The sequence below is a fragment of the Hemiscyllium ocellatum genome, chromosome 48, assembly GCF_020745735.1.
Source record: "Hemiscyllium ocellatum isolate sHemOce1 chromosome 48, sHemOce1.pat.X.cur, whole genome shotgun sequence".
Classification (NCBI taxonomy): domain Eukaryota; kingdom Metazoa; phylum Chordata; class Chondrichthyes; order Orectolobiformes; family Hemiscylliidae; genus Hemiscyllium; species Hemiscyllium ocellatum.
Window position 1 is genome coordinate 16,475,884 of NC_083448.1, and position 233,684 is coordinate 16,709,567.

The following is a 233,684-nucleotide window of genomic DNA, read 5'->3' on the forward strand; positions in this document are numbered from 1 at the left end:
GACATTGGTTAGGCCACTTATGGAATATTGTGTGCAAGTATGGTATCGGAAGGATGTTGTGAAACTTGAAAGGGATCAGAAAAGATTTATAAGGATGTTGCCAGGGTTGGAGGGTTTGTATGATAGGGAGAAGCTAAATAGGCTGGGGCTGTTTTCCTTGCAGCATTGGAGGCTGAGGGGTGACCTGACAAAAGTTGATAAAATCATATGGAACAAGGACAGGGTAAGTAGACAAGGTCTTTTCCCTGGGGTGGGGAATCCAGAAGTAGAGGGCATAGGTTTAGAGTGAGAGGGGAAAGGGAAAGGGTGGTGCATGTATGGAATGAGCTGCCAGAGGAAGTAGTGGAGGCTGGAACAATGACAACATTTAAAAGGCATCTGGGTGGGTATATGAATAGGAAGGGTTTAGAGGGATATGGGCTAAGTCCATTGAATCTGTTCCTAGGAGGAATCTGTCTCCCAATGACAGTGCCCGAGGCAGAGAGAGTGAATACTGATGTATGGAATAAAACTTTGTATTATTTGGGAATGAATATTTGGATACAATTTCTATTCTCCTAAATCGTCAGTATCTGCTGGTGACAGATTTTGCAATGAAACAAAGTACTAGAAAGATGTCAAAAAGTGAAATCAACCAAATAAATTTCACATTGCACTTCAACTAGCTATTGCTAAGTGCAGTTCAATTAATCAGTGCAATGATTTGGATTAAAACTTTATCCTTTTACCATAAAACTTTAACATCATCCAAATTTGAAAGCACTGGCCTTCCAACTAAAATGAACCAGATGATATTTACCTTTTAATTAAAATTGTCACCTATGTATGAAATGAGTGAGTTTCTCACTGGATTTGAATTGGTTGTCATCCTCCAGAAATATTGTGGACTGAATTCATAAAATTCTCCCTCTTCAATATATTTGCAGCAGACGAAAAGCATCTCAAAAACTGTCCTCTCATGTATGAAGTTAAAAATCACACAACTTCAGATTATCGTCCAACCAATAAATAGATTTATTTGGAAGCACTGACTTTCAGAGCACTGCTCCTTGTGAAGTATAAGGTCATAAGACACAGAATTTCAAGCAAAAATGTTACAGTGTCATGGAGATGTAATTATATATTAAAGAAATTTAGATTAAGTCTTCCAACTTTTAGAATGGGATGTGCTCGGTCCATTCTTTAATATGTAAATCCCAGAACTCCTTTTCAGTTTCGTTCTCAAAATAGCTTTAATTTTTCCAACAATAGATGTCATCTTAGCTCAGGCAATGCCTTAAAGGTGTGAGGTTAACGTCTGTCTGTGTCTCAGTGTTGAGTCAGACTGGTTCTATTTGTTAAGTGGGATTTACAGAATCTTACATGAATTTGTGCAGTTTTAGAACAAATTAATTTCTGCAAATACAAATTCACCCCATAAACTTAAATGTGTGTGGGTGTGAGTGTGTGTGAGAGGGTGCGTGCGAGGTTTATGAGAGAGGGTCTGCTCTCATACATGATCTTTCACTTCGGAATGGATATTTGCAATGAACGAAAAGTAGTATTTGCAAATAAAAAAAAAGTGGGAGTCATATCCAAGGTGGTGGAGGGGGGGGAAGGGAAGGATTTCTTTATGTTTTTGTTCACTGCCACCGAATGCAGGATTTTCTGGAGCAGTTTGATTTGGAAGGCTTGCAAGGCAAGGAGGAAGATGCACGCTGGATTGCTGCAGCCTTTCTCTGTGTCCTCACCCACATCCTGGTGCCACGTCCCCGGGCGGGGCTGTCAATCAGAGGCGGGTAGGCGGGGGGTCACCGGGCAGGCCCCGCCCCTCCGCTGACTGCCAACCACCCACACCAGCGGTGACGGGCGGCGGCCCCGGCCAATCGGGGGCCGCGGCCGGGCGAGGAGGCGGGGCCGGGGCGGGGGAGCGGGGCCAATGGGAGGGCGGCGGCGGTGGGGCGGGCGCGCGGCTGGGGGCGGGGCGTTGCCTCGCGCCGCCCCCCCTGTGGGAGGGGGTGTGTCCGCCCCGTAGCGAGGCCGCTCTCGGCGCCTGACGGAGGGAGTGTGTGAGAGAGAGAGGGGGAGAGAGGGAAGGAAGGAGAGACTCCAACAGAGAGAGAGAAGGGAGAGCGGACACCATGTGCGGTGAGTTGAAGGATCCCCCTCCCCGGTTACCCCGGTGTCTGTTCCCCGGTCTCCCCCCCCCCCCCCCCCCCGGGTCGGCACCAAGGCCGGTCCCAGGGCGCGCTGGGCCCTCGGCCCCCAACCCCCCACAGCCGCAGCGATCCCAGATCCCCATCCCCAGAGTGATCTCCATCCCCAGAGTGATCCCCATCCCCAGGGAGATCCCCATCCCCAGAGTGATCCCCATCCCCAGGGAGATCCCCATCCCCAGAGTGATCTCCATCCCCAGAGTGATCCCCATCCCCAGGGAGATCCCCATCCCCAGAGTGATCCCCATCCCCAGGGAGATCCCCATCCCCAGAGTGATCCCCATCCCCAGAGTGATCCCTATCCCCAGGGTGATCCCCATCCCCAGAGTGATCCCCATCCCCAGAGTGATCCCCATCCCCAGGGAGATCCCCATCCCCAGAGTGATCCCCATCCCCAGGGAGATCCCCATCCCCAGAGTGATCCCCATCCCCAGAGTGATCCCTATCCCCAGGGTGATCCCCATCCCCAGAGTGATCCCCATCCCCAGGGAGGTCCCCATCCCCAGAGTGATCCCCATCCCCAGGGAGATCCCCATCCCCAGAGTGATCCCCATCCCCAGGGAGATCCCCATCCCCAGAGTGATCCCCATCCCCAGAGTGATCCCCATCCCCAGAGTGATCCCTATCCCCAGGGAGATCCCCATCCCCAGGGTGATCCCTATCCCCAGGGAGATCCCCATCCCCAGAGTGACCCCTATCCCCAGAGCGATCCCCATCCCCAGAGCGATCCCTATCCCCAGAGTGATCCCTATCCCCAGAGTGATCCCTATCCCCAGAGTGATCCCTATCCCCAGAGTGATCCCCAAACCCAGAGTGATCCCCAAACCCAGAGTGATCCCCATCCCCAGCGAGATCCCCATCCCCAGAGTGATCCCTATCCCCAGAGTGATCCCTATCCCCAGAGTGATCCCTATCCCCAGAGTGATCCCCATCCCCAGAGTGATCCCCATCCCCAGAGTGATCCCCATCCCCAGAGTGACCCCCATCCCCAGAGTGATCCCCATCCCCAGAGTGATCCCCATCCCCAGGGAGATCCCCATCCCCAGAGTGATCCCTATCCCCAGGGAGATCCCCATCCCCAGGGAGATCCCCATCCCCAGGTGATCCCCATCCCCAGAGTGATCCCCATCCCCAGAGTGACCCCTATCCCCAGAGTGATCCCCATCCCCAGAGTGATCCCCATCCCCAGAGTGATCCCTATCCCCAGAGTGATCCCTATCCCCAGGGAGATCCCCATCCCCAGAGTGATCCCCATCCCCAGGGAGATCCCCATCCCCAGAGTGATCCCCATCCCCAGAGTGATCCCCATCCCCAGAGTGATCTCCATCCCCAGAGTGATCCCCATCCCCAGAGTGATCCCCATCCCCAGGGAGATCCCCATCCCCAGAGTGATCCCCATCCCCAGAGTGATCTCCATCCCCAGAGTGATCCCCATCCCCAGAGTGATCCCCATCCCCAGGGAGATCCCCATCCCCAGGGAGATCCCCATCCCCAGAGTGATCCCTATCCCCAGGGAGATCCCCATCCCCAGAGTGATCCCCATCCCCAGAGTGATCCCCATCCCCAGGTGATCCCCATCCCCAGTGTGATCCTTATCCCCAGAGTGATCCCTATCCCCAGAGTGATCCCCATCCCCAGAGTGATCCCCATCCCCAGAGTGATCCCCATCCCCAGGTGATCCCCATCCCCAGAGTGATCCTTATCCCCAGAGTGATCCCCATCCCCAGGGAGATCCCCATCCCCAGAGTGATCTCCATCCCCAGAGTGATCTCCATCCCCAGAGTGATCCCCATCCCCAGGTGATCCCCATCCCCAGAGTGATCCCCATCCCCAGGGAGATCCCCATCCCCAGGGAGATCCCCATCCCCAGAGTGATCCTTATCCCCAGGGAGATCCCCATCCCCAGAGTGATCCCCATCCCCAGAGTGATCCCCATCCCCAGAGTGTTCTCCATCCCCAGAGTGATCCCCATCCCCAGAGTGATCCCCATCCCCAGGGAGATCCCCATCCCCAGAGTGATCCCTATCCCCAGGGAGATCCCCATCCCCAGGTGATCCCTATCCCCAGAGTGATCCCTATCCCCAGAGTGATCCCTATCCCCAGAGTGATCCCCAAACCCAGAGTGATCCCCAAACCCAGAGTGATCCCCATCCCCAGCGAGATCCCCATCCCCAGAGTGATCCCCATCCCCAGAGTGACCCCCATCCCCAGAGTGATCCCCATCCCCAGGGAGATCCCCATCCCCAGGGAGATCCCCATCCCCAGAGTGATCCCCATCCCCAGGGAGATCCCCATCCCCAGGGAGATCCCCATCCCCAGAGTGATCCCTATCCCCAGGGAGATCCCCATCCCCAGGTGATCCCCATCCCCAGAGTGATCCCCATCCCCAGAGTGACCCCTATCCCCAGAGTGACCCCTATCCCCAGAGTGATCCCCATCCCCAGAGGGATCCCTATCCCCAGAGTGATCCCCATCCCCAGGGTGATCCCCATCCCTAGAGTGATCCCTATCCCCAGAGTGATCCCCATCCCCAGGGAGATCCCCATCCCCAGGGAGATCCCCATCCCCAGAGTGATCCCCATCCCCAGAGTGATCCCCATCCCCAGGGAGATCCCCATCCCCAGAGTGATCCCCATCCCCAGAGTGATCCCCATCCCCAGAGTGATCCCCATTCCCAGAGTGATCCCTATCCCCAGGGAGATCCCATCCCCAGGGTGATCCCTATCCCCAGAGTGATCCCTATCCCCAGAGTGAATCCTATCCCCAGAGAGATCCTCATCCCCAGAGTGATCCCTACCCCCAGAGTGATCCCCATCCCCAGAGTGATCCCTACCCCCAGAGTGATACCTGTCCCCAGAGTGATCTCCATCCCCAGAGTGATCCCCATCCCCAGTGTGATCCCCATCCCCAGAGTGATCTCCATCCCCAGAGTGATCCCTATCCCCAGGGAGATCCCCATCCCCAGAGTGATCCCCATCCTCAGGGTGATCCCCATCCCCAGAGTGATCCCTATCCGCAGGGAGATCCCCGTCCTCAGGGTGATCCCCGTCCCCAGTGTGATCCCCGTCCCCAGAGTGATCTCCATCCCCAGAGTGATCCCCATCCCCAGGGAGATCCCCATCCCCAGGGTGATCCCCATCCCCAGAGTGATCCCCATCCCCAGGGAGATCCCCATCCCCAGAGTGATCCCCATTCCCAGAGTGATCCCCATCCTCAGTGTGATCCCCATCCCCAGAGTGATCCCTATCCCCAGAGTGATCCCTATCCCCAGAGTGATCCTTATCCCCAGGGAGATCCCCATCCCCAGAGAGATCCCCATCCCCAGAGAGATCCTCATCAGCAGAGAGATCCTCATTCCCAGAGTGACCCCTATCCCCAGAGTGATCCCCATCCCCAGAGTGATCCCCATCCCCAGAGTGATCCCTATCCCCAGGGAGATCCCCATCCCCGGAGTGATCCCTATCCCCAGAGTGATCTCCATCCCAGAGTGATCCCTATCCCTAGGGAGATCCCCATCCCCAGAGTGATCCCCATTCCCAGAGTGATCCCCATCCTCAGTGTGATCCCCATCCCCAGAGTGATCCCTATCCCCAGAGTGATCCCTATCCCCAGAGTGATCCCTATCCCCAGAGTGATCCTTATCCCCAGGGAGATCCCCATCCCCAGAGAGATCCCCATCCCCAGAGAGATCCTCATCAGCAGAGAGATCCTCATCCCCAGAGTGATCCCTATTCCCAAAGTGATCTCCATCCCTGAGTGATCCCCATCCCCGGAGTGATCCCCATCCCCAGGGAGATCCCTATCCCCAGGGAGATCCCAATCCTCAGAGTGATCCCTATCCCCAGGGAGATCCCCATTACCAGGGAGATCCCCATCCCCAGAGTGATCCCCATCCCCAGAATGATCCCTGTCCCCAGAGTGATCTCCATCCCAGAGTGATCCCCGTCCCCAGAGTGATCCCCATCCCCAGAGTGATCTCCATCCCCAGAGTGATCCCCATCCCCAGGAAGATCCCCATCCCCAGAGTGATCCCCATCCCCAGAGTCATTCCTATCCCCAGAGTGATCCCCATCCCCAGGGAGATCCCTATTCCACCTGTGATCCCTATCCCAATGTGATCCCCATCCCCAGGGGTATCCCAATCATCATGGTGATCCCCATCGCAGGGTGATCCCCATCCCCAGGGTGATCCCCATCCTAGGGTGATCCCCATCGTAGGGTGACCCCCATCCCCAGGGAGTTCCCTATTCCAACTGTGATCCCTATCCCAGGGTGATCCCTATCCCAGTGTGATCCCTATCCTCATGGTGATCCCTATCCCAGGGTGATCCCTATCCCAGTGTGGTCCCTCTCCCCAGGGTGATCCTATCCCAGAGTGATCTCTGTCCCCAGGGAGATCCCTATCCCAATGTGATCCTTCTCCCAGTGTGATCCTTATCCCAGGGAGATCCCTATCCTAGTGTTATCCCTATCCCAGGGTGATCCTTATCCCAGTGTGGTCCCTTTCCCCAGGGTGATCCCTATCCCAGGGTGATCCCTATCCCAGTGTGATCCCCATCCCCAGGGAGTTCCCTATCCTAGTGTGATGCCTATCCCAGGGCGATCACCTGCCTCAACCCCCCTGATCCCAGTTTGATCCCCATTGCAGGTAATCTGAGATCTTGCAATCTGCTGGCAGGGTGATCTGTATCCCAGTGTGATTGCCATCCTCACAGCCAGATCCTAGGGCTGATTCCCATCCCAGCTTGATTCCCAGTCTCATAACCAGATCTCAGGGTGGTCCCTTTTCACAGGTGATTCCCACCCCACCGTGACTCACAACACCATCCCAGGGTAATCCCTTACCTAGGTGGTCCCTCACCTCACAACCCAATCCCATGGTGATCCCTATCCTGGGATGGTCCCAATCTCATAAACTGATCCCAGAGTAATCCACACCCCAGCCCATCTCAGGGTTATCCTGATCCCCAGGTGACCCCCAACCTCACAAATGGATCTCTGGGTGATCCTTATCCCGGGTGATCACCAGTCTCAACCAGATCTACAGTCACACAAACCAGTCCCAGAGGGATCTCTATCCTGAGCTAAACCTCAGTCTCACAACTTCATCCCAGGGTTATACTTGAGCATTTTGACCCCATTTTGATTCCCTCCCTACCCACCCAACCCACTTGGGGTGATTCCTACCAGCATGGTGTGATCCTCAGCCTCTCTTAAGTCCCATTGCTCCCTACTTCCTCCCCCTTCCTTTCCTGGTGTGATTCCCATTCTCACAGCCCCTTCCACCCTGTGGTGATCTATAATTGACACAGGGCTCACTGGAACAGTGGCCACAACTACACAGTGACAGTCTCTGTACCTCTCCCAGAGATGCATTTGGGGCTGGTTGTGGTCCCTGCCATCTGTACAGTGAATGAGATGCTGCGAGTGAGATTACAGCCGAGACCTCCTGTCTGACTGTGACGTTCACTGTGACTGCTTGCTTGTGATGCCTTGGGAGCTTGCTGGGTAATCCAGTGCTGGTGTGATGCAGTGGTCAGCTTAGTCTGTGATGATGGCTGCATTCCTACATGCTGATCCCTCTGACATGGTTGGTGCTTCACCTCATTCCATGGAGAGCCCAGACAGGGCCTTGTCATGATGCTGGCACATTTGAGTCCTTGGGATTTGATTAATTGATTTATTGTTGCATTTACTGAAGTACAGTGAAAAGCTCTGTTTACGACAGATCATAGTTAGCAAGGATGCACAGATCAAAAGGAGTCAAATAGGGGCGTGCAGGTTACATTGCATAGGGTGTGCATGAGGCAAGCTCAGCATTATGTGAGGCAAGAGAGTTCCTTCATCACTCTCATAACAGCCAGGAAGAAGCTGTTCTTGAACTTGCTGGTGCGTGTCTTAGGCTTCTGTACCTTCTGCCCAATGGAAGAGGTTGTTGGACATCCCACCGCTGCCATTTCTGCCGATTAAATCCGAACACTGCTGCCCCACTTTATTTAGTGGGCGGCACGGTGGCACAGTGGTTAGCACTGCTGCCTCACAGCGCCAGCGACCCGGGTTCAATTCCCGACTCAGGCGACTGACTGTGTAGAGTTTGCACATTCTCCCCGGGTCTGCGTGGGTTTCCTCCGGGTGCTCCGGTTTCCTCCCACAGTCCAAAGATGTGCGGGTCAGGCCATGAATTGGCCAAGCTAAATTGCCCGTAGTGTTAGGTAAAGAGTAAATGTAGGGGAATGGGTGCGTTGCAGGTCGGTGTGGACTTGTTGGGCTGAAGGGCCTGTTTCCACACTGTAAGTAATCTAATCTAATTATTTCCAGGGGTGCAATGGATCTTTCATGATGTTAAAAAAATCACACAACACCAGGTTATAGTCCAGCAGGTATATTTGGAAGTATGAGCTTTCGGTGCACTGGTCCTTCATCAGATAGCCTTTACGTGGGAGTGAGTTGTGTGAATGGAGTCTGTGGATGAAAGGTCGGCTTCTGTGGTCTGGGCTATGTATGTTGCCTTTTGTAGTTTCTTACAGTTCCGGACAGAGCAGGCCATGAAGCGTCCACACAGTTTGCTTTCAATGGTGCATCTGTAGACTTATGGACATGCTAAATGTCCCGAGCTGCCTCAGTGAGAAGAGGTGTTATTATGTCGCCTTGACTGTCACATCTGTTGGAAAGTCCAGAACAGGTTATCAGTTATCATCACTCCAAGGAATGTGACATTTTCCATCCTCTCAACCTCAGTTCTATTGATATAGATGGGGGCATGTTTCTCCTCCTTTCTTTCTGAAGTCAATGATTAGTTATTTAGTTTTGTCGACATTGAGAGAGAGAGGTCGTTTTGACTTGGCGTTGTGAGATATCTAGTCGAGAGTGTGGTGCTGGAAAAGCACAGCAGGTCAGGCAGCATCCGAGTAGCAGGAGAATCGAGATTTCAGGAGAAGCCCTTCATCAGGAATGAGACTGTAAGCTGATGGGGTGGTGAGACAAATGGGAAGGGGCTGGGGGGAAGGTAGCTGAGTCCTCATTTTCTCCTAGTTGTTAGATATCTGTTCTCCTCCAGTGGTGTCATCAGCAAACTTACAGATGATATTCGTTCGGAGTACAGTCGGGGGCTGAGGATGCATCCTTGGGAAGCTCCAGTGTTGGGTGTTATCACAGAGGAGGTGCAGTTACTTCTCTTCACTGTTTGCAGTCTGTGGGTCAGGAAGCTGAGGATCTAGTTGCAGAGGTTCCAGAGTTTTGAGATCAGTCTGGAGGGGATAATGGTCTTGAAGGTCAATGAGCAGGAGTTTGACGTAGATGTCCTTGTTGTTCAGATGTTCCAGGGTGAGTGCAGCATGAGGGCTATGGCATCTTCTGTAACCTGTTACATTGCTGTATGTGTCTGGGATCACCTGCAAGAGAGTTTGCATCAGGACTTTGAGTGAACACCAGTAAACTGGATCTGTTTTGATTGCTCTGTGAGAGTTTCATGCTTCTTAACTTGAACCTTTTATTCCAAGTTTCATTCACTTGGAATTTCAAGTCTCCAATTGCAGTGATGAGATTGGAACTTGTGTCTCCAGGTTGTCTGTACTCCTTGAGATCACAAGCCCATGGCAGACTCCAGCCTTCTGTTTCCCTGTTGTGCTATGGCCTTAACACTCCGTGCGATATCAGGATGTAAAAATTGTTCTTTCTGATAAGATATGGGCTGTTTGGAAGACAGTATATTTCCAATTTACTGTCATGTGTGATGATGCAGACTGTACCTAAGCAGGTTCCAGATCATGGGTATTATACAATGATCCAGGATTGCTGTCATTTATAAAGAACGATACATGTACACACAGCACAAGGAAGTGGAACTAAACACAATTCACTTTGTTATGTCAGTCCTTTGAACATTCTGTTCTTAACTGGGTAGGTCCTATTCCATTGAAATATTACAAAAGAAGTTGATATTTCAGTATGTTGTGTTCTCTAAAGCCTTTATTTTCACCCACATAAACTATTTTCTGTGCCACTGTACTGTTCATAGTGACAAGTAGAAAGCTGTGGAGATGATAGACCAAGAAGAGATTGGTTCTAGGTTTTCAGATGGAATGATTTGTGCTCATCTCTGTTCTCGATACAGTTTCTTCATTTTTATAATCTGTGTTTCAAAATAGATATCCATTCTCTTTTTCAAATGGGGTATGGCCTGCCCTCAACAGGATACCATCTGTCTTTAGGAGAAGGTAAATGATGCTGGAATGAAGATATAAGGAATACCAGTGAGACACAGCTGTAGCACAGTGTATACTTCTGGTTACCACCCTTAGGAATAGTGTAATTGTGTCCAAGAGGGTGCAGTGGAGACTTAGAAGGGTACTTCCTAACCTGGAGAATTTTAGATATAACAAAGGTTAAGATGACAAAGGTGATCCTTTTTGGAAAAGAGTGTTCTCCCAGTGTCTGCCTCAGCTGCCATAACACACAGTTGATGTTTGCTGACAGACACCATCTGCTTGGTGACTGAAGGTTACCAAGTTGAAATGTATGAAATAAGGTTGATATTAATAGGAAGGTGCCAATTCTACAAAGTTGAGAAGGCCACATGGCATGGCGTCGATGTTGGCATGGAGATTTCGAGGGGGATTGAAGGGGAAGTGATTTCAGGAGGTTGTGGGGGATTTCCAGCTATCAGGCAGTGTGATCGGGTGAGTGACTCAGAAACCCCTGAACATTTGGAAAGGCACTTCAAGCGCTCTAACCTACAAGGCTCGGTGCAGGAGCATCAGTGGGACTTGGCTGGGCAGCAGTGTGATGGCCAGCAGAGACTAATGATGGACCAAATGGCCTCCTCCCATGTTGTAAATTTGTATTGATTCAGCGTGTTTCATACCATTGACTATTTTTCTGTCTCCATTTCACCGATTCATTAACCAGTGGAAACAGTTTCTCATTCATATCTCAGAGTGATGATTCGTTTCCTTCAGCACATTACATAATGTTTTTGGGTCAAGTTTTGGGTGTAAGTATTGAAATGGGTGTTTATCTGGAAAGCTTGAAGCATGCTTCATAACTTGGAAGGTTGAAAACTTGCTTCCTCATTGAGCTGTTAGGCTGGAGCTCAGAAAGCAATGTGTTGTTCTATTCTCCCCCTCAGCAAAGGCTGGTCAGATGCAATCGATGTAGAGTCAGAGTGAATGAAATTACTATGAAATTCACACTGGGTGCCAATTCGGGGTTTGGCACTGAAGCCAACTTCCTTGCAATTAACCAATAAATCAGTCCTCAGTCTTAGATTGATTTGGTAGATAGATTGGAATGTGAATAAAAGCTCAAAACGAGAGGAACTTTTCATGATATTGCAAGTAACCTTACAAGTCGAACTCTGTTTGAATCACACCCCAGTCTCAGCCACTTCGTTCTCACTCTGTATTCAGCTCTTACTCCTGAATTTGCATGATAGTTTATGTTGATCACTGTGTTGTCATTGAGAACTGAAAGACTTGTCCATTTTGTTTATTTACTGTCGTCATTGAGCTCCATCAGATGAATAGTCATCAAGTATCTGGTGACTACTCGCTGTCAAAGAACCCAATGTCAGCATCAAACAATGCTCAATTGAGGGCTGAGCCAAACTGTTCTCCAAAATTGTGCCTTCACTCTTCCAAAGTGTTGGTCACTCCCAGTGGATCAAATCTCAATTTCACAACCAAATTAATGGTAGTCTTGTGCTGTTGGCTCATATCCATTACAAAGCAGGTCAACACTCTTGCCAACCAGCAAACAGTAGAAACCTTCATCTCATTCAAGCGGCCTGTATTGAAGGTACACCTCCAGAGGTGGGAGCACAAAGTACTCATTCATTGTATGACGCACTCCTTGCTAGCAGCTTAATTTGGTACTGACAAACAGGTAAACATTTCCAGGGAGGAGAATGTGAGCACCGCAGATGCTGGAGATCAGAATTGAAGAGTGTGGCGCTGGATGAAGGGCTTCTGCCCGAAATGTCGATTCTCCTGCTCCTTGGATGTTGCCTGACCAGCTGTACTTTTCCAGCACCACACTCTTCAAGGTAAACATTTTCAGCCTGAACCAATAGAGTGTTTGTTCCCAATGCAAAAGTAGCCACTGTGACCATGTACATACGCACATTTGCACCTGTAAGTCCTGTGCACATCATGTTAAATTTTAAATCAATTGTTAGATTTAGGGAAACACAGAAACAGTTATAATCTCTCTGAATTTCTTTGGTCGATGAGTCACTGGTTTACTGAAAAGAAGGCTGATGACTGTTCAGACAATGTCACATTCCACCTTTGAGAGACTGGGTTATTTAACATTAGCCAGTAAAATGTACAGACTGATTGATTGTAATTGTTGCTGTGTTTTCTAGGATTTTACAACTATTTCAAAATTTAATGGAATTGCTATGGCCTATTTGTTTCCTCCTTGGAATGAATTTCAGCACAATGAATGCAGTGGTTTTGTCTCAGAGTCAGGTGCAGTTCTGTTACCTTTCACACTAGTGCATTGCAATATAAAACCTTGCAGTGGCATTGCTGGTGAACCTACCCATCCAACTGGGGAGTTCAAATCAAATGCAGCAGCATATCATTTTCTTTCTTCTACTCCTTTTTGGAAGCCATAAGTCTTTTCTTCAGGTCCATGTAGAAAACCAATCATTTTCACATTCAGACTTCTAATTATAATTCCTTCATTCTTTGCTGTGACCTTTTCTCTGAGATCCATCCTTTGCTTCCATATCCATAGAAGGCTGAACAAAACATTCTAGCTTTGGCAAAAAAAATGTTCATATCACCTTAATTCACAGTCCTAAAGGCTATAACCAATACAGTATGCTCTGTTCTAATGCAGTTCCTTCAATGCGAATTGGCTATCATGCAATTGACGAATTTAGACCATTATTTGTAGAATGCCAACTTTCCTTACCTGTATTGGCTATAACACTATTCTGGTCCCGTTGGTTTAAATGGTGCTGCCATTACACAATTTTTGCATACCACGGGATCGCACAGGAATGGAATTATGATGTTATATCAGAACAGACTTTAGGCTGGGATATGACCAATAGGCTGGGTTTCCCTTCTCCTTCACAAAGAGAAGTTGGAAGAAGGATGTATTTAAATCATTGATGAAATGTTTTAGGGGCCTCGATTTTTCCACTTGAGGCCATCCTGTGAAGCGAATCACCAAAATGTCCAACAAGGAATTTAAAAAGAAGTCTCGTCAAAGCATGGTGAGAACTGGGTCTCTGTGACGGGGAATTGTTGAGGTCAGAGCCATGGGTGAGGGCAGTTTAGGGAATTACATGAAGGTGAAACAAATTGAGGGCGATGTCAGGAAGATGAGAAGGAACATGTGTATTAACATGCAGATGCTGTTGCTCATAAAGGCCATCCTATAAGCCTTCTTAACCACTTAATTGGCCTCTCCCACTGCCTTAACGGACTGGTTGACATGCACATCAAGTTCGCTCTGATCCTCATCTTTGCAGGGTCCAACTGCTTTTCCTTGCTTTGTTTATCCTGCCCAAGTGCATCGCCCCACATGTATCCGGAATGAATTCCATTTGCTCCTGATCAGCCTATCTGACCAAACCATACATATCCTTGTGTAGTCCAAAGCTGTCCTGCTCACCATTTACCACTCCATCAATTTTTATATTGTCTGTAAACTTCCTGATCAACCCTCCTACATTCAAATCTTAATTTTTCATACCACAAACAGCAAGGCTCCCAATACTGATCCCTGCGGAACTCCACTGTACACAGGCTTTCAGTCATAAAAACATCCCTCCATCGTCAGCTTCAGCTTCCTTTCACTCGGTTAATTCTGTGTCCAATTTGCCATATCTTCTGAGCGTGGCAAAGCCATGACAAATTCCAGGCAGCGGGCTTTGGAACTGACTGCCTCCCCCTTTCCCATGGTTAGGTCTGTGTGATTGGAGAGAAAATGTCTGATGTCTGCTGGTGTCTTCCGCAACTTATGCAGGGGCGAAGCATTGAAAATAGGAGCAGAAGTAGATCGCTCAGCCCAACGAGCCAGCCCTGGCATTCAAGGTGATCATGGCTGATCATCCAATTCAATACCCTGTTCCCACTTTCTCCCCAATACCTAACAACTACGCCGAACTCCTTCTTGAAAACATTCAATCTTTAGGCTCAGCTGTTTTCTGCAGCAGGCTCACACACGATGGGTGAAGAACTTACTCCTGATCTCTTAAGAACCAGGAGTACAAGTTAGGCAATTCATCCTCTTGAACCTGCACCATTTAATACAGTCATAGAACATTACAGTGCAGTACAGGCCTTCGGATCTCCATGTTGCTGTGACCTGTGTAACAATTCTGATGAAGGGCTCTGGCCCGAAACGTCAAATTTCCTGTTGGATGCTGCCTGACTTGCTGTGCTTTAACCAGCAACACATTTTCAACTCTGATCTCCAGCATCTGCAGACTTCACTTTTTACTCGTAACAATTCTGAAGCCTATCTGACCTATACTATTCCATTCTCGTCCATATGCCTATCCAATGACCATTTAAATGTCCTTAAATTTGGCGAGTCTACTGCTGTTGCAGGCAGTACATTCAGCACCCCTACTACTCTGAGTAAGGAAACTACCTCTGACATCTGTCCTATATCTATCACCCCTCAATTTAAAGCTATATCTCCTCATGCTAGCCATTGTCATCTGAGGGAAAAGGCATGGCTGATCTTGTCACAGTCTCAACTCTACCTTCCTGTTCGCTCCCCATAACCCTTTAACCTCCCCTGACAGATATGCACACCTTTGGATGGAAGACATAAGAAGTACGTTCAGAGACAAACTGGCCTTTTGACTGACTGCCTTTTTGCACAGCGAGATTCCCGTCCCCAGGCCATCCGCCGCTAACCTGTAATTTGAAATCAAATGTCACTTTTTCTGAAATGCTCCTACAAAGGGGTTGCCAAATTGTCAATTTTGTTAATTGGTCTTCGAAGAGAGACTGCTGGGATACTGGCAGGAAGAGGTTGTACATAACAGGGGTAAAATGCAGTTTTAACTTGAGTTGAAAAGTGACCCATGATTGTTCGTCATTCCCATCCTGACAATCTTCTCCATTTTCTGATGAGGATGCACACCTGAAGTGACAATTATATTTTTAGTCTGATAGTGTTAAAAGCTCAGCTTTATATTTCACTGATTAAATTATATTTTTTCCCTGAACAGATTTTAGCTCAGTGATATGTAAATCCATCCTTTGAGAAAGTTGGAGAATGTAAAAAATTGTAATATTTTTATTTCACCATTTTATGTGCAGAATTGGAGACTCTTAACTAACCTGAAAGCAAAAGGGTTAGCCTTCAGAATGTGTGGGCTGATCAAATGTGCTGTTAAGTTGATCAGTGAATGCTAACATTTGAAAATGTGTCAATGATTTTCTTTTCCCCCTGCTTTTTCAGAGTAAGGTGTTGTCACCCCCAACCTCTGCACCGAGATGCACCTCCATCACCAGGCAGGAATCCCCATGTCTCTTCAAAGGTTTGATTAATAAAAGGAAGAGTCCATGTCCATTTGGTGCATTCCCTCTTGAGAGTTTCAGTTTCCATCCCATGTCTCCTAGTGCACCTCACCTGAGAGTCAAGTGTGGACATAAGCACATGTGACATACTCCGTTCAGGAGCACTGATTGCCAGTCATCTTGGTGTCTTTTGTCCTCCACTGTTCTCGCGTCACTGAGAGCTGGGGTGGGGGGCCAGTCATGAAAACACAACCACACTTGGACACAAGATAACAGTCTGAAAAACCAGGGCAGACCATGAAACATTTCATTTTACTTACATTTGGATTGTTCTGATTGAGAGTCCAACCCAGGATGTTAAACCTGGGCTATGTCTAAGTGTATAAAATGATTCAAAGTGGTGTGACAACAAGATCTTAGTGTTCTACCTTTCATAGCCAAGAGCGTGTAATTCCCATACCGACTTCCTGGATACTTAATGATTCCAAAACTGAGAACCAGCCTTTGTTTGGTTCAGTTATTAACAGGTTTGATGTGTCATGTGTAGAATTTACTTGTTACCTGAGTTCTTTGTCTAAGTATATCTGCCAATTTAATAGCAGGATATCAGCATGCCTGACGTTCAACAATGTTATGGACCAGACCAAACCCCCACAGACTAATTTCATAAAATAGCCTTGACCCTCACTTTTTCTTAATTTAAAGGTAATTGTAAGGTGTTGCATTCTGGATTCAATTTGATTGGTTGAATGCCTCAACTTCAGGCAAAACAAACTTTATTTTTACACTATAGTTAAAATGCAGACAAAATAAAAGAGTTGGCTTCACTGCAACTCCATGGAAATGCTTAACAAATTATAACCATTGCTAATTAACTGTCACATGATAACAACACCCATAAACACACCGTTGGCAGAACCAAATTCAGCAAAATAGATTGTCTCCCATGCAATTCTAGCAGCACAAAGAGAACCCCAGCTTTTAGCTGTAACAGAGAAAGGAATTAGAGCACCCACATCCAGCTTCAAAAGCCCAGCAAATGCAGAAAATCGAAACGGAAAATCTTGGTTCCGTGGGAGTCATACCCATCTAGCTTCGACTGTTGTTCCTACTGAGAAGAAAAACCCAAGGCCTCACAATCTGTATATTTGATTGGCTTTGAGCAGACCACTCTTCACCTCTGTCTCAACTTTTCTTCATTTCAAAAAAGGACAAAATACACCTCTTAAAGCCATACTGTTGTCAGAGCAACATGTTGGAGGAGGTACGTTGCAAAAAATATTCCTCTTGTGCAGTGCAATAATGATATACCCATTGAAGTATCGTGTACAGGGTGCAGCATTAAGGAGATGAGTTGGCTGATATTCTGGAGGAGATCGGATTTGACGTTGATTTTTGTGAACCCACTTATAACAGCCTCGCTGAGTCTTTGTGAGCGTATCAGATGGTATTCCAAGCTCTCAACCAACCCTTGTTTACTTTTGGCAGAAGCAGTACATCACTGCAGAAAGTGACCATTTCAGCTTCCATCTTGACTTCATGTAGTGGCATTTATTGTTCACTTGTACCTGCCTACATGTGGAACAATTCACATTCTCAGTGGCCAAACAGTTGAAGCAATCTGATTGAGTCAGTTCATCGAGCCACTGAGAAAATGTCCTGTCCAAGAGAGTGGTGGAGACTGGGATCATCAAATATGTTCAAGGTTGAATCAGGTTGTTGGGTTGGCTGGCAGGAAAGTGGAGCTGGGCCGGTGTTCAAATCAGCGGTGATCTTTTTGAACAGTGGAGCCGTTGTGCATCCAAAGGATCCTGGAGGGTGTCAGGATTGATGGCAGAATTTGAGAAAATGAGCTTGCACCATACGTTGTTGAAAAGGCCAATAGTTCCTGTTCAACTCCCCTGAGATGCTGTGCTCAATAATCCTTTGAGATGGTGGGGTCGGTGGCATCACATGGAGAGAGAAGTGTCAGCTAGAGCAATCGTGCTACTGCTGCCATTGATGTTGTCAAACCCTGTGTTAAATCTACTGAGCTGTGAAACCATTCCGTGACCTTCCAAATACAGGATAGCAGTCAGGTAGGACCAGATTCGATTCATTTGGTAGAGCTCAGGTGTCCAGACTCTGATATTCATGCCTGTAATGAGTACCGATACTGCAGTCCCTCATCATCCACTGTCAAAAGTTATAGTCCACAGTCAAAGTTATTTCTTGCAAAGTACCTTGCAATGTTTTTGTTAGCAGAGATGCATTGTGTGTCGACGTTTTGTGATCTTCAATCATTTGGTTCAAACGTGGAAGTGCTGCAGCATATCCAGCTTCCTATTGACAGCCATTTGGGGATGATGGTGGTGGAATGGCAAAGTCACAGGATTATTTATCCAGAACCCTAGGCTGCTGTGATGGATTCACATCTACTATGATAAATGGTAACATTTCAATCCAATAAAGATCTGGAATTAAAAAATGTCTAATGATGACTATGCAACTTTGGCAGTGATGCCGTCATAGCATGAGCAAAGAAATAGCGTATGAATATTAGCTAGCTAAGAAACAAACCAATCTCCATTTCCTCTGCCTTGACATGAAATAAGAACAGCTTTGTTGATGACAGGCCCATTCTGTAAATACTCAGCAAGTCAACAGGAGAGGTTTCTGACCTTGCAGCAGAACTCCAAAATGTGCTGGTATAGTAGACATTAAGCAAGTACAGAGATCATGAAAGGAACAGTGTTGAGCCTCACTGGTAAAGTGCAGAAGCAGAGGTCAGAGCTGTTTGGGGAATTGATGTGGGAACCAAGAGGAAGCATGGGGTCATGTTTCCGATCAGAATGGAGGTGCTCAGCAAAGTGGTCATCTGGTGTCCATTTGCTCTTGATTTATTTCAAGGCCACGCAAACCTCTCGTTCCCATTTGATACGTGCACCAAAACTACAAAGAACTCATTGCATGATGTGGGTGCATATACAGAAACCAGGTCCTGTTCCATTTGGGGACAAAGAGTGGTGCTGGAAAAGCACAGCCGGTCAGGCAGCATCCGAGGAGCAGGAGAATCGATGTTTCAGACAGAAGCCTTTCATCACTTTCTTGTGTTCCATTTGATGTTGTTTTTGGGTTTAGGTGTAAGTGTGTTGTTAATGGAAATTGGCATATGCTGGTGGGGGCCACATTTCTGATAAAATGGAATGTTTGGATAACAGAATAAATTGGAGCAGAATCTTGAGATCCCCAGTGAATGCCAGACTATTGTCATTCTCTCAGTTGTTAAGCTGCATTGATCTTTGTACTCTCAGATTTCAAAAGTGCATTTTTTCACCTTGGCAAAAATCTGTCTTTCCAAATGAGAATGAGAGACTGAAAGGTTCTCTTATGTGTGTTTATGTTGACAGGAATCTTTGCATACCTGAATTACCATGTACCCAGGACAAGGAGGGAGATTCTGGAAACTCTCATCAAAGGGCTTCAGCGTCTTGAGTACCGCGGATATGATTCTGCCGGCAAGTGCACAGATTTTAGTTTGCTTAATTTGTTTTCTTTATTCAACAGAATCAGGCCCCGCTAGCTGGGTCAGCCTTGGAGAAGATGGTGATGAGCTGCCTTCTTAAACCATTTCAGTCTGTGTGGTACAATTATATCCTCAGTCCTGTGAGGGAGGAAGTTGTTAAGTTCACCCCAGACCATGTCCTTTCATAATCATGAAACAGTAATTGTCTGCTTTGAAATGTTGTTATTGCTTGCTATGTGTCACTTGAGTTCACGCTGGCACTGTCTCACAGTTGTTCTGACCAACTCAGCCTACTATCTCACTTCTGAGATATTTCACATCTGCAAACCCTCTGATCAGAGTTTTTCTGGGTGATAAATTTCCACATCCGTGGAAAGGCATTCCAGGGTGGATGCTTGTAACTTTTAATATATTTTCGTTTTTGTTTTCTCAATTGTCTTTCCCCTTCCAGTTGATGAAATTTTCAAACATTTTGATTGACTTTATTTTTGTAATGAACTGATTACTGCACCAACTGAGCAACCCAGTGGTCTGACTGATCTGAAGTATACTTGAGGGGAACCTGAGAAACCATGGAAAGGAAGAGGGGACAGAAATATATCCTCATACCAACCTGAGGGCTTTCTAGAGTTGCAAAATCCTGAACAATAATAATGCAGGCTGAGCAAAGATGGGAGGAGGGTGTCTCCTCAAACTATAAATCACCTTTTGCTTCTTGTTTGGTTCTTCAGCTGCTTTTGAGTTTGTTTCTCTGCCATATTCTGAGAAGTTTTTTTTTCCTTTTGCCAGGTGTTGGAATCGATGGTGGAAATGACAAGAACTGGGAGAATAATGCACGTCAGATCCATCTGATCAAGAAGAGTGGAAAGGTCAAAGCCTTGGAGGATGAAATTGAAAGTAGGTCTTTTAGCATGTAGATGGTGTCCGATAATCTCAAACAGTGTTGGCTTGGTCTGTGACAGAAGGGTTTCTGACTATAGTGGTACACAGTGAAGCATGGATGTCACACCATCACTGACAAGATTAACCCAAACATTTCAGAGAATAACGAGTGTGTTGCCTTAACAATGAAATCATCAATGGCTTTTGCTTGGCGCCCTTCACCATATATTAGAGGTTTCCCCATTTGTTCTAACGTGGACCACTCTGCTCTTTGTGATGACACAGTTAAAAATCACACAACACTAGATTATAGCCCAACAAGTTTATCTGGAAATACTAGCTTTCAGAACGCTACTCCTTCAGTCATCGTCCCCTGGCCAGTTTCGAGGTTATTTCAAACAGTTCTCGTTCATTACGCAAAGTCAAGGACAAAAGACTGTTTGATTGTATCAATTTGACAATAGCTTAAAGTTAAAGGAGGAGGAGAAAATGAGGACTACACATGCTGGAAATCAGAGTTGAACAGCGTGGCACTGGAATACCTGAAATTAAAGGGCAGGCAATAACTGCAAATATTGATGCTCATTCTTCTGCATATTGTCACGTGAAAAAAAATGACAAGTGAGAGGTAAAGATATTTAAGCTGAAACAAAGGACACCTTTGACAAGATATCAAGCTGCATTTGCTTTCACGGTTGCTATTTGCCAGGAAAAAGCTCTGCTCTACGCGGTACTGACCCATACATGACAGCATCATATCCTGCTTTATAACTGTGACTGCACTTCAGAAGTACTTCACTGGCTGTAAAGAGCTTTGAAATGTCCAGTTGTTATGAAAAGCAGGATATAAGTGCAAGTCTTTCTTGATTTTTGTCCAAAGCAAAGTGATACCATGAACCATGTTGGCTTGGTTAACTAGTTGCAGCCACAGTAGCACCTGTGCAACCCGCTGTTTGGAAGTACACAGCCTTCAACTCTCTTTCCTGATTAACAGTGACTCTTGGCAGAAAACATTGGTGTGTGGATGCCAGATAAGGACCTGATCATTCTCCAGTTTAATGCCTTCGTGAATTTAATTGGTATTCTGACATACAGAAGAATGATACACACCCCAGGTATCAAACAACTGCTCGTGGCTCATCCTAGAGAAGATCAAATTGGAATGAGGTTCAGATATCAAAATGAATTATATAATAAGTATGCTTAAGGGAGGAACTTAGGTAGATTTTTTTCCCCCAAAGCATTTCATTCAAAAGCCAGAACAGGATATAGACAAAAATATGTTCAGCCATGACAGATCAAGAAGTGGGAAGAAATTAAGTTGTGACGCAGGGATATCTTTAAGAGATTGAGGCAATCATCTTCTGATATGATTTTACACCCAAAGTCAAGGACAAAAGGCTGTTTGATTGTATCAGTTTGAACCGAATTTACACCCTTAAGTACAAAACTGAGTTGTTTGTCACATAAGTCTCTCTGCAACAAAGCAGCAGTGATTCTCCCACCAGTCAGGAAATGTCCTGCTAAACTGATCAGACTGTTAGTTTTAATTATCGGGGCATTAAGCAACTGTTTGAATTATGGGAAGGAATGCAAATGAAAGCTTTCAAGCAAATTTCTTGCAATAAATGATTATGTCAAAATCTGTGCAGAAACTTGTCCTGTTTACAGCACTGGCAACATTGAGCTGTACTTGGCTAAACAAGGCTGAAAAGACACTATGCCATGGAAATGCAATGAGTTCAATTGCTTTGTCTGGGATTAATCAGCCTGCTAAGATCTTCCTGCATCTCCATGCCAGGCATGGCCCACATCAGCACCCTTTTCTCATGCTGAATAAATTGACATTCCCTTTCAAAGTTTGGTTTCTTGTTCCCCCAGACCTGCTGGATACAAGGCAGAAAGCTTTGATTCCTTGTTCCTCTGAATAAACATGCTGTACTCTGGAGCTATGGATAATTATGCTAGAGGTTCCAATGTCCTCTACATCGCACAGCTGACAAGGAACCTTTCCTCTTACTGCCTGCCATTAATGATACTCACTGTCCATAATTTGTTGTCAACTTACACAAATCAAGATAACATTTAGACCATGCAGAGTCACTGGTAAAGTTTATCTGTCATTATACCCATGGTAGCTAATGCAATTAGAGACTTTTCCATTATGATGAAATAAAATTGATTGAAGCACAAACTCTCTCTGAACTGAGCTCAGAAAACACAGTCACCAATCTGGGAAGGCTAAGATGAGAGTCTTGGGAATCTGAACCCACCTTCGACTGCTTTTGCAAAGCAATAAATAAATCTCGAAGGAAATGTTCAAGGATCCCTCGAATCAGATGTTGTCTTCAGCAGTTTCCGAGAAACAGGAGCTAGAGAAGGCCATTTGGTCATCATTCATTCAGATTGTGGCTGATCTGAATCTGGCCTGCACCACACTTTCCTGTCTGTCACTACAAGCCCTTGCCAATCAAATATATTTTCATGTTATCCTTGAATAGATTCAATGACCCATCCTTTATTGGTGTGCATGGAAGTGGTAGCCAAGATTGTCACCTTTCGAGACAATTCTTCCTCATCTGCATTTCAGATCAGTGATCCCTTATTTTTAAACTTGACTCTGTACCCCTGTGAAGGGAAGCATCCTGGCAGCATCTGTCCTGTCAAGACCCTCAGTCTTATATTTTGAACAATGTTGTTTGAAACATCACTAAGTATATCCTGCTTAATCTTTTGCTCATAAGAGAACCTTTTCATCCCAGGAATCAGCTAATGAACCTGGTCTGAAACTGTTTTCAGAGCAAGTATTTCGTTCCTGAAATGACCAGATCAAAACTTGTGATCCTTCAGGTGCCATCTCCCCTACAAAGCTGGAACAGAACTTCACTACTTGTATCTTCGGTTCCTCCTGGATTGAAGACCAAGTTTTCCTTTGTTTTTCCAATTACTTGTTGTGCCTGCATGCTAACTCTCCATGATTCATAAACAGGGATACCCTGATCCCTACATACCAAAGCACTTTGCAGCTTTTCTCCAACTAAGTAATATTGTCTCTCTCTAGTCTTAGTGCCAAATTAGAAAAAGTGTAATTTTTCCACAGAACAAGATGTGTCAAATTTTTGTTCATTCACTTTACCTATCTATACCACTTTTCAGACCCCTTGTTTCTTCCTCATAGCTTGCTCACTTGCTATCTGAGAATAGTCAGGAAATTGCTCGCGATATACTCAATACTTTCATCCAAGTCATGGATATTGAGAAATGAAGGCGAAATGCTGTGGAGCTGGAAGGAAACACAGAGAAGGAGTCATACTAGATTTGAGACTCTTGTTTCTTTCTCCACAGATGCAGCCAGACATGCTGAGGTTCTCTTGCTCTTTCTGTCTTTGATTCGAGACATCCATAGTATTGCCTCCGTCTTGGATTCTGGCATTTTCCTCATTGCGTATGTTTGACCAATTGGTCCATATAGCTGGACCAGAAGGTCTTGGTTCAAATCCAGCATTCCCACTAATTTTCTGCCTGGATTCTGAACAGACTTCCTAATATTTCTAAAGGTGCGAATTGACACAGCTTGAACAGGTTGAAAAATATCTAGAACTAATGAATCCGGTATATCTGCAGCCACATCCTTTAAGACCCAAGGTGCAGATTATTAGATTGGGGGAAGCAGGGGGTGGTCATCAGCCTTTCAACCCATCAGTTTTCAAAGTACGTTTTTCATTGGGATTCCTCTGTCTTTTCCTTTTGCTTCCTGATATTGCACATTTTTTGGGTGCTTTTGTTTCTTGTGCTGTGATTGCAGATTCACTTGTTCAAACTGTTTGCCATTTCCTTGTTTCTCATCATTTGTTCCCCATTCTCATCCTTTGAGAAACTAACATTCACTTTTTGCCACTTTGTCCTTTCTTGGAGAATCTTTTGCTGTCTTTTTATGTTTTTTGCAATTTTTATTCTATCAGATTCCAACATTTTCATTTTATTGAGTTGTAATTTGCTGGTATCTAAACTTTCCCTCAGTTCTCTGGTTTCTTACTAATCAGCATTACACGTTTTTTTAAAAATTAGTTTGTCTGAATGCCTGGTCACATGTTTGATATCTCCCAATTGCCACAACCAAAGCTTTGAGGCTGTAGCTGTAAGGTGATTGCCAGAGATGTTGTGATAATCCACAGTCGATCCTCTGTACTGTAAATAGTTCACTATGGTTTTGACTATGCCAGTGTTTCATCTTTTGCAGAGCAAGATTCCATTGATTTTGACGTTGATTTTGAAGTGCATCTTGGCATTGCGCACACACGTTGGGCAACTCATGGTGTCCCAAGCTCGGTCAACAGTCATCCACAACGATCTGACAAGAACAATGGTATGTTTTGTTTTGTCTGAATTGTTAAGTGTGTGAGAGTTAGTGTGATAGTCTTGGTAAAGTGGGAAGTCATGATTTTTCTGCTGTGTCGTTCAAGGTAACCCTTGTTATGTTTCTGCATCTTTGTCAGAGAAGAAGGTATGTAGCAATCCAACTTGAGAGGTCTCAGTTGTTTTTCCTTTATTTTAGACCGTGAAGCAGCAGTGTGGGTTGAAAGAGTGGCACTGGGGAACATTTTATTCGTAGTGGTCATAATTCAGTTTATTTTAATTTTAGCATAATTATGTACAGGGGATAGAGAGAGAACAGGAGTTAGAGGTCTGAAGTGGGGTAAGGGCAATTTTATTAATGTGAGGAGCACTTTTGTAGAAATGGACTGTAAACAGCTGTTTGAAAGTAAATTGTGTGGGGCAGTGGGCGACATTCAAAGGGGAGATTCAACACAGTCAGAATAAATATTCTGCCACCAGTCTCGAGTGAGCTGACAGGTTAAAATAAGACAGTAAAGGAAATTTTCCATCAGACATTGAGAATTACTGAAAGCTCGAGATGAGTGTGAGAAGTGGAGGGTGAAATCTAAAAGAAAATTCCCAAAGCAGGGAGAGGATATGTACGAATATTGGCAAACAACATCAAAGTGAACTCGTGGATATTTCGTCAATACAATAAGTAAAGGACAGAATCCATAACAAACTCAAAAGAACTGGCAGGTGGAAGCTGTTGATATGGTTGTTCAGTTTTTACTGTGCTGTTGATAAGGGCAGAAATAGTTGCCCATCCCTAAATGAACTGAGTGGCTTGTTGAACCATTTCAGAGGGCATTTAAGAGTCAGCTACATTACTGTGGGCCTGGAGTCTCCTGTAGCCCAGGCTGAGTCAGTACAGCAGCTATCCTTCCCTGAAGGACGTGAGTGAACCAGATGTTTTTTTTTGACAATTGATGATGATCATCATGGTTATTGTTCTTGAGGCTGACTTTGTATTCCAGATTTTGTGAGGGCCTAAATTAGAATTCCAGCACCTACTGTAATGTGATTTGAACCTTTCTGCCCTCAGAGCACCTTCCTGGGTCTCGAGATTATCAATGACGGTACCATTTTGCTACCAACTTTGTCATCAATGAATGCACTTCACAAATCAGGGAGCAATGCAGACATTGACTCTGAGGCAGAGGAGTGCGAATTATTGAACATGATAACCGATGAGGGAGAGGAAGTATGATTATCGTACCCTCAGTTGTAGTGTTAGTATCATTGGAAATGCACATAGTTAGCACCAGGGCCAGACTATTAGAATAAGCCAGGGAGAAAGCAACATAACATATCACCATCATTTTCCCTTCCTCACTTGGCACTGGTGTGCTGCTAAAGGATTTAACAAAGGGAGCAAGAGATGAAACTAAATAAAGACCGGTCATTTGGTTTAACCTTGGAATATGTAAACTATTGGAACCACTTCTGTTCCTCAGATGGATCCAGATAGATTAACCGACTAGCAAAGATCTTTTTAAGGATGCTTATGTATGACTGCTTTGATTGAATATTTTTTGAAGAAATAACAGGATTGACGCGGGTGATTGTGCAGATTTTGACCAGAGCCCCCCCATGGCGGACTAGCTTAAAACAAAAACCCCATGGGATCCTGGTGAACTGTAGCTGGGAATCAAATAGTCTCAGTGGCAATAAGCAAAGAGTACTTGTTGGCAGGTGTTGCCAATTGGAGGGCTGTTTTCGGTGGAAGGTCACAGGGCGTAGTACTACGTTCTCTGCTTTTTGTTAGACACATTGACAGATTGGACACAAACAGAAGGAGCATGATCAAGAAGATTGCAGATGATATTAAAACTTGTCCATGTGGTTGATTATGAGGAGGAGAGTTGGAGACTGCAGCAGTGTATCAATAGACTGCTCAGGAGAGCAGGACAGCAGCGAATTCATCCTGGAGAAGTGGGAGGTGATGCGTTTGAGGAAGGTCAAACTAGCAAAGGAATACACAGTGAATGGGAGAATGCAGAGAGACGTAGAGGACATGTGGGATCATGGAATGAATTTCCACATACCTCACAAGGTAGAAGGACTGTTCAGTGCATTTGCTAAGGTGATCCATAGAATCTTTTCCTTTATTAACTGAGACACAGCATATAACAGCAGGGAGGTTATAAATCATGCGTTAGGTCACAATTTGAGTACTTTGTACAGTTCTGGTTGCCTCATTACAAATGGGATATCATTGCATTCAATGGTACGACCTTGATGTTAAGGTCCTAGGGAGTGTTGCTGAACAAAGAGACCTTGGAGTACAGGTTCATAGTTCCTTGAAAGTGGAGTCACAGGTAGATAGGATAGTGAAGAGGGCATTTGGTATGCTTTCCTTTATTGAACAGAGCATTGAGTATAGGAGTTGGGAGGTCATGTTGTGGCCGTACAGGTTATTATTTAGGCCACCTTTGGAATATTATGTGCATTTCTGGTCTCCCTCCTATTGGAAGGATGTTGTGAAACCTGCAAGGGTTCTAAAATTAATTTTCAAGGATGGTGCCAGGCCTAGAGGGGTTGAGCCAAAAGGATTGGCTGGGGCTGTTTTCCCTGGAGCGTCAGAGGCTGAGGTGTGACCTGATAGAGGTTTATAGAGTCATGAGGTGCATGGATCAGATAAATGGACAAGGTCTTTTTCCTGGGGTGGGGCAGTCCAGAACTAGAGGACATAGGTTTAAGGTGAAAGGGGAAAGATATAAAAGAAGCCTAAGGGGCAACTTTTTCACACAGAGGGTGGTGTATGTATGGAATGAGCTGCCAGAGGAAGTGGTGGAGGCTGGTACAATTCCAACATTTAAAAGGCATCTGGATGGGCATATGAGTAAAATGGATTTAAAAGGATATGGGCCAAATGCTAGCAAATGGAACTAGATTAATGTAGGATATCTGTTCAGTATGGATGAGTTGGACCGAAGAATCTATTTCGGTGCTGTACATCTCTATGACTCTAAAGTGAACAGTTGAAACCATGGTATAGTACTACTTAAATCCTTCCTTTTGGAGTACAGATTCAAATCTCTTGAAAGGCTCAGCAGGTCTGGCAGCATCTGCAGCGAAAGGGTCACTGAGCCTGAATTGTTCACACCAATTTCCCTCCACAGATGCTGCCAGACCGGCTGAGCCTTTCCAGCAATTTCTGGTTTTGGTTTCCACTGTCTGCAGTTCTTTCAGTTTTTAGACCAAAATCTGTGCTGTATCTCAGCTTCTACCTCACCAACCTGCAAACTCGGGCAGTAAATTTTCTTCAGTTCCTTCCATTTAAATTTCAGATGGCTTTCTCTCAAATTGAACTCTGTTCAGCGTTTTCTGTGAGTCATAGAGCCATAATCATAGAGATGTACAGCACAGAAACAGGCCCTTTGATCCAATCATCCATACCGACCAGATATCCTAAGTTAATCTAGTCCCATTTGCCAGCACTTGGTCCATATCCCTCTAAACCCTACTTATTCTACACTGATCCAGATGTCTTTTAAATGTTGTAATTGTCCCAGCTTCCACCACTTCCTCTGGTGGCTCTTTCCATGCACGCACCACCCTCTGTGTGAAAAAGTTGCCTCCTAAGTCCCTTTTAAATCTTGCCCCTCTCACCCTAAACCTATATCCTCTAGTTCTGGATTCCCCCACCCTGGGGAAAAGGCCATCTGTAATTATCCTATCTATGCCCCTTATAATTTTATAAACCTCTAGAATGTCACCCTTGAGCCTCCAATGCTCCAGGAAGTGCAGCCCCAACCTATCCAGCTACTCCCCATAACTCAAACCTTCCAATCCTGGCCACATCCTTGTAAATCTTTTCTGAACCTTTCATGTTTCACAACACCCTTCCTGGAGGAGGAAGACCAGAACTGTATGCAGTATTCCAAAAGTTGCCTAACCACTGTCCAGTATAGCTGCAACATGACCTTCCAACTCCTGTACTCACTGCTCTGACCAATACAGTCAAGTGTCCAAATGTCTCCTTCACTATCCTAGCTACCTCTGACTCCACCTTGGAGGAACTCTGAATGTGCACTCCAAGTTCTCTTTGTTCAGCAACATTCCCCAGAACCTTAACATGGAGTATCTAAGTCCTGCTCTGATTCCATATAAAATAGCTTCATAGATGTTTCCTATTGAGTACTGCGGTTCTCAATGTAACTCATGTTGCCTCGTCATAATTATTTCAAAGTTCTCTTTGTGCCGAGTCCCTGTTTCCTGAACTATAGATTCCAAGAAGCGCCTTCCCATCTTACACTATAATCCATCAGTTCCTGGTTTTTCTCTGCATTTGTTGAAATAATGAAGTTCACAGAAAAAGCTGCGATTGTGTGATACCTGTATTCTTTCTTTCAGAGTTTGTTGTCATCCACAATGGCATCATTACAAACTACAAGGACCTGAAGAAATTCCTGGTGCGTATGTGTAAAAAGAATGACTTGTTGTGCTTTTGTTGCATTTATGACCTGAAAGAGAAAACAGAAGCATTGAGGAGACTGCTACCAAAAGGGCTGGACAAATAGTCCTGCGACATGAGTTCACATGCCACACTGCAGCTATGAAAAATTGAATTAATGAACAGATCTAGAATTAAATGCTGGGCTTATTAACAGTCATTGAATTGCCATATTTTTTACAACTCATCTGCTTGACTCATAATTTCAAGGGAGGAAATCAGCAATCCTTGCCCAATCCTACTGACATATGACGCAAGAATCACAGTAATGTGGTAAATGCTTAACTGCATTCTAACATGGCAATGTTAGTGTCAGCTCACTGCTGCCTACTCAGGTACAACAAATTCACAGTAAAGCTCACATCCCAAGCACAAACAGGAATAAAATAATTCCAGCCCCTGGCTTTGATGCAAGGTACCTGCTTGTAATGGGCAAACAATGCTAACTGGCTGTCATTGCCATAGGTGTCACTTGCTACATAACAGACCAGCTTTTTCCCTCCAGAGAGTCTGAATGGTTCCACATCTGACATGATGAACTTGACCAATCACGCTCAGCCTTTCTGTTGATTTAATGGGTGACCTTCCCGAGGACCTATCACAACATCCTGGAAGCAACATGACCCTGAACATTCATTGTAGGCTGGTCCAACAGAGCCCACGTTTGGAAGTCAGCAGAGGACATTACCCTGTGCTAATTGGCCTTCTGATATGATATGTCGATGTTCCACACCACCACTCTGTCCTTTATGCTGTGTTTATTGACTAAACGTGTTTAACTCCTGTTCAGGGGCCAGCACAGGCATAATGCCCATACATAATGCACAGTCTGTATTGACGGCAAGACCTGAATTGTTGTTGGTGAGCCTGTGTCAGCTTCTCTTAAAGAGCTCTGTCTTTCTTACAGGAAAGTAAAGGTTATGAATTTGAATCTGACACTGACACAGAATCCATTGCGAAGCTGGTCAAATACATGTATGATAACCGTGAGAGTGACGACATCAGCTTTGCCACCCTGGTGGAGAGGGTCATTCAGCAACTGGTAATATTTTACCCTGAATTTTTTAATTGTGAAATGAAAGTTTCACATTTGTCATAATGTACATTACCCCATCTCGACTTTGTCTCAGCATCATCTCTGAAGCAGAAGATTGTGAGTGCTTGTCCCACTTCAGAGACAGGGACATGATCTGGGTTTACATTGACATTTAACATCAGGGGCAGACTATCTCCTTCCAAGTGCAGTGTTTTGAAGGAATTGTTCCTGCACAAGTGAACCTAAAGATCACAGGGTACATGAATGAAATTCTGGCATCCTTGAATCAAAAATAGCCAATTAGCTGTTCCTCTCAGTGATGTCTAAGAAATGTTGCAATGCTTAAGTCACAGCTCTGCTTTGTGACAAAATAGCAGATAAAAATAATTCATGACCTCTAAAGTGATTTTACGAACTCTGAGGTTGAATAAGGCAACCTGCTCCTTCCCAGCTATTAAACAATGGCTAAACAAAGTCATGGCTCGCAGCTTAATCTTTTGGTTTGCTTCTTGTTCAAAAGGTCCAATCACCTCATTGAACAGCACTCATGATAATCAATACCTTTTGACCTCACTTGTGACTGTAATGCAGCTGTATTGCTTTAAGCTCTTCAGTATGGTGTGACCAGGGAGCTCTTGAAATTGTTGCAGCTACAAGGCAAGATAACACGAGCACTGATTGTCCTGCTCCTTGAACAGGCTGAAAAACACGAATTGAACTTTCTAATTTGAAAGCCATGAAAAGGCTAGCGTTGGCAGGTGTTTTAGCGCCCATGTGAATTTCCCTGCTATGCCTTAAACTTATCATGCAAACACTGATGTTCATCAGTTAGTTTTTAATCCTATGCAAAGTAGTGAGTCCTTCTCCTTTGTTTTAAAATTGAATCAACAATAGTTGCAGGGTATTTCACCTGATAGAGTATTCCCCTCTGTCACTTTGGTTGATTAGTGTTGTGATTGCTGTATCCTTTTGTCATCTGGCAGAAAGTTCACACAATGTCCGAAAGCCTTGGCATGAAAGTAGCCAACTTGCACTGCTGGGGAAAGAAAATCATCGGCTGAATTAAATTCTTTGTTTTCATTTATTGCAAGTTTGAAGTAGCAATCATTTGAATGCATGGTCTGTGGCTTAGTGCTTGGAATTCATCTGATCTTTGTGAGCTATTTGAAATTCCCTTGGGAGGTTTGTAATAAGTTTGGAATCCCTCGATTGAGACACTGCCATGACCTGTTCAGCGAGGTTTCCAGTGTCCCCTGTGTACTTGGGTGCTGCCTTGTCTGTCAGGCAATGAGTACAAAGCATACTTTGTGTTTTATTTTATTTAATATGCAGCACCACCCGAAACCACCTGCTGAACCCAGTTACCAGTCGGAGAGGGTGTCATCATTTGGGTTTCGCCCTTTGAGTGGAATGTTTTGTCAATTTGGAAGAGCAAAGAGGAAAAGTGCAGGGCTGTACAATATTAGGCAGTTGCTGTTTCTGGTTTTGAATGAGTTTGATGTGATGCTTGCTCTAACACTGATGTACTTCTATTTTTAAACCCAGGAAGGTGCTTTTGCTCTGGTCTTGAAGAGTATCCATTATCCAGGTGAAGCAGTTTGCACTAGGTATGTAGATTAAGCATTGTGTCCATGATGTATTTTTCTCTCCATCCTCATGGGACAACTAGGTTTCTGCATGTTATATGTTTATGATTCTAACTCCTGGGGCATGAAGCAGAAGGCACTGAGAGCTGGGGGTTGCAGCTTTTTCACTGAATGGAAAGCATTGATGGATGTTTGGCTGGTAAGATGAAATTGATCGGTCACCGGTAAATCCCAGCAGCTTTGCCATTTCTCCTGAAATGACAAAGCTGGGGACCACTGTTTCTCGGTGGGCATTTAAGGATGCCGCAGTCCACAAAAACTTCGGAGCAAGAGGCAAAGTGAAAATGAATCCCTTGCGTTGTTGCGAAAAAAAATTCCAAGAAAGCAACAGAAGAATTTTTTTTAACCTTACTTTTGGAGAGGTTTGAAGAAATGGAAGAAGTCTCCCAAAGTCTTCGAAAGAAGGATCACACCGCACTCTTAATGTTCATTTTCTTTCTCTCTCCATAGTGCCGAGTTTCTTCAGTAATTTCTGCTTTAATTTCAGGATTTTGCTTTTATTCAGGTCTCCCAGTCCGTTTGCAATCATGAGCAATAATCAGATGTGTGACTTTATAGATCGAAAAGCACACTTTATTTATTTTAGTTTATAACTCGTCTTGTTAGGAACTGGGCTGGCATTTATGTTCATGTCACTAGTTTTATTGCACTAGATAACGTGGCCCTTGTTGTCTTAAAAAGAACTGAGTCAAATTACGAAGGTGATGATGTTGTTGTAGAATGACCATTGGGAACCAGTGAGGTGCAAAACGAGTTCAACATCTGCTCAGTTGTAAATGCAGCAGAGAACGCAACAATCAGTGGAAGACTATCAAGGGAATAGGCTTGAAGCAGCTGTGGCCTGCATCAATAGTTGGCTCGCTCAAATAACCAAAGGATAAAATGTCACAGCAATTGCCTCATTTCAAGCTCAGGTGACCGATCAGTGTGATTTATCACAAACAAGAGAAAATAGCTTGGTTTCAGAAGCAGAACATGTCACGAGTTTGAGTCCGCTTGCATTAATAGTTAGTACCAAACATGAATATCATGACAATTCCTCTGTGTAGCAAGTGGATTGGTAGTAATCAAACACTTGCTCTTTAATTCTTTAATGTGAGTGTACAGAATTTCAGTGCAATTTCAGTTTATTGTCCTTTTTTGGTTTTCAGTTGATACAAGACATAATAATAAGTAAACAAATGAGTAGGAGCATAGCAGTTATTCTACATTAACAATCTGTTGACGTGTGTGGACTTCAAAATGTTCAGGTTCTGGTATGATGAGGTGTTTTATTTATTCAGGGGAAGTGGGCAGTACTGGCTGGGCTGGCTTTTGTTATTCATCCTTAGTTGCCCCTTGAGAGGGCAGTTTTGAGTTGCCTTCTTGAACTGCATGGTGTAGGTGTACCGAAAATACTCTGAGGGAGAGAATTCCAGGACCTTGACTGAGTGATACTGAAGGAATATTGTTAAATTTCCAAGTCAGGTTGGTGAGTGGCTACCTGCTGTCTTTGTCTCCCCAGATAGTCGTGGTTGTGAGTTTGGAAATTGTTTTCAGAGAGAAGGAAGCATTTTTGTCTGTTAGTTGTTGAGGCATTATTTTCTAATTTCTGTGTCTACTAGCTTATTCCGATTTATACTGTAGACTTCTGTTGGGTAATACCAGCTTTGATAACTCCACGAAAGTTAGTCTCTAAAAAGTCACGGTTTGGTTTCTGAAATAATGCATTGTCAGTTGGTTTATTAGTCTCATTAGTGGCTTATATAGTCTCTGAACAAGTCAAAGCTCTTACATAAACGACATAAAATTGTTTTTGTATTTGCGTTAAATCTTACTTGTGAGTCCAGTGTTGAGAATGAAAATGATCAAATGAGAGGCAGACAGCTTAGCCTCATTACATCCGTTGTGCAGCTCATGTGTTCATTGAGAGAATGTGACCTCTCTTGCCCACCCTGAGGCTTGAACTGCTGATCTGATTGGCAGTAAAAATGAAATGCTGAGATTTCTGAACAATCATGTGAGATGGTGAGAGGCTTGGTTTAGTTTTGAAATGATGGATACTGTAACAAACCTGCAAGAGTCATCGCAATTACATTTTATCAGTCTTTTTCTGCACATGGCCCAGGGCTTGACATCTTCTGACCCCTTTATTGTTTAGTTCCATTATCTTAAGAACAAATGTCACTGTTTAAACCCCTGTACTCGTTATATTCTAAAGCATTACTTGAGGCATTCTAACTAATCGCCATTTTTTATTGAAGTTATTGTTCCCATTAGAGTTACAGAAATACATCTGTACTTAATTAGCCAGGATAACCATGAAAGAGTCTTTGTTTAACTGAACTTTGTGCTCAGTTTTCTTCAGGGTCAACAGTCAACTTTAAGATTCCAATTAAAGCATTCTATCATTCAAGTAAACTTGCTCTGCATTTAATTCAAAGTTAACAGGATTCATTTAAATGTGCTGAAACTATTTGAAGCCCACAGACATTCTTTGAGAACTTCAAGAGTCCATTTTGCTGAATTTGTGCCATTTGATGCATCTCTGTTTGGTTTGAATTCAGTTTACACTCCAGTTTTAATCAAAATAGTGAACCATGAAGACTGGAAATGCTACATGTTTCTGCAGTCTTGTTTGTTAGCCATACAAAGTGGTGCTGGTTCCAGTATTTATGTGCACATGAATTGATGCCCTCTGTATTTCGATATGTATAGGATGCAATTCGTTCATATTGAGGCATGCTTCACCTTATCTCCAGTTGTGTACACTGTTATTGTTGTGGCTTTTGTTGGATTGTAATGTTTGTCCTCCCATGGCTGTAACCAAGACACTTACTCTTTCAGACTCGAGAACAAGCACTGCGTTTCATTGCTGTGGTGCAGTCCTCATCTGAAGTCACTGGGTTACTAACTTTCTCATTTGCTTCTCCCCCTGCTCCACCACAAAGGTGCAGTGAATGAATAGCCTACTCCTGTCTTTATGTTCTATGTAGTTTTGTCATCAGTAATTGTTCATCTGTTTCTTTTCTTTTTCAGGCGGGGAGGCCCTCTACTGATTGGTGTGCGAAGTGAGCACAGATTATCCACTGACCACATCCCTGTGCTATACCGTTCAGGTACAGGAATTGTCCTGACATTTACAAGCTACAGTCCTCATTTTGTTCCACAATCCTTTAGAGTAATTCTCCTTATGACATTCTGTGGCCTAATGCAGAGGCCACCTTTGCCCTTTGTACATGGCACATCCTTATTTTCGTATAAATATTTGCTTATTTGCTTCTTTGGGCTCCTCCCTGATTTCAATACATGTCACACTACATCCTGGCTGTGAGCAAGCACCTGGCATATTATGCACTTGCAAGATGGATGAGGATAATTGCTGTTTGATCTGCCACCCCTTGTAGAATTCTCGAGACCTTGTTTGCCTGAAGTTGGGAAGTTTGAGGATTGGATGTTGACTTTGGGCGTAGTGGGATTTTCCTGTGAGGAGAGGTTGATTCAGTTGGGCCTGTCATCATTGTTGATTTGAAACATACAAGATGCTTAAAAGGTTTGACAGGATCAATGCAGAGAGGTTGTTTGTTCTTACGGATGTAGAAAGCATCATCTCAGATGAAGGGGTCTTCCATTTAAGACAGAGATAAGGAAGGATTTTCTTTCTCAGAGGGTAGTGAATCCATGAAATTTTTTAAAGCAGTGGGCTGTCAAGGCTGGGTCATCAAGTATCTTCAAGCCTAAGGGGCAAACAGCTTTTAAATCTATAAAGGACTCAAGGGTTATGGGAAAAAGGCAGGATAGTGGAGTTGTGCTTTATCAGACCACACAGCATCCAAGGAACAGGAAATTCATCAGGGCTCTGGCCCGAAACGTCGAATTTCCTGTTCCTTGGATGCTGCCTGACCTGCTGTACTTTAACCAGCAACACATTTTCAGCTCTGATCTCCAGCATCTGCAGACCTCACTTTTTACTTTATCAGACCACCCATGATCTCATTGAAGGGTGGAGCTAATTTGAGGGGCTGAATGGCCTACTTCTGCTCCTACATAGAGTGAGCATTCATGACCCACATCTCAGTATCCAGTCACAGCAGTGTCTCGTAAATGAAATTCAGAGAGAGCACTATTTTTTAATCAGGGACAAAAAAGGAAGCTCAGAATTGTTGCCTTTTAGGCAAGGTCCATAAGCCCCCCATCATACTCAATGTGGCTCTGTTCAAGAGGAATTCCAACCCCACTCCCCAAATTCTTCACTGTGGCTGTATAAATTTTGTTTTGTTTTTCATTTGACTCTCCAATTCCCTTTTGAAAACACAAATGGATCTGCTTTCAATGCCGTTCAGAGTTTGACTGCTTGCTGCTGAACAACATTTTTCCGTCCTTTGCCAATTGTCTTCGAGACTTTTGTTGTTAGTACTGCTGTTTCATTTGGGGCACAGTGTTGTACAGCATTGCCTTTGAGTTCCAAGGTCGTTATGTGAGTTTGAAAGACAATCTTCACTGAAGAAGGTCAACTGATGTGAGTGGCCTGGCCTAACAGCAAACTTCCTCAGGGTGACAGGCAAGTCTTTGATGACCTACCATTTTCAAAAAGTGAAGACAGAAAGTGAAGAGAGGAATTATTCCCTTATCAGTGGCATGTCCTTGCTGCTGGCATTTATCCAAGCCTTCAAACAGGCCACCATCACATTAGGCAAGGCAACCAGAAATTATTCACATTCAGTGTTTTGTTTCCTGTTGGAAATGTCAGTGCCAAGCCTCCCTCAACAATGCAAGGTACTCCAGCCAGAGGATGACTCTCCACGGTCATCCCGAGTGTGACCAGGGCCCCAGCAATGCTCTTGCTTGCAAAAATTTCAGTTATCTATCAATTGGTTTATTTGTGGTCATGTCTTACTTTGATTCTGTAACTTTGCAATTCCAGCTGATTTTAAGAAGGATGGAAAATCAATGGAATCAGAAAGCAAAGGCTTAGGTCGAGTATTCAACCTTGGTTCACCTTGTGTATCTTCTCTTGTTACTTGATGTTGTGAAACTTGCCAATCATCATGGAGGATTCAATGAGCGTATTGGGGCATTGGTGCTGCTTATCTGTTTGATGCCTTTTGTGCACATCTCATGTCTCACAAAAAGAAGTGTGGCCAACACTTAACAGGTCTGGCTGCCCGAAATCTGCCTGACTTCCTGAGCATTGCTGCCATTTTAATGTTACCATTTGTAGATCCCGAACACCACCCCGCCTTCCTAATTAGGGCTGATTTGGACAAAGCCCCACCCTTGGAGCTGCAGAGCACTGCTTTGGTGTTCATGTTTGTTTCAGTGCCATGACATGGAGTTCTGACAAAGACGACCATTGCAATTTGGCATTTGACAGGAAATTCCAAGATAGCCCTTGGTGTGTTGCAAGTCGAGATAATCGTGCCCCATTTCCACTTGGGCTGACGTTTGGAGCTTCCATAATATTTTTCCAAAGCCTTAAAGCAGCACTATGTGCATCCTTTGATGTAAATGGCACAATTGTTTTAAAAAAAACATCAAAGCCAGCACGCAAGTCCTGTAAGCCACATTTCAGCGCAATCCTTAACTGTTTTTTAAACTAACACCCACTGCCCAAATGCTGCTTGACCTGGTTTCCAGTGACCCAGACTCGTGCTCTCAAATCCCCAACCCCAAAGGGCTTCATCTCCTGGAAAGCAGCACCAACTTTTGTTGACACTAAACCGAAAAGGAAACATTTGGCTTATCTTGAGTGCATGTCTGTCTTCCTTTCAACTCCTGGACAATCACAATGTAGAATTAGAATGCTTAGAGCAATTGTATTTTGCTTGAATCTCATTATGACATGGTCGAAATTCTCATTTCCTCACTCACTCCTGTCCTGTTATCTGCACTGGGGAGAAGGATGTCTGTTTATTGCTGGTGATCGACTGTTCGCTTGTTTGGTCTGGATGTAAATCCGATGCATCTTCCCCTGTAATGTGAAGCTGTATATCTGAGTATTTGATGAAATGACTGGAAGAAAAATAAACGAAGTGCAGAACATTTTTGAAATGGAGCAAGATTGGGAAGTGTTCATGTCCAAAGGAATATGGCTGCCTTGTTCATGAGGCATAATGAGCTAAATAGCATATGCACCAAGGCAAGAGGAAGGTGTGTGGTTTGTCAGTCTCCTTTGCAAAAGGGTTTGAGGACAGGAATGAAGACGTCTTGCTGAATTGTCGAGTGCTTTGATGAGATCACACCTGAATACTGTGTGCGGTTTATTTTTTCCTCCTCACTGAAGGACGGACAGATTTGCCAGCAATGGAGTGCATCGAAGCTTCTGGTTTGGAGGGATCGACCGATGAAGAAAAATTTAGGACACTGGGCCTTTATTCTCTCAAGTTTAGAAGAATGAGAGATGATCTCTTTGAAACTTATCAAATTCCTTTGGGACCTCAGCAGGATTGTTTCCCCTTACTGGGAGGTCTCGGATCAGGGGAACACTCTGAGAACAAAGGGCAAGCTATTTTGGACTGAGAGGAGGAAGATCTTCATTCTAGCTGTGACTCTTCGGAATGATCTATCCCAGGATGGGGTGGAAGCTCAGTGATTGAATACGCTCAATACCGAGATCAATAGATCAAGGGTCTGAGTGACAGTTTAAGCAAGCTAGGACCTTTTTCTTCAGAGCGTAGGAGACTGAGGGTGGATCTTCTTGAAGTGAATAAGATCATGCGAGGCATGAATAGGGTGAATGCATTCAGTCTTTTTCCCAGGGTTGGGAATCAAGGACTAGAGGGTTAAAGTTGGACGGGAAAGAAGGAAAGGGAACCTGAGGGGCAACATTTTTACACAGAGAGTGATACACATATAGAATGAGTTGCCAGCGGAAATGGTTGAGGTGGGTACATGAACAACTTTTAAATGGCATTTGGACAAAGACACAAGAAGCAAAGGTTTAGAAGCATATGGGCCAAGTGCAGGGAAATGGGATTAGTGTGGATGGACATTTTGGTTGGCATGGACCAGTTTGGGCCAAAGGGCCTGTCTCCGTGCTGTAGGACACTATGACTGTATGAATCGAGTTGTAGATGTCAGAGATATCAAGAGATACATGGGTTGTGTGGGAAAATGGCACTGAGGTAGAAGATCAGTGATGATCTAGTGGAATGTTGGAGCAGGCTCAAGAGACCAAATAACCCATGTTCCCAATCAGGGAGAGTGTCTGTTACAGCACACATCTTCAGCACTCATAATGCAGAACTTCACCTGTCAAGGGTTCATCTGCTCACTCAGGCTGTTGTGAATAATCCCCTGGAACTGTTTCATAGAATATGAGAGTTATTCCCACTGTCCTGGCCCAGACTTACCCCTCAATTATTATCACCAATCGCAGATTTTTCTGATCTGGTCACTGGCAGTGGGAACTTATTGTGTGCAAATCGACTGTTCTGTGTCCTGCCACTCTTCAGAAAAACAAGGCTGTGAAGCATTTTGAGATGTCTCTTAGTCATGGGTTGCATAATATCAATGGAAGCTTTTCTTTGTGTTGAAAAGTTCAAGTTGTTGTCAACAAAGAACAGGAACTGCAATTGTCTGACTATTGCTTGTGACCTGTTTAGAGTTTGCATTGAGTCGTATTTGACCAAGGCCTTGGAGCAGGGTGCTTACACAGGGGTGAGCAGCAAAGGTGGTAATGGGAAAGTGGGAAGGATTCAAATGTTCTGTTTCATTTCCACTGTCGAGAAATACAGTCTGGTTAAAGAATTGAGGATTTCCTGATGAACGTTACAGGGGGAATGCAAGGATCAGGATTTCTATTATTGTTTGAGCCTTTGGCCTGAATTTGTTGATTCTGATGTCCTACACTCAACAGGGAAGGACAAGAAGGGAAACTGCAGCCTTCCTCGGACTGACAGCACCACCTGCTTGTTCCCAGTGGAGGAGAAAGCTGTTGAGTACTACTTTGCATCAGACGCCAGGTAAGCAACAATGTCCCAGTGATCTGGCCAAGCTCTCTTCAGATGTCTGTGGCAGAACTGCACTACAAAGGGTCAGTGACCTCAGGGGTGGGTCTGTGGACTTCTGAAGTGCAGTGGACAGAGGCATGAGGTTTTAACTAGAATTGTGTTTATCCCTGAGTAAGATTGAGTGGTTTGGGGCTGAAAGTTGTACGAGCGGGCTCTGTCTGGTTTCTAGGAAAAGAATACAGGGTTGGGAGAGTGTGAGGCGGTGGTGGTATCTACTGCCATGTGAAGCAGCAGACTGTGACCATGTGGAACACTGCAGTCTCATGTATTGTCATTCTCATATCCAACAGTGCTGTGATCGAGCACACCAATCGAGTGATCTTTCTGGAGGATGATGACGTGGCAGCCGTGGTAGACGGACACCTCTCCATCCACCGGATCAAGCGCAGAGCTGGCGATCATCCAGCCCGTGCCATCCAGACTCTACAACTGGAGCTTCAGCAAATCATGAAAGGTATGGAGGGCTGGGCTTCTGCAGCAGCTGTATCCTGGAACCTTGCATGATTCTTTGAAGAAGTCCAATGACACAAGTGGGACAGTGCAGTAGTGGGCTGTTTGGCCCATTGTGACTTCACCGACTCTCTGAATGAGCTATTCTCCTACCTTCGCCCCATAACCCTGCATATTCTTCCTTTTCAGACTGATGTCTAATCACATTTTGAATTCTCCTTTTGAACCTGCCCTCCATCACATTGTCCTGCTGCATGTTTCAAACCCTGTGCCACATTGTGTGGGAATGACTTCTTTTACTAATTATTTCAAATCTGGTACACTCTCCTTCTCAATCCTTTCATGAGTGTGAACTGTTTCTCCCTGTTTACCCTTGACTAGACCTTGCATAGTTTTGACCACTTCAACCCCTCAGCATTCTCTTCTTCAATGAAAACAGCCCATTCTACCTTCATAACTGAAATTCCCCAATCCCAAAGCCATTCTTGGAAAACCTCTTCTTTACCAGGGCCATGAGGCATGAACACCAACAGTGTCTCTCAAAAGGTTGGGGAGCAACTGTGGTGAGAAAAACAGATAAGGTTTCAGATCCATGTTGCTGTGCTGGTCCTGGGTGCAAGGATAGCCAGGCATGGCCTCTCAGTGATAGGCCAGGAACAATGAAAGAGCAGCAGTAGAGGAGACACCACCGAGGAGAGGAATCTCCTCTCTGTCAGCTCCAGCCTGCACCTCCTGTCTGCCTGTGTCTCCTCCTCACTTCCGACATCCTCCTTATCCTCAGGCAGTGGGAAGGGGAGCCACATCAGCAGCGCTTGGTGGAGGCCATCTGGGCCTGGGTTGCTGCAAATGTCACCACCAGCACGTGTGGGTGCTGGGGGATTTGGTGGAATGGACAAACACTTTGCTCAGAATAACCCAACTGGATCACAGATAGCCTTTAAGGCAGGATACCTGCCACCCTGAGCATGGGACAGTCCGATGTGTGACTGCACACCTGCCAGCCTTGCATGCCATGTGGTTGTGAAGACACACAACGCAACAGCTGTCCGAGAACGTGGCTCCCACTGCCACCTTCTCGAGGAGAGTTAGGGATGGGCAGCAGACGCTGCTGTTGCTGCATCCATGCTCATCCTCTCAGTGTTTGAGAAAAACTCTGCCAAGTTCAGATGGGTTTTGTGTGCAGCTTTTGGAGCCGACAGAGAAGAAACTCTCATTCCATCAGCCTGGGTTGGAGTTGATCCCAAGTCCAGAGGTAAACAGCAAGCATGGAGCTGCCTCTCTGGTCTTTAATGCTGTAATAAATACCATGTGTCCTGATGGAAAATGATACCATCTGTACCATTTCAATATTTATAAGTTCTGCCAAATTGTATTTCATTTACTTTTCTGATGGAGTAAGTTCACATCTATCAAAATTCTGTTTCCCTTTCACACTGATTAGGTTTCTGGTTGGCCTGGTTTGTTGGCACATGTACCTGAATGATAAAATCTACTGATGTGTCCTGTTTTCAGGACTGCATAACCTTTCAGTATTTATGTACAGCTTCCCTCAGGTTGTGTATAGAGAATGCCTATCAGGGATCAGTGCACCACACAAAGTGCTTTCCAACCAGATTATTTTAATGCTACACCAGCACTTTATACCTGAATGGGCTCATTTAGAGATACTGTCCCTGGAAGCAATTTAATTCCGGTCAGAGCAGTTTCAAATCGAGAAAGGGGCTGTGGAGTGCCTTGCAAGATTGTGGCCTGTCTCAGAAAAACCCAGAATGAAAAGCACCTCGAACAGCGAAAGAGATAACTGCATTAAAAGAAATCAGATCAGTAATGAGACCATAACAGCATCATATACTGATTCTAATTCTCCCAATAATTCAACAGAAAACAAGTGACCTGACTTGTGATACTTTGGTGACCATTGAGATATGCGGATTGTGTACACATGATATTGCCAGCTTTAGTTGCTAATCTTGAGGGGCTGGAGACAGACTGAACCATATGAGTACTCACCATTCAAATCAGTTTGTGCATATGGTGGTGATAATGTAATGGTGTAATTTCTATCTCATTTACCGACCCCCTGCATTTTATTAAAACAGGCAACTTCAGCTCCTTTATGCAGAAAGAAATCTTTGAGCAGCCTGAGTCTGTTCTCAACACTATGAGAGGAAGAGTCAACTTTGATGACTATACAGGTAAGAAAGTTTAAGAGCAGCTTTATATTCATTTTTATATTTCACTGTGCACTTTTGTGAGCTGTTCATGTGTACTGAGGTGTGAAGTCATTGTCAGTCATCGGAAAAAACTAAGCCAAACAATCCATTGAGTCTGTTTCATCTTGTAACAGGGTCATGGCTGATCTGATTTTGGCCTTAACTTTGATTTGTTGACTGTTCCCCATATATTTTAACAGCCTTGGAGATCAAAGATCCTTCTAACTTAATGTGGAATGTGAATGTTGCAACCTTCACTGTTCTCTGTGAGTGAGAATCTGATGGGTTAATGCCACTCCAAGGGAAGGCTTTCACCCTCATATCTATTTTGAAAAGGAGACCCTGTTTCTAGGTGACACCAGAAGAGGAAATATCAACTTAGCATCTTTCCTGTCAAGTCCCCTTAAAACCCACATGTTTCATTCTTCTACAATCCAACCAACAGAAGGCGAACCTTTTGTCAGCAAACTACCCCAGTATCCCAAGATTCAGCCCAGTGAATCTTTCCATTGCAGGTCCCTTCAGTAAGGAATCGGGACTTCACGTTATACTTCAAGTCTAGTCTCCCAGTGACCTCTTCAGGACGGAGTATTTTTAGACTCCAGCTCTCTCTCAACACTTTGCCATCAAAACTACTTGGTGTTTGTGTATGCTAGTCTTTTGTGGTTCATATGCAGTGGCCAGGAATCATTGATTTAATTTCAACTAAGTTGTCTGCTTGCTAAGAAAATGGAACTGAAATTGGCCTTGCCTCCCTTCTGTTCGACACTGCACGGAATGCTACTCCTGTGCTGAATGTCCATTTAAAAATTGTGTTATTGTTCCAGGCAACATTCATCATGACACATCCAGACAGTTTTTTAAATGAGTACGGAGGTTTAAGACAGCTCAGCCTAATTCATTTTTATTCAGAAAATTCCCAGAGTCTAACCATTGAAACATGCCATTTGAATGCAACATGTATTGTGCAGGATTTAAATCCTTAAGCCTGCTCTGTAATAGAATCAATGCTCAAATAGTCAATGTACTTGCCCTTACCTCAAAAATTTTGACATGTCTTATGGTTCCACTGGCATGATAGAGTTGAAGCTTGATTTTTCATGTTGTTAAATGTTGAGGTCAGGCACAGAACATATTTACAAGACTTCTGAATTTATTATTCAAAAGAAGAACAGAAACTGCATCTCACAAGTCAAGACCTCTTGGGTGGTATATTTCAAATATCAGAAAGAAACAATGATTCATCCCTTTTCTCCCAGCAACACCCTTTCAGTCCTGAAATCTCAGTGAAGAAGCATCTCCATATCTTGTTTTCTGCTTAGCTGACAGGGCTAGAATTGGTTCCCATCAGTAAGTTGCTGTGCATTCATTGAATGTTGGTACCTTAGTTCATGTCACTTCCCAAGACCCAAACTTATTACTAAATGCGGGTTGCTCACCTTATCTCTGTAAAAGCTTTGTCGGATGCATCCCTATCTAACTTTCAAACCCTTCTGCTTCTGGCTTTCTCCTCAGCAATTTCAACTCCGATTTCACTTTGGGACCTGTCCCCTCCGCTGACTGTTTGGAGACTGTTAATGTCAGCACATCTGCTGTTTTAAGAACCTGCTTCTGGCTCCTTGTCTCTCTCTCTCTCTCGTGCTCGTAAAACCTGAGTTCTGCGTCTGGTCTTTCGATCATGTCTCCTGGTATGGCATTCCCCGACCCAGTGGAAATCGGTTCTCTCCATCAACCCCATTAATTCCCCTCAATATCATGACAACTTCAAACAAGTCTTTTAAATTCCAGGAAATTGGACTTGATCATTTCCATTGTAAAGCATCTTGTTTGTGGTGTTCTCGCTGATAACGATCCTCAGTTTCCCTCTGGCTACTTGGAATATGTCTGCTTGACCCTGATCTCTCAATTCAATACACTGCAGTGGTAATAAAGGGGAAAGTTGCCAGTACAAAAAACAAATTGTGAAGCTTGGTTCAATTCTGAGAAAAGGAAAGATGAATCCCTTGGCCGGGAATCTTGATTGCAATTCCCATCAAGAAGAGAAAAAAAATCCCTTGAAAGGACTGCTCAGTGCAAAAGCAGACAGAACAAGCTTCCTTTTACCACTGTTATGGACCAGGCCAGACCCCCTCAAAATATTTTCAGTAGGTAGCCCAGACCCTAATTTTTTCTTATTTTAAAAGTCTATCTGAAGTACCGTGTTACAGATGTGATGCGACTGGTCAAATTACTCGATGTTAAGCAAAGGACAATTTATTTAAACACTGTAATTAAAATACAAACAAAAGTAGGAGGAGTTTAGAATAACTTAACTGTTGGAAAACTTAATCAAATAATAGATATGGTAACTGTTACTGATTGACTGTTGCAATATGGGAACTTCCCGTAAACACACCCGTTGGTAAAAAGGCAAATTCAGACACAGATTCTCACATCTCATTCGGGAGGAAAAAACATCAAGAGAAAATTCAGAGGAAGTTGCAACTAGGAGACATTCGCTGAAGCTTCCAACTCTGTTGAGACCCCAGAAATCTAGATCTGTGAAATCTGGCCACACATTCAGGCTGTTAAAAAATGCAAGGCCTTCCAAGCTGTTTAGTCAAGAGGCCACCAGTGACTAGTTCAGCACCTCTGCCTTACAATCTCTTTTCAAAAGGACAAAGTGACAGATTGTCACACCACTTTCAGACATTGGCAATCCTGCCAGATGCTGCAAGTTGAGCTCAAGATGCAGAGAGCAACAAGATTGAGACAAACCTCAAAGACTTAAGCTGTGTCATGTGGAATAAAGCCAGTTTAGGAATGGTGTGGGTGATGAGGTGAGGGGGGTGGTGGTTGTGGTTGGAGAGGAAGGTAAGGGGTTGGGTTGTTTACAATGTTGAGTGTGATGAACTGGTTGAGGTGAGCCCAGAGTACTGTTTGGTGGCTTACAGACAGACAGAATGTCCTTTTCTTGGCATATAACTTGCAAATGGATATGAGAGAAAGAAGCTAATTGAGTTGAAAGGATTAAAGGCCATCTCAATGGGTTAACTTCCCTTCTGTTCTCTTTGCCTGGGATTTTTTAATGTCATTGTTCCAGTTGAGGCCGCTGTTGAAGTGCAAGTGAGTGATGAATCTTTCTTTTTCCTTTCACAGTCATTCTGGGTGGCTTACAGGACCACATCAAGGAGATTCTGAGGTGCCGACGTCTAATCCTCATCGCTTGTGGGACAAGTTTTCATGCTGGTGTTGCTGTAGGTTGATTTAACTGGTAGATATTTTCAAATATAGAGATTGACACTGTCACACGTTAGGAATGGCACCTGTCAAAAAGCACAGTGGAAGAAAAATTTGCTATTGCCTTTGTCTCAGAATCCCTACAGCATGGAAACAGACCCTCCGGCCCTACAAGTCCACACCGACCCTCCGATGAGTATCCCACCCAAACCTATTCGCCATTACACTGTGTTTGCCTGAACATTATGGGCAATTTAGCATGGCCAATGCACCTGACTTGTACGTCTTTGGATTGTGGGAAGAAACCGGAGCACCCAGAGGAAACCCACACAGACACGTGGAGGATGTGCAAACTCCACACAGACAGTCGCCCGAGGCTGGAATCAAACCCAGGTCCCTGGCGCAGTGAGGCTGCAGTGCTAACCACTGAGCCACCATACCTTCCTCAGTTAACAGGAGGTGAATTTTGCACTCTGCAGTTTGGAACCTGTCACACACAAACTCGTTCCCCATTGGGTTACTGGGAAAGTAGACCATGTGATCCATTTCTGAGCCACCTTGAATAAAATACTTTCCATTTCTGTCCTTTGCGGTTGGTTTATTGCAGCTCATGCAGTAGACAGCGGTGCAAACTATGTGATCCCTGGGAAAAAAGACTTGGGTTTTTGCAGTCCCTTGCTGAGCCTTCACATTGGCCCAAAGTGATAGCAGAATAGAACAAACCTTGAGCAAACATGTAGTCACACCTGTCTGTATATCGTTATTATGAATTTCATTATTTGAACTTCTCTTTCCATTTCAATTCACTGGCATTTTCTTCCACTCAGACACCAGTTAGTTGAAAGCTTTCTAAGTTGTGCTCTCTTGTATAAAAGCCCTCCACCCCGACGAATAGTATTCTTGCAACACTGTCCTGGTTTCTTGTTGTCTCATACCCACCCAAATACGGCACGTTCAGGGTCCCTGTTAATTTACTTTTGCAAACTTGCCCTGTTGTCACAAACATCTGAGTAACATGTTCCATTGCACTCCCTTAAACTCTTGATGACCACTCAAACTGCCCATTCAGTATTTCTGAGGACCAAGTTCTCTGTGTTCAGACCCTTACCGAATGACTGTCTAATTAAGCTGATTATTTGACTCATTCTGTGAACCACTGCCACCTCAGAACAGCTGGCAGGAGGACAACAGACACTGCGTGCCAAAACGTTTTGGTACTGTTAGCAGTGATTCCTGCTCAGTGCAATCAGAAGAAGAAACAGCAGAAGAGAAACAGATTTGTTTTCAGTGTGTTCTCTTCGGAGATCAGTAGGCAAGATCAGTTGCTGCCTTCAGTGTGTTCATGTCTTGATGAGTGTTACTTAGAAAACCTTGGGGTATATCCCACGTCCCTCCCATGTGTATTGCAAGGCCCCATCATGTTTTGTTGCTCTCCATGAGAATCTCCATGAGTAATCTCTCCTCACCCCTAGTATTCTCCGAACCTTTCTTCCTTGTGTGTATATGTTGTTTAAATACATCCCAGTTCCTCCTTGTGATAGTAGGTTCTTTATTTTCATTCGTGTCTCGGTGTAGTTTATCCTGAATTCCGTGTGAGGATTTGCCAGTGACTGTTTATGTTTATGATCTCCATATCTCACCTGGAAAGGAAAACATTTTTGTCAATGGTCACTCTGCCATCACTTTAAAGACAGGCAGAGGATTTCTCATCCTTATACAAAACAAAATACAATGGAACTGGACGTATGAAATGAAAAGAAAGTGCTGATAGTACGCAGGAGATATGGTCATCGTTGAAGGGTCGTGTTCAACCTGAAACCTTTGCTCCCTTTCTTTCGCTTCACGAGTATTTGAGCCTTTCTTGCATTTACTGTTTGCACCTCTCTCAAGAAACAGCTGAGAAAATGACTCACGTTGCCATTGTCATGAAGCAGAATATAAGCATGGTCCTTTAGTAATCATTTTGTACTTTTTGTTTGTTAATACTGACTGTGAATTGAGGAAATGGTTAGTGCTGATTCAGGTGCAATTGAGTGATAGACTGGCCAAGAGTTCTGAACCTGGTTTTGTCCCCCGACCCCCAGAACAACTTGGGAAATATTTCTTAAAGACAGGAACTCGAGCACTTGCTATGTTTTTCTGTGGGTTTGCAGACTCGACAGGTGCTGGAAGAGCTTACAGAACTGCCCGTCATGGTTGAACTTGCCAGTGATTTTCTGGACCGAAACACTCCAGTCTTTAGAGATGATGTCTGCTTCTTCCTCAGCCAGTCAGGTACTTCATAATGACAAAAGCTACTGTTACCTGCATGTGTGGTTTTTTTCTCTAACTTTAAAAACATCACTTCAGTGTAAATTGTTATGTCAGCTTAGTGAGACATATCTGGCTGTGAATGCTCCACAGTGACCTGTCAATTACATCGCCAGTTAAACCTCCTTTCAAGTTCATTTTATTTACTGTGAGCAGTGTCAAATCATAGAATGCCATCGTAAAGGCCATTTGATCTGTTGTGCCCAGACTAGCTCACTGCAAGAGCAACTCATCTCACCCCAGGTCCCGAAAAAACATTTATCTCCTCATTCTTTTCTCAAAGTCTCAAACTTTTTTGTAGCATAATTTCACATCAACTTATATTTTTCTCAACTTTGGGGACTAATGGGGAATTGATAGAGAGGTTCCCGGGCTGTTGAAACATATCCTGAATTCTCCTTCCATGCCCAACAAGTTGGCAGCCAAAGCTTGTGGTCCACTGCACCTCAGGACCTCCTGCATGCACACTCAGGCAGTGCACGACAAATGAGAACCACTCGCTGATGAACAGTGTTTTCCCTTCTCTCACCATTGATTTTTTGCCCCATCACCTTAAACGTTTAAATCTTAAATCACCTCAAACCATTGAGAAGTAGTTTGTGGCTGTACACCATTTCAACTTGATTCATTCCCAAACTCATGGGGGGGTGGGGGCTACAGTTTTGCAAAAGGAGGACGGGAAGAATAAGTTGTTGTGCACTCTCTCCCGTGGCAGTCTTCACAATGTTGACAGCAGCCCAGCAATTCGGTGTTTCTTTAGGGGTGGGCTGTGCACATTTTGGATACTTGGTGTAATTCCCAATCGCGTCGGTCTTTCTCTGCTTGTGGAGTCTTTCGCACAGACCACGGGTTGAATCTTTTGAGCTGTGGGGAAATCTGTACTTCCATTGCAGTCAGGCATTCAACCTGTGTATTTTGGCTCCAATCACAATGATACACCATGTTGCAGGATGGCCAGGAGCATTGGCATGAGCCAGTCAGAGGGGCTAGCAGGGATGGCGGAATATGATGTAAATCCTGTTGGCAAAGATCACAGGCTGAAATTTTCAAGGTGTTGACAATTCCTGCCCTTGAACTATAGCTTGCATGGTGAGTTATTTTACTTGGCAACATACCATTGTGAGAAACAGTGCGTTGGGATTCTACTGCGTGAAACGTAGCAGACAGCCTCATATATTCCTATAAAATCCCCCTGTTGCTGTATCTTAACTTGGGCATCAACCGGGTGGAATAAATGTGCTAATGTCTCTGTTCTAATCACACTGACAAAGTTGTAAATCAATTGCGTTAAACATTGCTCAGCTAACAGTATCAGGATAGGCCATTCAGCCTCTCTTGCGTATTCCGGTCCACGGCTAATCTGTATTTTGACACGATCTACCTGCCTTTGTTCATAACCCTTCGATCAAAATTCCCCGAGGTTCAGGTTTGACATGTTCATTTCAACCCCAGCCGGTCCAGTTTTTTGGAAGCAGGCGAGTTGAAATTTCCACACCCTTTTTGCTGAGCAGTGCTTTCATTAATCACCCATAATAGGTTGGCTCAAAGTGTTCTGGGTTGTCTCAAAAGAAGAATTAATTTCTCTGCATGTCAATGCCTTAATCGTTTTCATCAGCTTTAATCACCCCTCAACCTCCAAAAGTCAATGAATTACATGCCAAGCTTATGCAAACCTGTCCTCATCATCGAAGTCTGGCATTGAATCCTGGCATTGTTCTGATAAATCCACCCCTTTCAAGGTCAGTTTATCTTGCCTGAGATTGGTGCCCGAAACTGAGTGTAACACTCCAGATGGAAAAGTGAATAGAATTGCTGCCAAGTCCCAACATGATAATTAAATCAGAATTTGACTTCTTGGTCGCTAGGTCAAGAGCCTTGCCCATGACACGTAGTGCAAGCGTTGTGTGAAAACTGGATGGAGGGTTTCATTGTGACTGGTTTGACAGCCTCATCTCATTTCTTTGTTCATTTTCAGGGGAAACAGCTGACACTCTGATGGCACTGAGGTACTGCAAGGAGAGGGGGGCCCTGACTGTGGGCATCACAAACACAGTTGGTAGCTCCATCTCTCGAGAAACAGACTGCGGTGTCCACATCAATGCTGGACCAGAGATTGGAGTCGCCAGCACCAAGGTAAGTCGTTAGCGTCAGAACAGTCACTTACTCATCATTTCCATGGCTTGGATTTTTAACTGTGATTTCTCTGTTCACCTTGATTCAGGCAATTGGTTTGTCCAGTTATACAGTATGCGTCTTGGATCAGAGCTTTTACCCTGACCCTCTCTGACTTGCCACCTCACATCTGGAAATCATTATTGGAAAGCCTGTATGCAAACACTTACCGTGACCCTCTGTGAAGGCTGCCTCTTTCTGCTGGGGCCCTCTGTGCCTCTGGCCAGAGAAGCATTCTTCAGTCATGAAGTGAGGCAGTACTTTACAACCAAGCGTGATATCTGCCTGTGCAGCCCATCCCAGCTGAGCCTGGTCCTCTGCACAGCCAACTCTCCACCCTAGCTGCCTGACTCTGGAAAGTTGAATCGCGGTTTGCCAAACTTGCCTGCTGACAGTTTTGCTGCTAACGTTGGGTTCAGGCTGCCCTGCTTTCTTTGAGTCCAAAAGCTTTTCACACCTCACTTTTGTTTTTCAATGATGTGAGCTGGAGCACAAGGGTCCCCTCAGTTGGTGTGGATGTGCCACATGTCTTCATTCGGATTTACTTTACCCACAGACAATCCTTAAAAGTGTAGATTTTTAAGGGGCTCCTGTCTTGGAGAGACAGAAACTGGTTAAATGTAATATAAATGAGAATGAGAGCAGGGTTCTGGCTCGGTTCCCTGCTTCCTATCCACCTCCCCCAACCACACGCACACCCAGTTGCCCCAAGTGAGTAATAGAAGACAGCATTTTCTTGCCTCACTCAGAGCTGACAGAGTGTTTGTTTGTGCTGGAATTCTGCTTCTGCTTCACTCAGATGGTAAGCAATGACGTCAGCAAGGCACACTTCTGCTAGTTAGTTCAATCCACTCCAGGCCTTGATTGTTCCCCTGAGGCATTGATGGTGGAAAGCAACTGGAATCTGTCAGGGATTAGGGATGTCAGGGAGTGGACTGGAGACATCAGTGAGAGTTAATTTGGGGATTTGTTGCTGCATTTCTGCATTCTTCTGAGTTCACAACGGTCTGATCGCTTTTTTTGCAGTATATAAACATGGTACAATTATCTCGTGGTAGCTGCAATTTGAGACATATGTAAAGGAAGTTGAGCAATTCCATTTGTCCCCTTTTACAGCCTATGGCTGAATTCATTCTTGAGCTCTGATTATGGCACTGATCTGGCTGCTGTGATGTGAGTCGCTTTCAGGACTTGTGGTTTCTTTTACTGTTCATATTCATTACGTTCCATGGTTGTGTAATTCAATATTTTGTCATTGCTCTAATTCCTGAGGCTGCTAGCTGTGTCCCAAGGGTAAGGAAATGAAATCCTGTCATGTAGCCTGCAATCTTAGCCTTGACTGTAAACATGATTTAATAGCACATACAGCCTGTGACTGTCCAAGTGTCAGTGGCTGATGTACTTGATATCACAGCCATAATCCATTTCATCTGGGACGTTACAGTTCCACTGTGGTCAACAATTTCATTGAAGCTGTTGCACACACTCTGCTTCGGTTGTTGAGTCCTCCTGGCTGGCATGCATTCTGCTGGTGCAGTTATCTTTTTTCAGGTTTTCTTTGTGAGGTTCGAGATTGAACCAGAAGATGCTGAGGAGATCAGGCAGCCTCTCCTGAGCAAAGCGAACATAGAATTGTTGCAGTGCAGAAGAAGTCCCATTTGGTACATCGTGCCTGTCCTGACTCTCTCAGCACTTTAACTTAGGCCTATTCTCTTGCATTTTCCCGGTTGTCTCTATTCAATAAAGCGTTCAATGCTGCTGTTTAGAATATCTCAGTTGAATCTGCATCTGCCTTACTTCCAGACATTCATTCCATACCTTAACCATTCACTGTGTGAAATCATGTTTTTTTGCCTTATACTTCCTTCTTTTGCAAAACACATCAAAACTGTTCTCAATCCATTTCTGAGCAGGGAACGGTTTCTTACTGTACACTTGGTCAGGAGCATCATGTTTCCACTTTTCCAGTGTTTCCTTGCATATAAAGTGTGTCATCCTGGAACCATCTCGGTAAAGCTCTTCTGAAGTCTCTCAAATGCATTCCCATGCTTGGTATATTGTTGCACAAGAACTGCATACACTACTTAAGCTGGTCTCTCATCCACATCCATCATAAACTTCTGCTGTTGTCATCTATGTCCCTATTTATGAAGCCTAGACTATTGTTACTTGACTCTCTGGTCTCCATCTGTCCTACCACCTATCATGACTGACTGACACATCCACCATGTCCCTGTGCTCATGCACACCCAGTACACTGTCTCCCCAAGTTCTTCGTAGCAAAGTGCAACACTGAACTTTGACTGCATTGAGCCTCATCTGCCACCGAACGGCCCACTCCACCAACTTGTCAATGTATTTTTTTTTTAACTTCTGCTCTGTCTGCCTCACAGTTCAACCAAAGTTTGAGTTGTCCACAAGCTTTGAAATGGTCCTGTGTACACCGAGGTCCAGATGATATATTTATGTGTACATCTGTATCAGGAAAAGCAAAGGTCCCAAAACCCGACTCCCAGAGAACTCCATCACCAACCTTCATCCCAGCTCAAAAATATTCCTTAACCATGACATCCATATTTGCCAACCCTCAGCCAGTTTTAAATCCATGTTGCTCCTGTCCCTTTTTATTCCATGCTGTATAATTTTCCCCTCATGTCTGTTGTGTGGCATCATATCAGACATCTTTTGGAAGTCCATCGACCACAAATACAGAAATAAACTCATCAACCCTCTCCATTACTTCTTCAGGAACTCCAGCAAGGAGCAATTTATCCTTAACAATTCCATGTCTACTCTTGGGAATGAATCCACATTTTCCCATGTGGTGAATAGTTGTATCTAGACGTTACCCCACACCAAGGTTTCGGGGCCTTGATTTTCCATCAATCAGAAATCATTGTGACTCATTTTCTCTTCCAAACCCGCACTGCAGAGAAAGGGGACCAAACCTGGAGGGTGGCATGATGTGCTTTGTGAGGGGGCTGCTGTGAACGACACATTCTGACACTCTGCACTTCTTTAGTGGCAAGTCCCCAGTGCCTAGTTCCAAAAATACAAACAGCAAGTGCTGGAGAAACCCTCCAGTCTGGCACTGTCTTTGGGGAGAGGAAAAGAGTTGACATTTCTAGTGCACTACCCCCTCCAGAGATGCTGCCAGACCTACTGAATTTCTCTGGCGCCTTCTGTTTTTATTGTAGTTCTACCGCATCTGCTTTAATTCAAATAATCCCAGAGTTTGGGTCCTCTGTGCTGTCAAAAGCTGTCTGATGAGGAGATGAAATCAGTCCTATTTGTACATGATTGACATGTTGAAGTAATCTGACTGCTGTTGATTGCCTTGCAATTTCCCAGAACCCTCGAGTTGGGATTGCTATTTTCTGTGCACTCTTAAACTGCATAGTGGTGACTGAATTTAGCCAATAACTGACTCCCTTTTGTTTTCACCCAGGCATACACCAGCCAGTTTGTTTCTCTTGTGATGTTTGCACTCCTGATGTGTGAAGATAGGATTTCCATGCAGGAGAGACGAAAGGAAATTATACGAGGTTTGAAGGCATTACCAGGTCAGCATTGGCACTGTTCATCATGTGAAATAAAATCAGATGTAACCTTGTCCAAACATATTCTGACCGAAATGTAAAATCAAACTACAAGATAATTATTTTATAAAACCAGAAAGGACAATAATTTGCGTTTACAAAGTACCTTTGATAAACCTTTTGTGCTTTGGCCTCTGTGAAGTTATAACTCCCCTTCGTTTTTTTTGCCAAATCTTATACATCCACCCAAGCGTACAGATGAGGTATTGCTTATCCTTTCTTTGTCATGCACTGCCCAGATTCGGCAACTGGAGTCTGTCGTTCAGCTTTTTGATCCTGCCCCGCCATTCAATATAATCATGGCTGGTAGAACACTTCAGGGCTTTTTCCCTACTCTTATCACATAACCCTGTACGCCACTGGTAGTCAGGAGCGATCAATCGCTCCCTTAAATGTACTATGACTAATCTTCCTCAGCTCTCAGGGCTAGGGAGTTCCAAAGATTCACAGTGTATTGCATTCAAGAAAACTCTTGCTCCTCACCTGAGGCCTCAGTGGACGTTTGTGTGGATGGCACAGCTTTTGGCTCAAAGGCAAGTGTGCTTCCAACTCAACCAAGACTGACACAAATAAAGTAAGTTTGCAGATCCTGCTTTGCTTTACCTGATTGAATCAGCAGACTTTCCATGTGTTCAACACTGGAATCATTTCCAGGATGTGTTTATATTTTGTTTGCATCTCAAAATGCAAGTACATCACCCTCAAGGTTTGACATGAAAGCAGTGACCAACCAAGAAGACAACGTCTGAAATAAGACAATGTTCTGTGTCCGAACCACATTAACAGAAGAATAACAATTTCCTATGCTTCCTGTGTACTATCATCGAAGTGCATCACCGAGACTGAAAAATGATTCCTGTGAGCATGATGAAAAGAATAAAAGTCATACAGTCTAAGGGCCGTATTTCATGGTGCCTAAACAACTATGTCAGGCCCATCTTCATATCCCTTGATTCACTCAGTGGCCAAAAATGTACTGTCCTCCAGTGTCACTGGTTGAGGAATATAGAAGTCAAGGCTAATGTCCTGGGGGAAGAGATTCCAATCCCACCTTGACCGTGGTAAATTCTATATTCATACAGTATCTGGAATTAAAAACTACCATGGTGCCGACTGTGTCATCATTGTCACTTGTCATCAAAACCCTTCTGGTTCAGTGATCCTTTTCTGCCTTTCTAGCCCGGCCAGCCCTTCAAGTGATTGTACTCCCACAGCAATGTGGTTGAGTCTTAACTGCCCTCCCAAACGATTGAACATGCCGCTTGGTTGCCAGCAGTGATTGAAGGAGGCAGCTGACCAGAGCAGTTACATTGGATGGGCACTAACTCTTGGCCACATCCATGTCAGCTGAATGAATGTAGTAAAGTGTGCAGTGTGCTCAACAAGCTGAATATAGACAAGTTTGCAATAAGGAAGTGTGAAGATTCTGAACCCTCAGTTCTCTTTATCCTTGCATTGGCCAGTCCCATATCCTGAGAATATAAATTTCGACACTTTAGCCAGGTGAATCTGCCTCTTGGCATCTCAAGTGCTTTGAATATTTCACACATTTGAATGAGATCATGTCTCATTCTTGCAACTCCAGGAAATGCAGGATCATTCGGCTCAGTCTGTCCTCACAGCACAGCCCCCTCATCCCGGAAATGTGCTTCTTTGTGGCTCAATATAAAATCATTGACAAAGGGTTGTTTCTGTGGTCAGTCTGTAGGAGAGCAACAGCCACATTAGCACAGCTCAGTGAAGGGAAGATAGCGTGGACATCTGCTTTTTAGGTTCTAGCTTAGTTGCCGCACCTTTTATTCTGTTCACTGTGGAGTGTCTTGTGTGAACAACAGGACCCAGGTAAGGCATCAAGAGGAGACCTGGCATTCAGAAAACACAGTGTTGATTTTGGAGAGATCTGCAGAAATAGCAATTGGAAAATCCCAGACAGAATGAGCAAATGCTGGAAGTGAGCTGTGAGACTATGAACAGCAAACATAGATTTGCATGTCAGGTGGGAACGCTCCATGTGAACTGGTGAGTGGGAGATAAGAGACCCTGGAAAGAACTCACTAAATAGGATGGTAAGGGCAGATTTGTTCTCCCTCCATCACTTCTAGTTTCCTGGCCTGCAGAATGTTTGCAGTTTCATTGTAGATTCCGAGTTTTTACCATGAAGCAATGCCCTTGACTCAAGTCTGGTGTCCCCATAACGACACTACAGGTAAGTGAGTGCATGTGGCCTCCGTACATGTGCTTCGCCAAATTCCTGGGTTCCAGCCCAGTTGACGTTGCCTGCCTGCGAACAGTCTGTTGCACTGTGAAGGAGCATTGGGGCAGAAGTTTTGTCTCAATAATCCAAGGAAAGCTTTTCCTGAATGGTTCTCTAATTTTACTGCACGCTGCAGCCAGACAAATTCTTTCCCCTCTCTCCCTGAAATTTTCAAAGGAATCAAAAGTCAACTTGTCATATTTCCAGGAAGGGATTATCCACGGGAACGACAAATTGAGGAGGCTTTGGAAATGAATGGGAGAAGTCAAATTGTTTGATTTAATCCATGATTTTCATCTCTCTTTCTCTCTTGTCAGACCTCATTAAAGAAATCTTAACTCTGGATGAAGAGATACAGAATTTGGCGAGAGAACTCTACCAGCAGAAATCGGTTCTCATCATGGGCCGTGGCTATCACTACGCCACTTGCCTGGAGGGGGCGCTGGTGAGTTGCATATGCTTATCCTGATTGGGTTTGGGAAAATCTTCCAATCTGCCCGACTGTCGGTGTACAAACCTTGCAGCCTTGCTGGCACAGGGCACTGATGCCACTGCACCTGAACTGCAGTTCCCTGTACAAGTGTTGCTTTACATCTGTGTAATGGAGTTTGACAGATACTAGAGTTACACACTGCTCTCATGAACAAGTTTTCAAGGTGGATGGTTGTAAAGGGAGGCCAGACAGCACAGATGGATAATAACTACCCTCTCCTTAATCAGCCACATCTGGAACTGGATACTTGGGCCACTCCAGAGAGATTCAATTAAGGTTTTTCTTTCCCCTGCTCGTGTCTGGAAAATTGTCTTTTGAATAGAACACCCTTTCCTTCAAACAAATTGAATTTTTTTTGCTAACTTGCAGGGCATTCCAGATGTTGCTTTTGCCACTGCAACTTGTAATTTAATGCAAAGGGCAAGGGATGCAAAGGAAGCATCCTTTCGTTTGGCTGTTAACTGCAATTTGTGATGAAAATGTTTGCAGGACATACTGCCAGCACAGTACAGTACAACCTCGATTATCTGAACAAGATCTCCAGGTCCCGTAAAAACGGCATTAGGCAACTCAGCATTCACTTATCCGTTAAACCGGCACTTATAAATGACTGCTTCTCTGCGATCAGATCAAATATCCCAACAAAATATTCCCTGCCATTTGGTTCTACTGTAACAACAAATGGAGGAGTGGCGAGGATTTAAACGATCAGTTGGACAGAATAGAAGAAATGGCAGAACAGAAACCCATCCAATGGTTTTTGTGCTAGTTCTTGAACTGGGGCTATCCATTCTGATCCTATCTTCCCTGCCCATTTCCCATCTCCTGTTCATATTCTTCCCAGTGAGGTGCGGTTTTCTCTCCCCCCCCCCCCCCCCCGAGGCTGACAGGCTTTGTTGGCATCTCTCCAGGATTCTGTGCCTTACACCATGCCGTGGAATTGTTGGGATGTTGCACGCCATGGTTCAGATGAGGTCGAGCTGGGAAAAGCACACTGTGTTCTCAGGCACAGTGAAAGCTGTTCTCCCTCCACGGAGGCTTGCTGTTTAATTTCATGAAGTCAGTGGCAGAGAAAGAAATGCATATTCCTTTGGCATCAAAATGAAAGTTACTTTGATTCCAAGTGTCTTGGGATGCACGTTAAGTACATTTTGGTGGCCGTCCATTCCTTGGTGTGGGAAAGGGAGAAAGAGAAAGACAGAGCTTTGGCAGAGTGCTGTTTCTGCCTGCTGCATTGATGTGAAAGCATATTGTTTGAGATTTGCCTTTGGGTGTTGAGAGGAGTGGCTCTCACAATAAGAGTGGAAATGAGATTTGGAACAAAGGAGGAGTTATTGCACAGGCCATTGTCATTGAGTGAACAGCACGGTGATGGATGATGTACGGACAGGTGACACATGGGGCATGACCTGGTGGAGACTTGATGGAAGCTCCACGTCTAGAGCAGATTGTCATTTTTTTTTGGTGTGCTCTGATCCTCTCTGCAGCCACAAAGCTTGAAAAGACCAGGAGACAAGAGGATGTAAGTCAGGAAATAATGATTCCATTTGCAGCCAGTTTGGCTTGCAGTTAATGAGGAGTGGTGGTAGGGAGGGGAGGTGATACCTGTGTATGTAATGGTCAGCTGTTTGTTATTCTGGGCACCTTGTCCTGTTCAGAGCACAGAGGCGTCAGTGGCCTCACCTGCTATATTCCCCAGCTTGTACCATCATGACAAATCCTTGCTCTGAAGTTGCACACAAAAAAACCATGTATCCCTTTGCTCTGTGCTGCTCAATAGCCAGTCTCAAGTGGGGCTACCCAGAAGGGTGGGTGGTTCATCCATGTCGAAGCCAAATAATCCAGATGCTGGGAAATGGAAATTAAAGCAGAAACTGTTGGGGAAACTCAACAAATCGAGCAAAAAATAAAAGACTTGATACTGGACTCGAAACGTTCACTCTGTTGCTCTTGCCATAGACACTGCCTGAGCTGCTGTACTGGTTCATCCAGTTCTTCACCCTACCTTGCTGCTTTATTTCAACCGTAGGGAATTCCAGCTTAAAGTCTCATTACCACAGACATAAAAACAAAAGAAACAGAATCAGAAGAATGAGCGGTTTGGCCCCTTGAGCATGCCTGACTATTGAAGAAGATTGTGATTGTTCTGACGGTGGATATCACTGCACTTTCCCACCTGTTCCCCAACCTAAACCGTGGACTCCCCTTGTAAATTAAAAACCTTGTCAAACACATAATGCACCACTGAAGTTCTCATTAGACAGAAGGATCGACCCTGTAAAAATCCTTGGTGAGGCTGTGCCTTTCTCTGCAAAGAGTTAAGTCAGATACTCAGATTAGAAATGAACCATGTGGCCCACCCAGTCCATGGTGCCATTTACTTCCATTCTTCCGTCTCTAACTCAAATCAACATAGCCCTTTTCCCTCATCTGCTCAGTTGGCCACTTCTGAAGTGCAGCAATGCCATTCAGCTGCACCACTCCCAGTCACAGTAAAGGTCACTTTCTCACACTCGTTGGTGAGAGTGTTTCACTGTGAGATTTCTTGGTGACGATCTCAGCTTGCTCTAGATTTTCCCAACAAGCCTACTTTGAAAGACTGCGTTGTTTCAGGTGGCTGTTTCTGATTTTACATCAGAATATGACCAGAAACTAAACTGGGCTTGTCACACCAATACAGTTAGAAACAAAAAACCTGTAAATGCTGGAATCCAAGGTAGACAAGCAGGAGGCTAGAAGAACACAGCAGGGCAGACAGCATCAGGAGCCAACAGCCCGGAGGACTCAACATTGAGTTCTCCAATTTCAAGAAACCTCCATTGCCATCCTCCGCCTCCCTTCCCCTAATCGACCCTTCCTTTCAGTTACCAACTGGATTCATTCTTTCAATGACCAACCAAGTCCTACCCTCTTCTGTGTTCGCCTATCCCTGTCTCACCATCCCACTATCTACCCACCCCCTTTATCTGCAGCTCCGTTTACACCCACCCCAGTCCTGAAGAAGGGTTACACCCAAGACATTGACTTCTCCACTTCCTAATGCTGCCTTCCAGCTGTCCACATCATCACAGTGGCAACAAGAGCAGGTCAGAGGCTGGGCATACTGTGGTGAGTAACTCCCCTCCTGACTGCCCAAAGCTTGTCCACCATCTACATGGCACAATTTGGGAGTATGATGGAATACTCCCCTGTTGCCTGAGTGGGTGCAGTTCCAACAACACCCAAGGGACTTGACACCATTCAGAACAAAGCAGCTCACTTCACTGGCACCACATCTACCACCTTCAACATCCATTTCCCTCGACTGATGTTCAGTAGCAGCGGTGTGTACCATCTCTAAGATGTACTGCAGACATTCACCAAAGATCCCTAGGCAGTACCTTCCAAAACCACGGCCACTTCTATCTAGAAGGACAAGAGCAGCAGATACATGGGAACACCACCCTCTGCCAGTTTCCCTCCAAGCCAGTCACCATCCTGACTTGGAAATATATCAGTCAGTGGGTCGATAACCTGAAATTCCCTACCTGAGTGCATTGTGGGTCAACCCACAGCAAACGGACTGCAGCAGTTCAAGAAGGAAGCTCACCCCCACCTTCTCAAGTCCAACTAGGAACAGGCGAATAAACACCAGTCAGCCAGCAATGCCCAGATCCCACAAAGTAATTATTTTTCTAAAATATCCGTGGTTCAGAAACGGAGAATAAGGTGGGGTTTCCTGCACAAGTCTTGGAACTTAACGGACTGGTTGAGAAACTGTTGAGGCAACACAGTTCAGTCCCTCTGGAAGTTCGAGGCATATGATCCCAGAACAAGGACATTGTGGTGAACCTTTATAAATCGCTGGTTCGGCCCAGGCTGGATTAAGATGTCCAGTTAATGGTATGGCACAAGGTCAGGGTCTGGGAGAGATGCCTTCTTCTCATGGCACCAGAGTTGAGGACCTTCATTTAGCTGGAGAGATTGTGCAAGTTCTCCTTGGAACAGAGAGAGATCAGGGTGATTCAGTAGGGGATTTACAAATAATCAAGTGTTTGACAGTGTAAATGGGGGGAAATTGTTTCTGTTGGCAGGGGAATGAACGAACTGAAGAGACAGATCTAAAATATTTAGCAGAAGTGCCAGGTGAGATCAAGAGAAATTTGTTATGACAGGGAGGATTTATGACCTGGAATGGATTTCCCAATGGGCTTGTAAAAGAGAATCGAATAAGTAATGAAAAGGGAAAGATGTGCAGGGCTGTGACCAAGAGCGAGGGAGTGGAAGTTGAATTGAAAACCTCTTTCTCTGAGCCCAAGCAGGCCGGATGGTTTGAATGGTGGCCGATCAGACGGGAGTGGTGGAGAGTACACAGTTCACGTGGTGGAGCTGGGAGGAGTTCACATTGAGCCCAGTGGGCAGTGACGTTGAATGAGACCATACGTGCATTTTCTGGGTGAATTTCCGGGCTATTTGCTGTGGAGATCCATATTAAAGCAACAGCGACCTAAGAACGCCATTACTGCTATGTGGTTTCAACAGGCGTTACCATAAGTTTGACTGAGACAAGCACGCTTGAAAACATAGTTGAGTCATTTGAGCCATCAAGTCATCTTCATGTTGCTTGCTGCATTCAAATGGAACCAAGGCCGATTGAGAATCATCTGAAAACAGGAAAAAGTTTCCATCAAACACGTCGCATAGGAAAGTTTCACTGCGTTCCAGGAATTTTTAATTAATCACAAGTCATCAAGGGTGGAAAGTTGGTTCTCAGCGTTGACCACAAATCTCACCACTTGTTTGGAAAAGTTAAACCAGATCTAAAAGTCCAGATTCTTATCCTTGCTGTGAAGCATCCTCTCTGGTGTGTCAATCCTGGTCTAGTAGGGCCAATCAGAAAGCTGCTGTCTACTTTTGAGTCAGTTTCTTAACTTTGGCCGTACCTTATTACCAATAAAGTTTGCATTTACGTAGTTAAACATGCTGACAAAATTCATGTCAAACTACAGTTATCACCCAAGTCAGAAAAGGCATTATTAAGCTAGTTAGGGCAGTGGTCTGTAGAGAGAGAGAGAGAGGAATGGGTTTCACAGACTTTGACTGTGCAGAGGATTGTTGAAAACAAGTCTTCTCTGAAATAGCTGAACAAAAATGTCTGTGACAGACATATTCTTGGTTGTTGTATGAGGAATATCACAATGGAAGGTACATTCAGTTCTCAGCCCTTTCACTTTAATAAACCAGCAAGGTAATTTGATCGACTGCTTTAATCATGTTTCAGTGACTAACTTGCATTGTTGAGGAATGAAACAGTCTCTGTAGCGGAAAAGGGAACATTTCCAGTGCTTTGTGGAAACCGGATGGGAATGAGGCTGAGCGTGAAGCTCTTTGTGAAGTTTGCAATTCCATTCAAGCAGTTGCTCACCAGCAGACAACTGTTCTGCTTTGTTAAAGGATCAGTAATGAGGGGGTATAATCTTAAGATGAAGACCAGGGGGTTTAAAGGGGATTTGAGGAAACGATTTTTCTCCCAGAAAGTGGTAGGATAATAGTTGAGTCAGGAAGCCTCACAACCAATAAAAAGTACTGAAGTGAGCAATTGACATGTCAGAACATTCAAGGCCAGGAGCTAGAAAGTGAAACACGTGTCAATTTAGAGTGGTTTTGTTGGTGCAGACTGGATGGGCCGAAGGGTGTGTTCCACCCTGTGTGAGTCTGAGAGTGGCTTTATTGTGCGATTGTAATTCTTCAGCCTCTGACTGATCACCAAGCAAATGGGTGTGTTGTTCTGCCCTCAGTTACTCCACAAAATCCAAAACCATCTATCCCATGGGGTAAGTTGTCCATAGGAAGGCAAGTATCAGGTTGTTGGGCTACAGAAATCAATAAAGAATGTTTTAAGTTATGCACAAACCCCTGGCATGTACCAGAATATGCTGTCAGTGAGTTTGCACTGAAAAAATGAAGCCTGACAGATTCCAGGACCTCTGGTTTGTAAATTGAAACAAGGTTCGATGCACTGAAGCAGCTGTTTATAGACACTGACATAGAGTATTGGCAATATACAGCACAAAAACAGACCGTTCTGGCAGCTCATTTCACACACATACCACCCACTGCGTGAAAAAGGTGCCTCTTAGGTCCCTTTTATATCATTCCCCTCTCACCCTAAACCTATGCCCTCTAGTTCTGGACTCCCCCATCCCAGGGAAAAGACCTTGTCTATTTACCCAGTCCATGCCCCTCATGATTTTATAAACCTCTATAAGGTCACCCTTCAACCTCTGATGTTCCACGGAAAACAGTCCCAGCCAATTCAGCCTCTCCCTGTAGCTCAAACCCTCCAACCCTGGCAGCATCCTTGTAAATCTTTTCTGAACCCTTTCAAATTTCACAATATCTTTCCGATAGGAAGGAGACCAGAATTGCATACAATATTCCAAAAGTAGCCTAACCAATGTCTTGTACAGCCGCAACATGACTGCCCAACTTCTATACTCAATGCTGTGACCAATAAAGGAAATTTCCTGATGAAGGGCTTGTGCCCGAAACGTCGAATGTCCTGTTCCTTGGATGCTGCCTGACCTGCTGCACTTTAACCAGCAACACATTTTCAGCACCAATAAAGGAAAGCATACCACAGCTCTATACACAGCAACTAACTTCAAACTCTTTGATTCTTCACCTTCATAAAGAATATTTTCTTTCAGTAAAGTTGACCGTCTATCCTGGGTGAGATGAAATTACAGTATTTCCCAAGTTAAACTCCTTGCTATTTGTGAAGTCTCCTCAGCCTGTGGAAAAATATCTATCCTTTTCAATCCTTCATTTGGCTTTTAGTTGTTTAATCAGATGGAACTCGTTCTTCAAAATGCACAGTGAAGCGAATTCGGCTCATCTTGTAAACGTGGCATGAGGAAGAAGAAGAAACCAGAGATGTTTTTGAACAAAGTCAAGACTCTCTCCATTGGAAGTGTTTTAGGATCAATCTATTCAGAAGTGTTATGACACACCTCTGGAACAGATGAACCCAGCATCCTGGTTCAGAGGTAGGGACACTGGAGGCACGAGACCCGTCCTCTGCATTGAAAAGGTTGAGCACAGAATAAAGCTGAGTTGTGCTCTTAATGTGGAACAGCCTCCAAACATTGCTAAAGCCCCAGGTTATTTGGATTGTATCGTAGATGGTGATGTCGAAACTGCACTAAAAGATGTCTCCACATTCAGCAAGGGAGGGGAGAAAGTTTAGAATCAAAATAAAATTTTGTCATGGTAACATATGACACATATCACAATTTCATCAAATGCTGTTAGTTTGAAAGTTTAAAAATGTGAAATCTGACAAATATATGTTCATGTTGTGTTGGCAGCGACAGTTTCTTCAAATACTTAACCCCTGGCAGCTGAATGTATTTAATTTTCATTCCCTTGGGAGATGAATAGTTCCATTTGCAAAACAGTATCAGTGATTTATAGGCCATTCCTCGAAAACTAATTGAGGAAAATGAAAAGCCGAGTGTTATTTCCGCAGTGAGCTTTAGCAACAGACAATTAACCTCTTTGCTTGTCGAGATATTGCGCAGTTGAGTGTCCCTTGCCCTTAATTAGCTAAAGCACCATCTGAAAGGAATCTTTTTATCGAGACACAAGAGGTCACGGAGTCTGGCTGTGCTCATAGAGAAAATCAATTGGAGCCATGTGCTGAGGAAGTGAATTATCTGAACCTCACATATTTTGTTCAAAACACATCAATTGTCTTGTCTAAAATCAGCCAAAAATTCATGTTGCAAAACCTCCAAAGTGAGCAGGAGCCCAGCAAAGCAGAGCAGTAGACTCAGACTCAAAGTAGCACAACACTGACCTTCTATTGTCTTCTCACAGTAATTAGGTTTTATTGCTGTGAACTTGAGTGTTCTGTGGAAATGTGATGAATGCTGACAGAAGTAGCCAAGTCCCCTAAGAATCCTTAAACAGCAATTTGCATGCACTTCTTTGAATCCAGTCTGTTGTTCTCGCCGCTGACAATATGGTTGGCTATGCACTGGGGGGCACAAATACCCATTGGATGATCACATCCCTTCAGCCCACAAGCATAACTCCCAACTTGTGGTCTTCTGTCAACTTTAATTGTCTTTCTTGCTCTCACACTGACATTTCTATCCTTGGCCCGTTGTGCTTGCTGAAGTGAGGCACAGCATCAGCTTCAGGAACACAACATGCTCTTTCAGTTTGATACTTTGCAGCCGTCTGGACTCCGTGTTGATTTCAGCAATTTCACAGGGTAAATACTGTTGCCCCAATTTTCTTGCTGTCCCTTGCCTTATTTTGTTCATCTTTCAGCCAGCAACACGCCTGCTCTCAGTACATTTACATTGGCTCTGGAAGACTCAACCTCTGCCGTCTTCTTGCCTATCACAGACCTTGCCCCACACCCATCTTGCTCCAAACCTACAGGTTTCTGAGGAAGGGTCACTGGATCCGAAACATTAACTCTGATTTCTCTCCACAGATGCAGCCAGACCTGCTGGGCTTTGCCAGCTGTTTTGTTTTTTATTTCATTTCCAGCATCTGCAGTTCTTTTGGTTTTTATTTTCTATTAGATCATGCCTGTCCATAGTGTGGATTGGGACCCCCTCACCGGATCATGCGCTGAAGTTTTGGGAGTCGTCGAGCTCTGAGGAAGTGATTCTCATGAGGGGACTATAACAATTTTTAAGTCTTGAAATGGGATCACAGAGGGGAAAAACGTATTAGATTTCTAAGTTTGGTTCTCATGAAACTTCACAGACCAAATTTTGACGCCTCTTTGTCTTGCTACAAGAATGCTGCCTGACCTGCCAAGGTTGTTTCCAGAATTTTGTGTCTCTGGCATCTGTAACGTTTTGCTCTCCAAGAGTTTCTGTTGTTTTTTTTATGAATTGATTGTCTGGTGGAATTGCACCACATTGACCCACAGCCTCTTGAGACACATACAAATCTCTTAAATTGTTTTCACAGAAAATCAAAGAGATCACGTATATGCATTCTGAAGGTATCCTAGCAGGTGAGCTGAAACACGGACCCCTGGCCCTGGTCGACAAGCTGATGCCAGTTATCATGGTGATCATGAGGGATCACACATACACCAAGTGCCAAAACGCTCTGCAGCAAGTGGTCGCACGGCAGGTACATACATCAGATTTGCAATCACTTTCAGTTGTCTCTTTGTCAGAGCTGTAGGCTCTTTACTGGTGTATTGTCAGGCTCAAGAATGAGATCTTCAAACCAGACCATTCAGGGTTAATTGTTAAGAGTTAATTGGACATGACAGTGAGCAATTGTGGTAAAGTGGAAACTCTCATGAAAAACAATATAGCCTGTTTTGATGGGGATGGGCAGAAACTGCCTGACCTGTAGGGTTGTTGGGAACCATCCGCTTGCACAGTCTACATGGGGCCACCTGGACTTCGTAACCACCTACTATTAGCGACATCGAGATGTATAGCATGGAAGCAGACCCTTCGGTCCAACTCATCCATGCTGACCAGATATCCTAAATTAATCTAGTCCCATTTGCCAGCATTTCGCCCAAATCCCTGTAAATCTTCCCTATTCGCATACCCATCCAGATGCCTTTTAAATGTTGTAATTGTACCAGCCTCCACCACTTCCTCTGGCAGCTCATTCCATACACGTACCACCCTTAATGTGAAAAGGTTGGTCCTTAGGTTCCTTTTAAATCTTTCTCCTCTCACCATAAACCTATGACCTCTAGATTTGGCCTCCGCGACCCCAGAAAAAGACCCTATCCACTATCCATGCCCCTCATATTTTTATAAACCTCTATAAGGTAATCCCTCAGCCTCCGACACTCCATGGAAAACAACCCCCGCCTATTCAACCTCTCCCTATAGCTCAAATCTTCCAACCCTGCCAATATCCTTATAAATCGTTAATGCATTCTTTCAAGTTTCACAACATCCTTCTGATAGGAAGAAGACCTGAATTGCATGCAGTATTCCAAAAGTGGCCTAACCAATGTCCTGTACAGCCACAATGTGACTTCCCAACTGCTATACCCAATGCTCTGATCAATAAAGGTAAGCATACCAAACACACTCTTCACTATCCTGGGAGAAAGTGAGGACTGCAGATGCTGGAGATAAGAGTCAAAGAATGTGGTGCTGGAAACGCACAGCCAGTCAGGCAGTATCCGAGGAACAGGAGAGTCGACATATCAGGTGTAATCCCTTCATTCCTGATGGAGGGCTTGTGCCTGTAACGTCGACTCTCCTGCTTCTCGGATGCTGCCTGACTGGCTGTGCTTTTCCAGCACCACACTCGTTAAACTTCTTCACAATCCTGCCTACCTGGGATTCCACTTTCAAGGAACTATGAACCTATACTCCAAGGTCTCTTTGTTCAGCAACACTCCCCAGGACCTTACCATTAAGTGTATAAGTCCTGCTGTGATTTGCCTTTCCAAAATGCAACACCTCACATTTATCTAAATAAAACTTTGTCTGCCACTCAGCCCATTTGCTTATCTGATCACGGTCCTGTTTTACTTTGAGGTAATCTCCACTGTCCACTACACCACCAGTTTTGGTGGCCTCTGCAAAACTTACTGACCATACCTCCTGTATTCACATCTAAATCATTTATATTAATGACAAAAGCAGTGGATCCAGCATCGATCCTTGCATCACACCACGGGTCACTGGCTTCCAGTCTAAAACACAGCCCTCCACCACCAAGCTCTGTCTCCTACTTCAAGCCAATTTTGTATCCAAATGGCTAGCTGTCACTGAATTCCTTGTGGTCTAATCTTGCTCGTCAGTCTACCATGCGTAACCTTGCTAAAGTCCTCATAGACAACGTCCACTGCTCGGCCTTCATCAAATTTCTTTGTCACTTCTTCAAAATACTCAAATCAAGTTAGTGAGACACGATTTCCCGCACACAAAGCCATGTTGACTATTCCTAATCAGTGTAAATCCTGTTCCTCAAAATCTCCTTCATCAGCTAACTCATCACTGACGTCAGGCTCAGTGGTCTATAATTCCCTGGCCTTCAAGACCAGTCTGATTACTGAAGTTATTCTGAAATGGGAATTCAGCATGTCACCTTAGATCCAGAATAGTATTAATATCAGGAGCTCTGTCCCACTTGTGGGATTTTCCCTTTCAGGCTGGATTTGAGAGACCAGGGACGTGGAATCTGAGATCAAACTCACAAGTGCCAGCCTTCACCCAGAGTTCCCAATGGACAGAAGACTGAAGCTCACTTGTAGAATATGCCTGAAGTAGTTTAAGCTGACAGATTCACTCATTAATGTGCATATATCGAAAGTAGATTTTAAGCTGATAAATTTGCTTTATATCAAAGCACACGTGCATTCATTTTGATCAGACCTTAAAGAACCCTGCAGTGATTTCAACATTGTCAGTCAGGTAGACCTCTGAGTTGCCTGTCTGGGGCTGTTAACCTGGTCAAATCAGGGAGCAGTGGCAGACAGATGTAAACAGGCTTTCAGAGGTACTGTTACTCTGGTGTCTGACTGTAAGTTTAGTGGTCCAGTTGTATGATATCACCTTTTGCGATGGGATCCACATCACAAAAATAGGCCAGTCTGCCCAACCCGCCCATTCCAGACTTGCGTTCTGTCTCGCCCCTTTTTTGTTTGTTCATATCTGCCACTGTAGTACCTGATCCTTCATCTGTCATATACTTCCCGTGCTTCCCCTTAACTGGATCTGAACAATTCCCTGTCACCAGTCCTTGTGGTGTTGAGTTGCGCATTCTCACACGTTATTATCCAAAGTAAGTTTCTCCACCATGCCCTGTTTGATTTCTCAGTGTCAGTCTGATCTTGATAGCTTTGAGTTATGCTCGTACCCACATGTTAAATTATTCCTCTGCGTCCACTCTGCCGAACATTTTCATCATGTTCCAGTCCTCTATCCAGTCATACCTCAGTCTTCCAGGGACCCAGCCTGCCTATCCTTTCCTGATGTGTAAACTTCTGCATTTGCAGAGATGATCTGGATGGTTTTTGGAGTCTTGAGTAGAATGACAACATTCCTTCCTCAACCAATGCAACTCCGAAAAGAGAGTACAGAGTGGCCACTCACCTCAATTGAGTTTTATTGGGGATTGAGCTTGGAATGAAATGGTAAATGCTTTTGCCAACATTCCCAATCTTCTCCATTGACATGCGTTTCCATTTTGGGTAATTTCGGAGATAAATACCGTGTAAGTTAAGGTGGTTTTCTTCTGGAAATCTGCAGACAGTGGACAAAATCTAAGATTGAGGACTGTGTCAAGTCGCACAAAATGGAAACCTGAGAGAAAATGAGGTAATGAGTACAAGACAGTTCAACGAATCTTAAACACTGAAAAGCTGTGGAGAGACACAACAGAGCATGTCAGACAATTTGTGTGATACTTGCAAGGAACAAGGGAGGAAAGTTTACGGGAGTGTTGTCCAGACTGGTGTGAGCAAAATCAAAAGCAGCATCAAGGGAGGTTGAAAGTGACAGCAGGTTGAGTTGAAATTTGTTAGAAGAGTGATTGCGTTCACCATGTCGGGGACCTGTTTAACTCAGTTGGCTGGATGGCTGGTTAGAGATGCAGAGTGATGCCAACAGCGTGGGTTCGATTCCTGCAGCAGATGAGGTGACCTTGAAGGACTCACCTTCTCAACCCCTCCTCTCATCTGATGTGTAGTCACCCTCAGGTTAAACTACCATCAGTTCTCCCTCTCTAATCAGAGAGCAGCTCTTTGGCCTGGTAAAACTGTGACAACTTCACCGTTGACCTTCACCTTGTTTCAGGGCCGTCCAGTGGTGATTTGTGACAGGGATGATTACGAGACCATCAAGAGTGTAAACCGGGTAATTAAAGTGCCTCACAGTGTGGACTGCCTGCAGGGGATCCTCAGCGTCATCCCACTCCAGCTGCTTTCCTTCCACCTTGCTGTTCTACGAGGATTTGATGTGAGTAAATATTTCTGGTGGGAGAAATTTGGATTTTCTTGCAGCTCATGCTTCCTTCCTCAGAGAGGTGAAGTGGAAGGCATGTGCACAAACTTCTCAGCAGGTCTGGCAGCTTCTGTAAGGAGAGAAAAGAGCTGACGTTTGGAGTCTAACTGACCCTTTGTCAAAGCTAAAAGAAGGGAGAAATAGGGAGGTATTTATACCAGGCTGAGAGAAGGTGAGTTGTGGCTCCCGAAGCAAAGGCAGCAATAAAGAGGTGATAATGACAGTGCTTAGAGAGATTATAGGGAGATTAGGAGCTGTGAATGACCAAGGCTGAAGCCGGTGCTATGTGACAAAATATGTAGGGGATAGGTGATGCAAAGGCAAAATGGAAAACAGGGGAGGAGGGTAGCAAAGGGGGAAGAGGAGAGGAAAAAGATGATGACAGTGGGGAGCGAAAGAAAGAGAGACAATCAAGAAATAAGAGGTACAGAACAATGAAAAATATTTGAAAAAAGGATAAATAAAATTAAAAAACAAAATTATGGAGCAGAATGAAAACAGAGGGGTCAAGGTGGGATAATTACCTGAAGTTTTAGCTTTGACAAAGGGTCAGTTAGACTTGAAACATCAGCTCTTTTCTCTCCTTACAGATGCTGCCAGACCTGCTGAGATTTTCCAGCATTTTGTCTTTTGGTTTCACATTCCAGCATCGGCAATAATTTGCTTTTATGCACAAGCTTCTGTTGTCTGGCGAGGTCCACTCACTACTGCTCATGACAGGTTGCTGTCACTGTCGTCCTCAAGTGCAGGAAGCAAGAGGACTTGCTTGGTCTAGCGTGGTGGATGGAAACCATTTTCTGCATCATTGAGCAAAATCCCTTGTTATGAAAACGATCTCGTTTATTGCATGTCAGCAGCTTATTGCTTATAAGAAAGGTATGATTGCTCTGTGACAGCCTTTCAGGACCTTAAGTCTCACTTGTTCAAGACTTGAAGGTGTTTAGTCCAGCAGTCCATGTGGTATCATAGTGAGTGGTCATGAGGACACAGCTCAGTTTTCACCCTTTCAGACGCATATTGAGCAATTTCGGCCAAAAAGCTAACAGCATGCAGTATGCGAAGATCAATGCTGAGAACACTTTCTGATAAACTTGTGATTGCTAAGATGTTACACATTTATTCTGAACTAACTGTTATAAATCAGCTTATCCATACCCAGAAATGTCAGCGAGGTGCATGTCAAACATGTTTAATATTTCTCCACCTCATTGCTGCTATCCAGTTTTCGGGTTGGATTAACCAATACAGTCTTGAGTTTAAGATGGCAATTGCATACAGTTAGTTCTTCGGTAACATGATTGTTGTGTTGTTGTGCAACTCTGCATGACAGGAAAACCGGCTTTACAAACAGGGCTTAAAGTGTTGGTGCTGGAACCACGGGAAGTGCTATAGAAGTACCGTCCCCAATTTGTCAATCACATTACAGCAAATTTGTGTTGACGAAATGCACGTTATAACAGAACAACCTCGATGTGAACTGAAAACAGAAAACTCTCAATATCTACAGTAAGCATTTGAAGGAGACGGTCTCAGAGTGGGCCATTTTCCTTCATGAGATCTGAGAGTTCTACCAAAAGCTAGGGCCAGACTTCACTTTCATAAACTGATGTATGTAATTCCAAACTTTTCTGTTTGCCATAATAAAGTATTCCTGGTTTCCTTGTGTGAAAATAGATGTTCTAGTGTTCCCTCAACCACAATCTCCAAAATAACCAGATGAGCATGTGTTTGATCTCATCGCACTGAGTCAGAAGCTAATGGGGGAAAAATAGCCGCCTTGCTGACTGAAGTAATGTCAGTACACTTCTGCTCAGTCATCATGTCATAGAGATGTACAGCAGGGAAACAGACCCTTCAGTCCAACCCGTCCATGCCAACCAGATATCCCAACCCAATCTAGTCCCACCTGACAGCACCCGGCCCATATCCCTCCAAACCCTTCCTATTCATATACCCATTCAAATGCCTCTTCAATGTTGCAATTGTACCAGCCTCCACCACTTCCTCTGGCAGCTCATTCCATACCCGTACCACCCTCTGTGTGAAAATGTTGCTCCTTAGGTCTCTTTTATATCTTTCCCCTCTCACCCTAAACCTATGCCCTCTAGTTCTGGACTCCCCTACCCCAGGGAAAAGACTTTGTCTATTTACCCTATCCATGCCCCTCATAATTTTGTAAACCTCTATAAGGTCACCCCTCAGCCTCCGACACTCCAGGGACAACAGCCCCAGCCTGTTCAGCCTCTCCCTATAGCTCAGATCGTCCAACCCTGACAACATTCTTGTAAATCTTTTCTGAACCCTTTCAAGTTTCACAACATTTTTCCGATAGGAAGGAGACCAGAATTGCACGCAATATTCCAACAGTGGCTTAACCAATGTCCTGCACAGCTGCAACATGACCTCCCAACTCCTACTCAATACTCTGTGAAGTGATCTGAGATATTTCATCGATTTACAAATGCCAGTGTTTCGAAACATCAACAGCTTTTGTTCTTCAGCAACAGAAGTTTGAATGCAGCATGAGTCCTAAATGAACAGCTGCTTTTAAATGAACAGTCACATTATTGGGTGAAGGTGAGGACCGCAGATGCTGGAGATCAGAGTTGAGAGTGTGGTGATGGAAAAGCAGAATCATTCCTGATGAAGGGCTCTTGCCCAAAACATCGATTCTCCTGCTCCTCAGATGCTGCTGGCCTGCTGTGCTTTTCCAGCACCACACTCACAACAGAGTCACATCGTTAGCCAAGAGTATCTCGGATGTGAGCAACATGCAAAGAGAATTGGCTGGACTCCTAACCCCGATTGCTCCCCATCAGCTGATAAAGATAGGTGTGAATATGCAGATGCAGGCATTAGAAACAGTCCTTATCCTTTCAGTGCGCGGGACATCGACTTGCAAGTGAGAAGTGACTCTTTGGGTGAGGTTGCACAAGGTTCTAGTTGGATGTGGAATTGTATGTGGATTGGAACAATCATGCCAGAAAGCAGGAGAGGCGGAGTGGAACGCAAGTGCAGCAAAGCATCACAGTGAAATAACAGTCACTAATCACCTTGTATTTCCTTCTGAAGGTTGACTGTCCCCGAAACCTGGCGAAATCCGTGACCGTGGAGTGACACCATGTACAGAATCCACAGGAAAGACAGAGGGCCAATGTTTATTTTTTAACCTGAAAAATCTTAACTTTTTTTATATTTTAGAAAGTTTGTAAACCCACTGGGGATAATCTTCCTATTTTACTTTTTAGAGTAGTGCAACTTATGTGGGGCAGTTCTACACATGTAGAGCTGTGCATTATTGAATCAATAGAAAAGGAAATAGAAGGCAAGATTGCTGCACAGTGGGCTGTGACCTTAATGTTTTTTTGTGTTGGGTTTTTATCTCTGTTCAGTGTTTCTTCCGTTTAGGATTAATCTCAAACCAGGGTTTCAGCTGCTTATCCCTCTCTCCATTCCAAATCATTGTAATTTCACTGTACTGTGCAGAAGTGAAGACGGTTTGTGAGCACAGTGCACTGATCACTGCTTTGTAATACAAGTCACTTTTTTCTTTGGACCAATGAATGACCAATCAAGTCTGTGACAAGGGAACACTGTCGTCTGGAGTGGAGTGAAAGGGATACTGCTGGCATGTCAGAAACCGAACCCTGTGCCCATTCTTCAACAGAAATGTAACACATAAAGACAGAGCCAAAATCTACATTTTCAGCTTTGTTGTGTTGAAAGTTACACTATGTGGGCAAGAGCTGGAAGAGTCACACCAGTTCCTTCACCCACAGGATATTTTACTATCCAAATGTCTGAAAGTTCAGATTTCTTTCATTCTCACCTGCTCTCAGGCCTGCTGCCTTCCTGCAAACTGTGCTCAGATTTAACAAGTTCACACAAACAAAACTCATGTTATGAAACATCAGATTTCTCTTTTCAGTCTGCTCACATGATGTGGCATGTTCCTCATTACTGGCTTATTGTGAGCAGCTGTTGGGAGTTGACTTTGCTCAGTAATTCTCATTGTAAATAGTAAATTCCCAATAATGTAAAATGACCCCTGAAACAGTGCACATCAGAGGTTGCTGAGTTTCCTGGAGTTAACCCACACCTGTCTCAATAGGAACAGCAGCAGCAGTTGATGAAGAATAAAGGCAATTCACGAAAGTTGCATTTTATCTTCCCACTCCTCCACTCCACCTCAATATATCTTCACTTCCAAAATGGGGAATGAAGCATGAAACTGCTTAAAACTGACACATGACAGTTTGATGATGAGCTGAAACCCTGTTATGTATGTATGATTCATTATTTATGTTGGCTTAATACTTTATACTGTGATTTTTAACTTACTGGGTCCTTGCATGAAGTTGAAGCTTGTGACACAAAAGGAAATCCATGGATTCCCTTTGGAAATGTGAATCAGAGAAAAAAAAATCAGAAAACTAGAAATTAGATGAAGAAAAACCTTTAAAATCATTTCACGAAAGAAGTTGACTTTTGTTCATTCGAAGATAATGTTACTTAACTCCTGACAGAAGCAACAGGGGGTGACTGTAACCGTGATGAGCTGGGATTAGTCCTGGGCAGGCATGTCACTCTCTGGCACGAACAGTCTACGCATGTAGTGCACGAAGAAGTATAATTTCAGCCTTTCCAGTGTCAGTTAATTGGACATGCTGCAATCTGGAGGAGAGTAACACTTCTGGCCATCCCGTGGATCCTACCACTCCACGCAACTGGGTTTAAAAGGAAACACTCACATGTGGAAAAATTGAAGGAAAACTTGCATGCAGTCATGAAGCCTGTTCCTTTCTGCAAGTGTTTAGATGAACTGAGTCACATTACGTCAGGTTTTTTAGCTGCTGAGTTGCAAATCAGTTTTGGATCTACTTTTGCGAACTGTGCAACATATGTCTCCAGAGAGCAGTGGAACTGGTCTGGAATGCCACAGAATGTTTTTGTCCTGTCTGAGTTTGGAAGGTCTGAACAAAATTGTCAGATACAAAGGATTTTTTTCTTGATCCCTAATCATCCCGTCCCCACCTCCACCCTGTACCTTGATGTCAGTATCTGCCAAGGTTTTTGTTCATCTCGTGTTAAGCTTGAAGTTTGATTCCAGCTTCACTGTCATGCAATGAATGAGGAAGTGTAATCTTGGAGAATTTTGATAACTGGAGTATTTAAAGAAGGAATAAATTTTGCTGAGCTCACCAAATGTCAAGTGTTGCTGTGTAAACTTAACTGTGCATATCATTGAGTTTCTGGATTAGTGGTGCTGGAAAAGCACAGCAGTTCATGCAGCATCCAAGGAGCAGGAAAATCGACGTTTTGGGCAAAAGCCCTTCATCAGGAATACAGGCAGAGAACCTGAAGGCCTTTTGCCCGAAGCGTCGATTTTCCTGCTCCTTGGATGCTGCATGAACTGCTGTGCTCTTCCAGCACTAATCCAGAATCTGGTTTCCAGCATCTGCAGTCAATGTTTTTACCTATATAATTGAGTTTGTCAGCTTCCTCTCACATGCCACATTTAATGCTTTCCAGCAGCTAATTAGAAGCAGTCTGGGGAATGAAACACCTTCAAGAGTTCTCCCAAGGGTGACTCATTGAATTTCTGTTCCATTTCCGAAGAATACAGGCAGCCTAATCAAGGTGCAAAATTCCACAATGTCTCACAGAAAGGCTCAGGACAAGTAGCAGTCAGAGGAGCAAGGCACTGTGTGCCTGTCGAAGCGACCCTCTGTTCATGCCAAAGACAGTGAAGACCAGACCTGTTAGATAGGCTTCCCTTTTCAAATGTCACTGAAGGGCATTGATGAACTTGCATGAGATGTGGAAGCAAACTGACATCCTTTGGCCCATCAAGTCAGCTCTCGTATTTGATCAAGGCTGTTATGATTCTCAAACCCTTTCCCCTGCCTTCTCCCAGTAACCCTTGATAACCCTTAACAATCAGAAACCTATCTATCTCTGTCTGAAATAAAACTCAGTGACTTGACCTCCATGGTCCTCGGCAGCAATGAGTTCCTCAGATTCACCACCCTCTAGTTGAAGAAATTACTCCTCATATCAATTGGAAAGAGTTGTCCCTTCATTCTGAGGCTGTGCCCTTGGGTCCTTGTTTCTTCTCATGAAAACATCTTCTCCGCGTCCACTCTATGTAGGTCCCTTGGTATTTTATCAGTTTCAGTGAGATTCCCTCTCATCGTTCAAAACTCCATGGAGTACAGACACAGAATCTTCAACTACTCATGATATGATAAGCTCTTCAATCCCAGGATTATTCTTGTAAACCTCCTCTGGACAAGCTTCAAGGCCAGCGTATCCTTCCTTAGACACGGAGCCCAAAACTGCTCACAGCATTCCAAATGCAATCTGACCAGAGCCTTATCTTGCCTCAACAGTACATCTCTGCTCTTATACTCTTGCCCTCTCAAAAAGTATGGGAAGATTACATTTACCTTCCTAACTGCCAACTGCACCTGCATGTTAACCTCAGGAGAATCCTGAACTAGGACTCCCAAGTCCCTTCGTGTTTCAGATTTCCAAAGCTTTTCCCTGTTAGAAAACAGTCTATGCCGCTATTCTTCCCATCAAAGTGCATGACCTCATACTTTCTCAGATTCTCACTTTCTCAAAGCGCTCTATCTGCCAATTCCTTGCCTACTGTCCTGGAACTGTCCAAGTCCTTCTGCAGCCTCCCTGCCTCCTCAGCACTGTGTCAGCTGCAAACTGAACAGCAATGTCCTCAGTTCCTCGGTAAGATCATTAATGTGTGACATGAATCTTCTCCACAGGAAAAGCTGAGTGGTCAAACCAAGAGAATCCTGCACATGTTGCTATCTGGGAACAAGACAGGAAACATTGCAAATACTCAGCGTCACTGAGTTACTCTGATCACAAGTCATCATCCTCTGTCAATAATGCCATTTCAGGCTTGAAAAGCTGTGTGACCTGCTGAGCACTTACAGCATCTTCTGAACCAGTTGTAGCAAAAGCTGCACTGTTTTGGGTGTTCCTCTTTTTGTGACCAGGTCCCTTTGGGTCAGGCAAGCACTTCGGATGTTGCCTTTCTGTGTTCAAGTTAAAATGTGGATGTGAGCCTTAGGGACAGGCCAGTGCCTGCAGGAGTGTCTTCTTGGGGAGGTGGTTTCACATCGACTCCAGGGAGTTAGTGAGTTATTGAAACACGCTGAACAGCACAAACCCTCACTCTTGAAATTGCTGCATTCATACCTATACTGTCTTTTGTGGGAAGATAGTGGAGCCAGGCTGCTTTGTGTCCAAGTCAAGTGTATTCCTGAGGTTGGGCGTGAGTTACAATGTCACCAGAAATTTAAAAATCTAGGGTGTAGGTTTGCTCGCTGAGCTGTAGGTTTGATATCCAGACGTTTCATTACCTGGCTAGGTAACATCATCAGTGGGGACCTCCAAGTGAAGGGAAGCTGTTGTCTCCTGCTTTCACACACAAAGTTGTATCAGAACACTGTTCCAACGAGCTACCACACATTGCAGCACAGACGAACTTCGGAAAACAGAGGAGAACCACCTACACGACGTATTCAAAAAGAATTGATACTCAAAAAATACAGTCCGCAGATTCCTCAAGAACAAACCTAATCTAATCTAAAACCACGACAAGCAGACCAAACACAGCCAGAAACCCTAACCACCTTACCATATATCAAAGAAGTTTCAGAAATGACAGCCAGACTACTGACACCCCTCGGAATCCTAGTAGCACACAAACTCACCAACACTCTCAAACAAAAACTAACAAACTTAAAAGACACAGTACAACCCATGGACAAAACCAACGTCATCTACAAAATTCCATGCAAGGACTGCCACAAACACGACGAAGAAAGTTATCCACCAGGATACATGAACACCAGCTAGCCACAAAAAGACACGACCCCCTCTCCCTCATAGCCCTACACACAGCTGAAAAAAACCCACCAATTCGACTGGAACAACACATCTATCCTGGGACAGGCTAAGCAAAGATATGCCAGAGAATTCCTAGAGGCCTGACACTCCAACCACAACACCATAAACAAACACATAGATCTAGATACTATCTATCAACCCCTCAGAAAATGAACAGGAAATGACATCACCACAAACCCCAGGAACCCCTTCCTGGAGAAAGATATAAATAGAAAGCAGGAGACTACAGCTTCACTTCACTTGGAGGTCACCACTGATGATGTTACCTAGCCAGGTAATGAAACGTCTGGATATCAAACCTACAGCTCAGCGAGCAAACCTACACCCTAACCTCAACCTGAGCTACAAACCTTCACAAACATTTAAAAATCTCACAACACCAGGTTATGGTCCAACAGGTTTATTTGGAAGCACCAGCTTTTGGAACGCTGATGAAGGAGTAGAGCTGGGAAAGCAAGTGCTTCCAAATCAACCTGTTGGACTATAACCTGGACTTGCCAGTTCAGCAATGATTTGTCAAGATGTTGATACTTCCTAAGCTGGATGCTTTGAACTCCCAGTGCTGAATGTTTCGCATCAGTGCTTATTTCCCTGTGTTACAGGGAAAACTCATGACCGGTGTTGTACCCCCTGAGTGCAGACGTTGTACTCCCAGCTGGCATGGCCTGAGAAAGTCTTCAGTCGAGCAATCTTCATGATACAGCACCATCTTGAAAACGTTGCAGCGCTGCCCATTCAAGTGGCTGCAACGTATTGTGCTGTAGGTTGGCCATGCTTTGTACAACCCTGTCAGACACTGCACTGGCTGGTCTCGTGGCCATCTGAAACAATCAGGCTTGCTTTTAATGGTGCATTCTGCTTGTGGAGCCAGCCACTGCAGTAACGTTCGGGGCTCGCTAACTCCCCAACTTCACCCCGCTGTGTCTGGTGTTGAATTGCAAAATGCATGAAGACTGAAAGCATGAAACGACAATGAAAGTCTGACCACAACTGGCACGGTGAGCCATTGCTTTAGGAGAACACTCACTGTGCTCCATGAGCAGACAGGTCTAAAGATTTACAATATGTGTGCACTTAAACATTTGAGAAATCATCAAAATGTCTTGACGGCTTGGCTTGTGCAGCAGTTAATTCAACTTACTGAGTGAAACCAAGTCCCACTTTGCAATATGCAATTGCCAAGAAACCCACGCAAACAGGCCAAAAACATTATCCCTGGTGAATTATGGAGTGACTTTGATAATCCCATTCCCATTTTCAGACATCTGTGCCTCCTGTAAACTACCCAACCCCCTCCCAACTGAAGGCCATAACATTAACAGGAAGAAACGAAAGGAATTGTTTATTGTGCACAAAGAGTGAGGTTGATTGTTCCTCTTGTACTGCCCTGGCCCGGTGAATGCTTGGAGAACAGTTCTGTCTGTTTCTAAATGTGGTATTTCCTGCACCAGCAGTGAGTCGTGTATCGATTCATGTCCAGAAAGTGAGGACTGTGGGGATTTTCTGTAAAAACCTGCTACTCCATGTGTTTTAGTGTGTGACATGTGTGCCAGGTGTAAGTAAGTCTTTTGCTGCACTATTGTCTCTTGTACTTCAGCCCCAAGTCCATTTTGCAACACTTCAGAAAACAACATGGCTGATTGCCTTTCATGTGTCAATGAGATGAATATACAAGCTGCAGCCTCTCCATATTCCATATGTCAACAGGGAAGCGTGCTGGATGAGCACATAGTGTTTTAGTGACACCAGTCCTCAGGTTGCGACTGGCATCCTGGGTGAGATAAAGCAGGGCAACGGCACGTGCACAATTTTTGGTTCTTAAGTTACATACGCCTTCCTGCTGTTATGTGAGCCGGTGAGGGGAAAGTTAACAAATAGATAGATATTTATATGTACAGCGTTTATATGTACTGCACATGGCTATTAACTGTCCTTGACCTGGATTTGGAATGGGATAACAGTTAATTGTGTTAGGTGTTGAGGATGATTGCAGAAGATGTTGGAATGTTTCTTTCCTGCTGTTTACACTGCACATTGGAAACAAAATGTGAAATCATCAGCACAAGTATAGCCATTGCACACTCTCCACCTCAGGAACACTAAAATTGACACATACCAGTTGATGTGATGAACAGTGACACCAGTGCACTTGGAGGTGCTGTTCCAACATTGGAGCTGCAGGGGCAGCATTGAGGGAACTTTTCTGCGCATATAGTTGTGCTGTAACTCACCTGAGAACACTTGGCACTTGTTGCCTGGGGATTAGCGTTTGCACTGCACACCAACATGAGCATCCCTCGCTCTGATCAGCTGAAAATGTGACGTAAATGTATCTAATTAAATTCCAGTGGCAGTGGCTTCCAACAGCAGATTGGACTGAAGAATGTGTTTGGCTGATATATCGGTGATGATGTTACTGCACAGTACTTTAACTGGAGTAAAATCTACTTATTGTGCTGTGAATCTGGTGACTTATTTTGCTTTGAATGCTTCATACTGGACAGTCTGTGGTCCTGTATTAAGTCATTCATCACTTTAAAGAGATGAAAGTTGATGTGAAGATAGCCTGGGCTTTGAGCCTATCTCCATCAGGTTTGTTAATGCAGAAATGTTTCCAAAGCGATTTCGTGGTCATAATGTTCTCTACCTTCTGTTCAGGGATATTTGGTTCTGTGACAGGATTGTCAGAACCTAAATGAACATATCAAACTGTCAGTTAAGATTTAAATTTGTCGGGGCCATGACTGCACTGGCATTGGGACAATAATTTCCAAGTTTGCATGGTCCCTCTTGTCCCTCATTTTTAACCCTTGGAACATGCACAGATGAATAACTTTCCTGAAGATTGGGATGGTTGGGGGTGCTGGGTGGGCCTTTTTCACTTGTGTTTTGTGTTGCTGCCACTCAAGGTTAAGAGGGCTTCTTTAATCTGATTGGCACAATCCTCACCGCTTTGTCTCAGTCGGCTCTCTACTTGTTTTCGATTACTTGTTGCGTCAGTGATTTATGGCAAATGCGCATCATTAATTGCTCGTCTTTGTATAACTTTTAATAAAAATAAGTCAGATTTTCTTGAAGACTCTGAGAAGTTTCTTTCATGAGTATTGGCAGACATGCTCCAGAGAAGACAGTAATTGGTAAATGATTTTCATTTTTCCATGTTCACTGATCTGCCTTTCACTGAGCAGTCAAACTATGGCATGTGTAATTATACATGGGAAAAAAACAGTTGGCAGGACTCTTAGTAGATCCTGGCCTGCAACTCCCTGTAACGTAGATTCAACATTGAGACCATATTTACTTGATGCAAAGGCCCCATGTGAAGTAAGTTAGAGCTCTCTGAAGCTATATTACAGTTAAGGCTGTCGCTGCAATTATTCAGTAACAGTCGTGGTGCCCAGTACAATAGGTTCAATGTTTTATTATTTGCTGTGTGGTTTCAGACAAAAGCCATGACACAGTCATGAAAGTGAAGTTACACCATCATGTATTCGCGAGAATGCGTGCACAGATGGGAATTTCACTTGAGGATAAATTGGAGAAGCTACTTCGTTCTCCTTTTGGTTGGAGGTGGGGTGCGGCGGAAGGCCGAGAGTCATTGAGATGTCCAGCATGAAAACAGACCCTTCCGTCCAACCCGTCCATGCCGACCAGATATGCCAACCCAAACTAGTCCCACCTGCCAGCACCCGGCCCATATCCCTCCAAACCCTTCCTATTCATATACCCATCCAGATGCCTCTTAAATGTTGCAATTGTACCAGCCTCCACCACTTCCTCTGGCAGCTCATTCCATGCCCGTACCACCCTCTGCATGAAAAAGTTGCCCCTTAGATCTCTTTTATATCTTTCCCCTCTCAGGAGGTATGTTGGAGGTACTTAAGAGCTGGGCACCATTGATGGAGAGAAACCTTTCCCAGTCCTGCAAGGATCAAGAGTTGAGAGGGCAAACGTGTAAAAGAATGAGCAGATGTGACTTCATAATGTTGGCGCATTGAGTGGTCAGGATCTGGAATGCAGATGTTTCTTGAAAGAGGGATACTCAGGATACCGGGGGAAGAGTATGAGAGTGCAGCTACTCGTTTGGAGAGCAGACACAGACAAGAAGATGAGAAGGCATAGTCTCAGAATAACGGGACACCAATTTCAGACTCAGAATGAGAAGGAATTTCTTCCCCTCAGAGGGTTGAGAGTCTTTGAAGTACCTTGTCACAGACAGCTATGGTACCAGAGTCCTTGCGTGTATTGAAGGCTAAGATACATCCCTGATCAGCAGGGGAATGAAGGGAAGAGCAGGAAAGTGGGTGTGAGGAATGTCGGACCAACTATGATCCCATTGAATGACAAACCAAGCTCGAGAGGTCAAATAGCCTTCTCCTGTTCCTGTTTTTTTTGGAATTGCATGATGGGCCGAAAAGCCATTTCTTGAACTGTGAGAATTCTGCAGTGAGTGTATTTTGTTCAGCTATTTGCTTGGCATGCACATGTCCCCACACGATGCCAAAGTGCTTTACAGTACATCCTGAACTTGACAAATGTAATGACTGTCAAAGTTGGACAGAACACAAAGTAAAAATAGCATCTTCAAAACTCCTCGACTGCCTTAGTGATTTGTGCTCCCCGCGGGGGGGGGGGGGGGGGGGGGAAGCAAAAGACACATCCACACAAGGATACCAGCACACCAAGTTTATTGAACAAAGAGTTACATTGTGGGGAAAAAAAAACGGAATAGACAAAAAAAAATCCCGCCATCAATTTATTTTCTCTACAACAGTGGTGTGAGTGGTTTCGGCGAATTTTCACTTGAATCTGGCCCTGAAATGACCCTGCTTCCAACCTTAGTGGTAGATAACACTGCAGCTCACGCTGGGATGTGGGCTGACTCGCTGGTTGGCTACCCTGGCAGGCGCTGCTCTCATTCAGTTTTGTAAACCTTGCACACATCTCACAGCCAGTGACTCCATCACAGAGCCTGGCCTGTTTTACCACGTTCCTTCTCCCTGGAGGCCTCGCCTGATTCCCCATTTTGGGATGAATGAGGGAGGGAAGGACGGTGATCTACCCAAAACCCAAAGCCATCTTTGCATTGTCAAATGACCCATTGGTAGGGGCAGTGCCCAACCCTCTCCCATGCAAATGACAGATTTGCTTGGTAATTTCTGACGACTTTAAAGTGTCGCTTGTGAGTTCAGCAAAATTTCCTCAGTCTGTCGTCTGAGCTGAAGAACGCCCACTGTGTCCCACAGCTTTGGAATCGCTGTTGCTGAGCCGGCAATAAAATTCTGATGATTTTCATGGTTCCCATCTTCCATTTTGGTTCAACCGACAGGTTGACTCCTCGTGACAAGGCATGAGACAACACAACACAGGTCAGCATTAATTTCTTGGCTTGCATTTTTCCCTGTAGATGCCACAAACTGTTGTGAAGAGATTGTGTGTACAGGAAGATGACAGGTTACCCTGTTCCCAGCCAGGCCATTGAACCTGAGGAAATCAGCAATGTGCTACAGGTCGGAATTAAGTACAGGTTAAGGGTCAACTGCCCAGGCCGGCCGACACCATGTTTATAGTCTGTTAAATGAATATCATAGTTATCTTCTTTCCTCAGCCTGCTTTCAATAGAATTACTCTCATTACATACAACTGGAGGATGGGATTACGCAGTGTGGTGAAAGGCCACAGGAAGTGTGTCAGTGACATCCCTGGACACCAGAAAGACGAATCAGATCTGAAGAAGGGTCACTGCACCAGAAATGTTAAGTCTGTCTCTCTCTCTCTCTCTCCATAAACACTGCCAAATCTGCTGAGTTTGCCCAGCAGTTTCTGTTTCTTTTTCAGATTTCCAGCATCTGCAGTTCTTTGTTTGATACTAGACCAGTCCGTTGCTTGTTTTAAATCAGTGTGATTGATCCTTGTTTTCTGCTGAGTGAAGTGAAGAAGGGTTTACACGCCCAAAGCAGGTGTACTAAGTTACGCCTTGAATGGTGGAACAGATCAAGGGATTCAATGGCCTGTTCCTGTGTTTCTGTGTCCTGTGTAGAATGAGACCACTTGCATCCAGCAACCAGGCAAAATGTGAACCAAAAATCCTTTCTCCAAAAGCACATGTACATGTGACAAATGATACACCCAGGTGGGTGAAACCAACGGATTGTACAGGTGATTCTTGCACTCCAGTTCCTCAGGAACAATCATGTTCAGAAACTCATTCACGTGACTCACATGCCCAGGAAGCTGTCACATGCGGATGTTGACCAGTGCACATTTCACCAGTATTGGTTCAATCAGTCTTAATGAGCTGGTGGAATTGTAATCCTTGTTGAAGTCCTTGTGTGTGTTTACTTTTGCATCTCTGAAAGTCAGGCGTTCGTTCAAAACCCGAAGAAAATGTAAACAGAACAAATAGGCAGTAAAGCAATCGTTAACAAGCACAGCTTGATCAACATGACATAAACAATAACTTGGCCTCTGTACAATAATTTACTGCCCCAATCCAGCCCCTTAGAAACAGTCCCCACTGTGGATTTGAGACGCTTCGGCCGGGCAGATGCGGAGCATGCGATGAAATGATACAAGATTTTCCCTCGGCTGGTGACCACTCCAAATGATTCAGTTTTTAACTTGGAGTCCATCACTTCTGCTTGTGTGTAAACTGCACAGAATAATGGAAACCCAGGTTCAAATGCATTGGGACAACATTGCATGGAGGTTGTGACTATCCCTTTGGCCTGTATCTCAACCAGCATTGGGAATTGGTGGGGTTGGGGCTTTGTGTTGGGAGGTGCTCCGGATTGGATGAATCCACAGTTTCCCGAGGGAAATCCTGTCTCAGAACGCCGTGAGTGGGTTCAGTGGGGTGGCAGATCTCCAGAGAAACCACAGTGGTTCGGTACCAGATAAGCAGCCTGGACCAAGATACCGCCCGCCCCACACACACACCCTCCACCATTGCCACCAGTTTTGACCCCCACCCAGAAGCATTGCCTCAATCCCCCCAAGGTCTCCCTTCCCTCATTTGCTGGGCACCATGAACCCAGTATTGGGGCTGCAGCATGGTGGGCATGTGCACCATGGACTGAATTGCTCACTGGGGATGGAGGGGGGAGAATGGGGGGGTCCCAGCTGTCTGGATAACTCAGGACAGGCAATAAACCGTGCTATCCTTGCTCCCCCTGCTCCCCCCCCCCCCCAACCCCCCCCACCCACACACACACTCTCAATGGGAACAACTCACTTGGATGGAGCTGAGCTGATCGGGCCAGCTGTTCCCTCAGATACTGCCTGACCTGCTAGGTGCTTTTCCAGCACCACACTTTTATTTCTGACTCTGCTCTCCAGCACCTGCGGTCCTGAATCTCTCTCCTGATCCCTGGACCGGGATTAAGGGAAACACCGTCACTGCCAATAACAGAATCGATGACACAACAGTGAGGAGGGAGGGTGGGGCGAGACTTTGCAAGGTTGGGTGGGTGCAGTGTTTCCTGTAGACAGAGCAGGATGGGCCCAATGCCCCTCCTTGCATCCAGACTAGAGTGGCGCTGGAAAAGCGCAGCATCTGAGGGAGCAGGAAAATCGAGGTCTCGGGTAAAAGCCCTTGATCAGGAGGTTCCTGTTGCGCCCGCCCCACCTGAATGCCACTCCCCATCATAACTTTTCAAATTGAATTTGAAATGAACCTCTAGGGTCACTGGGGACCCGAAACGTCAACTCTGCTTTCTCTCTCTCTCTCTGTCTGTCTCTGCCTTCAGATGCCTCCAGACCTGCTCAGTCTCCCTCCAGCAATTTCTGATCTTGTCGGTTTAGTGGGCGTCCCGTGTTGATCAGAGTGACCGTAAAACAAAGGGTGCAGTTGATCTTGTAGAGTTTGACAGCCAGCCCCGTTGGAAACTCACCGAAGTGATGCTCACCACAGGCATCACTTGTTCGCTGTCTGATAACGGAACCAAAGGTGAGCAGGCCTTGAAGCGCTCCATCCCCACCGTGGGGCTGAGATGTGTCTCTGATTAGCACTGAGTTGCAGATTCATGGTTTTGTCAGTCCCGTTAAAGCCAGTGGGCGGACTGAATGTGTTCCACTGACCATCCGAGGTTTGCTTGGTGACCCTTCGGCCCACCATGTCCATGCCAACCAATGAGCAGCACACTGCACTTATCTCATTTACCTGCACTGAGCTCGCTGAGGTCACCCCCAAGCAACACCTTGAAGGGTCCCCAGTGAAAGTAGACGTCAGGGAATGGGCAGAGGGTGGGTTGCAGTGTTGAAGGGGAAATGAAGCCAATACAAAGCTAAAAAGGAGCTGAACAGCAAGCTTGTGAGCAGCACAAAGACGGTGTGGGCTGAGGGGGAGAGGGAAGAGATGTGCGTGTGGAGTGAATGGTGTGGCTCTGCCTGCAGTACCGGCAGTAGCCAGGAGATGTCGCATGCAGATGAAGACAAGAGTCACAGCTGTAAACAATGCTGAAAAGCAACCTTCTCAATGTGACTCTGCAGCTTTCAAACTCCCGGCTTGTAGCCTCTGAGAGCCAGCCGTGAGGACGGAAAACCACGCGGGAAGCTACAAAGTTTTGCACGGTCTCTTTTCATTCCAAAACCAAACAAAGCTGGGGGAATGGGGCACGAGATCTCTCTCTCAACCCACACTCCCTCCCAAACCGACTGAGAGAGGCGAGAAGGGGGAGCTGACTTGGGAAAGAAAGGAAATGCTGAGCAAGCCATTTGCAGTTTAGAGACACACACACAACACACACAGTGTGTTATTTCAGATGCAGAGATGCATTTGGCCAAGATATGTGCCATTGTAGTGCATTGCCAAGTGAAAGCGTTCTTGTGAAATTATGTCAAGACTATATGCTTTTTTTACATCTCTGGCTCCTTTACTGAATAATAATACTTCTGTTTACACAGCACCACTAACTTTTTTTAAAAAATTCGCTCCTGGGATCTGAATATTGTTAGCTGGGTGAGCATTTATTGCCCGAAGGTAGTGCTGAGACACCTTCCTGAACTGCTGGAGACCATCAGCTTTAATGCTCTAGGGGAGGGAATTCCAGGTGGAGGAACGGCGATATATTTCCAAGTCAGGATGGGGAATGGCTCAGAGGATGGTGTCCCTATGTATCTGCTGCCCTAGTCCTTCCAGATGGAAGGTGGTCATGGGTTTGGAAGGTGCTACCTAAGGATCTTTGGCATATTTCTGGAGAGCATCATGCAAATGGTACTGAGTGTCAGTGTTGGGGGTGGGGGTGGATGTGGTACCAGTCAGGCAGGGGCTGCTTGCTCCTGGATGGTGTAGAGCTTCTGAGGTGTTGTTGGAACTGTACCTGTTTCAGGCAAGTGGGGAGTGTTCTATCACATTCCTTGCTTGAAGGTGCTGGGCAGGCTCTGGGGAGACAGGAGCTCAGTTTCCTGCTGCAGTGTTCTTAATGTCTGACCTGTTCTTGTAACTACTGTGACTGGTCCAGTTGAGTCTCTGGTAAGCCCAGGACATTGATACTGGGGGATTCAATGATGGTGATCCAATTCAATGTGATGAGCTGGTGGCTAGATTGTCTTTTTTTTTGTCTGGCATTTGTGTGGCTCGAATGTTACTTGCCACTTGTCAGCCCAAGCCTGGATATTGTCCAAATCTTGTTGCATTTGAACATGGACTGCTTCAGTATCTGAGGAGTCACAAATAGTGCTGAACGTTGTGCAATCATCAGCAAACATTCCCACTTCTGACACAATGATGGAGGGAAGGTCAATGATGAATCAGCTGTTTGTAGATATTTGGGCTGAGGACATCACCCTGAGAAACTCCTGCTGAGATGTCCTGGAGCTGAGATGATTGACCTCCAACGACCACAACCCTCTTCCTGTTTGCTAGGAATGACTGCAACCAGTGGAGACTTCCTCCCCCCAACTCAAATATCCATTGACTCCAGTGTTTTCTACTTTGATGTCAAGGGCTGTCACTCTCACCTCCTCTCTGGAATTCAGCTCTTGTGTCCACGTGTAAACCAAAGCTGCAATAAGGTCAGGAGCTCTGGCAGAAGTCAATTTGTCAGTAGGTGAGCAGATTATTGCTGAGCAGTACTGCTGTTGTTGACATCGCCATCACTTTACTGATGGCTGAGAGTAGTCTAATGGTCATTAGCCAAGTTGGATTTCTCCTGCTTTCTGTGTACAGGTTATACCTGGGCAATTTTCCACATTGTCAGGGAGATGGCAGTGTTGTAGCTGTCGCGGAAGGGGAGCAGCATGTTCTGAAGCACAAGTCTTCAGTCCTATTGCCGGAATGTTGTCAGGGCCCATGTGTGGCCTATATTGTTGGATTCATGGATGAATATGAATCCCATATCTGTGACCCTCCTCCAACACAGAAAGGAGATGACAACTTATGAACCATTGACTGATCTATCGCACCAAGGCTCCAACCCTTGTTTCTATGCCAACTTCCTTGTCTTTCTGCTTTGTCAGTACAATGGCCTGCATGGCTCTGACCTGGCACACCTTCTGTCCCACACTCTTGTGGACAACACGTGTTGTGAGCTTAGGCTCTGTAACTAGTTCATCTCAGACCATTGTTGATGAAGGGCAGGCCTGAAATGGATAGGTGCAGAAACGTTTCAGAAGTGTTAACTTTCCCAACAAAGAGTGACACTCGTCAGGACAAATGCAAGAATACCCCAGATTCCGACCAGTCACAACAATTTATAATGCAGGAGAAAAGGGTGGGCCGATTGGTTGGCAAGTTGACTCTGATTGGCTGAAGTGTTGCCATGGGGGAATGCAAAGGGTTCCCAGGCAATTCAAAATAAAAAGTGCAAGTCTTGAACCGATTTCTGTTATTTCCAGAGAGTGGGTCCCGCACATCGACTTTAAGCCACTTCTCCTCACATCAATGAGTGCAGTCGGGGTAGTTCTGCAAGTGCTGTCCATTTATGGTGTTGTTTAATCTTCAGCTCTGATCTGAAGTCAGTCATGAATGTCGGTTCAGTCCAAGCAGTGTTTGTAAATTTAACAACTTGGTCAGCTTCCCCGTCCATTAGAAAGGGCTGGATTTCCTTGCCCGGTATATTGTCTTCCTGTCGGAATGTGGCCCATGACCAGGAAGCATTCTGGAGAGAAGTGCTGCCAATTGCTGATCAACATCAGTTCTTCACGTCACTGGGTTCGAGGGTGTTCCCTTGCAGCACCCCTTGAACTCTGTGTTCTCTCTGGTAGGCTGTAAACGCACATACACACACACACACATGCGGAGAAATAATATGCTTAAAAAATGACCACATTGTCTGTTCAAATGATTCCAGGTAAGGCTGGAAACCTTTCCAAGAGTTTTCACAACATAATCCACTCTTTGCTCGACAAGGTACCAACAATTTGTCTCCCTGATAATAAAATAAGCTCCGTATAATCTGCAAGATAGGGTGCTTTCAATCATGAGATGATACTGAACAGACAAGGGTCTCTGTATTTGTCTTTATCCCTGTTTGTTTGCATCATGCAGCAACTAGAGGTGATTTTGCAGCCCTGTCTGGTTAGTCAGATAGAACTGACAGCTTTCTCTCCATGGTCCAGAATTAACAGGGTCAGACCCGGGTTCAAGTCCCACCTGCTTCAGAGGGTGTGTCATAACATCCCTGAACACCAGGAAAAAAATATAAGGTTGGTCTTTGGCTCGGTTTATCGTTTGTGTTCAAGACCTTCGGAGACTGTGATGCTAAAAGCCAGTTGAGGTGTCACACCAATAATCTTCCCTGCAAGCTGAAATGGAGGGAGAGTGACAATAACATGAAGGCTTTGGCAGGTGCTGGGTGACCAGGAAGGCAAGAAGAGAAGGAACCGCCGTAGTTGTGAAAAGACCAGAGGTGTGCTTTTGTTCTTGTTGCTTCCAGAGGCAAAGCAGTTTGGGAGTTATTAGTTACTCTTTCAATCCAAGGTGAATCCATGCGGAATGATACATCCTGCTCCCAAACGCTTTCCCAATGGGAAACTCTCTTGGATTGAATCTGTCTCTCTCTGTTTTATCTCCAATTCTACTTTGTTAATTTGCCAGCCTTGCTGATTCCCCACATCGTGACAGATTCGCATGATCCCCACAACCAGCTTTTCCACTCAGTGGGTCCCAGTCCCGTAGAATTCCCGATGAAGTCAGCCAGTTCCCGGGATAGTGGAGCGTTTCCAGGAACCTCACCCGTTTCCTGTCAGGTATGCTGTTGCCCCATGCTCGCTTGGTGAGGTCGAGGTGATGGGGGTGGGGGTCACAGGGCAAGTGGGAAGTCTCACTGCCCATTCCCATCAACCCCTGAGGGAGGGCACTAACGGGTGGCAGTGGGGTGAGTGTCAGTGGGAGGCACGAACCTGTGTAGCCCATTCACCTTCCAACCATTCCCCCACGGAGCAGCACAATCCCAGCAGCTTGAAGAGCTGCTTCCATTGGAGGGTCACCTCCAGGACAGCAGCACCGCGAGTTTGTTTAATTTGCCCCTTGTCCTGCAGTTCCCTAACTGCACCCACTGGCCCCAATCTGCCCAGCCAGACCACAATGGTGTTTGACACAGGCTTGGAGGAAAGGGGGAGGAGGGGTACAGGAGAGAGAGAGAGAGAGAGGGAGGGGTGGGAAGGTGGAAAACCCCTAAATGGGGCAAGCTGTCCCCATGCAGCTTCTCTTCCCCCCCACACCGCGCTGTGACAATGTCCCCCGTCCCTCCCTCCTCCACCCTGGTGAGAAGTGGGTCCCAGTTGGAGAACAACGACCACCCCCAATGTCTCCCCCCCCCCCCCCCCCCCCCCCACCACCACCAAGCGACAGAGGGAGCCCGCTGGGAATCGAAGCTGCAAGATGTCTGCTGTGATGGACTGCGATGCCAAACAGAACACTGCATTACAGCCCAGGCCCAACAGGAGATGTTATGGATCACCTTCAAACTGACACAAGCAGCAAGGGATATTGGCGTCCCCTTCCCATCCGTCCGTGTGCAGGGAGAGAAGCGAGAAACTCAACAACCAATCTCCCCGACAGGCTGCTCAAAACCCAACGTGTCGTCCGCCTAGCGGCTTGAGTTGCAGAAAGATAGCAAAAATGTAATAAGGTTATATATAAAATGGTAACTGCCGAATATCAATATATCACACAACGTAAAAGCAACAATTGATGGAGTTGAAGACAACAATGCCAGCTTTAAACTGGCACAAGTTCAGAAGGATATTGCTGTGTGCATTGGAGCTTGTTTTGCACCCTGCAAAATATATATATAATATATTTATATATATATATATAAAAGACTGACAAAAGGGAGGACAATCTCCATCGGGCCAGCAGGGAGCCTTGACACAGTACCACTTTGGTGGCCTTTCACCATCGGCCACTCAATCCTCGGGTCAGCAGGAGGCTTCAGAAGGAAGGGCGTGGAGGTGGGCGAGATGGTGGAGGGGCCCGGCTAGGCGGTGGGCCTGGTGGTGGTGGAGGCAGCGAGGAAGTCGGCGATGGAGCAGGTGAAGGTTCAGGCGACGGGGCTGGAGAGGCAGGAGGGCTGAGGTTGGGGTGGTAGATGGGTGGAGGTCCCACATTCCTCATGTTGTTGTAGATCGGGTAGCTGGCTGGCTTGGCTTCGCTCTTCACCCGAGTGAAGTTAATGCAGCGGCCCTGTCAAAAATACACACAGAGCGGTCACTCTCACTGGCTGCACGGTTCTGGATCCCTCCCGCTCCACCGAATGTCATGAAACCCTCATGCTGACCCAGGCTGCTGGATGCACACACACACACACACATGCTGAGATGAATTACAACATCAGGCACCCCCAAGGAGAAAAACCAGGCAATTCCAGAGCTCCGGCCTAGGTAATACAAGGCTCACAAAGTAGACCAACTGGAAAACTGAGAAGTGGCAGATGGAGTTTAATTCAGATAAATGCGAGGTTCTGCATTTTGGGAAAGCAAATCTTAGCAGGACTTATACACTTAATGGTAAGGTCCTGGGGAGTGTTGCTGAACAAAGAGACCTTGGAGAGCAGGTTCATAGCTCCTTGAAAGTGGAGTCGCAGGTGGAGAGGATAGTGAAGAAGGCGTTTGGTATGCTTTTCTTTATTGATCAGAGTATTGAGTACAGGAGTTGGGAGGTCATGTTATGGCTGTACAGGAGATTGGTTCAGCCAGTTTTGGAATATTGCGTGCAATTCCGGTCTCCTTCCTATTGGAAGGATGTTGTGAAATGTGAAAGGGTTCAGAAAAGATTTACAAGGATGTTGCCAGGGTTGGAGGGTTTGAGGTATTGGGAGAGGTTGAATAGGCTGGGGCTGAGGGGTGACCTTGTAGAGGTTTATAAAATTGTGAGGGGCATGGATAGGATAAATAGACAAAGTCTTTTCCCTGGGGTTGGGGAGTCCAGAACTAGAGGGTATAGGTTTAGGGTGAGAGGGGAAAGATATAAAAGAAACCTAAAGAGCAACGTTTCACTCCGAGGGTGGCACATATATGGAATGAGCTGCCAGAGGAAGTGGCCATCCCTAGCCTCATCCCCAATGCCCTCTCGGATCGTGCACTGACCTCACCCCTTCCCAAACACATCGGGAATGGGCCAGTTATCATAAGTTGGACTCAAGATGTTCACCAAATGAGGCTATTGCAAAGGTAATTGCAGGTTGTTCTACTATAGCATGCATTCTGTTAATATGCATTCACCAGAACACGATTGACCAACTGGGGACACTGTTTCTAGTGTGGCACAGTGGCTCGCACTGCTGCATCACAGCACCAGGGTCCTAGGTTCGATTCCAGCCTGAGGCGACTGTCTGTGTGGAGTTTGCACATTCTCCCTGTGTCTCCATGGATGTGTTCCGGTTTCCTCCCACCGTCACAAAGATGTACAGGTTAGGGTGGATTGGCCATGCGAAATTACTCAAAGTGTCAGGTGCATTAGTCAGAAGGAAATGGGTCTGGGTGGGTTGCTCTTCGGAAGGTCAGTATGCCCTGGTTGGGCCAAAGGGCCTGTTTCCACACTGTAGGTAATCTAAAGTGCAAACTTTTAAAGCATGTATTGGTTATAACATGATTCCGATCCCATTACAGTCATTTCTGGGGAACACGGTAGTTCCATTCCCATATTATAAGAAAGTCACTTCAGAGCAGCACCATTTAAGCTAATAGGGTTGGAATCAGCTTATAACCAGTACACACTGTATAAGCTCGTGCTACAGAAACAGTGTTCAATTCGTCAATTGTGTTATCGTGAATTTGCATTAATGAAGCATGCACTGTAGCAGAATGACCTTTAGTTTAGATGGTGCTGCAATTGTGTGATTTTCTGAAACACAGGACTACATGAGAATGGAACTACCAAATGATAGCAGAACTGACTGTAATTCCAAACTAAAACATCTGAAAGTACTGGCCTCTCCTGCCCATTTCTGTCCTGCCTGTTGGAGTGAAACACCCTCCCGAGTTACACCAATTGGTTGCCTTCAGTTGGCGGATGAGATGTGCCAACTGCAATTTCACCAGAAAGTGCACGGCAGCATTCTTTTGTACAAACTACTGTCAGGGCATTCAGTTTGACTCTTCCAAGATGTCATGCAGTCCCCTGAAGACAGACTGCCAAGTCCTCCTCATCAATATGACCTTTTGAACCCTCTGTAAAGGAAAACTTCCCTAAATGTCTCTGGAATTCATTGGGAGTTGTACAGGGACATGTCTTGTTGCGTGAGCTGGGCCACAATAACATGAATGGTTGGAGGACAATCTTATCACACAGTCAGCTTGTGAAATGTGCTATCCACGTCATTGTCAAGTCCATCAGCAGGGATTAACGTCACATCTCTTGATAACACTTGGGGATCATCCTTCAAGAGGCTAACTCAAGGGTTTCATTGACAAGAGATACAAATAGAATCAGACTGAGATACCTCTGTTTAAAAAAAAAGGAGATGGCACTCTCTGTCCCAAGACAGAGGGGACACCTGCCAAATAACTCAGAGAAAGACACAGAAGATTGTCAAATTAGCAAGGTTGCTCCAACACTCACTCATTGGGCCACTCAGCTGATGATCAGTGCAGCCCGTGATGTTAAGGTCATCACGGCCTCGGTGTGATTGTTGAGTCGACCACAACAAAGAACAGATTGATGGAGTTGTATTTCTACAGTGCCTTTCATCATCTCTCATCTCTTCCTTACCAATGAAATCCTTCATGATGCGTGACGTGGTGTCAGTTCATCATGTACAGTGCAATATTTATTGGGAACTTGGGTTATAAAGTATTAGAAAAATGGACTTTGGCTTTCAGCTGTATCACCACCCTGTTTGGAAGAGTGTGTGGTCACAAACAGCAGACTGTGACAATGCTGTGGCTTGAGGAGGTATGTTTTGTTCTGGTTTCTGTTAGACAGAGAGAGGGGGAGAGAGATATTGGGGCACAGACGCCAAACAGTCTATGAGAAGAAAAACACCTTGTAGAGCCTTAGGGGTTTTGTTTTTAAAGCTGGAACAATAGAAGCAGCCTGAACGGGCGCGGTCAAGTTCCCACCCACAGAATCAGGGATTTTTAGTTTTTAGTTTTCAGCAGCAGTTGTTGTTGGGGTCTTGAAGAAGTGGCAGCTATTTTTCCCTTTCCTGATTCCAGCCAAAAACCGGGGATTCTCTTCCTCAGCGACTGGATCGCATATAAGACAAGATCTGTCAACTGAATTTGCCTTTTGCTGTGGGTGTGTTTATGGGATGCTGCTACATTCCTCCTTCCCCCCACCCCTCGTTGCTTTTTAGGTGTTAAATACTGTACACTTCTGTTAAGTTTCCAATCAAGTTAGGTGATTCCAGGTTCTTCTTTCTTTTGCTGTATTTTAAGTATCGTGTTTGAATACATTTTGTTTTTGAGATTTTGGAGAACGTCATGTTCGAACAAAAAGCCAATGGAGAACTGCAGACCAGCCGTTTATAGGAGGGTCAAACACACTGACCAGATACTCAACTACATCCCACCCTCCACACAAATGGAGCTGTGAGCCACAACACACTGCAGCACCCCGGAACTACAAGAAGCCAAGGAGAAACACCTACACCACGTATTCAGGAACAATGCTCACCCAATATGCACAGTCTGCCGATTCCTGTGCAACAGACCTGAGCAGGAAGTCACAAAATGCCCGGAGACTCTAGTCATCCTACTGTACATCAAAGACATCTCAGAGATGACAACCAAACTTGTCTGGTCCCTAGGCATCATGGTAGCCCACAAACCTACCACCAAACTTGAAACCTATTGATGGATTCAGAGGTCCCGGTACCCACAACCAGCAAAACAAACATAATATACAAAATACCCTGCAACAAACATTACCTTGGACAAATGGGCAGGAAGTTACACACCAGGATTACACACAGACGATGAGGGACACCAGTTCGACTGGGATAGTACATCATCCACCCTGGGACAGGCGAAATAAAGTCACGCACAGGAAATCCGAGAGGTGCGGTATTTCAAACCGTACCTCCATCAACAAACACATCGATTTGGACCCCAGTTACCAACCTCTCAGAAACAGAACCAGAAATGACATCACCCACCACAACAGAGCAAGACACATAAATAGTAAGCAGGACAGAACACCAACACTTCACCAGAGGCTCACTGGTGATGTTACCTAGCATCGTGATGAAACCACGCCTGAGAACAAACCTACCAGCTCAGTGAGCAAACCAACAACCTAACATTGTGCTTGCCTGATGTTGAATAGTTTGACCAATCAAATTGCATCTGGAACATAGCACCTTACATTGAACTTGAAAATCAGAAAACACTGGAGTCAAAGCTCCCTTCCTAACATATTTTGAGAGGGTCTGGGCTGGTCTGGTCCATAAAAGAAGGACTGCCACTCACAGTCAAGACTGAGGACTAAGGTTTCCATTGCTCAGAAGGCTATGGAGATCTCAGAGAGCAAGATATTTGCCAGGTTGTCTGTCTACTTTAACAGTCTGTTAATGTGCACCGGTAGCCCCTTACTGCCTGCCCTCCTCACTGCTCCAGGCAGTTATCACTGAAGGGATGCCTTGTATATCCAGATCGAGGTCATGGTCATGAGAAAGACAGCTTCTAAAACCAACTCCCTGATGGATAACACTGCTCCCAGTCTAAAGAAAAACAACTGCTCACTGCTCCTCTCAGTGGTTTTCCTTTGCTCCAGTGTTCCTCTAACCCCATGAGCTTCACTTCATCTCTCAGCCTTTCAATAATGTCAGCAGTGTAACACTCAGCAACCCTCTTAGATTAGACTTAGATTAGACTTACAGTGTGGAAACAGGCCCTTCGGCCCAACAAGTCCACACCGACCCGCCGAAGCGAAACCTACCCATACCCCTACATTTACCCCTTACCTAACACTACGGGCAATTTAGCATGGCCAATTCACCTGACCCGCACATCTTTGGACTGTGGGAGGAAACCGGAGCACCCGGAGGAAACCCACGCAGACACGGGGAGAACGTGCAAACTCCACACAGTCAGTCGCCTGAGTCGGGAACTGAACCCGGGTCCCTGGCGCTGTGAGGCAGCAGTGCTAACCACTGTGCCACCGTGCCGCCTCTCTGTTACTTCATCAAAGAACTCCGTCCCAAGTTGCTCAGGTATAATCTGCCTTTTACAGGTCCCTGAGAACTGGCACAGTCTTCCAACTGACGATTAATGTTGTGCCTGCCTGCACATTACCCAAAGTGGAGTTTTCCCATCACCGACATCAGGCTGACTGGCCTCCAGTTAGTGGGTTCATCAAGAGGGATAAACGTACTCAAACTCATCCTTACCTAACTGCTAACTGCTGATGCATTTGTCCCTGACAGTATCGGTAAGACTGACCACTGCACAACATCCCACCTTCATATGAAATACACCCCTCAGTGTGTTTTATACCACTATCACTGTGCTAAATGGGACCGGTCTCGCAACTCAAGACTGGGCATGTGCAAGGTGCTGTGGGCCATCAATAGCAGCAGAACTGTACTTCAGCACAATGTCATGGCCTATCAAATCCCTCGCTCAACCATGACCATCAAGCCAGGGGTCACCCCCTGGTTCAGTGGAGAGTGTAGGAGGGTATGTCAGGAGCAGTACCAGGCTTACCCTGTAAAGAGGAGTCAGCTGACAGGCAGATGATCCTCCATCACAGGAAAGGCTGGACAGACTGGATAGCAGAGAACACAAGAGAAGGTACTGAGCTGTGTGTGAGAGATTCACATGGCAGTGGGAGTTCAGATAGATGTGTGGAAGAGATTCTTCCAGCAGAAGCAGAATATCGAGGTGGGTAAAGAAGTCTTTATCAAACACTCCTTCATAGGATGCAGATAACATAGGAATGTAAGAGCCAGAAGGGGGAGTGGACCCCCTGTCCTCCTTGAACCTGTTCCACCATTCAATAAGATCACGGCTAATCTTTTCATGGACTCAGCTCCACTTACCCTCTTAGGATAACCCTCAATTCTTTCTCTAGTTCAAAAGTTTACCTTTACCTTAAACACATTCAGAGTCAAGAGTGTGGTGCTAGAAAAGCACAGCCGGTCAGGCAGCATCCGAGGTGCAGGAGAATCAACGATTCGGGCATAAACCCTTCATCATCAGCTCCTCGGACCTGCTGCGCTTTTCCAGCACCACGCTCTCCACTCTGATCGCCAGCATCTGCAGTCCTCATTTTCTCTTCCTTAAACACATTCAGCGAGGCAGCCTCTACTGCATCACTGGATGGTGATTCCACAGATTCACAACCCTTTAGGTGAAAAAACTCTCCTCAACTCAGTCCTAAATCCAGTACACCCTTTCTTAAGTAAGAAGACCAAAATTGCACGCAGTATCTAGGTGTGGCCTCACCTGCATCCCATACAGCTGCAACATAACCTCTCTGCTTTTAAACTCAATCCCTCGAATAATGATGGGCGATACTGCATTCGCTTTCCTAATTACCTGCTGCACCAGCAAACCAACTTTTTATGATTCATGCACAAGGGCACCCATGTCCCCCTGCAACTTTTCACTATTCAATATTAGTCCTTTTCACTGTTCTCCCTCCCTAACTGATGACCTCACATTTACCAGCATTGCACTCCATCTGCCAGACCCTTGCTCACTCACCGAACCTGTCTGTATCCCTCTCCCTACTTCCAGCATCCTCAGCACACCTTCCTCTACCACCCATGATGCTGTCGAAGCGAGCATTTATTGCCTGTCCCTTATTCCCTTGACAAGGTGGACTTGGAGCTCTGCTGAGCTGTGATGCTTCTGTTGGCTTTTTAAAAAAAAAGTTTTCACATCACTGCTTGGCTTTCTTTGAAGCCAGTTAATAGTCACCCAGAAATCTGGAGATACAGACAGGCCAGACCAGGTTGAGGGACATGGGTGTTTACAATCACCTGGTAGATCATCAGTGAGACAAGATTTTTATACCCGAGATTTAGTTAGTTGGTTAGATGTCTCTGCATCACCTGCACAATCACATGATCACTTTTTAACCACTCGGTCATGGGACATAGACATCACTAGCTCGGTCAGCATTTGTTACCTATCACCAACTGCGCTAGAGAAGGTGATGGTTGAAGTAACTCCATACAGGCTGGTATCCCGTCACCCTTTCTTTACATGTGGAAAGTCCCAGACTATGGCATTCCTTGTCAGAGCCAGCTCTCAGACTGAGCTCTGGTTTCCGTCAGTCAGCCAGGACTCCCTGATTGGACCAGGTTAACTGACCCAATCAGGGAACTCAGATTCGATGACATGTAGCTGGCTGACCTCATTTCAAGCACAACAGTAATAAGCTGCTTTCTTGAACTTCAGCAGCCCACGTGTTGCGGGCATTTCATAACACGCTAGTTGGGACAGAGTTTCAGGATCTTAACTCAATGGAGGAACAGTAATTGTGGTTCCAGGTCAGGATGGTGAGTGGCTGGGAGGGGAGCATGCAGCTGGTGGTGTCCCTGTGGAACCTGTGCTCTTGTTTGAGTAGATGGTGGAGGTTGCAGGTTTTGAAGGTGCTGTCAAAAGACCCTTGGGTTGTTGCTGCAGTACATCACATAGATGGTACATCCTGCTGCCACTGTGCACCGGTGCTGAAGGCAGTGAATGTTGAAAGTGGGTGAATGTTAAAAGAGCTGCTTAGTCCTGGTTCAAGTCAAGCTTCTTGAGTGTTAGAGCTGCCCCATCCAGGTAAGTGGGGAGTATTCCATCCCACTCCTGACTTGTGTCCTGTCGATGGTGGACAGGCTTTGGGGAGTCAGGAGGTGAATAACCAACTGCAGGATTCCTCGTCTCTGACCTCACTTGCAGCCACAGTACTTATGTGGCCAGTACAGTTTGTTTTCCTGTCACTGGTGGTTACTAGGTCATTGATTGTGGGATGTTCAACAACGGGAATTTCCATTGAATGTCACAAGGAGATGGTCATTGCCTGGGTAACACTTGTATACCAAGCCTGCATATAGTCCAGGTCTTGCTGCATCTGGCCACAGGATGCCTCAGTGTCACAGACGGTGGTGACCATTTCAGAATTGTTCCACCATGCCCACATTACTGACCTTAATGTTGGGGACATATCTGTGCATGGCACTGTTATTTCAGCACACTGCTGCTTTTAGCTCACCCTGTTTGAAACATTCTCCATGTCATTACCTCCACTAGCACTGCACCCGTCCCTTGGCCAACCTTCCTTCTCCCATTGTGGCCCATCCATTATCGTCTCAGCTCGACACTAAGGAGTGACAGATGTCCCCAGAGTATTCAAGACAGAAGATTACATAGGGTTGGAATTGAATCATGGACGTGTCTCTTGAGAGGAATGTGGACACAGGTGCTCTCACAACATTTACCACATGTCTGGATGAATACTTAAAGTGCCAGGGCTACGGACCGAGTGCGTGTAAATCAGATTAGTACAGTTTGGTATTTTTGGGCAGTATAGACGTGGCGGGCCGAACGGCCTGTTTCTATGCTGTACTCTGTGACTATGACTCTCTAACACAGGTGGTCATCCAAGACAGGGTCCAGATGTCTGCAATGACCACCAGCAGCAGCTAGAAAGACAAGGGCAGCACATACATGGGAACAGCACCCCCTGCAAAATACCAGCCCCTCCAAGTTGCACACTATCCTCCGTCTCGGAGGTATATTGCCTTTCCTTCAAATCGACGGGGTCAAAATCCTGTAATTCCTTCCCAAACAGTATTGTGGGTCTACCCATGGGACGGAGCTCAACACCACCTTCTCAAGAAGCAATTTGTGACTGGCAGTAAACACCAGCAATGCCCACACGTCGTGAGAGACACAACTTGAGATTCTGGGAACAAAAGATGCTGGAGATCATAGCGGCTCAGACAGCATCCGTGGAGAGACAGCAAGCTAACGTTTCGAGTCTAGGTGACTCTTGGTCAGAGCTGAAGTGAAGCGTGGAGGGGGATAGCATTTGATTCTGGTAAAGCTGTTTCCAAGCCGGGTAAAACAGAGTTAAAGCCAGTACAGTTGAAGTACAGTTGGCTGCTGCCCAAGAGCTGTGTTCGGGTGGTGCTGGATTGGAGTTTTCAATGAGTCTCAGCGCAGTGTATGTAGGCAACAGTCAGGCAGTAATGAAAGCAAGACCCTGACTGACTGACTGCAGGCGGTTTGATCAGATGCTCAGCAGAGACAAATCTGCCAGGTCAGCGAGAAACACTGAGGTTCCTTTCCTTTGTCTGAATGGAACTGAGGGGTGCACTCGGTCCACTGAAGGTTCTCTGCTCTGCAGACAGATGCACACACTGAACCCAAGTGAAAACACCCCAGCAGCCACGCAGTCGGAAATGAGAGAGAGAGAGAGCCCAGCTCCACCCCTCAGCGAGCAGATTCCTTTCTGATCCCTGGAGGGTCTAAGGGGGGAGGTGAGAGGGGGGAGCACAGCCGCGTCGATGTTATTGCTCGACCGGAAGACCACCTCACCCACGGAGCAGGGTGACAGTGGTTGGTAGCGTCATCCATTTGGGAAGGTGGCCAGTGTTTCCAGCCACCAGGCTGCTGAGGCTGTGCACAGCTGTGCTGCTGCTGCTGTCAGTGCCAATGAAGGAATGTGCCTGAGGGGCTCTTTATACAGGGAGGGGGCCCCTCGCTGCTCAGCACCACATGCTCCACCAGAGACAGCACCTCTCTTACTTCACCCTGAGCTACGTACCCAGTCGTTCTCATTCTCTCTGAGGCCGCTCCGGACGTGGGAAATGAAAGCCTCAATCCTGGCACCCTAGACAGGATGAGGCCATCCAGCCCAAAGTGGCTGTGCTGGCTCTGCGTGGAGTGCCTCACCCTTGCTCTTTGTCCGTAACCCTGTAAGTTCCACAACCTCAGTAACTGCTCAATGTCCTCGTCATTTATGACTGAGAGGTCCATAGCCACCTTTCACAGGTCAACCCTTCCAGCGCCTAGCGTTTCCTATTCTCTCCCCTCATGATCTTAAGCTCTATGATGTCTGCTGCTGTGTGAACCACCTCTTGTACAGTCAATGGGAACCCCATCAGATCATCTTGAGAACCTCCACTGGGTCATCTGCAGGCCATTCAGGATGTATGCACTAACAGGAAAATACACAGTAATGTTCAGAATGGGCTTTGCAGGTCAGCAGTGAAATGTCAAGCCCCAGCACGAAGGACTTTGACAAGGAGAAATGCAGTGGAGACCACAAGCTGGTCAACTTCTTACAGCCACTTCCCCCCAGGCTGTAGGAACAGCCCAAGACTCTCAGTCAGTGCATGAGGCAGTGATTGAGAGTTGGCTTGTTTGCCAGAGGAGAGGTCTCCACATGAAGCTGCTGCTGTCTCCAGCCTCTAAGATGTGGCTTCCCTTTCAGTGCTGGCAGTTGATCAGGGGGTCGACATCAGGCAGGCCTTTGGAGATGATGGACGCAACGTTGAAGGGTGATGGTCTACCTGTGCTTTTTGACTCCATCCTTTGAGGCGATTTCACAAAGAGGTGACTTCTGAAAGGCAATGAGGGTGGGGGTGGCTGAGGAGGGAACCTCCAAGATCTTGCCAAGCAGCCATTGGAGACAAAGTAATGTCCTCAATAAAACAGCATTGAGTGGAACCAGCACACAGCAATGCCCCTGAAGACATCGGATCCAGCTCTGCTCAGCATTGCTTCTTCCAGCCTTTTGGAGGAGCTAAGAACATTGGTGACTCCCGCAGCCCATCACAACTCAATTTGGCATCACCTCACAAATGGTCTTTGGAAAACCTGCCCTCAAATTTCCTCGCTGTTCCCCTGATTTTCTCCCTCACTCAAAGTGGGGCAGTAGGATCCCACAATGGAAAAGCCAGGAAGTCTCAAGTGATGTTGACCAGCCCTGTTGGGGTCCTTCAGGATCTACAGAACAATCCCAGAACAAAGCCCCTGGTGTGGGCATGTGACCTCTGGGGACTCCTTTGAGCAAACTGTAGATTATCTGTCGGTCAACGCTTTAGAGGATGGAGACACATATTCAGGGTTTTAGAAAATTGCAAACTTGAGAATCAGAGGCAACAAAGCTGGATTCCTGCGATTGATTGCGGGGGAAGTGAAATCTCTTTCAAGAGTGGAGTGCCTGAAATGTCCCACTGAACACGAAATCACAGCAACAAATCACAGGAACAAATCTGATGGCCAATCAAGCTCAAAATCTGTATTCATAGTCTTTAAAAGCATGTGAGGATTATCAGCTGGGTCAGTATTATTGACCATCCCTAGTTGCCCAGAAGGCTGCGAAGAGTTAACCAGAGAGTTGTGTGGTCTGGAGTCATGTATAGGCCAGACCAGGTAAGGACAGCAGATTTCTATCCCTACAGGGCTTCACTAAACCAGATGGATTTTTTTCAGTGATCGATATGAGGCATGATGAAGCATCACCTGGACTCGAAACACAACTTGCTCTCTCTCCATGGATGCTGCCTGACCCAATGAGATCGCCAGCATTTTTGTTTCAGTATAGATTCCAGCATCTGCAGTAATTTACACCAACATTACGGCGTTTCTTGTCTTTGTGACACCTGCCTTTGGAGTCAACAAGCACAGGTAGACCGTCAACCTTCAACGTTTCATCCATCATTGCTCTGATCTCCAAAGGCCTGCCTGATGTCGACCCCCTGATCAACTGCCAGCACTGAAAAGGAAGCCACATCTTAGAGGCTGGAGACAGTAGCAGCTTCGTGTGGAGACCTCTCCTCTGGCAAACAAGCCAACTCTCAATCACTGCCTCATGCACTGACTGAGAGTCTTGGGCTGTTCCTACAGCCTGGGCGGAAGCTGCTGTAAGTTGACCACCTAGCATGACCCTTAGCCTTTCTCACACCCTCAGTGAGGCAGAACTAGCGACAAGTGGCGAGTCCAGCAGCTGCAAGGTTAGATAACTGGTTTCCCAGCGAAACACCCAACATTGACCTGGCCCTGAGCAACGTCCGCACCTCTCGGAGGGAAAGAGCTTGCTAATCCCAGCCATCTGTTCCGTGGGAGTGCTCTCTCCCTTGGCCTTATATCTCCAAGGCAAGGACACAGCTCATGTGTTTGAAAACATGACAGACTGGGTCAACCCACTCATTCCAGGAGTAACACTCCGACTGTTGAAAGGGGAGACATTCCGTTTGGAAGAATGAAGTTTTTGAGTTAGGATCCATCAGTCAAAGCTGTTCAATTTCACCTCTCAAAGGATAAAACCAGATGTCAACCAGAGAACTGAAGTAACAACGCTGTTTAGTTTGGCAAATATACAAACTTTCTACCCCCATTCTGTCCAAAATATTCAGCTTTCTGCTGCAAGAAAATGCACATATTGCCCAAGTGTTTTGCTAACAGCTGCTTCATATCCTATTCTTGGGCTCAGAGTTCTCACTCCTCCCCAAATTCCCTTCCCTGTTAAGACAGAGTCTTTACTTCTCTTCTAAGACAGTCCCTCCATCCCTGGGGGATCAGCCAAGGGAACCTTCCCCTGGACTGCCTCCAATGTCCTCGGATTAAACTCTTCCCAGGATTCCAGCTGGGATCCGACTTGATCCCAGGATGATCAAGTGCCCCCAAACCTCTGTCTGGTTGATGGGAAGTCTCGTTAGGCCCTGACATTCGTCCACTCGGGTTGAAGTGGAAGAACGAAACAATCGAGGAGGAATCCGAGTCGAGACGGTTCAGTGTTTATAGCCAGAGGCTCAATCGAGGGCTCGGGATCCATTGTTAAAGCCAGACGCAGCTGTCCAGGGAAAAGAGAAACCAGAAGGTGTCAACAGCTAACTTAGAAACTGCAGCAACGAATCCAGTGAATGCAGCAGCAACGTCACAAGGACATAGCTTTGTGTGTCTGTGACAGTGTTTGGTCCACACTGGCAAAGGAGCTCATAGGCACTCTCCCATCTCGCTGGTCAAGTGCCACTGCAGAGACTGCAGCACAAGGATTTTGAGCCGTCCTGTGGGAGTGCTGCACTGTCCGCAGTACCAGGGGAAGCTTTTCAAAAGGAAGGCCTGTCTGCACTCTCAGGTGAACCTGGAAGATCCTGAGACCCAATCCTGAAGGATGGTCATCTCTGGTCAGACAGCACTGACAGAGAGAGATAAACAGTGTCCATGGCTTGTGTCAGTGACTGAACCCAGACCTGAAAACTTTATTTCATCTCTCTCTCTCTCTCCTCACAGACACCACCCGACCTGCTGAGTATTTCCCGGCCTCTATGTTATCTTGCTTTTGTCTTTCTGAGTGATCCTTTGTGTCTGGGTCAACATTTCTTCACGAAGCCACAACATCCGGTGTGGATCATGCTGGCATTTGTGGAATCTTCCTGTGCACCAGCTGGTTTCCTGTTTCTCCCCACCCGTGAAAGATGTGTTGTCGCTGGGGGAGGAGAGTTTAATTTTCCTAACTTCAATAATGTCAAACTCAGTTGGAGATTATAGTCTAACTGATAAAGTCACCATAGGCCCAGGGGACTGCTCTCTCCTGACAGATGATGGCTGGTGATTTAACCTGAGGGTCACTTTGTCTCGAACTGAGGGGCTGAGGTTGAGAAGACGTGACCTTTGCAGCAACATCAGTGCACCCAGGAATTGAACCCATGCTATTGGTGTCCGTCTATATCCCAAACCAGCTGCCTGACCCTCCTCTGTGTGCTGAAAGAGTGGCTCCACTCCAAAAGCCACCTCACTGACTGTAAACCATCCAGAGGGCATCCTGTCGTCAAGGAGGTTGCAACATACACACAGGCCTTTCCTTTCCAAATCCAAAGTTAATTCAAGCAAAGGTTTAGAGTAAGTGAACATTGTGGCCTGCAAGAGATGTTTCAGTTCCAGTGAGGCAGCAGAATAAGGGCACTACTCCTGGCAAGATCCCACTGACTGGTCTTTGTAAAACAGACCCACACCATAGCAGATCTGCTAACGCTGAACTTAGATATCTTCCACACGAGTTCAATTCCTCTGGGGATTGTTTGGCACAGTGCAATGACTGATGGAGATGAAGCCTCCGACGCCAATGGCTGCATAACCTTGAAGTTACAAAGCAGAGTGCAACAGTCAGGGAGTTGTGGGGAATGTTTCCACAACACTGCATCAGCCTCAGTTGGAAGAGTGGGTCCAAAGTGGGCTCGCACCCTTCAGGAAGGTTGGGAAGTGAGGACACAGAGCAGAGTATACATGGAATGTGCTGCCTGAGAGGGTGGGGGTGGTCAGAGACTCTCACAACATTGAAAAAGCAGCTGGATCAGCACTTAAAATAGGCAATACACCAAGTGCAGGGAAATGGGATTAGGATTGCTTGGTGTTTGTAGGTCAGCATGGACATGATGGGCCAAAGGGATGAGGGGCTTGACGTTAAGGTGGGCCAAGATGGAGCTCCTCCCCTTGGGGGAAGAGAAGGATTGCCAGGAGCTGTGATGGAGGTGTTCAAAATCACAAGGAGAGGTGGGCCAAGTAGGTGGGGAGAAACTGTTCCCCCCTGACTGAGAAGCAGATGGCACCGATCCAAAGTGATTGGCAAAGGCACCAAGTGTGAGCGATCAGTGGTTAGGATCGGGAGGGCACTGCTTCAAAAGTGTGGTCAAGGTGAATCCAATTGTGACTTTCAGAAGGGAACTGGAGACACAGACAGACAGACACAGAGAGAGAGAGAGAGGGAGAGGGAGAGAAGAACAAGCACAGATTTACGGTAAACAAATGGCAGGGGAGCAGGTCGAGCTCCAGTGATTTGGCAAGGAGCCAACAGAAACTTGATGGGCCAAATTCCTCCTTCCCTGCTGTCACCCATTCCAGGCCTCTGTGACGTAACGAACCCATTCCCTTGCCTCCTCCCACTCCCAGCCGGTCAATGGGGTTTCCACTGGTGTGACCACTGCCATTAGGAGTCTTGAGGTTATAATCATCAGTCCAAGTGGGTGGCTTTCCATGTTTGGAAGTCACTTGAGGACAATGAGAAACAAAGAGGTCATGAACCACTGATGCTTTGCCACTGGATGTCTCGAGCACATCAAGCCAATGATTAGATTAGATTAGATTATTTACAGTGTGGAAACAGGCCCTTCGGCCCAACAAGTCCACACCGACCCGCCGAAGCGCAACCCACCCATACCCCTACATTTACCCCTTACCTAACACTACGGGCAATTTAGCATGGCCAATTCACCTGACCCGCACATCTTTGTGACTGTGGGAGGAAACCGGAGCACCCGGAGGAAACCCACGCAGACACGGGGAGAACGTGCAAACTCCACACAGTCAGTCGCCTGAGTCGGGAATTGAACCCGGGTCTCTGGTGCTGTGAGGCAGCAGTGCTAACCACTGTGCCACCGTGCCGCCCTTGATCTACCAAAGGTGCCTGAAGAGTGTGACAGGGGTCTTCATAACGTGTGTGGTGTTCCACCCTCATACCCCACAGAACCTTAAACTGTGCCTTCATTCCAGCCGTGGGGACACCTCAATCCATAACCCCGACTGCGAGATGCCTGGAGGCCGAGTCTTTTGCCTGAGTGGCTCAGGATTTTGCGGTGAGATTTCCTGCTGTACCTTTTTCCGGAACCTTGCCAGCCGTTCGGACACTGCTGGAATATTCGGGAATGGACCAGCGTCCCTGGCACTGACGCCACCTTTAACAGGCCAGACTGGTACTGGCAGTCCGGAGCCACCCATTCCTGATCGCCAACACTGCAGACAGATCCTGGTCAGGGTGGGTGCGCTGTGGGATGTCCTCTACCCCCGGGTCATTGTGCCAGCCCCAGTTCTGGGGGGTTTGCCCCCTGGGTCAGTGCAGCCTATGGAATGCCCCCCCCACCAACAGTATAAGTAGGTGGTCAACTCCCCCTGTCAGTGGCGACTTGCTAATGCCCAGTGACAAGCCCACCGCTGTGTTCAGCCAATACAGGTCAGGTCTGGGTGCACTGTTCTTTGCAGGGGTCAGTGTGGACTCAATGGGCCAAATGGCCTCTTCCGGCTCTGTCACAATTCTGTGAGATGCGGTGGGATGCTCCCCGCTTTGAGGTAAGCTTCACTTGGGCCCTCTGACCAATCTCACTGGCACCCCACTCGTTCAGGCCCCAGCACCGAAGCTGGAGCCCAGCTAACGTTGCCGGAGTAGTAACTCTTGGTGATGCCAGAATGGTGCATTCCACCACAACCCGGTAAGAGGTGATGGGTGCGCTTCAGCCCAATGAGACCCAGGAGACAATCTGCGACTCCCGCTCAAGACAACAGTTTCACAGGGGGAGAGGTTCCTTTAAGGACTCGGGAATCCAAAGGTGTTGATTCCTGACAATACCAAGCAGCAATTCCACGCCAGCTGAATGTGTTCCAGATGGGCCCCATTAAAGGCAGACAGGCTGCGTTCTCGTGCTCTCTCTCTCTCTCCTCTCTTTCTGATTGGTCAATAACCCCTTTCCTGTCCCTGCATTCAAATTGGCCACTTCTTCAAAGCACTGCCCCATGGGCCCTGTCCCGTTAATGTTTTCAATGAACAAAGAAACACACAGCTTGGAGGATCACCTCCCCCCCCCCCCCCCCCCGACCAAGTGCTGGCTGATGTTCATTAATTAACCAGTTTGTCTGTCAGGGAAAAGAGTTGGGGGGGGTGGGGCAAAGATCGTGGTGTGGGGATGTTAGTGTCACTGCATTCATACTGCAAAGGGCCAGGATACTCAAGTTCAAATTGTAAGCATAACAAGTGACTAAAACCCAGAAAAATGGAGCAACTCACATTTGACTGTGAGAACTTTCACTGGCTGACTTATCAATAAAAAGCCCTCTCTATACTTCCAGTGAAGATAGACCAAGCCCTCACCTCCCAGCTCTTTGTCTTAGTTTCATCGTTTGTAGGGGTTCCCCAGGGGAAAGGCGAGCTGGGTATGGTAAGAGGTAAAAACACTGACTGCAGATGCTGGAAACCAGATTCTGGATGAGTGGTGCTGGAAGAGCACAGCAGTTCAGGCAGCGTCCGAGGAGCAGGAGAATCGATGTTTCGGGCAAAAGCCCTTCATCAGGAATATTCCTGGGTATGGTAAGAAACGGCAGGGAAGATGCCTCAGAGGGGGACATGAGTGCTAAGACTGTGACAGAGGCAAAGCAGATCTTCAAGCAACAAAGAGAGGGAGCAGAGAGTCATAGCGATCGACAGCACAGAAACAGACCCTTCAGTCCATGGCAACCAGATAGCCCAACCTAAGCTAGTCCCATCTGCCAGCACCCGGCCCACACCACTCTGAACTCTTCCTATTCATATACCCATCCTTTTTAAATGGTAAAAATTGTACCAGCCTCCACCACTTCCTCTGGCAGGCCGTACCACCCACTACATGAAAAGTTTGCCCCTTAGGTTCCTTTTATATCTTTCCCCTCTCATCCTAAACCTATGCCCTCTAGTTCTGGACTCCCCCACCCCAGGGAAAATACTTTGTATATTTATCCTATCCATGCCCCTCATAATTTTATAAACCTCTATAAGGTCACCCCTCAGCCTCCGACGCTCCAGGGAAAACAGCCCCAGCCTATTCAGCCTCTCCCTATAACTCAAATTCTCCAACCCTGGCAACATCCTTGTAAATCTTTGCTGAACCCTTTCAAGTTTCACAACATCCTTCCCATAGGAGGGACTCAGAGAGCGTGGCGCTGGAAAAGCACAGCAGGTCAGGCAGCATCCGAGGAGCAGGAGAATCGATGTTTCAGGCAAAGGCCCTACATCCTGATGAAGGTCTGATGCCCGAACCATCGATTCTCCTGCTCCTCGGATGCAGCCTGACCGGCTGTGCTTTTCCAGCGCCACGCTCTCCGAACCTTATCTCCATGCTTCTGTGGCCCTCACTCTCTCCAGCAGCACGGAGCGAGGGCTATGGTACGCTCGGGCCGGTTCTGCTGGTCGCCCTGATCAGAATGCTGCAGTGGCTGAGGGGACGCTGGGAGTTAGCACCACATGCCTTGTCTTGCTGCTTCATTCTCACACAGCTGCAGGTTCCCCCATCCCTGGCCAGCACACAGCTATGTGCTGTTCCTTCAGCTTGTGGAGAATATCTCCTCCAGGTACTGATCAGCTGCTGCTGCTACCGTGGCTCACTCAGCAGCACCTCAGTGTCAGCTCGGGGCCGTTGGGATTCACTCTGTTGGAACTCTGTCCTCGCCAAGATTTGTGAAGGAGGGGTGTCCCTGCCTTCCATCCTCATCACTGGGAGCATTCCCTCACGTTACTCCCTGTGTCTGAGGTGTTTCCTCTTTTCAGATGTGACTGTAGATTAGATTCCCGACAGTGTGGAAACAGGCCCTTCAGCCCAACCAGTCCACACCGACCCTCCGAAGAGTAACCCACCCAGACCCATTTCCCTCTGACTAATGCACCTCACACTCTGGGTAATTTCCCATGGCCAATCCACCCTGACCTGCACATCTTTGGACTGTGGGAGGAAACTGGAGCCCCCGAAGGAAACCCACGCAGACACAGGGAGAATGTGCAAACTCTGCACAGTCACCCAAGGCTGGAATCGAACCTGGGTCACTGGCACTCCAACCATAAGACATGGGAGCAGAAGCAGATGACCATTCAGCCTATCAAGTCCACTTTGCCATTCAATAAGGTCATGTTTGGCCCACTCGTCCTCAAAGCCATTTTCCTGCCCTTTCTCCACGCCCTTCCTGATTATCTCAGCCTTGAATATCCCCAGTGACCCTCTGTGGGAAAGAATCCCACTGATCCTCTTGAAAATGATGTCTCTAACCAAGCTTTCTGAGCTGGTGGTGAGGATGAAAGTCAGGGACCTCCTCCTTGACAAATCTTGGTGCTCCTGCCCTCGGGTCTACAGGAGTGTTGTGCAAGTCCCTGACCAAGCCTTCTGACCAATCTGTGGCCAAATCTTGCACAATATGGTTGGCCCTACAATCTCTCCTATGCTTGCAGAGCATCCTCACCTGTTGTATCCAGTGACATGATGACTGTGTCCAGAGGGCTAACAGGTTGTGACAGCAGATGGAAGCATTGTTCCTCTCAATGCTCCTTTCAGGGCTTAGCTGTGGACACCACGCAGTGAAACCACTTTGCGGAAAAGGAGTCCATCCATGGGAGTATCGATAACACCACAACAAATCAGAGCAGAGGAGGCGATCAAGTCTGTTTCTCCATTCAGTTGGATCATGGCCGATCCTCATGCATACGTTCCTGTCCTTTCCCTGTCATCCCCTGTACTCCCATTCAATCCCATGGATAGCAGTGCTGTGTACCTTTGCTATGATGTTAACATGGGGTGGGGTTGGGGGGGGTGGGGTTGGGGGGGGTGGGGAACAGATTGTGCTCACTTCTTGAGATCAGAGCGTGAACTGACAGCATTGTGAACAGTGGCCCCTTTAAGGATAAATCAGAGCCGAGAGAGAACACATTTACCTCTTCACAAGTTGTTAAAGAGCTGAGGTCTGATTGGGTGGTTCTCTGATGGAGTTTTGAATTGAATAAAGAGCTAGGATGAAGGAGGGGGGGGAGGTGTTTCTGAGGGTTACTGTCTGTATTGTTCTTGGAGGGGTTAAAAAGCGAGGGTTAAGATGCTGTACCTGCTCCAGAGATGTTCTGTCACATCTCTGAACAGTTTGATTGCAAGTATTTTTGGGGAAAAATGCTGGTGCTTCAGAGAGTTAAAGAACAAACGGGAATTTGGAATGGCCTATGAAATCTGGATAATAGTTTTGGGGGACAGATTAGCTTCTGCTTTGGTGAAGGGATGATCAGTAATTTAACACAACGTGGTTTATAACCAGCTCAAATTCTTGAAGTGCGGGGGAAGGCTGAGGTACTAACAATGTGGGGGATTTGTGAACATCTCACTCCAGTTCAGTTCAAATAAATCTAGGCAAGTGCTTTGCAACAAGTTGGGGAATGAGGGTGAAAGTCAGGCTTGGTAAGGAACTGCTGAAACACACCAAACCAACACCACCCCAAAATTAACTCTTTCCAGTTGTGATGGTGAGTTTCTTTTCTGTTTGACAAGAAACTCAGGAAAAAAGCCCACAGCATTGCTCCCAGTGCACAGAGTGTTTACTGCTCTTGACCTACCCTGTGCAGAAGGACAGGCGACAGAGGTAGGATGGATGTGTGAAACTAAAGCACCAAACGCTGCAGAGAGAGAAAGAGAGAGAGATAGAAACAAAAGTGAGTGTTTCAGATTGCAATGGCTTTTCCATAAGAACCTGAGTAGAATGGGATTCCAGAAATCCTGTTGGAGTAGATGCCAACTTATGGACCTGCTTGTCCCATGAAAGAAAGAGCAGTTCGTGGAGAGTGAAGTACTTTGGAAATGCAGTCCAAGTGACGCAGTAGAGAATTTTGATATGAGAGTTGGCTTTGAGAGAGAAATGTCCAACAAAGGTCCTTCAAAGTGAACAAAAACCAATTGGAAGCAGCAGTGAAGGTGCTTGTCCAGACTGCTCTTGTGGGGCAGTGGTAGTGTCCCTCCCTCTGAGGCTTGGGTTCCAGTCCCACCTGCTCCAGAATTACATCAAGAGGACTAGGGATGCAAGAACAGGGGTTGTCCTGCTGAAGCTGTATAAGACTCTGGTCAGACCACATTAGAAACACTGTGAACCATTTTGGGCCCCGTATCGAAGGAAGGATGTGCTGGTATTGGAGGAGCTGCAGAGGAGGCTTACGCGAATGATCCTGTGGATGAAAGGCTTGGCATATGAGGCAGACTGTGGCTCTGTACTTGATGGAATTTAGCAGGATGGGGACGGGGGGGTCTAATTAAAACTTCCCGTGGACATGGACATGTTTCCCTGATTAGGAGAGACTCTGACCTGAGGGCACAGCCTCAGTGTGAAGGAACAGCCCTTTCAATAGACAATAGGTGCAGGAGTAGGCCATTCTGCCCTTCGAGCCTGCACCACCATTCAATATAATCATGGCTGATCATCCTTAATCAGTATCCTGTTCCTGCCTTATCCCCATAACCCTTGATTCCACTATCTTTCAGAACTCTATCCAACTCTTTCTTAAATGAATCCAGAGACTGGGCCTCCACTGCCCTCTGAGGCAGAGCATTCCACACAGCCACCACTCTCTGGGTGAAGAAGTTTCTCCTCATCTCTGTCCTAAAGGGCCTACCCCGTATTTTTAAGCTGTGTCCTCTGGTTCGGCACTCACCCATCAGCGGGAACATGTTTCAAACTGAGATGAGGGGGAATTTCTTCAGCCAAAGGGTGGGGAATCTGTGGAACAGAGGGATGTGGAGGCCAAGTCACTGAGTGTATTTAAGACCGAGATAGACAGGTCCTTGATTGGGAAGGAGATGAAGGGTTACAGGGAGAAGGCAAGAGAATGGGATTGAGAAACTTATTTACAATGATCAAATGGGCCAAATTTTAGTCCCTTTGTCAGGGTCTTACCTCTGGGTAAGGACATGAGGAAATTTCAGCAGTGCATTGGGGAAATGCCCCTGTCCGTCAGTGGATGTGTTTAAAACTCAGTCAGAGATGCTGATCACCAAATGCAGTGCCATACCCCTTCCCCACCACACTTCACCCATGTATAAGGTGACAGCACTGTCCTATTGAAGTTCTCCATGATTGCCCTGTTGAGCACAGCAGGATTCTGGGAAAAATATGGTGTGGACTCAGAGACTAGCCATGGTCTTCTGACCAATGGGATACAGTAATTAATGAGGTCAGTTTCCCCCTCGTTTTTGATCAAAAAGATACCCGGGCCAAGGAGTGCTGTAAAGACCATGCGTAAATACCCTGCACCCCCACCAGCCCTTGTACAAGAAGAAAGACCATCCAGTCCACAAATCCATGTTTGCTCACAGTTAGCCCCCCTGCAATAGATTCTCCAATTTCATTGACTTTCTATATGCTACATCCCACAGGATTGGTCCAAGTTACCACCAGGGGTGACTCAAACACAGCAATGTGAGTTGCAGCAAGACATCTTGTGGATGGTACAACCTGCTACACACTTGGCCATGGGCGATAGAGGGAGTGGATGTTGAAGGTGCTGGATCAGGTGGGACGAGAAAGCTCTCTTGAAACCCTTCCCAGGCTCCCAGTTCTGAGTTGATGCTTCTCAGAAGAGGTTGTACGCAGCCCCTTGAGCCTTGAGGTTGAAGCCGTTGGGTGAGTGAAGGCATTCTCAACAAGGGCCCATTGTCGAAGGAGACCAGGACTGGGTACCGTACTCTGAGCTAGAGCAAGGATGGCCGAGGTGTTTAGGAGCTGATGGAAGTAACAACAAACAGAGAAGGGTTTCATTGGTAGTTTACATGATAGCTTTAAGACCATTAGAAATGGGAACATGAGTAGGCCATTCGGCCCCTCAAGCCTGCTCTGCCATTTGACAGGATATGACTGATCCAGCATTTCCTGCCCTTTCACCATAGCCCTTATTTCCCCGACTGATCAAGGTTCTCCCTGTCTCCGCCTTCAATATCCACAAGGACTCTGCCCCCCACAGCTCTCTCTGTGCCAAGGAGTTCCAAAGACACTCAGCTCTCTGAGAGAGGAAATTCCTCATCTGAGTGTTGAAGTGGGCCAGTCAGTCTGCTCATGGATGAGGGGAGGCTGACACAGACGCACACACGCCCCGCCTCTGCTGTCGTTTCCAGACTTCACATCGTGTGACAGGATTCAAACCACGAGAGGTTACAATAAATCAGTCAGCAAAAGGGCAATAAACCTGGCACAGGGCAGGCAATTCTGCACCAATGTTCAAAGCAGTGAAAGTTACAGAAGGAAATTAAATTACCTTTGGGGTTAATAACGACGGGAAGAGGGGGTGGGGAACAGAGGAGGAATTCTGCACTTGCAGCCTCAATCATTTTAAAGGTGGCCTCGCAAAACTATTCAGCCTTCAAGCACTGCATTCCAAATCGTTTTGCAAATTTGAGTCTCAGCGAACATTATTATAAGCCTCCAGCCCTCTCAGCGAAAACAATTCCTTTTGGTTGGACGTTGACTCTCTCCAGTCCAGACACCGCTCTCGCTGCCTCTGTCCCTTGTCGACAGTGCAGGAAAAGCTGCCAAACTCCAGCCTTTCCTTCACTTTGGCGAGCAACCGTTTCCGTCGCCATGACAACGGCAGCAGGAATCTGCTGCTCCTGTTAACTCAAGCCAGAAAGAACACAGCCTCCACGACTAACCATCAACACCAGGGCCTGTCACACCAGCAGCCATCTCACCTAAAATTCCCCAGTCAACAAACGCTCACCTATCTCACTGGGGCTATATCTCCACCATTTCCTATTTGTGCCGAAAAGTCAAAGACTTCTGCATGTGGGACCCTGACTAATTTTTTAAAAATTCACTTGTGTCTTGGTCACCATTTATTAGCCCGTCCCTTGTGAAGTTACACCCCCTTGAGAAGGTGGGGGTGAGCTGCCTCCTTGAACCACTGCAGTCCATGTGCTGTGGGCTGACCCACAATGCCCTGAGGGAGGGAATTCCAGGATTGTGACCCAGGGACAGTGAAGGAACGGCGATATATTTCCAAGTCAGGATGGTGAGGGGCTCGGAGGGGACCTTGCAGGGGGTGGTGTTCCCGTTTATCTGCTGCCCCTTGTCCTTCAAGATGGAAGTGGTTGTGGGTCTGGAAGGTGCTGCCTGAGGATCTTTGGTGAATTGCTGCAGTGTATCTTGTCGATGGTACACCCTGCTGCTACTGAGGGTCAGTGGTGGAGGGAGGGGATGCTTGTGATATGGTGCCAATCAAGTGGGGGCTGCTCTGTCCTGGATGGCGTCAAGGTTAAAAGGTTTTTGTGAAGATGTCTCTGCTCACCACAGCCAGTTCAAACCACAAGAACTAGATAGAGACAGACACAGGAAAGCAGCCTGTAATGTTGATTCTCCTGCTCCTCAGATGCTATCTGACCTGCTGTGCTTTCCCACAGAAAAGCAGCCAGCTTGCCTCGTCCCACTGTCATGTTGACACTCCCATTGAAGACACCAGGTTGTAAGCTTTGGCCAGACAGAGGGTAACCTTCACTGTGGCAGGAATTTCTGACTATTTGCATGTTAAATGGGGAAAATTTGATGGAGGTTGGATCACAGGCTACCTCCTAAAAACGTTTACACAACGCTACATTTTGTCTGATGGAATAAAATTTTCATCTGCAGTCTTGCCATGTGATCCTTCCCATACATCCCTCTGAAATTTCAATACAGTGTCACTGCCTCCAAAACAAACAGCAAACTCAGATCTTGTGGGGTGGTGGTTGCTGGGGATAAAACTTCCATTCAACTGCACTCATGCCAAGGAAGATTTTGTGTTTCAGTTCTTCAAGAGCTCATGGCAGACTTTCCTCATGACTAACGTTGGAAGTTCCTTCTGGTAACTCTTTCTAATCCGTGCTTCTCATGATATGTGGTTGTGTTACATTACTATCTCAGTCATTCTGCCCTCTCTGTCTTCACCCTTCTTTTTTGGGTAGCTCAGGTGACAGGACGCCATGTTTCAATTGCGTAACACCTCTCTCTCTCTCTCTCTCAGGAGAGAGACTGACTAAGGCCGTGTGTGGGATGCGGCATTTTCACAACCAGGGGACGCTGGATATGTTCAGGTTTCTTCAGTGCAGGGAAGGCTGAGGGGCTGGTAAACCTGAGAAAGCTGTACAAGGTACAAAGGGTATGGACGGGGGGGATTGGAAGCAGCTGTCTGCTTTGGCTGATGGGTCAACAATGAGGGGCACAGTTTTAACGTGAAGGGAAAGAGGTTGAGAGTGAGTTTGACCTAATAATGTTTCACCCAGAAGCCAGTAGGAATCTGGAGGGTTGTGGCAGGAAACCTCACAATCTTGTAAAAGACACATGGAGGAGCACCTGAAATGTCCGAACATTCGAGGCTGTGGACCAAGTGGGAATAAGCTGGACAGTGGGATGTGCTTAGGGTGGGTAGGTGCAGATTTGACAGACCAAAGAGTCTCTTGTGTGTTGCATGAACCAGACTGGAAAATTATGACCCGTCCCTCTGCAATTTTGACTGCCACTTCCCTCTGAGTCCGCTGATGCACTCCAGTCCCGCCCTGGCTCACTCATGCACAACAAGATCCCACACAGAGCAATGTGACAATGAGCAGACGGACTAATGGCTGAAACACAAAAGCAGTATTTTGCATTTGTCTTGGTCAGAGAATGAAGATGTTGCAGAGGTCTGAGTCAAGGTGAACGCAGCTGAGGCACTTGCTGGACACTGATATCGAGGAGGTGGGATCAGAAAGACTACTTTATACTTGAGGGCTGCTAATTGACCAGTCCTCCTGGGATAGAGGAGGTATCTGAGCAGGATGACTGGAGAACAGCAAATGCTACACCCTTTGCTCTGAAAGAAAAGGTGTGACCACAAGCATGTCACATGAACCTCACTGATGAGAGACCTCTCTTATGGACACCATAAATTGAAACCAAATTCACAGACACTTGGACCAATGTGGATTGGCCAAGAAAAGCCAGCACCCAGATTTGTTAAGGGTTCCTTGTCACAGAGAAAATTGGTGTGATGTACAGGAGCCAATCGATAAGCTCATCAGCAAAACTAAAGACCATGGAATGGAGGGACAGTGGGAGCATGGAAGGCCTTTTGCCCGAAATGTCGATCTTCCTGCTCCTCGGATGCTGCCTGACCTGCTGTGCTTTTCCAGCACCACTCTGATCTAAACTCTGGTTTCCAGCATCTGCAGTCCTCACTTTTGCCTAGTGGAAGCATGGAAACCAAGGTGGCAGATTGACCAGGGAACAGGAGATAGCTGTGAAAGATGGTTTCCAATCTGCAAAGAGACAGGCAATGGGTCCGCGTAGGAACATCTGCATTCCTTTCAAAATATGAATGTCAAAGATACCAGTTCAATCTCAGTTGTTGATTTGACACTTTGTAAATTGGAAAGAGGAGTCAGAGACAGAGAGAGAGAAAAACAACAGTTGTTGTTGCTGGAGAAACTCAGCAGGTCCGGCAGCATCTGCAGAGAGAAAGCAGTTAACATTTCGGGTCCAAGGACACAGGGCTTTGGTTTATTTTCAGAGATTTGGAGGAACACAAGGAGACACGATATGAAGTAAAGGGTGTAATGGGGGAGTGGGAGGGGCAAGAGTAAATCACTGAAGGTGGAAGAGTTGGGGGAGAAAAAAGGAGGCTGGGACAGGACAGACGAGATGTAGAGAGGGTGATCACCCCCACCCAATTTGGGTGAACCAGGAGTTACAGGTTCAGGATATTGGGATAGGATAGAGATGTGGAAAATTCAGAGGGGGGGTCAGCCCTAGACTCATAGAGACGTACAGCTCAGAAACAGACCCTACAGTCCAACTCGTTCATGCTGACCAGGTATTCTAACCTAATCTAGTCCCATTTGCCAACATTTGACCCATATCCCTGTAAACCCTTCCGATTCATATACACATCCAGATGCCTTTTAAATGCTGTAACTGCTGTAACTTCCTCTGGCAGCTCCTTCCACACGCGCATCACCCTCTGTGTGAAAAAGTTGCCCCTTTTCGGTACCTTTTAAGCCTTTGCCCGTCTCCCTTTAAACCTGTGGAATCTGCTCCTACAGAGCAGGTCAGTGGTCTGCCCCACTCCATACTCCTTTCCTTTCCCCCAAGAAAAAGACAATGATTTGGAGATGCTGATATTGGACTGGGATGTACAAAGTTAAAAATCACATAACACCAGGTTATAGTCCTATGGGTTTAACTGGAAGCACGAGCTATTGGAGCGCAGCAAACAGACATTTGGACGCATTAAAGGTATTGTGGTCAAATATCCAGAAATGGAGGTCGAGGGAATGAGTCACGATTCTGCTGAACAGTACAGCAGGCTCGAAGGGCCGAATGGCCTGCCCTTACGGCAGCTTTCTGTGTTTCTACGACACAGCCGAGGTTGAGTCAGTCAAAACTGCAAACTGCCCACAGGTACTTGATTGGAAATGGGACAAACCGCAAGCTGGAAACCACAGAAGTATAAGTGACCTCCTTTTGCTGCAGTTCAATGTTCTGGGAAAGTTGGAACAGGCTGTCAGGCAGAGGGAAGAGTGAGCGAGGATTCCTGGGTGAGGTTTTCAGGGAATGAACTCCGATCGAGCGATCAAACCCCCCCTCCCACAACCCTGCTGAAGTTATATAGGTAACCGCTGACTAACTTCATATTTTCCACTTAAAGCCTGGACGTGCATGTGTGTTTGAGTTTGTTTTCAGAGCAATAATAGTGGAACAAAGTCCTTGAGAGTGGTTGGTGTTTCTGACGATTTCCGTGTGCAGAGCTTTACTGAGCTTATGAAAACCAGCTGTTCCCTCTCTCCATTGACATCATCAGTCAACACTGGACTCACATGATTGCTTGGCTTCTACTATCCCAACATTTCTGCAACTGCCCTTGATTTACAACTTTTTATGGAATCTGTTATTTCCCTCTTCGACCTTCCTTTTTTCTTAATAAAGAAATCTCTCTCTTTGTCTCTTTCTGCGGGGCAATTTGGAAATGCAAATGATAATCTTCCACCAGATAAGAGTGACCACAGCTCCCCCATCAAACATAAACACATGATTGATGACAGAGCGCAGCCACTTCCTGAGTCCTGATTCGGGAGCTCATTGATGGGAACCACACTCAGAGTTTTGCCAACCCCTGGCTGAGAATTACTCATTCCCCAACCTTACCAACCCCTCTACATCCCAGACGCTGCTACACAATCAACTGGAGAGAGAGTGAGAGAGGGAGATGTGGTCTTCTGGAATTGAGTAAAAAATGAGGTCTGCAGATGCTGGAGATCACAGCTGCAAATGTGTTGCTGGTCAAAGCACAGCAGGTTAGGCAGCATCTCAGGAATAGAGAATTCGACGTTTCGAGCATAAGCAATTCCCTCTTCTGGAATTGGCCCTCTTGTTGTGCATCATCCCAAGCCCAGCTAACCATGCAGAGTCGTACACTACCTTGTCTCCAGGTTGGGGCCTCATTATCGATACCCGGTCGTAGCCTTTTCGCAATAGAACCCACAGTGCGTCCAACTTGCCCTGAAAAGACAAAACAAAACTGTGGCCTTAGCGAGGGAAGGGAACTTCCAAATCCTGCAATTTTTCAGCTTCCCACCACCCCCCCAGCCCCGCCCACCCCCACTCCCAACTTCCTCCTGCTTGGTGAAGCTGAGACCTGGAGCTGGAAGCCTCCTTCAGCCCCTCCCCCGTCGTCCTTCAGACTGCAGGGCAGAGTCCGAGCCCCTCTTGTTGAGAATGAGGAAAGGGACATTTCCACTTGGGGCCAAGGTGACGACTGCAGAACACAGATCTGAGATGGTCATAAACAAATCCAACAGGGAATACACTAAGGAAGACCTGTCTTTACCCAGACAACTTCGCAACCTCAGAAAGAAACTCAGGCTAATCACATAGATGGACTTAATATGTGCACTCGGGCAAATACAGCAGGATGGTTTTCAATGCTCTCATTTCAGTTTGTCCTTTTCTTTGAAGAAAAATTGTGAGGCAGAGATGTCGAGCTGTCTGTAGCAAAGTAAACAACTTGTGAGGCTTTGGCAGTTTTTGTTTTAAACTTTGGAACAATGGAAACAGCCTGGGGCGGGGAGAGGGGCCAGGGCAGCTCTCTCAGATCAGGAATTCTCGTTTCTTTCAGTTTTAGATTGAGTTTTAAGCAATAGCCCTTGGGGTCTCAACAGAGTTGGACATTTCAGTGAATGTCTCCCAGCTGTTACTTTCTCTGAATCTTCTCTTGATGTTGTTTTCCTCCTGGATTGGAGAACTACATGTCAGAGTAAGTGTCTGAATTTGTCTTTTGCCTTGAGGTGTGTGATATTGGAACAGTTAATTAGGAACAGCTCATGTATCTGTAATTGTGTTAGGTTTTTCTTTTCCCCAATAGATAAGTTATTCCAAGTTATTCCTTGTTTTGTTTGCATTTGAACTACCCTGTTTAAATAAATTCTGCTTTGGTTAACATTGACGAGTTTGATGAGTTGCGTTGTATCTGAAACATGGAACTTCCCATCTGATTTTAAAATAAGAAAATATTAGGGTCGAGGCTACCTTCTTCCAATATGTTGAGGGGTCTGGTCTGGTCTGGTCCATAACAAAGGGGTTGGATAAAAGTGTAGAAGGAGCGTTGACTGCATGATAAACAGAAACACAGGACTGCTTATATGTTGCAGGTATTTGAGAACAGCACTGTAAAAGGATGGTAGCAGCACAAAATTCACAAATACTCCCAGATCTTGTCACGACAGGTCACCAAACAGTGATGTTGTCAGGTGGTATTGAGCTCGACATTTCTGTGTGTTCAAGCTGCTTGGAAAACTCCTCCTCCCATTCTACAGATCCGCACATTTCCCAGTTTAACTGCTGTGCTGTTCATGTTCACTCTGTCAGCTGCCTGAGTTCCAGAATTTCCTTCCTCAGCATTCCTCCTTGGCCAAGCTGTTGGTCACCTGCCTTGGCGGTGCCCAGTGTTGCTTACATTGAGTCATACAGCACAGAAACAGACTCTTCGGACCAACTGCACTGACCAGATGTCTGAATCTAATCTAGTCCCATTTGCTAACCCTTAGCCCATATCCCCTTCCTATTCTATGTCCCTCTCCAGATGCCTTTTAAATGTTGTGATTGTACCAGCCTCCACCACTTCCTCTGGCAGCTCATTCCACCCTCGGCATGAAACAGTTACTCCTCAAACTTGTTAAATCTGTCCCCTCTCACCTTAAACCTACGCTGTTTAGTTTTATATTCCGTACTCTAGGAAAAAAAATCTTGTCTATGTATCCTACCCAAGCCCCTCATGATTTTACAAACCAGTATAAGGTCACCTCTCAGCCTCCGACGCTCCAGGGAAAACAGCCCCAGCCTATTCTCCCTATAGCTCAAATCCTCCAACCCTGGCAACATCCTTGTAAATCTTCTCTGAATTCTTTCAAGTTTCACAACACCCTGCTAAAGCAGGGAGATCAGAATTGAACACAGTATTCCTACAATAGCCTAACCAATGTCCTGTTCAGCTGTAACATGACCTCCCAACTCCTGTACTCAAAGTTCTGACCAATAAAGGAAAGCAGACCAAATGCCGCCTTCACTATCCCTGTCTATCTGCAACTCCACTTTCAAGGTCTCTTTGTTCAGCAACACTTCCCAGGACCTTACCATGAAGTGTATAAGTCCTGCCCTGATTTGCCTTTCCAAAATGCAGCACCTCAACCTTACCAAAGTTAAACTCCATTTGTCTCTTAGCCCGTTGGCCCATCTGATCAAGATCCTGTTGGAGTATGAGATAATCTGTCCACTACACCATCTATTTTGGTATCATCTGCAAACTTAGTAACCATACCTCCGATGTTCATATCCAAATAATTTTTATTTCAATGATGAAAAGCAGTGGATTCAGCAACGATCCTGGTGGCACACCACTGGGCACAAGCCTCTAGTCTGTAAAACAACCCTCCATCACCACCGTCTGTCTGCTACTTTCAAGTCAATTTTGTATCCAATTGACTAGCTCTCTATGGATCCCATGAGATCTAACTTTACTTACCAGTCTCTCACGTGGAATCTTGCTGAACACTTTGCTGAAGACCACGTAGACAGAATCCACTGCTCTGCCCTCATCAATCCTCTTTGTCAACTTTACAAAAAAACTCAATCTTTAGTGAGACATGATTTCTCACACACACAGCCATGGTGACTATCCCTAATCAGTCCTTGCCTTTCCAAAGACATGAATTCCCTCCAACAACTTCCCCATCACCGATGTCTGATTCATCAGACTATAGGTTCCTGGCATTTCCTTACAGCTTTCCTGAAATAATTGCACCACATGAGCTACCCTCCAGTCTTCCAGCGCCTCCCCTCTGACAATGGATGATACAAATATCTCAGCCAGGTCTTTGTGGGAGATTCGTACCATTGATGCAACTGAACACACACCCTCACCTGTTGGCCCTGCTCTCCACTATTCACCACTCCCTGCTGGAGTGCATGTGTATGGTTATGGGACATTCAGAGTCTCTGTTGAGATGGATGTATGTTAGAGAAGAGGTGCTGATGAAATGTTGGCAGCTGGGGAATCTCTGAGTGACTGGAAACAAAACTGAAAGCCATAAAGCCAAATCCTGCATCAAACCCAGTGCTGTGCACAAAGTACCTTTCTCACAATTATTTTCAGTTCTCAAAGAACTCTCTCCTGTTGATTTGTGCTTGGGTTCCTTTTCATTCTTGATTTTTTCCAAGCTTCCGATTACAATTTGTCAGATGCCAGTCAGCTCTCTGTTTCCAAGGCGTTTGGCTTGTGATATAATGATGATGATTATTTTCCAAAGCCAGCAGGAAGACGTTTGCCAGAATCAAAGCAGGAGCTCATCTCTTGTTGACGAGCTGAACAATTCCAGCCCAACTTGCCATCAGCTGAAAGGTCAAACCTCCAGGACTCTGAGAAGCACGGTCAATGACATCCTAATTGCTAACTGGCCAAGTCTGTTGGGCAATCATCACCAACAAAACAGATTTGTTTTCGATTCATCGTTGTTGATGTTTGAGCTTCAAAGTCTGAGTCATTTTAAGAAGGGGGAGGGGGTTCTGCCTGTGGTGGAGTTGGAGAGTGTTGTAATCGGAGTCACTGGATGTTGGAATCTTAGCCAAACAGAAGGTGTTTCAATACAGTTGTCCACATTTCTGCTGGAGGATCTGAAGCCAAGTACTCGATCTTGGATTGTACACCCAACCTGAACAATAGAACCTGTGTTCATTCACCTGTTGTGAACTGTGCATCCTCGAAAGGTGAGAGATTTGTTTCCCAAGACATTATTCCCAACGTGAAGACTTGCTGCAATCACAGCAATCTGTCTACGTTCTCTGAATGCCAATTGTTTTTTCGGTAGTCTGGTCTTGGGCAGTGAATGTCAACAGCCCAGGTGTACCCTACCAGTGACCCATAAGGTTGAAAGGGACAATCCATCAGAGCATATGGTCCTGTGGGCTTTCTGAATCATTGCCAAGATGGGAATCAAAGGGCATTTCTGCGTTCAGTTCACACTCTCTTCGGAATGGACTCTTGCCCATTGTAAACAATCCACTTGTGATTGGGGCATTGGAACCCAACACAATGTGTGTTCCCTTTCAATCAGATCGGCCCCAACATCAAACCCCTCCACCAAACTTGGCAGTGCTCTGTTTAAGCTTCATCCACACCCCTTGTTCATTTCACAGCATTGACCAATCTCTCAATTCCTTTCTGTTCCAAGCGTTTCTCAAGCATCCTGGTGTACTGGTGACGTTCCCCGTAGAAGGAAGGAAATTCCTGATTCTCTGAGTGAAGAGGTTCGTCCTGAATTCCACACTGGATTTCTGAGTGCTGACCTTAAGTTGAGGGTTTCTCGTTTCGGTCTCTCACAACAAGGCAGCACTGAGAGCGCACACATATACAGACATGTACGTGCACACGCACACACGGACACGGACACGGACATACAAACAAATGACCAACCCCTTCTCTTTTGACATTCTATCACCTTCTGGATTTTTGTGTTCAGTGTGACAACCTTTGCTTGTCTTTATTTTCCTGATTTTTTGATTTGTTTTGCTGGGTTGTTCTTGTCTTTTTTCCCTCCTTCCTTTCCAGACATATTGCATTCAGATGTTTACGACAAAACCGTTCATGATTACCTCAACTAGACCTGGCCACTGTGTCTCATTCCTATGAGCACTCTCCTTGGCCGTTGCGTGGTGAAGGTATTTGTGATTTATTCCCTCCTGCCCACCACCCTATCTCAGGAACTCCTTTTTGTTCATTCCTGCCCCTCGACCTTACCTACACGTTTCTCCCCACCTCCTTCAGTTCTGACCAAAGATCATCTTCCATTGACTTGGTACCCCTCCCTCTCTCTCTCTCTCTCTCTGGCTGCACACAACGGCCACTTAGAACCGTGAAATGAAACAGCAAAAGAAAGAGACCATTTGGCCCATCTTACTCTTGCCAACTCACAGACAACCAGATGCCCTTTCTAATCCTGTGCTGATGTACCTAGCCCATAACTCTGCAGCTTCCAGCACTAAAGGTGCAGATGCAGATTTAGGGTTTATGCTGTCAGTTTCAGACACCCACCACCCTGCATGGAAAAACATTCTTCCTCACATCCCCTCTGTCACTCAGCTTGAATTGCTGACCTCAGGAAAACAAGTTCCTCCTGCCTCCTCCATCTCCACCCATCACAATGTTGTCCACCTCAACCTTCTCTGCTCTCAGGAAAACATCCCCCAAACTCTCCAATCTCTCCTCGTGGCTTCGGTTAGACTCAATATCGCCACGTTTCCTCAGTTTTAAAGCAGATAGGGTTTCTTCAAAGTACTTGACCATATGAAATGTTTAATGAGAGACTTCACGTAAGGTCGAAACGCTGCGAATGCTGGTGATCTGAAATAAAAACAGAAAGTGCTGGAAAAACCCAGGCAGATCTAGCAGCCTCTGGTCTGAGAGAGAGAGAGCACAGTGACTCTTCTTCAATCCCTGCTGAGTTCTTCAGGCAGTAAACGTGAGTCCTGTTGATCACTCTCCCACCCCCACACAGAGGCTGCCAGACCTGAGGTCCTGCAGCATTTTCAATGGTCCAATGGTCCACCACCCCACCCATGTGACAACAGACTGGAGGAACCCCCTTCAGTTTCGATCTCAAGTACAGGACTTGGGTTCTGAAGTTTCTCAACGCGAATCTCTCCTTCTCCTCCATGCTGTGTGGACCCCTGCATTCACTAGGCGCCTTTGCCCTGAGCAGCCGCTGTGTTGAGTTTGAAGGGCTCTTACCTTGATTGGTGAGTACCACTTCCTGGGGGCGTTCATCTGCCGAGCTCTGTTGTTGTTCTGAATCCCCAACTCGGAGAACTCGTACTCTTGCTCCGGCATTTTAACTCTCGCGTTTTTGGCCTTTTCCAACTTGGCGCCTTCTTCGGTCGATCCCTTCTCTCCCCAACGGACCTGCAAAAGTGGGAACGCCGGCCTTTGAGAAGCTGCCTGTGGGGCTTGGGTCTCAGCTGGTGGCAAAATGGGTGCCTGTGGCACCACGGCCCGGGCAATGGTGCACGCAAAGGAAGATCCCGTCAGCCAATCCGAGGTGAGTGGGCAATCGGTTCACAATAGGTGGGTCAAGCACGATTTACGGTGAACGCAGTCAGGCAGAGAGAGAGAGATCGAACCCCCCAACCCGTCTTACTTGGATTTACCTGTGACCCCACGTGTCCTCCACCGACCGGAATATTCCTGCTCGTAACGATTTGGCAAGACGATAGCGAATCTCTTCATGAGAAAGAGGGGACACGCGTAGGCCATTCGGCCCCTCAGCTCTCCATTCCACTGAGGCACAGAACAATACCTTCAGGGTGGCTGAGCGGGTTGGATTGGGCACCAGAGAGCGGGATGGGAAACATCTCACGGGATTTTGCCTGACAGTGGGAGGGGAGGAGTGCGGGAGAGTGGGAAGAGAAGAAACAAAGGTGGAGAGGACAAGGGAGAAAGACTCTGAGAGTGTGGGTGTGGGGGCTGGGTGAAAGGTCACTCTGTGTTGAAGCTACTCCAGGTGGAGGAGAGAGGCAGGAGTGTTTTAACAAGCCCACAGAAGTCAGGAAACTCTTCGGGTGAGTGAGAAAGGAGCAGACAAGTGTAGGCAAAACAATGATAAAGAAGGTCCATTCTGGAGAGAAGCCTGACTGTGATATTATTTCCTGTAAACACTGCGACAGAAAGAGCTGGTGGGGACAGTGAGACATTGTCTCATTCCTCTGGTGCCTGGCCATTCTCGAATGGTAACTCCATCCGGGGAGATCCACCCTGGGCTAGGGACAGCTCCTCTGCCAGTTATGGTCAGGAGGTCAGCTCATGGCATCAGGATGCAGCCCAACTGTTTCAAGGTTACCCTAGTCACCTTCCAGTTGGGGGGTGGGTAGGATTGGTGATAGTGGTGGGGAGTTGTCTCAGGAAGGGAGAACCCATATAGCTGCTCAGAACACAACAGAGAGCTTAACCGAGTCAATCTCCTGATCTCTGCACATCATGAGAAAATACTGGGGCAGTAGACTTTTCATGATGGGTCTTCCTTTTGCCTGTTGGCACAGACTCCAGGGGCCGAAGGGCCTGTTCTGTACTGTGTGACTGTCTGACCATTCCATGCATTAAGAAGGTTTTGCTTGTTGGAATGAATGGGATCATACTGTGCGATCCTTTTCTTAAGTCATACACGACCTCAACATCAAATGACTGTGACCATCTCCTGAATGACGATTGCTCGAATGATTTGTGTTATCCTCACCACTTGCCACCCATTTGGATTGTTTTGAACAAGCCAATGATTTACCAAAGCCGGATTACCATTTTCCGAAGACATACAGTGTGCCTTTCCCCCTACATTCAGTGTCCGTCACCCACCCCAGATCACCAAAACGAGAGGGCAAGGATTGTAGCAAGGTGGTCCTGTGGGTCGGTGACACAGTCATACAGTAACTAATCCTGGACCTGAAGAAGCTGTCCCTGGGTAGCTTTCTCCCTGAGATGGTGTTGCAAGTGGCAACTTAGAAACCTTTGCACTGTGATCATTTGAGAACATGTGCCAACAAAACTCATTCAGCTCACTTCCATTCAGGATTATCTTCCTACCTCCATTCTTTTGATCCCTCCCACACCTCGCCCTCCATAATAGGAGGCATCCACAGTTGGCCATTTCTTCTTGGGCATGCCTTCAGAATCAGAGTCTTCCTATGAGAGAGAGAGAGAGAGAGAGAGTGAGAGTAGTTGGTGAGAGAACATGTGCAAAACAATCCACCTCGTGCTCAGCCAAACCGTGCTTCAATCCTGGCCGGAAATCAGACAACGGGAAATGCCTCGGCTCTGAAAGCCATCCGCCCCCCCATTCCCACCCCAAAACAAGACATCCTTCAAGGCTGATCCTGAAACAACCCCTTGACTTGGAAACCAACAGTGAAATGAGGTTTTGCAAACATGTGATAGCTTCAGAGAGAGAGAGAGAGATGAACACAGGGCACAGACCCAACAGGATCGAAGTTGTACACAATATATTTTGCTTATGTCTCAGTCTGGTTTGCCTGAAAATATAAAAACAGGAAGAATTCTGATGTCATGAATGTTCAAGCAGGCCAGAGGAGATTGATAACACTTGGTCGATTTTGCAATCACCCTCTCTGTGTTTACAAATGAGGATCGCTTCAAAACAGAGTTGCTTCATCAAATTAAATCTTTCTGACTTGGAGTGTGCCAGCGAAGCGAGATTTCTTTATTCCTCTGAGCCCCCATGTTTCTCCATCTGGTCTCCGGGAGATTTCACTTGATCCAGCAACAGCTCTGTTACAAAGAAAAGCCTGGGTTTTTCTGAACTTGGTCTTGATTCTCCAGCCCCTACACTCTTCCACTGAACGATACAATGGAAACATACTCTGAATTCCTCCGAGCCAACCGATAGCACTCTGGCTGAGCCAACACCGTAAGGTGCAGGGGCAGGAGAAAGCCATTTGGCCCATTGAGTCAGCTCTACAATTCAATGGCACCTTGGCTGATCTAATAACCCTCTACTCTGCTGTCTTGCCTTTTCCCCATAACCCTGGATTCCCTTTAAACATCTGCCTGTCTCAACTATGAATGACCCAGCCTCGACAGCCCTCTTCAGCAAACAATCCCACAGATTCACGCCACTCTGAGAGAAGAAGTTCCTCCTCATCTCTGCCTTAACGCAGAGATTACTCCCTCTGGTCCCAGATTCTCCCACAAGGGACGAACAACCACTCCACATCTTCCCTGCCATTTTTCTCAACTCCAATGAGTACAGGCCCAGCCTACACGGCCTCTTGTCATAAGACAGTCCCTCCGTCCCTGGGAGCTTGCAAAGTGAGGTGCTTCTCAGACCCTGAGGGTGCAGCAGAGATTGGCCGAGGTGAATGGGAACATTTGCAATGATGGGAGGTTGGACATGTCCGAGATTCTTGTCCCTGAAGCACAGGAGGATGAGGATGGGTACGATGAGGGGGTCTAACCAGACTGGAGAGGAAGGACACATTTGCTTGGGTGATGCATATCCAAGATTTAAAGCAAAGATTTATGCAGGGGGTTTCAGGAGTGGAGTGAGGTGAGGGGGACATTGAAACTCACTGCCTCAGAGGGTCGGCAAACAGAGAAGCCCTTGCAGATGAACCAGGAATGAATGTTAGAACACACGGGATACTGTCCAAGAGTTGGCATGAACCTGGATGGTTCCCTGTGAACACAATGGGCCAACTGGCCTCCTTCCTTCCTCTGCTGTTTGCTGTAAGTGACCCCAGTAAAGGTGCCTGAAAAGTATTCTCATTCATCTGAGGAATGCCAGCAAGTTTGGCACACAGTTTCCAGTGAAAGCTATCAGGTGTGGCCCAGACATCCCAAGTTAGATTTGGCACTCGGCTCACTCCAAATTGCAGTATTTTCTTCCATTTTCCAAGTGGGGGACCAATTTATCGCGGCAGCACTGTGAGCTGCATTATTCATCGACTGAGCTGGAGAAACAAAACTAGCGGCTGCAAGTTGGCTCCAATGGATTTAACCATTTGATAGCACAAATAAAAAGAGCCCTGAGCTTCTCTGCACTGTCAGCTCAACCCTATCGCAGTGGGTCAGAGAATCAGATCAACACCAACAGATAGCAAATGCAATTTCCTACAACATGGGACAAGCATAGAGGCTTGCAATCCTGCACTGAGTAACTCCCCTCCTGACTCCCCAAAGTCTGTCCAGCATCTACAAGGCACAAGTCAGGAGTGGGATGGAATACTCCCCACTTGCCCTGGATGGGGCCAGCTCCAACAACACTCAAGAAGCTCAACACCATCCAGGACAAAGCAGCCCCCATTTGATTGGCATCTCATCCCCAACCTTCAACATCAACACCCTCCTCTCGGAAGGATGTTGTGGAACTTGAAAGGGTTCAGAAAAGATTTACAAGAATGTTGCCAGGGTTGGAAGGTTTAAGCTACAGGGAGAGGTTGAACAGGCTGGGGCTGTTTTCCCTGGAGCATTGGAGGCTGAGGGGTGACCTTATAGAGGTTTATAAAATTATGATGGGCATGGGTAGGGTAAATACAGAAAGGCTTTTCTTTGGGGTTGGGGAGTCCAGAACTAGAGGGCATAGGTTTAGGGTGAGAACGGCAAAATATAAAAGGGACCTAAGGGGCAACTTAGACCTAAGAGGGTGGTACGTGTGTGGAATGAGCTGCCAGAGGATGTGGTGGAGGCTGGTACAATTGCAACATTGAAAAGGAATTTGGATGGGTATATGAATAGGAAGGGCTTTAGAGGGATATGGGCTGGGTATTGGAAAGTGGGACTAGATTAGGTTAGGATATCTGGTCAACATGGACAAGTTGGACCAAAGGGTCTCTTTCAGTGCTGTACATCACAATGACTTTGACCCTAAACACGTTGTCCTGAACCTGGGTGTTGCTGACCTTGGGGAAAGCACTGAAAGTGAATGAGGCATTTCGACAGCCGTCTCTGACAAACACCAAGTATCAGACATTCCCAGAGGAAGTAGCAGTGAAGGAGAAGCTGCAGGTGATCCACCAACACTGACACAGACAACGTAGTTGACCAACACAGAGGCGATGAGATTATTAATCCAGGAAGCTCAGATCGTGTGCTGGAGATCTGGGGTTTGAATCTAACCATGGCACATGGTGGAATTGGAATTCAATGAAGAATCTGGGATTAATGGTCTCATGGTGACCATGAAACCATTGTTGATTATTGGACAGCACACACAATAAACACACATATTCCCTGCCCTCCTACACACACACACACACACACACACACACACACACACACACACACACACACACACACACACACACCAAACAATGCTGGAGTGGTAATATCACTGGCCTAGTAATCCAGGGAGCCTCATGTTCTGAAGTGCACCATGGCAGATGGTGAGATCTGAACAGTGACCATGTGACCACTGTCACTTGTCAAATCCCATACGGTTCACGGAAGGAAACTGCAATCCTTAGCTGGTCTGGCCTACCCGTGACTCCAGACCCACAGCAAAATGGTTGACTCTTAACTGCCCTCTGAGCAATTAGGGATGACCCAGCCGCAGACACCCCCATCCCTTGAATAAGAAGTTCTCAGATCAGACACTATGGCCTCAGCACTGGCTGAAGTCATTCTAGCTTGGACGCATTTTTAATAATGAGGAGTCATCTATTGGCGTCCGTTTGGGAGAAACAGGTGGGGATGCTGGGAAATACCAACCACTGATGACGCCAACCATCTATCTGTTACTTCCCCTCACTATGCCCCAAGGCTTCATTCAACACTGAATACAATCCCTGACAAGCCAACAGTGACATTTTTCTATCGTTCTCGGTGGTCCACACAGAGCAGCTCTTTCCTGCTGCTATTAGAATGCTGAATGGACCTCTCCAATTGTCAATGTCATGTTGACCTCGCTCTCTGTACACCTACACTGCAACTGAAACACTGTGTTCCTCACTCTGTTCTATTACCCTCATGCACTCTGTAAGGTATGATCTGTCTGTACTGCACACAAAACAAAACTTTTCACTGTACTCAGGTACATGCAACAATAATAAATCACATCAGATCAAATCAAAATCTTCCAAATTCTTGACCCAATGGGCAGCACAGATGTGTCAACCAGTGTTCAAGACAAATTGTCACACTCATTGCTGACTGAGGAAGTGATCATTTTGACTCTGAATGTCCCCTGCACAGCCATGCACTATGGCACCTGCAGAGTGCACAGAGAGTGGGGCTATTCCATATTGTTCTTCTGTTCAGACACATACCTCCACCAACGCCAAAAGCTATAATGGGGCTGGGGGTGGAGCAGGAGTTGGGGGATGAGGGAGGGAGGAGGTTGAGTGGGGGGCAAGCTGACAGTAAAGCTGTTCCAAACTGGGCAGGGGGCTAGAGTCAAAGCTGGTCCCTCGTTGCTAGTTGTCTGTGAAGGAGACACCATCCACCTCTCTGCTCTATTCACAAGACATGCAAAAACGTTTGAATAAAAGCAGAATAACTGCAGATGCTAGAAACAGGAAACCATGCACAGACAGTGCTGGAGAAATTCAGCAGGTCTGACAGCATCTATGGGGGTGTGAGAGAGACAGAGAGAGTTTCCAGTCCAGTCTGACTCCTTCAGATTACTTCTGTCTGTCCCTCCACAGATACTGCCAGACCTGCTGAGGTTCTGCAGCACTGTCTGGGTTTGATGTTGAAACGTTTCATGGTAAGGCACCAACAATCCTCCCATTTCTTTCAGCTGCTTCCAAGAGGAGTCTAATCAACTGATGGACCTTCCAGTAATTGCTGTTGTTGTCTCTGATGGACCATCACTTGGCAGGGTCCATGATGTTTCCCTGGGAAGTGTGGAGGAGTGAAACTGATTAGCCCAAAGGGATTCCAACTTGGTGGTGGCTCCATTAACCATTGCCTTCAAGAATTCCTTATTCTTTAAGCTCAAACCTCAGAGTTTACGTGTTTAACATATATGGTCATCTGGGAGAGAGTGAGGACTGCTGATGCTGGAGATCTGAGTCAGAGGGCGTGGTGCTGGAAAAGCACAGCAGGTCAGGCAGCTTCCGAGAAGCAGGAGAATCGACGTTTCAGGCAAAAGCCCTTCATTATATGGTCACCTGTGAAGCTAAATATGTGGACAGGCGGAAGGCCCATTTCAACAGGCCGAAGAACACATCGAAGAGATGAACCACACTGAGAATTCCAGGTCTCTTGTGTCACATCTTGCTTCCAGTAATTTCCATGTGGAGTTTTGTCTCAGGCTCATATAAATAAGTGGCTGCATTATTGTGGCTTTGATCACAGAGCATCTGAGGCAAAGAGGCATGCTGTTTAAACTGCAGGTCTGAAGCTGCACAAGGTGAATGGAAATGAACGCTCAGGACTCACACGGTGTGTTTCCACATTTGGAATCTAACTGTCCTGTACACCTGACAGGCTGGCCATCTCACAAATGATCTGATTTTGCTTTCAATTTTTTTTGTCTGTTCTGCCAGCTGGCCACCAATTTAAAATAAAAAGCTGATCGTTTCGATCAGAAGGGTGAAAGGCAGAAAGCCAGCCTTGCAGGTGTGACCTTGCCCATTCTCTCTCCGTTCACAAAGAACGATTACCTGCTTGCAAAGCTGAAACTATGTCCAATAAAGCAGCCTTATTCACAACTCACTGATCAGCCAACGGGTTGGATTTTTCCCCTCATTAATGTCAGCAGAAGGAACATCTTCAGTGTTAGTTGGCAAGATCTTGCTCTTCCTCCACTTGCTCTGAAACAAACTCTGCCTCACCTTGTGCCCCTTCTCTGCATCCTGAACTAGGGGCCCACTCCCGCACTCTCACCTTGGGTGCCAGTGGGTTCAGGGGTCAAGCTCCACCCCAAGGACAGAAGCTGAATTGATCCTTCGGTGCAGTACAGGGGGGTGTGCCGCACTGTCAGAGGTGCCATTCTGCACAGGAGCTTTTCACAGGGGAGTGCTGTTGGGATCCTGGCTAACGGTTAACCTTCAATACAGGCCTCACCTGGCTGAGGCAGACACCTAGCTCATTGCTGTGTTTGGGATCTCTCTGTGCGCAAATCGGTTGCGGCATTCCCCATTCTGCAACCTCACGGTAAAGCGCTTGGAATACCTTGAAGTTGTGTGGGGTTTTATATGATCCGACGTTCTTGGCATTGAGAAATCTAGTTTTTCCTGCACCTTCTCAACCAGAAATCCCAGAGCCAGCCCTCAGCTGTAGAGAGTGGCACCCTCTGGGAGTGACTGGGATGGGGAGTTCTCTTTTGCAACATTAAGGAACACAGTGAAGAATTTCACCTGGAATGTTAATATCTACCACAAAGCTGTGTGGAACAGACTCAACGGGCTGAATGGCCTACTTTTGCTCCAATATCTTACAACATTATGATTTTACTAAGAAGGAGAAAGGACAGTGACAGACACCAACCTGTCAGGATAACTCCCAGTTTTAATTCCCGGGAGAGGGGGGTGGTGCTGTACCACTAAGCAGGCAGCCATAGTAAACAGTATGTGGAAGACAGAGTGACTGAGAGATCCCTCCTGTCTGTTACTGCAGCAGCCTCTGGGGTCTTTCCTGCAGTCAATTCGACAACATTCCATCAGTAACTTCAGGAGGAGCAGACAGGTAATCAGAGCTAGAGCCTGAAGTTTCAAAAACCCAATTCCCAGATATCCCGGAGCTCAGGTCATCATGGACATCAACATGTGCGGAACGAATCAACCATGGTTGAGCCCAGGCTACACTCAATAATTTCTCTGCTCTTCATCTGTCCTCTCATTCCCCAAAACCCGCTGAGAATGAGCTGAGGCACGGTGAGGATGAATGCCTCTGCTGAGGGATCCCTCTCTCTCTGTGTCTGTTTGTCTCTCTCTCTCTCTCTGTCTCTCTCTTTCCAGTTCCCTCAGAGTGCCATGCAATGAAGGACCAGGCAGGATCACAGAATGATCAGGATGAAAACAGGACAGGACAATGGCAGATGTGAACCCACAGTGCCTGTGCGGAGTCATGCAGAGAGCGAAACCTTCCCTGCACTCCCCAATCCCCTCCCATGCTCATTTCCTGTTCCTCTGCAATGTTCCCATTCCAAGTGTGAATTTCCCTCCCAGCCGAAAGCCAGTGCAGAATCACTGCCCACCAACTCTGCAGCATATTGCACTCTGAGTCTCACAGAAACACTCTCCCTGTCCATCTCCACCACCCCCTGTCTCTTCAGTTACCAGCCAGCATGCCAGTAAAAACAACCATTTCCTTTCTATCGTCACAAAACTATGCATGATTTTAAAGGCCTCACCTTCAACTGATTCGAGCAGAAACAAAACATCCGAGCTGGTTCCAGGTCACATCATCCAAATCCCTCATTCTTTGATACCCCTCCAGATCCTGATCAGATCTAACCCAGACAGCTACAGGGGGCAAGGGAGGAGATTGCTGGTAGAGATATTTAATACTGCACTGGCCACATGACTGCAGGTTAGCTAATATGCTTCCTTTGTTCAAGGGCAAGAGGGATAGATGAGGTAATTACAGACAAGTTAGCCTGACATCAAGGGTCGGGCAATTATTGGGAAAAACATCCGAAGGACAGGAGTAATCAACATTTGGAAAGGCAGGGGTTGATCAGGGATAGTCAGCACAGATTGCATAGGATTCCTACAGTGTGGAGGCAGGCCATTCAGCCCATCGAGTTCTCACTGACCCTCTGAAGAGTGTGGCACCCAGACCCAAGCCCTACCCTATCCCTGTAACCCTGCCTTTCCCATGCTAAGCCCCCCTAGCCTGCACATCCCTGGACACTGTGGAGCAATTTCCCACAGCCAATCCACCGTAACCTGCACATCTTTGGACTGTGGGAGGAAAGCGGAGCACCTGGAGGAAACCCACACAGACACGAGGAGAACGTGCAAACTCCAACAGACAGTCACCTAAGGGTGGAATCTTGGGTGAGCCTTGGGTGACTGACTGACTGTGTGGAGATGGGATGTTCTCCTTGTGCCTGCGTGGGTTTCCTCCAGATGCTCTGCTTTCCTCCTACATTCCAAAGATGTACAGGTTACAGTGGACTGGCCATGGGAAATGTGAGGTTATGGGGAGAGAGTGGGGAACTGGGTCTGGGTGGGCTGCTCTTCAGAGAGTCAGTGTAGACTCAATGTGCCGAATGGCTTTGTTCTGCACTGTGGGAATTCTCTGATTCTTAACTGGCCTGTCATGTCGACACCTTCCTGTCACATTTACAAAGAAAAACAAGACCATCTCTCCACTCAGCCCAAGATCTTGATAGCCCTCCTGTTGCTGTCTTGTTAAGACGTCTTTTGCCCTGTGACTGAGAGGACGTGTGTTTCAAACAACACTTGACCCAACTGGTACACATTGTGGTTTAATCCTGTGTGCGCTGAGTCAGCTGTTCCTTTCTAATCTCTTCTCATTGAAACACCTCTTTAATCTAGGAAACGGTAACAAGATCGCTGCCTTAATTATCGCTGTTCAGCCTCACAATTTCGAGACTGAAAGATTTCTCCCAGTCTTTCTCTTGAACCCTCTTTGATTTAATCTAAATCCACTGAGCCCAGCACTCACAACTAATAGCTTGTCTGGATCCACACTGTTCCCTTTCTTCTTCATTTTGAATATCAAATTACACTGCGATTCAGCATAATCCAAAGAAATTTATTCATTTTTTTCAGGTCGGTCCTCATATTTGTCCTTGAACTGAGCGGCTGGTTCGGGGAGTTGGCAATCCAGCACATTGCTATGGATGTAAACCAGACTGGGTTTCAGTCAGGCATATTCACCTCCCAGATGGGTTTCTGGAACAATCGATGACAGTTTTTGTCGTCATCATGACCAAGGACATGAGAACGAGGAGCAGGAGGAGGCCATTCAGCCCCTCCAGCCCGCTCGGCCATTTAACACAAACAAGGCTGATCCCATCTTGGCCCCAACTCCACTTTCCTGCATGCTGCCCTTTCCCCTTCAACCCATAACTCACTGGTGATTTTCCCTGTCTCCTCCTTAAATGTACTCAATCTCCTAGCATCAGCCGTACTCTGAGAGAGTGAAATCCACAGATTCACAGCACTTTGAGAGAAGTCATTCATCCTCACTTCTGTTTGGGATCCGTCCAAGTCTTAATCTCTCGTTCAATCTCTGATTGCTCCACATGAGGGAACATCCTCTCCATTTCATCAATTCCCTTTGGCATCTTGTACACCTCAATCAGATCTCCTTACATCCTTCTTAACTCCACAGTGTGGACCCAAACTGCTCAATCCCTCATCCCTCACTTGTGGAATCATTTGTGTTTTGAAGGATTGAGGAGCTGCCTGGATTCTTTGACAAAGAGTGTGTGTCCCTGGTGTGGAACGGCCGCTATGAGAGGGTGTTTGTAACCACCCTCTGTGCTAACAGAGAGAAATGGGTGACCCTCGGGTCATATATTAATGCTGCTATGCTTCCAATGCAATGGTAAGCATGTCAGTGACGTCAGTGGGGTCATCGTCATGTGCACACCTTCCGATCCCAAGAACACAGTGCCTAAGGATGCATGTCCATGCCAACAAGTTCCACATCCATCACCATTTGGCAGCTGCCCCAGGCTGATACATGCTGACCAGCTGGGGTGTTGGGGACTGCACACACAGCTCCCATTGCTTGCAGAGACAATGGCCTGAAACTCAGCATCTGGGATCGAACTGTCAGTAACTCTGGGCTAAACAGGAGATGGTGAGGACTGCAGATGCTGGAGAAGTCAGAGTTGAGAAATGTGGCGCTGGAAAAGCCCAGCATCCGAGGAGCAGGAGAATCGACGTTTTGGGCTCAACCCCTCATCAGGAATCCTGAGCATCAGGATGATGGGCCCGGCCTGAAACGTGGACTCTCTTGCTCCTCAGATATTGCCTGACCTGCTGTGCTTTTGCTAGCACCAACACTGGGCTAAAGGTGCACAGTGTACCAGACAGCACCAGCACAGTGGCTGTGATCTACCTGTCACCTGAACAGACTCAAACAGGCAGTGACAGTGGCAGAGCAAGGGCGATGTTTGAGACCATGGGAGCACCTCTTAGCTTTATGCCCATGAGATGGCTGCTGCAGATCGCCAGGACTTGGAGATTGAGCAAGAGCTGGTCCATTTGGTTTCATGTCTGAGGTGCATCTGCCTTCACGAACAATGTCCAATGGGCTGCCCCTTCAGCCTCGCTCCATTCACCCTGAGCTCAATTTCCTGGCCACACAGAATTCCATCCACTTCAATGGAGTAGGTAGGAAGCAATGGGCAGCTCATTTTCCAGCCAGCCTCCCTCTCCTCAAAAACCCAAGGCCCCCAAGTTTAAAATTCTCCATAGGTCCCATTTCTACATTAAAACCAAACTCAGCATCATGATGCATCTCCTTTCTCCCTCTCTCTCCCTCTCTCGCTCTCTGTCCACCCAGCCAGCTACTGAATGAAATTTCTGACACCCTCCAGCCAGGGTTTCACTGTTTGACATAACCACAGTGGGGAAGGTGAGAAAAACAGGACTTACCTCATCATCCATGGGAGGTGGAGGGGGCTCTTTGATGATCTGGAGGAGGAGAGGAGAAGGAAGAGGAATTAGAAAGCTCATTGAGATATCAAACATTCTCATTCAAACAGTACCATGAGGGCAGTGGGGAACATGGAATGTAAGGGTGGGGGTGACCGAAAGCCTCATCACATTGAAAAATGATGGAGCTGTGCACTTGCCATGCCAAGACATACTAGTGTTATGGACCAGGCCACACCAGGTCCCCACCTTAAAACATTTTATAGAGGTAGCCCAAAGCCTCATTTTAATTGTTTTAAAGGCAGATATAAAATGGATATTCCAGGTGTGATGCAGCTGGTCAAACCACTCACCTTTAAATAAAACAATTTATTTCCACAGTACATTTACACAGAATGAAAGAAAAACAGAAATTAGAATAACAACTTATTTGATAACCCAACTGACTCTGTACTGCAACTTAATTAAGGGCTGTTCCAATCCCTACAACATGCCATAAACACACCCCTTGGCAAATGGTAAATTCAAACACAGATTCTTACAGGCTGGAGAGATTTCAGAAAGAAAGTTCAGGTGTGAAACATCTGTTGAAGCATGGAACCTCTTTTCACTGGAGCTGCTTCTCCCGGTCCACAGCAGTTTTCCAACTCCTTGCTAAAACTGAACCAAACTGGAAAAGCAAAACCCTGAACTGGGAGGACTGGCCACTCCCCTTCCATTGTTTTTGAGTAGCCATTACCAGACATACCGGCACCTCTGCCTTTATGACCCATTTTGGAAAAACCAAGGACAACATAACCTTGCTAAGGGGCAGTATGCTATAGGTCAAGTGCTGGGAAAGGGGATTTGACTTGTGAGGAGGCTGCTTTTGATAAGCACAGACTTGTTGGGTCCAAGCACCTTTTTCTGTGCAGCAGATCTCAATGACTCTGCGAAACAACATGCTTGAAATCATGTTCTATTCAGGAACATCAGAAGAAACAGCTTTCAGTAGCTGTGGAGGTGGAGATTTAAGGTGACTGGGATTAAGAGAGAAGATGTGGATTTGTTTCAGATTGAGAGAGCTCTGATCTGGAACTCACTGCCTGAAAGGGCATGGAGAAGCAGATTAAACAGGAACGTTCCAAAGGGAGCTGGGTCAATAAAGCAGGAGAATCCCTGCAGGGCTGTGGAGACAGAAGGGGCCACAGCTGATGGGTGGAACAATTTGGATAGCTCATTCAGAGAGCCTGCACAGTCACTAAGGGCCACCAAAGGGGGTAGCACGGTGGCTCAGTGGTTAGCACTGCTGCCTCACAGCACCAGGGTCCCAGGTTCGATTCCTGCCTCAGGCGACTGTCTGTGTGGAGTTTGCACATTCTCTCCGTGTCCGCGTGGGTTTCCTCCGGGTACTCCAGTTTCCTCCCACATTCCAAAGATGTGCAGGTTAGATGAATTGGCCATGTTAAATTTCCCACAGTGTTAGGTGCATTAGTCAGGGGTAAATGGGTCTGGGTGGTTACTCTTTGGAGGGTCGGTGTGGACTTGTTGGGCCGAAGGGCCTGTTTCCACACTGTAAGTGATCTAATCAATAACCTCTGAACCAACTGTGAATAGACTCTCCTTTCTTTAAAGTGTCTTTCCCAGCTCGTCTGAGTTTCTGAGACAGTGCTCACTGAAGATCAGATTAGATTCCCTACAGTGTGGAAATAGGCCCTTCGGCCCAACAAGTCCACACCGACCCTCCGAAGAGAAACCCACTCCCCTACATTTACAGCTGACGAATCCACCTCACATTATGGGCAATTTAACATGGCCAATTCATCGAACCTGCACAGCTTTGGAATAGATGTCTTCTCCCTAGAGCACACTTGGGAGCTGAGTCTTGTTTATTTTAAATTTATTCACGGGATGTGAGAGTCTCTGGCTGGACGCAGCATTTATTGTCCATTTCTAGTTGTCCCTTGAGAAGTTGGAGCTGAGCTCCTGCCTTGAACCACTGCCACCCTTGGGGAGTAGATACATCGAGAGTGCTGTTAGGGAGGATTATCCAGGATTCGGACCCAGTGACAGTGAAGGAACAGCGATATATTTCCAAGTCAGGATGGTGAGGGGCTCGGAGGGGAACTTGCAAGGGGGTGGTGTTCCCATGTAGCTGCTGCCCTTGTCCTTCTAGATGGAAGTGGTTGTGGGTTTGGAAAGTGCTGCCTGAGGGTCTTTGGTGAATTGCTGCAGTGCGTCTTGTAGATGGTACACCCTGCTGCTACTGAGGGTCAGTGACGGAGGGAGGGGATGTTGAAGGTAGTGGATGAAATGCCAATCAAGTGGCTGCTTTGTCCTGGATGGTGTTGAGCTTCTTGAGTTTTGTTGGAGCTGTAGGATTGAAGTATTCCTCTCCCTCACTGACTATTTTCAATGTGGTTAGGTGTGAGTAAGGTGCAGGACAGTTATTTGATCTATCTACCCTTCAGTAAAATAATGGCGGATCTGACTGTGGCCTCAGCTCTACATTCTCCCCAGTGACTGGTGATGAATTTCAGGGAGAAGAACTTTGAACAGGACTGGAGTACATAACTGCAGGAAGAATGTTCCATGTGAGCATGTAGCCTGGAGCCAGAGATCACAATCTAAAGGTAACTGAGATATGGAGGATTGAGATAACTGGACTAGACAGGGATAAACACAGGAAGGATGTTCCTGATGACCAGGGGGCTCATAAGAGTCATAGAGATGTACAGTCACAGGGGAAAGCATATGGGACCGAGATGTCTTCACTCAGAAAGCAGGGAGCCTGTGGAAATCCCTGTCTGAGGAAGCAGCCGAGGCGAAAACATGGCAAGTTTTTACGAAGGAGATTGATATACTTCTGAAGGCTGAAGGGATCAAGGTGTAGGGAGAGAAACCGGGAGCAGGGTCTGAGTTGGATAGTCAGTCAAAATGGTATGGAATGGCAGAGCAGGTTGGAAGGGCTGAATGGCCTCCTCCCGTTCCTATTGGTCTGTGTTTCTAGGCGCGAAATGAGTTGTGGAGAGCTGGGTTCACAATGGAGGAGTCTGGAATTATTCATTCAGAAATATAATCACCCAACCCTCCTCGCACTTTTGGGAATGGAAACATATTGTGTGCTCCCTGCAGAGGGAGATGAAATGAAAGATTGCTCAAGATCTTGGACACAGCGTCCCGTCCACTAAATGAGAGGTTTGGGTTCAGCCAAGCAATCATTCTGTGCTGTTGGCAGCACTGACATCGCCTGTGCTGTGCACAGAGTGTGCCTCCTGTCACAACCTGCCCAAAAACAAGATGAAATCACTTTGATCTGATGCGCAGAAAAGGGTCCTTGCTTGTAACTTGGACTGCCCCAGGGCTGCCCAGAGTTTGTTGTGTTTTGGCTGGAGAGCTGATTGAATCCCGGTGGTGTGAGATGACTTATTTTGTCACTTGATGCTGATTAATTTGGCTGCTGCTCCTCCCGTGCTGAGCGTCGCGTGGCTTAAAACAATGAGTTTGCAAGGCTGTGCCTGGATGAATGTTTGACTTACCACAGTACAGCACAGTGGCCAGAACCACCAGAGCAGGACCAGCGCCAGCAACAGGAACAGGATTAAGAGTGCTATCGCCAGAATAGTTCCGTCTGACTGCAACGAGAAACACAGAAGGGACAGTCAGATGAGGGAGTCCTCAACACACAACAAACAAGGTAGATCCATGTTGGGTTAGCACAGAAAGCAGATGCTCGGACACATTGGAAGGGCCTGGCTTCTCTGTTTCCATCGAGATTTCTGTCTCCTTTTGTTGTTGTTAAATCCCATGTTTGGCCCAAGTTTGTCCCTTTGATTTCTCATGCGTTGTAAATGCTATCACACAGTCCCTCATGCCTATAGCAACTCAGTCGGCCAGTTCTTCAGCTAATCCCAATTTCCCAGTTTCCTTCCGCACACAGAATGGAATGGGATAAGCGAAGGAGGAAGTTGCTGGGAGAGTGGGACCAACCATTTCATTTCAGTGATGCACCGCAGCAAAGTCTCCTCAGCCAGCACTTACCAAACTCCCAACCACTTCCATCCGGAAGGACAAGGGCAGGAGATAAATGGGAACACCACCCCCTCCGGGTTCCAGAGTAGGTGACTGAGGTAAACAGGATTGAGGTCACTGGACTAGACAGGGATAAACACAGGAAGGATGTTCCTGATGACCACAAAGTCCAGAATCTGGGGGTCACAGGGGAAATGATTTGGAACTAAGATGAGAGGAAATGCCTACACCCAGAGAGCGGGAAGCCTGTGAAAATCCTCCCTCCGAGCCACTCATCATCTTGACTTAGAAGGTAGGACATTACAGTTCAGTCCAGGCCCTTAAGCCCTCGATGTTGTGCTGACCTATGAAACCAATCAGAAGCCCAGCTAACCTATCCTATTTCCTTCTCATCCATAGGTTTATCCAGTGACCATTTAACTGTCCCAATGTTGCTGAGTTCACTACTGTTTCAGACAGGGTATTCCACTTACTACTCAAGAAACTACCTCTAACATCTGTCCTATATTTGTCACCCCTCAATTTAAAGCTATGTCCCCTTGTGCTAGCCATCACCATCCAAGGAAAAAGGGTCTCACTGCCCACCCGATCTCACCCTCTGATCATCTTGTATGTCTCAATTAAGTCACCTCTTAACCTTCTCCTCTCTAATAAAAACAACCTCAAGTCCCTCAGCCTTTCCTCATAAGACCTTCCCTCCATACCAGGCAACATCCCAGTAAATCTCCTCTGAACCCTTTTCAACACTTCCACATTCTTCCTATAATGCGGTGACCAGAACTGTACACAATACTCCAAGTGCGGCCGCACCAGAGTTTTGTACAGCTGCAACATGACCTCATGGTTCCGAAACTCAATCCTTCTACCAATAAAAACTAATTCACTGCATGCCTTCTTAACAACCCGATCAACCTGGGTGGCAACTTTCAGCGATCGATGTACATGGACACCGAGATCTCTCTGTTAATTGACCCTACAAGAATTTATACAATGTAACCCAGTATTCTTTATTCCTACTCCTTCCAAAGTGAATCACCTCACACTTTGCTGCATTAAACTCCATTTGCCACCTCTCAGCCCAGCTCTGCAGCTTATCTGTGTCCCTCTGTAACCTGCGACATCCTTCCACACTGTGCACTGACTTAAGACGAGATTAGATTAGATTCCCTACAACATGGAAACAGGCCCTTCGGCCCATCAAGTCCACACCAACCCTCCAAAGAGTAACCCACCCAGACCCATTTCCTGCTGACTAATGCAGTTAACACTATGGCCAATTTACCTAACCTCCACATCTTTGGATTGGGGAGGAAACCGGAGCACCCGGAGGAAACCCACGCAGACACGGGAGAATGTGCAAACTCCACACAGGCAGACACCTGAGGCTAGAATCGAACCTGGGTCCCTGCTGCTGTGAGGCAACAGTGCTAACCACTGAGCCACCGCGCCGCCTTTAGTATCATCCACAAATTTACTAACCCATCCTTCCACGCCCTCATCCAGGTCATTTATAAAAATGACAAACAGCACTGGCCTCAAAACAGATCCTTGCAGTACACCACTAGTAATTGAACTTCAGGATGAACACTTCCCATCAACCACCATCCTCTGTCTTCTTTCAGCGAGCCAATTTCTGATCCAATCCACTAAATTACCCTCAATCCCATGCCTCTGTATTTTCTGCAATAGCCTACCGTGAGGAACCTTATCAAAGGCTTTACTGAAATCCATGTACACCACATCAACCGCGTTACCCTCATCCATTTGTTTGGTCACCATCTCAAAGAACTCAATAAGGTTTCTGACACATGACCTACCCTTCACAAAACCACATTGACTATCCCTAATCAAGTTATTCCTTTCTAGATGATTATAAATCCTATCTCTTATAATTCTTTCCAACACTTTACCCACAACCAAAGTAAGGCTCACTGGTCTACAATTACCAGGGTTGTCTTTACTCCCCTTCTTGAACCGGGACCTTAGGTTCATGTCACATTACAGGTGATCACCATTGCACTACACACACACACACACACACACACACACAGATATTCCTACACACACACACACTCTCACATACACATGGACACAGGTACACACAGACGTGCACACAGACACCCACACACCCGTATAAACACACATACTCCCACACTCACACATGTACCCCCTCACAGACTTAAAGACACTCTGCACTCACTAAACACACACACACACACACACACACACACACACTCACAACCTCCACCCCAGACAGACACACACATACAGACAGACAAAGACCCACATGCACACATATATTTTGTGGGGTGAATTTGTACTTGCAGAGTTACATTGTACTTTGCTCAAAAACTGCATCCATTCATGGAGAACTCTACGCTGAAAAACCGCATGAATTTATGTAAAACTCTGTTATCTCACTTTTTAGATTAGAATCAATCTAAACATCATGGCATAGACAGAGAACACAGGGGGCTAACACCTTCAACATATTGTCTAGCTATCACCATTGTTAACAGCTAACCCGAGAATGCAACTTGTTTTAAAAAAGGGTTTTGTGATTTACACATGAAAGAAGTGAAACTATCACTGCATTCTAACAGATGAAAGGCTTAACAGACAATCAATTTTTCAATGTATAATTTCAGTTACATCATACTGCAAATTTTTGCTATAAATTCTATGTTACGACCGAGCCCTCCACAGTCACCTGGTGAAGGAGCGTCACTCCGAAAGCTAGTGTGCTTCCAATTAAACCTGTTGGACTATAACCTGGTGTTGTGTGATTTTTAACTTTGTACACCCCAATCCAACACCAGCATCTCCAAATCATCCTAACATAAGCCTTCTTCTTCCTCTTGACAAGAGATTCAACTTCTTTGGTAAACCACTGTTTCCCCACTTGAGCACTTCCTCCCTGCCTGACAGGTATATACTTATCAAGGACACGCAGTAGCTGTTCTTTGAATAAGCTCCACATTTCAAGAGTGTCCATCCCCTGCAGTTTCCTTCCCCATACTAAATCCTGCCTAATCACATCGTAATTGCCTTTCCCCCAGCTATAACTCTTGCCCTGCATTATATACTTATCCCTTTCCATCACTAAGGTAACCATAACTGAATTGTGGTCACTATCACCAAAGTGCTCACCTACCTCCAAATCTAACACTTGGCCAGGCTCATTACCCAGTACCAAATCCAATGTGGCCTTGCCCCTTGTTGGCCTGTCTATAGACTGTGCTGATAATGTGTTGCTAGAAAAGCGCAGCAGGTCAGGCAGCATCCAAGGAGCAGGAGAATCGACGTTTCGGGCATGAGCCCTTCTTCAGGAATGACAGAGTGTGCCAGCACACTAAGATAAAAGGTAGGGAGGAGGGACTTAGGGGAGGGGCATTGGGAATGTGATAGGTGGAAGGAGGTCAAGGTGAGGGTGATAAGGTGAGGGCCTAAAGAAGGGTTCATGCCCGAAATGTCGACTCTCCTGCTCCTTGGATGCTGCCTGACCTGCTGCGCGTTTCCAGCAACACATTTTCAGCTCTGATCTCCAGCATCTGCAGTCCTCACTTTCTCCTGTCTATATACTGTGTCAGGAAACCCTTGTGCACATTGGACAAAAACTGATCCATCTAAGGTACTCAAACTGTAGCGTTTCCAGTCAATATTTGGAAAGTTAAAGTCCCCCATAACAACTACTCTGTTACTCTCACTCCTATCCAGAATTATCTTTGCTATCCTTTTCAGTACATCTCTGGAACTATTCGGAGGCCTATAGAAAACTCCAAACAGGGTGACCTCTCCTTTCCTGTTTCTAACCTCAACCCATACTACCTCTGTAGAGGAGTCCTCAAACAACCTTTCTGCTGCCATAATACTGTTCTTGACTAACAATAATATCCTTGACTTGGAAATATATCACCATTCCTTCACTGTCGCTGGGTCAAAATCCTGGAATTCCCTCCCCAAGGGCATTGTGGGTCTACCTGCAGCTCAGGTGCTGTTGTGATTCAAGAAGGCAGCTCAACACCACCGTCTCAAGGGGCGACTAGGGACAGGTAAATGCCAATGACAACCAGGGATGGGCAATACATAGTGGCCCAGCCAGTGACAGCCCACGTCCAATGAAAACACTATTTCAAAAATAGAGAGAAAGAGATTCAACATGCCAAACTATCTCCCTGTGAGTTTCTTTATCATTATTTACTGGCTAGGTCTGCATTTATTACCCATCCCTAATCGCCCAGGGTGCAGTTAAGAGTCATGGGTCTGGAGTCACATGTCGGCCAGACCAGGTAAGCATGGCCGTTTCCTTCCCTAAAGGTCTTTAATGAACCAGATGGGGTTTCCCCAAAATTGACCAAGAGGCCAGCTCTCTCATCCAGATTTTGGTGAATTCAAATGTCACCCATTTGCCCTGTGTGCTGATAAAATTTAGCCTGAAGGCTCAGGATTGGAACTACAGTGATTGGATGCAACTGCGTCCCTTTAAATGTATGATTTCATAAAGATGCCACATGAATGCAAGTCACTGCATGACTTCACAGAAGTGTCGATCCATATTGTGTGCATGTGTGTGTGTGTTCTCTTTCCGAATGGACAGTATAAAGTGTGCAGCTATTTCCCTGCTCACTGTCAGTTCACAGAATCGCTTCAGTGTGGAAGCAGGCTATTCAGCCCATCGAGTCCACACTGACATTCCAAACAGCAACCCACCCGCCCCAACCTCCTGCCCTATCCCTGTAACCCTGCATTTCCCTTAGCTAATCTATCTAAGCTGCACGTCTTTGGACTGTGGGAGGAAACCCACACAGACACTGGGAGTTGGCACATTCTCCCACATAGACAGTCACCCGAGGGTGGAATCGAACCCCTGATCCCTGGCGCTGTGAGGTAGCAGTGCTAACCACTGAGCCAGCCAGTGTGGGTGATTGGGCCCGACCGATCGGCAGGGCAACTCCATTCCGAGATCCGTGAGGTTCCAGGCCAGATTTGGGAAGAGGAGGAGAGAGTTAAGTGTTTTGTTGGAAAGCCGTACAGTGAAATCCTTGTGGTTTTTGTGTGGGTCTGAAAAATGAACACGTTGGCTGGCTTTGAGACAGGAAGTTTGCAATATACATGCAGAGGATTAAGCTTTCAGAGTCAAACAACTCCTTCGAGTTCAAGGGGGTGGTGCAGTTCCCGCTTGTGTGTGCGAATTTTATTCTTTAAAAATCCATTGCAGCAAATAAAGGTTTCATTCCGTGACACTGGCGTTCCTTGACTATCTCTGCAAAGAAGTTAGAAAGAAGCTGAGGCCCATGGCCAGATGTGCTGGCCAACTAGCTCTCGGGTAATTTCAGATCTGTCCCAAAGTCAGGGAATGAAGTTTTCAAAACTGAGAAACCATTTACTCGTTTCTCCAGGGACCAACCTCATTCCACTGCTGCACATGAATTGCTGCATACCCTCACTTCTCCAAAAGGCCATCTTTATTTTCAGGACTTGGGGAATGGCAAAAGGATTCATTGATGTTTCCTCTCTCCCCCTGCTCTCCTGTCATCTTTTCTCCTCACTGTAGGGGCTGCCAGTGAGTGACCGCTGGGTTTTCCCCTCTCTTTCCCAGTGGAAAGGAAGTGGGAATAACTCCCACCATGAAAGGGCTCAGCTGTTTTTATTAAAGACAGGGTCAAAATACCTGAACCAAGCAGAATTCCAGTGCCAACAAACAGGCTGGGTCAGGGGTGGTCCCCACGTGACAGAAACCCAGAACAATGTGTCAGAAACTCCTTTTAATGAACCGGGGGAAGGGGAGGGGAGGGGTGACCTTCACCCTCTGACCCAGCCTCATCTTGACCCCCTGTCCGCCACCCTGCTCCCTGGCATTGTGACTCCCTGCGAGAACACACAAGCACCAGGAAGTGGAGAGATGGCCCAAACAGATGGTACCCTGGGGAGTAGAGAAACAGGGCTGGTTCCCCGTTTACCCAGGGGCCACAGGGTGAGACCTCTGCTGAGTGGCTATCTCGCAGGCTGCACCAAAACCCTGTGGGGGAAACACCTTACCAGTGCGGTCAGAACTTGGCGTGGGTGTGTGGAAGACCATCTGCCTGGTCTCAGTCTCACCTGCACTGAATGTCTGGTATTTTATTGAGGAATTGAGTACTGGATGGCTTATTGCAGTTATACAGGCCTTTGGTGAGTATTGTTTGCGGATTTGGTCTCCTAGTCTGAGGGAGGCTGTTCTTGCCATTGAGAGAGTCCAGCAAAGGTTCACTCAGACTGATCCCCAGGAAGGCAGGACTGACACGTGAGGAAAGATAGCACCGACGGGGCTGGTATTCACTGGAATTTAAAAGAATGAGAGGGGACCTCCGAGGAACATTTACATCCTGATGGGTTTTGTCAGGCTTGATGTGGGAAGAATGTTCCTGATATTGAGGAAGTCCAGAACTAGGGGTCACAGTCTCAGAATAAGGGGTAAACCATTCAGGGCTGAGATGTGGAAGTGCTGCTTCACTCAGAGAGTTGGGAACCTGTGGAATTCTCTCCCACAGAAAACTGCTGGGGGTCAATTCTTTAGATTTCATCAAGATGGAGCTGGATGTGGGGTATGCAGATAAGTGGATTAAGGGAGAAAGTGGGAGTGGGATACTGAGATGACATGATCAGCCATGATGGTACTGAATGATGGTGCAGGCTGGAAGGGCCGAATGGCCTACTCCCACCCCTATTTTCGATGTTGAAAGTGGGAGGTGATGATTGTCATCGCAGTTTGGTGTGTTACCCCAGGTCCTGGTAAGGATCCTCTGGCTCAGAGCTACAAGGCCTGGCCAACAATGGAAACATTAACTCCTTGCTGGCCATGGTGGAACCGTTCAAACCTGCACACTGAAGGTCCTTCAGAATAAAGAGTCGTGCTTCCCTCAAGCCAAGGGGAGGAAGTGAACTGGAAAGCGCCTTGTGTATTCCTTTCCCAAGTCACACAGGTCAATCCCATTGAAGATTAGGAGGCTCTTCCCACTAACTCCGACTTCATTGATCCATGGAGTGGAGGTCCCAGTTGGCAAGGCCAGCATTATGGCCTGTCCCTCCTTGACCTGGGACTGACTCAGAGTCAGCAACATTGCTGTCCATCTACAAACACACAGAGTCCAGAGAGAAGGGCAGGTTTCCGGATGTTATCGGAATGTTATCACTGTCATGGTCCCTGTTGCCTGGGTCTGCCTTTCAAGTCCACGTTTATTATTCATTGAATTGTCTTTCCAACAGCTGGGATTGTGAAGCCTTGTGCCCAGAGTCCCCCTAAGTGACCAGTCCACTGCGAGATAGCCGTCTCCTCTTCAATGCGCTAAGTGTGAGGGAATCAGCCATTCAGCCCATCGGCCCTGCTCCACCATTCAATGGGATCGAGGCACAGCAGATCACCCTCAGTTCCACTTCCCTAGAATCCCAAAAGTGTGGGAGCAGGCTATTCGGCCCATTGAGTGTGCACCAACCCTCCAAAGAGCACCCCACTATTCCTGTAACCCTGCCTTTCCCATGGCTAACCCACACATCCCTGAGCACTATGGGGAATTTAGCATGGCCAATCCACCCTAACATTGGACTGTGGGAGGAAACTGGAGCACCCGAAGGAAACCCACGCCTACACAGGGAGAATGTGCAAACCCCACATGGGACAGTGGCCCGAGGCTGGAATCGAACCCATGTCTGAGCCCTGTGAGACAGCTGTGCTGACCACTGAGTCACCCAATGTTTCCCCGTGCCCCTCGATTCCCCCCTGACTGATTAAAAACCCAGCCTTTCTCAGCCTTGAACACACTTAGCAGGCCAGCCTGCTCTCAGCCCTCTGAGGGAACGGATCACACTGACTCTCCAGTGCAACAAAACATCGCTCCTCTGCTTCTCAATCCCTGTGAGAATAAGCTCATTCCCGTCCCTGACACCCTCCAGATGGAGAGTCTGGGCTCGAGCTTCATGCCAATGTGCCCTGTCCCAAGCTGCTCAGTTGAAAGAGAGTGGGATCCCATTTCCCGATGGATGTTAGCCAACGGAAGGGACCCTTTGACGCTGACCTTCAGAGCAATGTCCACACAAGGAATGAAAATGTGGATCAGACAAAGCACAACCCCCTCCTCTCTCACTGCCACATCTCACTGTTTCCCTCTGTCCCTTTCCATATCCAGCAAGCGTAGTCTGCTTATTTTAACACTGTTTATTTTTGCTGGCTTCTTGGCAGTCCCTTTAAAAAGGCATTATGTTCGTTTGTGTGTTTTTTAAAAAAAATTGAACGGTTCCAGTTGTTTCCAGGAAGCTCGGGGATTACAGACCCACGGGTTTAATGGCTGCCTGATCCTGATGGGTTCACCAGCGGGAATCCTTCCCACATGCGTTCTCCCATCCCGCCACTGACAACAATCGAAATTCTTCCCCAGTCAACCTGCACACCTTGGGAGCCAGGAGGACCCAAACCCAGGCCTCCTGGGCCGGAGGGAGGGGCACCACCGCTGTGCCACAATAGCCCTATGACTGACCGTGTGTGATTTTGTTCCACTGTAGGCTGTGGGCAATCACTGTCGAGGTCAACATTTGGTGCCCATCCCACATTGGCTGTGGGTCTGGAGCCACGTGTAGGCCAGACCAGGTGAGGATGGAAGATTTCCTTCCCTTAAAGAACACAGTCACCCAGTGATAAGGTGGTCGCCTCCCCTTGGCACCCAAGGGTGGCAGAGAGGACACCCTCACCTTGCCCATCATCTGCCAGCCCCCAATGTGCCCTCAGAGATGACATTTGTCACCCTCCTCATTTCAAGGGACTGAAGTGGTGGGAAGGGTTAAAAGTGAAATGTCGCAACGTTGGAAGATTTAAGACAGCAAATAGTTACTTGAAGACAATGTGGTTTGTGTGGGGCTTCACCAGAGAAAAGGCCCCTTGACTGCAGTAAAAGCAATGCAGAGTGTTCAGGCCAGGTTCATTGAAGCTGCCTTATTGTTTCAGGTCTATCCTTCCCTTTCCCCCTCCCACCTACCGCACTCCCATCCCTCTGGAAGGAGCGTGACAGGCATATCGCCCACGTTGAACACACGGCTGACTCACACAGGGGGACAGTCACAGTGTTTTGTTTTGTTGCAGAGATACCATGTGACTTCTGGTTGCCTTCCTGCCTGGGATTGAAACAGGAGACCTGCAGTGTGGACACACATGTGATTTCAATCACGGAGACATGCTCAGGCTCAGAGAGAGAGAGAGAGGAATGCTGCACTTCCAGCATCAAGCAGGGACAGACACTACAGGCACTGTACAGTCAGCAGCTTGGGCCAGGCATAGGGGCTGTGTGCAATTGAACACAGGCATTCTCTCTCTCTCTGTGTGTCTCTCTGTTTCTCTGTGCTAAAGATAAACAATTCTCCGTTTGGCCAACAGAAGAAATCCACACTGTAAATGCTGGCCGGAGACAACCTGCTTTGTGATCAAGCCCAAACGTCATTCTGACAGAAGGATTGTCTCACACAGAGTCTTCTCTCTCTCTCTCTCTCTCGGAACCTCAGGGAAGGTCACTCGCTGGCTCTGTACCACTGACATTCAATGATCTGCTACTCTGTGAGACAAGAGTAAGAGCAGGCAGATTCTCCCATAGAGAACTCTCTTCGCTTGTGAACTCTCTGCCAAGAGTTAACGGTGACTTCCTGAGGCAAACAAATCCTGAAAAGAGTACAATGACTCTGATCGGTACCTATCCTCACTGCTCTATCCTTCCCCTCAGTATTCCATCAGATTACAGAGAAAAGGCAGCACTGGTGCAGGCCATTCAGCCCCACTGTAGCTCTTTATATTACACCCTCTCTTCATCTCAAGCTAGAACCTGGATTTTCTTCCTGCCTCCCTCATGGGTTTACCCATCTTCCCCTTCAATCTCGATGTTGTGTCCACCAAAAAAAGACCCTGAGCCTCCGGTTGCCTGCCCCTCCAACACAGCAGCGTGTTCCCTGACCAACAGTTCTGTCTCAGGCTTGCTGCAGTGCTCCAGCACAGCTCAGTGCAAGTTGGAAGAACAACACCTCCTATTTCGCTTGGGGACCCTGCAGCCTTCTGGACTCAACATCGACTCCGATAATTTCAGAGCCTGCACATTCTTTTCTTCCCCGTCCTTTACAGTCACTGTGGACTTTTCTGTACACCCAAAGTGTTCAAGTAAGACCCAAGGACCATGGGACCATAGGAAATGTAGGCCATTCAGCCCCTCAAGCCTGCTTGGCCATTCAATAGGCTCACGGCTAATCCAACATTCCTCATGTCCACTTTCCTGCCCTTGTTTCCCGACTGATCGAGAATCTCTCTGTCTCAGCCTTCAATACCCACAAGGACTCTGTCCCCTACAGCTCTCTGTGCCAAGGAGTTCCCACCACCTTCAGGGAGACAAAATTGCTCCTCATCTCAATCTGAAATTGATGCCCCTTTATTCCGAGACTGTGCCCTCTGCTTGGAGATTCTCCCATCAGGGGAAACATCCTGTCAGCAGTTACTCTGTCAATCCCCTTCACAATCCTGGATGTGACAATGAGATCACCTTTCATCCTTCCTCGTCCCAGTGAGTAGAGTCCCAAGCTGTTTGCCTTTGCTAAGAAGTGAATCCCTCCATCCCAGGGATCGTCCGTGTCAACATTTTGTGAACTGCCTCTTTTGTTAAATAAGGGGGACCAAACCTGCCCACAGTACTCCACATGTGGTCTCCCCAGCACCTTGTACACTTGCAATACGACCTCTACTCTTAAACTGCTTAACTGCGTTGAGGCACTGGCGAACCCTTCCTGATTCCCTGCTGCCCCTGTGTGCTAGCTTTACGTGTTTGGTACACAATTCCACCCCCCCCCCCCCCAACCAAGTCCCTTTGTCCTGCAGCTTTCTGCAGGTTTTGCCCGTGTCAATAATACTCTGTTCTGTTGGTCTCCCTTCCAAACGGAAGAACATCACATTTTCCCACACTGTACTCCATTTGCTTACTTTTGGCCATCTTCCATAACCTCATGAACTACAATGACCCCAGAAAGAGTACAAGAGAAATAGAAGGAGCCGAATTTGATGTGAGCAGTGGGTTGGATCTTGGACACTAGCAGAGAGGGTAGTGCTCCAGTCTCTGAGCCGGTGTGTTAACAGGAGGTCCCAGGGTGCTTTCTCCTGCTCTTTCAGGACAATGCTGAGTGATGCCGACTGGCTCCTGGAAAGACTGACTTACTCCACTGTTGTATAGACCTCAACTATTTTTAAACCCAATGACACAGAATCTCACTTGGCACTGAATGCTTCAGGTCTGGTTGGAGATAAACTGTTTAATCTGCTGTTTAGCAAAACACAAGTTTCTCAAAAATGACTAATCACCCACAGAGCCTTTGAATCTAGCTGAGTTGACAAGGGCAGCTGTGGGGGGTGGAAAGCAGAATGGGGGGAAGAGGAGAGGGCTGGCTCCTGTGTTTTTTGAAGAGACACTGATTTGAGGGACGGTTTCTGAGAATTTGCAGTGTATTGGAAGGGGAGGGGCAGCATGAACATTGCAATGATTGGAACCCAGATGGTTGTTTTCCTAAGCTGACAGTGAATAATTGCACAAAGTAGACTGCTCGTGCTTTCAGAAAAGGAACTCTGAAAACAACACTTCTCTTTGACATGTTGCTTTCGGGAAAATGCATGAACCCTCCGGTCAAACAGTCGCACTGCTCCATCAGGGGATCAGAGATTCATCGAGGTGTTGAGCTAGGATAAAGGCCCACCAATTAAAACCAGCTTCCTCATCAGTCTGATTCCATTAGCCAGCACTTGGACCATCACCTGACCATCACAAGTTCACAATACTTCCTCGATAGGATGGAGTTTCTGCCTCTCTCGCCCTTACAGGCAGTCAATGCCAGATTCCCCACCATACTCTGTGTGAAAAAGATTTCCCTCACATCCCCTCGAAACCTCCTGCCCCTTCCCATCAATTTCCACTCCCAGACACTGATCTCTCCACCTTCTTCCTGCCTCCCCTGTTTACCCCCTACATCATTTTCCCCATCTCAAACATGTCCCCTCTCCATCTCCTCTGTTCCAGGGAAAACAACCCCAGTCTGTCCAATTTCTCTTCATCAGTGAACCTCTCAGCACCAGGTAACATCCTGGTAAATCTCTGTCTGCATGCTCTCCAGTGTTATCACATTCCCTCCTGTAGTGTGGATAACAGAACTGGACACAGCACTCCAGCTGTGGCAGAACCAACAGTTTATACTGTTCCAGCTTTAACCCCCTGCTCTTAAACCCTACGCCTCAGTGTCCCAACTGCCTCTTTAACCACTTCATTGACCTGTCCTGAGATGAGACTGGTGGAGAGGCACACCAAGGTCGCTCTGCTCTTCAGTGTTTCCTATATTCCATTGTCTTAATGCCTGAACCTTAACCCTCACCCTAATCCTTGTCTGCTGCATCACCTGATATGTAGTCAGATTGAATTCCATTTGCCACTGATCAGTCCATCTGACCAGTCTCAGGCTGCCCTCCTCAATGTTTACCACCCCACCAATTATCACCCAACTTTTCACCCTACGACATTCAAGTTGAAGTTGTTCCTGTAAACCACAAACAGCTGTGGATCCCCACTCAGCACAGCCTCCCAGTCACAAAAACAACCCTTGACAATCACCTTTTGCTTCCATGTCCATTCTGGGTCCCGTGAGGCAAAGTTCTTGGGATCCCATTTTGCTGTCAGTCTCCCATGCATGACCCAATCAAAAGCCTTGCTGCCATCCAAGCTGACTATGTTGAAAGCGTTGCCCTCACTGATGTACCTGGTCAGACATGAGCTGCCCTTAACAAAAGCATGATTAATCCCTGCCTCTCCAAACGCACATTAATTCTGGCACGCAGAATTCCTTCAAATAGCTTCCCCAGTACTGAGGTTCAACTGACTGGTCGGACATTTCCTGGTTAATCATCGAGTCACTGAGATGTATAGCATGGAAACAGACCATTCAGTCCAGCTGCTTCATGCCAACCAGATGTCCTAAATTAATCTAGTCCCATTTGCCAGCACTTGGCCCATATCCCTCCAAACCCTTCCTATTCATATACCCACCCAAATGCGTCTTTAATGGTGCAATTGTACCAGCCTCCACCACTTCCTCTGGCAGCTCATTCCATACACGTACCACCCTCTGCGTGAAAAAGTTGCCCCTTAGGTCCCTTTTTAAATCTTTCCCGCCCCCCTCCCCCCACCTTAAACTTATGCCTTTCCTCCATTCATGAAAAAAGGTCCCACATTGGCTGTCCTCCAGCCCTGAGCTGCTCCTCATGTGGCCAAAGAGGAATTGAAAATATTTGTAAGCACCCCTTCTGTCACCTCCCTTGACTCACTCAAGGCCCCAGGGTACCTTTCCTCTGGCTCTGTTCGTTTCACTACTTCTCAGCCTTGATGTGCAGGAGCCGGGTGGACAAAATAAAAAATTACATGATACCGCGTTGTAGTCAATGGGTCAGGTGCATTAGCCAGAGGGAAATGGGTCTGTGTGGGTTACTCTTCAGAGGGTCAATGTGGACTTGTTGGGCCGAAGGGCCTGTTTCCACGCTGTAGGGAATCTAATCTAATCTAATTTTGGTTTGTTTGTTACAGTAAATGCTTGGAATGCAAGAAGTTGCCTTTCGGTTATTTCCATTGGTTGCTGGGCCATGCATGTCTTCCTGAAAATTGTCAGTGTCTCTGGGGATTGTAACAGCAGGAAGCAGCTGTTCCTTCAATCAGCCAAACACAAACACATTACAATAACTGCATCCTGCAATATTGCAAGAGAAAAGTCATCGAGGTCATTCCTTTCTCTATTGTGGCCTTGTTAGACACAAAGAAAGAGCAGACACTGTTTGGGAAGATGCAGAAGGGACAAACTTGTAATCTTATCTCACTAATTTCCCAGAATAGTAAGGCACTGTTTCCCCATGATCCAGGAATGATAAATAAATTTGACATCAAGAAATGACAAAGTTGATCCTCAGATGGATAATATATTTTCATTTGAGAATTTGAAGTTTTAATGCAAAGACAGAGGGATTTTTGTTTCAGGTCTGTGAAGAGAAGTTGTTTTTCATTCAGAATTCAGAAAGTCATGAGGATTAATCATCTAAAGATATAATTTCTGACACAATTCAGCACCTCATGGGATACCAGTGGTGATCACTGCTAACATGTTATAATGCTGAGTTTATGACAGAAAAAAAAGCAGCAGATCAGAGATCATTAGGTTACAAGAATCAAGTTTTCAGTTCAATAGAAGGGTTTTGTGAGGTCTCAAAGCTGTGAGAGTTTGTGCAGAAGTCTTCAGGTCATCAGAACGGAAAGTGGATTTAGTCCAGCAGAGCTGGGGAAAAAAAAATGATAAAACTATCTCAGCAGCGATGAAGTGGGAAGATTCTGCAAGAGAAGAAATTAAACAGTTGTGAACAGAATGATATTTCTCTGGGTTTGAGTATCTGTCAAGGATAATGCGAGGAAAAGGGTTGAAACTTTGTTTTGCTGCTTTGGTTCAGATCTTTTCAAATGATGTACATATAGTCAGTAGATGTCAAGCTGAAAAAGCACAGCAGGTCAGACAGCATCCGAGGAGCAGGAAAGTCAATGATTTGGGCCAAAATGTTGGATACACACATAGCTTTTTTAATGCTTCATGGAATAAACCTGTGCTCATGTGTTAAAGAATACTGGCAGGCACATGTGAATACTTTTGGTGACAAACAATTATGGTAACTAAATGCAAGAACCAAACTCTGTCTCGCCAAGGTTACCTCTGCGATCTGACTTGTCCACTAATTGCTTGAGCTGGGATCACAACAATCTCAGGGAATTCTTTAATGTTGTGTAGGATTTAAGAGGGGCGAAGCTGTTATTTAGGAGGATGGGGGATTTAAAAAAGAAGGTGTGGGCAAGGTTAACATCAATTCACAGATTTGTTGGGTCAAATAGCCATTGCTTCTAAGTATCGTGAGACTGAGAGATCAGATGAGGAAGAGAAAAACCCCATGATTTTACCTCCCCAGATTGTAAAGTGTTGATAGGTTAGAGTGGTTTTACTTACACAGTGCACTGTTGTGATGGTGACGAAACTGGAGATGAAACTCAGACCCTCATTCATGCTGACCTGCAGGAAGACCGCTCTGTAAGAAGACAGACCATTTTCACATTAAACTCTCACCATGGACCAAGAAGGAAAACAAACTGCTGAGGAAGTGAGTGTTCTTGGAATTAGACAGATCACCTTGAAAGCACCCACAGTTTTTGACATGCAATTAGTTACTGTAATTATTGCAGACAAAGTCGGGACATAAAGAACTGAAACTGGATGGAGACCAGTCGTGGATTCCTTTGGACATTGGATGATAATGACAATTCAGAGGGAACCTCAGATTGTGACAATGAATGCTGACACTGCTACCTCCAAGGCACTGAGGAGCTGAATGACTGACTGACTGACTGAACTCCAGTTTTAAGGGAAAAACCATCCCACAGGGTCATCATCTGGCTTTGAGCTGTGCACAGACCAAGACAGTCATTTTTTTCCTATGTTTTTCAGCACCTTTCAGTCTAACAAATCATGGTGGGAGTGCTGACTCAGATAAATGTGGAAGAGCACTTCACTCTATCGTTGGCATGTTCGATCGTGGAAAAGGGTTGAAAATATCATTCTCTTCTCAACTGTTTAAGCTCTTCACACCCACACAGACATGTATGTGCACACGCGCACGCACACACACACACACAGCTGCTCTCGGGTAACACTGTGGAAACCACAATCTCTGTTCCCCTCCACCTTGTGTCTCAATTCTCTGAAGGGGTTCAGGATGGTTTACGTACAGAGTAATAGATAGATGGGGGAGTGGGGAGTGACAGACTGGAATCTAATCCAGGGATTCAGGATGGTTTCTCTATAGAATAACAGATTCCTGGGAGTGACTTTCAGACTGGAATCTAATCGAGGAAATTAGGGCAATATATAAATAGAGAGTAACGGATTCCTGGGAATGAGTTACAGACTACAACCTAATCGAGGTATTCAGGTTGGTTCATTTATAGAACAGCAGCTACCCAAGAGTGAATTACAGACTGGATTCTAATCAGGATGGTTTCTGTACAGAATAATGACGACCTGAGAGTGAGTTTAGAGAGTGGAGTGTAACCCAGCATTTAGGATACAGTGACTGAATCCAAAGTCATCAACTTGCCACTGAATTCCTGTGTGATAAGGTCTGTGCAATTGGAGCAGACAGTTTCAAATTGATGGAATGTTTTTTGAACAAATTGAGGTCAAACGTTCTTGGCTCTCCCTTGAGCACTGACTGCAGTTATAAATGAAGGCCAGTGGAATGGGCGAGAAATTTGACAGGAGCTTGTGATGGAGGCCTGCACACTATGTGAGGGGAAGGGGTCAGTTTCCTTTCTAAGCGCTGCTCCTCTATCACCCTGGTGTAACCCAGCAGTAGCCTGATTCTATCATGGGGTGGACTGGTTAACCTCAGTGACACCAGTGAGTACAGACCTGACACTCCCTCCCAGACTCCCAAGGTCGGTTCAGTCTATGGCACCCACGCCTGGCCTGCATGTGACTCCATACCCACACCAATGTGGCCAACTCTCTACTGGCCTCTGGGACAATCAGAGAAGGACAGTATAAACGCCACCCACCCCGCACACACCCCAATTTCCCCACGTCTCCCATGGCCAAATAATGAAGAGATTCACTCGGGGAATATTGGCTTCCTTGACAGATCTCTGAGGAAATTTCTAGAACATCTGAAAGTGAAAACTCTTCATTTGAAGAGGCTTTGATGAAGGAGAAATAAAAATATTTGGATCAAGAAGTGGCTTTTCCTTTCCCTTAGTTTCCCAGGCTGTGACCAGCCGTCTCTGTGGGACTATACAACTTTCCTCTCCCAGCTGCCAGCTGTTCCGATTTCACTCCAGAAAGAAAAACACCTCCTGCTAGTCCATCACCAACCCTGCTAGTCCATCACCAACCCTGCTAGCTCTTTGGGTTATACTGAGGCAGACCAAGGTGCCTTGCTCAATACAAAACAAACAAAACACAACAAAACCAGCTTGGCATCAAACTTCCTCACTCACTCAAAGCCCGGAAAACCATCTCTCCAACCTGAACTCCAGGTTCTGTAAATCCACTCCAATGCAATGCACCTTTGAAGTTCCAACCTGGCTCCAGTTCAATGGAAATAGCATGGAAATATGGGAAAGGTTAAATCCCTGCCAAATCTCAACCTGGAAACATACACATACAGTTCAGATACTCTCTCTCTCTCTCTCACATTCGCAGGCACGTGCGGACACACACATACACACACAGATACAGACACACACACATACACACAGACACACACGCAGACAGACACATAGACACACACACATACACACACACATATACACACATAGACACACACAAACACACACACATACACACACACACAGAGACACAGACACACACACACACACACAGACACACACACATATACACACATAGACACACACACACACACACACAGACACACACAGACACACACACACATACACACACACACACACACAGACACACATATACACATAGACACACACACACACACAGACACACACACCCAGCCATCTGTTGGGCCGGTCTGGCACTGGAACCTGCCTGCCCACCATTCTTCAGTGTTGGCAGTGAGCCACTGACCGGACCAGCCACTACAGTATATGGGTCAGTGTAGGCAGCACTGCCCAGCTTTGGTTTCACTTCACAATCTCGGCCTGAAAGGAAAAGGAAAGGGGTGGGCCTGTCACCCTGTCCAAGTTGGAGGCTGCTGTCTGGTTTCCCCCCAGCCCTAACCCCCAAACCCCCATCCTCGTGTCTCTGACATCCCCAGGCACTGCCCGAATTCCCAGGGCTTCACTTGGTTGGTAGGCCGTAGTTCTCAGCCTGGGCTCCTGCCCCACAGTCTGGACAATACCTAGTTCTCCAGCACTGGCATATTGCTCCCCCTCACAACCACTCCAGAGCGAGGTGTGAGGAGGGAGAGGGGTGCGAGGGTCAGACCCCCACGGTCAAGTCAAACCTGACCCTGGAGAGCTGACCCATCGCTATCTATCCAGGATCACCTTTGACACCAGCCCTTTGGGGATATGTGTGTGTGTGTAAGTGTGTCTGTGTGTCTGTGTGTGTGTGTGTGTCTGTGTGTGTGCATGTTGGGGGGGTTGTTTCAGGGATATAAGTGGACGTTGGGCAGGGAGTGGGCACGGAGAACAGAGAAGCCTTTGGTTGGACTCAGGGCGAGTGTGGAGAGGGGAGAGAGTGGGCTGTCAGATGTGGATAATGAGGGAGTGAGGCAAGACATTCCCTGGTCAATGTGATTTGAGTCAGGCATTTCTCTCTTCCCTCTCGGGAGCTGGTCATCGCCGGCAAGGTTAGTGTTTGCTGAGCATCACTGTGTTTTTTTTAAACTCATTGATGGGGCAAGGACATTCTGACCATGGACCATCCCTCATTGTCCAGAGGACAGTTGAGAGTCAAACACATTTCTGTGGGTCTGGAGTCACATGTAGGCCAGACCAGGGAAGGATGGCTGATTTCCTTCCTGAAAAGACATGATTGAACCAGTGACAAGGATCGTCATCATGCTCTTTAATTCCAGATTGATAGTGAATTCAAATTGCTCTGTCTGCTGTAACAGGATTCAAACCCAGCTACCCCGCCCCGCCCCCTCCCCCTCCCCAGAACATGACTTCCGGCTCCGGATTAACAGTCCCATGACAGTAGCACTAGCCCATCCCCTCCCCTGTTTGCCCTTGAATGGAGCGAAAGGGGCATTCACGAGTTAACCAGGTGAGCCTGGAATCATACAGATGTGCAACAGCTTCCCTTCCCTCACGGGCACTTTGAGCTTCCTCGGAATAATCAAGGGAAAGTTCAAGATCATGATGAGTGATGCCTGGCATTTATTTCCAAACTTCCTTAACTTCCTTGTGACATGAGAGTCCTCTGCCTATGACAGAGAGGTGTGTGGTGGGAAGGCATTATCCATGGGGAGCTGTGTTAACCTGCTGCCTCTCAGTGTTGACATCTTGGCGTTGTACCTTGCTGGGGAACCCATTGCTAACAGGTTTGGACAGAGCTATCCTTCAGCTCCCAGTGCTTTGAACTGATCCCCCCCCCCCCTCACTGACTCCCCAACTCCTACTGAGGTGGTAGAGTCCAGCGCTTCAGGAACAGAATCTGAAAGACAGGTCCCACTCCAATGGGTAAACTGCGAGGTTCCAGGCTGAGAGTCTCCCCGCCCCCCACCCCCCTCATTACACTGCTGAGGGAGTGTGACACTCAGCGAGACAGTCCTGAACTGAAGCCCCCTGCTTTGTACTCAGGAAGGGGATTGGGGTGTGAATTTGAAGGAGAGCACGGGAACTCTTTCTGCACCCCCCTCCCCCTCCCCTTCCCCCCACCCCCCCTTCACCAGGCAGCTCTGCCATCATCTGGCAGTGTGATCCTTGGGTGATGTGTGCTGGTGGGAGTTTGCTGTACACTACTTCCTGGCATGTACACTAACAGTGACATTAAAAGTCACTTTGGGCTGTTTGGTGGTTACACTGGGAGATTTTCCCATGTCACCATGCGTGGATCACCGAGGGATTGGGTTTCCAAGTTAACATTGGTATTACGGTTGAGGTGTTCTCTGGAAATGCTCTGTCTGGTGGCTGTTTATTTCAGGCTTTACAGGTACAGGGAGTTTAGACCACAGAGACCTGGACTGTATACTGCCTTGTGTCACCGGCACCTGCCAGCTGCTGGATTTCCAAGGCTGGATCAGTCCACCATTTGGTTTGGAGCTGTTTTATCCTCCTCTGGACATCAACCTCCATTTTGGCATCAGCCCCATGCAAAACACAGGACGCTGCAAACTGTCTTTCTTCTTGTTGCTTGTTCCCTTGATCTCTGCACCACTGGCGGCAGATGATGCATGTCTTTGAGTCTTGCTGTCATGAGGACGGATTTTGAACGTTCAGACAGGAGACTGTGACTTTGTGTCTGTGTTTGGCCGTGGTATTTTACTCAGGAGACACTGCTCCGTTACACAATGCTGTGCCTGACCAGTGGTGTACCAGCTGCCAAGCGTGTGGGGTGTGGGCACGGGAAAGGGAGGAAAATAGAGACTCTCAACGTACCCGTCAACTTCCTGGAGCACTGGAGCAGGACAGAGCAAGTAGGTGTCTTCCACCACCAAAGGCTTTTTAGCTGGAAGACACAGAGAGAGAGAGGGGGAAAAAAAAACAGACGCAATTGAGCCCCTTTCAGAAATTCACACACACTCTCTTCCTGTTTCACAGGCCATCAGTTACCTATTTGGTGAAATGCATCTCCTGAAGCTCCCCAATGAGACGGCTCATGCTTTTGCTGCTCCCCATGAGAGCTCTCTTGTACAGAAAGGCACTCTCCACCCTCCTGTAGTTATTCACTGCAATGCTAAATCAGACCAGAAGACCCAGGAGTAGCAGGAGGCCATTCAGCCCCTCGGGTCTGCTCCGCCATTCAATGAGATCACAGCCTGACGGACTGCCTTTTCCCCATCAACTTGCTGAGTGAGAGAATCTTCCTGTGTTTACTGCCTCACATTCGATTTAACTCGCAAAATCTCATTACTCATGTCCTCATCAAAGCGATGCAATGTGTGTGCCCACCATCACTGCTATCGAATAACTGCAGCCACCAGTCCTTTTCTCTGAATACTCAGGGTCTGAACGTAGTGCCCCTTATCTACATCTTCATCTGCCTCCTTAGCTTCATCCCTCTCTACCTCAGTTATCGCCTTCAATCAGCCATCATCTCTGCACTGCTCCAATTCTTGGCCTCTTAATTTTCTGTTAACTGCCCCACCGTTAGACACTGTGCCTTGGGTTCGAAGTTCTGAAATACTCTCCTTGAACCTCTGGGCCTGCCTTTTCTCTTTCTCCCCCTTGATCAGGTTTCTCATCAGAACCCCTGAGCCACATCTCTTCACCCGTCTCGGTGTCAGAGTCTGGTGTGTTAGATTCCTGCAATGCACCTTTAGATATTTGACTCTGCTTCAGGCACCAGTTAAATGCAAATTCAAGTTGAAGGTTTCCCTTCTGATTGCGATGTCGTTGCAAAGACGGTACCCTTCCCTCCAACAATTCTTTTTCTCTTTCCTGCTGCACACGCAACTCCGGAGTTTGTCCTGGGAGTTTGTGAGAGCCAGGAATTCTCTGTGGTACTTTCCCGGATGGATCCATGTCCCTTTGGAGATGGAATGAAGGCAGCCACCTTTGTGACTGTGTTCCCCATTTCAGAGGGCTCATACCAAAGTGCTCCCTGGTACAGCTTCCTCTGTTAGCAATGGTAAGGCTGAACACTGATGTCCAACAGTGCAGTCTGTTCCCAGAGGGTCACAGCTTAGATACTGGCCCTTTCTCACCTTCCAGGAGCAAGGTTTGAAGTTGGCCAAAATGAAGACCTGAAAGATGGCTGTCTCTCCCTGCCTGGGGTGGGAGAGGTGGTTGGGGGGGTCCCCGTATTAATTAAAGTTTCAATCCCCCACTCCCACTGAACAAGGCATCAGATTCCGGCTGGTGGCTGCAAGGTGACTCATCGGACTAGTGTAAAACGACTTGACTGAGCTGGGAACACAGGAGGCTGGTGAAAGGGTGTGGGCCAGGGTCCCCATGTCAGCTCTCGGAGCAGGAGGGAAAATCAGCACGAAAGCAGCCGAGGGTAGTTGCTCATCTGAAAATGCCATCCACTCGCCCATGCCTCACTGCCATTCTTTAAAGATGCCTCTGCCTCCTGTAATCTGCTGAACAGAGTGTCGTCAGCAGACAGTGAGATAGCTCGACAGAGGTCAGTGTCCTGTCAGCCTTTACTTATGCATGGAGAGGGAGATGACATTGACCCAGCTCCCTCAGAGCCAGCTCTCAGAGTGACCCTCCTGTTTCTACCTGTCAGCCAGGGCTCCCTGATTGGACCAGGTTAATAGCCACACTTGGAGAACTCTGATTGTGTGTGAGGTGCAGTGAGCTGACTCCACACAGTATGACCCCTTCTATCTCACTGCTCTCTATTCTCCCTTTGGCTCTGCTCATTCAGGTAGTATTCTGAACTTCCTCACCAATCCAATGTGATTCTGTTGGAAGGGGGAGCTTCCGGGAGCAAGTGTTCCTTTCGCCTGTGGACTGAGGATGAGTTCATTTCATATTCCTCTCCATACTTGGTCGCTGCAAATTCGGGCATCGACTCTTGAAGGTGGTTTGAAACATTGCAGCCCCCCACCCTCCATCCTCCACCCTGCTGTCTGGTCCAACGTTTTATTCCCCCCCAGTTTGACTTTTCAACTCAAAGGGGGAGAGGCAGCTCCCAACAGCCAAGGGTGTCTCATCAGGGTGTGCATTGGGCAAGGGATCCTCTCTGGGAATCTCAGTGTTCGATCAAGACATGCCCCTTGGGAGTAATCAAACCATTACCCCTGAAGGTCTCACCACATTGTATAGATAATTATCACCCTGTATCTATCACCATCATCGTACACTATGTCAAACTCACCAGCTCCACCAGCAAACTCACCACAGTCACCATATGCATCACTCTATTGTCACAAAGTCAAGGTTTCGGAGTCCTTGATTTGTTTTCAGTGGGGTCAGAAAACAGCCCAGGTGCCAAACCTGCTGAACTGGTACAGAGATGGAAAGGGTATTGGGAGGCATTTTCGTTTGTACGTTAACAAGTGGGTGCTCAGGCCAAAACGTTCATGTTTTTGTCGGTAACTCGTGTAGTCAAGGGGGAGTGTCCAGCTCTCTAGCTGATCCAATGAGTTGAGAATTTGGAGTTAGGTTGGTTCAGCAGTGGCTGGTGTGAAGTGAAGCTGCTGAAATCAGGCAGGTTTGAGACTGCACCTTCTCCCTCCCTCTCTCTCCCTCTCTCTCTCTCTCCTTCTTCACTTCAAACTTTGGCCTGTTAGTCTGTGTTTCATTTTTACTCTGTGTTTAAGGGGTTTGCTTATTGGGACTGTTGTGTATTTTTGGAACAGCATAATGAAGTCTAGTTTGGATAGACTAAGTTCTGTAGGGATTCTTTATTCTGTTCTTTATGTTTCACTGTGTGCTTTTGTGAATACATTTTCTGTCTGTTTTAAAATCTGGTGGTCCACCTCGCTAACTTACTCCAGGTAACTTTCACTGTGCACCAACTGAAACAGATTGCCAAGTTATGGTCTGGGGCTGCCTGCTGAACAAGGTTTTCAGTGTAAAATCACTGACTGCAGATGCTGGAAACCAGATTCTGGATTAGTGGTGCTGGAAGAGCACAGCAGTTCAGGCAGCATCCAAAGTGCAGCGAAATCGACATTTCGGGCAAAAGCCCTTCATCTCCACCCTTCAGGCTCACTGCCTTTATTCCTGATGAAGGGCTTTTGCCCGAAACGTGGATTTCGCTGCACTTTGGATGCTGCTCTGAACTGCTGTGCTCTTCCAGCACCACTCATCCAGAAAATGTTTTGCATGGCCTGGCCTCGTCCACAACACTACATATATAACCAACATCACTAAACATATCACCACAAAGACCCAGATAGCATCAAAATCACCACAGCCACCATATATCGGATGTAATTCATCATCTCCATTATATATACATTTATGTCACCACACACATTGTCAGAATCACCAACAACATCCACATATACAATGTACATCACCATAATCACTGAATACGTTGTCAAAATCCCCATTGACACGGCCACATCTTTCATCTAAATAAACATGCAACTTCACCCACATCACAATGTCAGGAGGTGGGAGGCTTCCCAGTGACCTTTACACAGCAACGTGATACAGTCCCAAGCTTCCATAACTCCAGCTTATACCCATGTCCCATGGCGGGTGTGGGGGTTAGACAGACATGATCAACAAGTCAGTCACACAGGCTCTTTCAATGTGGATGTCAGTGGAAAGGTTCAGAGAGGGAGCTCACAGCCCAGGCCAACAAAATCATGGCTGTGGATGACAGAGGAGTGAGGGGGCACTCAGAAGGCCAGAAATGGAAGGATAGTAGAGTAAATATGGCTCCCTGGATAATACAGTGGAGGTCATCGCCTGTGCTTCAGCTGAAAACAGTGCTGTTGTTCCTGTCTGACCGCAGTGAAGTCAGGAAGAGTTGAGGGGGCGGTGTTGCAGGAATGTTTGGGCAGGACAATGTCTGCGTGCAGCAGATAGGTGCAGGACAGGGGCAATGATCTCCCTGTTGTTGATGGAACCTGTCCAGTTGGGTGCCCTTGGGAGGAAGTGCGAGGGGAAGGGATGTTCTATCCTGTTTCATTCCCACCCCTTCCCCACCTCAGCCTTTGCTTGCTGCTCCTGCTTTATTTGGTCCCAAGCAAGAAAAGGGATCCACCACAAATTCTTTTCTCCTTCCCAACCGTGATCTCGTCAAATCGAAGCTGCCCCCAGCTGATGGGTTCAGCAGTAGCCCATACCACAGAGGCACTGCGGAATTTCAGGGTGAACACCTTCATTTCAGATAGAAACAGTCAAGGTGATAAACAGCACCGGGATTTTGTAAAGCTGCAGGCATCAACAGGCAGGGTTAGATTAGATTACTTACAGTGTGGAAACAGGCCCTTCGGCCCAACAAGTCCACACCGACCCGCCGAAGCGCAACCCACCCATACCCCTACATTTACCCCTTACCTAACACTACAGGCAATTTAGCATGGCCAATTTACCTGACCCGCACATCTTTGGACTGTGGGAGGAAACCGGAGCACCCGGAGGAAACCCACGCAGACAGGGGGAGAACGTGCAAACTCCACACAGACAGTCGCCTGGGTCGGGAATTGAACCCAGGTCTCTGGCGCTGTGAGGCAGCAGTGCTAACCACTGTGCCACCGTGCTGCCCTGTCATTTGGAGACAAAAAGGAATTTGCACTTGATATTGCTCCTTTAAAAACCAAGTCAACATGGAGGCAGCCAAACTCTGCCCTAGCGACACTCTGACCAATCAGAACCTGCTCTTAGAATGAAGATTGACAGTTAACTCTTCTTGCTGTCTCATCGTGCCAATGATGGCCCAACCAACCAGCACCCTCTTTTCATCCTGTGTGAAAGGGTCTCTCTTTCTTCAGGAAAAACCAAGAGAACTGCAGGTGCTGGAATTCAGGGACAAGAACAGAAGTTGCCGGAAAAATCTCAGCAGGTCTGGCAGCATTCGTGTGGAGAGAAATCAGAGTTCACGTTTCCACTCGAGTGAGTTGTGAGGAAGGGTGACTGGACCCGAAACGTGAACTCTGATTTCTCTCCACACGAATGCTGCCAGACCTGCTGAGATTTTTCCGGCAACTTCTGTTTGCATCCCTTGCTCCAAGTCCTATTACAGTGTCCTCCTTTGGTGTCCTATTTCTGCTGAGTGCAAGGCCAAAAGCTGGTCTCCCTTTGGCAAGGTTGAAGGGTTTGCAAAGCCATGCCATTTCCTTGCACATGGTTACTTGTTATCTCAATCAGAGGGGAGTCACTGAAATGATCTTAATTCCTTTATCCTCCTCCCCCCACCACACCCCCCCCCCAACCATGCCGAAAGTAAGACCTTCCTGGAGGTCATGCGGTATACTTACTGAGGGTCACCGTGTCGTTAATTTTGAAACTGCAGCGTACTTTGTCCACACTACGAGCGTGGGAAAATCCATTCCCCTTCACAACAACCTGGAACGTTTCTGCAGAATAGAAAATGCCAGGGTTAGAGAAGTCCTGGGTGCAAATGAATCGAGTCACTGGATTACCAGTCAGTGTGGTGTCACACATGCCCACCAACCCACCCTGCGTGTAATCCCCAGATCCAGTTGAAGTAGGGACAATGTTCTCTGGGCTTCGAACACACCCTGGACCCCTTGGACAGCACAGGGGACCTCCCTGCTCAGGTGACACGACCTCAAGATATTCCAGTGATGAGAAACCGGAATCTCAGCACTGATCTGATTCACCCAAACCAACCCCAAATGTGTCGTCTTTGGAAAGCACCATGGTCTCCTGTCAGAGTTGGTGGATTAAATTACCTCAAGTGTGGCCAAAGGTCTGAGCTGTTTTCTATTCCAAGTCCAAAAACAATTATGAGTCCCTGATGGAAAGCAGTTTTTGGATCACTCGCCTTCCAAATCTTATTCTGCCTTCTCTGTTTTTAATTGACTCATTGCTGTCATCATGTTAGCAAAAGGCAAGGAGTTGGAGTCAAATCATGACTGGTAATGTTGACTGTGCACAATGCTACAACAGAGATCTTTGTCCCAGAAACGCTGCAAGTTCTGGTTGGTGATGAGGAGCCTCGGTGTAACACTGCTCCCATCAGCACTGCTCCAGGGTCATCGATAAAGACACTCTGCATTATGTCTCTAGGATGTGTAGCCTCAAGATTCCTCTCCAGCAATGGTCCCCCCTCCAATCACTTCAGGACAGTTGCTGGTTTTGGAGGTGAGAAACCAGTTGGGTTACTTCTCTGGAGCAGAGCAGAGACTGTTGCACAAGCCACAAGTCCTTGCTTAAACTGGGACAGTTACAGAGCTGTCACTATACCCAACATCAACGGGAGACAGTAATCTCAGGGGTGGCTCCGTGTCCTGACAGTGCATCATCAATGGGGTAGGCTAGTGAAGTCCTGACTTGGTAAATGTCCCCCAGCCCTCTGTGAGACCACCACCACCACCCCCCTCCTTCACAATGCCCACAGCCCTGTTACTTCGTCTTGTCTGCCCTGTGTGTCCCCAGCCTGCAGGTGCTGTGGGTCAGACTGGGCAAGGATGGTACCTTTCCTTCCCTCATGGACGTGAACAAAACAATGAACAGTTGTTAGGGGGGGTCACCACTGGGCTAGCTTCTTCTTGCAGACTCCACCAGAAGGTGATCATTGATCCGGTGGGATGACCACCATGTCACCTCCTCCTTCCCCCCCCCCCCCCACCAATACCTATCAGGTTGTTGTTCACCTCTTCCTTTCGCCCATTCCCCACGCTACCTACGGGTCTCTGGCAGATGATACCCTACTCCCACCTCTCTGGATTGGCACATGGTTTCATGGCCACTTCTGGATGAGACACAATTTCCTCCTGAAACAGGGAGAACCAAAGGCCATCTTCCTCAGTCTTGGTCCAAGCTGCAAACTCTGGCCCGGTTTTTTGTTCCATTCCCTGGCTTCAGCACCAACTCCCTATCCTCCCATATCCTCCTATCATTACAAGCACCAACCTCCATCTGTACTCCATCTCCTGCCTCCTGCCCCCCCACTACACCAATATGTTCCTGAAACACTAGAGTCTTTTTTTGGGGGCGGGGGGGTTTGTCCCAATTCCAGTACTCCATTGGAGAGGTTACCTGAGCTCAGCTGTCCTTGTCCTCTCCCATACCATCTCCTCTAGAACAAAGGAATTACTGTTGGGCTGAACGTGGGCTACTATCACAGAGCTGGACTAATCCAACTGTCTAGCGGGATCCCCGAGCTCAAACCGTGAGCATCCTGGATGTGAATCCTGCGATAGTGGGCAAGTGGATTAGGAAAGGATGGGGATTTTAACCAGACTCCCTCGGGATCCCTCGGTTGGAGAGGCATCATGGTGGGGAGGGGGGGTGAGGGGGGTGGGGGGGGGGGGGTGGACAAAGGCAAGGCATCGTCCCTGAGTGTGCACTGTCCCTGAGGGTGCACTCTCCCTGAGGGTGCACTGTCCCTCGGTGTGCACTCTCCCTGAGGGTGCACTGTCCCTTGGTGTGCACTCTCCCTGAGGGTGCACTGTCCCTTGGTGTGCACTGTCCCTCGGTGTGCACTGTCCCTCGGTGTGCACTGTCCCTGAGGGTGCACTGTCCCTTGGTGTGCACTCTCCCTGAGTGTGCACTGTCCCTGAGGATGCACTGTCCCTGAGGATGCACTGTCCCCAAGTGTGCACTCTCCCTCGGTGTGCACTGTCCCTGAGGGTGCACTGTCCCTGAGAGTGCACTGTCCCTTGGTGTGCACTCTCCCTGAGAGTGCACTGTCCCTGAGAGTGCACTGTCCCTGAGTGTGCACTGTCCCTCGGTGTGCACTCTCCCTGAGTGTGCACTGTCCCTCGGTGTGCACTCTCCCTGAGTGTGTACTGTCCCTCGGTGTGCACTGTCCCTGAGGGTGCACTGTCCCTCGGTGTGCACTCTCCCTGAGTGTGTACTGTCCCTCGGTGTGCACTGTCCCTGAGGGTGCACTCTCCCTGAGGGTGCACTGTCCCTCGGTGTGCACTGTCCCTGAGGGTGCACTCTCCCTGAGGGTGCACTGTCCCTTGGTGTGCACTCTCCCTGAGGGTGCACTGTCCCTTGGTGTGCACTCTCCCTGAGGGTGCACTTTCCCTGAGTGTGCACTGTCCCCGAGTGTGCACTCTCCCTCGGTGTGCACTGTCCCTCGGTGTGCACTGTCCCTGAGGGTGCACTGTCCCTTGGTGTGCACTCTCCCTGAGTGTGCACTGTCCCTGAGGATGCACTGTCCCTGAGGATGCACTGTCCCCAAGTGTGCACTCTCCCTCGGTGTGCACTGTCCCTGAGGGTGCACTGTCCCTGAGGGTGCACTGTCCCTTGGTGTGCACTCTCCCTGAGTGTGCACTGTCCCTGAGGATGCACTGTCCCTGAGGGTGCACTGTCCCTGAGAGTGCACTGTCCCTCGGTGTGCACTGTCCCTCGGTGTGCACTGTCCCTGAATGTGCACTGTCCCCAAGTGTGCACTCTCCCTCGGTGTGCACTGTCCCTGAGCGTGCACTGTCCCTGAGGGTGCACTGTCCCTCGGTGTGCACTCTCCCTGAGTGTGCACTGTCCCTCGGTGTGCACTCTCCCTGAGTGTGTACTGTCCCTCGGTGTGCACTGTCCCTGAGGGTGCACTCTCCCTGAGGGTGCACTGTCCCTGAGGGTGCACTGTCCCTGAGAGTGCACTCTCCCTGAGGGTGCACTGTCCCTCGGTGTGCACTGTCCCTGAGTGTGCACTGTCCCCAAGTGTGCACTCTCCCTCGGTGTGCACTGTCCCTGAGGGTGCACTGTCCCTGAGTGTGCACTGTCCCTCGGTGTGCACTCTCCCTGAGTGTGCACTGTCCCTCGGTGTGCACTCTCCCTGAGTGTGTACTGTCCGTCGGTGTGCACTGTCCCTGAGGGTGCACTCTCCCTGAGGGTGCACTGTCCCTCGGTGTGCACTGTCCCTGAGGGTGCACTGTCCCTGAGGGTGCACTGTCCCTGAGAGTGCACTCTCCCTGAGGGTGCACTGTCCCTCGGTGTGCACTCTCCCTGAGGGTGCACTATCCCTGAGAGTGCACTCTCCCTGAGTGTGCACTGTCCCTGAGTGTGCACTCTCCCTGAGTGTGTACTGCTTGGAAAGTCATGTAGTCCTGCGTTTGTCCCAGCTCCTTCCTTTACTGTCACAATGACCATACACTGGGATATGTTCTGCTTGCTGTCACCTGTCGTCCACACTTCCACTGTCAAAGCACAGGGGCAGTTCTCCCGAGAGATCATCATTCCCGAGTTCCCTCTGCACTCCGAGATTCCTCAAACTGGTGCCAGAGTCACACTGTGCACTTGAATAAAGCTAGTGCACGCCTTTCCAATATCTGAGGCATTTACTTTCAGGGCATTTATAACATCACCTTGGCTCATTTAATTTGATTTGTGTTGCGTTTTTACCCCTCAGACTGATCTAGACACAAAGCCAAAGAGTCATATAGCACAGAAACAGACCCTTTGGCCCAAACTCAACTAGTTCCACCTGTCTACTCCTGGCCCATATACCTCCAAATATTTCTTATTCATGAACTTATCCAAATATCTTTTAAACATTGTAAATGTACCCACAGCCACCATTTCCTCTGGATGTTCACTCCACAAAAAAACCACTCTCTGTGTGAAATATTTGCCCCTCATGTTGTTTTTAAATCTCTCTCCTCTCACCTGACGAATATACCCCCTCATCTTCAAATCCCCCCACCCCATTGAAAAGACACCTGACCTTGTCCCTCACGATTTTAGAAACCTCGATAAGGTCACTCCTCAGCCTCCTCCACTCCAGGGAAAAAAGTCCCAGCCAATCCAGCCAAAAATGAGGTAAGATGGAGCAAGGGGTGGGTTTCACATGGGACCTTAACGATGGAGAAAGAGGCAGAGACTTTTCTGGCCATTGGATTTGGTTGCAGAAGGTGCAGTGAGTGAGTTGGAGAAAAGCAGAGCTCTGAGAGAGTTAGGGAAGGAATGGGCAAAGCTCCCACAAGGGGACAAGGGCAGCCAAGGGATATGACCATCAGGACAGGATGTTAAAAGCTGAACCATTTCTTGAGCAGGAACCAGTGTTGGTGTTGAGCAAGGCCAGAGGCAAAACAGCAGGGGAATGGTGAGGATGACGGTTGGGGTCAGCTGATGGACGCAGTGAACAGAAATGTTGGAGAGGGAAAAACTGACCACGTGCTCACTCAGTTCCACTTAAGTGTTGTACTACATTCTCAAGCAACAGCTGGCCATTGGCAAGATGCACTGCCATGATGATGTTTTACACTCAATCCAGTTGGATAGCTTCCATTTCATACAACAGCAGAATTAATCCCATGGATGGCTTCAGCTCTCTCTCTCTCTCACATCGCTACAAGCTTGTGTCAGGGAGCAAGTCCTCACAGGGATACTCCTTCTGGCTTCCGGATAGTTTGCTGGGATTGGAAGTGACACGTGAGTGTGAGGTAATGTTCCCGACAGCCACTGTTGGGATCCTGCAGTTGGGGGCTGATGTTTGCTCAGTTCACTCCCTCAGCTCTGGGACCACTGACATTTCCCAGCACTGAGTGGGTCAAACAGAACTCTCAGTTAGATAACGCTCCTTCATCCATCAGTCTCTGCAAGTCCATCTGACCTTGCCAAGCCTGAGAGATATCTGCACTGGGGTTGAACACTGGCCTCTCCCTGACTTTCAGTCATCTCCCATCGGTAACCGTACCTTCAGCTGCCTGGGCTGCAAACAGTGGAAAACTCGCCATCCACCTCCCTGCTATTGGTCCCACCTCACTCTCCAACTTCAACACATTCCTCAAAACCTACCCCTTGGAGCAAGCCTCTGATGGAGGGAGGGGGTATGACATCCCTGGCTCAATGTGACACCTCTGTTTGACCAGAAGAGTGCTCTGACATTCAAGGCAGCTACGCGAATGCAGGTCCATGTTTGATTCTACACAGCCGTGTGGACAGTGGGATAACCCATCCTCAGGCCCAGTGAGCGTGTCAGTGCACATCATCCCCAGTGAGCAGATCAGCCCCCAATCCCCCTTGAGTCCACACTGGATCTTTTGGAAAACTATCTATCCCACCTCCTTTTCCCTCTCCCCCTTCTCTTTCATGGGATTTCTGTTGTTCCTGCAGAATGGAAACTTTCTGACGAAGGGGAGGAACTAAACTGGCTTGGGTCTTCAGAAAGGGTCTGGAGAAGGCTTGTAGCTGCTTACCTCCAGCACAGATACTTGATGGTTCTGCAGCCAAAATCTCAATGCAGGATTTCTTCAGGATCTGTTCACCAGGGAGAGAAAAGCAGCAATTAGCAATCCAGCCTGAAGCCAGGACTCGGGAGGTGCAATTATTCTGAAACATTAACATCGGCAGAACTGCATGGTGACTGACCAACCAATAGCAAATCTCCCCCCGTCTCTCTCTCTGGAAAGAGGGCAGCACGGCAGCACAGTGGTTAGCACTGCTGCCTCACAGTGCCAGAGACCCGGGTTCAATTCCCGCCTCAGGCAACTGTCTGTGGAGAAGTTTGCACATTCTCCGGATGCTCTGGTTTCCTCCCACAGTCCAAAGATGTGCAGGTTGGGTGAATTGGCCATGCTAAATTGCCCGTAGTGTAAGGTGCAGGGGTAAATGTAGGGGAATGGGTATGGGTGGGTTGCTCTTCGGCGGGTCAGTGTGGACTTGTTGGGCCGAAGGGCCTGTTTCCACATTGAAACTAATCTAATCTAATTCTCCGGAATGGTAGGCTTCCAAAGCATCAAGAACAAGCCTGTGTCCAAGACATGAAGAGCTTTGGGGTTTGCTGACCGTCCAATGACACAATTGAGAAATTTCAGACAAGGGCAGAGGCCATTCGTCCCCTCGAGTGAGTTCATTCAGATCACGAGTGATCCTTTTACACCAGTCTCGTTTCCACACCCTTGAAACATGGAGTTACTGAGGGACACAGCACAGAAACAGGCCCTTTGACCTGACCCGTCTATGCCAGCCTAGTTTCTGAAGCTGAACCAGTCCACACCAAGCTGTTGGCTGGTCCATTTCCCTATCCCATCCATGTGACAGCAGCAGAGCCTGTGAAATGTTTCCCTGTCCCCAGTGACACCAGCTCCCAGACAGTCCGTTCCATCCACACCCCACTCTCTGTATGTAAAGGACAGCCCTTCAAGACTTTCTCCCTATGCCCTCTAGCCTTGGACTGGCCCACCCCTGGGGAAAAGACTGTGGCCACTCACCCTATCGCTGCCTTCCGGATTCACAAAATCAGAACATTGACTGAGGAGGCCATTCAGCCCATTGTGTCTACAGCCTGCTATCCAAGGAAGCATGGTGACAGTGTGTCTGGATATTTTGTGAATCGGTCCAAGCATTACTCTTGAATCTGCTTCGATCACAGTTCCACGCAGACTCTTGCCAGTTGCTGAGTGAAAAACCTTTCGTTCTCACCCTGCACTTGCTTCTTTTGCAAAATGCTTTCAACCCGTGCCATCTCATTGTTGATGCTTTAACAGACGGGAATCATTTCTCGCTGTTGGTTCAGCCTATCCCCTCCTTCAGCATCTCCTCTCCAGAGTCCAACTGCTCCAAGTGTCTGATCCCTGCAAGCATTCTGACCTGGTCTTGTGGAAAATACCAGCCACCTCATCATCAGGGGCATGGAGACAGTGAATAGCCCAGGGTAGTGGAGTCCAGAACTACAGGTTAAAGGTGAGAGGGGAAAGATATAAAAGGGACCAAAGGGGCAACTTCTTCACTCAGAGGGTGTTACGGGTATGGAATGAGCTGCCAGAGGATGTGGTGGAGGCTGGTACAATTGCAACATTTAAGAGGTATCTGGATGGGTATATGAATAGGAAGGGTTTGGAGGGATAAGAGCCAAGTGCTGGCAGGTGGGACTAGATTAATTTGGGATATTTGGTCAGCATGGAGGAGTTGGACCGAAGGGCCTGATTCCGTGCTGTACAACTCAATGTCTCCTGAGCAGGCTGACCAAACTTATCCAAAATCCAGACGGAAGTCTCTCATTCCATTCCCTACAAAATCCAATACATCTCACTCAAATCTGTATCCTGACAGCTTCAATCCCCTGACAGGGGGAAGGAAAGCATTTCGCCGCAGACAGTTTGGGAAGGATCACTCCAGGTTCATTGCAGAGCCAGGAGGCTCATCTTATTGAGACATTGAGCAGGTTAGGCTTATAGCCACAAGAGGTGAGAAGGAGAAGAGGTGATCAAAGTGAACTGGATACGATATAAAAAGACAATGACACACATTTACACACAATGATGTACAATAACCTGGGGTCACCCACACCCTGTGACACAGAATGAGCTGGGGTCACCCACACCCTGTGACACAGAATGAGCTGGGGGTCACCCACACCCTGTGACACAGAATGTCCTGGGGGTCACCCACACCCTGTGACACAGAATGTCCTGGGGGTCACTCACACCCTGTGACACAGAATGTCCTGGGGGTCACCCACACCCTGTGACACAGAATGTCCTGGGGGTCACTCACACCCTGTGACACAGAATGTCCTGGGGGTCACCCACACCCTGTGACACAGAATGTCCTGGGGGTCACCCACACCCTGTGACACAGAATGAGCTGGGGGTCACCCACACCCTGTGACACAGAATGTCCTGGGGGTCACCCACACCCTGTGACACAGAATGAGCTGGGGGTCACCCACACCCTGTGACACAGAATGTCCTGGGGGTCACCCACACCCTGTGACACAGAATGACCTGGGGGTCACCCACACCCTGTGACACAGAATGTCCTGGGGTCACCCACACCCTGTGACACAGAATGAGCTGGGGGTCACCCACACCCTGTGACACAGAATGTCCTGGGGGTCACTCACACCCTGTGACACAGAATGTCCTGGGGGTCACCCACACCCTGTGACACAGAATGAGCTGGGGGTCACCCACACCCTGTGACACAGAATGTCCAGGGGGTCACCCACACCCTGTGACACAGAATGAGCTGGGGGTCACCCACACCCTGTGACACAGAATGTCCTGGGGGTCACTCACTCCCTGTGACACAGAATGAGCTGGGGGTCACCCACACCCTGTGACACAGAATGTCCTGGGGGTCACCCACTCCCTGTGACACAGAATGTCCTGGGGGTCACCCACACCCTGTGACACAGAATGACCTGGGGGTCACCCACACCCTGTGACACAGAATGTCCACGGGTCACCCACACCCTGTGACACAGAATAACCTGGGGGTCACCCACACCCTGTGACACAGAATGTCCTGGGGGTCACTCACACCCTGTGACACAGAATGAGCTGGGGGTCACCCACACCCTGTGACACAGAATGTCCTGGGGGTCACCCACACCCTGTGACACAGAATGAGCTGGGGGTCACTCACTCCCTGTGACACAGAATGAGCTGGGGGTCACCCACACCCTGTGACACAGAATGAGCTGGGGGTCACCCACACCCTGTGACACAGAATGAGCTGGGGGTCACTCACACCCTGTGACACAGAATGAGCTGGGGGTCACTCACTCCCTGTGACACAGAATGAGCTGGGGGTCACCCACACCCTGTGACACAGAATGTCCTGGGGGTCACCCACACCCTGTGACACAGAATGACCTGGGGGTCACCCACACCCTGTGACACAGAATGAGCTGGGGGTCACTCACTCCCTGTGACACAGAATGAGCTGGGGGTCACCCACACCCTGTGACACAGAATGAGCTGGGGGTCACTCACTCCCTGTGACACAGAATGAGCTGGGGGTCACCCACACCCTGTGACACAGAATGTCCTGGGGGTCACCCACTCCCTGTGACACAGAATGAGCTGGGGGTCACCCACACCCTGTGACACAGAATGTCCTGGGGGTCACCCACACCCTGTGACACAGAATGACCTGGGGGTCACCCACTCCCTGTGACACAGAATGTCCTGGGGGTCACCCACACCCTGTGACACAGAATGACCTGGGGGTCACTCACACCCTGTGACACAGAATGAGCTGGGGGTCACCCACTCCCTGTGACACAGAATGAGCTGGGGGTCACCCACACCCTGTGACACAGAATGAGCTGGGGGTCACCCACTCCCTGTGACACAGAATGACCTGGGGGTCACCCACACCCTGTGACACAGAATGAGCTGGGGGTCACCCACTCCCTGTGACACAGAATGAGCTGGGGGTCACCCACTCCCTGTGACACAGAATGTCCTGGGGGTCACCCACACCCTGTGACACAGAATGTCCTGGGGGTCACCCACACCCTGTGACACAGAATGACCTGGGGGTCACCCACACCCTGTGACACAGAATGTCCTGGGGGTCACCCACACCCTGTGACACAGAATGACCTGGGGGTCACCCACACCCTGTGACACAGAATGAGCTGGGGGTCACTCACTCCCTGTGACACAGAATGAGCTGGGGGTCACCCACACCCTGTGACACAGAATGAGCTGGGGGTCACTCACTCCCTGTGACACAGAATGAGCTGGGGGTCACCCACACCCTGTGACACAGAATGAGCTGGGGGTCACCCACACCCTGTGACACAGAATGAGCTGGGGGTCACTCACTCCCTGTGACACAGAATGAGCTGGGGGTCACCCACACCCTGTGACACAGAATGAGCTGGGGGTCACTCACACCTTGTGACACAGAATGTCCTGGGGGTCACCCACACCCTGTGACACAGAATGAGCTGGGGGTCACCCACACCCTGTGACACAGAATGTCCTGGGGGTCACTCACACCCTGTGACACAGAATGTCCTGGGGGTCACCCACACCCTGTGACACAGAATGACCTGGGGTCACTCACTCCCTGTGACACAGAATGAGCTGGAGGTCACCCACACCCTGTGACACAGAATGAGCTGGGGGTCACTCACACCCTGTGACACAGAATGACCTGGGGGTCACCCACACCCTGTGACACAGAATGACCTGGGGGTCACCCACACCCTGTGACACAGAATGTCCTGGGGGTCACCCACACCCTGTGACACAGAATGAGCTGGGGGTCACCCACACCCTGTGACACAGAATGTCCTGGGGGTCACCCACACCCTGTGACACAGAATGAGCTGGGGGTCACCCACACCCTGTGACACAGAATGTCCTGGGGGTCACCCACACCCTGTGACACAGAATGACCTGGGGTCACTCACTCCCTGTGACACAGAATGAGCTGGGGGTCACCCACACCCTGTGACACAGAATGAGCTGGGGTCACCCACATGCTGTGACACAGAATGAGGTGGGGGTCACCCACACCCTGTGACACAGAATGTCCTGGGGGTCACTCACACCCTGTGACACAGAATGTCCTGGGGGTCACCCACTCCCTGTGACACAGAATGTCCTGGGGGTCACCCACACCCTGTGACACAGAATGAGCTGGGGGTCACCCACACCCTGTGACACAGAATGTCCTGGGGGTCACCCACACCCTGTGACACAGAATGAGCTGGGGTCACCCACACCCTGTGACACAGAATGTCCTGGGGGTCACTCACACCCTGTGACACAGAATGTCCTGGGGGTCACCCACACCCTGTGACACAGAATGAGCTGGGGGTCACCCACACCCTGTGACACAGAATGAGCTGGGGGTCACCCACTCCCTGTGACACAGAATGTCCTGGGGGTCACCCACACCCTGTGACACAGAATGAGCTGGGGGTCACCCACACCCTGTGACACAGAATGTCCTGGGGGTCACTCACACCCTGTGACACAGAATGTCCTGGGGGTCACCCACAACCTGTGACACAGAATGAGCTGGGGGTCACCCACACCCTGTGACACAGAATGAGCTGGGGGTCACCCACACCCTGTGACACAGAATGTCCTGGGGTCACTCACACCCTGTGACACAGAATGTCCTGGGGGTCACCCACACCCTGTGACACAGAATGAGCTGGGGGTCACCCACACCCTGTGACACAGAATGTCCTGGGGTCACCCACACCCTGTGACACAGAATGAGCTGGGGGTCACCCACACCCTGTGACACAGAATGTCCTGGGGTCACCCACACCCTGTGACACAGAATGAGCTGGGGGTCACCCACACCCTGTGACACAGAATGAGCTGGGGGTCACCCACACCCTGTGATATAGACTGACCGTTCGAGATGATCATTACAGACCACAATAAGTAGGCTTGTGCATAATGAGCGTGCAGCAGGATCTGTCTGCTCTCTCAGTTTCTGGTGAGAACGATGTGGAATTTCTCACTGTTTTAAGTTGCCTTGCCTGAGCACACAGTGCTCCTTCTAGAATATGAAACTCCACTTTCTTGTCACGCTGAGTTGGAAAGCAGTGACCCTGTTGAGGCCACCTCCACAGCGGGGGTGACAGTCCTGTCAACAGCTCACTGTTTTCCCCTCAGCTCACTGTCTGCTTGGAAACTCTCTCCATCTCCCAGTCAGACTCCAGCTCCCAATGGAGAGAGACCCCAGGTCTCCCCCTGTGAGTTACAGACTCTGTTCCTCACCCTGATCAAATCATGGGGGCAACAAGGAGGCAGAGGAGAGTATGGGCCAATCAGATCAGCGATCAATTCACTATCTGGTGGGCTGAGTGGCCTACCAATGTCCCTGTGTCCTGTGGTCTCCCCTGGCCAGACACACACACACACATCTGTCTGAACAGTGCCTGGCTCACTCCTGGTTCAGCCTGATCACTATGTGCTGTGATCCCTGGTTATTTTGTACATCATTGTGTGTCATTGTCTTTTTATATCGTATCCAGTTCACTTTGATCACCTCTTCTCCTTCTCACCTCCTCTGGTGCTACAGTCATTGATGTTGTCGTTTGCAAAGCCATTGCTGGGTCCCCTCAGCACCACCAACAAGTCTGACAGTGTGCAGTGTGTCAGAGCAGCACTCACTTTCTCTCAGGGTAACAGAAGCTGGGACGCTGCCAAGTCATTTAACAGAGAAAAAAAAACCCCCAAATTGCTGCTGCATAATCGCTGTCAGCACACCAATCAGGGAAAAATGACGACGGAATCCAATCTGGGATAAAGCCGGAGCGTGTCCGAGGAATTGAGAGCAGAAGTGTTTTCTGATTAGGTACAGATGCTGCAAAATAAGTGTCAGCTTCCTTATTGTCCTGCGATGACCCCCGTCCCCCCATCCTACCCACACCCCCACAATCAGCTTCAAACCCTCAGGTCCCGAAGCCTTCTCCTCTGCTGCTAACTTTCCCCAGGCAGCTTTCCTTTTGCTGAGCTGGGGGGAGGGAGGGGAGGGGGGAGCTGTTCATAGTTAATGGGAAGCAGCTGCCTGGAAGTCCCTGCACTGGGTAGCCACGTACACCACTCACCGAGTCGATGATGCCTTGGAGAGCCTCAAAGCCGTCATTTACCGGGAAAACGTGGTCTTTACTATCTGCAATTCGAGCCAGCTGCAACCAGGGAAGGGGGCAGGAAGGTCAAAGGGACAGTGGGGGCAATTAGGGTTGGGGTAAGAGGTCAAAGAAGGGGAGACAAACAAATGATTGTCATCATTATTTCCCAATTATTAAATACATTTCAAAACATCAATATTAAATATCTCCTCATCATTGTATCACGTTTATCATTCAATAAAATAAGGATGACATGGTGACTCAGTGGTTAGCACCGCTGCCTCACAACATTAGGGCCCCAGGTTCAATTCCAGCCTCGGGCAACTGTCTGTGTGGAGTTTGCACATTCTCCCCCTGTCTGCGTGGGTTTCCTCCCACAATCCAAAGGTGTGCAGGTTGGGGTGGATTGGCCATGGGAAATTACCCATAGCGTCCAGGGATCTGCTTGGTTAGCCATGGGAAATGCAGGGTTACAGGGAGAGGGTGGGTGATGGGCCGAATGGCCTCCTTCCACACTGTCGGGATTCGATGAAATATTTCACAAAGAACTGCAGTTTGTTCGGTATCACCAAGCCCTTTATCTGAGGCTGACGTTGAGGTGCTAGGGTGTGCCAGCTGTGAAAGGAATCCCAGTTCAATCCCATACTTGCTATTTCTCAGCAGGTTCACAGGATAGCTCAGCAACCCCACAAACAGATTCCCAGTTCCATGCCTCTCCCTTTGGGCTGCACAAAGGTTTTATGTTGTGCTTTCGATCTGACAAGCTCAGGCAAGCAGTGAGGATGGCAAAACGATGTTTCCAACACCACACACCGAGTCTCGGGAATATCATCCGTGTTGTCCTGTGAGAATAGGTTGGACTGGGATTGGGCTGAACTTGTTCCCACGGGGGTTTCCGACAGAGTAGTGGGTGACCTGATCAGAGTGCGTGTGATCCTGAGATGTCTGCACACACAGGAAATCGACACCATGTTTCCCCATGTGTCTTCATTCATTCATGGATCATGGGGCACACTGGCTGGGTCCAGCATTTATTACCCTGTCCCTAGTTGCCCCTTGAGAAGGTGGGGTTGAGCTGCCTTCTTGAACCGCTGCAGTCCATGTGCTGTGGGCTGACCCACAATGCCCTGAGGGAGGGAATTCCAGGATTCTGACCCAGTGACAGTGAAGGAATGGTGATATATTTCCAAGTCTGGATGGTGAATGGCTTGGAGGGGAATTAGTAGGGAGTGGTGTTCCCGTGTATCTGCTGTACTTGTCCTTCTCGATGGAAGTGGTCAGGGTTTGGAAGGTGTTGTCTCAGGATCTTGGGTGAATTTCTGCGGTGCATCTTGTAGGTGGTACACACTGTTGCTATCTGTAGGTCAGTCGAGAATTAGGAGGCATGGTTTAATAAATTTGGGATTGCCCTTACAGGACAGAGATGAGGAGATTGTTTTTTTTCTCCCTCTGCAACTCTGGACTCTCTGCCTCCAAAGGGAGTGCAGGCAGGGCCATTGTATAGTTTTAAGACTGAATTCAAAAGTATCTGATGAGGCAGGGAGTCAGAGCAAATTAGATAGGAATCTGGAATTCAAAACCCAAACAGACTAGGCCAGGTTTAATTGAACAGCCCATGAGGTTCTAGGGGTTTGCCGTCTGCTTCTATTCAGTTTGGTTTTTCATGGACCAGGCCAGACCCCCCTCAAAACATTATAAAACCCGAATTTGGTATTTTTTTTCGGCAGGTGTAAAGTGGATATTCCAGGAGCGATGCAGTTGACCCAACCACCCAGCTTTAAACAACCCAGAATTTATTTTCACACTACGGTTCAAACATGAACAAAAGAAAACTCAATTCAGACTAACTTAACTTCTTTGAAGTCCCAACTGATTCTATCACAACTTAACAAAGGTGTTCCAATCCCCGCAACATCCCTTGGCAAACGGTAAATTCAAACACAGATTCTTACAGACCGGAGGGATTTCAGAGAGAAAGCTCAGGCAAGAAGCATCTGCTGAAGCATGGAACCTCTTTTCACTGGAGCTGCTTCTCTAGCTCCCCAGTTTTCTGATTGTTTGTTAAAACTGAACCAAACTAGATTTTTCAAAACCTGAACCGAGAGAACTGACCACTCCCCTCTCATTGTTCAAAGTAACAATTTCTAGAAAAATCATCACCTCTGCCTTTACAACCCTTTTTGAAAAACACCAACAACACAACCCTGTTAAAGGGCAGCATCACTACAGAGAGAAAGGTTCTGTCGAGTCTTTGACGGGATTGTGTGTTTTGACCCCAAACTGCGTGTACTAGCCCACTGCAGTCCACAGCAATGTGCCTCTCTCCTCTTACTGCAACTCTCTCTTGAACAGGCAGTCAACATGGTCTTGGAAAACAGCAGGTCACATCCCACAAATGTCATGGACTCCTTGGATAAGGTGACCCAGGCAGTGGATGAGGGTAGTGCTGCAGATGTTGTTCATATAGACTTTCAGAAAACATTTGATCCGGTCCACACAGCAGGTTGGGTAGCAAAGTGGAAATGGTTGGGATTCATGGGTCCTTGCTCGTACTGGATTGGAAGTTGGCTAAAAGGTAGGGAACAAAGGATTGGTATGGTTGGGCATTTCAGAGATGGGAGACTAGCTGGAAGTGGTGATCCTCAGGGATCAACGTTGAAACCCTGATTTTTTTCGGCTTTATGTCAACAACTTGGGAGATGGGTATTGAGGGCAAAATCGCGAATATTTCAGCTCACACCAAGCTTGGGAGAAGAGTGAACTGTGAGGATGGTGCTGACATTGACATGTTAACCAAATGGGCAGCTGCCTGTCAGGGAAATGTGAGGGAATGTATTCTGGGGGAAGGAACATGGACAGACAGTATAGGCTCAATGGTACAACTCTGTGGGCAGGACAGGAGCACAGGGAGCTCAGGTTTCACATGCATGATTTGCTGAAGGTGGCCAGGCAAGCTGAAACAGTTGGGAAGAAGGTTGGTAGGATCCCGGGGTTTATAAATAGAGGCATAGAGTGTAAAAGCAAAGAAAGTAACACTGCATCTCTCCCAATCCTTGTGTTCACTTCTGAGCACCTTATATAAGGAAGGATGCTCCCTCATTTTTAATCAGTGATTCCTCTTTCAACATTCTCCCACAAAAGGAAACATCCTCCCAACACCAATCTCTTAACACCCCCCTCAAAATTTTATCTGTTTCAACCAAATCGCCCCTAACTCTTTTAAACTCCAAGGTTCGTGCGAATATTTGTAACTCGGGTGCTCGTTGTTGTGGTTCTGTTTGCCGAGCTGGAAGTTTTTGTTGCAAACATTTCATCCCCTGGCTAGGCAACATCATCAGTGCTCTGGAGCCTCCTGCGAAGCGCTTCTTTGATGTTTCTTCCGGTATTTATAGTGGTCTGTTCTTGCCGCTTCCGGGTGTCAGTTTCAGCTGTCTGCTGTAGTGGTTGGTATATTGGGTCCAGGTCGATGTGTTTGTTGATGGAGTTTGTGGATGAATGCCATGCCTCTAGGAATTCCCTGGCTGTTCTCTGTCTGGCTTGCCCTATGATAGTAGTGTTTTCCCAGTCGCATTCATGTTGCTTGTTGTCTGAGTGTGTGGCTACTAGGGATAGCTGGTTTCGTGGCTAGTTGATGTTCATGTATGTTTTTAAACTCTGATGGATATCAGCCTGTCTGATTTCTCCTCATCCCAAGCTGATAGAGCTTCTCTGAATGACACCCTCAACAGAGAACCAATCTGTTTGGTGGATTCTATCGTTGAACCTCATTGGCCAATTCACTGCAGCCAGCCCTGTTGCCATGCCCACACGACTGCCATTTCACAGGTTTTAAAGAAAAGTCTGGGACCCATTCCTCTGACCCTCAAACCCAAGGTAAAATTCAATCATCTTGTGATTACTGCTACCTCGGGATGCTTTCACTGTGAGGTCATGAATTAATCCCATCTCATCCCAGATCTATCCACTCAGCTCCAGAACATGCTCTTATTGAAAACTGTCCCAAAACATTCCAGAAATTCCTCCTCATCATCTGTTCATCTGTCCACGTCTGATCTTTCTTGCCTATGTACTGATGGAAGCCTGCCATGATTATTTCTGAACCAAGCTACAATGATTTTGACTCCACCCTACTGAACAGTTACTGTTCAGGGGTCTGTCCGACACTCCTGCAGGTGACTCTGTGCCACAATCGAACTGTTTCCACAGGCTGGTTTCCTGAACTGAGATCATTCTTCCTTCTGGGGCTAGCACTAATGAACAGAGCCACCCCTCCACCATTTCCCTCTCCTTCTGAAATGTCCCACACCTTTCAATCTGCAGTTCCTCATCCCTGTCACCCTGCAGCCATGTCTCTGTCTTAGCTCCTGGATCATTCTTATTCCTTAGATTTTCACTTGCGGCTCATCTAATCTGTTGCAAATGTCACAAATCACACGCCATCAGGTTTTCAACCAACTGGTGTATTTGAAATCATATACTTTCTGAGCACGGCCATGCTCCAAAGCTTTGTAATTTCAGATCACCCTTGGTGTGGTGTGACTTCTGACTTTCTCCACCCCAGTCCAACACCAACCATCTCAAATGCCATGTTTATTCAGACACAGCAGTCTTTGTTTCATCCTGTGATTCATCAAGTATCCTCTTGTCTTATCTTGTGATTGGTATTCCTGCCCCCTGATTGAAAGGAAAATTTAATGTTATGAAGTGAAAAGTTACATTGTCCAAAGGAGAGTCAGGCTGTCATGTTTTCGCATGTTTGATGTTGAGCTAATCGGTGTGGAAGCAACTCACACGGACCGTTCCAGGGATGAGAAACTCCAGCGAAGAGGATAGATTGAAGAGGTTGGGAATGTTCTCCTGGGAGAGGGGAAGGCTGAGAGAGAGCTGATTGTGGTTTTCACAGTCCGGAGCAGGCTGGACAGAGTAAACAGGGAGAGACCGTTCCCACTTGGAAAAGGAACAAGAACGGGAGGGGAATGGATTTAAAGTGAGGTGGAACCGAAGTGAGGGTGATGGGTGATACTCACACCCTTTCCCACCCAGTGAGTAGTTAGGGTGTGGAGGGCACTGTCTGGAAGTGGGCTGGAGGCAGCTTCAGTGCAGACATTCAAGAGGGACATGGGGTGGGTATTTGAGGTAGAGGTGGGCTGTAGGGAGATGGGGTGAAGGGAAGACATTGGTGCTAGGGAATAGAACTGGTGCACATACACATTGGGCCGAATGGCCTCATTCTGCAGTGTTACAATCCCGTGATCCAGTCAGCTGCTCAGAATGAGAAGAGTTCCTGTCCTCCAGGCAGAAAGAGCCGATGGAGAGCAATGAGCTATCTGAGGGTGTAACTCTGCGCTATGGAGCAGCAAGTCATCCTCGTCTTTGGTTGTGCCAAAGAATGGAGGCTGCAGCTTCTCAAAAGCACCGACCTCGGCCGTCAAGCCCTGGAACATTAGGACTCATGCTACTCCTGAGTGACTGGATTGAAGCACCCAACCTTACCGCAGACCCCTCCCAGGTTAACAGACCCTCTCCTCAGCCGCGGTCAGGGCTAGAATCAGCAGTGGCTGTTTCTGAATGTTAAAGGCATCAAAGGTCAGGGGTCAGGAAGGGGAAGGGGCTGAGGTTGAAGATCTGGCAGCGCAGGTATGATGGGCTGAATGGCCTACTCCTATTAATTCCCATGTTGGAAGCTGGTACTTTACTAGTCAATGGGATAGTAAGGGGAGTCCATCCTAAACAATCTTCTCCAATACACAAAATATGACATGTTTTTATTCACTCATGGGATGAGGGCCAGCATGTATTGCCCATCCCTAATGGCCCAGAGGGCAGTTAAGAGGCAACGACCTTGCTGTGGGTCTGGAGTCACATGTAGGCCAGACCAGGGAAGGGTGGCAGTTTCCTTCTCAAAAGGACATGAGTGAACCAGATGGGGTTTTCCAACATTGACAATGGTCATGATAAGACCCTTCATTCCAGATTTTTTATTGAATTGAAATTCCACCACCTGCCATAGCTGGCTCCCTAGAACATGGCCCGTGTCTCTGGATTAACAGTCCTGTGACAATACCATGAAGCCATCACATCCCCTATATGTTCCCACATGGAGCAGACAGCAGTGTCTCTGTCTTTGCACACTGAGTGAAGCTATGCTGAGTCATGGAGTCATAGAGCTGGACAGCACAGAAACAGACCCTTTGGTCCAATTCGTCCATGCTGACCAGATAGCCAAATGTAGTCCCACCTGCCAGCACCCGGCCCATGTCCCTGTAAACCCTTCCTATTCATATCCCCATCCAAATGCCTTTTAAATGTTGCAATTGTACCAGCCTCCACCACTTCCTCTGGCAGCTCATTCCATACACGTACCACCCTCTGTGTGAAAAAGTTGCCCCTTAGGTCTCTTTTATATCTTTCCCCTCTCACCCTAAACCTATGCCCTCTAGTTCTGGACTCCCCCACCCCCGGGAAAAGGCTTGGTCTATTTACCCTATCCATGCCCCTCATGGTTTTATAAACCCCGATAAGCCTCCGACGCTCCGGGGAAAACAGCCAGCTCAAACTGGAAGCACGGTGGGCTTTTAATCCACACGACTAGAGACAGGGATCACGTCTGATTTATAAGTTATCCTGGAAAGCGCCGGAAAGTGCCGCTGGGACACAACCTCCTGTGAAGGGGCAGTGGGTGAAAAGCCAGGGAAAGGTGGACAAAGCAGGAGAGTGGGGGAGAGGAGAAGGGGTGTGAACAGATTGAGTGACAGGCACCCCATCCCCCATCCACTCGCCAGGGCCACGTGGAACCATTTCTCCAAAGATCCCAAATCTGTGTTTGTTCAGTCGGGGAGTTTTCACTGGAGCCCCACGTTTGAAAGCTGGCCAAGTTTCAATTCCTTGAATTCAAGGAATCCTTGGAATGCCTGCTTCGATTTCCCATCTGCTTTGTGAATCAGACCTTTTGGATTTTTTTTGGAGTAGAAGCGCAGGTCAGCGGCTGAGCTGCCAATCTGCATTCCCATCAATACATGGGATCATTGGTTAGCTTAAAAACACCAGGTTCGTAACAGATACCATGCAGGAATGTGGAACTCTGGGAAGGGTGAACAAAGTTGAGCAAGGGTCTAATGTTGGACTGGGTTTTTGTCCGAACACAAGGCAGGGGAATGGCCAGTGTCACAGTCTGTGTGTGCACAGCACTCACTAACGCCAGCTACCTCAATAGGACAACACTGCCCTCCCATCTGCCCACCTGTAAAACCACTTGGTGCATCTGAGAGGGATGATCTCACTGAAGAGATTGTTTCCAATTCAAGCGAAAGAGCATACTCCAAGCCAGTGTTGAATGGGACAAATTATGAGGTGGTTATGGATGGAATGTCTCTCCATCAAAGTGGCAAAGCTGATACCGCGAAGGGGAAGAAGGGCCAGGATTATAAACCAAAGATCTTCAACCATTGTGACAGTGTCCCAGTCACACAGAAGCTCCAATCTAGGGTCTTCTTACCCTCTGGTGAAAGGTAAAGCCACCCCAGGTATAATCTCTTCCAACCCCTTTCATCAGGTAGAAGACACAAAAGCTTAAACACACATACTATCAGGTTCCAAAACAGCTCCTGCTGTTATTAGGATACTGAATGGATCTACCAAAATTTTCAAGTCATGTTGACCTCGCTCTCTGTACACCTACACTGCAACTGTAACACTCTGTTCTCTTACCCTCAAGCACTCCGTAAGGTATGATCTGTCTGTACTGCACACAAAACAAAACTTTTCACTGTACTCAGGTAAATGTAAGAATAATAAATCTTATCACAGTCTTACCACATCATAGGGTTACTGTCTCATGAGTGTGTATGTGTGTGTGTATGTGTGTGTGAGAGAGAGACAGAGAGAAAGAGAGAGAGTGGGGCCAGGCAATGACTGCTGGGGTAGGATTTGAGGGTTACCATCGCCTCAGGTGAGTGCAGAGAAGGAAGGGGAAAGTCTGACATGGTCACCTCACCTCAGTTGGACCACACTGTTCAGAACAGGACCTACGCTGTTGGCATCAGTCAATGACCAGCCAGCCAATCGAGTGAGCTGAGGAACCCCTGCAACCCCCACCAAGCCTCTGTGTTTTTCTCTCTCTCTCTCTCTGCTTGCTGTCCACATGCGACAGTCCACATCGCTGGCATGGAAACATTGCTCACCCACCTGGGTTTCATTGAAGTCTTTGACACCAACGCAGTAGACCGTTGCTCCTAGACTTCGTGAACGGTCTGCCTGAGGAAGAAAGAAAGGGGGCAGATGATGGGGATGGTTGAAATGGAACTGGTATGTCAGCAGGTGACCAGTTTGACACAGAGCCAGGAGCAATCATGCTGAATTTATAACATGGTTGTTCTCCCCAGCTAAAGGCCAGAATAGTCAGGCATCATTCAATTAACCCTGTCAGTATTCACCACCACCCTTCGCTGAGGTAGGGCAAACAGTGTTCCCCAAGCAAAGACAGAAAAGGGCTGGAAAAGCTCAGCAAGTCTGGCAGCATCTGTGGAGAGAAATCACAGTTAACGTTTCAGGTCCTGTTACCCTTCCTCGGAACTGCCTCCAGCCCAGTTCTGACAGTCACTAGACCTGAAAGGTTAACTCTGAATTCTCTCCACAGATGCTGCCAGACTTGCTGAGTTTTTCCAGCCCTTTTCTGTCTTTGTTTCTGATCTCCACCATCATTTCCTCCAGTTCTTAATCTCATGTTCCTCAAACCCTAGGTTTTCTGATTCCGAATTTGGAAATAAATGCACAGCAGAAACCTTGGGGTGGGTTAGGTCAATAATACGGTTGATTAAACAAAAGTTGGGGCAGGGTGGCTCGGTGGTTAGCACTGCTGCCTCACAGCACTAGGGATCCGGGTTCGATTCCAGCCTAGGGTGACTGACTGTGTGGAGTTTTCACTTTCTCCCCGTGTCTGCGTGGGTTTCCTCCGGGTGCTCCAGTTTCCTCCCACAATCCAAAGATGTGCAGGCTCAGTCAGGTGAATTAGCCATGCGAAATTGTCCATCATGTTCAGCGATGTGTCGGTTAGTTGCATTAGTCAAGGGTAAATATAGGGTCTGCGTGGGTTACCCTTTGGAGGGTCGTTGTAGGCTTGGGCCAAAGGGCCTGTTTCCACACTGTAGGGAATCTGTGCTTGGTTAGTCCACAGACAGGAAAATGGGGAAGGAGAGCAGTCTGGTGAGGAATGATGAGCTGTCGTTAATCCAGAGGTATCAGTAATGAGTTGCAACTTCCAGAGGTCAATGTCCTCTCCCAGCCTCCTGAGTCAGCCCAACCTAATCATTTTCCTTCCTCTCAGGCCGAACATGGGCTGGTTGGAGACAGAAATGGGGAGCCTGAGGTAGACTGCCAGCTCATTTGGAGTCTTGCTTTTGCTGAACACCAATCCACCTCGCTTTCAGCCATTTGACAACATCAGGCTTTTCAGGTCACAGTGGTGCAGTGGCAGTGTCCCTACCTCTGAAGCAGGATGCCTTGTTCACGTCCTATCTGTTCCAGAGGAGAATCACAACATCTCTGACCAGGATGACTAAAATGACCAAACAGAAGTCAGTAGGTTTGGCAACATCTAAAAGAAGGAGACAGAGTTAACATTTCCAGTCTGGTTACTCTCCATCAGGAAGGGCTGAGATTCACATCTCCCAGCCTCTGCTGATCTTTGTTTGATGTTGTTGATGAAAGTTCCTGCAGCTTTCACTCCCTGATTTAAAGTTCCAATGCAGGGTGACCTGGTCCATTTGAACAGAATGGCTCAGTGGTTCCCTTTGTCCAGACGGAGTTGGAAGCAGAGGACCCGTCATTTCTCTCAGCTTCAGCTCCAATATCAATCCAATGTGAGGGGGTTTAGAAACTTCTAGAAATAGGATCAGCCTTGGCTGCTTCATGGACCCAGTCAGAGACAGAAAGGACGGCAGATGCTGGAATCCAAGGTAGACAGGCAGGAGGCTGGAAGAACTCAGCAAGCCTGGCAGCAGCAAGATGTGGAGAAGTCAATGTTTCAGGGTGGAACCCTTCTTCAGGACTGGGGCTGGGTGGAGGGGGAGCTGCAGATAAAGGGGGGGGGGGTTTGGGTGGAAAGAGGGGCGGAATGGTGAGGTAGTGATCAGTGAATACAGGTGCTGGGTACAACCTGAATGAGTTGCTATCATGTGACAAAGCTGTTCCTTTTACAAGGTCAGGTTGTCCTTGTTTTTTTCAGAAGGGTTGTAAATGCATTGATTACAAAATCTGGGTGTATAGACTTGAAGAAACTTTCAAGTTTTTAAAGAAACACTTGCACACTGAAAGGGGAGTGGCCAGTTCTCTCAGCTTAGCTTTTCTCTGGTTTGGTTTGGTTTTTAACATTCTGGATGTTTGGAGCTGCTGGGTCAGTTGTTAGTTGGAAATCTAGAAGGAACAGCTCCATGGAAGAAGGTGTTCTATGCTGTATCTCTCTGCCATCTCTCTCTCTCTCTCTCTCTCTCTCCTGTAAGACCCTGGGTTTGATGTTTCCTTTTGTGCCAAATGAATGGGGATTGTTGCAGGTATTTGGAACAGCATCATTAAGTTGGGATTATCTGTTGGGTTTTTGGATAGGTTAAGTTATTCTGTATTCTGTGGCCTGTAAATGAATTCTGTTTTGTTTTACACTAAGTGGTTGGGCCAGCTGTATCCCTCCTGGAATATCCACTTTACACTTGCTTAAAACAACTAGCAAGGTTAGAGTCTGGGCTATTTTCTTGCACCTCCTGATGTTACATGACTTGCTGTGTTCTTCCAGCCTCCTGCCTGTCTCCTTCACCAGCCTAGCCTCACAAATATTGCCTATTTTCAGATGAAGCAGGAAGTCAACAGGAGAGTATGGATGGGAAGACAGGTTTTATCTGGGAATTTTCTGCATATCTTGGGCAGCTTGATGTCAAGCCCATGAGTTGGTAAGCTTTCAAAACACCTTGGAATGATGCCTCCTGCTGAGTAGTCCTTGTCAATGCATCCTTCTCCTGTTGGAATTGTTTTCTCTTAGTGTCCCTAAAGCAGGATCTCTTCACATTGCAGCCTTTCCTCTCACTCATACATGACCAAAGGCTCTCAGAGCTGCTGCTCTGTCATTTCCCCTGACCACTCTTCCATCAGCTGTTCCTGAAGATTTGGAAATTGAAGTGTTGCAGGACAATCTCAGTATGGCAGGAGCGATGTTGTGCTTTGAGTCTGACGCCATGGTTACTAGGTGATCAGAGAGTGCTACTCTCACAATCCAAGGCAGCATCAATAACCTCCAGGTAATGTCCCAGTGAACGAGGCAGTACACAGCAAGATGAAAGATGTATTCTTACTTGTTCATGCATTTAGTGGACATCCCTATCTTCCCTTGTGCAGGTGAGGTTTCTTAATCTGAGAGAATCCACAAGATCCATAGTGTTATCAAAGAACTGAAGGAATGGCATTATATTTCCAAGTCAGGATGGTGAGGGGCTGGGAGGGGAACTTGCAGGGGGTGGTGTTCCCATGTATCTGCTGCCCCTTGTCCTTCTAGATGGAAGTGGTTGTGGGTTTGGAAGGTGCTGTCTGAGGGTCTTTGGTGAATTGTTGCAGTGTGTCTTGTAGATGGTACACACTGCAGCTACTGAGGGTCAGTGGCGGAGAGAGTGGATGGTGATGGATGTGGGGCCAATCAAATGGGCTGATTTGTTCCTGGATGGTGTCGAGCTTCTTGACTTGTGTTGGAGCTGCCCCCATCCAGGGGCAAGTAGGAAGCATTCCATCCCACTCCTGACTTGTGCCTTGTTGATGGTGGACAGGCTTTGGGGAGTCAGGAGGGGAGTTACTTGCTGCAGGATTCCTCCCCTCTGGGTCGTTGCTGCTGAAAACCCACTGGTCTTCTGACTCGCCCACTTCAGTTTCGAGACTGCATGGGATTGACACGGAGAATTGTAGGGAGAAATGGAAAGTGGGTGGCACAGTGGCACAGTGGTTAGCACTGCTGCCTCACAGCGCCTGAGACCTGGGTTCAATTCCCGCCTCAGGCGACGGACTGTGTGGAATTTGTACGTTCTCCCCGTGTCTGCGTGGGTTTCCTCCGGGTGCTCCGGTTTCCTCCCACAGTCACAAAGATGTGCAGGTCAGGTGAATTGGCCACGCTAAATTACCCGTAGTGTTAGGTAAGGGGTAAATGTAGGGGTATGGGTGGGTTGCGCTTCGGCGGGTCGGTGTGGACTTGTTGGGCCGAAGGGCCTGTTTCCACACTGTAATGTAATATGTAATAATATGTAATCAGGAGGGCTGATGGAAAGTGAGCCCACTCGTGACCACAGTTTGTGTTTGTGCAGGTACAATGAGGCTGACTCTGGAAATCCTTCAATGTACGGAGCACACCGAGAAGCCTGTGGATCTTGTTAAACCCTTGGAGCTGACCCACCATGAGACAGTTGCAAGCTGCTCATCACAACGGGGAAACTGGTTACCATGCAGAACGCAGTCACTGTATTCACAGAGGAATCAACAAATATTTCTTCGTAAATGACAGCTGAGCTGCAATGGGTCACAGCAGGATGAGAGCCCTTTGATTGTGATATTCTGCCAGGCCGCTTCTTCCCTGGACTGATCTAACCCACAGCCCTTGTTGGAACGTGCCAAGGCTCACCAAAGGCAGACTCCCCAGGAACTAGGGCTGGCTTCTCTATCAGTCACCTGGACAAAGTGGGATCCTCTTTGGAGGGTTGGTGTGGGCTGAATGGCCTCTGTCGTGCACACTGTCGTGATTCTAATGAAACAAGGGTTGCAGATCCTCAGGGACAGAATGAACTGAAGCTCAGGTGATGAGCCCCACCACTTACAGTCAACTACAGCAGCCAATCCTGGGCCAAAAATGATGATTTGAAAAGCCAAGTGCAACCCGTGTTGAGTGAATGTGTTTCCCACAGGTTTCGGGTGGCTTTGCAGTGCATTCATTGTCACACACACACTTGAAGCAAATGTTTCTGCATTTACAGGATGCTGTGATGCAGAGGGGAGGCCACATTGCATCACAGTTTTGCCAGTCAGTCGGATTTGATAGTGGGATCTTACCTCTCTTTCTGCATAGTAGAAGAGATTCTCCATGAGCTCACCGTCTGTCAGGGCAATGATGACACTGGCTGTCCGGTAACCTGCAACATGAAACAGCACTCGATTACTTCAGGAGAGCTTCCTCACTCCTCTCAAAGCGAACAACGCTGCGACAGCGACAATGTGGTGTTTTCCTGCCACCAGTGAGTGGTGAAAAAGACAATGGCCCATGGTGTCTGATATTGGAATGTGAGAGGTCATGCACCTCGACAGGAAGAAGTGACATCTCTGTTCTCTCTGAACACTGGAGAAAAGATGTGCAAACTTGCAGCAAGTGCTCAGCACCCAGCAGTTCACTTGCTCTCCCTGACTTGAAATAGTCAGGCAATGTGACGGTCAGCAGTGCTGTCCAATGATCCTCTCTGTTCACAGACAAACCAATAACATGCCCCTCCAGTATGCTCTGTCTGATTGATCTGTCTGCACATGGGGAGAAAGCAGATGGATGATGGCAGAGCAAGTCCGAAGGGCAGAATGGCCTACTCCTGCTGCTATTTATTTTTGTCCTGGAGAAAATGCTCCTTAGCATCTCCATTTCAATCCCAGGAGTAGGCTGCAGACATCTCCTTCTGTAGCTCGGTTCTGGGGTCACTGTTGCTGTGCAGTGCTTTGGCACAGTTTGCAATGTTGGAGGTGCCATATCAGTGCAGGTTGTTGTTGTGTGATGTGATTATTGGTGGTTAAGGAGCTGCAAACTGGCACACCAGTGGAGGCCAGTGTTTGGATCATTCAGATGCAGTGCAGTGATGGTGCCTGCAACAGTGATCTGACCTACCTTCAGCACTTGAGTAGTAAATCTGTTCACTGGCCTGCAAAAAATGAGAAGCAGTTAAAAGCTGGGACTCCCACACTCAGTCAAAGTCCGGAGATGTTGTTCTGCATGCTGTGTGACACTGAACCCTAAGCGATATGAAGACTAAAGTCACCCACATTTACTGTCCTATCTTTGTTCCATTATCATCATTAACTCCTGATTGACAGTAAATTAGTTCCACAAAACCACAAATCGTAAAAGCAACAAAAATACACATCCATGGGCAAAGCTCACATATCAGTGATATCTTTAACCATTTTAACCCACTCTTACTGAGCTCCACACTTTCATCATTCCTGGGGGATACTCAGGAACGGAACCCTTGCAGACACAGAGAGAAATAACTGTGTATCCTGTCCCCCCAAACAGCTCAGAACACACGGACAATTCCAACCCCTCCTTATTTCCCCGTTATTTCTCACATCCACCTGGATAGACGCTACATCTTCCAGTTCAAATTCAGCTACTTGCTCCATTTCAAACCATCACCACCCCTCTCTCCCTCCCTGTCCTCTCAAGAGGTCACATCGTCCTGAATATTTCATTCCCAGCCCCCTGTAGACCATGTCTCCATGGTAAATGTCAGATCAGACCCATGCATATGTGTATTCGAGGGTGAGAGAGAGAGAGTTTTAATCAGGAAGGGGGAATGATGGGTTATGGGGAAAAGGGGAGGAAAGGATCAGATCAGCCACAATCTCATAAATGGCAGTGTCCTCAGGAGTGGCCTATGCACATTCTGAGTTCCTCTGGTCAGAATGACCTAATGCTGCTGTTCAGACTCCAGGATGGGATCAGAGAGCAGAGGCTTGCCCTCAAAGCTGGATCAGATGGACCACAGTCCATATGGGACCTTAAGACAAGGTGTTTGGAACCTTGCTCTTCACAAACCCAAGCTCCTACATTGGATACATATCTGTGCAGAGACTACGCTGAGTTGGACTGATGTGCAGCAGTGACCGGGGTGGGGGAAGGGGTCAGTGTTTGCCCTCTATTCCCCTGGTTTTACTCATTCCCCCACACTGGTCCCCCTTTCCAAAACCAGCCTGGATGACTGACTGGGAACTTGGCTCACTCACTCACTCTCCCGCAATGCCCACAGCAGCTTTCCCAACAACGTACCCTCTCGAAGCCCTCATGCATGTAGGTGTCCCCACCAGGCTGCACCATCTGCAGCTCCTCTAGTCCTTTGCGAATTTGTTCCCTGGTGAAACAAAACAGAAACAAACACAGGGATTGAAAAGAGGTTCAGGGTTTGGCACCATTCCCATCACCTCGAGAGGAATGTTGGCCTTGAGGGATGGATTTCCATCGAGACTTTCTTTGGAGATTTTTAACCTGGCCTCCCAGGAGGTTACCCATGTCCTCGCTGCGATGATCTGGCCACAGCCTAACCTCCGATATGGCTGAAATTTATTTCTCCAACGTTTGAAGGGAATATGTTCAAAGGACAGCTAAACGATAAATATTCCCAAAGCATGGATTTTGGTGCAGTGCTCTCAAACCACAGTGAGGGTGCATTCATGAAGTAACACCAGGTCAAGCTCTGGGGTGGCACGGTGGCTCAGTGGCTAGCACTGCACCAGGGACCCCGGGTTCGATTCCACCACTGTGTGGAGTTTGCACATTCACCCCGCCACCCCGTGTACGTGTGGGTGTGCTCCAGTTTCCTCCCACAGGCCAAACACAAGCTGGTCAGGCTGGATTGGTCATGCCACATTGCTTCATAGTGCCCAAGGGTTGGTCTGGGTGGGATACTCTTCGGAGGGTCAATGTGGGCCCAATGAGCCAAATGGCCTGCCTCCACACTTCAGGGATCCAATGATTTCACTTGAAAAATATTAAATTTGAGCTTACGCAGTCCTGATCTTGCAGTTAAAAGGTGTTGAGTGTAAGAACTCAAACGTCAGGCAGAAGATCGAAAAGTTTGAAAATACAAGCTAACAGATTGAAGAGCAGCTTCTTCCACATTCCTGTCAGACTTATAAATGAACCTCTTGTACATTAACACTGATCTTTCCCTGCACCTTCTCTGTCGCTGGAACACTGCATTCTGCACCGTCTTCTGTTACCCTGATGTCTTTATTCAAAATACGATTTGTCAGGTTAGCATGAAAAAAACAATACTTTCCACTGTATCTCAATACATGGGACAATAATAAATGAAAATCTAAGCCCCGATCAAATAGACCCAGAGAGAATGCAAACAGTTGTGGACAAGAGCAGAAGTTGGAGCTGTGCAAATAAGGCGGTCACCCAGAAATTCAATGCAAACTCTTCAGCTACAGGATGGTGAGAATGTGCAACTTCTGATCATGGGACAATGTTCCAAGTGAATGGGGCACGTGGGATCGGTCAGCAAGCTCAACAAATGCGTGAGGGAGTAGGAACAGAGGAGTTCAGGCAGCAGACTTCCATGAGAAAATATGGTTGGAGGCACAAATCAAGCACAAACATTGACCTCCATTATCCACTCCCTCCCTTCAGCATTGATGTTCTGGAACAGCAGCAGGGTGGACTAGCTGCAGGATGCTCTGCAGAAAATCACCAAACGTTCTCAGACTCTCCAAAGGAAATTGGGTAATGTCACCCCAGGAAGCTGGATTCAATAAAGCACTCAACAATAAATTGCAGGGCTGGGAGTGGGCTGGGGAGGAGGAGGTGAGGAAGATAAAACTGGGGAGGTTTCTGAAGAGACAGCACAGAAACAGCAGGCTAAATGGTGTCCTTTGGGTAGTTCCCACATTCCTGCGGGGGGTCACTGGAAGCTTTTTACTCACCTGTCTTCAGTTAAGGTCATGAGTGTTGTCCCTCTGGTTGAGAAGACAATAAAAGACATTCTCAGCTGGGGGCTGGAAAAGAACAAAGAGGCCATTCATCTCTCTGTCTCTGCTGTCTCACTCTGAGGCAATGTGTGTGTGTGTGTGTGTGTGTGTGTGTGTGTGTGTGTGTGTGTGTGTGTGTGTGTGTGTGAGAGAGAGAAGGTGAGCATGTCTTACCTGATGAACTTGTGAGCTAAATGATCGACAAAGAAGAAAATTTCATTCCAGTGATGTTGAACACTCCCCGACCTGTAAGGACAGATTCAGATACACCCATTAGTCTTCCAGGCACATTCTTAAACTATTTCATTCTGTATTATCTTTTCTCTTTCAAGGACATTTGAAACTGGTCTGCGCAAAATTAACATTTGTCACGTCAAGCTTCGTCTGTCATCCATTAATCTTCTTTCCATTCAATGTCAAGTGATGGGATTAATTATCGAGGGGAAGACTGGATGTCATCTGGAAACACAGAAAGCAGGAACAGGAGCAGGCCATTCGGCCCCTTGCAGTATGCTCTGCCATTCAATGTGGTCTGATCCTCCACCCTCACTCCCCTGTTCCTGATTTAATCCCTTAGCCCTAAGACCCATACACATTCCCCATTGCAAATATTCTCAGTGGCAGAGATATCCACAGGCTTCCCACTCTCTTGGTGAAGACATTTCTCCTCAGCTCAGTCCAAAGCGGCCTACCCCATATCCTAAGACTGCGACCCCTGGTTCTGAGCTCCCTGCTCATCAGGTACCTCTCTCTGTGTTTCCCCTCTCTGATCCTGTTGGAATTTGACAGGTTTCCATCAGACTCCCCCACCATCCTTCTGAAATCCAGTGACCTTGGTTTGTAGAAACACCAATCCATTGGAACATCACTCTCCTGCCTGATTTAACCCTTCCCTGACCTGTTCCAGGGACATACCTACCAAGAAACATTTGGTCAAGTCCCACATGAAACCTGATCACTTTAGCTTCTGCAGTGGTGGTGGTGGTGGTGGTGGTGGTGAGAGGTGAAACACAGTCCTGGGTAAGAAAGTGGCTGAAGCAAGGCTAACAGTGGTGTACTGATGCACAGTATAATCGGACTGAGTCAACACAGCCTCATCATCGGGAGGTCATGGCACACAGATCTGTTTGAATTCTTTGAGGAGAAAGGGAGCAAGTTAGACAAAGGAGAGCCAGTGGGTGTGATCGACTTGGATTTCCAGAAGGCCTTGGACAAGGTGCTGAACAAGATCAGAGCCCACGGTGTTAGGGACAAGGTACTGGCGTGGATAGAGGATTGGCTGACTGGCAGAAGGCAGAGAGTGGGGAGAAAGGGGTCTTTCTCAGGAATGGCAGCCGGTGACTAGTGGAGTTCCACAGCGGGTCAGTGTTGGGACCACAGCTATTCACGTAATACATCAACAATCGGGACAAAGGAACTGAGAGCATTGATACTGAGTTTGCAGATGACACAAAGACAGGTAGAGGGACAGGGTAGTGTTAAGGAAACAGGGAGGCTGTGGAAGGATTTGGACAGGCTCAGAGAGTGCACAGAGATGTGTCAGATGGAATATAATGTGGGAAAGTGTGAGGTTATTCAGTTTGGTTGGAAGGATAGAGGCATAGACTCTTTTCAAACTGGGGAAAGGCTTCGTAAATCTGAAACACAAAGGGATTTTTGCCCCTGATAGTGTTTGCATGTCACTGAGAGGGGGACTTCACCACATTATGGCTGCATGCAGGAACATGTGATGTGAATTCTTGACCTTATCACACGTCCCCCTTTGCCTTGAGCCAAATGGCCAATTAGCTTTTATTGGTAACTTTCATGACTGACTGGTCCAGTCAATGGTATGGAGTGCAGCCACAGGCTCTTCAGTATCCATGACAACTCCGTCAACTGTTTTATCCCACATGGTGCCAACTATCTAGAGTGATGTTACAACACACAGTAACAACATACATTGACAATCACGTGGCTTCAATGTAATCAAACATCCCAAAGCATTCTTTGCTGGTCTGATCAAACACCAGCCACATTGAGGGAGGTGTCAGCACAGTGACCAGGAATTCAGACAGAGAGATACGTTGGAAGGGTCACCTCAGAGACAGAGAGGCAGCAAGAAATGGGAGAAATCTTCAGTGATGGGACACCATGAGACATCAGCTGGAAAACTGTGCAGACTTCTGGGCACCACAGCAGGAAGGGTGTGAACACACCGGGGAGAGCACAGGGTTCAGGTCCTGCTCCAAACACAGCAATTCCTGGAGAAATCACCTCGTCTCTGCACAGATGCTGCCAGACTGCTGTATTTCTCCAGCATGTTCACTTCTGGTCACAGGTTTCCCGGATCCACTGTTCCTGACAAGAAGCTTCAGTTATGGGGCTAGATCAGAAAGGTTGGTACTGTTCCCCATGGAGAGCAGAAGGCAGAGAGGAAATCTGATCAAACTTCACAAGAACACAAGAGGTGAGGACACAGCAGATGGCTGCACCCTGCTCCTCTTCCAAAATGGATGGAGAACCACAGCACATGGATTTGAAACCATTTACAAGGTGAGAAGCAACATTTTCAGACCGTGAGTGGTCAGGGTTTGGAATACACTGCCTCCAAGCAGTGATGGACTCAGGGACAATTGTGGCATTCGAAAGGGGGCTTTTCACTGACTCATTACGATGTTCACAGCAGTGGGGAGAAGGCAGGAAATTGTATGGTTAAAAACAAAACCCCAGAGAGTTACGGATGCTGAACACCAGATGCAAAAGCAGAAGCTGTAGGAAAACCCTCGCAGTTTTGGCAATGTTAACGTGTCAGGTCCAGTGACCCTTCCCCAGAATTGTGTCTGTCAAACTTCCCATGTGCTGAAAGTCAGCATTCTGTGAAAACATCAAAGGGGAACATTTGATTCAGCCCCACACAAGGTCAGTGACTGCAAAGGTTTCAGGAGGTCAATGGGGACAGTCTCAGGGTCAGCAAAAATCAGTTCCCAGGTCACAGATAGCTGGAGAGAGAGAGAGGGAGAGAGAGTGCTGGTTTCTTCCGGTCCTGTAGGAAAGAATAAGCCAAGAGCAGGGTAGTAATGTTCGAACAGACTCAAGAAGAAGGTCTCGGAATTAGCAAGCAGCTGGGATTGGGAGTCAGGAGTCTGAAGAAGTTGTGGGGAACTCAAAAGAAAGGGAAGGTTATTGATTCTGTGTTAGGGGAAGTCATAACATACTCAGAAGGAATCTGTGAGGATTATGCATCAGTGTGGCTGAGAGTGGGGTTTGAAATACCTATGAACAATATTTAGTTAATGCAACTGAGCAAGATTAAATCTCTGGGTAAATTCAGGGACACAACTGGTTTGCTGAAACTCACTGTCAGTTATGCTTGTTAATGACTACTGGAATACAGTTTCAGAGTCCAGGGGAATATTAATCCAGGACATGAGTGTCATTGCCTAGAATAGGGACAGGCATTGAGGCAGTCTGTGATAGAATGATTCTGGAGAGGGGGGCTTCAGGGTGACCTCAGCAAAGTGAAGAATTGTAATCCCTGGTGACCTTGAAGAAATGATGATGAGCCACATGGTCATTGAGGTTGTCATTAACTCTGTACGGTGCAGTGATTGCTGTCAGGTCTGTTATTCAGACTGACCAGATTCCGGGTGTTAAAGTAAGTGTTCTGATTATGTATTCGGGATTGCATTTCTAGCCCAATGCTGTGACAGTATGTTTTCCTGTTTGTTTAAAACTGCAGAACCTTGTGGCTTTATTTCCTTAGCGTGTTCCACGGAATATGGTTTTTCTTTACAAATCTGCAGGATGGGAGCAGACAACACTGAGCGAAGTACTCCAGAGAGAGAGCTGGGGTGGTTCCGATGGGCTGGGTCGTGGTATCTTTCTGCACCACTCATATTCTAATCTTATTTCAGAACAACGTTCGACAAGTATATTGATGGGAAATTCACTGAGGCAGGTTTTTCGATGCCAGGGTATCCAGAGCTTTGTAACATGCTTACTACAGTTAAAGAGCTGTGAGAGTTTAGTAAGAAAGTTGAAAAATCACACAACACCAGGTCACAATCTAACAGGTTTCTTTGGAAGCACTAGCTTTCAGAGCGCTGCTTCTTCATCAGGTAGTTAGTTGGGCAGGATCATAGGACACAGAACTTATAGTAAAAATTCCTGCCCGACCAGCTACCTGATAAAGAAGCAGCACTCTGAAAGCTAGTGCTTCCAAAGAAACCTGTCCAACTAGAACCACCCCAGTCCGACACCAGCTCCTCCACATCATTTCAGTAAAATTGAGGGTTACACTGATGACTACTTTCAGAACCAGCACTTTCACCCAGGAATGTAATGCAATCTGAGCAAAGCCAACTGCTCCTCACATTACTGATTGGCTTGTTAAAGAATATTTAAGACTAAGAAAGATGATTGGGTAACTGTGCAATGTTTGGGAGTTGGGGGTGGGGTGGGGAAGCAGGATGTGGTCTGATTTGAATTGAATTGAACTCAAGGGAAGTTATAACAGCTGGTCCAGTGAATTTGGTGGGTTGTGGGTTGCTCTGAGTGTGACTGGGGAGAGGGAAAAGAGTTGGGAAATGGGTGTTTTTGCTGAGTGAGCAAAGCTAATCTAAGAGTAGGTTGAGATTGAGGATGTTGAAGATTAGTATTAACCTAGACCAAAGCAGAAGTTGTATCCTATTCCAAGGGCAAGTGCAGTGATGTGGGGAGCAGAAAGTCACTGTGCACAACTAAAATTAAGCAATAAACAAGCAAACTTCAGAATGGAATGTGGTGCATTTGGAATATTTTTGAAGCAATTGTATATTGATTGTGAAGAGCTAACTTAGTGTTGCTCTCGGCCATAACCTGTGCAATTGATAAAACATGAAAACTGAGTTTTGGCCTTCTGAAGACAAGATCTGTAGTGGTTGTCAACATAATGAAACATTTCCAGAAAAGTGCATCTGAAAAGTGGAATTTGGTGCTAATTTGTTGAGGGAATCCCGTCTGAATAGCTCCCAGCTCTGAGACAGCCTGATCTGTTTGTACTGGCATAACCCATCAGCAGGGACCTAACATCTCCCCTTCAAAATGGGCTTCCTGCTCATTGTTGCTTCAGTGTGGGTCTGTTAACTTTGTCCCAAGTGAGTTTATGTGGGGCAGGGGTAGGTGAAGTACCCTTTTGCTCACCTTAGTTGAATCACTATATCACAATGAGGCTGAGAAGTTGTCAGGAAGGTCACTAGCGAGTGATTTTTGGGAGCTGAACCTGGAGGGTGGTTATGAAGGTGTCTGGCACCCTTGCCTTCATTGCTCAGAACTTGGACTATAGGAGTTGGGATTTTATCTTGCAGTTGGAGAGGATGATTAGATTCTGTTCAGTGTGGAAACAGGCCATTTGGCCCAACAAGTCCACACCGATCTTCTGAAGACCCATTCCCTATATTTACCCCTGACTAATGCACCTAACATTATGGGCAATTTAGTATGGTCAATCCACCCGAACCTACACATCTTTGGACTGTGGGAGGAAACCGGGGCACCCAGTGGAAAACCACGCAGACACAGGGAGAATATGTTCCACACAGACAGTTGCCCAAGGCTGGGATTGAACCCAGGTCCCTGGAGCTGTGAGGCAGTAGTGCTACCCACTGAGCCACCATGCCATGTTGGTGAGGCCTGTTCTGGAGTACTGAATGCAGTTCTAGTTTGCTCTGTTACAGAAGGGCTATTATTCCATTGGAGAGAGAGAGGTGGGATAGGCTGCAACTTTCTTCAGTGGAGCATCAGAGGCTGAGGGGTAACCTCAAAGAGGTTTATAAAATCATGAGAGGGATAGATGAGCTGAAGAGCAATGATCTTTGCCTAAGGTGGGGAATTTCAAGATGAGGGAGCATATTTTTAAGGAGAAAGAGACTTTTTTTTAAAAACAACACGAGGGGCAATGTTTTATTTTTTATCCAGTGGTTTGTGTGTGGAATGAACTTCCTGAGGAAGTGGTGAATGTGGATACAGTTACAACATTTTCAAACGCATTTGGATAAGGACATGAACAGGAAAGGTTTGGAGGGATATGGGCCAGGAGCAGGCAGGTGGGAATCATTTGGGAATGTGGTCAACATGGACTAGTTGGTCCAGAGTGTTTCCATGTTTTATGATTCTATGTAGGTCACCTCTGGTGCAGTTCAGACTCGCTGGATTCTGAGTTTTAAGTGGGTGGATTTGCGTGCTGAGTTTATAAAATCTTTCATGCAAACAGCTTATGGTCTGACCTCACTTTGCCTCTGTGGCTGTTTAACATGCCCCTTGACCTCACTCTGACATGTTGCCCTGCTTTTTCGAGAAGGCAAAGGGAAAACTTCCCATCATGCAGTTTGTATTTCACTGGGAAGCATTTTAGCTGACGTTTGATCCTTAGTGAATTCATCTTCGTGACATCTCCACTGGGACTAACAATAAATGCAGTCTACAGCACTAAAAACACACGAAATGCTGTGATCATGCGACAACATGGTTTTCCCACACCAAACCTCTCTTGTTTGAAATCTCTCAATGACCAGCCAACCATCATCATCTTCATTAAAAGGTGGAATGTAATTCTTGAATTGGTAATGAGCATGTGAGCAAGCAATATGTTTCAATGCTCAGCAACATTGCTTCAACTGCCTTTAGTAGGAGCCTATCAACAACTTTCCTAATGCCATTGGAGTTAGGAAATAAGCCAAGGTTAAACAAAAGGTCTCATTTTCAAAATTATTCCCCCTCTGGCTCGACCAACTGTTTTTCTTCACTTCTGAGATGTGGACATTACTGGATAGCTATCATTTATTGCCTTGAATTGAGTAGCTTGCTGAGCACTTTCTGAGGGAAGTATGGATGTGGATCAGGAGTCAGCCAGACCAGGTGAGGATGGCAGATTTCCAGCCCTGAAGGACATGACTGAGCCAGACGGGTTTTTTTTCCCTCCTGGCAATCAACAATAGATTCTTGAAGCCAATTTTTTCCAAAACAATTTGAATTGAAGTTCTACCGTCTGCCAGGGTGGGTTTCAAGCCCAGGTCTGCAGAGTGTGAACGGAGGTTCCACAGGAATAGTCAAGCCATTGCCTCCCCTTCCCTTAGCTGTCTGCTCTGCGATGTACCCAGGAACAGGTCCCACCACAACATCAGCACGCAGGCACTGTCAGAGAACTCGGGGAATTGTACCCTTCCTGCAGGGACTGGATGTCCAGGGCTCCAAGTCAGATATCCAGAGTCGGCCTCTCATTACTGCACAGGTACTAGAATGGTCTCTCCTTTTCTCTCTCCTTTTGAAAGAAATGCTTTTATGCACCACTGAATTTATTTTGCCATCACGAAAATACCTGTGTTCCACTCCTCCCTTTTAACCCCCCCTCCCCCAACCCCACCCATTCAGTAACGCTGCCTATCCCAGGCAGTACAGTCATACCTTGTGGTATGGAGAGATGGAGGGTAGGTCAGAGGGGGAAATAAGACATCTCACCTAACCCTGGGGTGACCACTTCGACCTAAAGGCTTCCATCAAGAGTGCTTCCTTTCATTTTTTCCATCCAGATGTAAGGCCTATCATGCAAAAGCATCTCCTGGACCTGACGTGATCACTAACTACTGCAAAGTTTGTGAGGATGATTATGGTGATGGGTCTTGTTTTCCACACTGTAATCTGCCAGTTAATAATGAAGCATTGATTCAGAGTGTTACTTCTCTCTCTGTTTCAAGGCATCAATTCTTCACTTTGCACTGCTGAAAGAAACCACCTTCTGCTCCACTTCAATACATCCCCTCTCAGGAACAATCTGGCCTTTCTTTCTTGACCCAGGATGTTGTCTGGGACATTGAAACTGCAGGTTATATTTCTGGCAGTTGCCATGACAGCAGCTGGACATGGTGCTGTTAATGAGAGCCTTGTTCAAAGACAATACAATCATATAATGGTGTCCTGAGCGTACACAATCTCCATTTGTATTTCTGAACAGGCCTTACACGCACCACTGTTGGCTGCTGCTGAAGATTTAGAGGCTGCTGTCATTAAGAGTCCACAAAAAGCACAAGAGAAGAGGGACAGTTGACCCTCTGTGGATCCATGGGGGGGTTCTGAACCTCCCCATGGGTTGACTTTATTGAGAAACACCAGCCACCAGAGAGGTGAAAGGGTGTAGCATCATTACAGTCTTGTGAAAAACTGTCAAGGTGATTGATCATTTGACTAATCCACAATTGCCTCAGTGCCACGACTGAAGCAACTGAGCAGTTTGCTTTCAACATCCTTCTCTCTGATTCTTCCATGGGAGGTGGATGCCCAGCATTTCTGACCCGTTCCCCCATTGCCCCTTGAGAAGGTGGGGGTGAGCTCCCTTCCTGAACCTCTGCAGTCCATGTGCTGTTGGTACACCCTCAGTGTCCTTCAGGAGAGAGTTCCAGGATTTCCCTTCAGTGAAGGAACGGAGATATATTCCCAAGTCAGGATGGTGAGGGGCTGGGAGGGGAACTTGCAGGGGCTGGTGTTCCCATGTATCTGCTGCCCCGTTGTCCTCCTAGAAGCAATCTCTGCTTACTATCAGGAATGTTGTGTCTCTACTCCTTGTTGAATGAACGGTAGCTCTCAGACTTGGTCAAAGTGGTGTGATTTGTGAACATGACCATTTCCTCTCCTTGCCTTTCTCTCTGTGCCAATATAATGATGGCTCTCCAGTCTGTGTTCTGTCCCATGCCCCAGTATAAATGAGACAGCTGGCACCATTTTCCACAAGTTGTTGTAACGTGTCTCTTCAGGTAGGATGCTGGTGGCTTGCTCCCTTAGCTGTGCTGTCACACATCAAGGTTATTGACTCCAACATGTTCACTTCCTCAATGGTTCCAGAAAGCCACTAGCCTGTGTCTAACCTTCTCATGGTCTAACCCAGTGCTTCACCTTCAGAACTATATATACACACACACCTGCTGCTGCTGCCCAATTCCAAACAGAAATGGAGTGCACTGCTTTCAGAAGGAATTTCAGAGGAAGCAGACACAAGCCAGCTACAACAAACCAGATACTGACGGGACTTGGCAGGTTCAATGTGGAATTGTTGCTTCCCTTTTTGTGATAGTCTGGGGTCAGAGCATGGAATCTCACACTCAGGGGTCTCCCTCTGAAGCCAGATGAGGAGTTTCTACTCTCATAAGGGAGTCAGTGTGTGGGATCTTTCAATTGAGACAGAATCAAGGGTTATGGGGGAAAAGTAGGAAAATGAAGTTGAGGTAGATGAGATAGGATGCTTTCCTTTATTGGTCAGGGAGTATTGAGTATAGGAGTTGGGAGGTCATGTGGCGGCTGTGCAGGACATTGGTTCAGCCACTATTGGAATATTGTGTGCAATTCTGGTCTCCTTCCGAATGGAAAGATGTTGTGAAACTTGAAAGGGCTCAGAAAAGATTTGCAAGAATATTGCCAGGGTTGGAGAATCGGGCTGTTTTCCCTGGAGCGTCGGAGGCTGAGAGGTGACCTTTTATAGAGGTTTACAAGATCATGAGGGGCATGCTTAGGATAAATAGTTAAGGTCATTACCCTGTACCATCTCTAAGCCTCGATCAGATCAGTGAATCGAAAAGCAGACTCCAATAGCACAGTGGCCTAAAGCTGTTCCTCTTGCCTCACTGCACAGTGTGCTTTCAGTCCTCGACGTGACCACTGAGAACACACATGAAAATTAGCTTCACTCACGCTTTGAAGGCACAGACACTCTCAAGATTACAACTTTTGTGAAGTGGATTGTGGTCAGTTCAGAGCCGCAGAGATGTGAGGGACTGCAAACAACTTCCTTCCTTCAGTTTGTCTTTGAACAAATCCCCGGTGCAGTGGGTTTCCAGCGAGGGACTGTTCCTGCCTGTCCTCACCCCCACCCTCACCCTCACCCATTGGATGGGTGATGGAGAGTTCTCCTGTAGGCTCCCTCCATCAACTCCATATCTGTCTGTCTGCCCATCTCCACGGGGACTGCCTGACCTGTGGAGCACCCAACCAGCACCATTCTGACAGATCCACAGCCTCAGAGATAGCGTCCTTCGTTTGGGCTTCAGCTCTGTCCCACGGTGCTCTGATAAATCTAAGTAGAAGGAGCTGGTCCCTCATCCTTCGGGAACTACACGGTTTTACCCGATTTCAGACCAGGAACGCCGCTCCCATTTTCCGGCTCTCTGAACCGGTCTTGCCTTTTGTTCTGGCTGCACCTTTCCATTTCTCAGACATTGACGGGACAAGTGCTGGAAAATGGGATTCGAATACTGAGCTGATGGTTTCTGGTTGGTACAGACTCGATGGGTCGAAGGGCCTTTCCTCTGACTGCAGTTTGTTCTGTGAACATCTCCCATTTCCCTTGGACCATTTTATGTTGTTGCCTCTTTTTTATGTCCCTTCCCCTGTGCTTCATCATAGCTGTTGTCCTTTGGTTCCTCCCTCCCCAGTTTGTCTTCCCTCTCTGCAGCTGCCTTCTATTCTACCTGCTCTAGCTCATGAGGTCTCCTGGTTCCAGCGACAGGAAACCTCATTGACAGACAGCCCCTCCTCCTGTTAGCCCTCTGTAGTGTTCTCTTGGGTGAACGGAGAGCATTTCTTACGCTGTTCCCATCTACAATTCATTGTAACTCAGTGGGTTACTGACGTGTCAAGCCTTGTGAAAGTGTTCAACCGCACCAGTTCCTGTTCCTGGTAAGGATTATCATGGGGTCAGCCAGTGACACCACAGAGAATCGGAGTTCCCCAACATGGGGAGCTCTGGCTGACAGACATAAACAGAGGGTCAAGGGTTCTGCTCACTCTGAGAGCTGGCTCTGAGGGAATTGGGTCATAGAACATAGAACATAGCAAAGTACAGCACAGATCAGGCCGTTTGGCCCACAATGTTGTGCCCAGGTTTAATCCTAATGTAAAATATTGGAATTTCACCTTCGCACCCCTCAACTCACTGCTATCCATGTGCATGTCCAGCAGTCGCTTAAATATCCCCAATGACTCTGCTTCCACCACTACAGCTGGCAACACATTCCATACATTCACAACTCTCTGCGTAAAAAAAAACTACCTCTGACGTCTCCTTTATACCTTCTTCCTAATATCGTCAAACTATGACTTCTCGTACCAGTCAATCCTGCCCTGGGGAAAAGTCTCTGGCTATTGACTCATTATTCTGTACACCTTGATCAGGTCACCTGTCTTCCTCCTTCTCCCCAGAGAGAAAAGTCTGAGCTTATTCAACCTTTCTTCATAAGGCAGCATCCTAGTAAACCTCCTTTGCACTCTCTCCAAAGCCTCTGTATCTTTCCTATAGTAAGGTGACCAGAACTGGACACAATATTCCAGGTGTGGTCTCACCAGGGACTTGTAGAGCTGCAGCAAAACCTTACGGCTCTTAAACTCAATCCCCCTGTTAATGAAAGCCAAAACACCATATGCTTTCTTAACAACCCTATCCACTTGATTGGCAACTTTGAGGGATCTATCTACTTGCACAGCCAGATCCCTCTGTTCCTCCACACTGCCAAGAATCCTGTCTTTAATCCTATATTCAGCATTCAGGATCGACCTTCCAAAATGCATCACCTTGCATTTATCCAGGTTGAACTCCATCTGCCATTTCTCAGGCCAGCTCTGCATCCTGTCTATGTCAAGGACTCCCCATGTGTAAATAAAGGGGACCTTGCAGACCTGATTCTGGCTTCTCCAGGCACAGTATGTCACTCATGGTACACACAAAGTCACAGTGAACTGGTGCATTGAGCTGATGAGATGAAATTTCCAAAGATAAATATCAAGTGTCCTCCCCTTTCTCCCACGTGTGTGTGTGTGTGTGTGTGTGTGTCAGGAGATTTTCTTCACGTGAAATGGAAAGAATCCATTCCCCCTCCAGGTTACAGCCTTTCCTACATTCGAAAAGATGACCCATATTTCCAGCCAGCTCAGCTTTCACTCGGGAATGCTCCCACCACCAGCTGTGCCTGCTCGCCAGATTTTCTCCTGCCTCTTTGATGTCATTCCACAGTGTGCTTCTCTCTTCGTTCATTCAGCAAGTTTTCCCTTTAATTTTGCAAGTCCACATCCACTAATCGTCATCCTGTGTTAGACAGGAGACTGCCTGACAGACTACATCCTAAAGCTGAGAGCCTATACAGTCACTTTAATCTAGAGAGAAAGAGAGAGAAAAAGAGAGAAAGAGAGATGGTGGGGAATTTAACTTGTGTCACTCTGACTCCAGCAAGGGGAGAAAATCAGGCCCTTTGGCCCAACAAGTCTTATTGAGTACAGGAGTTGGGAGGTCATGTTGTGGCTGTACAGGACATTGGTTAGGCCACAATTGGAATATTGTGTGCATTTCTGGTCTCCTTCCTATCGGAAAGATGTTGTGAAACTTGAAAGGGTTCAGAAATGATTCACAAGGATGTTGCCAGGTCTGGAGGATTTGAGCTACAGGGAGAGGCTGAACAGGCTGGGGCTCTTTTCCCTGGAGCGTCAGATGCTGAGGGGTAACGTTATAAAGGTTTATAAAATCATGAGGGGAATGGATAGGATAAATACCCAAGGTCTCTTCCCTGGGGTAAGGGATTCCAGAACTAGAGGGCATAGCTTTAGGGTGAGAGGGGAAAGATATAAAACAGACCAAAGGAGCAACTTTTTTACACACAGGGTGGTCCGTGTATGGAATGAGCTGTTAGAGGAAGTGGTGGAGGCTGGTACGATTGCAACATTCAAGAGGCATTTGGATGGCTATATGAATAGGAAGGGTTTGGAGGGATATGGGCCGGGTGCTGGCAGGTGGGACTAGATTGGGTTGGGATATCTGGTCGGCATGGACGGGTTGGACCGAAAGGTCTGTTTCCATGCTGTACATCTCTATGACTGTAAGTCCCCATTAACCCTGTGAAGAGAATCCCACCCAGACCCAATCCTCTACACTTACCCCAGAATAATGTACCTAACATACACATCCCTGAACACTGGGGAATTTAGCATGGCCAATTCACCAAACCTGCACATCCTTGGACTGTGGGAGGAAGGCCACGCAGACACGGGGAGAATGTGCAAACTCCACACAGTCAGTTGCCTGAGGCTGGAATCGAACCTGGGTCCCTGGCGCTGGGAGGCAGCAGTGCTAACCACTGAGTCACCGTGCCACACTGAGCTCACGGAAGGTAACTGTGGCCATTCTGGGAATGGAACCTATGTTGGTATCACTCTGTGTTACAAACCAGCCAAAATCACACAAATGGCAGCCAGCCAGTGTCACTGAGTTACACAGCAACAACCCACATATGGACCAGTGACCAGGGGATCAATATTGACCAGTGGTCCTTGTCGAATTGTGCTGTGGGATCTTCCTCACCCCGTCCTGAACCTGAAAGGGACAGGACTCCCTCAGTGATGCAGCTGCAGTGACAAACCTCTGGCCTGGCATTGGAGACTGCTCTCCTTCGTTTTAATTTGTTCCCACTGACCGGGTCAGCGGTTATGATCCATCCCTTCCGTCCCAAAGGGCAGTGGGAGTCCACCACATTGGGATGGTCTGGAGTCACATGTAGGCCAGACTTCCTTCCCTAAAGGGGACATTCAAACTTCACCCCACCCCCACCCCCCAGTGACTGCCAGTAATGTTTTATTCACGACAGGACCCCCATGACCGGGAAATAAGAAGGAGCCATTCAGGTTCCCTCCCACCCAACCATCCACACTGTCAACTCCCAGAGTAAATACCAAAAATCATCATGAAGTCATTTCCCTGTGCAATGTCTCCCCACAGCTAACTCCCATGAAGTGGACAATCCTGTTAACACACACACACACACACACACACACACACACACACACACACACCAACACTTCTTGTGGAGACATGGTCCACTGAGGAACACAGGAACAGGAGGAGACCATTCAGCCCCTCCAGCCTGTCCTACCAGTCAACGAGAAGAGCTGACGAGATGGCAGCTGCTTGCCACCAGGGTCTCGAGGCTGCTGAGAAATTGGATTGTTTTTCTCCTGAGGAACATACCCTCTGGTTCTCGAATCTCCGACCAGCGGGAACGGTTGATCTTCCTCTCCCCTGTCTTGTCCTGTTAATATCTTGTACAGCTTGTTCAGCTCACCCTTAACTTTCTCAATTCCGCTAATTTTGTAGAGTCTTATTCCCTGAAGTGCAGCTTGGACTCCCTCCAAGGCCAGCAGATCCTACCAGGGACCTGTCCACCGTACTCCAACAGGGGGTATATTCTTCCAAAATCCCACACACTTAAACTTTGCTGCTGCCTGCTTGTGTTAATTGCTGTCAAAAGCATTCTGAAAATACAAATAGCTGACTGGATCCTCCTTGACCACTCTGTCAGCCATGGTTTCCCCTTCATTCATTCATGTTAACTCTGTCCAAAAGCAGACATCTCTTTTCCCCATGCCTATTAGGTGCCCCATTTATAACCGATTCTGGGGTTTTCCCTGCCACTCACATCAGGCCCACAGGTACATTGTTGTCCTTTTCAACTCCTGGCTTTCCTGTGTTAAACAGTGAGCTTCATTCTGCATCATCTGAAACTGTTTCATTGCACTGCCCTCAGTACTGCATGGACCAATGGGGCTCAAGGCCTGGATGAGAACTTTAAAACTCAGAACCGTGCGGTCCTGTGACTACTGGAGTCACAGTTGATGCCTAAATAAGGACCTAAATTCGTCATTCGGGCACAGAAGACCTGGAAAAATGGTGCACTGAGAACGACCTGCCCCTCAATGCTGGCCAAACCAAGGAACTCATTGTTGACTTTCGGCGGGATGTTACTCATGGCCCCCCTACACATTAACAGCACAGAGGTGGAACAAGTGGAGAGCATCAAGCTCCTGGGAGCATCCATACAAGCTTTCTTGGACTCTTCATGTGGATGCACTGGTTACAAAGGCCCATCAACATCTCTTTTCCCTCAGGCAGCTGAGGAAATTTGGCATGACAGCAAACACCCTTGCCAACTTTTATAGGTGCGCCATATAGAGCATTCTGTTTGGATGTATCACTACCTGGTATGGCAACTGTACAATTCAAGATTGGAGACCATTGCAGAGAGTGGTGAACTCGGCCTGGACAATCACAAAGGCCAACCTCCCATTGATCGAATCCATTTACCAGGCCCCGCTGTCAGGGAAAGGCCACCAGCATTCTCAAAGGTCCATCCCACCTTGGCAATGTTTTTCTACAACCTCTACCATCGAGGGAGAAGGTACAGAAACACCAGCTAGTTTTGTAACAGTTTCTACCTTACTACCCTACTGTTGTTAGGATACTGAATGGACTCACAAACTCTGAACATTCACCTGTACCTGTGTTTTTGTTTGCTGCAGTTTACCTGTTATTAACTTAGCTATGCTACTTAACTCTGTGATCTGCCTGTATTGCTTGCGAGACAAAACTTTTCACTGTGCCTCAGTACACGTGACAATAAATTCAATTCAGAAATGCTGAAGATAGGAGCAGGAGTTGGTCATTTGGCCATTTGAACTAGCTCTGCTATTCTCTGTGATTGTGGCTGATACATCCAACTCAGGCTCTCGTTCCCACTTTCTCCCCATAGCCTTCAAACCCTTTAGCTCCAACTTCTTCTTGATAACATTCACTGTTTCAGCCTCAAACTCTTTCAGTGACCGTGAATCCCACAGGCTCCCCACTCTCTGGGTGAAGGCATTTCTCCATAGCTCAGTCCTAGCCTGTATCCTCAGACTGAGAGCCTTGGGTCTGGACCCCCTGCTCAGCAGGAACATCCATCCCATGTTTATGCTGTAACAGGATGTTAGTATTGTATCAGTTGTTGTGTAAGAGACATCTCCCCCCTCCCCACATTCTCCTCAACACCAGTGAGTATGGTCCTAACTGATTCAGTCTGCCATCCCAGGACTCGCTGACATCACCATCCATCCTCCCTCAGGTAAGGAGACCAAAACTGCACACAACACTGCAGCTGTGGTCTCACCCACGTCCTGTCCAACTGCAGCAAGGCGTCCATGCTCCTGTACTTGAATCCTCTCACGATGAAGGTCACCTTGTCATTTAGCTTCTTCACTGGCTGCTTCAGTAACTGGTGCATAGAGACACCCAAGTTTCTGTGCACCAGCTCTTTCCCAAGGTATCACCATTCAGGGAATAATCTGCCTGCCTGGTTTTTGTATTGCCAAGGTGGATCACTTCACACTTACCCACATCTTACTTTGTGGACTGTGTATTTGGAGGGCTTGGAATTGCAATCTCAAAGCAAGGTGTTCAACAATTCCTCAGACCAACATCAATCCGTTTTCATCAGAGCAGAACATTTCACCATCTACCAACATTTGTACATCATCTCGTCCCACCAAGCAGAACTGAATCCACAGTATTGGGAATGGGAGCACAAAGTCAAAGGCAGTTCACAATGACAGTACGGGAAGGCTAGATTAATATAGTAACCAGGTGGTGGGAGTATTTACCAGATGGGAACTGAAACCCACAATCATGCCAAGTGACTAACTCCTGACAGAGACTCCATTTGAACCTTCCTCCCTTGGGTCCCAGTCCTGTGTGACCCTGACAGTCCAGATGACGCACTCTGACCATTAGCTTGTGTCACAAGGAGGGACATTTCACTGCCTCTCCATCTGTCCTTCAAGCACTGGCCTCGACGGGGAAGGGGATGGAGGGGTGGGGAGTCTACCTTTGAGCCCAGTCACTTTACCGAGCAGAGACTGTGTATCACTGCACAGGCAGTCAACAGCCTTTCACTTCCCTCCAGTCAAATCTGAGGAAGCACTGAGAACATTATACACAGCCTGACTAATACAGCACACCAGTCCACTTTCCCCAGAAAGCACATACCATTAAAGACCTGAGCAGTGCAAGCTGTTAAAGCTCTTAGTCACTTTCCCAGCAATATCAGATTTTGCACTGATCCCTCAGTTGAAATAATGAAATTGCAGTGTTGTAATTCCACACATGAACAACAGACCAGGGGAAGAAAAGAACAGCAACTTTCTCACCTTCCTCCCTTTTCATTTTATAAGTGCCTGCTTTGTATAACCACATTGAGAAAGGGAATGGCATCATTGGCAGGCAGGAGAAACCGAAGTGACGGAAATCCAGGTAGTGGGCAGTATTTCTGACCAAACGTTGGTGAAGCAGTAAGTTGGAATGATGTCCCACCTTCAGAACACTGTGTGAGGTGTGTCACCAATGGACCTGAACAGGGAGATGCGAGGTGACCCACAGACACAAGAACCTACAGGCAAATCAGCAAATGTCTGGCTGCAGAGAGAGGTTGTCAGAAACGTTCGCAAAAAGCATAGGGGAGCTGGCGGAATCTCAGAGAGTGGGACAAACTGAACTTTGGATTTGTGAAGAAGTGTTTGCAAAGTAACCTTTTTGGATAGGAAGGGGAGAGTTAGAGTAGAGTCTTCCATGAGCTTCAAACAGAAGGGTCTCTGAAGAGAGGACTAACTGTTGTTGTGGTCAAAGCTTGGTTCTTAAATCTAGAATCAGGATCCTCAGGTCTCCACCTTTCTATCAGTGAACATACTGTGATTGCAAAGCTTCACTTGATAAAGTAGTAGCTGTCTGACAGCCACAACCCACAGCAATAATTAGCAGAAGTGGCTCCTCTCTGAGTGGTTTCACAGTCATAACTATCTCAGGCCCAGCCAGTGACTCTGTTCTTCTGTGGTCAAGTGCAGACAGGTTGAGAGTCGAAAACTAGTCATTTTGGAAAGGGAACCTGGCCAAAGGCTGACGTTTTAACCCATCTGAGTTCACCAGAACAACTAAAGCTGTTAGTGCAAAGAAAGAGTTTAATGGTTTTCCTGCTGGACCTCCTGAAGTACGCTACAATGGAACAGTGTCCTCCGGGAATGTGTGAAAGAGACAGACTGTGTGCTGGAAGATCAGAGTTCAGGCTGCTGAAGGCAGAGATGCACAGGTACTGTCATGGCATTACTCAGAAACACCTTGAGAGTTGAGCAGAAAATGGATGAACCCAGACAGGAATACTCAGCGAAAGTGAAAATGATGCCGAATATGGGAGATGTCAGTTATAAAGGAAGCCTGGGACACTTTTCATTGGAACGCAAGTTGAGAGGGTTTATAAAATAATGAGGGATGTAGATAGTTCATGGCAGTTATCTTTCCCCCAGGAAGGGGAATTTCAAGACGCTTTATACACAGGGAATGAACCTTCCTGAGGAGCTGATGGATGTGGGTACAATTGTCCAAAAAGACATTTGGATAAGTCCATGAATAGGAAAGCATCAGAGGGATATGGGCCAGGAGCAGGCTAGTGGGACCAGTTTAGTTTGGGATGATGGTCAGCACGGACTAGTTGGGCCGAAGGGTCCGAATCTGTCTCCTAATTGAGAAGGAGCCCCCCGCCCCCCCCCCCCAGTTGTGAAACAATGCATGTCAGAGAGACAGTTGTCAATCTCATGAGCTCCTGCGTTTTCTCCATCTCTACATGGTCTTGGCTGATCTTTGATCTCAGCGATGTGTGTCCCATTGATGCCCCCACTGAAATATCCTTTCATTTCTGGAACATGCAAAGATGAGTCCACCTCAGTCCTGGGTATACACAATGACTGACTGAGCTGTCACAGCTTCCTTGGGGAGGGATTGGAAGAGTAAAGAGAGGGCTCCTCATCTCGGCCTTAAATGATGAACCCCTGAAACTGAGACAAGGCACCCCTTGTTCCAGGCTGTCCAATCTCCTGCATTCTATCCTGTCCAGCATCCTCAGTTTTCACTGAAACAAATTCCTACTTCCAAAGCTGTGGACAGTCTTGCCCCAATCTGTCCAACCTCCCCCACGCCCCCTGCCACCCCCCCTCCATGTGGTGGGTCAATTGTCTGGTTCCAGGAATGTATCTGGTGCACCTTTTGTGACACTGTCTCCAAAGTCACTGCCTCCTTGCTGAGATAAGGTAAGAACAGTTCATCTTGTTTCAGCTTCTCTCTGAAAAGTACCCCCGTACACAGGTGGAGCACATGTGGCTTAATCCTGGGCTCCAATCCCCTTTCCTCATCGCTTGCTGCCTCTGGTCTCTAAACTGGTGTCATAGAGTCATAGAGATGTACAGCACGGAAACAGACCCTTCGGTCCAACCCGTCCATGCCGACCAGATATCCCAACCCAATCTAGTCCCACCTGCCTGCACCCGGCCCATATCCCTCCAAACCCTTCCTATTCAGATACCCATCCAAATGCCTCTTAAATGCTGCAATTGTACCAGCCTCCACCACATCCTCTGGCAGCTCATTCCATAGACGTACCACACTCTGCGTGAAAAAGTTGCCCCTTAGGTCTCTTTTATATCTTTCCCCTCTCATCCTAAATCTATACCCTCTCGTTCTGGAATCCCCGACCCCAGGGAAAAGACCACCTCTATTTGTCCTATCTATGCCCCTCATAATTTTGTAAACTTCTATAAGGTCACCCCTCAGCCTCCGACGCTCCAGGGAAAACAGCCCCAGCCTGTTCAGCCTCTCCCTGTAGCTCAGATCCTCCAACCCTGGCATCATCCTTGTAAATCTTTCCTGAATCCTTTCAAGTTTCACAACATCTTTCCGATAGGAAGGAGACCAGAAATGCACACAATATTCCAACAGTGGCCTAACCGATGTGGATTTCTCTTAGAATGTTTTCTGAATCTGTCTGAGCACTCAGTCAACACCTGGAAATCTCTCAGCACTTTGAATGAATGCCAATTTTATTTCCTGTCCACCGAAGGAATTGTACAAACAAATTGATAGTATGTTGTGTTTCAGTGAGTATTACTTGGTCATTGAGCATTTGTAACTGGGATAAAAGGTCACCATTGTCAAGTAAAGGAGAAGGGGGTGTGGGCAAGAGATTCTGACCATGTTTTTAAAAGCACAGATAGGAGTTGATGAGCTGGACAGTTTCAGGATAGCATATTGTAGAGGACAGAACAGGGTAGGTGAATGTGAAAGCGATCAATGATGTGGGAACATCTGTCCTGAAGAGATCACAGTGGGGTAGGATAGGCCAGGGTCATGGCCAGGGTTTGAAAAGGAAGGTTTGAGGGGTGTAAGAGCAGTTTTGGTACAACCTCTTCCTTGACCTCCGTTAGGCTGCGCACTGTTGCAAGCAGAGACCATCGCAGACTAGTGAACATCTGTCATGTATAAACCCATGCCATTAAAACCAATTTACCAAGCCAATCAAATGAGACCACAAAGTATCCAAACAAAAGGAAAGCAAAGTCAGTGCAACTGATTTGGATTCAGACACAGTTTGTAACACCAACCCAAACTCAACCCCACAATGGAGAACTGGACAAGAATTCCAACCTATTCCTCAACTCATCTGCAAAGCTGGAACTCATATTTCTTCAGCCTTTTTGTTTTTTTCCCCAAAGAACTTGTTTTTAAGAATTGGTAACTAGGTCCCTTTGTATCTAAAGAAGTGCCAGTAGTGGGGAATGCACAACTTTTTTCATTGTATTCATTTGTGTACAAGTGACAATCAAGCTCATTTCCATTCTAAGGAAATTCTGCGCCTTGACTGGTGGTGCCCAGGGTGTTACAAAGACTGTGTTGTGTTATGGTACCAGAGGCATGTGGTGAAATCAGGAACTTGCCAGCAATGTCAACATTGTGCGGTCCACCCCACCTTGCCCAAGCACGGAGGACAGGGTAACACCTCAAGGCCAAAATCTGGGAAAGGTTCTGGAGCTGAGAGTGGTGGAGCCCAGAATTCCTGATGAGACATAAAGATATGGGGAGTGAGAAGGGATCAGGGAGCGCACTGAAGTCAGTGGCATTGAGAGTAGGTTTTGTGGTCTCTCAGGGTGGGTTTGACCTGTCCCATGGGAACCACTGAAGACAGACATAGCTAGAGATGGGGACATGAGGATCAGTTCCCTTGTTAAGTGTAACTTTGAGAGCCATCGCCATTTAAATCTCTCTCTCTCTGTGTCTCTCTCTGTGTCTCGCTCTCTCTCCAGACATCCCAACTGGTGCCTATTGCAGGCGGTGAAATAGCTGTTTGAGCTGAGGAGGCATCTTGTTAAAGGGAAAGGGGCCCTCTTCCCTCCATGTCCTTTCTGATCAACCTGGTCAGATATGTCCTGGTACACCTGTGTAGCAGGTGCTCAGGCCACCCAGCATCCAGGCAGGGGCACTACCATTGCACCATAGTACAGGGAGGGTCAGTGTAGACTTAATGGGCCGAATGGCCTGCTTCCACACTGTAGGGATTGTATAACTGGACAGCTCTTTTCAGCAAACCAGCATGGATATTGTGGGCCCGAATCTATAATCATTCTTGGGGTCACATTGTGGGTCAATTCAGGGTTAAAACCAGAGAGATTCAAGGGTGTGAGGTGCCAGGTCAAACATTCTGCTCGGAGTTAACTGGTGTCAAGTTGTTTAGCTCAGCTGGTTGGATGGCTGGTTTGTCACACAGCGTTGGTGTTAATGATGTGAGTTCAATTCCCACTTTGGGTCAAGTTATATTCAGCTTGGGTGACCCTTAGCTTAAATCCAACAACCAATCCTCTGTTTCTTATCCCCACTCTGTATCTCAGTGATGGTCCCTTTCCCTCCTGATCCAGCTGGGAATGTTAAACCAGAATTAAACTCCCTGGCTTCACCAACAATGCAGCTTGGGCTAGCTCCCAATCTGGAGGACGGTTTAATCCCAAGTCTTGTTCTTTTTTGGCTCTTGCAAGGCTTTGTTTCTCTGGGGAGCACGGTTAGAGTTAAAACTAGGACAAGGAGGTGAAAGATCATAACTTTTGGACAGTTTTCAACAGCTGAAAACATGAACTGACAACACTTTTGTTTCAGACACAGAGCACAACAGAACTGATCTAATGTGGTGAACAGATGTCCAAAGGAGAGAACTTGAAGAAGCGATGTTTTTTTAAAAAAAAACATATGAAATATGAGATGGATGTTGCCTCAGAGATAACACAACACATCGTCTTCAAACACACAGGCTGAGAGTAAAGCTCACTCTACACAGGGTTTTTAAAAAAAAGTTAAGGATGCAAAATTCTAAATTCCAATCAACAATCCACACATAACGGAGAGACTATCCTGGGGAAACTGGCCACTTTCCACTGAAAGGTTTGAGGTGACAAAGTTGTGTTGATTACCCCACATCCCCCACTATAAATCTGTCAGTGGGTATCTGATAATGGGCTGGGCAAGTGGGAAGTGGGGACAGAGTGGGGCTGCTGTCTCTTGTTCTCACTCGGTTTGAGCTTTAGCTGCCTGGAGACCGATTTGGTTTTGGGGGGGGGTCTCTTTCATCTGTTCGCACGGATAGGAAGGGGGCCGTGGAACAGGAGGAGGAGAGGACTCATGTGACAAGCAGAGGATTATGCGGAGAGTGTTTGGTTTTTGTTAGCTGAATACAAAGAGAGAGAGAGAAAGAAAACGAGAGGAGAGAGTATCCACATCTGGAGTCTTTTGGGCATAGAGTTAATGCCTGCCAAACTGAATTGGCTCAAAGATGACTGAAAAGAGAGAGAGAGACACACACACACACGCAGACAGAGACCGAATGAGAGAGAGAGAAAAACAGAGATATAGACTGACTTAGAGAGGGAATGAGAGACAGTGAGAGAATGAGAGAGACAGAGGACAAGAGATAGAGAGAGAGTGAGTGAGTTAGATAGCTAATGTCAATCTGCTATTCCAACCGTGCCCCAAGTTGCTGCTATGTTCAGACAGTGTCCCAGAGGGTCGATCCCTGTAGCATCCCCCCACCCCCTAACTCCCAGCCCCGGGGGGGGCTCTGTTACTCACTTGTCCAACACGAAGTAGAGGTCGAAGCCGCCGTAGCACGCAGGGCTGTCCCCGGCCGGCTCACTGCTCCGGGCTCCCAGAGAGAGGAAGGTCAGGGCGGTCAGGTACCGCAGGAGCATCGCCCGCTGTTGGTGATGTCCCATCGCCGCTCACAGCCCGGGGGGGGGGGGGGGTGGGTGGAAGGAGGGAGGGAGGCGCTGGGGTACACACACACAGAGAGAGAGAGAGAGTCCCACTCACACACAAACCCCAAAACCGATCAGCCCCCCGCCTCTCTGTCTCTGTCTCTCTTCTCCACGATCTTCTGAATAATCCCAGCACCCGAGTCTTTCCAGGTTCCTTTTTTCCCGAATTCCAATCCAAAGCCAGCTCCTGTCCCTGCACAAAGCCCCCCCCACACACACACACAGACACAGACAGACAAAGGAAGAGGGTGGAGGGGACAGGGAGGAGGAGGGGGAGAGGGAGGTACCACACAACACACAGAGAGAATGAAATGTCCTGGTGCCTTAGTCACTCCGACTGGAGCCAGAGAGAAACCGCACTGAATCCTAGCAAACTTCCACAAAGTTCAGTCTCTGCGCTCCTCCTTCCCATAGCCACCAAGTGGCTGAGGAAAGGGCCAGGGCTTTCAACAGGAGACACCAATCCCGCCTATTTCCCTCTCCCTCTCTCTCTCTGTCCACCCTCCCGAGGCTTCACCTCACTTCAGGACTCCTGTCCCTGCCCTACACATACACTGCCTCCCTTCGACATCCTCAATCCTCCCTCCCTTCCCCGTCTCCTCTCCTCTTCCCCCTCCCAGCTGGGGGCCCAAGAAGCATGCCTCCATCCACACACCATCAAGTCATCCGGTGAGCTGCAGGCCTGAATGCTTGGATCCCTTGCATTAACTCCACATTCACTGCTCACCCACAGTGACTCGGGTTTTGGTGGGGGGAGCCACGGCCACTTCATTCCCACAAACATCCTCACCTGTTCCCCAATAAGGTGCGTGACCCCTCTGACAGCACCTGATGCCTGGAGGCCCTCATGGCTACACCTTTAAACCACTCTCCCCACACCCACCTGCCCCACCACCAACATCAACAATCTCAAATGACATAGCGAACCCAGAGGGCTTCATCTGGCATGGACTTGTTGTCTCCCCCTCCTTCCCCTCCCCCCAGCTTCCCCCCCCCCCCCCCCCAAAAGTCTTTAATGTGATTGCTCTGTGTTCATGGATGCATTGGGAAAGTCCCCATCCAGCATTTGGGGCTAGGTTTTCAGTTTGGAGCTAATTCCTGACTTACTGACTGACAGCACTCCCTGAGCCAAGGGATCCAGAACATAGCCAGGGTTTGGGTGAGGAGGGTGTGGTCTGGGCACATCTTTCTGTTTGGGTTAGAAGCAGGATGGCAGGGGCCATATCACCAGCTGCTGAAGGTCACCATAGTCCAGAATGGGAAGGTGCAATGTTTGTCTCCAACAGTCTCTGATCGAAATGGGTAGCCCAGTGCTGCCAATGTCAATGTGCTGTGGTATCCATCGTTAGTTCTGCACACTCCAGGATTAGTATGCCTTCAGGGAAACACTCTTTCAGTTGCCTCACTATCAAAGTGATATACAGGACTGGTGTGAGAGAAAAAACGTCTTCACTCAGTGAGTAGTTCAGAGCTGGAACACACTGCCTGGAAATGTGGTCAGGACAGCTGCAATCGAGGCATTGGATGATTTTTTTTGGATAGTGTTACAGACCAGACCAAACCCCCTCAAAAATAGATGAAGAAAATAGCTAAGACCCTGACCTTCTCTTATTTTAAAGGTTTGCTTTCCAGGTATAAATCAATTCATCAAACTACCCCACTTTAAGCTCAAAACACTTTGTTTTACACCACAGTGAAAATATAGACTAAATTAAAAAGGAAAGAAAAGAATACTCAGTTGGAACTCTATTAAAATGTTTAACAAAATAACATGTTCACTATTCCAAATTAACTGTTCCAATATGGTAGCATCCCAGAAACACACTCTCGGCAAAGACAAATTCAGTAAAACAGACTGTCTCACATGTAATTCCCGCAGCAGGAAGGGAACCCCAGCCTTTAGCTGTAACAGTGAGAGCTTCCCCATCCAGTTTCAAGACCCCAGCAACTGCAGAAATCCTGGTTCTGTGGGAGCTTGATCCCACCCGTTCCAGCTGCTTCTATTGTACCAACTTTATCAAAATAAAACCCCAAAGCCTCACAAGCTGTTTGCATAATTGGCTTTGCAGTCGACTGCTCATCGCCTCTGTCTTAACCTTTCTTCACATTTAAAAAAATGTAGCTCTTAAAACCATACTATTGTATGGATAGAAATGGTGTGCAGGGAAATGGGGTACAGATTTCCACCAGGCGTCAGAATGATGGGCTGAGTAGACTCCTTGAGCACAGTAACAGGTCTGTGATGTGCCTGTGTTACTCAGCATTGGAGGATGTTGGGTTTTCCATCTCATTCTGACAGGGGGATGGTCCTGAGGAAAGTTCGGTGGAGCAGCACAGCATTGAGATTTTCCTTCAGTTGATGTCTGAGTCACTTGTCCTGCCTCTCCATTGGTCAGATGGAGAGCTTGTAACACATCATATGGCCAGTGATGTTGCAACACCTGGGACACCCCATCAGCAACCTGTGGATCTTCCATGTCTGGGTCTTTATCACCTGTGGGGCTGTCTCACACACACTCACTCCACATGGGGGGATCTGTTTTTTAACCTGAATCCATCTTCAGCAACAATGGACCACAGTGAGGTGACACTAACCTTTGTATGTGAGAAGGAATATGTCCAAATCGGTCTATCAAGAACTCATTTTTGTTACTGAGACCTGTCGTGAACTGCAATCGAAGGTGGGTAGAAATCCCTCACCACCAAACAGTGCTCTATCTCTATACCTGGCAATGCCTCAGTGTCATTGGTAAATCCTCTGGAGGATGGACCGGGAGTTACCAGGCAGGCATTACAAACCAGTCCATCCTGGATCATCAGGAAATGATGCATGTCTTCAACATCACGGGTGCATTCCACGGACTGAACTCCAAGTAATTCTTGGGTGTAATACTGAACACACAAAGGTGTGTTCATCCTAGATATTCACTGATGTCCTTTCGGGAAGGAAATCATCTGCTCTGACCCATTCTGGCCTACATGTGACTCGAGACCCATGGCAATGTGGGTTACTATCACCTGCCCTCTGAAATGGTCTACCAAACCATTCAGTTGAACTAATCGCTATCAAGTCTCAACGAAACCACCAGACCATCCAGCAACGACCTAGGCACCAGGCAAGGCAATAGCAGAAACATCCCTGTTGACCCTGCACGGTCCCCCTCACCAACATCTGGGGTCTTGTGCTAAAGTTGGGAGAGCTGTCTTACAGACCTGACTTGGCCATACCTGACAGACCATGTCCTAGACCCCACCATCACCATCCCTGGATATGTCCTGTCCCACCAGCAGGGGTAGAGAGTCGGGAAGGAGTTGCCCTGGGAGGCCTCAACATTGACTCCGGACCCCATGAGGTCTCACAGTTCCAGGTAAAACATGAGCAAGGAGAGCTCCTGCTGATTCCCAGGTACAGTCCCTCCCACAGCTAATGACCAACACTTGGAAGCAGTAAAGATGGCACAGATACGGAATGTTACTCTGGATGGGGGATTTCCACATCCATCACACAGAGTGACTCAGCAGCAGTAATACTGACTGAGCTGCTAGACTGGGTCTACAGTAGCTGGTGAGGGAAACACATACCCAAACTCATCCTTACCGATCTGCCGCCTGCATGATGGGATTGATAACAATGACCACCACACAGTCCTTATAGAGACAAAGTCCATTTTCACAATGAGAATACCGTCCATTGTGTTGTGTGGCACAATCACAGTGCTAAATGGGATAGACTTCAAATAGATCTAGCAACTGAAGACTGGGCATTGATGAGGTACTGTGGGTCATCCATAGCCGTTCAATCTGCCACCTCATGGCCCAGCATATCCCCCACTCAACCATGACCCCCATCAAGCCAGGGGATAAACCCTGGCTCAGTGAAGAGTACAGGAGGACATGTGAAGAGCAGCTGAAAATGTGTTGCTGGTCAAAGCACAGCGGGCCAGGCAGCATCTCGGGAATAGAGAATTCGACGTTTCGAGCATAAGCCCTTCATCAGTGAAGAGCAGGCATAACTGAAGATGAGGTCGCAACCCGGTGAAACAACCAAACAGGACTATTTTTGTGCCAAATAGCACAAACAGCAAATGATAGACAAATGTTATGGATCAGGCCAGAACCCTCCTCAAAACATTTTAAAGAGGTAGACCAGACCCTAACTTTATAGTTTCTTTTTGGTGGGTGTAAAGTGGATATTCCAGGTGTGGTGCAGCTGGTCAAACCACCCACCTTTTACACAAAACAATTCATTTATACACTATCAATGAAACAGGAACAAAAGAAAACAGAATTTAGAATGACAACTAATTTGATAATCCAACTGACTCTGTACTGCAATTTAATTAAGGAGTTGTTCCAATCCCTGCAACATCCCACAAACCCCCCCCCCCCCTTGACAAATGGCAAATTCAAACACTAGTTCTCACAGGCAGGAGAGAGAGTTCAGGTATGAAACATCTGTTGAAGCATGGAACCTCTTTTCACTGGAGCTGCTTCTCTCGGTCCCCAGCAGTTTTTCAACTGCTTGCTAAAACCGAACCAAAGTGGGAAAGAATTCCTGAAAAGGGAGGACTGGCCACTCCCCTTCCATTGTTTTCGACTGGCCGTGTCCAGACATATCGACACCTCTGCCTTTGCCTCTTGGGAAACATATCCTTGTTAAAAGGCCAGCGTCTTCACACAAAGCTCAGCAATCACACAAGCAACAGATCAGACATCGACTCTGCAGTCCTGCCACATCCAGTCATGATTGGTGGTGGAAAATTAAACAGCACATGCCTGGAGGAGGAAGCTCCAAAAATATCCCCATCCTCAATGATGGGAGAGCGCAGCATATCAGCGGAGAAGGTAAGGGTGAGCTTTTGCAGGATTCTTCAGCCAAAGGTGCCAAATGGATGATCCATCTCGACCTCCACCAGTGGTCCCCAACATCACAGATACCAGTCTTCGGCCAATTCACAAAACTCCATGTAAAATTCAGAAAGAGCTGAAGGCAGTGGATACTGCAAAGGCCATGGGCCCTGACAACATTCCAGTAATAATAGAGTCATAGTTTCCTCCAGCACAGAAACAGACCCTTTTGGTCCAACGTGTCCATGTCTAACAGATTTCCTAAACTAAACTATCCCATATTCCTTTCAACCTTTTTTCTACGTTTACCCATCCAAATGTCTTTCCAATTTTCAAACTGTACCTGCTCTGGCAGTTCATTCCACATATGAACCACCTTTCTGTGTGAAAAAGGTTATCCCTCATCCCTTTAAAATCTTTCTCTTATCATCTTAAAGTAATGCCCTCTAGTTTTGACCTCCCCTACCCTGCTATTCGGCCTCTTGATCTTATAGACGTCTATAAGGTTACCCCTCAACCCCTTATGCTCCAGTGGAAAAGGTGCCAGTCTCTCCTTACATCCCAAACCCTGCAGTCCCGGTAACATTCGTGTGAATCTTTCCTGCATCCAGTCCAATTTAACGATATCCTTGGTATAGCAGGGTGGCAAGAGAGAAGATATTGGAGAGGTAAGAGTGAGAGACTTTCCCTTCCACTTTGGTCAGTGAATGGTGGTTACGGAGCCACTCCCAGTTCCTTCAGGAGAAACCTGGGGACAATTCATAGCAGCAGACTCAGCAGTGGAAAGGGGAGAGACTGAGTATGCAGCCTTGGCAAACTCCAGGGTTCAGGGTTATTATTTACCACTTGTCAGCCCAAGCCTGGGTATTGTCCGAGGTGACGGTGAGGAAAACTTTCCTGCCCTCTCGGATTGGGATGACAGTCCTGGGCACGCTCCCTACACCATCAGCCTGCCCCTGGGCTGGTTCTCACTGTGGATGGGAGTGAAGCAGAACTGTGCGTGTCAGATGCAGTGTGTTGTAAATGTATCAGTCACTGACCCTACTCTATCTCATAAACTGCTTCAGCTCTCCGACATCTATACTGCAGCTCCTTCAGGAAGCAAGATTCCTCAAGGAGTTTCCGGTTGGAAATATTTATTTTGGAAAGGAATTGGAGGCTTCCTTTTCAGCCGATCATCGAGTCATCCAGTACAGAAACCGAGTAGTCCATGCTGACCAAGTTCCCAAACTAAACTCATGCCACTGCCTGCGTTTTGTCCATATCCTTCCAACCCTTTCCTATTCATGGACTTAGATGGCAACTGGACCCACACCCACCATTCTGTGACCACACTGTCCTTGAAGAGGGTTTTTGTTTCAGACAGAGATGTCAAGACACAGAGTCAATGCTGTTGCTATTATATTGTAAAGTGGTTACACTATTTTGTATTAGCTTTGTAATTTTGTCAAAAAAAACCCCAAAATTCTTTTCTTTTCAAAAAAAAAGATAAAGGTGATGAACTGCCCATTTTGGAAAGCCAGTAAACTAAGCAGCTTGTGAAACCTCAGGGTTTTCTTTAAAGTTGCAACAATAGAAATAGCCTGAATGAGTGTGATTTCAAACTTGAGCGATTTTTCTGTGACTGTATGATACTCCCTGGTCATTTCATTGTGAAAGGGTGAGTTTAACCCTTCGGTTTTCCAAATGGCATTTCCCAGCATGATTTTCACCTGGAAACTACCCCCATGGGTGAGTGGCCCATAGTTCCAGTGTTCAATTCCTGTGCAGAGCTGATTTAAGGATACTGCAAAAACATGAAAGGTATGGGAGACTGAACCCTCGATTTCCCCTTAGACCACACCAGGCTCAGGTTTCTTGGTTTAAGCATTCATTTGTGAATGCATGGGAGATGGATACATCCAAAAATGGTATACAACTCAAATCTGTATTACAAGAACAAAGATTTCATTTCCCATTTTTATAGACGACAAGCCTCCAATCAGCTATAGATAATTTACAATTGATTCACACATATCTGTACCCAATCGGTTTCACACAGTCTGCACCCTAGTTCAGGGTAAATCACATTTTTACTGCTGAAACATATCATTACATCTTCATGTCTCATGCTGTCAGGAGGTACTTTGTGATTACAGAAAGCCTACCCTTTGTTTTTCCCTCCTGCTGCCTGTCATATCCATTTTCCCATTCGATTGGATGCCAAAGAGATTGGGAAGAAGAGGTGTCCAGCTACACAGAGACGGTGGGACTGCATCTCAGTATGTCCATTGATCAAGGAGTGCTCTGCAAGGTTGGGCAGTTTGAAAACAGACTTGTTTGTATGTTGCTGGTGCCCATATGTGCGCAGAGCGTGCCAGTTTGAAGTTACAATTTGTGGAATGGATGTGCAGAGGCTGGCATTATCTGCACGGTAGAAATCCTCATTGATGACCTTCCAACACAACTGGGTGAAGCTGGGGGAGGGCATGGACGAGAGGTGAGTGCGGTCACTGGGTGAGGAGGATCATGGTGAGTGGGGGGCAGAGAGAGAGAGAAGGGGGACAAGTTCCAGTCCAGCACTGAAGAAAGGAAGGGGTTTCATGGCATGGGAACAAAGGGCAATGGGAGCTGGGTAATCAGGGGAGCAATGAGATGGGCTGAGAGAAGGTGTACAGACCAATCTGGGAACCCATTAGCCCAGGAGACCATTTGAGATCCAGTAGAAGGTAAAGCTGCATGCTGAGATAGCATCTGTAATAATAAGTGGATCGAACATGGAGAGGCTGATTGTGTTCAAGTGTGACAGAGTGGGGAAAAAGAAATATTGCAAATGAAGGAATGGCTCACTTAGTTCAGCTGGAGAGGCAAGAGCTTGGTGGTATCATCTCTCGACTATGAACCCAGAGAGGCAGGTGATGTTTTAGGGACCTCCCTTCCAATCCCATCACAGCAGATGCTGCAAGTTAAATTCAATAATAATTTGGAATGAGCATTTTCATGCTAACCATGAATTGATTGAATGTTAACCATTGTTAATTGTTGGAAAATCTTATCTCACTCACTCATGTCCTTTAGAGAAGGAAACTGCCATCCTTCCCTGGTCCTGGCCTACATGTGACTCCACACCCACAGCAAGGTGGTTGGCTTTAAACTGCTCCCTCGGAAATGAGGGATGGCTAAGCCAGTGAATCTCCCATCTCCAGGATAAATCAAAACCGTTTCACAGGTATACACACAGCCTGCTGCTTTTCCAATATCCCAGCATCGATCACACTCTCGGGCAGTGAATTCCAAGGAAGTAATTCCTTCTCAGCTTTGCCACACACGGACTCTGGTTCTAGATTGCTCTCCCAAGAGGAAACATCCATTCCAAGTCCCCTTTTCCCAATCCCCTTCAGCAGCTTCTCTCCCATCTGTTTTCAATTGCTCTGTCTGGCACCTAGTGGATGCTAAGGGTTCCAGCAGTGTCCTGAAAGGCAATATGGGAACGGAGGAGATAGTTAACTGGGACAGAATTACGGCCAAGCTCTTTGGGTCGATGTCTGTAAGTTTCAGGTTCTGACTGGAAGGAGCAGTGAATGTCACACCTCAAAACAGTTCCCAACCGGTGAAGAACGTTCAAGGTTCTGGAGTAGGGAGAAGAATCCAATCCAGTTGATTTTATATGCTGTTTCCATCCATCCATCCATCCTTCCTTCCTTCCTTCCTTCCTTCCTTCCTTCCTTCCTTCCTTGTCATCAGCTCGAGACCTTGGGGCTCCCTCTGTAACAGCATCATGGGTCGACCAATACCGTATGCAATGGTTCACGGAAGGAGATCACTGCCCCTCTCTGTACAGAGAGGCTCAGTGATTAGCCCTGCTGCCTCACAGCACCAGGGATCAGGTTCAATTCCACCCTCTGGCCAATGTCTGTGTGGGAGTTTGCATATTCTCCCCGTGTTTGCATGGGTTTCCTCCCACAGTCCAAAGATGTTCAGGTTAGGGTGGATTGGCCAGGGATGTGCAGGCTAGGGGGGGTTAGCCATTGGAAAGGCAGGGTTACATGGATTAGGTAGGGGTGTGGGCCTGGTCGGCAGGGTCGGTGTGTGGACTTGAAAGGCCAAATGGCTTGCTTCCATGCTGTTGGGATTCTGTGAATTGGGAATTGGCAATAACCCCAGACCCAGCCAGTGACTCCCACAGCACTGTGAGTGAGTACAGGCGAAAGGCTTTAATAACATACAGAGAGTGTGGTGAAAGGTACCTGAGATGGTGGGGGGAGCAGGTGGCTGGTGATAATGATCTTGCACACGGTCACAGTTGTGATGGGGTTAATGTTTATTTCCCATTGGCTCCACCCATTCTCCAGATATCACCCTCCAGTCCATGCAGAGAGATGAGGAGTTGTTGCCCAGCTTTCAGAGGGAGCAGGCAAGTCTGTAGCAGCTCCAGGAAGTGGTCTGGATGATGCCTGAACAAAGCCAGTTGTGTTTCCTGCAGTCATGCAGTGACCATCTTTGTGTTATCTGTTCTGTAGGGAGTTAAGACTGAGGTATCCTCTCCCACTCGTCATGAGACACAGGAGGCTGAGAAACTGGAATCAAGGTGGGTCCAGGCAGACCCCACATTTTGGAACAGGGTCCGTATGGAAGTGGGGACTCAGTGTGGGATAAGATCAAGCAGCCCCTTTGTAAGATATTGGGTCTTTATGTGATCTCACCTGGAAATGCAAATGTTCATAAGTCAGAGGTTTGGACATTAGGGACAACCCTGTACCACAGACTGGGAGGAGCTGGGTAATAATCCAGGCCAGGAAGGTGGGACTGGTACAGGACAGACCAGGTGGGCCCAAGGGCCTCTGGTGTACCGTGAAGTTTGGTGATACCACAAGGTCCCAGGGGTGTTGGAAAAGAGCAGAAACCTGAGCAAGCTATCCAGGGCTGGGTTCATTACTCAAAGGTGGGTGCTGTAAGATGTTAGCTGTCCTTCCGAGGGTAGGGGCAGATAGACGGAGCTCCTACTGGGCACCTCGGTGTTCCACAGGTCGCACTCTCCGGCGAGTGACATGGTTCCTGGCCAATGGTGTGGCTCTGAGCTGGCCTGCTGTCCTTGGATTCACTGATGGTCTGGGAGGATCATTGGCCAGGCTGGTGTTAGTGGGGCTGCTGCATTTGGAGCTGCCCTCTGGACTGGCTGATGTCTGTTGGGGGAACAGATACACAGGCACATTCACACACTCTCTGACAGACACACATAGTCTCTCTCACACACACACACCCCAAGTGGAGTCAGGTTGGGTCAGGAAGATGTGGGGATTTTGACTGCCCTGTTGTTCGAGGTCAGTGTGACATTTAGTTTAGGTTTAGATTTAGATTTAGATTAGTTAGTGTGGAAACAGGTCCTTCGGCCCAACAACTCCACACTGACCCACTGAAACGCAACCCACCCAGACCCATTCCCCTACATTTACCCCTTCACCTACCACTACGGGAAATTTAGCATGGCCAATTCACCTGACCTGCACATTTTTGGACTGTTGGAGGAAACCGGAGCACCCGGAGGAAACCCACACAGACACGGGGAGAATGTGCAAACTCCACAGAGGCGGAAATTGAGCCCGGGTCTCTGGCGCTGTGAGGTAGCAGTGCTAACCACCATGCCGTCCACGGTGACATTGGTAAAGGGAATCCCAGAATGTGATGGCGGTCCCATGCATCGGCTATTGTTGCCCTCCACTGCACCTGACGTGTTGAAAGGGGAAGGGGATAAAACGTTATTGTTTTCTCTAAGACTTCCGATCAGCTTCATTTATGGTGGGGGTGGGGGTGGGGGGAGGGGGTAAATGGCGAACGCTTGGCTCAGTTCTCCCAAGCTCATCAACAACACTGTGGCCCTCGCTGGGTAGTTGCTTATGATCGGCCAATCTCTGCCAATCCTCACCCCAGTGACCTGAAGTTCTGCAGCCTCAGAACATCCTCAGGGTGGGTGTGATCTGATTGTCCCATCCCAGATCCATGTGGAAAAGTGTGGGATCCCCATCCTCCTGTAAGTGAGTGGGATCCGTGAAAAACTGGGGGGAGGTTTGTAGAGTGTGAGCAATGACCCTCTCGGAGATATGAGCTTGGAGTTGGTGAGATTGTGAGATAGTGCCACCCAGTGATGGAGCTCTGTAAGTGCAGGTGAATAAGCCTGGCTGTCGTCACTGTCTTCATGTGGAGGGTCACACCATGTGCATGTTGTGTGTTTGTATTGCATGGTGGACTGTCGCATAACAGTCCAATCACGTGAGCTAGCAATGACGCCATTGGCTATTTTTTGAGCAGGAGACAGCTTCCTGCCTTTTGGTCGACAAACATCTCCAAAATAAAGCTCCAGCTGTTCAATGCTCTGTTCACGTGCTCCATTGTGGAAAGCACCAATGGACACAGATACACATGCGTGCACACATACACACACACACACACACACACACACACACAGTGTAGCTCGGCCATTCAACCTCATTGATTCATCTTACTAGTGAGAATCGCTGAACTGCAAATGACTAAAGTTTCTCAAAGAGTCACTCGTGTTTGAGAATCTCTTCGGATGGGCCTGGATACTGGCCACAGCTGAGTTGTGGTAGCTCCGAGATGGGGGGTTCGGATTCCATACTGCATTCCCACTCCAAGCTGAAACACTGAGGGAGTGCTGCACTGTCTGAGCTGCAAGCACACATGCCTGGCTAGGAAGTTCAAACTGAGCATGTGTTTACCTTCTGGGAAGGAGAGCTAGGGATTTCTCCCTGGTGTCCTGGGCAGGATTGTTTGATCGGTCAATGGATTGAGTTCCTCCTTGATCAACAATGAATCCAGATTTTCCTAATTGAGCTCACAATGGTGTTGCTGGGAGTTTATTGGTCTGTTCTCTTTGCAAGATTATAACAGTGACTGCATTTCATTGGCTGTGGAATACCATCAGGTCTCTGGGTCAGGAAAAACACTGCAGAGGAACCTTGATTATCTGAAGGACACGGGCAGGGAGTGTTTTGTTCGGTTAATCGAATGCTGAGGAACACAGTTTACCCAAGCATCGGGACCTTGCGATCTTGCCAGATAATCCGACTCTGGGATAATTGAATGCCGAATAATCGAGGTTCCTCTGTTTATAAATGCAAGCTTTCCTTTTCTTGAACAAAAAAGCAACCCTTGCTATGAAGAGATTGAGTAGATTAGGATTATGTTCATTCGAAAGATGGAGGTTGAGTGGGGACCTGATTGAGGTCTCCAAAATCATGAGACAGCTTTTTCCCAGACAAGGGAACTCAATTACTGGGGGTCACAAGTTCAGGGTGAGAGGGAAAAGTTTAAGGGAGATACACATGGAAAGTTCTTCACGCAGAGGGTGGTGGGTGCCTGGCAGAGTTATTAGAAGCAGGCATGATAGCATCATTGAAGATGTATTGAGACAGATACATGAATAGGCAGGGGAACAGAGGGATACTGATCCTTGGAAAACGGGCAGCAGCTTTAGATAGAGGATCTGGATTGGCACAGGCTTGGAGAGCCAAAGGGCCTGCTCCTGTGCTGTAATTTCTCTTGTTCTTTGTTTTAACCCTGATCCCATTTCTCTAACGCTTTAAAAAATATGTGGGGAAGATGCTGAAACCAGTTCTGCTGAAATGGTGTCTCCCCTGCTGTCATCTGCTTGTGACATTCTGCCATGTCCTTTGGAGAGAGTCTATCAGCTCATGTGAGATCAGCTTTCTGTTCTCCGATCCCAGCTGAGAGAGCAGTGCCGAGTCTCACTGTGTGTTACTTAGGCAGGCTGTAAGACTCTCCTGACCAGACTGTGTGTTTCCTTGGCTGTGTGCATTTCACACTGAGGTCAGACCTTGGCTGTGAAAACTGACAAAAACTCCAGGCCCAAGTCAGCGAGCTCCCACTGCCCGGGGGAACCCAACCTGGGGTAATTCAAGGGAAGTGGCTTTGGCAGTGGGGTGGGGGGAAGGTGTTGTGGTGAGGACATGAACGGGTTATTTGGGTGAAGGAGATGCACTCTCTGCCCATGAGAATTGAGCAGTGAGTGCATCTCCACCTGTCCACCCCTCTCACCCACTCCAACCTCTCACCCTCAGAACATGCAGCCCTCCACTCCCTCCGTTCCAACCCCAACCTCACCATCAAACCGGTAGACAAGGGAGGCATGGTAGTAGTTTGGCGCACCGACCTTTATACCGCTGAGGCTAAACGCCAGCTCGCGGACGCCTCCTGTTATCGCCCCCTTGACCATGACCCCACCTCCCACCACCAAACCATCATCTCCCAGACCATCCATAACCTCATCACCTCAGGGGATCTTCCATCCACCGCCTCCAACCTCCTAGTCCCACAACCCCGCCCCGCCATTCCTGATGAAGGGCTCTGGCCCGAAACGTCGAATTTCCTGTTCCTTGGATGCTGCCTAACCTGCTGTGCTTTAACCAGCAACACATTTTCAGCCTTGAGAATTGGTGTAAGGGCTGCCGGTGTGGGACTGGGGTGGACCCAATCAGAGGTTACACACCCCTTCAGGATTGGTGGGATTTGGAGGGGAACCAGTGATCCTGCCCTTCAGTAACTGATGTTAATATTCACTGCACAACGCTAAAAGGGATATGTTTGTTTGTTCCTACATTGTGCCTGGAATCACACCATCATATATCACCCAGCTATTCATTATTCGCCGTACATTGTTCTAGTCTGTTTCCTATTTATTAAGACATAGTAGGAACCTGTCCACTATCCATCATGACTGGGTCTTCCTCCTGTCTAAGAGAGTGGATCTTCAGCCTGCCTCCCCCACATGATAGACTGGTGACTGCCAAACAACTCCCTTCCCCACCCTCTCGGATCACCCTGGACATTCTCGGATGGTGACAGCAGTCAGGGCTTTGCTTCTGTAATCTACTGGATCCCTGTGGATCCCAGTCTCCCATCAAAGTGAACACTGGGTTTTGAGTCAAGGCGAGAGTGCCAATTTCTGCCCACGGTAGCCGAGGGGAGACAGGAGGAGAGGGCTGATGGAGGAGGAGGAGGAGGCTGAGTAGGGTGGAGGTCACACACACGGGCTGTGTATCAGGAATCTGACAGCCAGGCATGTTTTTGGGAACCTCACTGCTTTGACAGTGATTCACCACCCTGCCTAGCCCTGAGGTTTCCCGCAGTTAGTGGTGATCTGGGTGAGGTTTACACAGAATCTCAGCACCTGTCTGATACGGTTGGTCTGCCTGTTGGCTGTGGGCAGGCACAGGAAATCACCACCCAGGGGACGATGCCCACAATGAATGTGTGCCAAGCTGCGAGCTCTCAGACCTGAAGTGGACAGAAACAAACAGAGAAATGATGGGGGATGTGTGTGTGTGTCTATGAGAGACAGTGCGAATTAGCAGCCTGCCTTGACTCAGTTCCCTTTGAAGTCCATTACCACGGCTGGCTTTATTTTCTTTGGTGAGAGCACCACCCAATGGCTGGGACAGAGTGATTCAGTTCCAATTTCCTATTCTGGACCGAGACACAGAGAGAGAGAGTGTGTGTGTGTGTGTTGGTGGATGGGTGGGTGGGGCCAAGTGCTGAGATCTGATGTTTCCCTGCTGCCAATGAAGATCTGCTTTTTCACCAGACACTTCGAGACCACTGCAACCAACAGCAGCCCTCCCAGTGCTGACACACAGCCTCCACACCTCCCCTCCACCTGATCTCCACACTGCTTTATCTAGGTCTCCCCACTCCCAAAAGCAGCCCATTTCCAGGCCTCCTTCCCGCA

At 47.2% G+C, this 233,684-nt stretch overlaps 2 protein-coding genes across 2 annotated transcripts; one reads left to right on the forward strand and one right to left on the reverse strand.

Annotated features, from left to right (window-relative positions):
* Positions 1-1,995: 1,995 nt before the first annotated feature.
* gfpt1 (glutamine--fructose-6-phosphate transaminase 1) lies at positions 1,996-74,493 on the forward strand. The gene is made up of 19 exons (XM_060856365.1): positions 1,996-2,127; positions 19,078-19,185; positions 19,983-20,090; positions 24,316-24,441; positions 28,812-28,870; positions 29,819-29,953; positions 31,493-31,554; positions 34,612-34,691; positions 39,431-39,536; positions 39,875-40,038; positions 42,134-42,229; positions 45,386-45,483; positions 47,620-47,740; positions 49,752-49,909; positions 53,397-53,511; positions 56,119-56,246; positions 65,271-65,438; positions 69,089-69,250; positions 72,368-74,493. Exons 1-19 carry the CDS (start codon positions 2,121-2,123, stop codon positions 72,410-72,412), a joined length of 2,046 nt encoding a protein of 681 aa, XP_060712348.1. The 5' UTR covers positions 1,996-2,120; the 3' UTR covers positions 72,413-74,493.
* A 15,534-nt stretch (positions 74,494-90,027) lies between these two features.
* On the reverse strand, positions 90,028-219,403 carry LOC132837029 (anthrax toxin receptor 1-like). The gene is made up of 18 exons (XM_060856679.1): positions 218,907-219,403; positions 196,298-196,369; positions 196,079-196,150; positions 194,421-194,502; positions 193,260-193,293; positions 192,446-192,525; positions 187,562-187,630; positions 179,354-179,434; positions 172,236-172,296; positions 166,383-166,481; positions 160,933-161,002; positions 155,813-155,891; positions 140,254-140,349; positions 136,736-136,774; positions 126,279-126,377; positions 124,437-124,607; positions 118,577-118,657; positions 90,028-90,860 (listed from the first exon to the last, which is right to left on the reverse strand). The coding sequence occupies exons 1-18, from the start codon at positions 219,047-219,049 to the stop codon at positions 90,609-90,611; spliced, it is 1,680 nt and encodes a 559-aa protein (XP_060712662.1). The 5' UTR covers positions 219,050-219,403; the 3' UTR covers positions 90,028-90,608.
* Between the last annotated feature and the right edge of the window lie 14,281 nt (positions 219,404-233,684).

What these genes read in the sequence shown, in the direction of transcription:
- gfpt1 (XM_060856365.1), top strand. An exon ending in CTTGGAGGATGAAATTGAAA is followed by an intron (nt 20,091 to 24,315) that starts GTAGGTCTTTTA and finishes CATCTTTTGCAG; the next exon opens with AGCAAGATTCCATTGATTTT. An exon ending in GGTGAAGCAGTTTGCACTAG is followed by an intron (nt 31,555 to 34,611) that starts GTATGTAGATTA and finishes TTTCTTTTTCAG; the next exon opens with GCGGGGAGGCCCTCTACTGA.
- LOC132837029 (XM_060856679.1), bottom strand. Translation starts at nt 219,049, where the DNA reads ATGGGACATCACCAACAGCGGGCGATGCTCCTGCGGTACCTGACCGCC. An exon ending in TTACTACTCAAGTGCTGAAG is followed by an intron (nt 192,526 to 193,259) that starts GTAGGTCAGATC and finishes TTCATGTTGCAG; the next exon opens with GTTACCGGACAGCCAGTGTC. An exon ending in GGCCACTGTGCTGTACTGTG is followed by an intron (nt 136,775 to 140,253) that starts GTAAGTCAAACA and finishes CTCCTCCTCCAG; the next exon opens with ATCATCAAAGAGCCCCCTCC.